At 41.4% G+C, this 288,358-nt stretch overlaps 11 protein-coding genes across 13 annotated transcripts in view; 3 read left to right on the forward strand and 8 right to left on the reverse strand.

Annotated features, from left to right (window-relative positions):
* Positions 1-5,473: 5,473 nt before the first annotated feature.
* Positions 5,474-35,246, reverse strand: abhd2a (abhydrolase domain containing 2, acylglycerol lipase a). Of its 2 annotated transcripts, XM_060941080.1 has the most exons (11): positions 35,030-35,246; positions 33,495-33,571; positions 33,147-33,362; positions 28,004-28,179; positions 25,935-26,102; positions 25,348-25,531; positions 23,474-23,566; positions 23,033-23,134; positions 18,305-18,374; positions 18,095-18,179; positions 5,474-9,770 (listed from the first exon to the last, which is right to left on the reverse strand). In XM_060941080.1, the coding sequence occupies exons 3-11, from the start codon at positions 33,353-33,355 to the stop codon at positions 9,556-9,558; spliced, it is 1,302 nt and encodes a 433-aa protein (XP_060797063.1). In that variant the 5' UTR covers positions 33,356-33,362; positions 33,495-33,571; positions 35,030-35,246; the 3' UTR covers positions 5,474-9,555. The 2 variants fall into 2 exon arrangements, with proteins under 2 accessions (XP_060797063.1, XP_060797064.1); XM_060941081.1 differs by lacking the exon at positions 35,030-35,246 and having other exon boundaries at positions 33,495-34,429.
* On the forward strand, positions 33,543-70,053 carry si:cabz01068815.1 (solute carrier family 51 subunit beta). The gene is made up of 8 exons (XM_060941084.1): positions 33,543-33,595; positions 53,266-53,327; positions 53,409-53,448; positions 53,873-53,945; positions 55,053-55,424; positions 60,971-61,072; positions 67,333-67,423; positions 68,967-70,053. The coding sequence occupies exons 4-8, from the start codon at positions 53,906-53,908 to the stop codon at positions 69,244-69,246; spliced, it is 885 nt and encodes a 294-aa protein (XP_060797067.1). The 5' UTR covers positions 33,543-33,595; positions 53,266-53,327; positions 53,409-53,448; positions 53,873-53,905; the 3' UTR covers positions 69,247-70,053.
* Positions 70,054-73,978: 3,925 nt separating this feature from the next.
* On the reverse strand, positions 73,979-97,268 carry rasl12 (RAS-like, family 12). Its single transcript, XM_060941085.1, has 6 exons — positions 97,031-97,268; positions 96,832-96,938; positions 93,918-93,974; positions 93,366-93,439; positions 92,890-93,080; positions 73,979-74,578 (listed from the first exon to the last, which is right to left on the reverse strand). Coding segments are annotated over exons 1-6 (771 nt in total). The 5' UTR covers positions 97,033-97,268; the 3' UTR covers positions 73,979-74,238.
* A 2,561-nt stretch (positions 97,269-99,829) lies between these two features.
* On the forward strand, positions 99,830-112,807 carry kbtbd13a (kelch repeat and BTB domain containing 13a). The gene is made up of 2 exons (XM_060941079.1): positions 99,830-101,392; positions 112,371-112,807. The coding sequence occupies exons 1-2, from the start codon at positions 99,918-99,920 to the stop codon at positions 112,420-112,422; spliced, it is 1,527 nt and encodes a 508-aa protein (XP_060797062.1). The 5' UTR covers positions 99,830-99,917; the 3' UTR covers positions 112,423-112,807.
* ubap1lb (ubiquitin associated protein 1-like b) lies at positions 104,597-117,479 on the reverse strand. The gene is made up of 5 exons (XM_060941082.1): positions 117,278-117,479; positions 114,420-114,974; positions 112,382-112,585; positions 105,022-105,123; positions 104,597-104,731 (listed from the first exon to the last, which is right to left on the reverse strand). Exons 1-5 carry the CDS (start codon positions 117,407-117,409, stop codon positions 104,597-104,599), a joined length of 1,128 nt encoding a protein of 375 aa, XP_060797065.1. The 5' UTR covers positions 117,410-117,479.
* A 1,499-nt stretch (positions 117,480-118,978) lies between these two features.
* Positions 118,979-125,400, reverse strand: pdcd7 (programmed cell death 7). The gene is made up of 5 exons (XM_060940470.1): positions 124,249-125,400; positions 122,901-123,039; positions 121,996-122,226; positions 121,665-121,752; positions 118,979-119,273 (listed from the first exon to the last, which is right to left on the reverse strand). The coding sequence occupies exons 1-5, from the start codon at positions 125,269-125,271 to the stop codon at positions 119,153-119,155; spliced, it is 1,602 nt and encodes a 533-aa protein (XP_060796453.1). The 5' UTR covers positions 125,272-125,400; the 3' UTR covers positions 118,979-119,152.
* Positions 125,401-129,230: 3,830 nt separating this feature from the next.
* Positions 129,231-157,526, reverse strand: clpxa (caseinolytic mitochondrial matrix peptidase chaperone subunit Xa). Of its 2 annotated transcripts, XM_060941086.1 has the most exons (14): positions 157,087-157,525; positions 151,931-152,082; positions 151,695-151,812; positions 146,078-146,232; positions 143,971-144,133; positions 138,857-138,898; positions 137,671-137,847; positions 136,305-136,469; positions 136,093-136,181; positions 135,440-135,604; positions 134,897-135,199; positions 134,479-134,571; positions 134,285-134,391; positions 129,231-130,829 (listed from the first exon to the last, which is right to left on the reverse strand). In XM_060941086.1, the coding sequence occupies exons 1-14, from the start codon at positions 157,139-157,141 to the stop codon at positions 130,736-130,738; spliced, it is 1,878 nt and encodes a 625-aa protein (XP_060797069.1). In that variant the 5' UTR covers positions 157,142-157,525; the 3' UTR covers positions 129,231-130,735. The 2 variants fall into 2 exon arrangements, with proteins under 2 accessions (XP_060797069.1, XP_060797070.1); XM_060941087.1 differs by lacking the exon at positions 138,857-138,898 and having other exon boundaries at positions 157,087-157,526.
* A 632-nt stretch (positions 157,527-158,158) lies between these two features.
* On the forward strand, positions 158,159-165,974 carry spg21 (SPG21 abhydrolase domain containing, maspardin). The gene is made up of 9 exons (XM_060941088.1): positions 158,159-158,248; positions 158,837-158,901; positions 159,118-159,279; positions 160,131-160,211; positions 160,301-160,446; positions 160,526-160,634; positions 163,217-163,324; positions 163,434-163,574; positions 163,657-165,974. Exons 2-9 carry the CDS (start codon positions 158,839-158,841, stop codon positions 163,780-163,782), a joined length of 936 nt encoding a protein of 311 aa, XP_060797071.1. The 5' UTR covers positions 158,159-158,248; positions 158,837-158,838; the 3' UTR covers positions 163,783-165,974.
* An 8,958-nt stretch (positions 165,975-174,932) lies between these two features.
* On the reverse strand, positions 174,933-226,154 carry ankdd1a (ankyrin repeat and death domain containing 1A). Its single transcript, XM_060940471.1, has 15 exons — positions 225,692-226,154; positions 213,197-213,300; positions 212,556-212,654; positions 205,633-205,731; positions 203,445-203,549; positions 198,679-198,777; positions 190,439-190,537; positions 190,228-190,326; positions 184,335-184,433; positions 181,859-181,957; positions 181,610-181,708; positions 181,417-181,512; positions 181,088-181,286; positions 178,969-179,100; positions 174,933-176,349 (listed from the first exon to the last, which is right to left on the reverse strand). The coding sequence occupies exons 1-15, from the start codon at positions 225,723-225,725 to the stop codon at positions 176,288-176,290; spliced, it is 1,524 nt and encodes a 507-aa protein (XP_060796454.1). The 5' UTR covers positions 225,726-226,154; the 3' UTR covers positions 174,933-176,287.
* An 8,900-nt stretch (positions 226,155-235,054) lies between these two features.
* On the reverse strand, positions 235,055-256,705 carry LOC132898805 (coiled-coil domain-containing protein 13-like). Its single transcript, XM_060940472.1, has 14 exons — positions 256,336-256,705; positions 254,442-254,584; positions 254,229-254,303; positions 253,817-253,930; positions 253,391-253,495; positions 251,035-251,199; positions 250,435-250,611; positions 247,970-248,176; positions 247,777-247,865; positions 247,607-247,681; positions 238,219-238,350; positions 237,928-238,070; positions 235,794-235,887; positions 235,055-235,677 (listed from the first exon to the last, which is right to left on the reverse strand). Exons 1-14 carry the CDS (start codon positions 256,703-256,705, stop codon positions 235,509-235,511), a joined length of 2,058 nt encoding a protein of 685 aa, XP_060796455.1. The 3' UTR covers positions 235,055-235,508.
* Positions 256,706-269,490: 12,785 nt separating this feature from the next.
* Positions 269,491-288,358, reverse strand: part of plekho2 (pleckstrin homology domain containing, family O member 2) — a 27,494-nt gene continuing 8,626 nt past the window's right edge. Inside the window, exons 2-6 of the mRNA XM_060941089.1 lie at positions 285,259-285,408; positions 283,075-283,197; positions 273,623-273,727; positions 273,224-273,322; positions 269,491-273,092 (exon numbers count right to left, since the gene is read on the reverse strand). Of these exons, the coding sequence (XP_060797072.1) occupies positions 271,041-273,092; positions 273,224-273,322; positions 273,623-273,727; positions 283,075-283,197; positions 285,259-285,408 (2,529 nt within the window). The 3' untranslated portion in view covers positions 269,491-271,040. The remainder of the gene's footprint in view (positions 273,093-273,223; positions 273,323-273,622; positions 273,728-283,074; positions 283,198-285,258; positions 285,409-288,358) is intronic.

Consider the following 288,358-nt stretch of genomic DNA (forward strand, 5'->3'; position numbering starts at 1 on the left):
TTCATATACAGTATATTCAAAAATATACACACAGTGAAGTGGCTATAAACCGTACTGATTGAATGACTCATCATAAAAAACAGAGAGGTTTGTGTTCATTTTGAATTACTTTGGTTCTCTCTGACCAAGTTTCATGATCAAGATAATGGAGTAAGTGTTTATAATAAAACATGACTAACGAATACTTGTGTAATCCTTTTCAATCTGCAAGTGATTGGTCAAGGCAGCACTGCATATAAATGAACACGTGAAATTTAGATTTTATTTCAGGCTTTCTAACCTTCAAGGGCTGTGCAAATGACCTAACATATGTCAGTAAGGTCTGAGGAACTACTCATTTTAGGGCTAGCAGGAAAGGTGTTTAGAGAGGTTTGTCTCTGTTAACATTGGTGAACAGTTTACGTAGAGAAGGGAACACCTCATGTCTTTTCTTCAGACAGATAAAATTGTTGGGCTGTGGCTCAGATGCCTCTCAGGCAACATGAAATTCCTAGTCCTAACCAGGGCCGGATTATGGGGGGTCTGGGCCCCAGGGCCAGGAGTTCGCAAAGCCCCCACACACACACACATACACACACAAAGGCTACTGAGGTCGCAAACTAGCAGAGGGCAACATGTGAATGAAGTAAATAAAGTGACGTGAACATACTGTATGTTTAGAACATTAAGGCATACAATGTTAGTGATTTAAATATATATGTATTGTGTCAAGAAGTTAACAAGGAAACTGATTAGGATATGTCAATAATTAAGCCGTACCTAAAGAATAATTCATTCTAGGCTATATAAGTTTTTTCCTACTCTTCCTTCTTGCAAAGTCATCCACTAATTCATCAAAGTTAAGCTGTCGGACCAACTCTGATTCAATTGCCAGAAGAGAAAGTGAATTCAAGCGGTTTTGGCACATTGTCATCCTGAGTTCATTCTTAATACAAGCCAGTCTGGAGAATGAACGTTCCCCTTCACAATTTGTAATAGGCAGGGTCAAAAAAAGTCTGAGTGCTATGTAGACATTTGGTAAAGTGGACTGTAGATCTAAATCCACCATGGTCTTCAGCATTGTACTTGGGCATTTTTGATTTTCTGACATGAATGATTTGTATTGTACAAGTTCATCTGCCAGGCTCATGTCCAAATCTGTGGGATATGCTGCAGCAAGTGATTTGGCCCTTGAAGTGAGCTTGAACAAAGTCACGAAGTGAAAGGAGAAGCCGTGTAGCCGTGTGTATGTCAATGTTATGTTTCTGCAACTGCAGACTTGTGGCTTGGAACCGCTGCAGTATTGTATCCCAAAAGTGTGCCATGAAGGCTATCTCTAGGGTGTCCAGCTTGCCACAGAGTGCAGAGGCCTCGCTTCTAGTTTCACGTTTCTCCTGTGAATCTTTGGAAATATTGTTCAGTGCCTCTCTCAATTGTGGATAATATTTCCAAAGAGCCTTTGTGGATTCAGCTCTTGAACTCCAGCGAGTACCTGACAACGATTTCAATGTGAGTTTCACATCTGTATCACGAAACACCTTTCCCCACCTGTGTGTTGACGAGATACAAAATGTGTATAGTGATTGCACAAAGTCAAAGAAACGGCCAGCTTCTGGGCAACTGTCAACAGCATTGACACCAACTAAATTCAACGAATGTGCTGCACAGGGGACATAACAAATTAATGGGTTTATTCATTTCAGATGAGCTTGGACTCCATTGTACTTTCCTGACATATTACTTGCATTGTCATAAGACTGGCCTCTACAGTTAGTTAAGTCTAGGCCCAGGTTCTCCACCATAGCAACAACACACTCAGCCAAACTGCTCCCATTATGATTTCCAATAGGCTCAAAAGCCAGAAAACGCTCAACTACTTCTCCACCATTATTTACAAACCTGAAAATAAAAGTGAGTTGGTCCACATGAGCAAGGTCTGGAGTGGAGTCAACTATAACAGAAAAGTATTTGGACTCTTTAATCTCGCTGATAATTGCTTCCTTTGTTCTTTCTCCCATTAAGTGGATAAATTCCTCACAGATTGTTGATGAGAGGTAGGACACAGAGCCTTTGCCCTTGCCTCCAAACCTTTGGAGATGGTCGGCTAGAAAAGGGTCAAATTTGGCCAACAGTTCGACAATGCCCAAGAAATTACCATTGTGAGGTGATCCCAGCTGCTCATCGTCTCCCCTGAAAGCAAGGCCCCTCTCCCCAAAAACTGGATTACAGCAACAACTCTTTTCAAAACTTCCTGCCAGTATTGCCTCTCTGCATCCATTTGTTTGACAAGATCAGAATCAACTCTTCCTGTGTTTTTGGAGCGATTGTGTAATGCTAACATGCAATCCCTATGCTCCTCACTCCTCTCATGCTCACCGATACGCTCAGAATGTTTCCAACCAGAAAACCCGTGGACAAACGCATTGTGCTTATTTGAAAATAGCTTGCAAGCAAAACAAAAGATGCAACCAGTTGAAGGGGAGTAAAGTAGCCACTGCCTAGTCACAGATTGGCCATTAGGTAGAGAACATTTGAGTAAGGAATTTGTGAAACTCCTAGTCATGCCCCCCATTGTCCCATCCCTACTTGAGGCAGGGTAGAGGAGAGTGGGGAGGAGTGAGCCATGGGGAGAAGTGAACCACTTAAAATTTTTCTAAATTTAGCCAGGGTTTATCCCAGTTAACTTGTCATATGAAGTCACCAGGGAATTCCCCTGACTTCAACCCACAGTGGATGGAAGCCTGGCACCCTGCTCACAATAGGAGAACAAAAGTCTAAAATTCAAGGTAGTAAGTAAATATTTCACTTAGCATGTTTTTTCATCCTATTGTCTAATAAACCAAGATAACAATCACATTGTTGTTGTTGTTTATTAGGCATGTACTATGGTATTGTGTGATGACATAACCTGGGCCACATCCTTCCGTTCAAATGTAGGTCGACATCAGAAGCAATGGCGGGTCGTTTTGGGAGGAGTGAGCCACACAGTGCATGGGAGGAGTGAGCCTAGGCTCACTCCTCCCTTCAGTGGCCCACTCCTCCCTTAACTAATCTTGTGTCATGGTGATACATTACCGTACTAATACTTTTACATGTAATTAAGGTATGGGGCTATAATCCACAGATTACCAATAATCCTACCAACCAGTCGTTGGCATCAAACGTACTTTAGACCAGTTCATGTTTGATGTGGTCTTTTAACACGTTCATTTTTGTATGCTGGGATGGCATACGAGGTACCTATACTTCTGTTGTAGGCTTTAAGAAGCTTTGAGTTCCAATTTCAGGTTAGTTGGTTATTTGGCTAAGCGTGCCCATTACTAGTATCTCATTTCAGATTATTTTGGTGTTTCGGCTAAAGACAGGCCTCAGGTTTAATTATGTTTTATAGACTGTAATGCTGCTGTGCAAACACGTGTTCCTACAAAAAAAAACTTATAATAGCTGGACTTTTTTTGTTAAGATTTTAGATTTTTTTGATATCTTTACTGTTTTACAAGTTTTACAGTCTGATTTGTTTTTTTTAATACGTTTCATTTGTTACAGTTCAAATAAAAGTTTGTATTTCATGACAAATGTCATTTGTTCATGATTTCAAGCCAGTGGTCCAGTCCTCCCCATGGGGTGGTTCACACCTCCCTTAGATCGGGAGGAGTGAGCCATAAAATTAACAGGCTTTTTCTCCCATCTGTAGAACTGATGGTTGCACGATTAGTTGTACAACTTGGTTCGTGTTGCAACTACTCTGAATACCTTTCATTTGCATAGGATCATTTTAACTTCAGCCCTTTTATTTTGGCTAGGGGTCCAAAAATAAAAAAAGCGGCTCACTCCTCCCCACTCTCCCCTACTTTTCACTTCAATTTTGAAAAGCAGCTGCTCCTCTACTAACCAGAATCGACTTGGCTTGTTCAGTAATGGAACTTGGCCATAAAGCAGGGTCATTATCTGTTTCACACCAGGAGTTTGAGCCCCCAGCTTCTGGTGTGATACTGGTCTCGGTGTACCCCTTCTGACTTGACAAGACTTTCTCAGGCAATGCCTGGTCTGACAGTGAGTCTCCTGTACTAACAAGAGTGCAGTCTTGGTCGGTTGTGGTATTTGGCCGTAAAGCAGGGTCATTAAGTGTTTCACAACTGGAGTTGGAGTCCCGCAAGCTTCTGGTGTGAAACTGGGCTCCGTGCACTCCTCCTTACTTGGAAACACTTTCTCAGGCCACATCCACACGACAACGGCAACGTGATGTTATTTAAAAAAAATATCGCCTCCAAATGGGCAACGATCAGTAGAAATCAGGTCCATATGGCAACGCAACGCTTGCTGAAAACGATGCAATACACATGCCACACCTCTAGGGGCGCTGTAAGACGGTCCCTTCGGACACACCAGAACAACCCATACGAAAAAGAACAGTAAAGAACTTATAAGAGTTTACCACTGTCTTAGTAGTAAATCCTTATAAATATAAATATATATGCCATGTATGATTTACTCCTGAAAGTGGCCCATTTTGCATTTTCCTCATACAAATTTTTTATGAAAATCTAGTATGTATGAAGTGAACATTGTGCATGGTTTTTACAGATAATGTGTATGATGAATTACACTGTCTTTGTATGCTTCATGTAATGTTTGTAGTTTTAAATTATATTTTACAGTTTAAAATGTACATGCCTTTTATATAACATATGAGAAGGCCTAAACTCCCCTTTCCTTTGTTAATCATTCTGGTTTTAGGTTTATTAACAATTTGGATTGACTGAGAGCACTGTATTTGTTCAACGATAAAATTAATCATCAGGAATACAACTTGCCTAATAATTGCGCACACAGTGTACAGCGCAACATTATCCTTTCACAATGTAAGGAGGTCAGTCCGGTTATCTCTGATAGGTGTCATAACAGGGAAGGGTTCATCTGGGTGGGGTGTTAACCCAACAGACTAGCCAGGGTTTGGGGCTGCCACCTTAATACCCAGCCATGGGGTGTCCTGGCCCATCGTCATGGACTGAGGAAGGAGTAGCCCAATCTTACCCCTGGTCTCTTCCCTTAGACCTGTCTGGCTTGTGTAACCCTACTGGGAGCAATAGCTCCTGCTAGCATAACTCTCAGGATCAAGACACAAGGCCCTCCACCACAACAAGGTCTCCTCCACACCAATCACACACCACTGTGTTCGTTGGCTCGGACACGTCCTGTGCTGCACAGACGACCACCCCCACAAGAGCCATTTAGGAGTTTGATCCATCAGCAGTGGGATGGAGACACCCTCGTGGCCAACCATGCACCCGTTGGAACAATGTCATTTGTCAAGACCTCCAGCAGATCAATTTGAGGCTGGAGGATGTCCTGACGCTCTGTCAAAACCATGAGAGATGGGAGTTCGGTGGTAGTGGTGGGCTCAAATGCTACGCTGGCATGAGGTTTAAGAGGAAAATCTTTAAAATGTAAGAAAATCTTTAAAAAAAAAAAAAAAAAAAGACAAACCAAGAAATATTTATACAAGAAAATAATTTATTTGAACACTATATTTAATTCAATTATTCAAATCACTTTTTCCCCCCTCAAAATAATAAAAACCCACACAACACACCACAACTGGGTTGAAGTGTTATGATCAATGCAGGTGGAATATGATTATGGGTACAACAACCCATCAAAACACAGCACTGTGAATACACTGATCAACTCTAGAAATCAAATGTCACTGCAGAAAATCATGGAATGATCTTGCACTGGATTAGCAACTTCCACCTGATACTGTAGCAAGTGGTCAGTGGGTCTGCAAATGGATTTATAAATATGATCAAATATTAAAACAACAAATGCACTTTCAGTAATGTAAATGTGCAATTTCACTCAATTTGACACTTATTTTTCTGGACGAGGCCACTCAATTTGGCATAACTGAAAAACAAACCTCAGATATTATTGCTGATGGGAGGGGAGGGGAAGGAGGGAGAAAAAAAAAAAAAAATCACCCACCCACAACCAAACAGCCACCATGTGACAAACTACAGAATCTATGTTCGCCCTGTGTTTAGCATGTTGCTTCCCCCCGGTTTTGGTTTTCAGAATCAAATGTGCTGATGAGCAACACAAACCAATGTTCATTCAGGTACATCATATTCCAAAAACAAAATGAGTAAATAACCAAACAGCAAGAGAGACACACATGTACAAAATGCAAGAAAAAAAAAATGAACCTTGAAAAATCCAGGAGTTACATCTAAAGCCTGAATTTTTTGTGCAAAAAAAAAAAAAAAGGGGGGGGGGGGGGGGTGAGAAACATTCAAAAATGCAGAAGGCTGTGCATCAGTTGACGGTGTCTGGAATGATGCTGGTGTGCTCCGATAGCTCCAATCTCTTGGTGTACTTCAATACTGAATGAACAAACTGATGTACTCTGATCAATATCCTTCTAATATATGATTAAAGAGAAGAGCGATCAGAAGCATGTTACATTTTTTTTCTCTTTATATTTATATATTTAAAAAAAAAAAACACCACACACTGCATGAGATTGGAGCTTGAGGTCCAAAACACAACACTAAAAAACATTAGGACATTTGGTTTATATGGCGATTCAATGGGGGAAAACGACCCACACACCGCACCACCCACCACCAGAAAACCAGCAGGTGGCGTCTATGCTCTACTGACTGGAGAACTGCTAACTTATAACTTCCCCTTCTTTCAGAACGATGGAACAGTCCTCTCTTCCTCTCATCCAGACTAAAAAGACTGAGAGGAAAAGAAAAGGCTGAGAGCAACCACAAACCGACACTTTTCTTAAACACCAATCCTCTACATACCATCTCCAGCAACTCAACTGCATCCAATCACACTCAGTAAAGTTGAACAATATTGCTAACAACTAATGGAAACTTACTAGCAGTGAATCATTGTGCCTATGCTGGATTCAAACCATGTAGAGTTGTTTGGTCTCAAATGACTGATGCGGTTTCTATCCAGAACTAAAAACAATAGACACTTTTTTTTAAAAAGTTAAAAATCTAATTTGCAACTTAAGTGCAATAAGTAAACTTGGAACTTAAACAGGTACTTCAGCAAAAATGATCTTTTAAGGCAAGTGTCTGATGATTTGGACATTTATTCATTCACCTTCAGTAAGCACTTTATTCTGGTCAGGGACATGGTGGACCCGGAACACTAGGGACGAGGTGGGAATACACCCTGAAATGGGATGCCAGTCCATCGTGGGGCTCCATGCGCACATACACACAATTCTCGTATTTCTACATTTGCAGGGGCTCTCATTAACATGATACATTCCTGAGCCCCTTACCTTAACCATCACAACTAAATAAAAAACCCCAACTCTTACTCAATTCTAACCTGAACCCCAAAACATCACCCTCAAAACAGTCGTTTGAAAAAGTGAGGACCAACCAAAATGTCCTCACTTCCAAAAAAAAAGTCATCTTCTGGTCCTCAAAATATAGCAAGCACAAGTACGTGCGCACACACCCTTAGGGGCAATTTAGAGTAATAAATGGAGGAATCCAACACAGACATAGGGAGAACATGTGAAACCCAGGAGTGAACCAAGGATCCTGGAGATGCTGAAATACTTGACGTGAATTAGACATGCACAATGTAAAACTGGTAGCGATAAGCCCCCTTCTGTCAATTGTTAGCAACAGTAGCATCATAGCTCCATCACAAAATTAACGAAGCGACCTTTAGGCACAAAACATGCCTTGGCCTATATTTGGGATTTCAGGAAAATCGTACAAATTTTCAATTAAACTAGCTCTTTAAAAAATAAAAAAAATAAAATAAACAGACTGGAAAAGCTCCCCCTCACCTGAAACTAGATGCCATTTTTTAAAATCCTTTCCATTCCAACTATTCAAGAACATGCAGTTACTCTAAAGAACTGGAACAAGAACTTAACCCTTCAGCTCGCATTTCAGATTCTGTTTCCATTACAAAATCATAAGAACTGGTCACAAAATGGAAAAAAAAAGGCATATCTGCAATGCTGGATCTCCTGCTCTGATCCTACTTCCAGCCAAACCCCAGTGAGCTTGTATTTTAAAAAAAAAAAAAAAAAAAAAAAAAAAACAGTTAAGCTGAGCTATCGGAGAACGTTTCTTATGAACGTCAGGCTTTGGGGAACAGGAGGGATCATAGAGTCATTGATCTAAAGAGTTTGGACATCTCTCCCTCGTGTTGCATTGTATTGTATAGTCTAGTCTCTGCTTGCAACCTCAACCTTCCTCCAATTACCCAATGAATATTATGGCAAAAATAATAAAGTGCTTATATATTTTTAAAAAAAAAAAAAAAGGAAAGAAAGCGCCTTTAAGCTGTAGTGACTCATGCAGGAGTCCCTTCTCCCTCTAGAATGAATAATACAATTTAATGAATAACACAAACGTTGACTGGGTCTATTCGAGACACCGACAGACCAGTGAGCAGGTTTAACAGCACAGAAGAGGCACCAGCAGCACGCCTGTCCTCGCTATAAGCACACAGTGCCTGCATAACAGCTCGTTCCCTCAGTGTTATGTACAGCATGGTAGTGCAGTGTCGGTCTACAGTAGCTATTTGTGCCGAAGTCTTTCCACTCCAGCATCTGCAAACTAACTTCTTACACACGCTAGGGCCAGTGTATTTAATCGACATATTTAAACTATATATGACAACGTGTACCATATTTTCCAGATAAGTTGCTTTGGCCTATTAAGGCAGCAGGCATTTAAAAAAAAAAAAGTTTTTACTGCCTCCACAAATGGACTTTTAGAGATGCCATTAGTGTAACCTAAAGCTAATTGGTCCTGTCTGCAAGTCCATCCTTATAAAGACATAATGTATTGCGGTCTGGCAAAGCCTTTCAGAGGTCACGGTGTCACAAATGTGATTTAAACAGTCAATTTGTCTCAAGATACCTAAAATCTTGCTACATAAGTGAAAGCTCCTCACACAGTGCTTTAATAAAGCTGTTGGATATGAAATAGCAAAATAGATCAAGTCTAATCAATTCAAATTGTATTCAAACATTTGTCAAACTGTCCACGATGCTCCTACACCACAGTCTGACTTGGATCTTTAAATGCAATTTTTCACTTTTTAGGGGGTAACCTGACTTTAAAATACTGTATATACGCATTTCAAGAAAATTTGTAGTTTTCAGAACTATATACACAATATAAAAAGGTCAAATCCTCACCACATGTAGAGGTTTCCCAGACCACCACACAATGTTGAAAACTCATTTCCATACTAAGGTTTGTTTCCCTTTCCAAAAAATAAAAAACTGTACTAAAACAGGTTCTAATAATTAGCCTGATGCAAAATATATCATATTTGTCACTGTATTAGGTCATAGCATCTTTAAGTCCAGAAAATATGGTATATGCCCAACACTGCCCTCATAGCATCCTCTCTAACAGCTAGGAGAGGATACATGTGAGTGATGATCCCCAAAATACGAAACATTTTCTCTACCACTGAATTTTTTTTTTTTTTTTTGTGGGTGTAAGATGAGCCCAGTCAGAAACATCTGAGTGGCTTGGTGGCGAAGGAGCATGAATCAGAGGTCAAAGTTTAGGAAGCAGGGTTCAAGCACGAGTCCCCTGAGGCTTCGGCTTCCTGACTTTGGCATGCTGGCTTTTGCTTCTGCCACTGGCAAATGGCATTGGCGTACCCCACGATGACCTTATCCATCCAGGTGAGAGGCTGCGGAAAGAGAACGGCACCCTCGAAGAAGCCCAGGTGGCCGCCGTGCAGCGTCAGGACGAAGATCACGTTCTCTTTCTTTTCTGGAGAGGAAGGAAAGAAAGTAGGGGGATGAGGGAGGAAAAAAAAAAGTTCATCCCATCAGACTACAGTATGAAGTGACTGGAATAACTGAAGGTTCCTTGGCTCATTTACTACATTTAATGACTGATATTCTAAACTAAATACACATTCATCTTTACCTTTTTGTTTACAAAGCCAACTCTCAAATACTTCTCATCCAGTTTAGATGGCTGTCGTTATGATATAGAGCTATTAGGGTGCAACATAACGCCACTATCTGTATCATGTCAAAATGTCATCATGGTCTAAAGACAAGTGTTGTTTTTCCTTTTAAATTGAACCATATACACCCGGAGAAAATGGACATGCTGGAAATAAACCTCAAAAGTAGAAGTGTCCGTACTGTCTGCAATGCAGGTTACGGCTCACTGACAGTTCCTCAACCTCAGCTACATCACTTGACCATAATCGGAATCAATTTTTTTAAAATCCTGCAATCTATAGTGATCATTTCGTTTGTACCTGCTTGTGATATTATTTAACCAATTTAGTCAGTATTCCCAAAACAAAGAAACTAGTCTACTTAAAACAAAAACAACCCTGACCAAGCAGTTACTCTGGATGAATGAATGAATGCTGTACGTTAATATTAACAAGCTTCATATCCGACTGGTCCTCCATGTAGAGGTCTGCGCGGGACAAAATTTTCAGTCCCGCTCCCACATTGTGCAGTCCCGCTCCCGCAAAGAATTATGATTTTCAGTCCCGCTCCCGCCTGCAAATCCCGCATGATGCAGACGTTCGGGTTATTTCTCACGAAAGTTCTTGTCATTGGCTTGGGGAATTAAACATGCTAAGCTTAGAGCAATTCCAGCGTTATGGACGTGACACTTGAACTCAAAATGGCAACAAATGACCCAGTGCATGTTTTATTGTCTCCCAGTATTTAAACAGGTGTTGCATATTTTAAGGCTGTACCATACTGGAGAAGTGATAGAACAAGAACAATTCCCATAGTACATCTAGGGCATGCCAGAAAACGCCAATAAAAGATGCGTTATGGACGTGACAGAAAAAGTATCACTTTTCTTGGGTGACTGTACATTTTTATCAAACTCTGTGAAATTGTAAACCTAATGTCGAAATGGAGATATCCGTTTGATAGAGGGGTCCAAGGTGAATATTAAAAAAATCTTTGTTTAAAATATTTTGTATTTCATGCAGAGTTTCGGAAGGAAAAGTCAGCGTTATGGATGTGACGAAATTCCGTTACAGATGTGACGCGTCTGAAATAGACATGGCATATGTTTAGAAAATCAGCAATTTAACCACCATAACCCTTTGAAAAACTCTCTAAATATCAGCTAAAACTATCAAAGTTCTTAAATAATATTTAGGATGGCTATTGTTTTGCTGTTTTGTGGATTTTAGCGTACATTTCTGTGGCTTGTGGCAATAATATAGAATTGTACATGATCAAAGTTGATTTTAGCTTGGGTTTTACATTATAAGAAAGAAAGACTGACAGTGACATATTAGGTTGGTTACAAATTGGTTCAACTTATTCACATCTGTAAAATACAGGCCTAGGTGATATCTCTGGGAGTGGTTTTGATGTATTACATGTTGCTTTATTTTTGCATGGTGAGGTTGACATTTACATGGAATTGCCCCTTAGCTGAGCTCTCCACTGACCGATCCTTCATTTAGTGTAAGTTTGTTTAGATTCTGACATTCTGCTGACACATTCCAAGTTGAGCGCTGCATGCGCTCATGATTGACAGCTCTCGCTTTGCGCAGTCGCACTCCCACTTCCGAGTCTGTGGCGTTATGATTCCAACCGTGATTTCATTCTCCTCTCATATGAAGTGCTGCGCAACCACAACCAGCTCCTCAGATTATACACTGTCTATTTCTAGCTTTAAATTGAACAATCTGTGCGATACACAGTCCTTTTTAATAACCTACTAGTTAATACTTACTTTTTTAAATACTTAGGACTAATACTCTTGACTTTTTAACGGTAAATGTACCTCTTTTTAAAGCAGCACTTACTTCTGAAGCACTGTGAGCTTCACTAGAGGAGCTCTGCTCTTCTGCCATGATCGGAGATCTCAAACACGGAAGAGCGGAAAGGAATCGGAAACGTACGCGAGATTAGACCACATCCGCAAATTTAGGCATCTTAAAAAAAATGTTAATGCCAAATAAAATATCCAGCACAAATTATATATGATAGACAAATTAATAATTTATAAATTTTATTTTAAACACGTTTTTAGTTAGCGGGACTGCAGCTTATCGCCCGCTCCCGCATTGTGCACTCCCCCTCCCGCCCGCAATGAGCTTTCAAAATTTGTCCCGCGCCGCACCGCTTTGCGTCGGGTCCTGCGGGACTCCCACGGGAGTGCAGGGCTCTACCTCCATGCCAACAAATAAAAACACCTCCCATTCATGCACCCTTTTTTGCTACATCTTAAAAGGGTCCCATTCCCGATGGAGACCTCTAGTTTCAACCAGATGCCTTGTGAATCTGCCAATTTAAAAAAAATAAATAAAATCACACATATCTGTATTTATATCTGTTTAGAACACATTACCTGTTCATTCCATATGTTTTCATATTTAGTTACATTGCTTTGCTATTAGTGGTTAAGACCATTTTGGCTTGGTTTCAGAGTACACAGCTGGTACCAAGAAAATGTACCCTTTAAGCCCAGTTTTAACTTCTCTCTAACGCTTCTCAAACTTGGCCGCCTTACAGACAACGGACTTCACAGGCCCTTGGTCTGTTACAGAGTCGGCTTTAAAGCTTTTTAACGTGCTAACCCTTTCTACATCACGGACCTAAGCTGTTTTTACTCCCCCCCCAGGTTTCTGATGCCCTCAGACCAGATTTGATATCTTGTCTTTGTACTATTTTCAGTGAACTACAGGGTTTCCATGATCTTCAAATAACCACATATTTACACTTTACACAGCTTCCCAACTTTTTTGGACTTGGGGCTGTAATTTTTATTCCTCAGCATCAATGAAAAGAAATACATTTCTTGAGGGTTAATCAAATAATGCTCACTGGGATTAAATAGATAGATACTGAAGCTTGAACTACCGGTTCTACAACCAACTCATTAAGCAATCTCTTAAAGCCAATCATAAACTAAACACACCTCAAGCATAAAACTATCAATCTTATGCCCTCGGTGTCTCTTGGAATCAGGAAATCTAAGGGTCACAGAGCAGACACCGAGAATACAGAAGGGTGACAAATCAAAGGGAGAAACGCACACGTCTTTGTAAAAGCATCGAGACCAACTTGAGTGTACCTTAGCAAAGATTCAACAAGTTTTTCAAAGTGTAAAGGCGTGATAAACCCCATTCTTCCAAAATATATTGCCTCAATTAGTGTTTTAATGATGGTGATGAGCAGTGCTGTGTAGCATGTCACTCCAAAATCTCTCAAATTGGGTTGAGATCTCCTGAATGTGAAAGTCATAGCATTTGAGTTACATCATCTTCATCCTCATTAAAGTATTCAGTGAACGCTCATGCCCTGGATGGGGGCGGAGTCATTCTGAAGGAGCACATTATTATTTACATCAAGATAGAAATTTGTCTGGATTTACAGCAACTGCTGCCTCTAAAGCTGGGCATACACTGTGCGATTTTTGGCCTGATTTTGACACGATTTTCACTCGTGCGACTATTTTGGAGCTCGGGCCAAGTTTCAGCTCAATCGTGTGTCTCGGATCGTGTAGTATACATGGGGTAACGACAAGCGATTAACACCTCATGACCTCCTCCCGATCGATCGGATGAAAATCAAACCTGTTTGAAACCCTGAGCATCGCATCCGAGCATCGGATCGTATAGTCTGAGAACAAGAATTGTAAGCTGCGTGCTGTTTACCCCTGCGATTCACTCGTACAGTGTGAGCAGCAGCTGAATACCGCGATTGGGGGGGAATATCGCACAGTGTATGCCCAGCTTAACGAGACAAGTGGACTCAGACCATACCGACAAAACACTTCATGGCCACGGTTTTGGTCTTTAAATCAGTGTCCATCGGTCACAGGTTTTATTTTGTTTGGTTGTTGGAGTCGATCAACTGACCATATCTGTCCGTGTGCACCACCTAATGAAACTGTACAAGGTGGTGATATTAATGTATGACTTCTTCCAGAGAGCTTTTGTTATTCATCCAGATGCATGTTTTTACTGTTCTTGCATGAATGTGAGGGGGGGAAAACATTTTTTTATACAAGTTTTGGACTCCATTTTCAGCATTTATACATCTGTGTTCTATAAATAGCATAAGTGAAAAGCTGAATGATGAAGATATATTAAAAGTATCCTTACAAGTTACAGTCAGAAACTAAAAGAGGTCCTAAAGAGCAACTTTCGGCTTAGGCCTTAAAGTGCATATTCTGGACCAATTTTGGTTTTTTTTTTAAATGTGAAAATATGTCCCTTTACACACTCATCCAGAAGGGTAATTTTGCACAAGGCCATCTGTCTACAGCAGAAAAAAAAGTTAAATAAAAATCCCAAGGGAGTCTGGAGCCAGATTCGTGACGTTATCTGCAGAAGCTCCAGCAGGCTGCGCGAGCTTTGCACGGTTTCAGTGCACAGCCTGTGTAGACCAAGCGCTCCCATTTCTCCCTCATGGTCCGGTCTTTTGGAAAACGATGAGTATTAATCCCATCAAGATTGGTGTTGCTACACCCTCCTACGATACATTTGTTAACCATTTTAATAATTACGCGATAACGAAGAAATTTGCAGAAAACCACCAGGCCGTTTTCTCCTAAGCAAACCAGCGCTGACGTAGAATTCAGAAGGAGGCGTCCCGCACGCGACGTCACGAAAATCAATGTTTGCCAGGAAATTCAAATGGCAAGTTTTTTCAGAGGCGGACCAATTCGCCTCAGATGGCTTGATTTCAACTGAATTTTTCTGGTATTGTGCAAGGTAAAAAAATTGCACAAAAATGTGACATATTTGACCAATGTTTAATATAAAATAGGAGAATTACATTGATCTTGCTCCTGAATTTACCCGTGATACGCACCTTAACCCTCTCACATCATGGTGCATGACAATTTGATAGAACGGAAGTCAAAACACAAGCAAAAAGCAATCTCATACAACCCCTGGCAAAAAGTATGGAATCACCAGTCTTGAATGAGCACTCATTCACACGTTTTATTCTGTAGAACAAACTCAAATCACAAACATGATACAATAATAAAGTAATTCCAAAGTGCACCTTCTTGGCCTTCAGAAACACAAAGAAATGAAGAAAAAGCATTGTGGAAGTCAGTAAATGTTACTTTTATAGACCAAGCACAGGGAAAAAAAAAACAAAAAAAACAAAATGGAATCACGAAAAACAGACAAACAAAAGAACATTCAAAACACATCACTAGTACTTAGTTGCAACACCTCTGGCTTTTATAACGGCTTGCAGTCTCTTAGGCATGGACTTGATGAGTGACGAACAGTATTCATCAATCTGGTGCCAACTCTCTTTGATTGCAGTTGCCAGATCAGCTTTGCAGGCCAGAGCCTTGTCGTGGACCATTTTTTTCAATTTCCACCACAAGTTTTCTATTGGGTTGAGATCTGGACTATTTGCAGGCCATGACAGTGACTGGATGTGTCCTTCACCAAGGAATGCTTTCACAGTTTTTGCTCTATGGCACGATGCATTGTCATCTTGGAAAATTATTTCATCATCCCCAAACGTCTTTTCAATTGAAGGGATGAGAAAACTGTCCAAAATGTCAATGTAAACCTGTGCATTTATTGAAGAAGTAACCACAGCCATCTCCCCAGTGCCTTTGCCTGACATGCAGCTCCATATCATCAAGGACTGTGGAAATTTGGATGTTTTCTTCAGGCAGTCCTCTTCATAAATCTCACTGGAACGGCACCAAACAAAAGTTCCAGCATCATCACCTTGTCCAATGCAGATTCGTGATTCATCACTGAAGATAACTTTCATCCAGTCATCCACAGTCCATGATTGCTTCTCCTTAGCCCATTGTAGTCTTGTTCTTTTCTGTTTAGGTGTCAATGATGGTTTTCTTTTAGCTTTCCTATATGAAAATCCCATTTCCTTTAGGCGATTTCTCACGGTTCGGTCACATACTTGTACATTGACTCCAGCTTCCTCCCATTTATGCTTCATTTGTTTTGTTGCACTTTTTCGGTTTTCAAGACATATGGCCTTAAGTTTTTTGTCTTGACGCTTTGATGTCTTCCTTGGTCTACCAGTACACTTGGCTTTAAAAACCTTCCCATGCTGTTTGTACTTGGTCCATATCTTAGCCCATGTTTACATTAGACCGTATCAGCGGATCATCAGATTAACGTTTTTAAAACGATTAGTGTGCACACAGCAACACCAATACACGATTTGCGTGCACACAGCAACACCAATACACGGATACGCTCGGCTCCGCAGGCATCCTGCGCTCCAAATCACTCCGCCCTGAACAGCGAGTGCCCTCTGGAGGGTGCGCACTCCGGCCCTGCGCAGCTCACACAGCGCGCGAGTGAAGTGCACGAGCCACGATTCGGGACTGAGCCGCTGTGTGTGTGATCCCAGCGCATATCACTTACCACTTGCAAGTGGAAGGATGGCAAGCCTAAAGACAATCATAACTACACAATGGGCAGTATTTGCATCAGTATTTGCAGTATTTTCATACTTTTATACTCTCTAATGAAAGGTGATACAAGGCGGAAGTCCGCGCCGTTTTTCAGCAGTCGCATCACATGACCAACGCCAGCAAATCAGGAAGGTGGATGTCACAGTGACGTTGTCCAATGACAACGCCAGCTAGAGCTCAGCACAGCGTATCCGCGTATTCTCAATGTTTACACAGCACCGGAGCTGACACGATCTGGATTGAATACGTGGACCCTGGCGGATTCCCGTTTCCCGGCGTTTCCAGGCGGTTTAATGTAAACGGACAGTGCATCCGCGAAGAAAACGAGACAGATACGGTCTAATGTAAACTTGGCCTTAGATACAGCTGACTGAACAGCCCACATCTTTGGCAACCATGCGTGAAGAGTTACCTTCTTTAAGAAGTTTGACAATCCTCTCTTTTGTTTCAAGAGACATCTCTCTTGTTGGAGCCATGATTCTTGCCAATCCACTTGGTCCAGCAGCCCTCCAAGGTGTGATAACTGCGCTGTTTCTAACTGCAGACTAACGAGCAGATCTAATCTGAGGCAGGTGTCAATTTAGGGAAAGGAAATTGACTGGGTGAGTCCTTATTTTCTACCTGAAAATTGAGTGATTCCATATTTTTTTCCCTGTGCTTGGTCTATAAAAGTAACATTTGCTGACTATCACAATGCATTTTCTTCGTTTATTTTAGTGTTTCTGAAGGCCAAGAAGTTGCACTTTGGAATGACTATTATTGTATCATGTTTGTGATCTCAGTTTGTTCTACAGAATAAAACATCTGAATGAGTGCTCATCCAAGACTGGCGATTCCATACTTTTTGCCAGGGGTTTTGTGCGCGTGCGTGCGTGCACGCACGCACGCACAAGTACCAAAGGCTGAACTAACAGAACCAGGGACACACTGTTCTTCAAACTAATACATAAATCATCAGTGCATAATATCAATAGAATAAGATGCAACACCATGCTGTTACAGATCATTTCATCACAATGTGTACTGACTAAACTCCATGACTCATTTCCTGATACTGGCACTCGGCTGTGCGTGTAAGTATCTAGGACCAACATGGGCATCTCAGTCACACGTCATTTAAAAACAGCCAGCTTGTTGAGTCTCTTCATCTTCAGAAGTAGGTGTGAATACAAATGTCAAAAGGTGCTGATGTGCGTAGAAAGTTTTAACTAAGATGTGGGTTTAAAATAACACCTCACCCAATGCCAATACAGCCAACAGTGAATGATAGCTACATTTGCAACCGGGGCTCTAAGGTCCCACTTCCCAGAGACTGAAGGAAGTTGTCGCAAAAGCTGATCAATGCAAAATATCAAAAGGTTAGTGTGTGCATTTACAGAAAACGTGTTCGGCAAAACAGACTTCCTTAGCTACATTAGCATAGTAGCTCCAGAAGCAAACATGGACACCAAACATGTCTTCGTTAACGTTTTAGTTTTGGGGGGGGGGGGGGGGGGGGGGGGGGGGGGGATCCACCTACCCACTAATGAAAAATAAAACTAATACGTTTTGCAAAGTTGTATTTTTTTTAATCCAATTAAGTAGACATAAAACTCTTTTCCAGCACCTTATCGATAAAGGTGTATTGAGTGAAATGACTGAAATGAAGTGCAAGTTCACAGCAGTACCTGCAAGTGTGCGCGGGATGGTGAGGAGAGACTGGTGTACGAGCGGGTCATCAGCAGAGTTGACCAGCATGAGTGGAACATTCACCTACAACATGGACACAAAGCAAGTGATTAAAATTTCAACAACAAGGAAGTCAAAAATGTTTGCATTTAAATAAATAGATATGAAAACATTCATTTGTTTAAAAAGGAAATGCGAGCTGTACTCACATTGTGAATGTAGTGCACACAGCTCTCCTTCTCATAGTACTCTTTTAAGGAATCGTGTCCATGGAATTTTCTAGAACAAAAATTAATACTGATGAACAAAGTGTAAAGCAGATTATTAGGTTTGTTTTAATTATTCTACTACTATACTTTAAAAAAAAAAAAAAAAAAAAAACCAGCATGCAACCATTTATATTATTCCTGCAAACGCTTTTACTACCTCTGCTAAACGCGATTAAAAAGCCTGCTTATACATCTCATCCTCCTTGCTACAATTTTAAGCCAACAAGTGCATACATTTATTGCAAAATTCTGCACACCTCCACTTTGAAATTAAGAGCAACAAGACATTTGATGAGGAGTTGGGCTTTATTAATTTTCCTTCATTACCACAAATAATAGTAGAAGACAACAGCTCAATCATGCAAGGTGGTGGTGCAGGGCTTCCAGGGTGTCGGTTAACACTGACAGTTGTGTAGGTGTTGAAAAATCTCCAATCATTCTCAAGTCACGTTACTTGACTCATCTACCATTGTTACTGGGGAAAGACTGCTCATGTACATTTTTAAATAAATTACTCATATCGGCATACGCAGAGCTCCTATGCAAATTTCGTAAGGTTGGCAGATCGGACGTTAAAAATTAGATTACAAATTGGGTGGGGGCGGCACGGTGGTGTAGTGGTTAGCGCTGTCGCCTCACAGCAAGAAGGTCCTGGGTTCGAGCCCCGTGGCTGGCGAGGGCCTTTCTGTGTGGAGTTTGCATGTTCTCCCCGTGTCCGCGTGGGTTTCCTCCGGGTGCTCCGGTTTCCCCCACAGTCCAAAGACATGCAGGTTAGGTTAACTGGTGACTCTAAATTGACCGTAGGTGTGAATGTGAGTGTGAATGGTTGTCTGTGTCTATGTGTCGGCCCTGTGGTGACCTGGCGACTTGTCCAGGGTGTACCCCGCCTTTCGCCCGTGGTCAGCTGGGATAGGCTCCAGCTTGCCTGCGACCCTGTAGAACAGGATAAAGCGGCTAGAGATAATGAGATGAGACAAATTGGGTGATCTTAATATAAACTTCTATTTTATAAGGACTTTAGGTCTGTTTATTTTGGACCTTTTCTTCCACGTTGGCTCTAAACTGGAAAAGTGTAAGTGAGTGAGTGAGCGAGAGGTGTGTGTGTGTGTGTGTGTGTGTGTGTGTGTGTGTGTGTGTGTGTGTGTGTTGGGGGGAGGGGGTTAATTCCAATACTGGAAATGGCATCTCTAAAAACAATAATATCTTTGTATGCCCTTCCCTAGATCTGCATAAGGACAACATTTTTGTTTTAGTACATTTTTCCTAATTCCCACGGACTCTGAACATGGTTGCTCAGAGCATGCTGCTTTACAGTTTGAGCCTCTGAACTCTTTATACTTTAAATAAAAATTCAAAATGTTAACTGTTTAAAGCAATTCAGCATCTCCAGGAGGTTTCTGAGAATGCTTGAGGTTACTCAACAAGATTACTGTTGAATGAAGACTCAAATCGCTGTAATATTTAGGTGTTACTAATATTCAGTAGGAATAATAAATAAATGAACATGGACTTGTTTTATAGAGAAGCTGCAAAATATGTAGAGGCTGCACTTGATGTGTATATACACAAGCTAATAGAAGAAGCAGCCTGTGTCACATGCACACAAGCACAGTGAAATTCATCCTCTGCATTTAACCCATCTGAAGCAGTGAACACACACGTACACACAAGTGAGCAATGAGCGCACACACACACACGCAGTGGGCAGCTACGCTACAGCACCTGGGGAGCAGTTGGGGCTTAGGTGCCTTGCTCAAGGGCACTTCAGCCCAAGGCTGCCTAACCTAAACACACCTTTGAATGATCTCTGGGGGAAACCAGAGCACCCGGAGGAAACCCACACAGACACAGGAAGAACATGCAAACTTCAAACAGAAAGGCCCCCACTGGCCTCGAACCCAGAACCTTCTTGCTGAGAGGCGACAGTGCTACCACCGTGCTGCCCCTAACACATTTGACAGTGTTGTGTAGTGCACATTGTGTTCCCTATTCTCTGGCACGTGCTTCAAATTTTTAGTACATCTTAGCCTTTGTCTGGATCAAATAATCCTAGATCACTTAAAATCACTTTAGCATTCAATCATTCTCAATTTTTAACAAAAATGTGTCAAATAAGAGTACCAGTCAAAAGTTTGTACACCCCTACTCAGTTTTTTCCCCCCTGCATTTTGACCATTTTCTACATTGTAGAACAATACTGAAGACATCAAAAATATGAAATATATGGAACACAATTTCATATATGTGGTAAAAAGTGTTTAAAAAAAAAAAAAATGTTACACTTTGCACACTATTGTCCTCACAGACTATTGGATAAAATTGTCCACGTGTGCAAAGTTTTTAACCGCTTGTGTTCGTAGTCACCTCACCTACAGTACTCAGGCATGTTATCTAAATGTCTCGTAGCTGGCAAAGTTGGAATCCACATGAATGAATTTCTCAGAAAACTTGCCCAATGGCTTCGAGCACGTTAATCCTCCAAAAAAGGAAAAAAAAAAAGCCCACCAAGAGGTGGCGGTAGAATCCCTGCTGTAGAGGAGGACGATGTCTACTGGTGCTATTAAATACACTAAACCAGGGGTCACCAAACTCCGGCCTGCCACCCCCTCCTTTGACCGGCCCCCCAGCCCAGCCCCCCACCACTTGAACCAGCCCTATGAGACAATCCCCAAAAGTGGTCATGGCCTATTTTTTTAAAAATTGCTTTTTGGCAAATAACATGTCTGCATCTTGTATTTTGTTGATTTTATCAATTAAAATTGATATTTAGTTATAAAATGAGCTATTCATATTTTCCGAATTTTCGTCATATGCTCGCGATCAAGCAGTGACAGGCAGTGCACGCGCAGAGAACTGTCAGTGTTCAGGACAGCAAAATGGCTAGCGGTAAGCGAAAAGTCGACAGAGAGTGCAGAGTTTTTAAAGAACAGTGGACCACTGATTATTTTTTCATTCAGTGTAAGGACCGTGCAGTTTGTCTTGTATGTAAAGAAAGTGTCGGTTTTCAAAGAATATAATCTGTGTCGTCACTACGAAACCCGCCACAAAGAGTATGCTAGTTTGCGAGAGCAAACAAGAGAAGACAGGATTCGGAGGATGAAATGCAGACTGGCTGCACAACAGAATGTATTCCTTCGCCAAACCCAGATCAACCAGGCTGCTGTCCGAGCTAGCTATAAGGTAGCTCGCCTACTAGCTACCCATGGAAAGCCGTTTACTGATGGGGACTTTGTTAAAGTATGCATGCTTGCTGTGGCCGAGGAGGCGTGTCCCGACAAGAAGGATGTGCTCAACACGGTGAGTCTCTCCACACCTACTATGACCAGGCGAACCAAAGATTTGGGGGACAACGTGTATGACCAGCTGAATGAGAAAGCGTCAGAATTCGAGTTTTTTGCTTTGGCCATGGATGAGAGCAATGACGTGCAGGACACAGCACAACTGCTGTGATCTATTGCTCATATTATAATTTCACTGTTTAAGTGTAGTTATTTTATAGGCCTATTTATTTGACCTTTATTAAGTGCTGCACACTATTATTAATATCATCAACAGGCCTACCTACAATTTATAATTTTCCACTCACCTTTGCCAGTGTCAATCACCTCAACTAGGCAGATGTTTCTTACCTTGACAGCTTTGTTATTTTTATTAGAAAATAAATAAATGGAATATCTGTGGTATTTCAAATTAAAACAAAGCGTGAAGACTCGATTACTACTTTTGCAAACCACTAGTAAAGATAAACATATGTGCCAGGAATCAAGTGTTGATATAGTAGTGTGGATTATAGTAGTGGGGATGGCTGTGCCAGGCTAGTAATCTCTACTACACAATGAGGCCTGCTGGTGGTCATATTTGTCTGGGTCATACAATTCTATGTTATATAGCTGACCCGACCCCGGCCCCCCATCACAGTCAGGAACGACAATGTGGCCCCCCAGAGAAAAAAAAGTTTGGTGACCCCTGCACTAAATGATATACTCTTCCTGACCCACTCCTCATCAACCCGTACTTTCTACCTTACTCAACACCTGAAGTATACTGCTCATGTTACAAGACTTTCTAATTCTGCGCTGCAAAAACAAATACTGTTCCGTTCTAACAAGCCGTACACTCCTAATATCTGGACAATCTATGAAAAGTTAATTGGACTTGCACCAGTCTAGCTACAGAGGGAAATGGAGAACAAACAGAGGTTCCTGCCCTTATTGGATGAGATCCTGGGCACCCAACCTGCTGTAGCAGCAAATGGGGAACATTGATGATGATGATTCATATTTTAGATTCTTCAAAGTAGCTAGCGTTTACCGTGACATTTTACACACCATCATCCTTATCTTAACCAGCATCATGAGGTAGTCACCTGGAATGCTTTTCAATTGACAGGTGCCTCGTCAAAAAAGTAAATTCGTGCAATTTCTTACCTTCTTAATGTGTTTGAGTTCAAACAGTAAATAACCCTATTCCACAACTGTAGTAATCCATATTGTCAAGAACTGCTCAAAGTAAAGAGAAACATCCATCATTACTTTAAGACATGAAGTGTCTTAATTAAGAGTAAAGAAAAAAAAAAAAAAAAAAAAACACTGAATTAGGAGGAGTGTCCAAATTTTTGACTGGTACTGTACACAAGGCCTTCTTGAATGCACAATGTGAGACACAAACCTCATGATGTTGTCATCGATCTGCATAAGAGAAGTGGCAGTGTAGAGGCGTCTCAGATCTGCGTCTACCAGCTTAGTGGAGCCTCCTCCAAACAGACTGCCGCTGTGGGAGAAAGATTTAAAAACAAACAACATTTCTACAGTAAATACCATCGAGAATTGCTCTTCACAACCATAAAGAGCAGTGTTGTTCTGCTGCACACTAGTTCATGCATGCAGATCCATACTTTATAGTAGGGGTCTTCAATCTTGTACACAAAAGGGCCAGTGTGGCTGCAGGTTTTCATTCCAGCCAAGTAGAAGTCACACCTAATTCCACTCGTTTAATCAGTTCACCTTGGTCGCCAATCAACTACCAAGTTAGCCGGAATGAAAGGCTGAAGCCACATCAGTCTACAGAGGAGAAGATTGAAGATCGCTGCTTTACAGTGATGAGCGCTACCTGTGTGACAGAATGATTTTCTTCATGTTGTCAGCCATGAGGAAGTTATAGAAGCGCCGGCACTGGTCCCACTGCAGAAAGGTCTCCTGAGCCCTACATACACACAAACTCACTCGATCAGTCATGTGCATGAGGACAAGTTCATTTAGAAACCATGTGATTCAGCCTTTCACACAGCCAGAGAAGGGGGGAGTGTCCTACATGCGCACGCACAAAATCTGCTGATATTCAAAAAATGTCTAGCTGAGCTTCTGGTAAGTAAAAGCAGCTTACCCTTCCAAAGGCGTGGCTTTAACAAAACGCACAATATTAACAGCAGATACCATTGCACTACTGCCGCATGAAGGGCGGCTTCATTTTACTGCTCTCTGAGTAATGGATCACTAATGACTGACAGCAAGTCTGTTCTGTTTATAGATTCGCCGTGCTCTTGTGAAAATATGGTCTACATGTGCAGTAAAGTGTAATCCAGAGGCATGCAGATGTAGGATGTTCCACATAGGTGGGAGTTTTGATTAGCACAGCAATTGCCAGAGATGCGAGAATGAAAAAACATGCCTGTAACACCCACGTCTTACAGTAACTGAGCAACAGCTGCTTCGCCAAAAACATCAGTTGACAGGAAGTAGTCAATAAAAATATATTAAATTTGATTACAGCTATGCAAGGCGGCACGGTGGCGTAGTGGTTAGCGCTGTCGCCTCACAGCAAGAAGGTCCGGGTTCGAGCCCCATGGCCGGCGAGGGCCTTTCTGTGCAGAGTTTGCATGTTCTCCCCGTGTCCACGTGGGTTTCCTCTGGGTGCTCCGGTTTCCCCCACAGTCCAAAGACATGCAGGTTAGGTTAACTGGTGACTCTAAATTGACCGTAGGTGCGAATGTGAGTGTGAATGGTTGTCGGTGTCTATGTGTCAGCCCTGTGATGACCTGGCGACTTGTCCAGGGTGTACCCCGCCTTTCGCCCATAGTCAGCTGGGATAGGCTCCAGCTTGCCTGCGACCCTGTAGAACAGGATAAAGCGGCTAGAGATAATGAGATGAGCTATGTAACTAACAAACCGATTGTGCATCTTGATACACAATAATAATCTGCTGAAAGAAAGTGTATATTTAACTCCGTCTGTTTAAATATATGATTCAGAGCTGCATCAATGCCTTCTTATGACTGAAGCCACACCTCCTCCATGACAACCGAGACACAGAGGTTCCTTCGCCTTGGTGCAGCCACAAAAGGCATTTTACTGAGTACTGACGACACGCCTCCTTCATTGGGACAGGCATATAAGCCACACCTCCTTCACTGGTACTGACGAGTACAGAGGCCATACTTGTGTTAACAAGCACCATGGCTACACCACCTTCACTGGGATGGAGACCAAGGGCCACCCTCCTTCATTTTGCACCGACAGCCACAAAAGACCTTAGGTGGGCCTTAGAAGCACAAGGCCACGCCTCATTCTTTAAAAAGGACAGGCACAGAGCCCCAATTTCTTTTACTGGGCCTGACGAGCACCAAGACCGCACCTTATTCACATAGTAAGACCTGCAAGGCACCTTGTACCATGATTCCTTCACTGGGACTGACCGGCACATAGGCCCCAACTCCTTTAACAGAGTTGAAAAGGCACCACACTGCCAATAGAAATGTATTTGAAAGTAATTTCTAAATATCAGTTATAAAAAGAATGGCCTGTGGGATCACACTTTACCAATACGGAGACTCCTGGATCCATTAAGGCGCAGATACCCAACACAAATTGGTACAGCCGTTTCATCAACACTGGGACCAGTGTATTGTTGCAAATGAATGAACTGTAGCATTCCTACTGTGGAACCACACTGGCTATTGAATTTCATGCAGAGAAACTCCAGCTTGCCTGAGTGCACTGTAGCCCTGGCACACGCTCACGCAGCACAGCACACGTTCCTGATTGGCACGGTTCTCCCCAAGGAATTTGCAGACGATGTTGCCACCGAGACTGAATCCCACCACAATGAGCTGGCTCTGGGGGTACGTCTTCTTTATGTAGCCCACCATGGCTGCAAACTCCCATGTACAGCCTAAAGAGTATGGAGAAGAAACATGTAAACACTACGTAAAGACTATCTAGCAGTCGCAAAATGACTGTAGTCTTCTTGCAGTGTGTGTACCATATTAATTCTTTACTTGTACAGCAACCTTGGGTATGAGAAACGTGCTTGAGAAATTTTCTTTAGACCTAGGGCCTATGGAAAGCCAGTAAATACACACCTGTATGGATACATCTGGCAAAAACACTGAATAACTTTGCCATTTTCTCAGGAAAAATGTATCATTGCAAGAATTATTCAGCCAGTTGATGTGTGTGTTTACAGTTTAAGAATAGAAGAATCCAAAATGGGCAGAGTCACGTTACAGAGCTTGGGGAATGGAGAATGTTTTACAGAACGTTACAGGGCTTGGGGAATGTTTTACAGAACCTACCGTAGGTAAACATGCGGGGAGAGGTGAGCTCGATGTTGGGCAAGGCCCCAAGGTGGTTGAGCACGGCACAGCGGTAGCCTTGTTTCTGCGAGTAATCCACAAAGGTGCGAATGTAGTGCTTCTCGCTGTGGTTCCCAATGCCCGGGCAGATAACCATGGTGACTTCCACTGTAGAGAGACACGATATGAAAATATGACTGCAAGCAATTTGCATGTTGGTCAGGACCTTTGATTTGGCCAGTGATACTTGGAGCAAATGCAAGTGTGACTTTTTCCCCTCCTCCCCCAACGTCATAAGTGAAAAAGATCTTCTCATAGAAGGTTTTCGTTTTAATGATTGTTTATTGAACACACTTGACAGGATCTTCATGAGGGGGCTTCATTCAGGAGGCTTTTCTTTTCTTTCAGTCTAGTCTGTCCACATTTTAAATGTTAATGCGTATAGACCCCTTTCACTGACGTCACCCGAAACCGGAAGTAAATAGACCCTGCGCCATTTTGGAAGACCAACAAACTCGTGATAAGGGGATAATAACAGCAGCGGTATGTGAACCCACGAGAATAAAGTGGAGTGGCAAACGACTTAAACAAATCTGAGCTGTTTTATTTATGGTTTATTGGCCCAACAGTAGACTTGAAAGAAACCTGTGTGAGACTTGGCAAAAAACTGTGGATATAATGGGTAAGTCTGTGCATGATCTGCGGACACTTTGAGGTAAGCAAACGCAAGAAATTCAGATTTAAAACATGCTAAATTGGCCCCAAGTTGATAACTGTATGAGGAGCAAGCCTCCCAGACTTCTACAATTTAATAATAATAAAGGATGGTTTGGGGCTTGCTCGCTGCTGCCAGGTTGGTTGTTGAGTAGCTTGACTTTTTTTTTTTCTTGCATGTGGCATCATTGTTGACGCGAAGTTATTTTTTGAACATGCCAATGCAGACACGATTTCCCCTGATGAGTTATGACTTCAGACGTGATGCGTGTGTGGAGGTGTGGAGTCCGCATGATATGTGCGTAAGATAGACTTCTCATGTGTTTGGAGATCCGCGCTCCGAGACAAGCGCAAGCACACACACCCCCAAGGGAAAAAAAGGGGCCCCCAAAAAATATCGGCATAGTTCGAACACTGAGTGTAGGCACTGGGTGTAAACAACAAATAGTTTACAATGTCTGGGTAGCAAACAGATGGCAGAATTGGTGTCCGGTCCTCCTTATGTTTCCATTCTCCCTTGCCCTGAGTCTTATCATATGGGTCAAACCCATCAATCACAGCCAGTTTCTCCACATACCGTGCCCTTTCTGCAACTGGTAATGTACTCACATAACCCGAATTATCATCCATCGTGTCACTTTACTCTCGCTCGTACTTTGTTTTATATTGTGAGTGCATGTACTTGGTCTTCCAATATGGCGCCTAACAAAATCTCGCGGCGCGGTGACGTCATGTGAAAGGGGTCTATAGCTAGCTAGCTAGCTAGCTAGCTAGCAAGTCTGCCTCAGGAGCCCTTTAATTCTTGATCCTTTAAAGCATTATAAAGAGATCAGAATGATCAAGCTGTAGCCTCCAAATGCATATTGGAGACATTTTGTCTTTCACCCTAAATATTTTTGCATTTCCACACTTGTTAATAAAAACTTCACAGGTTAAAAGCCAAGTCATAACTGTCAGACGTAGCCAAGTAGGCGGGGCATAGCGAGGCGTCAATACTGACAGCACATGCACCGTGAAGACTAAAATAGCAAGAAGAGTTTCTGATCCGACACAAATATCAGCCAGTGACTTGCCAACAAAAATGACCATGGGGCTGGTGAATAAAGCACCTCATAACTGAGCTTTTGCTCAGACCGTAAGGCTAAAATCCGAGGCAGGAAATTGGTAATGCAACAAGGTGTGATTATTACAAGGCAAGATACCAAAAACATTTTCAGGCTGAATTCTTGGTGGTGGTGGGGTGGGGGAGAGAAAGACCAACTTTCATTAAACCTCAAGATTTAAGAATTCTTTGAAAGGTTTAGCATTTCACTGAACCCAAGCACAAAGCAACTGCACTCCCATGAGGCACTGACCTCCGCTCTGATGATCTGCCAGAGGTTCGAAGAGATCAAAGGTCGCCGTGGCTCCATCCTGAATGGGCAGATACTTCCGCAGGCCGGTTGGGTGCGGTGAACTCACACGACCCAGCTTCCCATACAGAGCAGTCTGTAAATGGCCACTTTTTCCCCACAACAGAGGAGGAATGTATCTGCAGGACAGAGTCGAATTACACAAACAGCAGTGCTCCACTAAACCTAAACAAAAGCACACTCCCATTGCATGCTGATATGCTGTGCTGATATGCTGTGCTATTATGGTGAACCATTTATGACTTAATCATTGATACGCCTACCATGATTCACAGGTGGCCTTAGACCTGCTCCAACTACTAATTACCCTGCAAATTACCCTGTAATTGCCTACCGTTTTAGACCCGAGCTATACATTGAAAGATTGAGGTTTAACCTGCCCCAGAGATGACATTTAAAAAATAAAAATAAAAAAAGCCAACATCTTCACAGTAGTGATCTTTATAGGAAACTGGACTGAGGTAGCCATCTGTAGTACTGGAGTCCATTGATTATACTGGGAGAAATGCAGTTACTCTTCCTTTTGTAATTAAATGAATTAATATGGTACCCAGAAGACTGGATAAATCTACAGGCTCCAGTAAGGAGAAGCAGAGAGGAAAATTTAGCTCAAGTCTATTCTTTTCCTTCATCAGTTTAAAGTAGTGCTGTCAAAGTTAACGCGATAACGCATTAACGCGATCTCAATTTAACGCGATAAAAAAAAAAAAAAGTGCTGTTAACGCAAATTCTAATTTGGCCCTGCGAGTCACCCGTAGTTCCTGCTGAGGCTTGTCGCGCACTGCGTTTAACTGTACCAACAGGTTTACTGTCCAAACGAGATCACCTTTCACAAGTGAGACTGGAAAAATACTTTTCCTTCAGTCTTCAGTTTCCCAGCTCATCTCCACCGGGTAGGTGTATATAGTTATAAGCAGTGAGAATTAGATAATACAGTGCCACACTATGATGAACGTTTTTGAACGCATGATGAATGTTTTTATTTTTGTTATCTGTTTTTTCTTCTTTTATGGCAAATACTTCTCTTCAAAAGAAACTAATGAAGAGTAAAATAAAACTTTTTTTTAATTTTCACAGTGATACGCACTTTTTCATACCTTGGTTTTCTCATCTAATATGGAAGTTATGGATGTCAGTGGCTGTGACAAGACGTGTTATGCTCTGCAATAATAAATAAATAAAAAAAACCTTGGTACAAAGCAAGCCCATTCACTTTTTTATGCTGATAAGAGAATTACAATGGTTTTTCATGTGACAAAAATGTGCGATTAAATTGCGATTAATCGCGAGTTAACTATGACAGTCGCGACATTAATCGCGATTAAATATTTTAAATCGCTTGACAGCACTAGTTTAAAGTCAAAAAGTCTGAATCAGTTATAACGGAGCTGTTTTGGCTTTGATAGTTTGCCATGTTCTGGTGCAAGCTTGATTTCTTTCTTGCTTGAAATTAGATTTTTAGTACATTTATATTAATGCGCTACTTCGAACGCATGGTGTCTAATCTAACAACTTACACAGGGACTCGTATAGCAGACACTCCATCTCATACCAATTATTAACAGGAACTAACTTTGTTCTCAGACGTTAAATAACTCTCAGGTCATTCTAAATAGATACAAGACAATACACAAAATGTGCCATTTTAAATAATAATAATAATAATAATAATAATAATAAGGCGGCACGGTGGTATAGTGGTTAGCGCTGTCGCCTCACAGCAAGAAGGTCCTGGGTTCAAGCCCCGGGGCCGGCGAGGGCCTTTCTGTGTGGAGTTTGCATGTTCTCCCCGTGTCCGCGTGGGTTTCCTCCGGGTGCTCCGGTTTCCCCCACAGTCCAAAGACATGCAGGTTAGGTTAACTGGTGACTCTAAATTGACCGTAGGTGTGAATGTGAGTGTGAATGGTTGTCTGTGTCTATGTGTCAGCCCTGTGATGACCTGGCGACTTGTCCAGGGTGTACCCCGCCTTTCGCCCGTAGTCAGCTGGGATAGGCTCCAGCTTGCCTGCGACCCTGTAGAAGGATAAAGCGGCTAGAGATAATGAGATGAGATAATGAAAAAAAAACCTTCTGTGGTTAAAGAGTAATAAACCTCTTCAGGAAGTGCAGTCATTAGAAAAACAACTGGGCTGCATCACATTATCCTGTTGTTGATTATTCTGCCATCACAGCATGTTGCATTATATTCCTTACTTACTAGGACTGTATTATCATTTGCATGTTTAATGGTTTGCAGTCAGCGTTAGTTCCTTATTAGATTAACAAAGCAATATAATCGGTCCCCTATGAAAATGAGGGGCTGGTCACAAGGCTTTCCTGCACAGAAATAAGTGCATCACATACAAAGAATGAAGAAAACAAACAAACAATGATAGAAACAGATACAAAAATGTATTTAATCTACATACTTTTCTGTAGCACAACAAGATCGCATTAAGGTCATGACCAACAGATGTGAAGTGTTTTGCTTGGTAGAGAAGAAAAAAAAAAAAAAAAAAAGTACACAGTTTTGTAATGACTGTCCACATGCACCCGTTGTGAAACGGGCTGCCTTCAAATTTCAGGGCAAAAACAGAAGCACAGAGATGTTTAAGAAGATTGTCTCCTTAGGCAGGCTTTTCTTGTGTACATTGCATACCAGCATTAAGCTAAGAAACAGGTCAACTTACTCAGTCCATTGTGTGTTACTTAACTTCCTTAAACAGCTCTGATGCAGCACAAAGCTGCATACTAGTATATTTATTATTAATAGTACCATCAAAATACCATGATTAGCCTTATACAAGCTTTACAGTCATATCCTATTCAGTATACCTCAGCGACAATCAGGTGCATCGAGCACAAATACGCTGGAAAAACCAAGGGCACTTAAAGGAGAGAGCAGGAGGTCAGCTGTTCAGGGCATGCTGTTGCCTAACTGCAAAGACAGCAAAGTCCACCAGCAGCCCTTTCACAAACACACACCCTCTTCTTCTAAATCACTCCAAATGATAAGATAGCACCTGTTCTCTTATATAATCCAAAATTATCACCCGTTTCATAACATCACTTTATTTCTTACATATTATGAAACTAGTGAAATGGAAGAAACAAACACTCTTGAGGTACGATGCTATATGCTGAACTGGTAGCTATAGGAGGAGCTAAATTTAAAGAAACTAACATCATTCGGGGTAGAATACATATTATGTATGTTTGGACTGTTCCTTTAAGGCACTTCCTCATGCCACATCACATTGACTAAGTAAACCGTGAAAGGCTGTAAGGACAGGGCTTGAAAACTGGAAACTCTAGCAGGGACTAATTAAAAAGAGACAGAAGACGATGAACAGATGATTAGGGCTCTATAAAACAAAAGACTGCTTTGTGCTTAGGTTTCTACGTGCTGTGTTTCTTTCCTCTGCTATCATCACCAAGGACCAGTAATAAGTCAATGATAAGCACACAGGAAGCGAGGAACAGCAGGGCTGCCCCACCCATTATTGTTCAAAGGTCCAGACACACATCACTGAGTTCTGCATCACATGGCATCTGGATAAATTTCAGAAACAGCTCAGTCACATGAGTTTCATGTAATGCTGCAGAAGAGACGAGGCGCTCTACTGCTGAATCGATTGATCCTTTGACCCTGGAAGTCATAATTGTGCTGGGAAACAAACGATTACATAAGTGCTAATTTAAGGTTATGAAAAACAGCCACCCGCTCTTCATGCAAATGAACTAAGTGGGAACAAGGTGGGGGGGGGAAGCAATGCAGACCTGAGCACATTTTACACACACACACACACACACACACAAAAATGGAATTTAAACACAAACCCAAGCCACTAAGAAAAGTCAAATCACCACAGCCAAGTGTGAACATTGCAAACGGTTGCCATGACTACATAAATGTACGCATACAAAAGCACACAACAGGTTATTGATGTGTTGAATAAACTGTTCACAGTAAGAACAACAACAACAAGCCTCCAGGGTGAGGAGAAAGACTCCACCCTGTTTCCAAACATCATAAAGCTCTCAGACAGCTCACCTCATTTATCAAGTATGTACAGTACAAATACACTTCTTCATGAAATTATTCATAGGACTCAATAAATGTGATCCTCATAATCTGAAAAACGTTTGTATCCTACCACAGCTGAGGAGATTCATGTAAAAGCTGAGATAATGTGAACCTCAGCTGATTGGCTTCAAATCATATCATTCCTGCAACTTTAGAGACATTTTACCTTGTTCGGTTTAAACTGCTTTAACAAATAAATACTCTCCAAAAGAAAAATGGACACCCTATTTATATTAAAAAAAAAAAAAAGGGGAAGTGTTTGTCTGTACCTTGCTGTCCTTTCGAAATTTAGTCATCGTATCAGCTCGGAGTGTTTTGTGGGCGTCACTAAATGGAAATCAGTCGTGTCGTGATCATGTGTTGATCAGTGTTGTTGAAATTTTAACTTCCCATCTATGGCAAGAGTTACACAACTTCACTGAACAGTTGATAAAAGCAGCCCACTGAAGATACTCAAAGCACTAATATGCACTTAGTGATAATATCTTGAAGACTTTCCTGTGTAGGAAATTAAGGTTACAGTTTTTACCTCCAAAGGTTACAAAGCACTAAAACAGGAGACGACTCCTTAAAATGCTAATATCTCCATACAGAAAACCTTTTTTTTTTTTTTTTTTAAATGTGAAGCGTCTGCTATACAAGCCTCTGTGTTAGTATTAGGGCAAGTGTATTAATATAAACCTTTAATTTGCCTTGAGGTCCAATTTACTACACAGCAAATTTATCAACACATTCTGACCAAACCACAAATTTGAGTGGTATAATTATTTTAAAAAAATTTTTTTTTTTTTAAAGATATTTTTTGGCCTTTTTTCACCTTTATTGGATAGGACAGTGTAGAGACAGGAAATGAGTGGGAGAGAGAGACGGGGAGGGATCGGGAAATGACCTCGGGTCAGAATCGAACCCAGGTCCCTGGATTTATGGTATGGTGCCTTATCCACCTGAGCCACAAGTAACAGTTGTGATGTACTATGTAGGATGTGTTCCAAGACGAAAGTGCCCACTAATAATACTCACTCTTTGGTCAGAAGGGGACAGGATTTAAGCAGGAAGTGAGTGAGCGCCGTGTCCTGGTACGTGATGTCCGGTGGCGCAGTGGGGCTTTTCAGATTCAGGCACCGGACGATGATGTAGAGCACGGTGGCAACGGCTGCCAGCTTCATCCCATCGAACATGGCTGGCATTTCCGGCGCTACCGTGTACGCCTCTGGTTCGTGGGTGTTCATGGTTGGTCTGACAAGGAGGAAGATGGTAACGTAAAAATAAGAAAGCAACAAAACACACCCCTCAATGAGAAGAGGAATTTAGTTCAGAAAAGAAAAAACAGGAAGCATACTGTATTATTTACACAAATTTGCAACTTACTCTGTTTGTGCAGATTTCTAGATCGAAAAAGCCTATGCTTGGATAAAGACTAAGACGTCACAGTGATCAGGTCCAACCTGTGAAGAAAAACAGACCCAATAGTAAGTTACAGTATCTAAAACCAGAACTGAAAGATAGTGATTTCTAACTGATTTAACAGAACTTTAAGCAGTAATACAATACTCTATCCTCAAATGCGCCAAAAACAAACCTTACATTTTTGGCTACGAGCCATGATCACATTAGGGTGCTTCCAGGCTATACTAGCCTGAACATGATTAAGAGCAGTTTACCTTGAATGATCTTTCAAAATGCCCCGACAGTCAAGAAATCCAAAGCTGGACAACACAAAATCACCACCAGTAGCAATAAAACACTACAATGAGGCCTGGTCTTACAGTATACCTACACCAACACCCCATGCTAATGAAAGCTTACAAATCAACAACAACACTTTACACTGACCTAAATCATAAGATTGCCATAACAGACAATACAAAACAACCCAAAAGCTACGAAGTCTCTACAGAGGTGAGGTCACTTTATGGAAAGTATTACTCATTGTGGGTCACCGGTGAACTGGAGCCAATCCCAGCAGACTTCGGTCGAGAGGCAAGGCACAGTCTGGACAGGTCGCCAGTCTATCAGAGACAGACAGAAATCACATTCACACCTATGGGCAATTTAGAGTAGCCATTTGCCCTAATCTGTAGGTTTTTGTGCTGCAGAAGGAAACCAGAGCGCCCAGAGGAAACCCACACAGGTACGACGAGAACAAGCAAACGCCACACTGAAAGGTCCCAGTTGAAGAGCAGGTTCGAACCTACAACAAAAATATCATTTCACTCTAATTTTTCTGTTGCTCATAAGTGAATACTAAATAAAGTAAAATTGCTCTTATAGTACTTTGTTGTTTTGAAAGACTTTGTCTCACAGGTAGCTATAGATGAATAGATAGATAGATAGATAGATAGATAGATAGATAGATAGATAGATAGATAAAACATAGACGGGGTAAAAGCAGACATAAATATAAGCAGTTAGACACACAGAAATGTAGTTCCATCAATATAAAGATGCAAAACCCGATGTATGGACATGTTTGGTTTTGAGTTCAGTTGGTCGTGACTGCAGAGGAGTCCTTCATTACTGCATTTTATCGCCAATATATAGTCAGTTTATTACAACATAGTGCAAATAAGGACAGAAAATATACAAACCGTATCCTGTTTACTTATAAATGAAAAGACTTCGGGTGAGAAAACAAGAATTTCCCTCAGTTTCCTCAGTTGAGGCCGAAACGCCCTGCTGTCTAACAGCACACAGCTCTAACTGCAGCTTATTCGCTGGTTTTAAGTGTAAATACATACGACATTATAAAATAAACCTATTTTCTAAGGAATGAGTGCTGCACTAGACTACTGGATGAGATGGGAGAGGCCAGGCAGGAGCTAGCCCGTGTTAGCTACTGTAGCTAGGAGCAATAAATGCAGCATCAGAGATCAAATTCACCTTTCCTGAAGCCTGACTCTTACCTTTTCCGCTCACCAACCACAGATGTCTCTCCCTGGTTAACTGTCTCTAAACCTTTCCATAAGGACAACCTGGACCTCTATTCGTGTCCACATTTATCCGCTGTCCCTTTCTAGGAGATTCCGCCCCTCTCTCTGGGTCCAATTACAGTTAAATAACCAGTTTTTTTTCCTACCCGTATTCTGATCTATTCCGCTTACTGGGTTTTCTGCTCTATGATTGGTTATTACTCTCGAAAATAAGAATGCCTAGCCAATCCGAGTGCATAATGCTGTTTTGTTTTTGTCGGTGGTGTTGGCGACAACGCCGCAAAGCAATGACTACACTTCCTACTGAAAAGGCGCTGATTTGCATACGCGCTTCCTATTGGTTTATTACGTGATGGCGTCACTGCAGCAACCCTTTCTCTATTTTTTCCAGGCGGTGGTGAACTGTCAATTTTACAGCTCCCTTTTATTAAGAACCTTACTGATAGATTAACATTGTCTAAATATCAGGTTTTTTTTTTTTTTTTTGCTTTAAGCCGTCAAAAAAAATTGTCTTTGACAAGGGTTCTTGGCAGTAGCTGCTTTTTTTATTCGTAAATGAATAACATGGTTGAAATTGTAAGGGTTTTAAGCACTGAATTAGCCAAGGGCCAAGTCAAGTTTTTCTGGGGCTTGTATTTTATTTTATTTTTTAAAGGGAGACTGGCATAGATAGGTTGGGGAGGTTATATCTAACTTTACAAGAAATATTATCACCCACACACATTCAAGGTTATATCCTCTTTATTACTGATTTTTGCACTGCTCTTTTTAAATTTATGTAGTTCGCTTCAGTTTCTGTCTCCTTATTACAAGTTATTATCAACACCCATAATGTCTCAGGAAACTGAGGCATGTGTCAATTGACTATTAAAGATCACTAGTAAAATTTATCATTAGTTTTATATATGAGCCATTCCACCAAATCGGTGCCATTTCCGTCCCTAGAAAATTATATGTATAAATGCACATAAAAATGTACTTTAAAATACATTTCCTTATTACGCAGAATGTCCTGCACATTGATCTGATTTCAAATTTAAGATATATAATTGTAAGGATTAATAAAAACTACCTAAAACACTGAAAAATAGCATGTGTTACCTGTCCCCGCACTCTAACTTTATACTTAACTTTGAAATATTATGATTAAAATCCTTCAGAAGCAGTATTTCTTTTGCACTGTTGTGTGACTCCATATCCTATCCATGGTTTAAATATATTTTTTTTCATAAGAAATCCACAATATCTTAGTTAAAATACACATTTTAGTCGTGTCCCTGGGTTTTCACTCAGTCCTGTTACCCAAACATATTACCCCATCTGACAAATTTGGAACATTCCATAAATCACATGCTCAACAGGAAGTTACATCAGTTGTGTCTTCTGAAGGCCATGGGAAGACCAAAAGTTAGTTCTCTCATTTACTTTTGTGTATATTTGATGATTTTTTTTAACTTTGACTGATAAGGTCAATGTCAACATACTGTCCTGTTACTTAAATTATTTCTTAGATGATATTTGTTCATTTTAAAAATACAGATTTTTGGTAAATCACTAGAATGTGGTAAGTGTGGTCATACGATTAGCGATGATGCCATGTGTCTTAATTCCATGTATTAGCTAATCCTAGGCTAAAAACTCAGTCCTGTTACTTTCAGTCCTGTTACTCATATGCAGCCATCTTTGACTTCCAAACCTTGTAAAAAAAAATAAATAACGTAGCCTGAGGTTGACCAATACACATTTTGAATAGTTACATATATGTGTTATTATAATCAGTGTTGAAAAGATATAACAAATTAAGTTTAATTTGCGAGTGGTACAACAAGCAAATGGCACCCATTCGGTGGAATGTCCCATATATATATATATATATATATATATATATATATATATATATATATGGGTAGCATGGTGGTGTAGTGGTTAGCGCTGTCACCTCACAGCAAGAAGGTCCTGGGTTCGAGCCCAGCATCCGACGAGGGCCTTTCTGTGTGGAGTTTGCATGTTCTCACTGTGACCATGTGGGTTTCCTCCAGGTGCTCCGGTTTCCCCCACAGTCCAAAGACATGCAGGTTAGGCTAATTGGTGGCTCTAAATTGACCGTAGGTGTGAATGGTTGTCTGTGTCTATGTGTCAGCCCTGCGATGACCTGGCGACTTGTCTAGGGTGTACCCCACCTCTTGCCCACCTCTTGTCAGCTGGAATAGGCTCCAGCTTGCCTGCGACCCTGTTGGACAGGATAAGTGGCTACAGACAATGGATGGATAGAATATATATATATATATATATATATATATATATATATATATATATATATTTCTCACTCACATATCTCTCTTTCAGGACCACAAAGACACAAATTCTAAGCTACATTATTATATTACAACGTTCAAAATCCCAGATGACACCCTATCTCACAAGAATATGATCATATAAATGTCTTCCAAGTCAGTCTCTCTCTCTCACACACACACACCATTTTCTCCAGTGTCTTCAGGCTCAGTTGACTGTAGCAGCTCATTTGTGGTATCTGGACAATACAAATTTATGTTGATATTAATATTGTGTGGCAAAAAAAACAACTATTTTTATGTGACTAATATGCCTATGGAATGGTAGGCTGGCTGGTTCTGCGTAGGTTGCATGCAGCATCAAAACGTGTTTAAATTCTGTCAGGACAACTGTTGGTGTCCACCTGAAAACAAATTGTTGTTGACCTGTTAAAAAACTTAATTTGGGGCAAATAGACGACCACTGTAGATATTCAGAAACCACTCAAACTTTTGAGCTCGCCTGGCAAACTAATCATACAGACCCTACACTGTAAATTCAACATAACCAGGCTACACAGAGCGGTTTTTGTGCAACAACATAATTCGATAGGTTGCATTGTTGATACATTCTACATACAGTGCCTTGAAAAAGTATTCATACCCCTTGAACTTTTTCACATTTTTCCACCTTACAACCATGAACTTAAAAGTTTTTTATTGAGATTTTATGTGATAGACCGACACAGAGTAGCACATAATTGTGAAGTGAAACGAAAATGATAAATGGTCTTCAAAATTTTAAACAAATAAAAATCTGAAAAATGTGGTGTGCATTAGTATTCATCCCCCTGTACTCTGATACCTCTAAATACAATCCAGTGCAATCAAATGCTTTCAGAAGTCATCTAATTAGTTAAGAGTCCTACTGTGTGTAATTTACTCTCAGCATAAATACACTTGTTCTGTGAAGGCCTCAGTGGTTTGTTAGAGAACACTGAAGAACAAACAGCATCATGAAGACCAAAGAACTCACCAGACAGGTCAGGGATAAAGTTCTGGAGAAGTTTAAAGCAGGGTTAGGTTATAAAAAAATATCCCAAGCTCTGAGCATCTCAAGAAGCACTGTTCAATCCATCATTCAAAAATGGAAAAAGTATGGCACAACTGCAAACCTACCAAGACATGGCCATCCACCTAAACTGACAGAGCAAGCAAGGAGAGCACTGGTCAGAGAAGCAGCCAAGAGGCCCATGATCACTCTGGAGGAGCTGCAGAAATCCACAGCTCAGGTGGGAGAATCTTTGCACAGGACAACTATAAGTCGTACACTCCACAAATCTGGCCTTTTTGGAAGAGTGGCAAGAAGAAAGCCATTGTTGAAAGACAGGCATAAGAGGTCCCATTTGCAGTTTGCCAGAAGCCATGTAGGGGACACAGCAAACATGTGGAAGAAGGTGCTTTGGTCAGATGAGACCAAAGTTGAACTTTTTGGTCTAAATGCAAAGCGCTATGTGTGGCGGAAAACTAACACTGATCATCACCCTGCACACACCATCCCCACTGTGAAACATGGTGGTGGCAGCATCATGCTATGGGGATGCTTTTCTTCAGCAGGGACAGGAAAGCTGGTCAGAGTTGATGGGAAGAAGGATGGAGCTAAATACAGGGCAATCCTGGAAGAAAACCTGTTGGGGGCTGCAAAAGACTTGAGACTGGGAAGGAGATTCACCTTCCAGCAAGACAATGACCCTAAACATACAGCCAGAGCTACAATGGAATGGTTTAGATCAAAGAATGTGTTAGAATGGCCCAGTCAAAGTCCAGACCTAAATCCCATTGAGCATCTGTGGCAAGACTTGAAAATTGCTGTTCACAGACGCTCTCCATCCAATCTGGTTGAGCTTGAGCTATTTTGCAAAGAAGAATGGGCAAAAATTTCAGTGTCGAGATGTGCAAAGCTGGTAGAGACATACCACAAAAGACTTGCAGCTGTAATTGCAGCAAAAGGTGGATCTACAAAGTATTGACGCAGGGGGGCTGAATACTAATGCACATCACATTTTTCAGATTTTTATTTGTTTAAAATTTTGAAGACCATTTATCATTTTCGTTTCACTTCACAATTATGTGCTACTCTGTGTTGGTCTATCACATAAAATCTCAATGAAAAACTTTCAAGTTCGTGGTTGTAAGGTGGAAAAATGTGAAAAAGTTCAAGGGGTATGAATACTTTTTCAAGGCACTGTATACACCCACAGTCGATGACTTACCATCTGTTTTCATCTTGAAAAATCCAACAATAGTGGATTGTTTTTTGAAGCTGTCTTCCAATGAGTTCTGAATGTTTTTCTTCTGTTGGTGGTTACCAAAATTTTGTATGTGCACTGTGCAGCGCTCAATTATGCCCCCACTTCCCCTGTGTCCCCCCTCCATCTTCAGATACTGCAAGTCAAGTTCCGATCTGTTTCAGTTAGTTGTTTTCTATTCATCTCTTACTTTTTTTGAGGGCGAAAATACCTGGGGCTATAGCCCCGAGACGTAATGACACCACTGGAATTAGCAAATACACAAAATGTGGTTGAATAGCATCCATGCTAATGGTATGAGGAATAAAGGGCATCCTAATGATCTGTTTGAATAAAAACTAATAAGTTCATTTAAATTCAAAATAATTTTACTTTCAATATGTAATGTGGGTACAGAGTTTCAATGTGACCTCATTGGGTCAATATCATAATATAAGTGAAAATAAAGAAAATAAATGAGAAAACCTACTTTTCTTCTTCCCATAAGCTTCAGAAAATTTGTATGATGCAACTTTCAATTGAACATGTGATTTGTGTTATGCTCCAAATATGTGTTTAGGTAACAGGGGTAAACGAAGGTTCTGGGACACTAAAATGTAAATTTTTTATTACCTATAATGGATGAGTTGTGGAAAAATTATAGAGCAAGCAAGAGCTGTTAAAGTGATTTGCACATTAATTAAAAAAAAAAGAGATTTTCCAAGTATTTTCAAGGTAAACTGTAATTATTGGTAAGGTTATATTAATATTTTAAGTTATTTATCTGAAACATAGGTTACCTTCAACTTTCATGCATATCTTAAATTTATCAGGGTATGTCTGATCACTACTGAAAACACAGCTGAAGACATTAATACTTGGCTACTGAGTAATCTATAGAAGTTCATCTTCTAACACAGAATCATATAGGGACTGTCAGTAATAGCATTGTGAGTCCAAACTCTAACCGAACTACATACATGGCTTCACAAGACTAAAGTTCACAGTGCCCCCTGTCTCCCTCTTATTAAGTTCAGCTGACTTTCGTTAAAGCATATATGCAGAACCATGGCCTCACTTTCGTTTATAAATGCCTTGAGACCTCAAGAATGGCACAGAAATAGTTTTAATTGTTAACAATAAATCTAATATAGTCATTTTTACGATTAAAGTGATTCATATAGGTAGCGGTCTGAGTGAATGACCTTGACGTCCGTGATGTCACAGCAGGAAGTCTATCGGTCTCATCGCCATTTCCGCTATACTAAAACACAGAGCTGACTGCAACTCCGATCTTCCATTTTGAGCTAATTTATTGCCATGCCATGTAGATGTGTTGCTAGACGGTGCAGCAACATGACAGAAGGTGGATTTATGTTGCATTCATGGCCCAAGAATGTTCAAACTGCAAAGATTTGGACGGGTTTTGCGAGAAGTTCACAGGCACATTGGGCGCCTACGAAGTGGTCTCTCCTCTGCTCTGCACATTTTACTCAAGACTCGTACGAGACCTCTGATCTGTTGAGGAGTGTTGGCTATAAGCCCGTATTGAAAGAGGGTGCAGTACCAACAATTAAAGGAAAAGAAAACTACAAGAAAAGGAAAGTATTTATTTATTTATTTATTTATTTATAAAGGAAAGTAAGTTCAGTTGCACCAGTTCTCCTGGAGTGTGAGCCGAGGGTTGTTGGTAAAACCCGGGACGGGATATATTATCGCTCGGTCAGTGGCCTCCCTGTGGTTGTTGCTAAAACTGGTGACGTCCCGTCCCAGGTTTTAGTAATTGTCTGAGGCGAGCAGTAATGGCGGAGTACTCAGTATGGAGAAAATGGAGAATGAGTGGACCAGCCGTCTGATTTCTCCACTGGATATGCTTGCCTCAGCAGCAATATCTCGCCCTTACGTGGAAGAAGCGAATGAACGGAGAACTGAACGAACAACTGAAAGTCAGATTGTTTCAAAACAATAGTCCACAAGATCGGCCTTCAAGAAGCGAGAACACAGACAGATAAGCTCTGACTCTCATTTGTTTACCTGCATTTAGATTAATACATGTAACTTGTATGGTGTATTTAAATTACTGGTATAAGATCATTTAATTTGCTTCAGAATGTGATTGTCTCAGTTCATCTGATTATTTAATTAGCCTTTTACGTTTTATCAGTGAAAATGCATGCATGTACATGTATGTTGCATAAGTTATAACACCTATCCTGTTTTAATGAGAGTCAACCCAATCAATGAAGTTAAATCAGTCTTAGTTGAGCAAGTCGGTAACGGTATTTCTTACTTTGACCATGAATTTTTATTTATATGACTTTGGTTTATAGCTGTCAAAGGTCTTGGCCTTAAAACCGGTTCCTGCTGTGACGTCATGCACTCAGGGCTGGCTGGCTCAGCGGGGCAGCTCAAATGCCAACTTTGCGGTTGATTTTAACTCTCAAAAATAAATATATTTTTAATTCCCATTTATGCAGCATACAAGAGTCAAAGATGGAGATGCTATCCACTCAGAAATTTATTTAAAAATAAAGGTTCTGCGTATCTCCTTTAACTGTTAATCAGCAGTGCTACTTAAGCCTCTCCCTCACACACCTTCAGTGCGAAGTACTGTTCTGTGTTTACCCAGTCATACTGAGCTTTTCTTGTTTTCCTGCCTTCCTCTAGTTTCCTGAACCTTTGCTACATTTACCTCTTTAGTCTGCTCTCTACTATTCTGTTTGCAGATCGACCGACCCCTGCATGCTTTCTATGAGTTTGCTTACTGATTTGACTACGCTTCCTGTTTGCATCCCCGCTCTCCCCTGCACTTACATCCGTGAGTGCCTGCATTCTGACAGACTGTAGCTTATGAGCAAATGGTGCCTGGTGATACCACAAATCCAGCCAAAACTAGACTCCTCTCCCTTGTGGTTTTGCACTGTGGGAATAAAGTGCACAGCTATCTTGGGCTCACAGACTTCAATCATCAAAAACATTCTGAACATATTGCTCCTGTCACAGCAGTACGGTATGTTCAGAATGCAGAGAAAGCCTCAGCTGCCTCGCTCTAATATCTCTCCAGACATTTTGTTTTTGTTAGTTAATTGTGTTCCTCTGTTCCTCGCAGTTACATAGGCTGTATCACCAGGGCTTGACTGATGCACAGTCTAACCTACTCAGTAGCCCATGGCCCCAGGTGAAAGGGAGGCCCTAAATTATTCAGAATCTACAAATAAATATTTAGGTTTTTCAGTCTGGCGAGCAGAATGCTTTTAAAGAAATATTGCCACTGACTTGGTCAAGTATGCGTCACTGAAACATTAGGGACCACCAATAAAGTGCATTAAAATAGAAAAGTGTATTAAAAAAATTCCCTGATTTCAGTAGGATTTTGACGCATATGAGCTATAAAATGCAAGCCACTCTAACCCACTGCTCTGGGTATGTGTGTGCGCTCATTGCTCACTTGTGTGTGCATGTGAAGGTGTTCACTGCTTCAGATGGGTTAAATGCAGAGGAGGCATTTCACTGCACTTAAGTATGTGCTTGAGTGTCATTAATAAATAAAGGCTTCCCTTTGATCCACAATAAAAAAAAGGAAGAGAATCAGAATGAGTTTATTGCCTACGGAAGCATATTGATGCCACACCAGAAAAAAAAAGAAAAAAAAATCAGTATCACATAATAATGTGAAGTTTATTGTTATAACAATATGTTTTTCACATTATAACAATATATTTTCACATTATTACATAATTTTAAACTCATGTTTGAATCTATGGTTTAAATGAGGTGTGTGGGGAATAAACTGGGCAATGTGGGGAATAAACCGGGTACTAATGTAGGGAATAAACTGGGTAATATAAACGGGGTAATGTGGGGAATAAACTGGGTAATGTGGGGAATAAACCGGGTAATACGGGAAATAAACTGGGTAATATGGAGGATAAACTGTGGAATATGGAGAATAAACTGGGTAATGTGGGGAATAAACTGGGGAATATAGAGGATAAACTGGGTAATGTGGGGAATAAACTGGGTAATGTGGGGAATAAACTGGGTAGTATGGAGAATAAACTGGGTAGTATGGAGAATAAACTGGGTAATATAAACTGGGTAATATGTAGAATAAACTGGGTAATATGGAGAATAAACTAGGTAGTATGGAGAATAAACTGGATAATATGGAGAATAAACTGGGTAATATGGAGGATAAACTGTGGAATATGGAGAATAAACTGGATAATATAAACTGGGTAATATGGAGAATAAACTGGGTAATGTGGGGAATAAACTGGGGAATATAGATAATAAATTGGGTAATACGGGAAATAAACTGGGTAATATAAACTGGGTAATATGGAGAATAAACTGGGTAATATGGAGAATAAACTGTAGAATATGGAGAAACTGGGTAGTATAAACTGGGTAATGTGGAGAATAAACTGGGGAATATGGAGAATAAACTGGGGAATATAAACTGGGTAATGTGGGGAATAAACTAGGGAATATGGAGAATAAACTTGGGAATATAAACTGGGTAATGTGGGGAATAAACTAGGGAATATGGAGAATAAACTGGGGAATGTGGAGAATAAACTGGGGAATGTGGAGAATAAACTGAGGAATATAAACTGGGTCATGTGGAGAATAAACTGGGGAATATGGAGAATAAACTGGGGAATATTAACTGGGTAATGTGGAGAATAAACTGGGGAATATAAACTGGGGAATATGGAGAATAAACTGGGGAATGTGGAGAATAAGCTGGGGAATATAAACTGGGGAATATGGAAAATAAACTGGGGAATATAAACTGGGTAATGTGGAGAATAAACTGGGGAATATAAACTGGGTAATGTGGAGAATAAACTGGGGAATATAAACTGGGTAATGTGGAGAATAAACTGGGGAATATAAACTGGGTAATGTGGAGAATAAACTGGGGAATATAAACTGGGTAATGTGGAGAATAAACTGGGGAGAATAAACTGGGTAATGTGGAGAATAAACTGGGGAATATGGCCCATTTACATGTTTTAATCAAGTTCTAGTTCATGCTTGGGTTGAACTGCGCTGAAGTTGGAAATATATTCGCAGGTTCAAACTTCCTGCATCAATAACTCTTAAACGAAATGCTGTTAAAACACAACCAGTGCCTCTTTCCAAGGCACACAACGAGCTACAACCTCATTTTCATTGAAACCGGTCTCTGAGCTGGACAAACACCTCCGCTGTGTGTGTGTGTGTGTGTGTGTGTGTGCAGCCGGCTGTGAGAGGAGTGCACAGGAAGTGCACAGGGACCGTCTAAAGAGTGCAAGACCGAAAAGAGACGCCATGAAAACATTCAAAAACTTCACTCTTATTCATTGTAGGTTCCTGGGAAGTCCAGGTGCTGGAGGATGAAATGAAGAGCCATGTTGATAGAGTCGTCAAATGGTGGATGAGAAACAAACCAACAACAAAAATGGGGAAAAGAATGGAATTGGATTTAGAAGAGTAAATTATCCTGCAACTGTCAGAAATGGCGAGCTGAGGTGAAGTGAGGACCCAAGAGCAGACTCAGAACAGGCAGTGTACAGGGAAGAACTTTTTTAATGAAGAAGTAGAGGGCAGAGGTACAGTAGGGCTCAGGCAAAAAATCAGTGGTCAAAGAACAGGCCAGGAGGTCAAAAACACAGAGGAGCAGGCAGGCACGGTCAGGGACAAAAACAGGACAGAAAAATCTTCACAAAAACCGAAGAACACAGGAACAAGGGGAATCCAGGCAGAGGAAGCGAAAACACAATCCAAAAGAACAGGGGCAAAAAACAAGGAACAATTCAGGCAGGGGGAATCAAGAAGACCCAATACCAAAGGGCTGTAACGAGGCAAGGAAAGTCTCCAAGAGACAGTCCGGCAACTGGGGTAGCTCCAAACAGTTCTTAAAAAGACCCTGTCTGGTGGGAGAGGAGTGATGGGAGAGGAGGGGTAGCAGGTGTGGGAGTGGCCTTCAGCAAGGCAGTGTGGGAACATTAAAAAAAACACCTCAGCACATAAGCACAAAATAACACAAGTACACTTTACAACATGAAAACACGGGACTTGAGGGGGGGAAGGGGGCAATCAGGGGTGGGGGGTAAGGGGGGGAGGGGAGGGGAGGAGGTAGAGGTAACCCAGCGCAAGCAAGCAGCTGTCTGCTCCTGCAGCCATGAGGGCGCTGGTCACGCACCCGCTTGTCACACTGGGGGTGAAAGCGGCGACCGCGGGAAGTGGGGGAAGGAATGCGAGAGCGTCTCACAGCAGTGACCTTCAGGGGGAGATGTTGTCCCAGCAACGGCCTTGGCCGAGGCCGGTGCTGTCTCAGGGAGCCGAAAGCAGATAAGAATGGGATTGTTTGGTCTTGGGGCGAGCAGACGCATTTTTTGCACGTCCACTCTGTCTGTCCATTCTGTCCATTTTGTCCAATTTGGTCTCCGAATCAATCCATTTTCTTTGCAAAGCCGAAAGCTTCTCCATGATGTCATCCATGTTGCGGTTCAAGTTCTGAATAGCCACAGTCTGAGTACCAACAGCTCTGCCCACTGCTTCAATCATATCGGGCAGCTTTATGGGGCTTTGAACAGCTGTCACTGTTGTCTGATTTCCTCGATAAACCAGAGCAATGCCTAATCCAATCAGCAAAAGTCCTGTAATCATGGTTCCGAATAGGTAGATGTCTTCAATGTCCCCCACAGAAAGAATTGCCAGGCACACGACCCACCACTGCTCCCACGTATCCATCGTGTAGCCAGCCGCGAACATTCCGGCAGGACAGGCGGGTTCCCCCGAACCCAGGCTTCTCGTTGAGAAAACTGTGTCAATTTCGTTAGGAGACCAGTTTATCAATTCCATGATTTTTTTTTTTTAGTTTAGAGAGCAGTGCGGAGAGAGTCTCTCAAAAGTATAGACAGACGAGATGAGACAAAGGAGCACAAGTAGGGAAAAAAGGGAGAGGGAGAGCAAAGAAAATGCGACCACCTTCCGTGAAAGCACGGAGGAAAAAAAAACTTTACTTCCCCTGTGTCCCATTCAGAAGGAGGTGGTGTAAGCAAATGCAATTTTATTATTTACAGTATATATGATATTTGCTGGCGGCATGGTGGTGTAGTGGTTAGCGCTGTTGCCTCACAGCAAGAAGGTCCGGGTTCGAGCCCCGTGGCCGACGAGGGCCTTTCTGTGTGGAGTTTGCATGTTCTCCCCGTGTCCGTGTGGGTTTCCTCCGGGTGCTCCGGTTTCCCCCACAGTCCAAAGACATGCAGGTTAGGTTAACTGGTGACTCTAAATTGACCGTAGGTGTGAATGTGAGTGTGAATGGTTGTCTGTGTCTATGTGTCAGCCCTGTGATGACCTGGCGACTTGTCCAGGGTGTACCCCGCCTTTCGCCCGTAGTCAGCTGGGATAGGCTCCAGCTTGCCTGCGACCCTGTAGAACAGGATAAAGCGGCTAGAGATAATGAGATGAGATGAGATAGTACAAGCTTAAATCGTAAAATGTCAGAATTTCATCAGGTGGTCTTCCCAGGTTGCCACATATTTATCCTGTTTTAAAGTCTTGTCTTTCTGTGTAAAGCTAAAGCAGCAGTCATTTCCACCTGCCTCAATTACTTGGTGTGGTATCTGACCAGGTGGGTGGAGCACAGAAGCATGGCAGGCTAGAACTAAGGTCACAAAAACTCTTTTTATTACTTGCTTTTCAGCTTTCCACACTCTCCCAGCCACACATGCACACACACAAGTGTTCTGGTTGGGGAGAGAGAGCTCCCTTTCTCTGCTTTCTCTCTCTCCTTTTAAAGGGCATGGTCACTGGGGAAGACACACAAACACGTTAATTCCCATCAGGTGCAATGATTCCACCACTTACCTTCCCTGACTCCGCCCTCCATTCACAGACCACCGCTTGGCCACACCCCCGCTGCTACATACCCCCACCGCCTGACTCAGGCCAGGGAGCTGCTGTCCGGCCTGTAGCCGACCCCCCCCCTTGACAGGAGAGAAAATCCGCCACGACTATCTGCGCCCCCGGCCTGTGGACCACCTCAAATTTAAACAGCTGGAGTGCCAGATACCAACGGGTGATCGGCGTGTTGGCATCCTTCATGTGGTGGAGCCACTGCAGGGGTGTGTGGTCCGAACAGAGGGTGAAAGGGCACCCCAGCAGGTAGTAGCAGAGGGCGAGGACCGCCCACTTGATGGCGAGGCATCCCTTTTCATTTGTGCTGTACCGGCCCTCACGCACCGACAGCTTCCGGCTGATGTACAGCACTGGACGGTCCTCCCCCTCCACCTGCTGGGACAGAACAGCCCCCAGCCCTCTGTCCGACGCATCCGTCTGCAAAATAAAGGGGAGAGAAAAGTCAGGGGAGTGTAACAGTGGCCCCCCACACAGTGCAGCCTTTACCTCCGAGAAAGCCCGCTGGCATTGCTCCATCCACTGGACCGGATCTGGTGCTCCCTTTTTAGTGAGATCAGTCAGCGGGCTGGTGACGTCCGAATAATTAGGTATAAACCTACGATAGTAGCCAGCCAGCCCCAGGAACTGTCTCACTCCCTTTTTGGTCTTGGGCCTCGGGCAGGCCGCAATTGCTGCTGTCTTATTAATTTGGGGAGCACCTGCCCATTGCCCAAGTGGAAACCCAGATACCGTACTTCCACCCACCCAATCGCACACTTCTTTGGGTTGGCTGTGAGACCCGCTCACCTCAGCGACCTAAGGACGGCCCTTAGGTGTTCCAAGTGCTGCGGCCAGTCATTACTGTAAATAATAATGTCGTCCAATTAGGTGGCCACGTAGGTGGTGTGGGGGCGGAGGACCCTATCCATGAGCCGCTGGAATGTAGCAGGCGCCCCAAACAGCCCAAAAGGAAGTGTGACGAACTGGTGTAAGCCAAACAGTGTGGAAAAGGCTGTTTTCTCTCGGGATAGCGGAGTCAAGGGGATCTGCCAATATCCCTTTGTCAAATCCAGTGTCGAATAAAAACGAGCCATGCCTAGTCAATCGAGCAACTTGCCAATACGAGGCATTGGGTATGCATCAAATTTAGACACCACATTGACTTTTCTATATTCCACACAGAACCGGATCGACCCATCGGCCTTGGGAACCAAGGCCACCAGGCTGCTCCAGTCGCTCTGGGACTCCTCGACGATGCCCATTTTGAGCATGGCCTCGAGTTCTTCCCAAACCACCTTTTTTTTGTGTTTGGGCAGTCTGTAAGGGTGGCTGCACATTACTACCCCCGGGGGCGTCTCAATGTGGTGTTCTATGAGGTGCGCCCGGGCAGCGGCGAGAACATGTCAGAAAATTCTGTTTGCAACTGGGCGACCTCCGTGAGCTGGGTCGGGGAGAGGTGGTCTCCACAGGGGACCGGAGCAGTGGGCCATGTCAATTTTCTTTTTTGAACCTCCGGCCCCAGCTCTGCCTTCTCCAGAACCACCGACACCAACACCACGGGGACCTCCTCATTCCAAAGTTTTAGTAGATTGAGGTGGTATATCTGTAACGCCCCACCCCTGTCTGTTTGCCTCACCTCATAGTCGATGTCCCCGACTCACCGTGTGACCTCAAAGGGTCCTTGCCACCTGGCGATCAATTTGGAGCTCGATGTGGGCAACAGCATGAGTACTTTATCTCCCAGTGTGAATTCCTTAAGGCGCATGCCCCTGTCGTACAGACGGACTTGACGTTCTTGGGCCTGCCGCAAATTCTCCTGGGTAAGGTGCGTGAGGGTGTGGAGTTTGGCGCGCAGGTCGATAACGTATTGAATTTCGTTTTTACTGGTCAAAGGTCCCTCCTCCCAATTTTCCCGTAGCACATCCAGAATGCCACGCGGCTTACGCCCATATAATAATTCGAACGGGGAGAACCCCGTGGAGGCTTGTGGGACCTCTTGCACTGCGAATAATAGGGGCTCGAGCCATTTATCCCAGTTGCGTGCGTCTTCGCTTACAAATTTTCTAAGTGTTTTTGAGGGTGCGATTAAACCGTTCAACTAAGCCATCCGTTTGTGGGTGATAAACGCTGGTGCGGATAGGCTTAATTCCCAGTAACCCATACAGTTCGCGCACTGTGCGTGATATAAACGTAGTGCCTTGATCAGTCAGAATCTCTTTGGGGATTCCGACTCGGGAGATGTGGAAGAGCGCTTCTGTAATACTATGTGCTGAAATATTGTGAAGAGGCACTGCTTCCGGATATCGCGTTGCATAGTCCATAGTCTAAAATAAAGCGATATCCTCGTGTTGACTGATCTAATGGCCCGACGAGATCCATCCCAATTCTTTTGAATGGGGTCTCGATTAATGGCAGAGGGCGCAAAGGCGCTTTTGGAATGGCCATGGGATTTACTAACTGGCATTTGCAGCATGCTGTACACCACCTACGTACATCACCACGAATCCCTGGCCAATAGAACCAGGCCATTATTTGGGCTAGTGCCTTATCCTGCCCTAAGTGTCCAGCCATGGGATTAAAGTGAGCCTCCTGGAATATAAATTCCCGGCAGCTCTTTGGGATTAAAAGCTGAGTTATTTGTTCCTTAGTTTGAGTGTCCTGCGTCACTCGGTATAATCTATCCTTAATAACAGAAAAATAGGGGAAGGATGGGGTGGTGTTTGGCTGGAGAGTTTGACCATCGATTACACTCACTTGGTCAAACACATGCCGCAGAGTCTCGTCTCGCAACTGCTCTAATGGGAAATCTGCGAGGGATTCCCTGAGAGAGGGAGGAGGAGCATGCTGGTCCTCACTCTGACACGGTGATGATGTGGACGGCTCTGTGACAGCTGCTCCCGCCAATGCCACTCCGGGACCTCCCCCCACTGAACTATGGCAGGCCCCACTCTTCACTAAATGCGTCATTAATTTCCGAAATCCAGGCCAATCAGTCCCCAGAATTATCAAGTGGGTAAGGCGAGGATTAACCGCCGCCTTTACTCTAAATTTTTCCCCTCGAAATAGAATGTGGACCGACACTAAAGGGTAGTTGTGAACATCCCCGTGCACACATAACACCTTCAACAATTGTGCTCTTCCCAATGCCTCGTCTTGCACCAGGCTTTGGTGGATTGAAGTCTGATTACAGCCAGAGTCCACCAAAGCCCGATACGTATCCCCTTGGATACTCACCGGTATGCGATACACTCCGGCCCGATCGAGGGTGGTCCCTGGCGCGTCGGGGATCTGGACCACCGCACCCACCTCCATCGCCGAGCACTGATGCTGGAGGTGGCCTGGTTCCCCACAGCGCCAGCATACCGACCCAGGCTCTCTCTCTACACCGGTGTTCCGGAGATCACTCACCTGAGGGGGGGAAGACACAGACAAGGAAGTAGGAAACGGTAGGGCACCACGGGTGCAGTGGGCTGGCTGGGGTGGAGCCGGCCCCCGCCTCCAAGGTGGGGGAATGGGGCAAGGACAAGGAACAGAGGGAGAGGGAGGGAGAGAAAGAAGAGAGGGGAGAAGGGGAGACACGCTGTCCTGCCGTCGGAACGGCCGCCATATGGTCCTCCGCCAGCTCAATGGCCTGATCCAGCGACGCCGGGCGATGGCACTGGACCCACTCCGCTGTTTCTTCCAGAAGTCGGGCGATGAATTGTTCCAGCGCCACCAGATCGATGATTCCCTTGGCATCGCGGTTGTCGGCCCTCAGCCACCGCCGGCAGGAGTCCTGGAGTTGCTGGCCAAATGGGAACGGCCGGCCAACCTCCTCCAGGCGCAGCGCGCGGAAGCGCTGCCATTGTTGTTCTGGGGTGCGCCCCACGTGTTGGAGGACGGCCTTGCGGAGGTCCGCGTAGACCAGCCAGCTGTCAGCGGGGAGCTGTAGCGCAGCCAGCTGCGCCTCGCCCATTAGCAGAGGGAGGAGGCGCGCCGCACGCTGTTCCACCGGCCAACCCCACGCCTCTGCTGCCTGCTCAAAAAGAGCGAGGAAGGCTTCGGGGTTATCATGCAGACCCATCTTCGTTAGGGTGAGGTGGGGAGGGTCTGCGGCAGTGGTGGACCCCGCCGACGTGAGCAGGTGCCGGAACGCCTGCCGATCTTCCTGTTGCGCCAGCACCAGGGCTTTGAATCGTTGTTCCTGCTCCTTCCGGAGGGCGATCAGCACCTGGTGCTGGCTCTGTTGGGCCGTGGCGAGGGCATGGACCAGGTCCTTGAAGGGGGAGGACTCTATGTGGCCATTCCCTTCTGCACTCGTTCCCGGGTTTCGGCACCACTGTGGTATCTGACCAGGTGGGTGGAGCACAGAAGCACAGCAGGCTAGAACTGAGGTCACAAAAACTCTTTTTATTACTTGCTTTTCAGCTTTCCACACTCTCCCAGCCACACACGCACACACAAGTGTTCTGGTTGGGGAGAGAGCTCCCTTTCTATGCTCTCTCTCTCTCCTTTTAAAGGGCGCGGTCACTGGGGAAGACACACAAAACACAGGTTAATTCCCATCAGGTGCAATGATTCCACCATTTACCTTCCCTGACTCCGCCCTCCATTCACAGACCAACGCTTGGCCATGCCCCTGCTGCCACACTTGGCAATAAAGATTCTATTCTACAATAAATGGCATGAACAAGCTGTGAAAGTTTCTAAAGAAAGCCGTCATTCACAATGTCCTCATGATAGAGTGAACGACACTAAGGTCATTCACTTGGTGTGGCTCAAAGCTCCTGGTATAAAAAATAATACTGAACACCACGTGAGGAAGGTTTTTGACCGCTAAGTCAGAAACTGTGGGCTCACAAGGCAAACCACAAGGCTAACCAAACACCTACATAGACACACACCAAACATCCAGCAATGACCTTGTGGAGCAGGGAAGGTTACAAACTGGAACAAACACATATAACATTATATATAAGAAGAGCCAGTAGAGTAATTGTTTTACTCAACACAGCATACTTAATGCTTATATTACACATATAATATGAAAATATTTCTACAGTGACATTTATACAACGTAGAGATAAAAAAAAAATAAAGGCTTTGCTGAAATAGAGAACATATGTTTTATATACAGTATTATTATTGTGATTTCTGATATTATTGTGCATTTATTGTATTTTTTAAAATGCTACCTTATAGTTGTATTGGTATTGGCAGTTCTGTTCATGTTTTATAAATTTGCATGAAATTATCATCTTATGCGACAGCCTAATGCAAGAAGAACATGTGATGCTGCTTGTAATTTATCCAGAATAAGAAAGCTTATTTTATTCTGAGTGGCACATACAGTAAAAAAAAAGAAAAAAGCTCCCTCCGACCAAATGGAGTGCAGAATTAATGTGAATATTTTGATATTGCGTGACCACAATGACATTCTCATCCATGAACATCACGGTTTGACAGCACATGCTGACAATATGTATATTGTAATGTGTATGAAAATATGATCACAAATTTATATAGTTTTCATTACAACTGAGGTTCTATAATGGGTCAGGTTTGCAAAAGAGTCAGCCAAGTCAGCTATTCATCTCAACAAGAAGTCCAAGTTAGCCTAATCTAAAGGTCCGAATGATTATAAAAGAACTGAAATCCCAGTTCTAAAATTGTCCTCTTGAGAACCTGTAAAGGACACAATCTACACCATAAAACAAAGAATGAATAGGATAAATCTCCTCCCATGTGATCTTTGGAAACTGCTTGCTTCATCCAGCATGTGCAGGCATACAGCTACTCTATTCCTGTTCGGACTGACGCCTGAGCTGCCTATTCCAGGTGGGTGTGATTTCTTCATCCTCTATCATGATTTTGATAAGCCTGAGCTCTTGATTAAGGTTCGATTGTTTGTATTTTCAGGGCCTGGATTTTTCACAATAGTCCCAGTCATTTCTGTCTGGTGAGTTAAAATATTGACTGTCTTTGCTAAGAAGTGTTCAGGGATATTTGTACATCCTTTATCATTTATGAACATATCAAGTCCTAATATGTGTATTTGTAACTTACAAAGCTACCCATATACATTTAAACCATGTAAATGCTGCTTCAGCTTCCAGATGAAGAGTAAAGAGAAAAACTAGAGACAATGATGTAAAAAAAAAACAAAAAAAAAAACAGGCATGTTCTGACAAACTGAACATGAGCATGCTCAAATCTGCCTTCCTGTCCACTAATCATAAAGAGATTACAAGAAACACATACTTCGTAGTTGATTCCGAAGATGGTGCCACTTAATAATACAGATTAGTGGGGGGGAAAACAAGAGAACAAATTTACCACATTGAACATACTATACTTATTATATACTGTGATTTCTTACCCAGTGCTAGCCGACTTCAGTGGATCATCGTGCAGAAATGCTGTGGGTGTGGATATCACTGTGCCTCATGTGGCAAGGTAGTCTCTATATAACCTACTTAAACAAGCTAATACTGTTTGCCGACTGAATTATTTTGTTGCAGAGCTTACACAGGAAAACACGCACCTTTTTGATTTGACTAGATGAAAATATGAGATGTGTATAAGTTGGAATATGTACCATAATTGTTCATACAAACTTGTTGATGTCTCTTATTTAGTGTATATACACTAAATCCTGTCTCCGATAGTTCCTCAACCTCAGCTACATCTTACGATTTCCAAATTGGACACAACTAGAGATGTGGATGGGTTTTTTTTTATATCAACTCACACAGTCATAATTTTTGCCTGTGCCAGACTGGGATCTTTTCTAATAAAAGTTGTTGTTTGAGGATGTATGGATAAATGCTCTAAATGTGTCACATGGCATGCTGGACATTCATATTAATGACTATTGGCTTTGTTTATTGCGAAAACATCATATCACTTTTTTGTTGCGTCCTATGGGATCTGACTGCTGATACAGACCTCTAGTCTTAACTAGACGCCTTGAGCCATTCTTGGCAAGCCTGACAAAACATGAATAAGAAATGAATACTTTTCAGTACTGTACAAACGTCTTGTGCACTATTTCTTTATACAAATTTTGTCTTAGGTGTTTATTTTATGTCTTCTGCGTTGCTGTCAGGACAAAAGGACAGAACATTTCCAAGTGTTCCAAATGTTTATTTTCCAACAAATTTAATGTTACAGGAAAATGTTTAAAAAAAAAAGCAAAAGACAGACCATAGCAGAGGCTGTCTGGAATTACCTGCTGAAATGGAAGCATGGGTCAAAGTCTACAGAAGGATTTTAGCAGATTTTTCAAGATGCTTGGACAAACCAAGTATACAATGCATACAATGTGGCTAGGAGAACTGATGCAGCTTTAAAGGCAAAGATTGGCCATGACATATTGATTTGGCTTAGTTTTTCATTGTTTATTATTCTTTATATTAAACTTTTATGTACAAGTGTTTAATGGATATATAGAAGTTTTACCAAAAAACTGGCCTTAATTAATGATGCATCATGCCATAAAATGTACTTTCCTCATTTAAAATGTTAACAGATTCATATTTAGCATATACCCAACTCATGCAGGAACAAGTGGCTTCATGATCCACAACAACATGGAAAGCCTGTGCCTTGAGGACTCCCTCAGAGATGGTGGAGTTCAGTTAAAGAGATGTAGTGTGAACTCAGAGCTCCAGCAGTGGGTCTGGACTGAGCGGCTGTTCCTCATGAATGTACACACACAAAGGTGCCTGTCTGCCTTCCCCACGAACCCAATCCAAACTCTTGACTGTAATGGTGAGGAAGATCTGCAGTGGCAGTGTATGAACCACAGGCTCATCAGCCTGAGTTATTCCCTGGAGCTAGGTGTGCACAGAGGAAGCTTGGCTCTAATCAACACAGGGAAAAGCACCAGGTGGAAGTCTCTGGATCAAGGAGACATCTGTCAGGAGAAGCTGAGTGAGTCCCAGATATGACACTGTGACATATTGGTAGGCCAAAGTGATACAGATAATATTAGATGTAAATATAAAAAAGTCATGCACTGTTAATAAGAGGCTGGATGAAATCAAAATACATATATCATCCATATCATATCCATATAGAAGTTTGTACAAGACCATACAATAATACATGAGAACAGGTACATTAATGTAAACCTTGCAGCTGGCACTACAATCAGAGCCATATGGTTCTATAAGTAATTAACCAACACTTTCTGACCAATCAGAATCAAGTATGTAACAGCACTGTAGTATACATATACAGTATGATATATGCTGCCCGGCCCAAAAAAAAAAAAAAAGTAGCACGCTCTAATATTTCACTGGACCGCCTTTAGTCTTGATTATGGCACTCACTCATTGTGGCATTGTTTCAACATCCTTATGCAATGTCACAACATCTTTTTCCATCCAGAATTGCTTCACCAAACTTTTAAGTGATCTCTGATCTCCACATTTCTTCCATGAAGTTCACGGTTCACCGCTATCCTGTCAGGTTCTAATAATGTGTTGGACAGTTCTTCACCCAATTCCAGTGATATCAGCATCTACTTACAGTGGTGCTTGAAAGTTTGTGAACCCTTTAGAATTTTCTATATTTCTGCATAAATATGACCTAAAACATCATCAGATTTTCACACAAGTCCTAAAAGTAGATAAAGAGAACCTAATTAAACAAATGAGACAAAAAAATTATACTTGGTCATTTATTTATTGAGGAAAATGATTAAATATTACATATCTGGGCGGCACGGTGGTGTAGTGGTTAGCGCTGTCGCCTCACAGCAAGAAGGTCCTGGGTTCGAGCCCCGGGGCCGGCGAGGGCCTTTCTGTGTGGAGTTTGCATGTTCTCCCCGTGTCCGCGTGGGTTTCCTCCGGGTGCTCCGGTTTCCCCCACAGTCCAAAGACATGCAGGTTAGGTTGACTGGTGACTCTAAATTGACCGTAGGTGTGAATGTGAGTGTGAATGGTTGTCTGTGTCTATGTGTCAGCCCTGTGATGACCTGGCGACTTGTCCAGGGTGTACCCCGCCTTTCGCCCATAGTCAGCTGGGATAGGCTCCAGCTTGCCTGCGACCCTGTAGAAGGATAAAGCAGCTAGAGATAATGAGATGAGATTACATATCTGTGACTGGCAAAAGTATGTGAACCTTTGCTTTCAGTATCTGGTGTGACCCCCTTGTGCAGCAATAACTGCAACTAAACATTTCTGGTAACTGTTGATCAGTCCTGCACACCGGCTTGGAGGAATTTTAGCCCATTCCTCCGTACAGAACAGCTTAAACTCTGGGATGTTGATGGGTTTCCTCACATGAACTGCTCGCTTCAGGTCCACAACATTTTGATTGGATTAAGGTCAGGACTTTGACTTGGCCATTCCAAAACATTAACTTTATTCTTCTTTAACTACTCTTTGGTAGAACGACTTGTGTGCTTAGGGTCGTTGTCTTGCTGCATGATCCACCTTCTCTTGAGATTCTGTTCATGAACAGATGTCCTGACATTTTCCTTTAGAATTCGCTGGTATAATTCAGAATTCATTGTTCCGTCAGTGATGGCAAGCCATCCTGGCCCAGATGCAGCAAAACAGGCCCAACCCATGATACTACATCCACCATGTTTGACATATGGGATAAGGTTCTTAAGCTGGAATGCAGTGTTTTCCTTTCTTCAAACATAACACTTCACATTTAAACCAAAAAGTTCTATTTTGGTCTCATCCATCCACAAAACATTTTTCCAATAGCCTTCTGGCTCGTCCACATGATCTTTAGCAAACTGCAGACGAGCAGCAATGTTCTTTTTGAGGAGCAGTGGCTTTCTCCTTGCAACCCTGCCATGCACACCATTGTTGTTCAGTGTTATCCTGATGGTGGACTCATGAACATTAACATTAGTCCATGTGAGAAAGGCCTTCAGTTGCTTAGAAGTTATCCTGGGGTCCTTTGTCACCTTGCCGACTATTACGCGCCTTGCTCTTGGAGTGATCTTTGTTGGTCAACCACTCCTGGGGAGGAGAACAATGGTCTTGAATTTCCTCCCTTTGTACACAATCTGTCTGACTGTGGATTGGTGGAGTCCAAACTCTTTTGAGATGGTTTTGTAACCTTTTCCAGCCTGATGAGCATCAACAACACTTTTTCTGAGGTCCTCAGAAATCTCCTTTGTTCGTGCCATGATACACTTCCACAAACATGTGTTGTGAAGATCAGACTTTGATAGATCCCTGTTCTTTAAATAAAACAGGGTGCCCACTCACACCTGATTGGCATCCCATTGATCGAAAACACCTGACTCTAATTTCACTTTCAAATTAACTGCTAATCCTAGAGGTTCACATACTTTTGCCACTCACAGATATGTAATATTGAATCATTTTCCTCAATAAATAAATGACCACCTATAATGTTTTTGTCTCATTTGTTTAACTGGGTTCTCTTTATCTACTTTTAGGACTTGTGTGAAAATCTGATGATGTTTTAGGTCATATTTATGCAGAAATATAGAAAAGTCTAAAGGGTTCACAAACTTTCAAGCACCACTGTAGTTGCTTTCTTTGCTTGAAGCAAGCCAATAACTTGACCCTTTTAAAACACAGTAAAAAATTTTCCATGAACACAGGATACATCCTTCAACATGATTTTTAAAGACCTGAGAAGCTACTCACTGCATCAGTTAGATGCATCAGCTAGATGCATCAGCTAGATGTCATGGCCAGCTGAAACATAATCACTGCAGTAATTATCCAATCAAAGGCCCTTAAGTATTTTCTTGTTTAAATTCAAATGCCAACAGGCAGTGTATAATATTCTCAAGTTCGATATAAAGTCATGAGAAATTACACTTAAGCAAATGTATGGAGATAATGTGTCAGAATCTTAAAAGTGGAAGTATCCAGCCAGCAATGTACACAAGTGAAAATGAAAAGATTTGTTTGTTTTGAGTACTTTTTAAATGTACTCAAATATCATAAAGCTCAAAGTAAATGTTTTAACTGATGAAATTATGTTCATGTCATGTTTTCATGCATCTAGTAACTTTTATTAATACTGTTTGAAGATGATTTTCATTTTAAAGCAACTATAATGTTTTGCTTGCAAACATCAATCTCTGAGTTTGCTGGTCATTACAGAAAAACCACATGAACTTCACATGTGATTTCTCACATGTGAAATATGTGGAAAATGTGTTTTGCACATGGGAAACGTGGTTTTGGCCCAGTTTTATGTGAATCACATGTGGGAATGTTTTACACATGTGGTAACATTTCCACATGTGCTCTACATGGTAACATGTTACAAAATCTGATACCATGTATTCCACATGTTACCACATGTGGTAACATGTGATCACATGTGGTAACATGATCACATGGGAAATTCATGTGTTTTTTCTACTAATGAGTTAATCAGAATTAAAATATCATGTGAATAACCAATATTTATCATTAGCTAGAGTTTGACTTACAGTGGTGCTTGAAAGTTTGTGAACCCTTTAGAATTTTCTATATTTCTGCATAAATATGACCTAAAACATCATCAGATTTTCACACAAGTCCTAAAAGTAGATAAGGAGAACCCAGTTAAACAAACGAGACAAGATTATTATTCTTGGTCATTTATTTATTGAGGAAAATGATCCAATATTACATATCTGTGAGTGGCAAAAGTATGTGAACCTTTGCTTTCGGTATCTGATGTGAGCCCCTTGTGCAGCAATAACTGCAACTAAACGTTTCCGGTAACTGTTGATCAGTCCTGCACACCGGCTTGGAGGAATTTTAGCCCATTCCTCCGTACAGAACAGCTTCAACTCTGGGATGTTGGTGGGTTTCCTCACATGAACTGCTCGCTTCAGGTCCTTCCAAAAACATTTCCATTGGATTAAGGTCAGGACTTTGACTTGGCCATTCCAAAACATTAACTTTATTCTTCTTTAACCATTCTTTGGTAGAACGACTTGTGTGCTTAGGGTCGTTGTCTTGCTGCATGACCCACCTTCTCTTGAGATTCAGTTCATGGACGGATGTCCTGACATTTTCCTTTAGAATTCGCTGGTATAATTCAGAATTCATTGTTCCATCAATGATGGCAAGCCGTCCTGGCCCAGATGCAGCAAAACAGGCCCAAACCACGATACTACCACCACCATGTTTCACAGATGGGATAAGGTTCTTATGCTGGAATGCAGGGTTTTCCTTTCTCCTAACGCTTCTCATTTAAACCAAAAAGTTCTATTTTGGTCTCATCCATCCACAAAACATTTTTCCAATAGCCTTCTGGCTTGTCCACGTGATCTTTAGCAAACTGCAGACAGCAGCAATGTTCTTTTTGGAGAGCAGTGGCTTTCTCTTTGCAACCCTGCCATGCACACCTTTGTTGTTCAGTGTTCTCCTAATGGTGGACTCATGAACATGAACATTAGCCAATGTGAGAGAGGCCTTCAGTTGCTTAGAAGTTACCCTGGGGTCCTTTGTGACCTCGCTGACTATTACACGCCTTGCTCTTGGAGTGATCTTTGTTGGTCAACCACTCCTGGGGAGGGTAACAACGGTCTTGAATTTCCTCCATTTGTAAACAATCTATCTGACTGTGGATTGGTGGAGTCTAAACTCTTTAGAGATGGTTTTGTAACCTTTTCCAGCCTGATGAGCATCAACAATGCTTTTTCTGAGGTGCTCAGAAATCTCCTTTGTTTGTACCATGATACACTTCCACAAACATGTTGTGAAGATCAAACTTTGATAGATCCCTGTTCTTTAAATAAAACAGGGTGCCCACTCACACCTGATTGTCATCCCAGTGATTGAAAACACCTGATTCTAATTTCACCTTCAAATTAACTGCTAATCCTAGAGGTTCACATACTTTTGCCACTCACAGATATGTAATATTGGATCATTTTCCTCAATAAATAAATGACCAAGTATAATATTTTTGTCTCATTTGTTTAACTGGGTTCTCTTTATCTACTTTTAGGACTTGTGTGAAAATCTGATGATGTTTTAGGTCATATTTATGCAAAAATATAGAAAATTCTAAAGGGTTCACAAACTTTCAAGCACCACTGTAGCTAATTTATAATAGTTACTGTAATTGATGCTAGTCTAACCTGCCTTTAGCAAAGAAAACAGGATAACTTTGTTAGTCAGGTAACGTTAGCAAATTAGCAAAACCTACCTCAGCATGCTTTTTCAAATGAGATGGAGTTCATGTCTTCTATGGAGGCAAAGGAGAAACCTCATTCCTTACAATTATTTGCAAATTTTAGTATATTCATATTTTTTGTTGTGGTAGGGCTAGGGATACTCATCCTCAAGTTCAACACTGGAGTCCAGTGTTAACTACAGCATTAACTACGTTATGTAGTATAAGAAGGTCCTTGATATTATTATTTTAATTAACATGATTGGATGCTAAACTGAACCTATTAGATTGATTCAAAGAATACAGTCTTTTGCTGGATGAGAGAAAAAGAGACCTTTGTGAATTTGTCCAAACAGGATCCAGAAGGGACAGTGAGACGGCTGAGTTTCAAGCCACGGAGGTCACCATGACAGAGAAAGAGAGAAAGTATCTCAGGTGGTACTACCGCACTGAAGACGGTGAGTATGCTTCTGCTACTTCTGTCATTTATCATGAATTTATTTATACACATACATGTATAAATAATCATGATTTAGAGAAGGAGCACTGCAGCACTGCACAGTTGAGTCATGTCACTTATAGCTGATTAAAGCTATATTAATTACCGACCTCTTGAGACGCCAAAGAAGGTGTGTTACAGCATTAAAATACTAATCTGTGCAGAGTCATTGTCCTTCAGGACCTCGAACTGACACTGCTGGTTTATTGCATAAAAGGCAAGGCAGTAGGCATAGTCACTAGGTATGATTGTCTTCCTTGTTTACTGTCATGACACTCATTACAGCTTGACCTTGGGACTGCCACTTTTGTCCCTTGGACATGGTAAAATATTTTTTTAATAAAGTCAAAAGCACTGTTTAATCCTAAGAACACAGAAAATACTTGTAATATTTGGTAAAGGCTAAACAGAATATTGTCAGTGACATTAAAAGGGTGTGATTAAATAATCATATCAGTTTAAGTTCTGACCTGTAACCAAAAGATAACGATTATACAATGCTATTCATAAAACTAAAGCTGGAACCATAAAGCAGCTATAAATTGTGGCATGTGAACTTTTGGCTCTCAATTAAGTCTACTCACAAAACGTCGCCACCTGTAACCTGAAAAATGCTTTTACGCATACACCGTGAAAAAGAAACCCACTTTAACAAATATTCTCCTTACCTCAAATCTCATGGAACAGCCAAAAGTCTGGAATTTGATTCTTTAGTTCAGCATTTCTCAACATTTTTTCAGTCATGGCACCCTTCAGAAGTATGCAAATTCTCAAGGCACCCCCATATAAAATATACGCAGTCACACTGACCATATGCTGACCCCAGCAGTGACGTTGTGACATGGGAAAGGGGGCTGTGAGACAAATTTTGATGATGCATGAGGTGACGATGATCTGCATTAGTGTAACTACTGTTTTTTGGAATTTTAATTCATTTTATTTATTTCAGTGTTAGAATATATAATTTTTTGACGGCACCCCAGGGTGCCACGGCACCCTGGTTGAGAAAGGCTGCTTTAGTTTAACACTGGACCTATAATTCTGACAGGGAATGGAAGTTTGTCTCACTCAAAATCTCATCTCATCTCATTATCTCTAGCCGCTTTATCCTGTTCTACAGGGTCGCAGGCAAGCTGGAGCCTATCCCAGCTGACTACGGGCGAAAGGTGGGGTACACCCTGGACAAGTTGCCAGGTCATCACAGGGCTGACACATAGACACAGACAACCATTCACACTCACATTCACACCTACGGTCAATTTAGAGTCACCAGTTAACCTAACCTGCATGTCTTTGGACTGTGGGGGAAACCGGAGCACCCGGAGGAAACCCACGCGGACACAGGGAGAACATGCAAACTCCGCACAGAAAGGCCCTCGCCGGCCAGGGGGCTCGAACCCGGATCTTCTTGCTGTGAGGCGACAGTGCTAACCACTACACCACCGTGCCGCCCCTCACTCAAAATCTTTTCTATAATTCCATGGCCAAATTTTCATATATTTTCAAATTATATCATTAAGCTAAATAGGTTTAATAAAATTAAGCTTAGTAAAAGAATTTAAAATTGCATGGAACATCCATATTTACAAAATTAAGTTTAAAGAGGAGCCAAATTATCCGCTCTATTACCATACTTCCAGCTTTCTGTCGCGTTTTTAACTTACAACTCTGATAAGTAGGGCTTGGAGAGTGTATTATGAAATCTCTTTGGTAACAATGTGTCTCTGTTGCAAATTTAAGTAGCTTTTCTTTTATTGTCTTACATTTCAGTAATACAAAATTGCATTTTGGGTTGTCCAAGATGGTGTCCCCAGTACCCTTACAGTCAAAGTCAAAGTCCCTTTCACACCAGAATCAGGTCTTCCCAGGCAGTCTCCTGTCCCAGTACTAACCAGCTCTTTGAGGCGTATGGGTGCAGCGCCAATCTCCGTTTCCATAGCCCTCAGCCTCTCGCCTATACAGCTAGGGTTACAGTGGGGGGCTAGTCCTATGGTAACCGTGAGAGTTTGACTTCCCCACTCACAACTGTATTGCAGTGTGCCTTGCCAGACAGTAGTATGTACCATTTTTATGATGGTCTTTGGTATGACCCAACCATGAGCAGAACTCACGATCTCCCAATCGAGAGGCGGACACACTAACTACCCAGCTAACAAAATTATGTTCTGAGAACGTTCTAAGAACGTTCTTCAAATGTTACGGGAACGTTATATGGTAACGTTCTGAGAACATTATTTAGGAAAGTTTTTATTTAGTTCTTAGAACGTTACACAATAACGTTAGCGTGTAACGTTCTAAGAACGTTACATCATAATGTTAGTATAACGTTAGTATATAACATTTTAAGAATGTTACATCATAACGTTAGTATAACGTTAGTGTATAACATTCTAAGAACGTTGCATCATAACGTTAGTATAACGTTAGTACAGTAACGTTCTAAGAACGTTGTCAATAACGTTAGTATATAACATTCTAAGAACGTTACATCATAACGTTAGTATAACGTTAGTACAGTAACGTTCTAACTGCAGGCCAATCGATAAAACAGAGTGCCAGGCAGAGACCCGGCCTGGCATGGCATTAATGATACTTGATAGCAAATCTACACTTCATGTGCGTCCAAATAAACCGTGTTAACAGCATAACTTGAACAACAAATAACACTAAGAATTTCTTTGATGCTTCGTTCAAACCGTGATATAGTTTATGTGGATGGTATGATTTAGCTACCTTTTAGGAGTAGATTTTTCCACACGTCTGAAATAGCTTCGACCGTTGACTTCTCGCTTGCACAAACAGGAATGATGTCACATCCGCATGGCCAACGAGAACAAGATTTGTCTTTTAAAAAGGTAGCGCTATTTTTAGTATGTAGGCTCGCATGCAGTAATAAAACAAAGAGTGGTCCGAGAAAACATCCGAGAAACATGGATATCGGTTCCCAGACAGTTCAGAGTGACAACGAATTATATATAAAATGAATCAATTTTACGATATTGAAACTACAACTGCTTCACAAGTAGTAATGGTGTTTATATTAACATATAAATCAAATTTTATCATTTCTTTTTACAATTTTGAGGCTAAACAAATGTGTCACTTTAAGGTAAATTTATGTACTCCATAAACTTTATATTGGGAATAAATAAAGGCTCCTAGTGCTATATTTTGAAGAACATTGGATTCAATTCATGCAGAACTTTATGACTTATTCATACTCCAATGCTGAGAATGTTATAAAAATCCTACAAAGATACTTGGATCAGTTCATGAATAACCTATACACAACGTCCCCAGGACGTTAGTAGAACGTAAACCTATAACCTCTACATAACGTTACTAGAATGTTCTTAAAACGTTGCAAAACAACTGGGCCAGTTCAAATTTATCAACTTTAAAAATACTTTCAACTTTAAAATACATAATGATAACTGTGAAAGTACACATTTACAAATATAAAGTCTTTAAATAAAAACTTTAGTCAATCTTCATTGAAATGAAAACATAGATGTCTTTCTTTTGGGTTTTTATGTAAACTATTAACTGATTGAGAATGAGCAAAAACGAGCCATGTTGTTTTGAAAAACATTTGATTTAATGTGGACAATAACTAAATTCACACTAAAATGCTGAAAACATTATAAAATCATCCTTGGCACGTTGTGCATTAGGTCACATGAATAACCTACATACAACGTTCCCAGAACGTTATTAGAATGTTATAACAGAATACTTAGAAAAGAATCATTTAACCTTACAAGAAGTTGGGATACAGTGGAAAAATAATTCCCAAAGGTATTTTGATTAACTTGACTTGGCCATTGGGAAAATTGATTTCCATGAGCCTGAGATTGAAAACGTTATAAAAACGTCCTGAGAACATTCTCAGAACCATAACCTAAATATAACCTAGATATAACGTTACGAGAACGTTAGGTGTTAGCTGGGAAACACTAGGCTACTAGGCTAACTCGCGGTTACCCTTATAGTACCCTTCCAAAATTCAAATTAAAATTTATTTGTCACATACACAATCATACAGAGTACAACATGCAGTGAAATGCTGATTGCAATGCTCCGTAATTCATGAAGATAGTTGAGGTGAGTAAAAAAAGAAATGGCGTAAAATCGAATGTAATAAACAGAATTAAAAATAAAAAATAAAAGGTGATGGTAGAATGCTCTGCAGAATATACACAATATACAGAATATGTATACAGTGGTGCTTGAAAGTTTGTGAACCCTTTAGAATTTTCTATATTTCTGCATAAATATATGACCTAAAACATCATGATATTTTCACACAAGTCCTAAAAGTAGATAAAGAGAACCCAGTTAAACAAATGAGACAAAAATATTATACTTGGTCATTTATTTATTGAGGAAAATGACCCAATATTACATATCTGTGAGTGGCAAAAGTACGTGAACCTTTGCTTTCAGTATCTGATGTGACCCCCTTGTGCAGCAATAACTGCAACTAAACGTTTCCGGTAACTGTTGATCAGTCCTGCACACCGGCTTGGAGGAATTTTAGCCCTTTCCTCCATACAGAACAGCTTCAGCTCTGGGATGTTGGTAGGTTTCCTCACATGAACTGCTCGCTTCAGGTCCTTCCACAACATTTCAATTGGATTAAGGTCAGGACTTTGACTTGGCCATTCCAAAACATTAACTTTATTCTTCTTTAACCATTCTTTGGTAGAACAACTTGTGTGCTTAGGGTTGTTGTCTTGCTGCATGACCCACCTTCTCTTGAGATTCAGTTCATGGACAGAGGTCCTGACATTTTCCTTTAAAATTCGCTGGTATAATTCAGAATTCATTGTTCCATCAATGATGGCAAGCCATCCTGGCCCAGATGCAGCAAAACAGGCCCAAACCATGATACTACCACCACCATGGTTCTTATGCTGGAATGCAGGGGTTTCCTTTCTCCCAACATAACGCTTCCTATTTAAACCAAAAAGTTCTATTTTGGTCTTACACAAAACATTTTTCCAATAACCAATTCTGGCCTGTCCACGTGATCTTTAGCAAACTGCAGACGAGCAGCAATGTTCTTTTTGGGGAGCAGTGGCTTTCTCCTTGCAACCTTGCCATGCACACCATTGTTGTTCAGTGTTCTCCTGATGGTGAACTCATGAACATTAACATTAGCCAATGTGAGAGAGGCCTTCAGTTGCTTAGAAGTTACCCTGGGGTCCTTTGTGACCTCGCTGACTATTACACGCCTTGCTCTTGGAGTGATCTTTGTTAGTCAATCACTCCTGGGGAGGGTAACAATGGTCTTGAATTTCCTCCATTTGTACACAATCTGTCTGACTGTGGATTGGTGGAGTCCAAACTTTTTAGAGATGGTTTTGTAACCTTTGCCAGCCTGATGAGCATCAACAACGCTTTTTCTGAGGTCCTCAGAGATCTCCTTTGTTCGTGCCATGATACACTTCCACAAACATGTTGTGAAGATCAGACTTTGATAGATCCCTGTTCTTTAAATAAAACAGGGTGCCCACTCACACCTGATTGGCATCCCACTGATTGAAAACACCTGACTCTAATTTCACCTTCAAATTAACTGCTAAGCCTAGAGGTTCACATACTTTTGCCACTCACAGATATGTAATATTGGATAATTTTCCTCAATAAATAAATGACCAAGTATAATATTTTTGTCTCATTTGTTTAACTGGGTTCTCTTTATCTACTTTTAGGACTTGTGTGAAAATCTGATGTTGTTTTAGGTCATATTTATGCAGAAATATAGAAAATTCTAAAGGGTTCACAAACTTTCAAGCACCACTGTAAAAAATTATATATATATATATATATATATATATATATATATATATATATATATATATATATATATATATACGCACAATATACACCACATAATATACAATATAAAGATCTACCCTTACAGTCTTAACCTTACAAAGCTCTTGAAATGCAAAATGTCATCATGTTACTAGTGATCAGCTGCATTTTTGGTAAGTGGAAATCTGTGTAAAGCTCATTTATTGCCAAAGTATTTGTTTTGGTCCACTTGGGCTGTTCTACAAAGATTCTTTGTCTTAAATAATGCTGATATGTCTAGTCATGAATGGAACCTAGTGCAGATGAACATAAGTTACTAGTTTCTATCCACCAGTATTTATTTAGCTTCAGGATGGTAGTTAATGTTTAGCCCACAAGTGATTTCTCTTTTTACAGCAACACCCTGGAAATTTGCCATGCTAGTCTTGTCTTTCGTGGCTCTGCTTTTGGGAGGTGTGCTCTGTGTCATGGGAACAATGAATAACAAGTCAGTATTCACACACCTGCAAGCACAATGAATTTACTGCATTGAGAAATTAATGCCTTGATCACACGCTAAAGGCTGGGCTTTAGAGAAAAAGGTCTTAAAGGTCATAGGCAAGGGTCAGAGGTGGAACGTAGAATATCAACTTAATTTTCTAGAAGAATGACCCAAAAAGTGAATTCAATCTTCCTGGTGTCTAATTTGCACCCTAAAATTGAATAAAACGGTATACTGGTTTACGCAAGTTCCGAAGATTTGTTTACATCTCACCTATGCACACTTTTACCACCATGGGACTGTCATCGTGATGTCATTCAAGGCAAACAGACTGGGAACAGTTCTGTGTTTACTTGTGAACCAAGCACACGTGTATGGACTTTGGTCGTGAGAGATTGTGTAAAATGTCTGAAAGCGATAGCGATTTTGAAGTAGGAACTCTCCAAATTAAATATCGAGAGGTGAAACCACATATGTATGAACCTATGGCTGTTGCGAAGCAATCGGTGAATATGGCTCACTGGTTTGACCGTGCGGCCTCGTAATCAGACGGCGACTCGGCCTACTTTGATCGCGGTGACCCCGGACCTCAACAAGACTTGCGCCCAAACGATTTATCCTGGTAGTTATGATAAATTCTTACTTTCGTTGTAATACTAAATAAGAGCCCTTTTGAAGAATAATTAAACCGCCCTCCCTAGTGGATATAGGTAACGATTACTTGACAGTGTGCCGGTAGGCTACATTACAGTAGCCTGCCATCCGCGGCATTATACTATTTATAGCCTACTCTAAGCGAGGAAATATTCCTTTTGTCTCATTTCCACAATGACTGTACAGGATCCCTCAGGATTCTTGACTTGTCAATTGCAAGCATAGGTAAAATGTTTACCTCCAATCTTCTCCTTTTTGCTTGAACGTTGCTGGTCCGTTTCTTCTTTGACTGCTTGATTTTGTGTTCGAATTTTGTTGGAACAGCGTCAGGTTTGAGCCTTCTCTGTACAACACTGATACCTAAACTCTCCAACAGATGGGGATTCTTCAAAAAGTGATCGGAGCACAGAGTGGCGTATTTACCCGACTGCCAACCCTCTCGCTTCACGTGCACAATCCACTCTCTCCGCCTCTCCACTCTCTCGGAAAAAAGTAAAAACTTCTTCCTGAACCAGTCCCGTTGTTACAGTTCACTCCGCAACAATAAGGCATGTTTTTTCTTTGGAAATTCCCAAACGCACGTCTGCACTCAAGTCGAACGTCAATGCAAATAAACAGAAGTGGACTCAACTCAAGCGATTCGTTTGTCTTGAATGACGTCACGTGCCGAGCAGAAATTCACCGCAATCCGCGCTAACTTATTCTAACTTATTTTAATTATTACTTATTAACAATACTTCTTGGGACCAGAAGAAAATTACAGAGGGTTTTTTAACATATAAAGTTTCAAACGTGCATAAATTTAAAACCTTTGCCTATGGCCTTTAAGTGAAAATGAATCTACTGAGTACATCTGTAAAAAAAAATAGGTAAATAATAGGAATTTTTTTTGCAGACATCGGAGAGAAATAGCCAAGTACAAGACCACCATTGCTGCATATCCTGCCACAATGAAAGTGGAAATGGAGAAGCTTCAAGTCATCACTGAGATCAAGGAGGACAACGACTCCTACACTGGCCAAACACAAGATGGACAACTAGACAGCAAGGCACCACTGGAGGGAGCTAGTGAGACCGAGGAGCTGAAACCTGGTGACATTATAGTTACATGGAAGGATGGAAATGTCTCCAAACTCAACTCTGATTCTCAAGAGGAGGGTGAAGAGGACAAGTGATATTGGACTGAGAGGCAAAACAGAGTCCCGTTTTCTTACCTTGAATTCTAATAATAATTCAAATGTACATGGTTTAAAAGGCTGGTTAAGATAACTGCACAGTTTAGGATTTCCTTTGCCCCAACAAATTTGATTCAACACATAAAGGTTTTTGTAATAGACCAATGCCAAACCCTTACTTGCACTTGGTTACTCTTATTTTGTAGATCAAGCCTTTAAAAACATGGCTGGAGTTGTTGAGTTAAGCCGAAAGATAGCCAGTGAGACCAAGACAGTGTATATTCTCTATCTACTCGAATCTGATTGGTTAGAAGGTGTTGTTTAATGTTCTGTCAGATTCATATTAACGCACTTATTTTAATACGATATCATCTAGTAACTATCAATAGTAACAGTTTACTCACAGGGAGTTTAATGGTAGATGCTCCACCATCATCTAAGTCTAATAAACAGATTTAAAAAACAAAAAACAAACAAACAAAACAAAACCCTTTTCTTAATTAACAAGGAAAACATACAGTCATGGATATGAAGTTCTCTGTAATGATGCATTCATGGAAGGGTTCTCCAGTGCCAGCACTTTTAAGATATCAGTAATTTTTCCACCATGGCAAAATCTTCAGGACTGATGACCTACACGATCAGCCGCATTTTTTTTTTACTATTTTGTGCCATGAACATTATGCATAACTATAAATGGATAAAAAGTATGTGTTCATTTATAAATTAAAAATGGTAATAATTGGCAAATTTGTGTGATATAAAAGAGGAATAAAGCAATTTGGCATGTGCTGTAGTTAGAACAGACATACTGTATGTCGGGTCTCTTTAGTTATTATGTCTGTGTCCAGTTGATCTACATATAGACATACCTCTGAATGGAATTTTTTAAACTTGGTCTTGAGAATGTTGAGGTCATGTTGAAAGTATTTGGGATCGCTTTTTACAAGTCCCCTGATCCACAATTTGACTAACTCCAAATTCAAAATACATCATAAATGCTAAAAGGTTAATTCAGTTAATGGTGGATAAAGACAGTAAAACAGGGCTTGGGGTGAGTCGGTTAAACAAATTAAATATGGACTTGTTACATGCACCAGGGAAAAACACTAACCTATTCCATGCAGGAATATTCCAGCACTGAGACTGACATTAACAATAAATGCATATATGTCCAAAAATTATACTAACCATGAATGATAGTGGGAATTGTTTGTTATGACATGAAAACAGATGAAATTAGGTTGAGTTTTGGGACACAACATAATGTCCTTTGGTAAATACATGTTTGAGAGGCAGTGTACCCCGCCTCTCGCCCACAGTCAGCTGGGATAGGTTACAGCTTGCCTGCGACCCTGTAGAACAGGAGAAGTGGCGACAGAGGATGGATGGATGTTTGAATAACAAAGTACCAAAATTAAAAATGCTGTTTATCTATAAATCATTTTACCTACAAAGCAGAGATTAACAAAAGTACAGAAAACAATTCCAAGAATAAAACAATAAAGACAATTTTGAGTCATATTTAATTAACTCATATATACAGAGGTGTTCTTGCATCTGAGCCATCTGCGATAAGATTTTTGATCTTCAAGTTGTACTAAGGAAAATATGTTCAAACATGGGCGGCATGGTGGTGTAGTGGTTAGCGCTGTCGCCTCACAGCAAGAAGGTCCGGGTTCGAGCCCCGTGGCCGACGAGGGCCTTTCTATGTGGAGTTTGCATGTTCTCCCCGTGCCTGCGTGGGTTTCCTCCGGGTGCTCCGGTTTCCCCCACAGTCCAAAGACATGCAGGTTAGGTTAACTGGTGACTCTAAATTGACCGTAGGTGTGAATGGTTGTCTGTGTCTCTGTGTCAGCCCTGTGATGACCTGGCGACTTGTCCAGGGTGTACCCCGCCTTTCACCCGTAGTCAGCTGGGATAGGCTCCAGCTTGCCTGTGACCCTGTAGAAGGATAAAGCGGCTAGAGATAATGAGATGAGGTGTTCAAACGTTTCTCTTGACATTAGATAGTTACCAAAAGTTACATTAAAAACTTGATGTAGGCAATGTCAAGACCTGTTCAGTGTTTTTGATTTGCACTGGGACATTCAGTGCCAAATGTCATTATTTTCCATAAATAAATTCTCACACATTGTGAATACCTTTCTTAACACGCATCCAGTTCTTCAGTAATGTCTTGTACCATTGGTTTAATGCTGTAATGCTTGTTAAGCCATCTTTTCATTCATTTATCCATTCATATTCATTAATTGCTTTATCCTGGTCAGGGTTGTGGTGGATCCAGAACACTGGGCATGAGGCATGAATACACTCTGGATGGGACACCGGTCCACCATAAGGCACCAGCTCTACTGGGGGCAAGGATGGGCCTGGCCCACCCACCCGAGGGTAAGAGAGTGAGAAAAAAAAAATCAAGCACACACAGATTTGTACCTAGAGGCTATACTGAGTCACCCATTCACCTTCTTCAACTTCTGTCTCATATCAGAGGTTGGAGGAAGCAAAAAGAATGCAGAGAAAACTCCACCCCAATAGTAATCCAAGCTCAAGATCTAACTGGGAAAGAATAACTGCAGATTTGAGAGACGGCTCAGTTTTACTTAACTTATACACTGGCAACTTGGTTTCTTGCCTTATAGCATGCTTTCTTGACTCCTCTTGAACTGAGAAGGCTAAATTGTACTTGAAAGCTGGACATTATACTGATAATAATAGTTCCACTTTGAACACAAAAAAAATTATATAGATTATCCCTGCTATTTTACAAACAAATGTGGGAGGTCTGTCACTTAATGTAATTTAAAAGGAAGTACAAGAGCATTTGGGTGTGTATTATGAAAAACATTTTGGGTGAGATAGACTATCATTACTTGCCAGCTGCATGACCCTTGCAGGTCCAGTGTAAACTAAAGAAGCAAAAGTTAGACACCAAACATGTATTGGCTAATTTGGGATAAATGGAACATAATCTAATTATTAAATCTGACCTGACTTGTATAGTGTCCTGCTTTTGATCATTTCATTTCAGGCACATGGATTTTATTATTGCTTATATTTGTGATATAAAATATTGCATTTAACACATGCAAGTTCTACCTCAGTCCAAAGTACTATCAGTGATTTCATACAACCCCGATTCCAAAAAAGTTGGGACAAAGTACAAATTGTAAATAAAAATGGAATGCAATGATGTGGAAGTTTCAAAATTCCATATTTTATTCAGAATAGAACATAGATGACATATCAAATGTTTAAACTGAGAAAATGTATAATTTAAAGAGAAAAATTAGGTGATTTTAAATTTCATGACAACAACACATCTCAAAAAAGTTGGGACAAGGCCATGTTTACCACTGTGAGACATCCCCTTTTCTCTTTACAACAGTCTGTAAACATCTGGGGACTGAGGAGACAAGTCGCTCAAGTTTAGAGATAGGAATGTTAACCCATTCTTGTCTAATGTAGGATTCTAGTTGCTCAACTGTCTTAGGTCTTTTTTGTCGTATCTTCCATTTTATGAGGCGCCAAATGTTTTCTATGGGTGAAAGCTCTGGACTGCAGGCTGGCCAGTTCAGTACCCGGACCCTTCTTCTACACAGCCATAATGCTGTAATTGATGCAGTATGTGGTTTGGCATTGTCATGTTGGAAAATGCAAGGTCTTCCCTGAAAGAGACGTCGTCTGGATAGGAGCATATGTTGCTCTAGAACCTGGATATACCTTTCAGCATTGATGGTGTCTTTCCAGATGTGTAAGCTGCCCATGCCACACGCACTAATGCAACCCCATACCATCAGAGATGCAGGCTTCTGAACTGAGCACCGATAACAACTTGGGTCGTCCTTCTCCTCTTTAGTCCAAATGACACAGCGTCCCTGATTTCCATAAAGAACTTCAAATTTTGATTCGTCTGACCACAGAACAGTTTTCCACTTTGCCACAGTCCATTTTAAATGAGCCTTGGCCCAGAGAAGACGTCTGTGCTTCTGGATCATGTTTAGATACGGCTTCTTCTTTGAACTATAGAGTTTTAGCTGGCAATGGCGGACAGCACGGTGAATTGTGTTCACAGATAATGTTCTCTGGAAATATTCCTGAGCCCATTTTGTGATTTCCAATACAGAAGCATGCCTGTATGTGATGCAGTGCCGTCTAAGGGCCCGAAGGTCACGGGCACCCAGTATGGTTTTCCGGCCTTGACCCTTACGCACAGAGATTCTTCCAGATTCTCTGAATCTTTTGATGATATTATGCACTGTAGATGATATGTTCAAACTCTTTGCAATTTTACACTGATATTGTCCTGATATTGCTCCACTATTTGTCGGTGCAGAATTAGGGGGATTGGTGATCCTCTTCCCATCTTTACTTCTGAGAGCCGCTGCCACTCCAAGATGCTCTTTTTATACCCAGTCATGTTAATAACCTATTGCCAATTGACCTAATGAGTTGCAATTTGGTCCTCCAGCTGTTCCTTTTTTGTACCTTTAACTTTTACAGCCTCTTATTGCCCCTGTCCCAACTTTTTTGAGATGTGTTGCTGTCATGAAATTTCAAATGAGCCAATATTTGGCATGAAATTTCAAAATGTCTCACTTTCGACATTTGATATGTTGTCTATGTTCTACTGTGAATACAATATCAGTTTTTGAGATTTGTAAATTATTGCATTCCGTTTTTATTTACAATTTGTACTTTGTCCCAACTTTTTTGGAATCAGGGTTGTATTAAATATCTCTAATGTGCTGAATAAAGCAATTTTACTAAGCTAATACAATCAGAATATGGTTCATAAACAGTAAACAGCTAAAAAAACTAATTAAAAGATACTAAAGGTAGTTTGACATAGTTTTTATAGCCTCACTCCACACGTGAACAAAGTTGTGCGCTCCTAAGTTACCCTCATGGCATGCCATCAGCAGGCCAATGTCTAACAAGCATCCTCAAGTCTGACTGTATCTCCCAAGACCATAAGGGGGCAGTGTTGAGTCAAAAGATCTTGAAGCCTTTGAGGAGGGTCAGTGTGGGGGCTCTTCGCTTGCTCTGAGCCCTTGAGGACTTCACAGTCACCAGCTTGGCTGTGGCTGGAGTGGGTAGCTCCTTATAGCAGGGTGAGAGAAGCGAGGCAGAGGAGAGGCTGATTGGTGTTTTGTCTTCACTGATGTAAAGAGGCCGTAGTGAAAGATTCCTTTCTGCTTCACGCCTCACCTCCCGAACTGCTTCATAAAACACGTTTTGCACAGACACGAAGTCCAGGCAGGCAGACACCTCAAAAAACAGGCAGCCGAAACGGGCAGCCAGGGTCGCACCATCTGTCTTGTTCACTTGTCTGAAATACAAAGAGAGGTGGAGCCCAAAATCAGTGCCACAGCTAATAAGAATAAAACATTAATAATATAATTTATCCAAATATCTCCCAAAGAACTTATAGGAATAAGGACCTCATTTACATCACAATCTGTTCCTGCATACTTTCATAAATCATTCCTTTATAGTACAGGTTCCCCAGTCCTGGTCCTGGATTGCCTCCTGTTCTGCACATTTACTGATTTCCCCGCTTAACTCACACACTTCAACTCAGGAGGGGCTGGTAATTAGCTGATTAATTGGATCGCATATGTTGGGAGGAGGGAAACAGTAATAGAGGTATTCCAGGACCAGGGTTAAGAACCTGTGCTTTACAGGAACTACTTAGCAGAATTTGAAATTTAAATCAATTTTCCACAAACGTAGTCAACCAAATCCAAGATATGCTTGATGTCCAAAATTTTCTTTAGATCTGCACTGAACCTATTAGGCTAGCTAACAAATCATGGAAGTCTACATGACACAAAATCTTTTTCTCTAATTACAGACACATACTTTCATATATTTGCTGCAATTGACAGGATAGAATATATCAACAAATTATTTTAAAAAAAAATAACTTTACAATTCGGGCGGCATGGTGGTGTAGTGGTTAGCGCTGTCGCCTCACAGCAAGAAGGTCTGGGTTCGAGCCCCGTGGCTGGCGAGGGCCTTTCTGTGTGGAGTTTGCATGTTCTCCCCGTGTCCGTGTGGGTTTCCTCCGGGTGCTCCGGTTTCCCCCACAGTCCAAAGACATGCAGGTTAGGTTAACTGGTGACTCTAAATTGACCGTAGGTGTGAATGTGAATGGTTGTCTGTGTCTATGTGTCAGCCCTGTGATGACCTGGCGACTTGTCCAGGGTGTACCCCGCCTTTCGCCCATAGTCAGCTGAGATAGGCTCCAGCTTGCCTGCGACCCTGTAGAACAGGATAAAGCGGCTAGAAATAATGAGATGAGAACTTTACAATTCTGCTTCTTTACAAAACTCTGAGGGGCCAAGGGGGTGGAATAATACGAAACTGCACTGTGAAAAAAAGTGATTCGGGTTTTCAAGCTATGTTTTTTCATACACTGTCCTTGTGGAAGCCCTGATCTGCAAGGTGTTAAAAAAAAAAGCCCTCTGTTACTTTAACATACTATCTTATTATTTCAGTTTATTAAAATGCTATCATGACTTAATAACTCACTATTTCAAGATAATCACTTGAAATTAATCATTATATTGAAATACTGAGATCATAACTCCAAATTGCAATATATTATTATACAACAATGGTTGAAATAAAATATTGTGTGTGACAAGTGTGTGGTCCGGGATCTATTGGAAATATTTTGAAGGAAACAGAATCCCAGATTTCTCTAACCTTGATGTCTCCAGAAAGACCTTCATGGAATATCAATCACACACACTGAACGATTAAACATTTGCTTTCACACTATACTCAATAAAATGAAGCTTTCCTTAAAAAGCCTTGCATAATCGACCATGTGTCCTCTTGTATAAATAATTAGCAGTGCACATTTACTGTAATAAAACCCAGCTGTTCATTTTGACTTGAATATTGCACATACCATTTGCTTTTGAGGAAAGAAAGCAAAGACTGCCAATACATTTTTATTCATTTGGCAGACACGTTTATCAAAGCCAGCTTTCTGACAGTCACGGGTTCAAAACTGAAAGGCTCAGTTACTAATGACTGCTTCATGATTGGACAAATCCATTTCTAAATACTGAATATGTGCTCTCTCTCTCATATATATATATATATATATATATATATATATATATATATATATATATATATATATATATATATATATATATAAAAAAAATATATATATATATAAAAACCACACCAAGAGACTAGAATCAGAGTTGGTAAACTAGCAAGGGTCAGGTGATCGGCGAACAACGTATGGAAGAGAAGGCAAAGAGCGAAAACGTGAGAGAAATAGCAAAAGATCAGAAATACAAGAAGCAGCCAGAAAGAAACAAGGCTTGGTATGGACTGAGCAGGCAGAATGATACTTCACACTGGTGCTTGTTTGAGAAGCTTAAATAGAGGGACAGGTGATTAAGGAAGTGAGAGACAGCGGAGTTTCAATAGGCTGGAGACAGAGGGTGCGGTGTTTCACGGGAACTGTAGTTCAAGGTGTCCATGTTTGTAGTTTGCGCCTTTTCAGCAGGTTGACTGACAGAACACCCCCCCGAGGAGCTACATTCTTTCTTGGACAACCCTGGGTGCTGGTTTGTCAGGATCTTGGGCATGAAATTCTCGTTTGTCAGGATCTTGGGCATGAAATTCTCGTTTGAGAAGTGGGTTGAGAACGTCTTTGGCCATGACCCAACTTTGTTCCTCGGGTCCATATCCTTCCCAATCTACCAGGTACTCGACTTGGCCTCTTCTTCGTCTTGAGTTGAGGATCTTATTTACCTGGTAGATGGGCTCTGAGTGTAGGGTGCTCCTGGACTGGTGTGTTGTTGGTAAGGAAGCCCGGGATAGCAGGTTTCAGGTGTGATAAATGGAAGGTAGGGGATATTCAGCTGTGAGGGAGAAGTTCAAGACAGTATGATACCTCATTAATGCAGTGCAAAACCTTGAATGGCCTGATGTAGAGTGGTTGGAGTTTTCTACAGGTGTTGGGTTCTCTCAGGTTCTTAGTGGCCACCCATACTCAAGTCAAGTTTATTTGTACAGCGCTTTTAACAATAAACATTGTCGCAAAAGTAGCTTTACAGAATTTGAACAACTTAAAACATGAACTAATTTTATCCCTAATCTATCCCCAGTGAGCAAGCCTATGGCAATGGTAGCAAGGAAAAAAACTCCCTCAGACAACATGAAGAAACCTCGAGAGGAACCAGACTCAAAAGGGAACTCATCCTCATTTGGGCAACAACAGACATGACTAACATTAACAGTTTTAACATTGTCAGTTTCGTTGATGTTATAAACTCTTCATTGATGGAAACTTGAGTGCAAAACTGTTCATGACAACTGCAGTCCTAAAGTTAGCAAGGTCAACTGTAGTCCTCAGCCATAAAAGCATTACTGTAAGTGTCCAGAGCATCCTCCAAGTGTGACTTTCAACTGTTCACATGGGGCCGTTCTCCACAGGAGTGATGCAATGAGACGCCAACCAGACACAGGGCACCAGGATGGATCAGGCAGGTCTGAGGAGCAGAAGAGGTCAGCATCTCAATACCAGGACCAACATGTAACTCAGAGGGACAGATGGGGGGAAGGGGGGGGGGGGGAAGGTTGTTAGGTATGGCCAATGTCACCTGAATAAATAGGAACAGTATACATATTGCACTGAGTACAAGCAGGGACTCCAGCAACTAACTATGACAGCATAACTAAAAGGGGAGAGCCAGAAGGTAACACAGGCATGAGGGAGCCCCGGGACATAAAGCAGCCAGACACTACATTGTCAACAAACTCGAGTGAGCAAGCGAGTGGGGGACTGACAGCATCCATGCATCCCAGTTTACTAAAACACCATGTCTGAGGACCCTCCAGATCTACTCCTTTACCTCAAACACCATTAACAAAAGGCTTGGCTAAACAGATACATTTTCAGCTTAGACTTAAATGTCGAGACTGTGCCTGATTCCTGAACATTACTTGGAAGGCTGTTCCATAACTGTGGGGCTTTGTAAGAAAAGGCTCTGGCCCCTGATGTAGCCTTCACTATATGAGGTACCAGCAAATAGCCTGCACCTTTTGATCCAAGTAGGCATGACGGGTCATAGAGGACCAGAAGTTCACTCCGGTACTGTGGAGCGAGACCATTCAGTGCTTTAAAAGGTCAATAGTAGTGTTTCATCAATATGAAACTTGACTGGGAGCCAATGCAGTGTGGATAAGACAGGGATGTGGTCATATTTTCTAGTTCTAGTAAGGACTCTTGCTGCTGCATTTTGAATTAACTGGAGCTTGTTTATGCACTTATTGAAACATCCAGACAGTAAGGCATTACAATACTCCAACCTGGAGGTAACAAAAGCATGAACTAGTTTTTCCGCATCATAGTGACATGAAATTTCTTATCTTAGCAATATTTCTGAGATGAAATAAAGCTATCCAGGTAATATCACAATGAGTTTCGAATGAAAGACTGGGGTCAATAATCACTCCGAGGTCTTTTACTGCTTACGGGAAGAAACAAAGGCCATCCAGAGTTACTGTGTAATCAGAAAACTTACTTCTAGCTGCATGTGGTCCTTGTACAAGTACTTCAGTCTTGTCAGAGTTAAGCAGAAGGAAGTTAATAAGCATCCAGTGTCTAATGTCTTTCACACATTCCTCAATTCTATTAAGCTGGTGTCTCATCAGGTTTTGCAGAAACGTACAACTGTGTGTCATCAGCATAACAGTGGAAACTAATGCAATGTTTACAAATAATATCACCCAGAAGTAAAACACACACACACAAAAAAAAAAAAGTGGACCCAAGACAGAACCTTGTGGAACATTAAACTTTACCTCAGAATGTCTAGGGGGAGGGGAAAAAAAAAAAACCCACCACCATTTACATCAACATACTGATAGCGATCAGTTAAATAAGACCTGAGCCAGGAGAGGGCTGTTCCCTTAACTCCCACAACATTTTCTAGTCTATCCAGAAGAATGGAATGATCGAATGGTTAAAGAATAAAGTTAATGTTTTGGAATGGCCAAGTCAAAGTCCTGACCTTAATCCAATCAAAATGTTGTGGAAGGACCTGAAGCGAGCAGTTCATGTGAGGAAACCCACCAACATCCCAGAGTTGAAGCTGTTCTGTACGGAGGAATGGGCTAAAATTCCTCCAAGCCGGTGTGCAGGACTGATCAACAGTTGCCGCAAACATTTAGTTGCAGTTATTGCTACACAAGGGGGTCACACCAGATACTGAAAGCAAAGGTTCACATAGTTTTGCCACTCACAGATATGTAATATTGGATCATTTCTCAATAAATGACCAAGTATAATATTTTGTCTCATTTGTTTAACTGGGTTCTCTTTATCTACTTTTAGGACTTGTGTGAAAATATGATGTTTTAGGTCATTGATGCAGAAATATAGAAAATTCTAAAGGGTTCACAAACTTTCAAGCACCACTGTACATTCCAGTTTTCAAGTGGTCTGTTTTAAAGTGCGAGTGTCATTATACCAGGGTGCTAATTTTTTGTCTCTGACCATTTTCCTTTTAAGAGGAGCTACATTATCTAAAGTATGGCGGAACATTGACTAAGCATTCAGTTGCCTGATCAAGTTCTGCAGGGGCTGACAGTGACCCAATCGAAGTTGATAACTCTGGGAGATCATTTATAAAAGCTCTGTGCAGTAGTTGATGTGAATGTACGTTTAATACAGTAGTGTGGTGAGGTGCATATATTATTACTCAGACATATTTTGAATGAGATAGGTGATCTAACTTCAGACTGTGGAAGTATGACTATTTTCTACATTTAACCTGAATTGTTAGTACAACCCCGATTCCAAAAAAGTTGGGACAAAGTACAAATTGTAAATAAAAACGGAATGCAGTAATTTACAAGTCTCAAAAACTGATATTGTATTCACAATAGAACAGAGACAACATATCAAATGTCGAAAGTGAGACATTTTGAAATTTCATGCCAAATATTGGCTCATTTGAAATTTCATGACAGCAACACATCTCAAAAAAGTTGGGACAGGGGCAATAAGAGGCTGGAAAAATTAAAAAGGTACAAAAAAGGAACAGCTGGAGGACTAAATTACAACTCATTAGGTCAACTGGCAATAGGTCATTAACATGACTGGGTATAAAAAGAGCATCTTGGAGTGGCAGCGGCTCTCAGCAGTAAAGATGGGAAGAGGATCACCAATCCCCCCCCCCCAATTCTGCGCCGACAAATAGTGGAGCAATATCAGAAAGGAGTTCGACAGTGTAAAATTGCATAGAGTTTGAACATATCATCTACAGTGCATAATATCAAAAGATTCAGAGAATCTGGAAGAATCTCTGTGCGCAAGGGTCAAGGCCGGAAAACCATACTGGGTGCCCGTGATCTTCGGGCCCTTAGACGGCACTGCATCACATACAGGCATGCTTCTGTATTGGAAATCACAAAATGGGCTCAGGAATATTTCCAGAGAACATTATCTGTGAACACAATTCACCGTGCCATCCACCGTTGCCAGCTAAAACTCTGTAGTTCAAAGAAGCCGTATCTAAACATGATCCAGAAGCACAGACGTCTTCTCTGGGCCAAGGCTCATTTAAAATGGACTGTGGCAAAGTGGAAAACTGTTCTGTGGTCAGACGAATCAAAATTTGAAGTTCTTTATGGAAATCAGGGACGCCGTGTCATTCGGACTAAGAGGAGAAGGACGACCCAAATTGTTATCAGCGCTCAGTTCAGAAGCCTGCATCTCTGGTGGTATGGGGTTGCATTAGTGCGTGTGGCATGGGCAGCTTACACATCTGGAAAGACACCATCAATGCTGAAAGGTATATCCAGGTTCTAGAGCAACATATGCTCCCATCCAGACGACATCTCTTTCAGGGAAGACCTTGCATTTTCCAACATGACAATGCCAAACCACATACTGCATCAATTACAGCATCATGGCTGTGTAGAAGGGTCCGGGTACTGAACTGGCCAGCCTGCAGTCCAGATCTTTCACCCATTGAAAACATTTGGCGCATCATAAAATGGAAGATACGACAAAAAAAAGACCTAAGACAGTTGAGCAACTAGAATCCTACATTAGACAAGAATGGGTTAACATTCCTATCCCTAAACTTGAGCAACTTGTCTCCTCAGTCCCCAGATGTTTACAGACTGTTGTAAAGAGAAAAGGGGATGTCTCACAGTGGTAAACATGGCCTTGTCCCAACTTTGAGATGTGTTGTCATGAAATTTAAAATCACCTAATTTCTCTTTAAATGATACATTTTCTCAGTTTAAACATTTGATATGCCATCTATGTTCTATTCTGAATAAAATATAGAATCTTGAAACTTCCACATCATTGCATTCCATTTTTATTTACAATTTGTCCTTTGTCCCAACTTTTTTGGAATGGGGGTTGTATTAGATCGAGGGTGTGACTACCATTATAGGTCGGTCCTATGACATTCTGATTAATCCCTACTGAATCTAAAATGGACACAAACGCTGTTTTCAAAGGGCCTTCTGGGTTATTGAAGTGAATATTAAAATCTCAGACAACTAAAGCTTTGTCTAAGAAAATAACCAGATCCAAGATAAAATCTGCAAATTCAGAAAGAAAAACTCAGAATATGGCCCTGGGGGCCTGTAAATAATAAGTAACAGAATTAACTGGGTAGACCTATTTTTCGAGGCTACATACATTGAGTATGAAGAACTTCAAATGTATTAAATTTATAACCAAGTTTGTGTTACACCTAAATCATTATAAATAACTGCGACGCCTCTTCCTCTGCCAGTTAGACAAGGCTGGTGTGTATAACTGTATCCAGGAGGACTAGCTTCATTTAATGCTTGCTTTTATATATAAAAAAAACCACACACCCCATTTGGCTTAATCCATGTTTCAGTTAAACAAAAGTACATTAAACTCCTGATCAGTAATGAATTCATTAACCATTAGCGCTTTAGATGTAAGAGATCTAACATTTAATAGCCCCACCTTTAGATCAAAGGTGCTGGCAGCAGCTACAGTATACAGTCAGTATGATCTAGTTTTATATTGATTAGGTTACTGGAACAAACTGAGGATTTCTACTTTTTTGTTGAGCTTGGGGAACAGACAGACAGTCTCGATGTAGTGGACCCTGAGTGACGACTCTGTGCAGCTAGCAGACAGTCGGTTTAGCCTGTTCGTCTGCTCCCTTGCCTTGGCTCTGGATTGTCAGACGTTAACTAGGTCTGTTCTGAGACTATGACCTATGCTGCAGGAAATGAGAGCAGCACCTTCCTGAGTGGGATGGATACCGTCCCGCCCTAACAGGCCAGCAGTGCTCTCAAAATTAGCCCAATTATCTATAAAGCCCACACTGTTTTCAGAGCACCACCTAGACAACCAGCAGTTCAGCAACAATAACCTGCTGTAAGCTACATCACCACACTGCATTGGGATGGGCCTAGAGCATACCACAGCATCGGACGTCTCCTTCGCTAATTTAAACACCTCTACAAAATTACTCTTAGCAACCTCAGACTGACAAAGGCATACATCATTAGCTCCTGCATGGATAACTATCTTTGAGAACCTGTGCTTGCCTATGGCCCCAAGATTACCTGCTATGTCCGGCACCCTGGCTCCCAGTAAACACCTGACTAAAGCTGCTGATGCCCCTAAAGGTTGAGCTAATTTCACATGCCGTATGATTGAGTCCCCTATAACCAGAGCTCTTTCAGGTTTCTCAGTGGGTGCATCACTAAGGAGAACAAACCTGTTTGACACGACATGGAGAGGAATGGTGCTCCCGTGGGCGAGCCTCAGCGGTAGCTTTGGCTCTACACTTATGCCGCCGAGTTGTCACCCATTCGCCCCACTGTAAGGGCTCTAATGCCGGAGTTGGGGGATTACTAACTCCAACTAGGGCATCCAGACTTTCCCCTCCAGAAACTACACTGTTCTCATTCTCACTGGCCTTCTCTAAAGCCTGGATATGTGCTTCTAACTCCGTAATCTTCTCCATCAGAAAGCTAACTAATCTGCACTTATCACAAATAAAGCTATCACTAGTGACAGAGGAAGAATGACTAAACATACTGCACTCAGCACACTGAACAGGCTGAAGGTGTGCCATGATGAAAGGATTCACATACCCTTAATTGAAGATCTGTTGATATTAAAGCAGATCCAATGTGGATGGCCTCCGCTTGTGGTCTTTATGCAGGAAGAGAAAAAAAATAAAGCTTCCGGTCTTGGCGTTCTTCCGGGGGGGAAAACAGAAAAAAGGAAAGCACAATTTAAAAAAAACCCACGAAGAAGATACTGGAAAATTGTAGGGAAAAAAAAAAAAGTATTAGTGATTAACGCTCCGTCACCAGGGGAAAAGTTCAGAGTTTCTCCTCTATGTTTATCCGCATATTCTTGGCGCTGACTGATTCTAGACACGGACGGACCTCCTCCCAGATAGTCAAACTATGTGTGAGCCAGTCAGTCATTGATGGCTTGTACCTGGCTGGGTGTGTCATCCCAGGGAAACAAGGGCGGTTGACAGTAGAGTATGCACTGAAACGGCGTTAGCTGGGTAGCTGAGTGTTTCAGTGAGTTCTGTGCATACTCGGCCCATGGAAGGAAGTGTGCCCAGTCCCCCTGGTTATGCAGGCAATAGATCCTCAGGAAACAACTGATTTCCTGATTCGCTCTCTACTTGGCTGTTAGACTAGGGGTGATAGCTTGATGTGAGAATTACAGATACTCCCAACCTCTTCATGAAGCTTGTCCAAAAACGTGAAATGAATTGGGATCCCCGATCACTGACTATATCCTCGGGGATGCCATAGTACCTGAAGACTTGTTGAAACAAAAGCTCTGCAGTCTGAGAGGCTGTGGGGATGCCTGGCAATGGAATGAGCTTCAGTGCCTTTGAAAAATTGGTCGATAGTCACCATTATAGCGGTGTTACCTTGTGAGGAAGGGAAATCCATGATAAAGTCAATGGCTAAGTGTGACCAGGGTCTTTGAAGAATTGGGAGAGAGCACAATTTGCCGGGGGGGGGGGGCTTCAAGGCACCTTTGCTTGGGCACACTCAGAACATGAAGCGATGAACTGGTTGATCTCCATGAGCATGTTCTCCCACCAGTATTTGTTTCTTAACATTTGGTGCATGTGTTGACTGCTAGGATGCCCTGTGGCAGGAGATGCATGAGCCCAGGTGATGAGTCTGCTGTGAAGATGCTTGGGTACATGAAGATCAGGTGAGAGATGAATTGGACTCGTTTGTGGTCGAGACTTCCTTATTTCCTTGTCCAGCTCCCAGGTGATGGACTGTACAAAACACTGTGGTGGGAGGATGAGGTGAGAAACTGAATCTTGGTGGGATGGACCGAAAGCTTGGGATAGGGAATCTGTTTTAGTATTCTTGGAAACTGGATGGAATGAAATTGTGAAGTTGAAATGGGTGAAAAATAGTGCCCACCTGGCCTGAAATAGATTTAATCTTTTGACTTTCCTGAGATATTCTAGGTTATGATCCATGAGGATTATGAAGGGGTGAGTAGTTCCCTCTAACCAATGTCACCACTCTTTGAGAGCCAGTTTAATGGTGAGCAGTTCTCTGTTCCCCATGTCATAATTTCTCTTGGCTGAAGATAGTTTCTTCAAAAAGAAAGCTACTGGGTATAGCTTCTGGTTTTCCCCAAAGCATTGGGAAAGAATTGCCCCTACTCCTGTATCCGACGCATCTACTTCTACGATGAACGGCTTTGTAGGGTCGGGATGCTGGAGCATAGGGGCCGAAGTGAAGGCAAGCTTGAGCTGACTGAAGACTTCTGCCTCAGGGTTCCACTGTAGGTGCTTGGGCCCCTTCTTTAGCAATGCAGTTAAGGGAGCTGCCAAAGTGCTGAAACCCCGAATGAACTGGTGGTAGAAGTTTGCAAAGCCCAAGAAACATTGAAGGTCCTTTATGAATTTGGGTGTTGGACAGAAAGTGACAGCTGATACCTTAGATGAGTCCATGCTTACTCCTTCTGCGCTGATGATCTAGCCAAGGAAGGAGATTTGGCTTTGATGAAACTCACTTTTCAGCCTTGACATAGAGATGGTTTTCCAATAAACGTTTGAGAACTGCTCTGACATGTTCCTGGTGACTTCTTATATCTGAGGAGTATAATCAGGATATCATCAATGTAAGCAATGGCATATCTACCCAGCATGTCCCATAGCACATCATTGATAAGGCACTGGAACATGCTGGGTGCTGAAGAAAGGCCATAAGGCATTACCCAGTACTCAAAGTGTCCAGCAGTAGTGCTGAAGGCTGTCTTCCACTCATCACCCTTCTTTATCCTGATCAGATTATCTGCGCTGCGCAAGTCAAGCTTGGAAAAGATCCTAGCAGACCCAAGTTGCTCCAGAGCCGCTAGGTCAATCGCGCAGTCATAAGGCCGATGTGGTGGTAGCCCACAGGCCTTCCCCTTACTCAAGACTTCCGAAAGATCCCGATAAGTCAGGAACGTTGTCCATGGAGTCCAGTTGAGGATTTTCCACTGAGGTGGAAGATACTTTGACCTGAGGACGAGAGAGACACCTCTGGAAGCACATGGGTGACCACTGAAGAATTTCCTTACTTTGCCATGAGATCAGAGGGTTGTGCAGCTGTAGCCAGGTATATCCAAGGATAATGTCATGATCAACTGTTATGGTCACGTACAGGGAAATGAATTCCTTATGCAATGCTCCTACTTGAATCTGAACTGGGTTGATGCGTGTGGTGATGAGACCGTCGCCTATGGGTCCTCCATCAATGGTCCTAATGCTGAGTGCACTGTGCAGAGGGGTGGTAGGCAGGTTGAGTCTCTGAATGATGGCACTGCTGATAAAGTTCCCCTCAGCCTCTGAATCAACAAAAGCAGAAAGGATGTATGTGGAGGACACCACCTTTAGTAAGATTGGAATCTTAAAGGATTTTGAGTTGAGTTTTCTCACCAGACTCGTAGGTCTTGCTGGTGTCTCTGCTCGAGCTCCATGGGCTGGATGGATAGGACAGTGCCAGATATTGTGCTTGGAGTTCCTGCAGTAGAAGCACAACCCCTCCTTACATCATCTAGCACACTCAGCACAGGTTAACCTGGTGCGTGACACCTCCATGGGTGAGTTGTCTTCAGACGGCTGAACAGACCTGGCACTTTTTTGGATAGAAGGTCAGTGTTTTAGCAGTTGGTCGAGACGAATAACTATATCAATGAGAGAGTCCAGTGTGAGGTTCTCATCTCTGCAAGCCAGTTCACTAATGATCTCAGGGTACAGACCTTAGCAAAAAACAGCTTTCAGGGCTAGATCGTTCCATCCACTGGCAGCCGCTAACATTCTGAAGTCCAGGGCATACTCAGCAACACTTTGAGAACCGGCAAGTAGACTTTCCCTGACCTCAATCCCTTCTGGTTCATGGCAAAAAACTCTCTTGTATAGGGAGAGGAACTGCTCATATGACAAAGTCTGCTCACAGCCCTTGCTCCAAATGGCAGTTGCCCAGCGGAGTGCTTTGCCAGTGAGAAAGGATAGGAACTTAGCAATCTTGTGTTCATCAGATAGATTAGGCATGGTGGCACAATACATAGAACATTGTAGTAAAAAACCTTTACATGCGATGGGGTTTCCGGCAAACTTCTCCAGCGTGGGAAGTTATAGCACTGGGCTAGGAGGAGACTCAGGGCATACTAGGAGGGCCTGCAACATTACAGTTGCAAGTTGTGTCATTCGAGTGTTGAGGTCAGCAAGCATCTATTGATGTTCTCCCAGCAAACACCCCTGTGTGCTTAGAGCAGTCTGTTTAGTCCTCCGCTACATCCATGTCAGGCGAAGTATCCTGTTAGAATGCAGGCACTTACAGATGTAGGCACAGAGGAGTGCAGGATACAGACGGACAACAAAGCCAAGACGAGAGACTAGAATCAGAATCAGTAAACTAGCAAAGGTCAGGCAATCGGCAAACAATGTAGGGAAGAGAAGACAGAGCAAAAGCTCAGAAATACGAGAAGCAGCCAGAAAGAACCAAGGTTTGGTATGGCCTGAGCAGGTAGAACAATACTTCATCCTGGTGTGCTTGTTTGAGGAGCTTAAATAGAGGGATAGGTGATTAAGGAAATGAGAGACAGCTGAGTTTCAATAGGCTGGCAATAGAGGGCGCTGAGTTTCATGGGAACTGTAGTTCAAGGTGTCCATGTTTGTAGTTTGTTCCTTTTCAACAGGTTTACTGACAGTAAGTCAAAAAGTTTTAAGACAAATTGAAAAAAAAATGTATTTATGAAAATAAAGCTATTTCTCTACATATCCTCCATTTAAGTCTAAGTACTTCTGCAAGCGATGTTTCCATCAAATAATTCCTTCTTTGTATTCCTTTTTTGAATTCTTTTGAATTCCTTTTGAAATTATAACATCTGTCTGACAACTTTTTGACTTACCCTTGTGTGTGTATATATCTCCCCATCCATCCATTATCTGCAGCCACTTAGGGTTGCAGGCAATCTGGAGCCTATCCCAGCTGACTATGGGCGAGAGGTGGGGAATACCCTGGACAAGTCGCCAGGTTATCACAGGGCTAACACAGAGACAAACAACCATTCACACTCATGGTCAATTTAAAACCACAAATTAACCAACCCTGCATGTCTTTGGACTGTGGGGGAAACCGGAGCACCTGGAGGAAACCCACGCAGACACAGGGAGAACATGCAAACTCCACACAGAAAGGCCCTCGTCCCTCGTCAGCCGCTGGGCGCTGTATATATATATACATATATGTATATATATATATACACACACACACACACAGTGCCTTGCAAAAGTATTAATCCCCCTTGGTGTTCGTCCTGTTTTCTTGCATTACAAGCTGTAATTAAAATGGATTTTTTTTTTTTTTTTTGGGGGGGGGGGGGGGGAGCACCATTTCATGCCTACCACTTTAAAGGTACACATTGTTTTTTATTGTGACACAAAAATTAAGATGAAAAAAACAGAAATCTGGAGTATCATAAGTATTCATTCCCCCCCCCCCCCCCCCCCACAAAAAAAAGTCAATACTTTATATAGAGCCACCTTTTGCTACAATTACAGCTGCAAGTCTCTTGGGGTATGTCTCTATTAGCTTAGCACATCTAACAACTGGGATTTTTGCCCATTCCTCAAGGCAAAACTGCTCCAATTCCTTCAGGTTAGATGGGTTGTGTTGGTGTACAGCAATCTTCAAGTTATGCCACAGATTCTCAATTGGATTGAGGTCTGGGCTTTGACTAGGCCATTCCAAGACATTTCAATGTCTCCCTTTAAACCACTCCAATGTAGCTTTAGCAGTATGTTTAGGTTCATTGTTCTGATAGACCGTGAACCTTCGTCCCAGTCTCAAACCTCTGGCTGACTCAAACATGTTTTCCTCCAGAATTGCCCTGTGTTTAGTGCCATCCATCTTTTCTTTCAGTCCTGACCAGCTTTCCTGTCCCTGCAGATGAAAAACATCCCCACAGCATGATGCTGCCACCACCATGCTTCATTGTAGGGATGGTGTTCTCAGGGTGTTGGGTTTGCGCCACACATGGCATTTCCCATGATGGCCAAAAAGTTCAATTTTTGTCTCATTTAACCAGAGAACCTTCTTCCATGTGTTTGAGGAGTCTGCCACATGCTGTTGGGCAAACTCCAAATTTGATTTTTTTTTTAAGCAATTACTTTTTTCTGGCCACTCTTCCATAAAGCCCTGCTCTGTGGGGTGTACAGCTTAAAGTGGTCCTATGGACAGATACTCCCATCTCCACTGTGGATCTTTGCAGCTCCCTCAGCGTTATCATTGGTGTCTTTGTTGCTTCTCTGATTAATGCCCTCCTTGCCCGGTCTGTGAGTTTTGGTGGGCAGCCTTCTCTTGTCAGGTTTGTAGTGGTGCCATATTCTTTCCATTTTGCTATAATGGATTTAATGGTGCTCCCTGGGATATTCAAAGTTTGGAATATTTTTTATGACCCAACCCTGATCTATACTTCTCCACAACTTTGTCTCTGACCTGTTTGGAGTGCTCCTTGGTTTTCATTTTGCTTGCTGAGTAGTGTAACAGAGTCAGGGTCCTTCCAGAACAGGTTGATTTATACAGACATCATGTGACAGATCATGTGACACTTGATTGCACACAGGTGGATCTTAATCAACTAATTATGTGACTTATGAAGTGAATTGGTTGGACCAGCTCTTATTTAGAGGTTTCATATGAAAGGGGGTGAATATTTATGCACACTCCAGATTTCTGGGTTTTTTTTCATCTTAATTATTGTTTTGTGTCACAATAAAAAAAACGGGCAGCACGGTGGCGTAGTAGTTAGCGCTGTCGCCTCACAGCAAGAAGGTCTGGGTTCGAGCCCCATGGCCGGTGAGGGCCTTTCTGTGCGGAGTTTGCATGTTCTCCCCGTGTCCGCGTGGGTTTCCTCTGGGTGCTCCGGTTTCCCCCACAGTCCAAAGACATGCAGGTTAGGTTAACTGGTGACTCTAAATTGACCGTAGGTGTGAATGTGAGTGTGAATGGTTGTCTGTGTCTATGTGTCAGCCCTGTGATGACCTGGCGACTTGTCCAGGGTGTACCCCACCTTTCGCCCGTAGTCAGCTGGGATAGGCTCCAGCTTGCCTGCGACCCTGTAGAACAGGATAAAGCAGCTAGAGATAATGAGATGAGATTAAAAAAAAACAATGTGCACCTTTAAAGTGGTAGGCATGTTGTGTAAATTAAATGGTGCTAACTCCCCAGCAATCCATTTTGATTCCAGCTTGTAATGCAACAAAACAGGACAAACACCAAGGGGGATGAATGTGCGTGTGTATATATATATATATATATATATATATATATATATATATATATATATATATATATATATGCTCCTTTGCAGCCAAAAATAATGTAACCAACTTTCCCTTACCCCAAATGTAGTTGTTCAACCAAGACATGCTTAAAGGGCCTGACTCATCATTCCCACAGTCCAGTTTGTTGTTTTTGTTTTGAAATCACATAACTGCTACTCCTCTAGCTTTCTGTACAGCAAAAGCTCTGCAACTTCACCATTAGTGAGCCTTCAAAATCCATCTCAAACTTTAAACAAATGTGTGTCGCACATGGATGTTTTGAGTAGAATATACCTGATATTTTCTTTCCTTCATGGCTGCCTACGAGACAGCTGAGGTTAGTTCTGGTCCATTACAACAGAATAACGATATGAAAACAGAATGGATCAATTGAAATAATTTTAAATATAACTACTTTGACAAAATATCTACAATTTCACTTTACAATTTATGATCTATGGTTTAGGATGTCACTGGATCATTGCAGATTGATTTTCAAACATTGGAATATCCATGGATGTGAAAATGGTGACTCACTACTTGGTGCAGAGGCGTCTGGGGAGGGTGAATTTTGTTTCTTTGGGAGCTTTTGAGGCTAATATTATTAACAAACAATGGAAGCGTAACACTATCAACTTAGCATCACATAAACTATTATCTACAATCCTGTTTCCAAATAAGTTGGGACACTGTAAAATGTCAATAAAAACAGAATGCTATGATTTGCAAATCAAGGACCACTATATTTCATTAAAAATAGTACAAAGACAACATGTTGAATCTGAGAAATCTTATTGTGTTTTGAAAAATATATGCTCATTTTGAATTTAGTGCCATCAACATGTTTCAAAAATGTTGGGACGGGGCAACAAAATACCGGAAGGTGTTAAAAAATTTTATAATAATAATAATAATAATATGGTTAATTGGCAACAGGTCAGTAACATGATTGGGTATAAAAAGAGCATCCCAGAGAGGCTGAGTCTCTCAGAAGTAAAGATGGGGAGGTGTTCACCGCTCTGTGAAAGACTGCGTGGGCAAATAGTGCAACAATCTAAGAATAACATTCCTGCAGTCCACACCTGTCTCACACTGAAAACATCTGGCCCATCATGAAGCAAAAAACATGACAAAGGAGACCCTGAACTGTTGAGCAACTGAAATTGTATATCAGGCAAGAATGGGATAACGTTTCACTTTCAAAACTACAGCAAATGATCTCCTCAGTTCCCAAACATTTACAGAGTGTGGTTAAAAATACAGGTGATGCAACACAGTGGTAAACATGCCCCCGTCTCAGCTTCTTTGAAATGTGTTGCTGGCATCAAATTCAAAATGAGCATGTATAGTTGTCAAACAACAGTTTCAACATTTCATATTTTGTTTTTGTACAACCCAAAATCAGAAAAAGTTGGGACGGTATGGAAAATGCAAATAAGAAAGAAAGCAATGATTTCTATATTTACTTTGACTTGTATTTCATTACAGACAGTATGAACCCAAGATATTTTATGTTTTCTGATGAACTTTATTTAATTTGTTAATATACATCTATTCCTACATTTCAGGCCTACAACGTATTCCAAAAAAAAAAGTCAGGATTGGGGCAATTTAGGGCTAACACTTAAATAATGATGTGATTTGAAACAGGTGACTGTAATCCTGATTTGGTACAAAGTCAGTATCCAGGAAAGGCCTAGTCTTTGAGGGGCAAATATGGGCTGAGGGTGAGAATTTCAATTTTGTTACTTGAGTTTGGCTCGGCATGAGCTGTGGCTCTCGTCCATGCACACAGAGCACACTGTGTGTGCCACTAGGACTAATCCTTACATGCACTTGTCCCTGATCAGAGCACAATCACATTGCATGCTTAAAAGGACTCCCAACACTCAAGGACTTTGCAAAGTATACGCTCAGTACATATTGTATGTCTATATCAAACCTTGAGTCTCTGTTTAGGAACTTTAGCTCCTGACTTTGTTCTGTTTATTTTAATTCTGCCTTTCGCCTGTTCTCTGATACTCTGTTTGTGCCTCGTATGACCCTCGCCTGTTTTCGACTTTGCTTAACGAGCTGTATCTGTCTGCCTGCATGTTTTTTTAAATAAACACTCTTCTTGCAATTACCTCCATTCATCCACCTCATCAATACCAATACCTAACAAATTTCAACATACCGTCCAAAATTCTTCTGATTTGGAGTTGTACTGTTTTCAAATCTGTTTTTATTTACATTTTACACACCATTCCAACTTTTTTCGAATTGGGGTTGTAAGGCATATCACGGTAATCTATTTGTTACTACATATATTTTGTATTCATTAAGGCAGTTTGCATTATGACAGCATTAGCAGCTATTATCATGCTAACATTAGAGAGATCAGGAATAAAGCTGTTGTTAGTTAGCCTTATTTTTCCACTGCTCCTTGGTGAAATAGGCACTAATTTACCATCAGTAACTAAAAGCAGTGTGCAATTTCAGCCAGATGTCTGTCTTTTCTGAATCTTTCTTGTACTTTCTTGTTACTTTTACACTTTTAGTTAAATTAAGAATTTCAGGCTAAAGCTTCAACCTTTCAATAATAATATACATCCAAACAAAAGGCTTTAAGTTTCTTAAATATTTTTCATGCTTTCTACAGAAAGTAAGTTAAATATATAGCAGGTGTGACAGGATTTTATTAACTACTGATAAACTCCTAGCCAAACTTCTGCTAAACTTTCAGGGTGCAAAAGAAAAACTGCAGCTTCAGATTTTTGAAGAGTGAGTTGAGATAAACCTGTATCTCTCCATGTCCAATTTGTTTCCCACTAAAATGATGGGAGCCTCAGGCTGCAGGCCTTTGGTGTATAGTGTCACAGCCTCCACATACTGTTGACACACTTCGAAACTGAGTCTGTTATCAATGCTGTAGACGATGAGAAATGCACTGGCCCAGGCCAAGTAGCGATCACAGTTCACCGGTCCATCCTGAGAAAAAAAGGAAAGAAAATAGGAGGCTACAGATCAGGTTGTTTGGAGCTTCTGTTATACTACAATTATAAAATAAAATACAATCAATCAATCAATCAATAAGGCTAGAATTCAGGACCATATTATGATATCATGATAATTATACTATTGGCAAATCTAAAAATCTACATTATGCATCATTTTTATTCAGTATCAAGCTTATTAGATCTAAAACTCTCTCTGATGCCTCTAGTGCTAAGAACTTATGTGTATCCTTAAGCAACAATTACTATAAATCATTACCTGGTCCGCTGTGTCCATTATTTTGACAAGAACTGGTTGTTGGTCCACCATTTCCTCTGAGGAATAAGTGTCCTCTACAAACATAATGTTAAAAGCTCTTTTTTTTTCAGCCAAGACATTTCTACAAGACATCTCTCATTATACTGATGATTATTAATCCAAGTGCACTTGCATTGTGTGACGTTTTCACTGTAATGGGCTCAGAAATTCCTTTTTAGAATCAAAGAGTGGATTTAGTCTCAGCTGTCCAGCTGGTTACCATATGACTGACAATTTAACAGGCTGTGGTTTAGGCAAGATGACAAAATGATATACTGGAACTCAGACATATTACCTCATTTTGAAAGGTTTACATATGAGCTTTGAAGTATTGCATATTTTTCTTCATCCAAAAATTCTCTGAATTACACTGGGCCAATTGTTCTCAATTCAACAGCCCAATTTATCTCTGGACTTGAAGTCTTAAATGATCAAAGCACAAAAGGAGAAAAGTCTGGAGCTGTTTAATCTACTTTATGGGTTTAAGGTAAAAGTAAAACCAGTGCAGCTCACCGAGGTTTGGGTCGTATTCACTAATAAAACGCTTTGTGAGGAACTTCACTGTGAGAGCTGCAAAAAAGAAGAACACAAACATCCTGTGACTACAAGTAGTAAATTGCTACCACTTCCACTTATATAATGTTCCTGTAGGGCCATGGGAAAATCACTGTCCCAAAAAAACATACTCATATAGTATAAAATTTAAGCTGGGTGATCTGATAGTTCCAGTAGAACAAACAAGCAAGCAAAAAAAAAAAAATCTGTCTATTTTAGGGAAAGAGTTTAATGTCTTGTTTCATTTACTCCATCACAATGATGAGTCGTTTTTGTAGTAGCCTATTTGCAGTAGCTGGACTCCAGACTTGTAGTACTCGAGTCCAGGACTTGGACTCGAGTCTGACACGTGGCCTAATTTTAAAGTGCATATCCTGGACCAAATTCATTTTTTTATATGAAAGAATGTCCCTTTACACACTCATCCAGAAGGGTAATTTTGCACAAGGCCATCTGTCTACAGCAAAAATAAATAAAATAAAAAAACGCGTCTGGAAAAATCCCAAGGGAGTCTGGAGCCAGATTCGTGACGTCACCTGCGGAAGCGCGAGCAGGCTGAGAGAGCTTGCACGGTTTCAGTGCACAGCCTGTGTAGACCAAGTTTAGCAGATAGCGATTTTGCATTGAAATAAGGAATTGTCACCTGAGTGCAATGTGGGAAACGATGAGTACTAATCCCATCAAGATTGGTGTTGCTACACCCTCCTACGATACATCTGTTAACCATTTTAATAATTACATGATAACGTTGAAGCAATTTGCAGAAAACCACCAGGTCGTTTTCTCATAAACAAACCAACGCTGATGTAGGATTCAGAGGGAGGCGTCCCGCACATGACGTCACGAAAATCAATGTTTCCCAGGAAATCCAAATGCCAAGTTTTTTCAGAGGTGGACAAATTCGCCTCAAATGGCTTGATTTCAACTGAATTTTTCTGGTATTGTGCAAGGTAAAAAAAAAATTGCACAAAATGCAAAATGTGACAGATATTTGACCAAATTTTAATATAAAATAGGAGAATTACATTGATCTTGCTCTTGAATTTAACCGTGATATGCACTTTAAGGACTTGTGACTTGACTTGGACTCGGACTCATATATAACTGCATTTGGGCTCGTAAATTGGAGACTCTGACTTTTTCTTTATTTTTTGTAACATGCCATAATAATTTGACATAAGATATTTATATCTAAATTAATTTTTGTACTAGGGCGGCACGGTGGTGTAGTGGTTAGCGCTGTCGCTTCACAGCAAGAAGGTCCAGGTTCGAGCCCCGTGGCTGGCGAGGGCCTTTCTGTGCGGAGTTTGCATGTTCTCCCCGTGTCCGTGTGGGTTTCCTCCGGGTGCTCCGGTTTCCCCCACAGTCCAAAGACATGCAGGTTAGGTTAACTGGTGACTCTAAATTGACCGTAGGTGTGAATGTGAGCGTGAATGGTTGTCTGTGTCTATGTGTCAGCCCTGTGATGACCTGGCGACTTGTCCAGGGTGTACCCCGCCTTTCGCCCGTAGTCAGCTGGGATAGGCTCCAGCTTGCCTGCGACCCTGTCGAACACGATAAAGCGTCTAGAGATAATGAGATGAGATGAATTTTTGTACTAAATTTCGTGCAAGAGTGTCACACCTGCACACCTTGGCATGTGCATCAGATAGACTCTCAGGTGCGCTCAGGACAGCACGTGCACCAAGCAAACTCTCACGCGCACTGTAAACGACTCACACCTGCACAGGATTAAGGCGCAATCAGTGCACCTATATAAAGACTGTGAAAACACACTTACTTTGCGAAGTATTGAGTTGCGTTGCTGACACATTACCAAGCTTTATTTCCTTCCTTGTTTGTTTTTCTGATCTCTGATTTCCTGACTTTGATTCTGCCAAGTCTACGATAGCCTGTTTGTGCCTCGCTCGACCTATTACCTGTTTCACTGTTTTACGATTTTGCCTGCCGTTCTGGATTTTTTGCCTGTTTTCACTTGTATTAATAAGAACACCTTCTGCACTTATATCCATCTCCCAACCATCTCTGACAGAATACTTCGCACTCCCTGACAAGGAGAATGCACATTCACCTGTTCATACGTCATGTTCAGGAACAAACTAACGTTAATGGTGCTAAAATGCCTGGAGAGAACGCCCCTAGGATTGTCCACTTTGCTTAGACAGACTTCTCACGCAGTGGGAAAAAATGCACTGCTATGTGTTCCATATGTAGTAGAACTATCGAGATGACGGGGACAACCTCCACCTTCAATCGTCATTTGGCAAGACTACATCCAGAGAAGTAAGTGACACACTGTTCATTGCCCTGTTGGTAGCGGGGCTTGCTTGCTGACCAGTGAACTAGCGAGTATTAACCCTCTCTCATGTTATTTGCCCTGTTGATAGTGGGGCTTGCTGACCGATGAACAAGCTTTTTATCTGTAGCCAATTAACTAAAATGGGGCAGTCAAGCAGTAACGTTAGTCCAACACAGTAGCAGAGACGGTTTCACATAAAGGCAGCAACAGCCACCGTCAAATGGTAAGGTTGGAGTCTTGTTCTCAGACTCGACTCTAAATTTTCTTTAATGACTTGGACTTGACTCAGACTTGAACACTGGAGACTCGAGACTGGACTTGGACTCGAGGTTTAGTGACATGACTACAACACTGCTGGACTCTAAAGGTCTATAAAATGAAGTGTAAAAAGTAAGAGATTCATGAATCAACCATTGCATTTGCATTATGATAATAAAACTCATAAAATAAAATAATAAACTCATAGCTCATCAAAGTTAATATATCAGAAAATTAAACTAATTTTCCTAAAAGCTTATATTATTACACTATTGTTTCACAAATAAATTCAGACTATAGTCAAGAATGTCCTACCTGATTTGCCTGAGCCCATTGCTCCCAGAACTACGATATTGCATTCTGCAGGTTCATGTTCAGGAACAATGTTGCACGTTCTTGTTTTCCCAAACATGATAGACATCCTGAGCAGGACAGCAATGATGCATTGGAAAAAGCCTTGATTCTTTCTAAAAAAAAATAATAATAATAAAATTTAAAAAACCCGACAGCCTACATGATCTCTCAGCTCCTTTTCATCTCCTGGATGCTCTCCTTAAGGTTTTCTGAAAGGCTCCTCTGGAAAAACAGCTGCATCCTCTTATGCTTTTCCAGTGGGTGACATTTCCTCATAACAAGCAAATCCAACACACTGCGTTCCTTCGAGGTGTGTAGATTTAGTTGGAAAAGACTTGGAGTTGAAATGAATCATATTTGGCAAGGCTAAGAGCTGGAGTTTGAGAACAACAGCACTTAAAAGTTCAGCCGTGTTGGTGTGTGTAGGCTGGAGTCTGCCTGCTCTTGACCATCTGGAAACCGCACCTCCAAAAGGAAGAAAGCAATCTGGGGTCACAGCTTGCTTTACCCAAAATAATCATGTGAAAGTCTGGTTCCTTGGGGAAAAAAAACTGTATGTTTTAACCCTGGTGGAGAGGGGAAAACAAGCCAAGAGTCTTTATAGGGTACCACTATGACTCAGAGAATAAAAGGGAAATTATGGAAAAATTAAAATAATCATAACATAATCATCATAATATTCTTAAAACAAAATAAATAACGATTAGAAGTACATGTTCATTTCCTTCGTGTGCTAATGGTATTTCATATTTCCTATATGCTTGTGTTTGATGGTTTCTCTTAGGATTCTACAGGGGTCTGGTGGTATTTCATGGTGACTGACTCAGTACTTTAATGCTAGTAGGTTAAATGCTAATGTTCTGTAACTGTAGAATGAATGGACTCAACCCATTAAAACCATTAGACCTTGATGGAAAAATGTTGAATGGAAGCCATGAGACCAGTTTGCACTTTACACCTGCACATTCATTCAATTATATAATTATGTGGCAGTGGTGTGATTCATAAAATCATGCAGATGCAGGTCAAGAGCTTCAGATAATGTTCACATCAAACATCAGAATGGGGGAAATGTGATCTTAGTGACTTTGGCCCTGTCCACACGGCAATGGATTAGACTCCGATACAATTGCTTATCGTTTCGGCCTGGCGTCCACACGGCACCGGCATTTTGGGTGCCCAAAACGCAATCTTTTTGAGAACGGGTTCCAGAGCGGAAAGATCCGGCAACGTTGCCGTTGTGAAGTCGCCTGGATGAGTAGAACGGATTTGTTTACGATGACGTCACAACCACATGACTGTGAGTGCTTCACGCCGGGTAGAAGTGTAACGAACTCGATGCGAGTTGTCAACAAATCCTATAAATTGGTTCATGAAACGCGCTTACAAAATATTTTCACTGTGAATATTTATTGTGTAATGGTGCAAAGTGAGAGAGAGAGAGAGAGAGAGAGAGAGACTCTGCCCTTAGGGCAGAGTCAATCCCGCCAGCAAAAATAAGGAAAAAAAGGAGCGATCTCACCTCTTCAGATGTTGGTTTAAGTCCTACAATACATTCCTCAAAAAGGGCGTAGAAGAGCAAATTAATCCATCAACGTGTAGCATTCAATTTATTCCGGACCATTAAAGACGCCGCCTTCCGCGTAGAATCATACGTCATCCTCGCCGCCATATTGGATAGGTCAAAGCGGAGAATAAAGATTAGCTGTGTTTAACTGTACCAACAGGTTTGCCGTCCAAACGAGATCACATGGGATTACCTTTCACAGGTGAGACTGGAAAAATACTTTTCATTGTATTTGGTCATTATAATGTAATTTTACGAACAGATTTTCCTGACTTTGTGGCTAATATGAAGTCTCGCGCATAATAGTTTATGCGCATGCGTCCTTACTTCTTCTATTGTTCTGGTGTATCCGAAGGGACCGTCTTACAGCGCCCCTAGAGGTGTGGCATGTGTATTGCATCGTTTTCAGCAAACGTTGCGTTGCCATATGGACCTGATATTTTACTGATCGTTGCCCATTTGGACGCGATATATTTTTAAATAACATCTCGTTGCCGTTGTCGTGTGGATGTAGCCTTTGTCAATGACCTGGTAATTTGTGCCAGATGGGTTAGATTGAGTATTTTAGAAACTGCTGATCTTACGCAGAACAGTCTCTAGAGGTTACTAGGATGGATGAATGGATGGACGGTTGTTTGTCTCTGTATGTCAGCCCTGTGATGATCTTAGCAACTTGTCCAGGGTGTACCCCGCCTCTCACCCATAGTCAGCTGGAATAGGCTCTAGCTTGCCTGCGACCCTGCACAGGATAAGCGGTTACAGATGGATGGATGGATGGATAGATAGCACCCTGTTAATGAAAGGAAGATAGGAGAAGAATGGTTAGACTGGTTTGAACTGACAAGAAACCTACAGTAATTCAAATGGCCACTCTGTACAACTGTCTTGAGCAGAAAAGTATGTCAAAATGCACATCGAACCTTGAGGCAGATGGGATCCTGTGAGCCAAGAATAGGAACAGTTAAAGATTGGCAAAAGACCAGGTGACATAATTTAAACTTTTGTGTTATTGGAGGTCAGTCACTGAACTAAAACTTGGTTCAGGTTTTATTTTCAGTGAATATGTGTGAGAGAGCTGGTATGTTTGAAATGTAACAAAGCATGACCTTGGCTATTGCACTTTTATTGTAGCCTCAAGTAATGCATCAGATTTACATACTTTGCATTGCTGTGAAGAACAAAAGGGGATTAATCATGAGTAAAATAGCTGCCTCCTGCAGTCCCAATGACCTGTCTCTGCTTTCAGTACACCTGACTCTGTTACCAATGATGGATGATGTGTGAAACTCATGCAGTGCATTTTGCTTCTATGTATAGCCAATTCTATTCTTGTAACTACATAAACAGTGTTTACTCAGTCAAGTACATTTGTCATTTTCTCAGCTGTGGAGCAAGCTAGACATTGCTGTCACTGCAGTGATGTACGATATGATCTGTATCTCATTGCCATCAGAAGTTTAGATGAAAATCACTGTTTGTGATGATGGAGCCTAGCAGCTGTGCTGGCTCAGAGTTAGAACCTGCTATGATGGTTTGTCGAGCTCAAGTCTCTGAAAATGTAGCAGTCAGAGTGAGGCTAGCTGGCAGAGTTTTCACAGTGGACAAAACCCTCCTGGAGGACAACTGCGAATACTTCCGGGCGCTTTTCCAATCAGGAATGAAGGAATGCCAGCAGGAGGAAATTTGCCTTCAGGTAGTGACTGCTCATGGCTTTCTTTTGGCACTTCAGGTGATTCAAGGTGAGAGACCTATCCTTGATTGTGATGAAATTGTTGATGCTATAGAGTGTGCTGCCTTCCTTCAGGTGAAGCTTCTTGTTAAACATATTGTAAACAACATTAATTCTGATAACTGCCTCCTCATCTATCACTCAGCTTTTACTTATGGCTTATGGGAACTGTTCAAAAATGCAGCTTTGTTCATTTGTGATATGTACCAAGACCTCAAGGAGGACGTACAGTGCCTGCCAAAGGAACTTACTGATTACATTGAATCTCTTATTCCTAGTACATATGTTATCATTGGGACTCACTCACCCACCATTAAGCTGCTTCAAGACTTTATGAGGACAGTATGTTACCTCGATGAGGATGAGAATGACTGGAAAGTTCTCACTCACCTACCACTTAACACTAGCACCACCATGGCTGGGGTTACAGTCCTTGATAACAAGATCTTCATTGTTGGTGGTGTGTATGACATCAGCAATAAAGTTGTAGACTCTGGTTTCTGTTATGATGTGACCTCAGATACCTGGACTACATTTTCAAGCCCACAACAGCTCCGGTATAACTGTACCCTGGTGGGACACGAAGGCTCTCTTTATGTGCTTGGTGGAGAGTTTGAAAGATCCATTATGTCATCTGTAGAAAAATACAATGTGTCCACAGACACATGGAGCTTTGCTGCTCATCTTCCAAGACCTGCTTCTGCTGTAGCTTGCACCAAGACCATGGATAGGCTATTCATCTGTCTGTGGAAACCAAAAGATGCTACTGAGATCTACGAATACGTAGTTGACAAGGATGAGTGGAGTCTAGTGACCACACTGATAAGACGTCAAAGTTATGGGCATTGTATGGTGGCGCACAGGGACAATTTGTACATGATAAGGAATGGGCCATGTGATGACTTCTTGAGATGCATGATAGACTGTTATAACCTGACCTCAGGTCAGTGGACAGCCATGCCTGGACAGTATGAAAACAGCAAAGGAGCTTTATTCACAGCAGTGGTGAGAGGTGATTCTGTTTTTACGGTAAACCGCAGAGCAACGGTGGAGTATGCCATTGAGGACAGCAAATGGAGGACAAAAAAAGAGATGACAGGATTTCCAAGAATTGGCTCCATGTGGACTTTTCTCTTGAGACTGCCAAAGAAAACCAAAGAACTTCTGGGAAAGGAAGATTTGACAAATGGCCAAGTTTTTACTGCATCCTCTCACGTCCTTCCAAGGTCTTCTGTAGTGTGCTATTATTGACTACACTCTAAGCATTTTATCAGACTGTAGACTTCAGATAAGTAATCTATTTTCCCAAATAATAGACTTTCTATTTTTTTCATACACCCTGGTTTAACCAAGGCATGGTGCTTCTACAATATGACTAAAATAAATTTAGCCATGTTTCCATGTACGTGATTTGTGTTACTGTCTGTGTGGAGTTTTGCATGTCCTCATGGGGGCCCTCTGGTTCCCTCCCAGCTCCCAAAACATACTATTAGATTTGGCTATTCTAAATTACCCCTGTATGTGAATGTGTGTGCATTGTGCCCTGCAATGGACTAGCATTCTATCCAGGATGCATTTCCACCCTGTACCTGGTCTTTCCAGGATAGGCTCCAGATCACAAAAAAAAAAAGTGGTTACAGAATATGAAGAAAAGACAATGAATAAAGAATTTACAGATTATAGCTATAGCTATAGATAGATATAAATAAAATGTGTTCTGTTAATGGACAAATGACTGCATGACTGAACCTAAATGGAGATCATTTTGATCAGACTACCAAAAATCAAGTAATTTACATAAGGCTGCTCTTCATGCAAGTTTTGTTTCTAGGGCTACAACTGAGCATCAACAAAACGTCATCACCCTAAAAATAATTCTGTAAGACTGGACGCTAGTTTGTCCGTGCCAGAGAAATGTTGAGATGAAAAGACAGATAGGATCATTGAAGAATCAACAACAAAACATTTCAACACTGTAGTCTCCCATGTGAAAGGACCTCCTTTTAACTTCTACTCAAATGATGCAATCCTCAAAATAAATAAATACATAAAATTACTTTTTAATTTGTGCTAAATGCCACATATGGCTAAAGATTCATGCAAGCATCAGTTAATACATTATATTGATGATTAGTCCATTAACAAAGCAAACATCTCTTACATTACTGGAGACTGTTATTACTCTAAACAGTTCATAACTGTTTATGTAGGCTGAACAGAAATTTCTTTCCTTCTTTCTTTGTGTGAAGAAATATTTTAAATATCCCAACAACATGACAAATGAAGGAGCTGGTTAAACTTGTTGAAAGCCCACATTTTCTTCCAGGCAGTGAATTAGAAGCAGAAACAGTGATCATTCCCCCCAATTAATCATGCATTGCCAACCCAGTGTTTGGCAAACGGTCCATTTTAATTATCTTCTATCCCAAGAGTGACTGAAAAGCTTATCTGTGAACGTTTCATCAAGAATAACAAGCCCATTTTAAATAAATCACACTCACTTTGTGCATGAAGACACCTCATGATATGATTACACTGATAAATGAAATAAACTTACAGTGGTGCTTGAAAGTTTGTGAACCCTTTAGAATTTTCTATATTTCTGCATAAATATGACCTAAAACATCATCAGATTTTCACACAAGTAGATAAAGAGAACCCAGTTAAACAAATGAGAAAAAATATTATATTTATTTATAGTCATTTATTTATTGAGGAAAATGATCGAATATTGCATATCTGTGAGTGGCAAAAGTATGTGAACCTTTGCTTTCAGTATCTGGTGTGAGCCCCTTGTGCAGCAATAACTGCAACTAAACATTGCTGGTAACTGTTGATCAGTCCTGCACACCGGCTTGGAGGAATTTTAGCCCATTACTTTGTACAGAACAGCTTCAACTCTGGGATGGTGATGGGTTTCCTCACATGAACTGCTTGCTTCAGGTCCTTCCACAACATTTCGATTGGATTAAGGTCAGGACTTTGACTTGGCCATTCCAAAACATTAACTTTATTCTTCTTTAACCATTCTTTGGTAGAACGACTTGTGTGCTTAGGGACGTTGTCTTGCTGCATGACCCACCTTCTCTTGAGATTCTGTTCATAGACAGATGTCCTGACAGTTTCCTTTAGAATTCACTGGTATAATTCAGAATTCATTGTTCCATCAATGATGGCAAGCTGTCCTGGCCCAGATGCAGCAAAACAGGCCCAAACCATGATACTACCACCACCATGTTTCACAGATGGGATAAGGTTCTTATGCTGGAATGCAGTGTTTTCCTTTCCCCAAACATAACACTTCTCATTTAAACCAAAAAGTTCTATTTTGGTCTCATCCATCCACAAAACATTTTTCCAATAGCCTTCTGGCTTGTCCACATGATCTTTAGCAAACTGCAGACGAGCAGCAATGTTCTTTTTGAGGAGCAGTGGCTTTCTCCTTGCAACCCTGTCATGCACACCATTGTTGTTCAGTGTTATCCTGATGGTGGACTCATGAACATTAACATTAGCCAATGTGAGAGAGGCCTTCAGTTGCTTAGAAGTTACCCTGGGGTCCTTTGTGACCTTGCCCACTATTACACGCCTTGCTCTTGGAGTGATCTTTGTTGGCCGACCACTCCTGGGGAGGGTAACAATGGTCTTGAATTCCCTCCATTTGTACACAATCTGTCTGACTGTGGATTGGTGGAGTCCAAACTCTTTAGAGATGGTTTTGTAGCTTTTTCCAGCCTGATGAGCATCAACAACGCTTTTTCTGAGGTCCTCAGAGATCTCCTTTGTTTGTGCCATGATACACTTCCACAAACATGTTGTGAAGATCAGACTTTGATAGATCCCTGTTCTTTAAATAAAACAGGGTGCCCACTCACACCTGATTGTCATCCCACTGATTGAAAACACCTGACTCTAATTTCACCTTCAAATTAACTGCTAATCCTAGAGGTTCACATACTTTTGCCACTCACAGATATGTAATATTGGATCATTTTCCTCAATAAATAAGTGATCAAGTATAATATTTTTGTTTCATTTGTTTAACTGGGTTCTCTTTATCTACTTTTAGGGCTTGTGTGAAAATCTGATGTTTTAGGTCATTTATGCAAAAATATAGAAAATTCTAAAGGGTTCACAAACTTTCAAGCACCACTGTATATATATATATATATATATATATATATATATATATATATATATATACTCTATGTCCTGATTCGAAAAATGTTTATATCACAACTGAAAATTGATATTAAACCAATAAATATGTTTGAAAAAAAAAAAGGAACGAAAACATATCCCTAATGGTATATGTCGAGCATGGAGAATTTTCTTCCATACATGTGCAGTGCACAGTGCTTCCATCAAGGCCACAGCTGTAACTGTACGCCAACATCAATATACAAAAATGTATTGTATGGCTGAGTTGATCAGGTGACATGCATCATGAGATCCTCCAGGGCACGATCCCGGTGGTTCCCATTCATTAGCAAGACTTCTTTGATATCATTCTGCTGAAAACCCATTTCATGAAACTGAGTGAGGAGGTGGAGAAACTCCTCGGCCTAAAACCGACAAAAAGATCTGTTTCAACACCACAACTAACAAAAACAGAGATGACTGTTAACAACTGTCTTAAATTAGGTACAGCAACTGGTAAAGAGCTGAATTCAAGTAATATTATGGCTTTTGCGGCATATACAAGTGTACACACACACACAGTATATACTTTATATATTCCGCCTAATTTTTTCAAAACAAAATGTAAACCACATTTGAAACTATATTACACATTGGAAACTGTAATAATAATAAAAGATCTGTTTTCAATTTATGATACTGAAAAAATTATTACCTTCGTCTCACAGTTCTGAAACATCTCCAGAGCTTCCTCTACTTGAGTTTCAGCATAGCCAAGTTCACACAAATGGTCACATGCCACCAGGTAACTCAAGATCTGTAGGAAAATGTCCATTTATCTGGTTACATTGCAACACTGTTACCCAGCATAACAACAATAACAGTAATAAGTAATAAAAAACTTTGGGGCATGTAATAATCAACAGTGGTGAGGTGTGATGTCGATTGTTGATGATGTCAAAGTGTTTCATTCCTCTTATACTATATCATTTTGCCAACAATTACAACATTCTATTTATTAAAGAACGTATCATAACTTTCAAATGGATTAAAAGTATGTTTAATGGTGCAAACATGTTGACATTTACAAAATGCGCTTTTATGTTTTAACAGCTCCAAACAGCCTCGTTTTTTTCTCTTGAAGTTTATTAGACAAAAAATGCAGCTTGTCATGTTGCTGAAAATCCACAAACTCCTCGGTTCTGAAAACTCTCCCTGCTTTATCACTGCCCATTACAAAAACTGGGTATCTCTTCCAAAAATGCTAAATACATGTTTTCTTTGGCGGCATGGTGGTGTAGTGGTTAGCGCTGTCGCCTCACAGCAAGAAGGTCCGGGTTCAAGCCCCGTGGCCGGCGAGGGCCTTCCTGTGTGGAGTTTGCATGTTCTCCCCGTGTCCGCGTGGGTTTCCTCTGGGTGCTCCGGTTTCCCCCACAGTCCAAAGACATGCAGGTTAGGTTAACTGGTGACTCTAAATTGACCATAGGTGTGAATGTGAGTGTGAATGGTTGTCTGTGTCTATGTGTCAGCCCTGTGATGACCTGGCGACTTGTCCAGGGTGTACCCCGCCTTTCGCCCGTAGTCAGCTGGGATAGGCTCCAGCTTGCCTGCGACCCTGTAGAAGGATAAAGCAGCTAGAGATAATGAGATGAGATCCCAGACCTAATGATCATATAAATTTCACAGTTACCCGAGAGAGAGAGAGAGAGGAGGGGGGTGGGGAAAAAACCCACTGAAATGTAGACAACTGACTATCACACCCATGTGCATGTTGTTCATCCCATCCCATTCAAAACTACGGCCATTCACATGGAGTTGATCCACCCCTTGCTGCTACAACAGCCTCCACTCTTCTTAGAAGGCTTTCCACTTGATTTTGGAGTGTGGCTGAGGGGATTTATGCTCATTCAGCCATAAGAGTATTAGTGAGATCAGGCACTAATGTTGGGTGAGGAGGTCTGAGGTGCAGTTTGCTTTTCAAATCATCCCAAAGATTTTCAGTGGGGTTGAGGTCAGAGCTTTGTACAGGCCACTTGAGTTCTTCCACTCCATCATTGGCAACCCATGTCTTCATGAACCTTGGTGTGTGCAAAGGGGCATTGTCATGCTGGAACAGGTTTGAATCATCATTCTATAGCATATAAAGACATTCTAGAAAACTGCAAGCCTCCAACTTTATGGCAACAGATATGGGTATGATGGTCATATGTCCACATACTTATAATGTACAATAGGCATCATATACCATAGTGTACATCTGGGTAATTCTTAATTATCTGGGTAATGTGGAACGGGAAAACCACTCATATCAAATATTACCCTTTTCTTCATAAATAATTTTGAAATGTACAGACTTTACTGCACTGAAGTATGTTTCTCTCAATCAAATGTCAAGTTTTAGCATTTTAAAATCTCATGACCTCCAATCCAAAGGTGAAAAGGAGAAAATTGTATTTAAAGATTTCATTTGAATTCCAAAAGTTGCCCCACCTACCTTTATATTTATAGCCTAATCTACTTATGGGGGGGGACGGGACCAATGTTACTGCAAAATTTTTAAAGAATTTAAGTTTACAATAGGAAATTAATTTCCACTTTGATTATCAGCATCATCCACCTTAGTTTCATCTCCTGAAGTAAATGTCACTGCATTTGACAAATCAGACTCTTGTTGTCCTCTTCATTTGACTGATATTTGTTCCTACCAGCACTGGTAAGGAAGTAATTCACTTGGTTCTGTTAATTACGTTTCTTGTTATAAATTTATTTTTATTAGGCAATTTAAACATTTGAAAGCTTTGCCTGTAGAGTGGGGAAGTGCTGCTCTAAGTTTTGATGGACATTTTGGCAGCCAGTATTTCATTACAAAAACTGACAAATCACCAAATTGATTGGGTTTATATCTGTTTACTGCAAGTTGGTCGAGTGGTTAGCGTGTCCGCCTCTTGACTGGGAAATCGTGAGTTGTACTCGTGGTTGGGTCAGACCAAAAACCATCATAAAATTTTTTTACCTACTGCCATCTGGTGAGGCATGCTGCAATAAAGATGTGAGTAGGGAATCAAACTCTTGCGGTTACCAGAGGACTAGCTCCCCACTGTAACCCTAGTTATGTAATAGGTGAGAGGCCAAGGGCTAAAGAAACGAAGATTGGCGCCACCCGATGTGCCTTATGGCATGGGAAGGATTTTGATATCCGTTTCACAACTGATGAGGTAGTTTCAATAGAGGAGGTGGAAGGGATGGGAATGATCAACATTTCATTGGAATTGCAGTTCACTTCACAGGCAGCAGAAGGTTCAAGTTAAATTAAAAACAGTTCCTTTAAACCTGTCCTAACCAGAACAATGCTACTACCACAAAGCTACAGTTATATTATAAATAACTTTCCTCAAATTTAGCTACACTGTTAAGCTTGTTTTACCATTTTCACTGTTTTTTTTTTCCTTTCTTATTACTCATTACCATCCTCTGTGGCACTGAGAATAGTTAATGCAGCTGCTGGTGGAAATTTCAGGGAGATATGGTATTTATTTTGCTGTGGTATGCTATTTGTACACATTCATCATGACCAGAATTAGATTAAAGTACTTGAAACCAGATATTATTTCCTGAAAAAGGAGCTTCATTGAAATGCACAGTGAAGGAACAGGTAAGTAAAACAAAACATCTAGCAGCAGTAGAATATATACAGGGTGTTTCAAAAAATTAGATATTAATTTGAGATGTAACTATCCCAGAAATTACAAAGTCAAATGAAACTGAACAGGCTTAATGTTGAGCAATATAAGATTTATTCCTCAAAATCTGAATGAGAAATTCAAAAAAAAAAAAAAAAAGTACCGTATGTGGATTCCATGAACGATTTCACAAATTTTCAATATGCACGCCTAACCCTAACCCAGCCTTCCTCTTAACTTTTTGTGCCATGTCCAAATCTGCATCGCAGTTGGTGCATTTTTAGAGAATTCTCTCATAAATATACGCTGCACAGTCTTGTTTGACTGTGTTCGAGCGTACTCCAACACACAAAACGCCTTTTCTTTTCCAGTGAATGACATTTCTATACCTAAAAAGATAAAAACAAAAAACATTAAACATAAAAGTTTGGCCGGTTTCCACACATGCTGTTAAAATTTGAGGTCAATTGTACCTTGTGATGTCTCATCTCATCATCTCTAGCCGCTTTATCCTGTTCTACAGAGGATTTCGACGTGACGTCACAGGTCACGTGACGCCCCGGTGTCCGCCATTTTGAAGGTCAAGCTAGCTAATGTCAACAACATAGTAGCTGGTATGTTACTGTAGCAATGTTTACGTTCAGTCATTTGGATGACTGTTAAAACCTTTCAGTCTCAAGTTTTTCCTTTACTGTATTTACTAGTTTACTGAGCTAGCGCGCTCTGGCAGGCTGGGAGCGAGCGCGCTAGCTCGGGCAGGCTGGGAGCAAGCGCGCTCGCTCCCAGCCTGCCCGAGCGCGCTAGCTCAGTAAACTAGTAAATACAGCAAAGGAAAAACTTGAGACTGAAAGGTTTTAACAGTCATCCAAATGACTGAACGTAAACATTGCTACAGTAACATACCAGCTACGTTGTTGACATTAACTAGTGCTAACAGCTAGCTGCTAGTGCACTGCTACAACTACACCGACCCTAATAATACAGTTCTTGGTCATTGCCTGGTAACAGCAAATTTATAACGGGCCATGTCTCAACAGACTAAGAAGTTATTTCAATGACATTTAATAACATTTTGTTTATCCTGAGGACCAAAAGTAAATGAAAATGTGAACAAACCTTAGCTGTAATAAGATGGCGACCACCGGCTCCAGGGACGACCCGCTGATGTAGGCATGTTACCCAGCCTGGTTTTTAACGACATAGGTATACAGATCATGTGGGCCGAAGTCAGGTAAAGACGAGGGCTTCGTGTACTTCCATACGTCAGTGAACAATCCTGGTGGAAGCAGGTAAACGTCGTTCTCTAAGCCTGCTAACCTCAATTTTTGCAAATACCTCTCCCTCTGCTCGCCCTGTAAATGCCCTACGTCGCTGGATAGTGAAGGTGTTTTCTGCATCTCGCTCCTTTTTCTTTTATGTTTTTTCCCTGGTATTTCCCACACGCCTGACTGTAGGTCAGGAAGATCACCCGCGCTGCAGCGGTGCAAAGCCAGAAAAAGATAGCCTGGTAACGTGTACGGATCACGTACACCAGCATCATTGATTTTCTGGTGATATCGCTTCTTACTCGCGTCATCTAGGCCGGATAAAATACTCGACAATGAGACTTCGTCATGATCAACAGTGTATCGCTACCGGTAGTCGCCATATTTGTGACCGTCAAAATGGCGCCGTCTACTTGTTGACATGGCAATGGTCACGTGGGTCGAAAACCTCTAGTCTACAGGGTCGCAGGCAAGCTGGAGCCTATCCCAGCTGACTGTGGGCGAAAGGCAGGGTATACCCTGGACAAGTCGCCAGGTCATCACAAGGCTGACACATAGACACAGACAACCATTCACACTCACATTCACACCTACGGTCAATTTAGAGTCACCAGTTAACCTAACCTGCATGTCTTTGGACTGTGGGGGAAACCGGAGCACCCGGAGGAAACCCACGCGGACACGGGGAGAACATGCAAACTCCACACAGAAAGGCCCTCGCCGGCCATGGGGCTCGAACCCGGACCTTCTTGCTGTGAGGCAACAGCGCTAACCACTACACCACCGTGCCGCCCCCTTGTGATGTCAAAAATTTTTAAAAATGGATATGGTGTGAGTCAGTTATAGTGCATCCTGGATATACCATGAACTGACGCCACAATTTCAAGTTATACGGCTGACTTGAGTCACAGCTGTGGCTCCGCGAGCAATTCTGTGTGTAGATCTACATATCATGATCATGCCTACCGAAGCAGGCGACAGCATGGTACATTGCACACGCACGGCTCTAAAGTCACTCAGATGTAAACAACAAACATGGCTGCCTCCAGTGAGTTTATGCCAAGATTCCATCTTAACACTTAGTTTGGAATTTTTCGATGAAGAATATAAAGCAAATATACCATGCACTGAGAGGCACCAGTAATTATGGATTCTCTGCGGTGACTGGCATAGTACGATTTTTTTTCAGGGCTGCGCTACTCACAAAATAGTACTCTGCCAGTCACCTCAGAGAATCCATAATTTCAACCAGAGCCTCTCAGTGCATGGTATGTTTGATTAATGTCTTCACTGCAGAAAAAATGCCTTCAATTTCCATGTGTTACTGTGAGAATTTACTCACAGTAATGGATTTTGGTAGTCTGTACCATATGATATCAAGACTAGAAACATGAATCTAATGAGGTCAAAATGAGGACAGTATAATAAATCTCTCTCTTTAAGCAGTATATCTGACTGGGGCCAAATGTCTTAAGATAGTCAAAAGATGTCAAACAGCATTTTTATAATACCATGAATTGTATCTTTGTGCACATTTGCCCATAATTCTGAAAATGATACTTGGTTACAAGTTAACTGATTCCATAAATGTTTGAGCAAGGTTTGTGACAATGGCTGAGTTAGAATGGAAAGTTAGAATTTTTAAGACCACAATGGATGCTCAGTAGGAACAGTGGGAAATTATTATTCAAAAGAGTTCCCAAAGACATATTGGGTCATTTAAGCCAAGCCTATGAAGACTGGCAACACCATAACTATCATAGCAGGGATGTATACCACATCCTGCAAACCTAATAACTGGTTATGCTGGTGTTTATATTCCAAAAACACCCAAGAGAGACTCTACCGAGCTTCAGTTAAAATCTGGCTTCAATTTTGACAATGTCGTACCATTCTATCACTCTTACAATTTCATGGTGTCTCATCCCAATGATTACACATGACATTTACATTAACGTGAACCTTATGTTAATGTAATGCCATTCCTGGCAGCATGGTGGTGTAGTGGTTAACACAGTCACCTCACAGCAAAAAGGTTCTGGGTTCGAGCCCAGCAGCCAACGGGGGCCTTTGTGTGGAGTTTGCATGTTCTCCCCGTGTGTGCATGGGTTTCCTTTGGGTGCTCCACAGTTCAAAGACATGCGGGTAGGTTAACATGGGGCAGCCTTGGGCTGAAGTGCCCTTGAGCAAGGCACCTAACCCCCAACTGCTCCCCAGGCGCTGTAGCATAGCTGCCCACTGCTCTGGGTATGTGTGTGTGTTCATTGCTCACTTGTGTATGTGCATTCGTCTGTTCACTGCTTCAGATGGGTTAAATGCAGAGGATGGATTTCACTGTGCTTGAGTGTGCATGGGACAAATAAAGGCTTCTTCTTTCGCCTCCATAGCTATACACTTGTGACCAGAAGGTTAGGAAGTTAAATCTCAGTACTGCCAGATTATCCCTGTTGGTGACCATGTTTTTTAAATAATTCTCAAATATCCAGAAACATAATTACATATCACTCTACTATTGGTGTCATTTCTACCTAGGCATACAACTTAGCATCCATCACTGTGGAATACCATGCGGCACAATCCACATTGCCAACCATTTTTCCACAAATTGGTAGGACAATGCAATTGTAACCCAAGAGAATAAAATTATAAAATCTTACATCCTTTAGCAGCAGCACAGTGGTGTAGTGGTTAGCGCTGTCGCCTCACAGCAAGAAGGTCCGGGTTCGAGCCCCGTGGCCGGCGAGGGCCTTTCTGTGTGGAATTTGCATGTTCTCCCCGTGTCCGCGTGGGTTTCCTCCGGGTGCTCCGGTTTCCCCCACATCCAAAGGCATGCAGGTTAGGTTAACTGGTGACTCTAAATTGACCATGAGTGTGAATGGTTGTCTATGTGTCAGCCCTGTGATGACCTGGCGACTTGTCCAGGGTGTACCCCGCCTTTCGCCCGTAGTCAGCTGGGATAGGCTCCAGCTTGCCTGCGACCCTGTAGAACAGGATAAAGTGGCTAGAGATAATGAGATGAGACATCCTTTAGCACACGTATATGTATTTCATACTGCAGCTCCAGGTTTGAAATTAATTCTTGTATGTTAATCCATTGTTAATAAACCATTACTCCTCAGACTCCACCAACCTGCTCTGGGCTCCGATGGCCTGTTTTCTGCAGGGCAATGATGGCTGTCCGTAAAGGGTATCCATGCTCCGTCACGGCCTCCAAGAGCTGCTGTTCTTCAGGGCTGAGAGCTGAGAGCAGTTCCACAGAGGAGTCATGGACTGTTGCATGGGAATCAAGGGACCGTGTAGGGGTCAGGGGCATGTTGGAGTTCAGGCCTGGTGACTGAAGGGAAAACACTGGTTTGGAAAGTCAGTTTCCGTGACAGAGGAGAAGAAAGGAAACTGCACTGTTGCCAAGAAATTCACAATCGAAAAATGTATGTGACACTGCTGAAGTGCTACTTTTTATTTTATTCTTTCAACTTTAATTAGTTGTATTTACAATTAAATGTGCCTATTTTAAAATGGCCCTATTACTGCTATGTACACTGATCAGCCATAACATTATGACCACTGACAGGTGAGGTGGATAACATTGATTATCTCGTTACATTGGCACCTGTCAGGGGGTGGGATATACAGTATTAGGCAGCAAGAAAACAGTCAGTTCTTGAAGTTGATGTGTTGGAAGCAGGAAGAATGGGTAAGCGTAAGAATCTGAGTGACTTTGACAAGGGCCAAATTGTGATGGCTAGATGACCAGCGACAGGGTCATGGGTGTCGAAGGCTCATTAATTCGCATGGGGCACGAAGGCTAGCCCATATGGTCCAACCCTACAGAAGAGCTACTATAGCACAAACTGCTGAAAAAGTTAATGGTGGCTAAAACACAAAGGTGTCAGCATTAACTTTTTCAGTGGTTTGTGCTACAGTAGCTCTTCTGTGGGATTGGACCATATGGGCTAGCCTTCGTGCCCCATGCAAGTCAACGAGCCTTCGACACCCATGACCCTCTCACCGGTTCACCGTTTGTCCTTCCTTGGACCACTTTTGGTCGGTACTAACCACTGCATACCAGGAACACCCCACAAGATGTGCCATTTTGGAGATGCTCAGACCCAGTCATCTACCCATCTCAATTTGGCCCTTGTCAAAGTCACTCAGATCCTTATGCTTGCCCATTTTTCCTGCTTCCAACACATCAGCTTCAAGAACTGATTGTTCTCTTGCTGTCTAATATATCCCACCCCCTGACAGGTGCCACTGTAATGAGATCATCAATGTTATTCACTTTAATGGTTTTAATGTTATGGCTGATCAGTGTATGTTTAACCTGAACACCGTGTTCAACAAAACCTGTATGGTCATGTGAGTGGGAGATTTTAAACTGGTATTGTGTTTTTATGATTCTGTTGCTTTCTTTTATTTTTCTTTACACTTTAATGGAATAAATCTGTTATTTTCCTAATTAACTCAACCTGCAGCGAAATTATACAGTACTCTGTGTATGGGACATAGCATGTAGGTGATGTCATGCCATGGACTGCGATAGTTGATAGTTTACCTCAATGTTGACCTTGAAACTTAGCCTTGGTGAGAAAGGCATTTAATGACCCTTTCCATGTGCTAATCCAAAGCAACTTGTGGCAACTTGGGCATATTCCAGGAAAAGTCTTTACACTGGTTATTATTAGCCACTTCGATCTTTAGGGACAGCTAAGAAATGTGGATTGATAAAGAAGTGAAAATAGCTGGGAGATGTCACTGAGAGAATGAGATCACCTAAAAGTCAGCACTGTTAATAGCTAACACTCCTAGCCACAAATAGCCTAACGGTTAACCCCAGCAATAAATAAATTTAGCACAGGGCCATTTGAATAGCTCATTCTGGCGACTAAAAATATCCTAGTCTCATAGGTACTGCTGGTTAAAGCTACTTATGATGCAGCCAGTGTTTGTATTATAAGGGCAACTATTACAGAATCAAACCTTTAAAGAACATGGATCAGGAGAAAGTGTGTCTAACTGATAAGGAAATCTATGCAAAAATCAACAATGCTTTGGAAGGATGTGATGTTCAAGTATGGGTGACCATTAAATAATAATTCAATCAAAAATAAATCACCAAAATTTGATTAAAAACATTTGAAGCTGACTTGAAGATGCATTTTTCTAACCTGCATGATGGGAGTTGTGTTCCCAAGGGTCAAACGTTGTTGGCTTACTGAAAGTTCATGAAATGAGTCATCACGGTTCTTGATTTTCCATAAGTTCCTTCCTTGTGCTTCCGAATTTGGGAAAGAGCACTGTAGGATGCTGGAGCACTGTGAAGGTGGGTGTGGGAGGAAGTGTGAAGAGCAGTGAGAGGGCACATCTTTCACGTCTAACTCTTGTCTTCTTAAGGCTGAATTGTTCCATTTTGGTCTTGTGAAAGAAGCCTCTTCATTATCAGAAGAGTCATCATCCGAATTGGAAATGTTGAACTTAACTCGGTCATTCATAACATGGAAGTGAGCTGCATTAAGACTGTGGCTGCGTCGCCGAGGATTGGGCTCCCAGAAGTCACTGCTCCAGCGGCTAGCCAGTCTGCTCTGCTGAGGACTGCTGAACAGCATCCAGTATGGAGGGCAAGTTGCTGCCACCTTAGAGGGCATGTTTGGGTGGAGTGCATTCGGCACACTGTAGCCACCCTGCACACCCATCAGAACCCACTTCTCAAGACTGAAATCAAACTGTCAGTACAAGAGACAAAACAGGGGAACCTTTGCATATCATTGACACTACCTCATACTTTTAAATCAACGATAACTCAGGCTTATATACATAAACTGTTTACAGCAGAAGTGAAACTCAACATATAGTTAAAAATTTCATCCCCACCATTGAAAAATATTTCAAGTAGCCCAGACGTCTGATGTTTGAAATGGTGAATGAAGTAATTCATGCAATTTCCTGTTTGCATTCTGTCAAACTGCCAGAGTATATAACACAGCATGGATCTAAGATACGCTGTAATGCAATATGAATCCCACTGGACACAAACTATATTTCTGTAATCACTATTGAGGTTCTCTCAGCCATCAGAAAGTCATTCAAGGGGCAAGTCAAAACTCCAGCCAATCTCAACAGTCTTGTTCATTCATTCCCACTTAACATAAAGAGACATGAAATATTGGTTCTGGATGGACAAAGGAAAGTATGAAAGGGAACTTGAATGAAATGCAGCACTGCCTTTTCCATAAAAGGCTCCCACAAGCTCATTTCAGATTAGATAATAGATGAGATTGGCTCTCCACTCACATTAATGGCAAAGCATCTGAACTGAATTGTTGATATTTTGTCAAAAAAGCTCAACACTTTCTGATATGAACAATAGTTGTCTGCCAACAGCCTTTTTAAATGGAAGGTTTTGTGTTGCGATGCTGACTTGAACCTTGTGTTCTGAGCAGTTTTTCCATTTGAACAAACTTGCCAACAGCAAGTTGGCTGCCATGTTGATGATATGCCTCTAAGGTAAATAAAGGTCACTGCATTGCCAGCATATCAGCATATGATGAGTGATCCATCGGTTTTCCCATAATGCTGCTAGTGCTTAGTGATAATTAAATTAAAAGGAACAAACCGTTGGTGCCAGCAGATGTTCTCGTTCAATTTACACTGATCCAACAGTGAAGCCTGAGCGATCAGAGTCTGGAAGAGCATTTCCAAGAACAACATCCTTTGAGAAATTAATTTTAAAGTCCTGAAGGATGACATAATTTAGTTAAAAGAGACTGATAGGACTGTCTTTTGGCCATGACTTGAAATCACAGATATCTGTTTACAGATATGCAGAGTTGGACTGTCTGTGTGGTTCTGTGGGGCCCTAGGTAAGATCTTGAGAATGTGTATAATGAATAAACCCTTAAAAATATGCAAACAACACACCCAGAGAGTTAGTACAAGTAATGCAATATAACAGGTGTGCATCTAAGGTGGCATTGTTGTGCAGTGGGTAGTCTTGCTGCCTCACATCCACAGTTCTGTCTGTCCACGTGAGATTTTTCTGGGTTCTCTGGTTTCCTCCAACCTTTCCAAAACGTTGGAGGCACGGTGGTGTAGTGGCTAGCACTGTCACCTCACAGCAAGAAGGTTCTGGGTTCAAGCCCAGCGGCTGGTGGGGACCTTTCTGTGAAGAGTTTGCATGTTCTCCCTATGTCAGCGTGGGTTTCCTCCGGGTGCTCCAGTTTCCACCACAGTTCAAAGACATACAGTTAGGTTAACGTGGGGCGGCTTTGGGCTGAAGTGCCCTTGAGCAAGGTACTTAACCCCTGACTGCTCCCCAGGTGCTGTAGTGTGGCTGCCCACTGCTCTGGGTGTGTGTTCACTGCTTCAGATAGGTTAAATGCAGAGGATGAACCTCACTGTGCTTGAAGTGTGCATGTGACAAATAAAGGTTTCTTCTTTCTTCTTCTTCACATCCACAGTTCTGTCTGTCCACATGAGATTTTTTGGGGTTCTCTGGTTTCCTCCAACCTTTCCAAAACTTGCCCGGAGGTGAACTGGCTATGCTAAATTGTCTCTAGTTGTGAACGAGTGTATAAATTTGCATGTGTGTTGCCCTGCAATGAACTGGCATCCCAACTAGGGTATATCCCTACTTTGTGCCCATTGTACCTGGGACAGGTTCTATATATATATTGTACTAACAACTCAAACAAACCCCAAGAATCACTTGCTAATGTTGTAGGTAAATTGCATGTAGCTAACTTGAGTGACATCACTCTGTAAAGATTAGCAAGCTACATAAACAGTACATAGCTTAGCCAAAGACTTCAGGCCTCCAAGCAATAAGAAGGTTAAAAATCCAACGGTGGCATTTAGAAGGCCCTTTTCTAAAAGAAATGGCCCATCAGTGTCAAACTGCCGTAAATGTAAATAGTAACAGCTTACAATATCAATACCAACCCAACAAAAATTAATACAAGTGGCTTGGCTAGTAGGTCATGACAAAAAATTTTTGTAGTTCACCAAAATGTACCAAACTTTCTCCAACCTCTGTTTCCTGAAGGATCTTTAGATAGTCTGGCACAAGGATTTCTGGAGCTGTGACGAGTTCTACCTCCTCTTTGACATCTCCAAGGAAGCCCAGAGGGATTTTAATGGGCACATCATCCAGCCAAGACATTCTCCCTTTCACTAAAAACACAATCAATAGAATTGTAAAAAAGAGATGTTTAGATTAATCTGATTTCCTGAAGGCACTGCAGAAGCACTTGAACCAGATCTTCCCCTGAAACTCTTCTTAGAAAAAAACCCTACGCTTCTGGGTTTCATGCCTTAATCACAGAATTGTGGATGCAGACAGAGGATTAAGGGATTAGAGATTACACAGTCTTCACCATCTGACTTGCAGACACCAACTGATGTGACACACACATCCTCTTGGAAATGCTGATCTGGGAACTGTTTTGTGGACAAAAAGCCTCCTTGTGAAAGATCTAGATTGAGGAATTGTTGTTCATGATCTGTGTGCAAATGGCAGTTTTACCTGCATGGCTTTTACTGCCTCAACCTAACCTAGCTGGGAAATCTGTTCAGCTCAAGATCCTTAACTGATCCTGCTGCTTTGAAACCATGTGAAACGGGTCTGGCCCTGCTTCAGACCTTTAAACCAGTTCAGATGCTCAGTAAAATCTCCTAAATTGTTTTCCTTCTTGTGAAGCAGGGCCAGAAGGTTCAAGACGTCAGATGACTTGCAAATCCAACAGAGCTGGGACTGCTTTCCATTTTAACGGGAGAATTTCACATCAAGATCAAAGTGATGCAACAGTCTACAGACAGGAGCAGGAGACTCACAAATTTGGTCATTAAAACTGAGTACATGTTATCTGTCGAAGTGAACTGAATCTACACCTCACTACTTTGGTTTGATACAAAACATCAGTAAGCTCTGAAAAAAAAATGACTAATTTAAGGGACTGTAGACATTTTCTACTTCAGTAAGACAGCAAATGATCACAAAAACAAGTGAATTGTGTGACCTAATAAAAATATGTAAGGACACATTCAATCAATGAAGTTTTAATAAGCATCGAAAACAAAGATCATCTGGTTTACTATCCAGATCATAGACGAAACTGTAAAACCTGTTGAAGATAGTTTCTCCAATAACAAGTGGCCTGATGCTTATACAAACCCATAAATAACCATCTTACAGCCAATCACTACTCTATCCCAAAAACACTTTACACTGGAAAGCATCTGAAAGCAAAACAACAAGCAAACCTTTACTTGGAAAAGTTGCGCCAAAGCAAACAGCATGTGCATGACCCACCTATGTCTTCTGGAGTGCGTGTGGTCTCAGAGCTATAGCTGTGCGTTTGTGATGTTACTGTCAGCCTGTTTCGAGGGATAACACTCTGCATCGCTAATCCACTGACGTAACACCACACCATCAGCTGTTTACCCGACCATATTTCTGATCATTTATCTTAAAACGGACATTTTGGCCTTTTAAAATATAACATGCTTTTCTATAAACTATTGCACTGCAATGATTAGATATAAACACTGCACAGCCAGCATGACCACTCTAAACATTCCTGAGAAAAACACTGTCATTTCCAAACTATACACACAATCACCAAGTTCACTGTTGCTAGTCAACACGGTTTGTGGCTAAATCTGGAGAACTTCCTGGGCTGATCACTCCTCAGCTGAGCTTTTCAAAAGAAATCACATTCACAAACACTCGTTCAGTACAAACAACTCAGTACGCAGAGTTTATTAAAGTATTATACACGATATAATAAATAATAGTGGAGATTAGTGCGCCACAAGATGGTGGTAAGTTGCAGTCCAACACTCAATCTTCGAGATATCAGTTAGTTATATACAGTAATGAACTGGATGAGTTTTCATTCGACGTTCATTTCTCAAGAGCGATGGCCCAGATGTCATCAGCTGGTGGCTCTGGTAGAACCCAGCCCTGAGGAATGGTGGAACCATCAGGGTGATCTAGAGGAACCAAAAACTGATCCCAGTCTCTCCTAGGGTGAAATACATAAAAATAAATAAATTAAAAAAAAAAGACAAAACAAATGAACACTTGGCTGTTGTTTGCAACTTGAACAGCAGGTCAGAAAATGTGATGTATTGATTTATCAGTAGTATACAAGATTATTATTCCTTTCTATTATTTATCATCATCTCCACCAACTTTGTTGGAAGAGGTCATGTTTTCGCTTCCATTTGTTTGCTTGTCTGTTCCAAACATAACTCAAAGTAGTGAACGGATTTTGATGGAAATTTTGAGGAAAGGTGAGCCATGGACCAAGGAACAATTGATTAGATTTTGATGCAAATCCTGATATGTATGCAGATCTAGGATTCTTTTGTGGATATTCTAGTACACAAAGGCTACTGACAGGAAGACCCTGTCAATAGTGCACTTGGGAGACTTACTGACAGGGACGTAATCCAGGATGCCCAGCAAATGCAGCAAGTACATGTAACAGGAACACATTAGTCTAATTTGTAAGGCCTACTTGTAATGGCCCTTTCCATAATGATCCAGTGTGTAGCTGCAGCTATAGGGTCACTGTGACCCTGTGAATAAGGTGGTGTTTACATTAGACCGTATCAGTGGATCATCAGATTAACGTTTTTAAAATGATTCGCGTGCACACAGCAACGCCAATACACGATTCGCGTGCACACAGCAACGCCAATACACGGATACGCTAATCACATGACTAATTAGACGGCACATCACATGATCCCAGTGTATTTCAGGCATGCGCAAGTCACTCACCACTTGCAAGTGGAAGGATGGCAAGCAAACACCTTCTCCAGCAGATAAACACACCTGGCTGTGATGTTCATGTTCTTACTGAGTTTAAGCGCCTGAAGGAGATAAATAAGTTGAAATGTGTAAATAAACCTCAGTGCGGCTCAGCGCTTCCTCCTGTGCTCCAAATCACTCCGCCCTGAACAGCGAGTGCCCTCTGGAGGGTGCGCACTCCGGCCCTGCGCAGCTCACAGAGCGCGCGAGTGAAGCGCACGAGCAGTGATTCGGGACTGAGCCGCTGTGTGTGTGATCCCAACGCCAGCGAATCAGGAAGGTGGATGTCACAGTGACGTTGTCCAATGACGACGTCAGCTAGAGCTCAGCACAGTGTTTCCGCGTTCCTCAATGTTTACACAGCACCGGATCAGATACGAACTGGGTCGAATACGTGGGCCCTGGCGGATTCAAGTTGTTCCACCTATGGAGTCGTTTCCCGGCGTTTTAATGTGAACGGACAGTGCATCCGCGACGAAAACGAGACGGATACGGTCTAATGTAAACACCACCTAAGAGCCTTGACTTCTATTGTTGAAAATGCTACTAAAAATGCAAATTAGTATGGCAACTTAAAGGAAAAGGCAGCTTTTGTACAAAATCACCACAAATAGATAAATATATAAAGTAATCGATCATGGAATTTATAGAGAAAGAACAGACCGCATAACAGTATCTTTTAACTTTTAATAATATGGGCTTGCGCTGAGCTCAGCGAAGATGCGTTCCGCCATATTGATCTACTGCGTGACGTCATGCGGCCCACCACTGAAAAGAACTCTTCAGTGCTTCATGGTAATAAGGTAAAAAACCAGTACAATCGCTTCTTCAAAGTTTCACCAAATGGTTTTATTTATGCAACTTAAAGCTCATAATACTGTATAACTTTGGTCGAGTAAAAACACGGAACAAAAACATGGCTGAATCCTGAATGACTCCTATTTGGATTTGTCCTACCAAGCCTACTGCGCATGCGCGAAGTGGCTCGGCTCGGTTTTCCCTTTCGGGCGCTCCCGTTTCCTGTTAGAATTTGGTAAAGAAAAAAATAAATAAATATTATTTACCAGCTTACCGGGTCCATGAACATAAATCTGACAGCTGACAAGGTCGGGATATAAACGAATCGAATACAAGCCACCCGCCGGGACTCCTAATCACAGTGATCTGCTTGTAAACACTGTTTTCATGGGCCCAGTGACGTCACAGATCAGAGGGAGGCGCATTAACGAAAGATTCTGATTGGTTTATAGTTGCCCACAATCTCAAAATGGCTGACTCCTCCAACTTCGACTCCTCTGTGTCAATTCATGATTTCAAAGTTAAAAATATTTTTTCATGTTCGATATATAATGGAAATAATTAACGGAATTGATTACGTATATATGTTTTTCTCCTATTACACACCTGGTTTTGTACAAAAGTTGCCTTTTCCTTTAACCCTAAAATCTCAACAAAGACATCAAAAGAAGAAACTGATGAATAGCAAGTGAGTGCGTGCGCGTGTGTAGGCTCATTCCTCAATCAGACATGTGAGGAATGAGAGCGAAAGTGCTGATGAACGAAGTCAGTTATAAAGTAAAGCTGGAAAGTTCTTCACCTTATTTGGACGAGGACAGGTAGTGACTTCTCTGCCTGGGTGTAGTACTCTTGGTACGGCTGAAGTGGATGATCAAGAGGCAGTTCAGCTAGTAGAAGGAAGTACATGTAAGAACCAACATGCACATCTTCGCAAACTAGAACAAATTAATTGCTGATAAAACCGTTTTAAAAACAACTTGCTAGAGAAAGTCAAGAAAACACCATCTTCTACTCATAAGTACTGTATCAGGATAACACTGCCAACTTGTGGTGATTGGAAGAAACGTTTACCCACACACCGTGCAAGTCTGGAACCAGAATCAACAACCAAGCCTTTAGCTGGTAATTACCTCCGAACAGCATCATGTCGATCTCCCGTTTCTTCTGCAGCAGCTTCTCTCTCTCTTTTCTTTGCCGCTTCTCATGATCACGTTTGCGCTCCTCCTCTTGCTCTCCCTCCAGCATGACCCTCAGTGCTTTCTCCTCGGCTCCGTAGACAGCCACGCGTTTCCTGATCAGAGTCCTGAGCCTCGTCAGGTGGCCCTCAAACACTTCATCACTCTCCTTCTCTGGAAACATGCCTGGGGGGGGTGGGGGGGTGGGTGTCATCAAGGAGGGATTTTAGAATAGACAAGTGTTAGACTTAACTCGGAAATAAAAGCCCACTCAGGAATTGTTCTGCCGGGCCTAATGGGGTGGCCTAAGTACAGGAAAACTGCCTAGGCAAAATAACAGAGACCGCCAATGATGGCGTAGCTCACTCTGGCCCCGTATAATCCACAAGGAATGATGTAAAGTGGGCCACCTTGCCCAGTTCTACTCTCAACTAGTCCAGCTCAAATATTTGAGAGTAGAACTGTGCAAGATGACCCACTTTACATCATTCCTTCTGGACTAGACGGGGCCAGCGTAGATAGACATTATATGCACCCTAGGTACCCCACCTTCATGCCAGAAAGAATCAAAATCAATGAAGAATTGAGGGAGAAGCAGCGATTTGTGTGGAAACTACTCGTTAGGGCTTAATTACTCCATATCTTCATTATTAACTGCAAATTTGGGTAGAGGCTATATGCACCCCAGGCAGACCTACCTTCCTGCCAAAAAGAATAATAAAAAAAAAAAAAATCAGTGAACTGAGAGAGAAGAAGCGATTTTCATGAAACGTGGACGACGACAGACAGACAGACAGACAACACATGATGGCATAAGCTTATCGCCTATAGGCTGGACGAGCCAACAACAAAACGTTCACCTCTCCTGGACGCAGCTTCTTTGCGGAGTTTCCGAAGCTTTTCCAGAGCTTTGAGGATGTCCAGCATTCTCTTGGCATCAGCTTGCTTCCTCCTGACTTCAGAGAGAACAGCATCAGCTGCCAGCTTCAGTTCTCGCTCCTGCATCCAGGAACAGAAGACAGAACCCCTCAGGATAGAACTCCTGTACGCTTTCCAATTCAAAATACCAGACCATTCTCTGCATTTACCAGGCCTTGTTATAGGAGCTCCCTAGGAGTTAGTGTATGCAATTATTCCTTTTAACACTGGAAGGACGTGCCAAGGGGGGGAAAAAAAAAAGCGATTCAACTTCAAAACATCTGCTACTGTTTTTAGCTCTGTGGAACATTTTTTAGAATGAATAGTGTATTATACAATGACAGAAACCACAAACAAGTCTGACACGCAGAACTTAAAGATTAAGGAGACTATGTGATGATGGTGATGATAAACTAGTGGCTGTAAGATAGCCTTATCTGTTACTTACATTAGAGTCGTGACTTTAAAGAACTAAATTTCACATCTTTGCTGACAACATTTGGAATAACAGGCAAATTGTGACAATAGCCAGAGTTGCAGTGGAACCAGTAGGGTGTATACTGGGAGCACTGGCCGTGGAGGTAGAATATATATTCTGACAGGGACATCAGTCCATCACAGTACACTACACACGAACACACTCCTTCACACCTATGGCCAATTTAGTGTAGCCAATCAACCTACAGGCATGTTTTTGGAATGTGGGAGGAAACCAGAGAGCCCCGAGGAAACCCATGTGAACATGAGAGAATGTGTGCGCATTGCATTTCAGCCCAAACAGCCAAATAGACCTTGTTTTGTTTGTTTTTTTCCTGCCACTCCATGTGGCGCATAGGGCGGCGCCGATTTCCGTTTCCGTAGCCCTCGGCCTCTCGCCTATTACATAGCTAGGGTTACAGTGGGGGGCTAGTCCTCGGGTAACCACGAGAGTTTGACTCCCCACTTGCATCTGGATTGCAGCGTGCCTTGCTAGACGGCAGTAGGCACCATTTTCATGATGGTCTTTGGTATGACCCGACCGTGAGTAGAACTCACAATCTCCCGATCGAGAGGCAGACACGCTAACCACTAGGCCAACTCACGGCCAAATAGACCTTGTAGCAGAATAAAAAGTCGATGAGGTGGATCGTGACCTGATCTAGCTCCTCCCACACAGATGGAGCCAAGCCAAAATTCCAGGAGGTGGAAACAAGTCAGAGCAGTGGTTTCTGACTATGCAAATTCAGCTTATAGGAGGAGCTAGATTAGGTCCAAATCCAACCCTTGGACTTTTGTTTCCTCTCTTCTCACCCTGTTTTTTTCTTCAATTTCTTGTATCTTCTTCATCTGGTGCTTATCAATAGCTGCCTCTTTCTCTGCAGCTCGTGCTTCTCGCTCTCGTTTCTCCTCCTCACGCTCGGCTTTCTTCCTACGCACGCGTGCTCGCTTCTTCTTGATCAAAGTCAGTTTCTTCTTCACCATGTCCACTCTTTCAGGATCATTCAGAGTCTTCAGGCTTTCTTCCAGGCTGCTCTTCAGCGCCACTGCTCTTGAGTACGAGTCAGTCCATACATTTTCATTCTCAAGGTTGTTTTTTAAGGTTTGGCACACCTCAGAGAGCTCAGACAGCATTTTAACCGCCACGTACAGCTTCTCTCGGAAATCAGACACAGACTGTTTTGGAGGACAGCGCTTCGCTGAAGAAGGTGGTGCCATTTTTGTCCTTCTGCGCAAGAAAGTATTAATCCACTGTTCGTCTTGTTTTCTCTGCCAGGCATCCTCATCAAATCTGTTAATGCTTTTGTCAAAGTGATCAGAAGGAGCTTGTGATGGATAATTTTGTTTATGATGGTCCACAGAATAATTAGGAGCCAAAATGTTGTTAGATTGGAAACTAGGCTGATAGGACGGTGGAGCAGAGTTGGAAAAGCTGCCACGCTGATCAAAATGTCCTCTGTGATAGTTATCCATGTTGGACTGGTAAGCTCTGCTGGGTGGATGAAAGTGAGGGAGATCCTCACTGTGTCCAGGCTTTAGGCTTGCAGGAGAAGAAGGTGTCGATGCTGGGGGTGTCGAGAAATAACCAGGAGGAGGTCTGCTGGGGTCGAAAGGCGGGTGTGGAGGGTAAACATGAGAGGAGCCGGGTGGTGGTGGTGGTGTTGCCACGGGAAACGGGGGCCAGTGACTGTGTGGAACCGCCTGAGTCTGATGCTGCCGGTAAACATCCCATGACTCTGGTGAAGGTGCTGCAGGAAAGTCTCTTCTCGGCGCCATCGGTGGAGGAGCAGATGAATATGACGACCCCCCGGAATAATGCTGCTGCGATTTATCCATGTTCACGTTCTTCTACTGCCTTTACAAGTCCACCACTTCCGGGTTCTTCTTCTTCTGCTTCTTCTTGGCGTTTTATGGCGGCTGGCAAACAACGTTATGGTGCATTACCGCCACCAACTGGTCTGGAGTGTGGCTCAGCATCTCTAAATATACCTTCTCTGAATGTGAGAAATAAATAAATAGACAGATAGATAATAAATAAAATTAGTAACACATTCTTTCCATCGATTTCGCTCTGCTGAGATACTTCCAGTGTCATGTTATATCGCTCATCTCTTGTGCATCCTGCACCCCGTTTCCTGTTTAAATCTGATTGGATGACACGGACCGGAAACACACCGATTAGCGTAAAGTTTTGTGCTTGGGGACATTATAGGCACTTCTTTTCAATAAACATTAAGGGGAAAAAAGACATTATAGGCACTTCTTTTCAATAAACATTAAGGGGAAAAAAGACATTATAGGCACTTCACAGTGACCACTGAGCTCTAAAATGTGGAGCGCTCATAAGCTCGTCAGAGTGAAGTCATCTGGCCGCCATATTACCACTCCCACCGCGTGTATTTGGCTTGTGTGTTAAACCGTCATATCTGATCAAACTTGCCCCAAGAAAAGTACCTCCTGACTTTTCATCCTCTTATTTTCTCAACTTTACCCACATTCCTTACATATCTTTATAGCGCTCCTCTTCACTGTTGTTTTTTTCCTTTTCCAGTTCATCCATCCATTATCTGTAGCTGCTGATCCTGTTCTACAGGGTCGCAGGCAAGCTGGAGCCTATCCCAGCTGACTATGGGCGAGAGGCGGGGTACACCCTAGACAAGTCTCCACGTTATTGCAGGGCTGACACAGCGACAACCAACCATTCATACCTACGGTCAATTTAGAGTCACCAATTAGCCTAACCTGCATGTCTTTGGACTGTGGGGAAACCCACGCAGACACGGGGAGAACATGCAAACTCCGCACAGAAAGGCCCTCGAACCCAGGACCTTCTTGCTGTGAGGCGACAGCGCTAACCACTACACCACCGTGCCGCCCCTTTTCCAGTTCAGTCTCTGATAATTTTTTGAGCGGCTCTTTTATATAATATATATTATTTAGGCAGCATGGTGGTGTAGTGGTTAGCGCTGTCACCTCACAGCAAGAAGGTCTGGGTTCGAGCCCCGTGGCCGGCGAGGGCCTTTCTGTGTGGAGTTTGCATGTTCTCCCCGTGTCCGCGTGGGTTTCCTCCAGGTGCTCTGGTTTCCCCCACAGTCCAAAGACATGCAGGTTAGGTTAACTGGTGGCTCTAAATTGACCATAGGTGTGAATGTGAGTGTGAATGGTTGTCTGTGTCTATGTGTCAGCCCTGTGATGACCTGGCGACTTGTCCAGGGTGTACCCCGCCTTTCGCCCGTAGTCAGCTGGGATAGGCTCCAGCTTGCCTGCGACCCTGTAGAACAGGATAAAGCGGCTAGAGATAATGAGATGAGATATATTATTTAACCTTTCTCTTTCATATAGTTAGGGTTAGTCAAAATTACCCACCCACCCATCCATCTATCTATTCATTATCTATAGCCGCTTAAGGGTCGCAGGCAAGCTGGAGCCTATCCCAGCTAACTATAGATGAGAGGCAGGGTACGCTCTGGACAAGTCGCCAGGTTATCACAGGGCTGACACATAGACACAGACAACCATTCACACTCACATTCACACCTATGGTCAATTTAGAGCCACCAGTTAACCTAACCTGCATGTTTTTGGACTGTGGGGAAACCAGAGCACCCGGAGGAAACCCACACGGACACGGGGAGAACATGCAAACAGAAAGGCCCTCGCTGGCCGCTGAGCTCGAACCCAGGACCTTCTTGCTGTGAGGCGACAGTGCTACCCATTACACCACCGTGCCTCCCCTTTTCCAGTTCAGTCTCTGATAATTTTTTGAACGGCTCTTTTATATATAATAAATATTTTATTATATAACCTTTGTCTGGGTGGCACGGTGGTGTAGTGGTTAGCGCTGTCGCCTCACAGCAAGAAGGTCCGGGTTCGAGCCCCGTGGCCGGCGAGGGCCTTTCTGTGCGGAGTTTGCATGTTCTCCCTGTGGGTTTCCTCCGGGTGCTCCGGTTTCTCCCACAGTCCAAGGACATACAGGTTAGTTTAACTGGTGGCTCTAAATTGACCGTGAGTGTGAATGGTTGTCTGTGTTTCTGTGTCAGCCTTGTGATGACCTGGCGACTTGTCCAGGGTGTACCCCGCCTTTCGCCCGTAGTCAGCTGGGATAGGCTCCAGCTTGCCTGCGACCCTGTAGAACAGGATAAAGCAGCTAGAGATAATGAGATGAGATGAATGAAATAACCTTTGTCTTTCTTATAGTTAGGGTTGGTCAAAATTATGTTAACACTTAAATGGTAGAAACCATTTATTCACAAAACATACATCATATATGCAAGATGATTTACAGGACGCTCTCAATGATGTTCGCCATCGTGTTCAACACACAAAAACCAGTGAGCAACAGTACCATTTAAAGCCCAGACACACATTTTGCGGAGAAATGTCACCCATGGCGTACGTCTATCTGCAGGAGAAAAATAATCCATTCGTGTTAACATAATTTTGACTAACCCTGTATATATAAAAGGAAGAAGAAATATATGAAAGAGAAAGGTACACTGGATAAGAGAAAAACTGAAATAATCTCTGTAAAAATAATTATAGTAGTAAAAAAAAAAAAGATCAGAAACTGAACTGGAAGAGGAAAAAAACTAACAGTGAAGGGGAGCGCTATAAAGATATGTACGGAATGTGGGTAAAGTTGAGAAAATAAAAGGAAGTAATGAAGGTGGTGGTGGGGGGGAATGCCAGGAGATACTTTTCTTGGGGTAATTTGATCGGATACCATGGTTTAACACACAAGCCAAGTACATGCGATGGGAGTGGTAATATGGCAGCCAGATGGCTTCACTCTGTCAACAGCGAGGAATAGGCCATAGAGTTCAGTGGTCAGCAGTCATTTCCAGTACAGCTTCAAATTGATTCCCCTCTGAAATGGAGGTAACACAATTCAGTTCCACAACATAATAGTGCTAAAACTCCTATTGCCTCTGAACGGTGAGCTTCACCGGAGAGAATGACCATGATAACTAACTGTTTGAACTTCTGCTGTATTTATATTTTTGCATCTGTACAGTTCTCTGACATACGACACCAGCACTTGGTTAATTTACACAAAGTTTTATGATATACCCATTTACTTCTCTGTATCACGCTGCTACAATTCTACCATGCATTCTTGTCACATAGACACTGCTGATATAATTCTCCCTTCTCAGACATTATATTCTTATTAACATGCTGTTCTAATACTTTAATACCCCCATGAGAGGTTTAGACACTTATTTCTCATCTTACCTTACTTTGAAGACCAAAAGAAGTTTTCATTCTATAAGGTTCCCATGAGGCCCTTGGAATAATCCCCACTAATCACTCTCTCTATTCCTCACTAGTTGTGTAAAAGAGCAGGCTGCAGGTTGTTGGAATAGGTTTTTATTAAATCAGACCACTAATCATAAACCTCAACTGGTCATTTTCTTGATTTGAGAACCACAGTTTACTTTTTTTTTGCCCCTGATAAAACAGAAAAATTAAGGCTGTCAAACAAGCAAGTGCAAAATTAAATTGAAAGAGGCAATCCATCTTCATAAACTAAAGCTCTTAATTTCTTTTACATAGTTCAGGTTTCGTTGATCCTTTTCAGATGTTAATGCTATTGTTTCAGTGATTGCTAAATAACGCGGTCAATGAATTAAACTGCATCATCAGAATTAAGCAGTACATCTTGGATCCAATGTAGCGTCACACTAACAGCCTGATTTGAGAAAGTCCTCATCAACATCACATTGCTTTCTTGTTCAGTTACACCGTAGTGCAAAATGCATTCATTAATACGGGAGAAATTCATCCAGAGCCCATTGGAAAGTCAAGGATAGCTTTATTCATCTATACATTTTACAAGACATTCTACAAAAAGACAAAATGAAGGCTGGATTCAAGTTGATCAAGTGTCTCAGAATAAGTGTTGTGATCAAGAATCAGCCTTCTAAAATCATTTGTGGCAACTGAAACATGAAGGCTATATTCTGCAGCAGATTAGCAATAGGATTAAACCAAAACTGCTCTTATAGCTGATACAGCTGCTCTTGTAGGTCCTGTTTGGGAGGTCTGCATGACTGAGAAAACCAAGCTGCACCATTTATGCCACACCCCGATGCCTGATTGTCCTCCATTCCATACGTGAAATGGTTAAATACACTAGCCTCGTTAGTCCCTCCTGCTTGGACTAGAACATTCACAAGCATTAGATTTGTAAATCTAGGAAGTCAAACAAAATAAATGGTGTCCTGCGATGTTATGGCAAAGCAGAAATGTACACAATTTAAGCATCAAAGATTGTATCAATCTTTACTTTTTTTAAAAATCAGGAAAAATAAAACAGAGAAAAAAAAAAAACTTTATTTGGCTCAGTAATGCCACTTGTATTAATAAAATTGCAGAATGAGTGGTGGTACACCAAACTATTCTGAGGAAGAAAAGTGATTTAAGGCTGTAATCTATTAGTGATTGTGGATTACAAATACAAGCAAGCAGGAGAGAAAGAGAGAAGTGTGTTAATCTGGGAGCTGAAATGAAGAATGGAGGCATTTAAACAGAGCAACCGTGTAACAGCAAGACAACATCACTGACAATTCCAGCTTACAAAGGACTGCCATCAAGTCAGCAATGTTTAGTCTGTCTTTAGATTTATCACTGAAACCAGTCCATTAAAATAATCCCATGCACAAAAATACTGCAGCTCGAGTAACAGTGACAGCAGCGAATACTTGGATAGCAAACTGTAAAAACTCATTACAAAGTAGTTTTGGTAAGCAGCTCATGTGGGGCGCCATGATACGGAGTCATTTCCCTCTAAAAGAGCCGCATAGCACTGTCAACTAACATGAATAAAAGTACCACAAATGATAACTATCAGGATTACGCTGTTGCATGTGACATTATGGCCAACGTGTAATTAATAATGGAAAAATGACTGGATGTGGGTTTTGCTAAAGTGAACTTATAACCTTAATCTTTATAACCATCTGCTTCAAAAAAAAAAGTTCATAAAAATCAAACAAACATTCATTTAGTAAGGAATAAAATTTTTTTTTTTTTTACACTTAATATTAACAGTCGCTCACTCCGAGGCGTGGTTAATCCAGTATGTTTCTCTTAAACAATTTTCATGAAATTCAGAATAGATGCAATATAATAAATCACACTGTAACTTACAGCTTACAAATTAGGACAGATGGTTTAGGGCTGCGTGTGTGTACGTGAGCCCTCAGAAGTTCTTGTGTCAAATAATCACTTAATGAACTGAACAGGTCATCACTAAGAGCTTAAACAAGAAGCCAACAACAAGATTACTTGGACTGTATTAATTCTTGGCTGCATCAACCTGCAACCTGGTCCAGTTCTCGTCTTCCATTCCTGAGTCGTACTCCTCCTCCGCTGTCTCTTTAGCTGGGGCTCTGCGGGATGAAAAAAAGACACACTGAATAGTTGCTTCTTAAAAAATGAGAAGAGGAGGAGCAGCTGTGTCCATCCATCCATAACCGCTTATCCTTTGCAGGGTCGCAGGCAAGCTGGAGCCTATCCCAGCTGACTATGGGCAAGAGATGGGGTACACCCTGGACAAGTCGCCAGGTCATCGCAAGGCTGACACATCGAGACAAACAACAATTCACGTTCACATTCACACCTACAGTCAATTTAGAGCCACCAATTAGCCTAACCTGCATGTCTTTGGACTGTGGGGGAAACCGGAGCACCCGCAGGAAACCCACACAGACACGGGGAGAACGTGCAAACTCCACACACAAAGGCTCCCGTTGGCCACTGGGCTCGAACCCAGGACCTTCTTGCTGTGAGGTGACAGTGCTAACCACTACAGCACCGTGCCGCTCAAGAATTGCGTCAAAATTGAAATAAATAAATAAGTGTCAGCACAGTGATGTTTAATTCTTGATTCTGAACCATGAAAACATGTTGATTAATTAATTTTCTATAATGCTGAAAAATGTTTATTTGGATTCACTGGACTATTCAAAACCAAACAAGACATTTCAGTGTTCATTCAAACTTCATCATCAGTTGTAAAAGTGTGACAGGAAGTAACACTGGCAAAAAAAAAAAACCCAGACTAGGGAGTCACATGATCAGCACATAACATGTTAGATGTTAGTCATATGACTACTTAAAAGGTTACTGAATTGTGCTGCCAGAGAAAGTGGTGTTCCCAAGAGCCACTCAATAGACACACGTCCCAACACAGAGGAGCAAATAACTCAGCAGACTATACACACGGTTTTCATGATCACGAGGTACATATTCTAGACAGAGAAGACTGGTGGTTTGAAAGAGGTGTTAAAGAAGCCATTTATGTCAAAAAGTGGAGGAGCGGCCCTCGTTAAACAGAGGAGGTGGTTTGAGACACCACCTGTCCCCAGCTAATAACGCCGTGTTAAAAATCGTACCTCAGCACTTGAGGGACAAACCAGCATGCTCCACCTCACAAGTGGGAGAAGGGGCATCACCATAAGTGCTCACAAACACCATTTTCTCTGGCAGCACAACAGAGCGGCATCTTAACATCTAACATGTGCTAGAGGTCTGCGCGGGACAGAATTTTCAGTCCCGCTCCCGCAAAGAATTATGATTTTCAGTCCCGCTCCCGCCCGCAAATCCCGCATGATGCAGACGTTCGCGTTATTTCTCACAAAAGTTCTTGTCATTGGCTTGGGGAATTAAACATGCTGAGCTTAGCTGAGCTCTCCACTGACCGATCCTTCGTTTATTGTTTAGACTCTGACATTCTGCTGACACATTCCAAGTTGAGCGCTGCATGCGCTCATGATTGACAGCTCTCGCTTTGATTGACAGCTCTCGCTTTGCGCACTCGCACTTCCGAGTCTGTGGCGTTATGATTCCAACCGCGATTTCATTCTCCTCTCATATGAAGTGCTGCGCAACCACAACCAGCTCCTCAGATTATACACTGTCTATTTCTAGCTTTAAATTGAACAAATCTGTGCGATACACAGTCCTTTTTAATACTAGTTAATACTTTTTAATACTTTTTTTTTAAATACTTTTTAATACTTAGGACTAATACTCTTGATTTTTTAACGGTAAATGCACCTCTTTTTAAAGCAGCACTTACTTCTGAAGCACTGTGAGCTTCACTAGAGGAGCTCTGCTCTTCTGCCATGATCGGAGATCTCAAACACAGAAGAGCGGAAAGGAATCGGAAACGTACGCGAGATTAGACCACATCCGCAAATTTAGGCATCTTAAAATGTTTTTATTAATGCCAAATAAAATATCCAGCACAAATTATATATGATAGACATAAATTAATAATTTATAAATTATTTTAAACACGTTTTTAGTTAGCGGGACTGCAGCTCATCACCTCTCCCACCCGCATTGTGCACTCCCCCTCCTGCCCGCAATGAGCTTTCAAAATTTGTCCCGCGCCGCACTGCTTTGCGTCGGGTCCCGCGGGACTCCCACGGGAGTGCAGGGCTCTAATATGTGCTGATCGTGTGACTCCCTTGTCTATAATTTTGTGAGCGTTACTTCCTGTCACACTTTTACAACTGATGGTTGAATAAACACTGAAATGGTTTGGTTTTGAACAGTCCAGTGAGTCCAAATAAAACATTTTACTCCTTGGATGTCTTAAAACGAACCTGCATAGACAATTTTCTATAACTGCAGTGCAGACAGTCATGTCGACTGGAATTCAAATCACGGGTTTATAGTGAATGCGCTCGTTCCAATTCCTTATTTCTATAGTAACTTCCACAAAGACTTGCATGGTGGACACGCCACACAATTTAACACCAGTAATAACCGATATGATGAAGTATCATTTATGGAAGATGTCTCCATGGACAGTCTTTGTCGGTTTTTGCGACATTTACAAGGATTTTATCTTATTAACTTCAAGCCAGAGGCTGGTGAAGGAACGACTGTTTATAGCTGTTGTGATAACAGGAACTAACTTGTCTTGCAGATGTTCCATAATATTGTGGAACATGTCTTGTTCATAAATAAATGTAAAATTGCAGCAGGAGGAATGAAACATTTTGGGGCATGTGGTTATTGGAAAATAATCAGCTTCAACATTGTTACAATCAGGCTGCAGATCACCACCGCATACTAGTCATTCATTTTCCTAGAACACCTCAAAGTGTTTTTATTCTTTATGTACTTCAAATTTACACATCTGGAAAATATAAAAATCGCCTACATTCTCCTTATCCATTATCTAAAAGGACATCAAATACCAGTTTCTCTGATACACCTATCATGTATGTATCAGGTACACACATCATATCTTTAACTATATGGGTTTTATTGAGCTGCGTTAGAGCTCGTTCTAATCCGAGCAGTGATACTGCTAGTGTGCGTCAGGTGCATCTTTGTACAAGGTACAGTGTGTACCGCATACAGTGTGTAGCAGTGTTGCTGTTTATGTACCTCAAAGTCAATGCTAGGTTGAGAACAGTCTGCCAAAACCAACTAAAAATATCCAGCTCAGAAACTCTGACTGATAAAGGGTTGGAGATTTATAACAAAAGAATTGTGCCTGATTACGTTACAGTCTCTGATTGTACACTTCCAGTTGTGTTTTTATAACAGGGTCCCTAAAAAGTTGGAATTACTCAGTAATTACAACATGACATTAGTCCAGAGCAGTGTGTATTGGTCACATGATCACACAGTTAATTTTCAACAGCCACGTGCTCTTGGCTTTCTCCTCGCACAGTATGATGAAGCAAAAATATACTCTAAAATGAAGGAAGAGGAAATGAATCTCTGTCAGGAGGACATCACATTCAAAGCAGCGTCTTGGAACACGTGTCATGCTTAATGGCTGTGACTCAGCAGAATTGTCATCCTCCTCGTGAGCGCTTACCTTGCGTATCGAGGGGACGTTTTCCCCAGTACCACGTCCTCGTTTACTTCCACAGCTACGATGTCTGAGTGAGGGACTTCAAACATGGGATCCAGTAGCAGCTTCTCCTGTAGAAGGCCAACACCACCACCATCATTTAAAATAAGAGCAATAAGGACGACACATCAGCGTGGCAGACAAACGCAAGCGCTCACCATTATCGATCGAAGTCCTCGGGCTCCTGTCTTCCGTTCAAGCGCCATTCTAGCAATAGCCCGCAGAGCATTAGGGGTCACAGAGAGGTCACACTGGAATGAAAGAAGGAGTTCAAATGTTAACTGCGTCACCTTCTCATATTCGATTCTGACAAGAATGATTTTGATGACCTCATGTTCTGATCAGGTCAGAAATATCCGTTTAAATTTAAAAGCAAAACATTTCCAACATTAAACGTGCTTAACAACGATACATTATCTGCTCAATATTAACAACATAAATCACATTTCTATTAGAAAAAAGTGTTCTGAATGCTTAAAAAACAAACAAACAATGGCTTACTTGCTATCACATGTATCGCTGGTTATAATTAATAAGCATCTGAGCAAATAAGAAGAGTCTGTGTTGGCCCAGTACCTTGTCCATGCTGAAGAGGGCTTGGTACTGGGGCACCACGGCATTGCGAGGTTCAGTCAGGATACGGACGAGTGTGTCTTCATCCAAGCTGTGGAGCGGAACCACTACAGGCAGGCGGCCCACAAACTCCGGGATCATGCCGAACTCAATGAGGTCACGTGCCTCCACGTGTTTCAGGAGCCGGTCCTTCTCCTCGATCTCGGCCACAGCGTCCACCTCTCCACCAGTCATGTGAGCCACATCGGCTGCAGCTGCTGCCCTTCTGCCTTTACCCAGGCTAGATGGTGCTCCAAAGCCCAGGTACTAACAACATGAATATCGGCGACAATGTCGAGTTAATGCACACGTCGCAATGAGAGCTGAAATATTTGTTTCCATTAAACAGGATGACAAATAACTTCAGCATGTTCATGTTACAAGGTTGATGTGGACCAATTTTTTTTTTTTTGTGGCACCGATGAGATTTTACTTTTAAAATCTTCTGAACTAAAGATACTTTCACTTCAAACAAAATCAGAGAAACAACTACTATGAAACACAAACCTTCTCATTCTTTCTTCTGCTGATTATACGATCCAGCCCATTGAAAGCACCAGATGCTACAAATAAGATGTTCGTAGTATCAACTTGTACAGTCTCTCCTCTCAGCTTCCTGGTGTTTTTTTCAGGAACGTTTACAATCGTGCCTTCCAGGAGTTTGAGCAGTCCCTATCCAAATAAAGCACAAAAAGCGGCTGTAGTGTTCGATATTCTTTATTTATACCATTTAACATACAACAACACTGACATTTCTGGGGGGGAAAGAAAAGAGAAAAAAAAAAAAAAAACACCACCAAGATGTGCAATACCTTATAATATGACTCTCTCTGTGCAATACCTCACTCCATAATGTGAAACACAACACATACGCCTCAGGACTGTGCACCTTACCCCCCCCTTTACACCCTCACCTTTTTTTTTCTTCTTCTTCTCCTCTACACACTGTTTGCACTGTTATTGGAGTTGCTTTTAATCTCATTGTACATGGGTATAGTGACAAAGGCATTCTATATGTAATTACTAACAGCAAAAGGATGCTGCATGTTGCTATGGTGACAAATATTCTAAACACTACTCGGACTAAACTACACTCACGCCTGCCTTATTATCAGATGGAGTAAGAGATTATCATTTAAGCGCAGCGTTTCATCACTGACCTGCTGCACACCTTCTCCACCCACATCTCTCAACTGATGGATCCCGGGCACACTGCCAATTTTGTCGACTTCATCCAAGAAAACAATGCCTATGGAATTAAAAAAAAAAAAAAAAAATCACAAGTCAGTTCACTACAACACATGGTGATGTGAAACAATCATTCTACAAAGATGAGCAGAACATTTTAGTATTGTAAAGTTTCTCTTCTTACCCTGCTGAGCCTTCTCAATAACGTAGTTGGCATCCTGCAGCAACTTGGCAATAACTGACTCAATGTCCTCGCCCACATAGCCGGCCTGTGTGAGGGTAGTGCAGTCGCAGATTGCAAAGGGGACATCTAGACACTTAGCCAGCGTTTGGGCCAAGAGAGTTTTACCTGCATTAAGTGACACAAACGATTTTACAAATTTGCCTCTCATTTGATCTCCGTTTAAAATGCTTTTTGCTGAGATGCACTTTGAAAACTGGAACATGCATGCACTAATAATATTTATTTATTACAGCCAGTCCAGTTTAGTCTCTCAGAAATTGATCAAGCACACAAGCTGCAACATCTAATTTCACACCATTTAAGGCTTTAAAGGAACAGTCCACCGTATTTCCATAATGAAATATGCTCTTATCTGAATTGAGACGAGCTGCTCCGTACCTCTCCGAGCTTTGCGCGACCTCCCAGTCAGTCAGACGCAGTCAGACGCGCTGTCGTTCCTGTTAGCAATGTAGCTAGGCTCAGTATGGCCAACGGTATTTTTTGGGGCTGTAGTTAGATGCGACCAAACTCTTCCGCGTTTTTCCTGTTTACATAGGTTTATATGACCAGTGACATGAAACAAGTTCAGTTACACAAATTGAAACGTAGCGATTTTCTATGCTATGGAAAGTCCGCTCTATAATGACAGGCGTACTAACACCTTCTGCGTGCTTCAACAGCGCATTGATACGGAGCTCAGATATCAATGCGCTGCCGAAGCGCGCAGAAGGTGTTAGTACGCCTGTCATTATAGTGCGGACTTTCCATAGCATAGAAAATCGCTACGTTTCAATTTGTGTAACTGAACTTGTTTCATGTCACTGGTCATATAAACCTATGTAAACAGGAAAAACGCGGAAGAGTTTGGTCGCATCTAACTACAGCCCCAAAAAATACCGTTGGCCATACTGAGCCTAGCTACATTGCTAACAGGAGTGACAGCGCGTCTGACTGACTGGGAGGTCGCGCAAAGCTCGGAGAGGTACGGAGCAGCTCGTCTCAATTCAGATAAGAGCATATTTCATTATGGAAATACGGTGGACTGTTCCTTTAAATGGCCTTTATTCGGACATTTTAATCAGTACCTCAGTCTCACTTAACCTCATCAATGATTGATAAAACAATGTTGCTGCCAGGGACTCAGTAGATATAGGTCTGTTTGGATCTCTATATCTGGGAGAGAAAGCACCAGACCACATGCACAGCTCTTTTGATTATTAATTTACTACAGTACATCTCCTTTGGCACTGTGCTGGTCAGGTTCAGTGTAGGAGGTATGGCCCTTCGTTCCTCAACTACGCTCTATTAATCATACGAGCTGTCATACCAGAGCCTGTGGGGCCCAGTAATACGATGTTGCTCTTCTCCAGCTTGATGTCACTGTGGGTAGAATCAAGCACATCTCCTCCTCTTCTCTCCTGAGGGGCCTGCTGGTTCACCTGCTGCTGCATGGAGGCTCCCAAAGCATTACCATGAGGGCTGATCCCTGCAATCTGCAGCAGCTCTGCAATAGTGATCACACACACAAAACAATCCAATGTAGTTACATATACACTACCGACAAAATCACTGCTACTTAAAGTAAAGCTTTAGAACAAGTGTTTCATAAATAAATATATACACACACATTTTTATAATACCTCACAAGCTTTAACTTGACACCATTTTTGATAATGATACCACCAGTAGGCAAATAAATTCTCAGAAAATTGTACATTTTCTCATTAAGCACTTCAAGAAAAGCTCCACCCTAAAAAGAAATTGTCTTCTTCGAGTGGAGATGATGCAAGAGCTAAATCCTACGAGCACCACTATCAGCAGGTAGTCCAACTGCATTGTGGGTAATACAAGAAACCAAAATGAAAACAGAATATCTTTGAAAGACATTACAAAATAAATCTTGAACACTGCTAAAAGGTCACATGTTAATTTTAAATAAAAATGAACATACAACTTGTTGATGGTGGATTTTTTTTTTCTTTAATGCAAGAAAATATTTGCACCCTCGCATAAAATATTTCAAGGATTACAGGACAGTGTAGCCTGTAAACTGCCGTCACTGCTATCTTTCAAAGAAGTCAATACTGCATGACTAAAACAGCTGAGCCAGAGAGGGGATCTAATGGATTTCCTGTAGCAACAAGCTCAGTGATCATGGACAATGGAAGTTAAATGTGAATGTCCATTGTGAGAGGGGAAAAAGATGAACATAAAAGCCAAAAAATGAAGACATGGGTTACAATTACGCATTAGCAACACAGATCAACATGAATTTGCTGAAATTTCTCCTCAACTAAATCACACAGGTGACTGAAATTTCCCCTGGAAGATCTGGGAACCACAGAGACAGAGTTTGGCATTTGTATAATAAAGCCGTTTATGAACTGAATCCAATTAAAAGAACAAAAGTGTAGGGATTTGGTCTACCTGTAGGTTTAGAAAATAGTAAACCTGAATTACAAAAAGCAAAAAGGAGAAATCAAAAGGTAATAGGCATTTAACAAGACACTTACTTGTGAATCTGTACTCATCCTCCCGACGTCTTAGCTCTAGCTCTACAGAAAAAGCAGGAGATGTACAAAACACATCACTACTATTATGCACATGTTACCCTGAGCAACTTCAAGGTTCTCTTTTGCAGTTAGGGCTTTTAAAACAACTTTTTATTTGTACAAATGCCAAATCACAAATGTGCAGTCATGGTTCCAATTAGGGCCTGACTGATATAATGAGCAAAACAATTTTCCAAAAACAATAAATCTTCATTCAAGGCGGTATTCAGCATGTGATTTTTTTTCCTTTTGTCTGAATGTAATTAATTTGTAAAGTGACGTTATGCTCTCTGGAAATCTTATTGACTGATTATAGAATCACTAGATTCTATATTGTCTTCTTTTGCACAAATTATATGGAATTAATTTTGTGCCAAAATGTTCATACAATACTTTTGAAATATCAAACAAAAATGACAAATCCAAATACAAAAAAAGTCAATTTTTTTAGACTGGCAAACAAATTATTCGTGTAATCGTGCAAAATATCAGTCTATTACTCTTCAGAAACCTTTTATTTTTGTTCCGCGTCTTTCTCAGTTTTGTTTGACGTAATTTATTTTGGTTGCGATTCCAGCTTTCTCGTTTGCGCTCCCTGACTTTTTGCTTGCAGTTTTGGCACAAACTTCACGTGTGGGTGGGCTGTCCAGGAATGCATTCCCATTGGCTAACTTGTGTTTGACTGACAGCTACGCTCAGCCATTCCCCCGGAGGCCATTTCCTACTCGGATTCTGGCGGACTGTTTGACGAGTGACCGATCCATTGACGGTAAACAAGGATCGAGTGGACTTCAGTGGCGACTAGGATACTGAATTTACACTTTGTTCAATTAATTCAATATCATAGTCGCCACTGAAGTCCACTCGATCCTTGTTTACCGTCAATGGATCGGTCACTCGTCAAACAGTCCGCCAGAATCCGAGTAGGGAATGGCTGAGCGTAGCTGTCAGTCAAACACAAGTTACCCAATGGGAATGCATTCCTGGACAGCCCACCCACACGTGAAGTTTGTGCCAAAACTGCAAGCAAAAAGTCAGGGAGCGCAAACGAGAAAGCTGGAATCGCAACCAAAATAAATTACGTCAAACAAAACTGAGAAAGATGCGGAACAAAAATAAAAGGTTTCTGAAGAGTAATAGACTGATATTTTGCACGATTACACAAATAATTTGTTTGCCAGTCTAAAAAAAAAATTGATTTTTTTTTGTATTTGGATTTGTCGTTTTTGTTTGATATTTCAAAAGTATTGTATGAACATTTTGGCACAAAATTGATTCCATACAATTAGTGCTGCCAGGCAACTTTCTTCAAATTTGGTAATTTGAATTCTACTTTACAAAACTTGTGTTTTAAAGTTACATTACGAGTTAAAATTGTTTTTGTGTATTTTACTGTTTATAAAACTGCATACTCTTCATTTGGATTGGGAAAATAGACATACTATTCAAGTACTGTTTTAATTTGATTTAATTTTTGACCATATAAATTTTCCTGGCTGATATTATCTGCTATCATAATCTTTAAAGCTGCCTTAAATTGGTATCTGTACATATGTTCATTTCAGTCAGGGCCTAATTCCTAGTAAGGAAGGGGGGGAAAAAATGTCAGTATAAATATCATGTAAAACAGAAGGTCCCAAATGGACGTTATGAATTTTCTGAGACCCAAAGCCTTGACCACCCTACATATTTTAACATGTGTAAATGTCATATTTGTAACATACTGTATATGCAATGACTAAAATAATAGTAATAAAATCAAAGGAATATTCCTTGCACTGGCTTTCCAGTCTAATCAGAAGGGTGAGCTTGCACTTCTTGACATAGCATTCAAACAGCCAGGAGTGTGTTGGAAAGGGCACATCTCATTTCTGCCATCACCTCTCGCTTTAAACGATACAAACAGTGGGGAAAATAAGTATTTGATACACTGCCGATTTTGCAAGTTTTCCCACTTACAAAGAATGGAGAGGTCTGTAATTTTTATCGTAGGTACACTTCAACTGTGAAAGACAGAATCTTTAAAAAAAATGTATATATCAGAAAAACACATTGCATGATTTTTAAATAATTAATTTGCATTTTTTTTGCATGAAATAAGTATTTAATACAATAGAAAAACAGAACTTAATATTTGGTACAGAAACCTTTGTTTACAATTACAGAGGTCAGACATTTCCTGTAGTTCTTGACCAGGTTTGCACACGCTGCAGCAGATATTTTGGCCCACACCTCCATACAGATCTTCTCCAGATCTTTCAAGTTTCAGGGCTGTTGCTGGGCAACACGGAGTTTCAGCTCCCTCCAAAGATTTTCTATTGGGTTCAGGTCTGGAGACTGGCTAGGCCACTCCAGGACCTTGAAATGCTTCTTACGGAGCCACTCCTTAGTTGCCCAGGCTGTGTGTTTCGGGTCATCGTCATGCTGGAAGACCCAGCCACGACCCATCTTCAATGCTCTTACTGAGGGAAGGAGGTTGTTGCCCAAAATCTCAAGATACATGGCTCCATCCATCCTCCCCTCAATACGGTGCAGTTGTCCTGTCCCCTTTGCAGAAAAGCACCCCCAAAGTATGATGTTTCCACCCCCATGCTTCACGGTTGGCATGGTGTTCTTGGGGTTGTACTCCTCCTTCCTCCAAACACAGTGAGTGGAGTTTATACCAAAAAGCTCTATTTTGGTCTCATCTGACCACATGACGACCTCCCATGCCTCCTCTGAATCATCCAGATGGTCATTAGCAAACTTCAGACGGGCCTGGACATGTGCTGGCTTGAGCAGGGGGACCTTGCGTGCGCTGCAGGATTTTAATCCATGACGGCGTAGTGTGTTACTAATAGTAATCTTTGAGACTGTGGTACCAGCTCTCTTCAGGTCATTGACCAGGTCCTCCCATGTAGTTCTGGGCTGATCCCTCACCTTTCTCATGATTATTGATACCCCACGAAGCGAGATCTTGCATGGAGCCCCAGACCAAGGGAGATTGACAGTCATCTTGAGTTTCTTCCATTTTCGAATAAACTGCGCCAACAGTTGTTGCCTTCTCACCAAGCTGCTTGCCTATTGTCCTGTAGCCCATCCCAGCCTTGTGCAGGTCTGCAGTTTTGTCCCTGGTGTCCTTAGACAGCTCTTTGGTCTTGCCCATGGTGGAGAGGTTGGAATCTGATTGATTGAGTGTGTGGACAGGTATCTTTTATACACGTAATGAGTTCAAACAGGTGCAATTAATACAGGTAATGAGTGGAGAATAAGAGGGCTTCTTAAAGAAAAACTAACAGGTCTGTGAGAGCCAGAATTCTTGCTGGTTGGTAGGTGATCAAATACTTATTTCATGCAATAAAATGCAAATTAATTATTTTAAAAAAATCATACAATGTGATTTTCTGGATTTTTTTTAAAAAGATTCCCTCTCTCACAGTTGAAGTGTACTTACAATAAAAATCACAGACCTCGCCATTCTCTGTAAGTGGGAAAACTTGCAAAATCGGCAGTGCATCAAATACTTATTTTCCCCACTGTAAGTAGTAAACCATGATGGGGCGTGTTGTTATAGGAGAACAAGCCACACGCGGGTGGTGTGACATGGCCCAACACGAAGCAGAGGAGTTTGGTTTCGACTTGACGCATTACTTTGCATGCATGTGTGCTGTTCACATACTCGCCTGCATAGTTTATTTACTTATGACAGATTAAAAGCAACATTCACGAGATGGCACATCAGAGTCGGAACATCAGTGTCCGTCAAGTTTCCAAAATCAACCTGTAAAATGTTTAGTGTTTTAATGTGCAGTGACATTAAACCGACGTGAACATGACTACTCTTTGAAATCTTCCCCTGTCGTCATGCCTGTTGTCATCAGTTGCTCAAAACTAAATCTCTGACCTTACATTCAAAAGTATTTAACAGTCTAAAAAAAAATCCAGAAGACTGGTGTGCAAAACAGACCGCTTAGTCGGCTTGAACGCTAGATAAGAGGTTTTTAAAATTCAAATACTAACTGTAATCGGAAAACCAGTTAAATGTTACTGCTCCACAAGGGTCTTGCATAATACACAAGTTATCGTCGTACACAAGTATGTGATTTGAGACCGTGCTTGTTTGTTTAGTGGAGGTAGATGGATGGGGACATTTGTCCAATTTTATTCCTGAAGTCCTATGATACTGAGGCATGTCAGGATAGTGAACAAGACTAAAATCGCAAGCCCACACTTCATTTAAACGTGTCTTGTTAGAATGCAGAGTTACATTTCACAATATTAGCACAGAAAATCTGGAGAAGCCATGGTCTAATGATAAGAGAAGTAGTTTTAGGACCAAAAGGTCACTGGTTCAATTCCCTGGACCAGCAGGACTGGCTGAAGTGCCCTTGAGCAAGGCACCGAATCCCCAACTGCTCCAGTAAGAGTGATAGCATACCTTGTGTCTGATTAGCCAAAGAAAAACTGATGTGAATCAGTTTGCGCAGTGCCTGGTCAAAACAAATCTGTTTTATAGAAATACTTCTAATATTAATTTGCAAAATAAATGAATAAAACAAAGGGAGATTTGTAGATTAAGTGAACCCATATGGGGCCATGATCTTTAGCTAAGAAACTCCTGATTTAATGAGCAAGCAAAAGAAATGTTATGTTAAACATGTTTTGTTTAATTTGAACTCAACATGGAAAGAATCCATTATGCTGGTTATTCTCCTGATGACAAAAAAAAATTAGGGATGTGACTTATGGATGATACATGCACTTAGATCATGAACAATACTCAGTGTTGCACAATCCAACAGTAAACACCAAGGACGCTGACATGCAACAAGACTAAGCCATTTGGATAAAGCTTCACTTTACAAAGCACTAGGACACACACGTGCTCCATTAATGCTGCCTGTCATGTCGTCACACGACTGAAAACTTCCGTCCTAACATTAACAAACCTATCAGCAAGCCCTTTCTAAAAAGAAACGTTTCAAGCTCAGCTCATTCACTGAGAAGACCAAGTAATTAAACTGATTCAAATGGTATCAAATTTTCATAAGCAAATGCGTTCTCCTTGCAATATAAAATAGGCAAGTGGTACAAACCTCGGGGTGTGAGAGAGGCCTGCTTCTCCACCTCTGCCTGGTGCTGTCTAGAGCCGGCTGGCATGTTGTTATAAATGCGTTTGTAGTGGTTGTACACAGCCACTGACAGCACCTTCTTTGCATGGGCCTGACCCACAACATACTTGTCGAGATAGGCATAGATCTAATTCAGAGGAAGGGAAGGAACTTTAAAACATGTCTTTGGCTATTAGTCTGAAAAATGAAATCACAGACATTCAGTGATCTGGAAAGGAATGCATAATTCACATGTGCTAATAAGCTAGCAAAGAAAACCTTGCTCCTTTCAACTTCATTTGTTAAAAGTTACATAAGATTTTTGGGTGAAGTCCTCTTGAAACACTCAGACTCTTAATCAAGGATAATAATAATAATAATAATAATAATAATAATTAAAGCCGCAAGCGGCCTTGACGGGCCCTCGCGCCAGCGGCCAAGGGGGGCGGGGGCATGCGTCCCCGCGAAATACCTTCCACAGCTTCTTCGGCAAGAGACATTACTCCCACAATGGCGACAAAGCACAGAATTGGACACATGGCAACAATAGGGTCTCGCACTGTACGGTGCTCGGGGCCTAATAATAATAATAATAATAATAATAATAATCCTTCAAAAACAATAGGGTCTCGCACTGCACGGTGCTCGGGCCCTAATAATAATAATAATAACTAGAAACTATATGCCAAGCAGGCACCTTAATGCGAGAGGCAAAAATCACAACACGTTAGGGGGCGCTATAGAGGCCCTGAGGCCCGCCTGGATCTGGGCTTCTGGTTCTCAGTAGCGGTGGCAGTCTAAGAAAAAGGAGCCAAATTTCGTGCGTTGTCGACCATGGCAAGCGCCCCAATAAGGGTCTTGTAAAGAGTTTGCTTGCCAAGTTTGACAAATCAGAAGCTGCAATATCATTTTTGCCATAACCAGCACCCCCAGGGGCGAAAGTGCACAAAATTTGGCGTATATGTCAGGCGAGCTATGAAGAGTTTGCGTATGAAGTTTGATGACAATTGAGTAAATAGAAGATGAGATATAGATTTTTGAAGAATAAATTTTTTGGTTTTTCCCATGTCAGTAGGTGGCGCTATGCTGTACATGAGCGATTATGAGTTGGAAAAATAAGTGTCTACAACAGCAACGTACTATCACAAGGTGAAGGAAAAGCATTATGGAATTATTTACCAAAAACCCGTTTTGGAGCAATTGCGTCGGCCAAAAACAGCGCCCCCCATGGACGAAAATTCCCAAAATGTGGTATACATGACATGGGAGGTAGTAAGAGGGTGGCCGTGAAGTTTGACCAAATTTGAGGAAAGATTGGATTTTTTGCCCAAAAAATAGCGCCCCCAGTGGCGAAATATCACAGAAATTGGGTAACATGTCAGAAGCCCAATGAGTGATTAGCGTGTGAAGAATGAGCAGTTTTGAGCAATTAGAAGATTTGTAATGAATTTTTAAGCATGTAAAATTTTGCATTGAAAATTGATTGACGTATAACTTCTGAACGGTTTATCCTACGTGAAACGTATTTAGTAACTTTTGTCAGCCATGTCTGTAGATGATGTGTATCAATTTTGGTGACATTCGTATGAACGGTCTAGGAGGAGTTGCGCCGTCTTCGTGGCCATGCATTTCGCACAAAAGTGAAATTACCTCACTTCCTGTTGGGCGTGGCTAATGCATTGGCATTACATTTTTGTCCGGCTTAGTGAGATACATAGGCGTACCAAATGGCACGCCACTACTACAAACTACATGGCAACCAGGCACCTTAATGCGGGAGGCCAAAATCACAACGACTTAGGGGGCGCTATAGAGGCCCTGAGCCCCGGCCAAGTTTGGGCTTTTGGTTCTGAGTAGCGGTGGCAATTCTCAGAACTGGTGCCAAATTTCGTGCGTTTTCGCCCATGGCAAGCGCCCCGAAAATGGCCCAACAGCGGAGAAAAATAAAGAAGACGACGACGGAAGAATAGTGAACTCTTACAAGAACAATAGGGCCTTCGCCCATTCGGGCTCGGACCCTAATAATAATAACAACAACATGATGAAGAATAAGAAGCTGAAGTAGAAAACGACATCAGAATGATACAAGTACCTTCTTGGGGGGTGGTGGGGGTTTCTGTTGGAAGGCCAATTTCACAGCTTCAGCAGCTGATTCAGGGTCTTTATTCAGACTCTTCTTCGTGTCCGTTTCCGAGAGCACCACGAAAAAGTGATGACATTTTTCACATTTGACAAATCTAGTTGAGGCTGACAAAGAGAAACATTATTAACTGCATAGAAGGGAGTACAAAATGCTTTTAGAAAACATATACAACCATCAATCCATCATCTATAGCCGCTTATCCTGTTCTACAGGGTCGCAGGCAAGCTGGAGCCTATCCCAGCTGACTATGGGCGAGAGGGGGGATACACCCTGGACAAGTCGCCAGGTTATCACAGGGCTGACACCGAGACAAACAACCATTCACACTCCTGGTCAATTTAGAGTCACCAGTTAACCTAACCTGCATGTCTTTGGACTGTGGGGGAAACCGGAGCACCCGGAGGAAACCCACGCAGACACGGGGAGAACATGCAAACTCCACACAGAAAGGCCCTCGCTGGCCGCTGGGCTCGAACCCAGGACCTTCTTGCTGTGAGGCGACAGTGCTACAGTAATCACTACACCACCGTGCTGCCACAAATCTAAATGAAAGCCAATGAAAGATGGACCTAGTAGGGATGCAAACATCTAACGCTGATTAGATTGGATTTAAAAACCAGAAGTACTAAGTGCTAAACGGTCCAGAAACTAAGCTGACTAACTTGAGCTAAAATCACTGTAAATCATGAGGGGAAAAAAATAAGTCCTGATCTCAGAAAAGATGTCGATGATGATGCATGGCCTCCCAGAAATTAACCAAACTTTTGACTTGGCCTGAACATTTTTTTTTATTTGCTTTTATATTACAGATGCACCAAGAAGTGTAACTTCATTATATTTCAGATCTAATCATAAGCCATTGACTGACTATAGCTTAATGGCTGCAAAAATACACACACACACACACACATTATATAAAATGTATATACATTTATAGGTTTTTTTATCGTTACATTATCATCTTTATATGGTTTAGTCGGCTTGTTGCTGGGATTCTTTTTTTTTTTATTCTATGTTGTAGTGTGTGTCTTTTTTCGCATTTCTGATAACTTGCTGCTGTAACAGAATTTCACAGGTAGGTATGGATGGATGGATCCACCTATGGCCAGGTTCCTGCTTGTTTCTGGGTGTTTTGAGATGGTACACTTCAGATCACAAGCAGCTCCTTCCCTTCTCATCATTCTGATAAGTTAATAAGATATTTTCCCCCCAGCACTTTATGGGTTTTTTTTGTTTGTTTGTTTTGGGTTTTTTTAAAAAAGATATTTTTGACAAATTTTAATCTGATGTTCCTGTTTTGGAGGCTTATCAATAATTTATGTTGTGACATTGTTAACAATATGGTAAACCCTCTGTATTTATTCTGGTGGAGTTTTCTCTTGATTGATGACTTTGACTCAGATACACCTCCCTCCTGAAGTGTGTTCTTGATCGGATTTAAACCACATATACAGTGGTGCTTGAAAGTTTGTGAACCCTTTAAAATTTTCTATATTTCTGCATAAATATGACCTAAAACAACATCAGATTTTCACACAAGTCCTAAAAGTAGATAAAGAGAACCTAGTTAAACAAATGAGACAAAAATATTATACTTGGTCATTTATTTATTGAGGAAAATGATCCAATATCTGTGAGTGGCAAAAGTATGTGAACCTCTAGGATTAGCAGTTAATTTGAAGGTGAAATTAGAGTCCGGTGTTTTCAATCAATAGGATGACAATCAGTTGTGAGTGGGCACTAGGGTTGGGCGGTATTATGGTAAGAAGGTATCCCGAGGTATCCAAAAGTACCAACGGTATCGGTCTCGTTACCGTCATTTTAAAAAAATATATATAATATCTAAATAAATATGGAGTACATGAGGTCATAATATAAAATAATAAATTGAAGATCATCCCGAATAACTGTGTGATCGTATTTTCACTAATTCTATCAATTTCCTAAAGAAGTTCTCATCGCGTGCAGGGTTGTTTATGTCGTTACCATGGCAACCCTGCATGACATTTGGAGTCTGACAGAAAGCTTCGCAAGAGACTGAGACCGCGGTTGAAAGATGGCAAGTCAAGATAACGAGTTAGTGGCAAAAAAAAATACAACATCGGCAGTGTGGCAGTATTTTGGTTTCAAACCAAACGAAAAGGCCAGCAAACACAGATGAAGCTGTGTGTAAAGTATGTAAGAAGACGGTCACGGCGCGAGAGGGGAACAAGTTATGTTAGATCAAGACAACGTTTTAAGCAAGGTAAGGCCATTTGATTATTAGTTTCCCCGCCATGGCATGACGTGGGCCCATATGATTTTGCCTTGTGCAGCTATCACGCATTTGAATTAGGTTCGCCTCATTTGCACTGAATGGTTTATCGCGCAGTCTAAACGGACTTGGGTGTTGGTTGATTCTTTTTCTTTTCTTTTTTTTATTTCCCATGCTTGAAAGGGTATGATCCTGCTCATCGTGTACTTTTTTTTGATGGAGTAGGTGAAATAGTGCTGCAAATGGCGTTTCAACGCAGACATGTGTAAACGACAGTTGAATGCTATTTTCAAGATGAAGGAAGAGTTGCGTGATGCTTTGAAATCTCTCTTAATCCATTCATCAATGCACAAAATTCGCTTTGCTGCTTAATCCATACCACAATGCACACAATTCGCTATGCTGCTTTTAAATAGTACATTTGAGGCACAGGCGCAGGTCTGGACAAGGTCCGCCGGTATAGGCGCACGTACACAGTAGGCCGAAACAAAATATTTTTTTCTCGGTAATACCGTATACCCCGGGAAAACACAGAGACAGTTTAAAGGTATCAAAATTTGGATACCGCCCAACCCTAGTGGGCACCCTGTTTTATTTAAAGAACAGGGATCTCTCAAAGTCTGAGCTTCACAACACATATTTGTGGAAGTGCATCATGGCACAAACAAAGGAGATTTCTGAGGACCTCAGAAAAAGCGTTGTTGATGCTCATCAGGCTGGAAAAGGTTACAAAACCATCTCTAAAGAGTTTAGACTCCACCAATCCACAGTCAGATAGATTGTGTACAAATGGAGGAAATTCAAGACCATTGTTACCCTCCACAGGAGTGGTCGACCAACAAAGATCACTCCAAGAGCAAGGCGTGTAATAGTCGTCGAGGTCACAAAGGACCCCAGGGTAACTTCTAAGCAACTGAAGGCCTCTCTCACATTGGCTAATGTTTATGAGTCCACCATCAGGAGAACACTGAACAACAATGGTGTGCACGGCAGGGTTGCAAGGAGAAAGCCACTGCTCCCCAAAAAGAACATTGCTGCTCATCTGCAGTTTGCTAAAGATCACGTGGACAAGCCAGAAGGCTATTGGAAAAATGTTTTGTGGATGGAGGAGACCAAAATAGAACTTTTTGGTTTAAATGAGAAGCGTTTTGTTTGGAGAAAGGAAAACACTGCATTCCAGCATAAGAACCTTATCCCATCTGTGAAACATGGTGGTGGTAGTATCATGGTTTGGGCTTGTTTTGCTGCATCTGGGCCAGGACGGCTTGTCATCATTGATGGAACAATAAATTCTGAATTATACCAGCGAATTCTAAAGGAAACTGTCAGAACATCTGTCCATGAACTGAATCTCAAGAGAAGGTGGGTCATGCAGCAAGACAACAACCCTAAGCACACAAGTCGTTCTACCAAAGAATGGTTAAAGAAGAATAAAGTTAATGTTCTGGAATGGCCAAGTCAAAGTCCTGACCTTAATCCAGTCGAAATGTTGTGGAAGGACCTGAAGCGAGCAGTTCATGTGAGGAAACCCACCAACATCCCAGAGTTGAAGCTGTTCTGTACGGAGGAATGGGCTAAAATTCCTCCAAGCCGGTGTGCAGGACTGATCAACAGTTACCGCAAACGTTTAGTTACAGTTATTGTTGCACAAGGGGATCACACCAGATACTGAAAGCAAGGGTTCACATACTTTTGCCACTCACAGATATGTAATATTGGATCATTTTCCTCAATAAATAAAATGACCAAGTATAATAGTTTTGTCTCATTTGTTTAACTGGGTTTTCTTTATCTACTTTTAGGACTTGTGTGAGATTTTGTTTTAGGTCATATTTATGCAGAAATATAAATTCTAAAGGGTTCACAAACTTTCAAGCACCACTGTAAATAGTGCTGTATTTCCTACACTGTTCACCTGATTTGGATGTAAATACCCTCAAATTAAAGCTGAAAGTTTGCACTCTGAGCTATAAAAGTATTAATTTCAACTCCAATATACTGTATTAGGCAGATAAAATAACTATAACTTTGTCAATGTTCTAATATTTATGGACCTGCGTGTATAATGTTCTCCAGAAACTACAGAAACACTAGAACTGCTTCAAAAACAAACTCAGCTGGGAAGATAGGAATGAAACTAATTACTGGCCACAGTGAACACAGAAGTTGTGCAAGCAGTTAATTTTAGGAACAGTTTGTCCAGTCAGATATGCCACACAGGAATGCAGAAGGTCAACTAACGCAATATAACATCAGGGTTGTTTTACAATCAGGGTACAAAGTTTGTGTCACAGGGGTCCAAAATTCAAATTGATTCAAACTGGTTCTTGTACCAGTTTTTAAGTGAAGGACAAGTTAAAGAACAGATTTCAGGTCATGTTTGACATGTGTATGGTAGTTTTGTGTAATCTGCTATAAGATAAAGAAAAGTAGCAAAAATATTATCAAAGACTCCTTGTCAAAAAATAGCTGATAGAAATAAAATTCCAACAGTTAAGAAATTGTTAGTAGTCCATAACATTCACCTAATGTTATAGCATGTTCATGAACTATTTAGGGGTTTTTTTCTAAGTAAAAAAAGTGTAGCTTTAAGCAGGGCTGGGAGAAACAAATGAAGTGATTCTCGGAGAGGACATTTTTTTTTTTTAACAATTCAGAATCCACTACTTCCATAGTGCTTTTAAATATAAGGCTGTAAGCTTTGTGTTAGATGTCTCTAATATTTACGTCCCAATATCTTGACCACATTTTAGGATGAAAATAATCATTTTAGATATGTTATTTTATATTGAAAAATTAGCTGTCTCGGAGAGGACTTTTTTTTTGGACACAATTACATACTAATTTGATCAAAATAGTCTGAAAACTTACTGGCATTCAACATTAAAACTTAACTATGTTTCCAATGATATGGAACCAAATATTTGTTTTATGGTATAAAGAATGATTTAAGTGCATCCCTTTTGGAGCTACCTGTGGTCAAAAAAGCACTTTTTCTAAATGACACGAGTAATTTTGCTAAATGTGACACATATTGCCATACATTCACCAAAAATAACGTTATCAGCACTTTTTTTTTTTTTTTGCATGGTAAATAGAGCTATCACAGGGCTACAATAAACAACCAAGTTTATTTAGTCAAGCCTTTTGATATTGAAGATAATAAGTGTTAAATGTGATTTTTAGCTTGCGTACCCTGATTGTAAAACAACCCATCAGGAAATGTAGGCCAGTGGAAAACTGAGACAACATACAACACTTTACAACACTAAATACAGATAAGATATTACAGAACTGTAATATAGTGCTCACAAACAAATGTTTCCACGTGTGTGCAGGGATCTCCACATTTGGGGCAACGAAGCTGACTGCCACCCTTCCCTGAGTTGCCCGAACTTGATCTTTTGCCACTTCCTTCACTCACAGATTTCTTCAGATTAAAAAAAAAAAGAGGAACAAAAACAATAGACACAAATCTTAATTTGAATCAAACATCCTGATTTAGAGATAAAACATAACATGCAAGGGCAATAGAAACAGAAGTCTACCTTTCCACCATCACCATCTTTGATTCCGTCCTTAGATGCATAAAATATAGATGACTCTGAGAACGGTCTGACAGGGGTACTTCGTGTCAGACGGGTTTCATGAATCGCCAATCGGCTCAGAAAGAACAACTGAACTCTGGGGCCTGTTAATCCTGCATTCAAACAAATATACATGTAACTATATATAAATAAAACAAGAAAACAATTTCACAGTGCAGGTACTACAGCTGAATAACCCTACATTTACACTAGTCACGTTTTCTCGTGTGTAACGACCGCTACTGTTGTCGCATATGGATGTGCAATTTTCCAGCCTCTGATGAGAAACAATAACTCATATCTCTTCTAAAAAATAAAACCAACATCAACACCATCATGCTTGTCATTTTGCCGTCACTTACAGATTTGGAATTACGTAATTTTGGGCCATGTATGTTTACTTCCTCAAAACAGTAAGCTGTGCAAGTCAATGTTATAGATTTAACAAGTGTTAAAATGGGCTAATATAAAGCAAACATGAGTACAAACTGCATGACGTTTAAAAGTGAAGAAATGCTCTTTCGTTCACTGCCGATGCTGCGTGCAAGCCATGCTGATTATTGTCAAGTCCGTTCTCACATACAAGGAATTTGCTTTGGTGGTTGGTGCTTGAACAGTTAAGACAAAAGAAATTAAAAATAGACAAAAGTAGTAATATAAATAGAATAAAAAAAATAAGAATCTAAAACATACACATCTGAAAACTAGACATATTTAAGGAGTATGTGCATAGGTTGTTTAGAAGTCCAAGCTGTACAGTATGTGAGGAAGGAACTCATAGGTGAGAAAACTACCCCAAGTTGATGAGTAGGAATTTTAAGTTGAGGGGTGTTTTCTTTGGCTTTTACTAGATGACGGTTGACCCATAGGGCAGCCATGGTTTGAAGCTTAGAGAAGCAGCCTTTGCCCCAAAGGGTTGCCGGTTCAATTCCTGGGACTGGCAGGAAAACCGTGAGGGGAGTTGAGTGAATGAACAGCACTTACCTCTCCCCTTGTATCATGGCTGAAGTGCTCCTGAGTAAGGCACCTAACCCCCTGGGTACTGTAGCGTAGCTGCCCACTGCTCTGGGTATGTGTGTGTGTTCACTGCTTCGGATGGGTTAAATGCAGAGGAGGAATTTCACTGTGCTTGTGTACATGTGACAAATAAAGGCTTCTTCTTCTCGATGTTGCGACCTCAACTCAAATGCAACTCCGTCAGTTTGCATTGCATTTTGGGATTTTGACTAAAACAGTCCAGTGTTTACACTCTATACTACTTCTATGTTCCCCCTCTTTCGCCATGTAACGCGACACTGGGATTGTCAAAGGCGCTATATAAATGTAACTTATTTTATTATTTCTACATCAGACGTGTCATTAACACGACATTAAATATTGCTGAAAAATGATGAGTGCCCCAATTTTAAAAAAAAACAAAAACAAACCACAAGCGTGCACCCGATACTATTTAGGTTGAAATCAGGATGCATTGCTTCTAACATCTCTGCATCAGCAAAATCTGATTTATTAATATCTAATTTGTAGAGGCCCTATGCGTTTGAGTAAGAAATGATTTTTGACCAATAATTTTATATTTAGGTCGATTCCTCCTCTCTAAACCTTTTCTCAAGTGTGCTCTCTCATCTCCACTGCTGTCAGTGGCCAAGTCTCACATGAGCTGCAGGCATGTCTGGGTGAGTTACAGATCATCACAGAAGAAGTAGAGCTACCACACTGAATTGCATAGCATCATACAAGAAGAAGCCTTTATTTACCACATGTACACTCCAGTGGGGGCGGCACGGTGGTGTAGTGGTTAGCGCTGTCACCTCACAGCAAGAAGGTCCTGGGTTTGAGCCCCGGGGCCGGCGAGGGCCTTTCTGTGTGGAGTTTGCATGTTCTCCCCGTGTCCGCGTGGGTTTCCTCCGGGTGCTCCGGTTTCCCCCACAGTCCAAAGACATGCAGGTTAGGTTAACTGGTGACTCTAAATTGACCGTAGGTGTGAATGTGAGTGTGAATGGTGGTCTGTGTCTATGTGTCAGCCCTGTGATGACCTGGCGACTTGTCCAGGGTGTACCCCGCCTTTCGCCCGTAGTCAGCTGGGACAGGCTCCAGCTTGCCTGCGACCCTGTAGAAGGATAAAGCGGCTTGAGATAATGAGATGAGATGACACTCCAATGGCAGCTGGCCCATAGAGGGCCCTTTGGCACCACCCTCCCAGATGTGGAGGGGAAAAAATATAAAATATTTTTATTGATATATATTATTTATTTACAAATGATCAATGTCAGTTTTACTTAATAGTGTGTGCCTACATGCAATTTGAATTATTTAAACAACATTTCCACCAACTGACTCTCATTCAACAGTGAATTTCCACTGACAGACTCTTATCATTTCTCTTCTTGGGTGCTCGTCAGGGCGCCCCAGAAGTTCAGCGAAATAGCCAAACGCGTATGGTTGCTAGGGAAAAATAATAAATATTTGGCCAATCAGCATCGCCGAATTTAATGGTTTTGGGGCACTGGAAATTTCGCCCCTGCTACAGAAAATGTGGGAAAGTTTTGGATTGCTATGGTGATAAACTCGAGGTCTCAGGTCAGTCAGTCAGAGAGATGATAGCGACAACGAGAGTTGAGGGGCAGCTTCCACCAAATTCGGTGAGATCTTCGTTGAACTACCCTTTCGCGAGAAGGACGATGGTGGAAAAAATCCGTGTTAAGGAGTTGGGACCCGACAAGCCCGAAATAAACATCACCCAGCCAACCAAGGAGAAAGTTAAAGACTACAACAGGACTTTTTGCAGGAGTTGGTTCCAGCGCAAGTCGTGGCTGACAGGCTGTGGAACAGCCAATGCACTTATTTTGGTTCACCTGCATCCTTTTCAAAAGTGACAGGTGTGATTTGACGTGGACACAGTCTGGGCAAACTGACTTCAAGCACCTCTCCGAATGCATCAAGAAGCATCAAAGATCAAGAGCTCACATGGAAAACTGCGTAAAGCTAGCTGTGCTCGGAAGGATTAGCATAGCGCCGCAGCTAGACGATGGACACCGCATTGCTGTAAGAAGGCACAATGAAGAGGTATTTGAGTATTGTATTTGATACCATTCCTTTCCAAAGCATAAATGGAGCCTAATATAGCTGTAAATTGTTAATTTACTTTATCTGTGAAACTGATTACTTTGAGAAGGAAATTAAATTATTATTGTGGAATTGTTGTCATTTTCTGACTGTTTATTTGAATGGACTAGGCAGGGAAATCTATTGGCACACCAGCCCCACCAAGAATTTTTTTCACCAGCCGCCACTGGTACACTTAAAGTTCCTTCCCACACCATATGGTGCATAGGGCGGCGTCAATCTCCCTTTCAGTAACCCTTGGCCTCTCGCCTATTACATAGCTAGGGTTACAGTGGGGGCTAGTCCTCTGGTAACTACGAGAGTCAAACTCTCACATGTACACTCAAGCACAGTGAAATTCCTCCTCTGCATTTAAAAGGCATATTCTGGACTAATTTTTTTTTTTTTTTATATGAAAGTATGTCTCTTTACACACTCATCCAGAAGGGTAATTTTGCACAAGGCCATCTGTCTACAGCAGAAAAAATTAAATAACAAAACACGTCTGGAAAAATCCCAAGGGAGTCTGGAGCCAGATTCGTGACGTTACCTGCGGAAGCGCCAGCAAGCTGCGCGAGCTTGCACGGTTTCAGTGCACAGCCTGTGTAGACCAAGCGCTCCCATTTCTCTCTCATTGTCCGGTCTTTTGGAAAACGATGAGTACTAAATCCCATCATGATTGGTGTTGCTACACCCTCCTACGATACATCTGTTAACCATTTTTATAATTATGTGATGACGTTGAAGAAATTTGCAGAAAACCACCAGGTCGTTTTCTCATAAACAAACCAGCGCTGACGTAGGATTCAGAGGGAGGCGTCCCACAGATGACGTCATGAAATCAGTGTTTGCCGGGAAATTCAAATGCCAAGTTTTTTCAGAGGCGGACCAATTCGCCGCAAATGGCTTGATTTCGACTAAACTTTTCTGGTATTGCGCAAGGTAAAAAAATTGCAGAGAATGCAGAATGTTACAGACATTTGACCAAAGTTTAATATAAAATAGGAGAATTACATTGAGCTTGCTCTTGAATTTACCCGTGATATGCACTTTAACCCATCTGAAGCAGTGAACACACACACATACCCAGAGCAGTGGGCAGCTACGCTACAGCACCCAGGGAGCAGTTGGGGGTTCGGTGCCTTGCTCAAAGGCAATTCAGCCATGATACAGAGGGAAGAGGAAGTGCTGCTCCTGCACTCAACTCCCCTTGCATTTTTTCCTGTCAGTCCCGGGAATCGAACCGGCGTTTGGGCCCAAGGCTGCTTCTCTAACCTTCAGGCCATGGCTGCCCCCAATACTGCATTGAATCAAACTGTATCAAAAAACACACTGCATCACAATAGGGGTGAATCATATCGTATCGTATTAGTATTGGCTTCAGTTTTAATGTATCCTGTGGTTGGCAATGCATCGAGATGTGTATCTCATCGGCCTCAGTGATGGAGATGCACATCCCTAGTGAGTGAGAAAAGAAGCCCTTGTTTTTTTACGAACTAACAGCAAAACCTGATCACAACTGCTGACGTTTGAGATCACTAAAAATTTTCCCTCCCATTACACTTCATTGCAGGTATCCTACCAATGTCCCCCTGTGACGTCAGCGAGGGACACAGCCGCTAGCTTCTCACGGGAATAACAAAAACGAGCACCAAAGTCAACAAACACATCATAAATATCCCCGTGTAAACATATTTCACGTGTTTCAAGCTGAAGGTGTGACATGTTTGTATTAGGGATGTAAATTCCAAAGCACGAATGAATATATCCACTACATATTGACTCGCTCGAGTCACAGTTGCTCAGATTTACAAACCTGATTAAATAATGAGATGAGATTAGATTATGACCCATAACATCAGAAGATACAAATATAAACTGACAGGCTTTAGTAGAGTGACAGGCCTGATGGGTTAGCTAGCTGACTATGGAAAAAAACCCCTCTAAATTAGCTAACTTAGGTCAAGCTCACCAGTTAAACCATGAACACAGAAATTAAATCACGTCTTTACCTTTGTGGGCTGAATTTATGAGCAGTCGTGCCGCTGAAGTGCATGCACAGGACATGTTTTCCGACTTCGTTTTATTTTTGTTAGGCTAAATCAGCTAGCTAAGGACTAGCTAATGCTGAACCGCTATGCTAACCACCATACCATTCAATTAGCTGTGTTAGCTTACTAAGCTTTTCAAGGGAAATTAGTTGGTGAAATAATAATAATCTAGTGCTAACCTGCTCGGTTTAGAGCAAAGATAAAATATCAGCTATTTTCGAAAATGTCCATGGATTAATTAAAATGCACAAGCAGCTAACAACAACTTCTCAGTGACCAAGCAAAGCTAACTAGGTGGGAAGCTAACCTAACTGGAAGTTGTGTTAGCTTGGTTGAATCTCAAACGACGTCCTATTCCCTACCTTAGTGCACTATGTAGGGTTTAAAATAAGTTTCTATGGCCTTCTGTAGTGCAGTATATAGCTTATGGAAATCAATTTGAGATTGCACCGGAGTGAGACAAACATGACAGACTGTCGCAATGTTAACACACCGAACCAGACGTCCTTAAAGGGACACATAAGAATGTATGCGCCTGATTAAAACCCGCAATTACATATATATATATATATATATATATATATATATATATATATATATATATATGTAAATATATATATGTAAAAATAATTGTTACATATATTTTAATTGTTTTATATATATATATATATATATATATATATATAACAATTAAAATATATGTAACAATTATTAGATGTAATTATTGAATTAAATCACTGTATTAAATTTAATATTAGATAATTAATCATGATTAAACATCTCAATAATAATAATAAAGGTTTAACCGAGGAACAGCCATTTGTTTATATTTTCTTGGCACCTTCCAGCAAAATTCCCAATGAGAAAGATTCATTTTTAAAATAAAAAATATAATATATATTATTAATTTCTACATCCTTTACTACATATATTTTGTAATTCAATTATATTTATAATAATACTTTATAAAACATTCCACGGAGCATGCGCATTGTAGAAAAGCCATCCGCGCATGCGCACAGCAGTCCACTCCTTTATGTTGGATGCGGAAGTGAACTGTCATATGACTGCAAAAGAAAAGCTAAAATGTTGCTAATCTGTGGATGACAATTTTCACCAAAAGGTAAATACATTCTCAAAAATGCAGTACTATGAAGATTATTGATTTCTCAGACTGTTTAGTTACCTTCTTTTCTTGTTATACATTGAGTTGTTTACTTGTGAACAAATCGTTAACGTTATTATTTTTTTTTTTTTTAAGAAAGAAAACATGGGGATTAAGAGGACACCTTATTGTTTTGTGTTGAAGTATCTGATTATCTTTGCTTTTAAGTGATGCTTTCCGTTCATGGTTTAGTGTTTGTGTGCAATTCACTGATTTTCATAGGTTTATACAATTTTAAATAGATAAAACAAAGTGCTTGTTAGTGTAGTGCTGAATCTCAAATGACTCTGATTTGAGCTTGGAGTGCACTGTTTATGATGGTCAGTTTCTTTATAGTTTATGTAGTGCACACAAAGGGAGCATTGAGACTTTTAGGAGTGAGCTTAAATATTACGTAGCCATTAAGGTGTGTGTGTGTGTGTGTGTGTAGGGAGGAAGGTTTCACCCCTCATTTGATAGAAGACTGTGATGCCTTGTTTTTCTGTAAAGTTGATATAAATAGCCCAGTTTGTTCCTGACCTTTTACATTTATTCTGTTTCTGCTAGAAATGGAGGAGATAAGAATGTCTCCTGACTACAACTGGTTTCGAAGCTCAGTACCCCTCAAAAGAGTAAGCGTATCCTTATTTATTACTTTGTCAGCTTGTGTGGTCTGATTTGTATTTAATTTCACATTCAAGCTCCGTCATATTCTTTACTACGGATAATATTCTAAGGTCTTTTCTTCACAGCTTCTTAAATTGCTTCATTTGGTCAGAAATTGTACCATGTGATGGCCTTGTGATTCTGCACCTTTAGCAACATGACTAATGTTTTATTGTGCTTAGATTATTGTGGATGATGATGACAGCAAAGTCTGGTCGCTATATGATGCCGGGCCAAAAAGCATCAGGTGCCCGATCATCTTCCTTCCTCCTGTGAGTGGCACAGCTGAAGTTTTCTTCCAGCAAGTGTTGGCTCTTTCTGGCTGGGGCTATCGTGTCATTTCGGTAAGGTCCACAACAGTCTAACGTTATTATATCTGCAACGCCAGTGTGAAAGTTTGATATGATTAAACAGGCCACACAAATTATTTCAGAGAGTTTCATTAAGTCTTCAAACACAATTTAGTGTTTTCCAGAATAAATATTTAGAAAGGACATTTAAATAATGAGTTGTTCGAGTGCTGGTAGTGTTTTGGATGTTGTATGCGTCATGTGACTAAAGAGGAAAGAAGAAGTAACACAGGAAACACCTGGGCATAAAGCAGGCCTTCTTCAGAACTTAGACACAGAAGTCAGAAGAGAGTCAATCACAATGATCTCATCTCATCTCATCTCATTATCTCTAGCCGCTTTATCCTTCTACAGGGTCGCAGGCAAGCTGGAGCCTATCCCAGCTGACTACGGGCGAAAGGCGGGGTACACCCTGGACAAGTCGCCAGGTCATCACAGGGCTGACACATAGACACAGACAACCATTCACACTCACATTCACACCTACGGTCAATTTAGAGTCACCAGTTAACCTAACCTGCATGTCTTTGGACTGTGGGGGAAACCGGAGCACCCGGAGGAAACCCACGCGGACACGGGGAGAACATGCAAACTCCACACAGAAAGGCCCTCGCCGGCCCCGGGGCTCGAACCCAGGACCTTCTTGCTGTGAGGCAACAGCGCTAACCACTACACCACCGTGCCGCCCACAATGATCTCCTAATTTCCAAATGATACACACCGGTTTAAAATACTGCTGTTCATAAATACTGAACACCCCTACTTTTGGTTCCTCTTGGACTTACTTTCTGATGTATCACATCATGGCAAAAACTCCGTTAAGTCTTGTTATATCTCTGCTGCAGCTCCAGTACCCAGTCTATTGGGATCTTCTGGAATTTTGTGATGGATTTAAGAAACTTCTAGACCACTTGCAACTGGACAAGGTTTATGCAGTTTTTCTTAATTTAACAAGTTACTTCAGAAAACTGCATCTTACAATCAAAGTATACCAATCCTGTTTCTTTTCAACTAGGTGCACTTATTTGGTGCTTCTCTGGGAGGATTTCTGGCTCAGAAATTTGCAGAGGTCACACACAAATCCCCTCGAGTTCATTCTCTGATCCTGTGCAATTCATTCAGCGATACATCCATTTTTAACCAAACATGGACTGCTAACAGGTAGAGTCCTGCCCTTGATATTGTCTACTTCTTTTCCTGAAATCCCCACAATTCCTCACTTTCAACCTTTTTTTCTCAGCTTCTGGTTGATGCCAGCTTTTATGCTTAAGAAGATTGTTCTTGGAAACTTTGCTAAAGGACCTGTTGATCCCCAAATGGCAGATGCCATTGATTTTATGGTGGACAGAGTGAGTAATTAATATTCATGACTTCATTTTGTTCTAGTAGCTCTAGTTCTGTGGAGCAGTGGAGTGAATTCAGGGAAACAACATGCATTCACCTCAAAGCCTTGGAACAGCAAGGCCAATTCTTTTGTTTTTGCTCTATACTGAAGCCATTTAGGTTTGAGTTCAAAAGATGAATTAGATAATGGGTCAGAAATTCAGCTTTCATTTCCTAATATTAATATCTGGATGTGTTAAACAGCTTGGAACATGGCACCTTTTGCAGACCACCCAATCGTTATAGGAACAGGTAGTCTTAAAGTAAATGACACCTTAATATTTGGTTGCATATCCCTCGCTTGCAATAAGTGCATTAAGCTGCATCTAAGCGACTCACTGACATCAAACTGTTGCATTCTTCTTTTGTGATGCTTTTTCAGGTTTGTACTGTGGCTTTTCAGTTGTTTTTGTTGTCGTCGCCTCTTCAGGAGGTGAAATGCTTCTCAATTGGGTTAAGCTCTGGTGATTGACTTGGCCAGGCTGAAACCTTCCACTCTTTATCCCTAATGAAGTCCTTTGTTGTGTTGGCAGTATGTTTTGTGTCATTGTCTTGTTGCATGATGACGTTCCTCCAAATTAGATTGGATGCATTTTCTCTGTAAATTGGCAGACAGAATGTTTCTGTAGACTTCTGTAGTCATGCTGCTACCATCATCAGTAAAGATTAGTGAGCCTGTTCCAGAAGCAGCCATTCGAGCCCAAGCCATGACATTACCTTCATGGTATTGATCTATGCGCTTGTATGTTTTTGTATCATGAGCAGATCCTTTCTTTCTCCACACTCTGGTCTTTCTATCACTTTGTTAGAGGTTATTCTTGGTTCCCAAACTTCTGTGGTGAATTTTTCAAATACCAATCTGGCCTCTGATTCTTACTGCTGATGTGTGTTGCATCTTGTGGTATGACCTATATTTCTGCTCTCACAGTCTTCAAACAGTGGCTTGTGATGTATTCAATCCTGCCCTGTGGAGGTTGTTGGTGATTTCCCTTAATTTTTTTTTCCTCCTCTTCACAACTCTCACAATGTTTATCATCAACTGCTATTGTTTTCCTCAGCCAACCTGTTCAATATCTGGTTGTTAGTACATACAGGACATTCCAAACTGTTGTATTAGTAACTTTCCTCAGCTCCAGAACGACTTGCTTTAATCCCATGGACAGCTCTCTGGTTTTCATGTTGGTTTATCCTTTTGAAAAACCAGTGCAGGCTTCACAGGCAAAACCCAGGGATAAAATCAAGAGTAGACTTTCAAAGCTATTAATTGTTTAATCAGTCTAACAGGGCACACGTGAGCAACAAGAAACTAGTGGTCAGGCATGTGTTCCAATATTTTTTGATCATTCAAAGGGGTGGAGTCAAACTAAAGGTGGCATTTTTGCCATTGTTTAAGATATCTAGGTGTAAACATCAGTGAAAGCTGAAATTCTGATCCGTCTTATCATATTCATCTTTTGATTTCAAACCCAACTGTGCTCAGTGTATAGCAAAAACAAAATAACTGGCTTTCCAGTTCTAATACTTTCAGAGGGGACTGTATGTCACCAGTGGAAAAGGTCAATAAAGTCTGTTCTTAAACATAAGCACATCATGGTTAAAATAAAAGTTCATGGTTAAATAAAAGTAAATCGGTTTAAAAAAAAAAAAAATCCCCAAATGCCTTGTCTGATTTATACAAATCTGGTTAAAACAAACAGTTAATTCAAAATAAATTTGTCAGTTAAAACTCCTGTTTCTTAGGTTTACTTGAAAGGGTAAACCACTGCCAAAGAACATTCTAACCCTCCCTGTAATTATAACATTAATGACTGCAGACTTGGTTTAACTTAACACCAGCTTTCATCATTATTATTCACCAACATTAGTTTTATTATTAGCGCTTAATTCTATATTTTGCATTTAATTTTGATACTGTATATGCACATACAACTTAAAGAAGCCATGAGAGACTAAATCGAAGTCGGAAAATTGTAATTTGTGCACAGGATGTGGACTGTTTGTTATTAATCACCCTTTTAATGTGCTATTTTGAATTGTCGAATTAATAAAAAAAAACTTAATTAAATTCACATTCCTGTAAAGAAAATATGCCCATAGTTTGAAAGATCAGCTGATCAAGCATTCATCTGCAACATTTACAGCTCAGTAAGTTCCAAACTTTAACTAAAAATTTTTAATGTGTTCTTTAAATTTAAATTCATTTAAGTTTAAAAAGCTGTCTCTCTTCAAGCCAACACTGGATGTTATTACAGGAAAATGTTATTGATCACTCAGCAAGAAAAAAAATCAACTGATTGCTGCATCACTGTTGATGGAAGTTGGGCTGTGGGCATTCTGTGGAAAGACGATTCCAGTATGTTTAATAAAATTAGATTAGCTTGAAAATGGTGTCCTTGCTCTTTGAGTCCAGAGCATTGTGTATTTTGGTCTTAAAGGTGAATACACAGATATTTGTTAAAGAAAGCTTTGTTCCAAATGCTTGGTACAAATTTGCCCCATTCCTTGCTGACAAGGTAACATAGTGCCGTCTTTGTGTGTGTATTTTCAGCTGGAGAGCTTGAACCAGAGTGAACTGGCATCCCGGCTTACACTGAACTGCCAAAACTCCTACATTGAGCCTCACAAAATAAAGGATGTTTCAGTCACCATTATGGATGTAGGTTTTTACCTCCTCTAATATTTTACATAATTAACCACTGCGCTTCGGTTGCTTTTGCATCATACTGCATGTTTGTATGCATCACTTCATGCTGTTGTGTTTTCAGGTATTTGATCAGAGTGCTCTTTCAAATGAGGCAAAGGAGGAAATGTATAAACTGTACCCTAATGCCAGGAGGGCTCACCTCAAAACCGGCGGCAACTTTCCCTACCTTTGTCGAAGCGCCGAAGTTAACCTTTACATCCAAGTGAGTGACTTGTATGTTGCAAAATTTGCATATTTGGATTTCGATATTCTTATTATTTTGACTGCATTGTTTGGCTGTGTAGATACATCTGCGACAGTTCCATGGGACCAGATACGCTGCCATTAGCCCTGCTATGGTTAGTGCAGAGGAGCTCGAGGTCCAAAAGAGCAATCTGAATAAAATTAGAGAGGGCGATGATGAATCATAAGAAGATTAACCCCCTGGCCCCACAGCCTACACTGAGCCGATTACGGAAGCATTGACTCGTTAAGTCAGCGCTACACATCACATGCTGGGAAAAACCTCCTTTTGGTCTCATGTTTTTCTACAATGGATTCAATCAAAATGAACTAAGAGAACCTATTTTTACTTTCCAGAAACAATATTTTGATATGTATTATGACTGTAAATAATTTAAGACTGGGAACTCGGTCATATTTCACAGGATGCCATTTCGAACTGGTTGCCTTATACCTTATATTTGATTAGCTTTGCGCTTCATATTGTCCTTTTTCCGCTTTTGTTACTGTAACTCATGCACTGATTAAAGGTAAAGCCTACAAAAGTCACAGGTTTGGAAGGATGGAAAAGATGTATATTGGCAAATGTTATATTAAGTAAAAATTTCCAGTCTTGGCCGAATCACTAAAAGGAATAATTTGCAGGAAGAAAATATACAATGGTCAGCTGATTAGCCAGGACATGCTTGGTGTTTTCTTTCCATTTTTGGACTGGACCTAGAAATTTATTATAACAAAAACGAGACATCGAAGCCTGCCTCACCCAAATTTTTTTTCCTGTAAATCTCAATCAGACCAAAATCACTTGTTCACGACGGTCACTTTTTGTAATGTATAAACATGAACCAAACTTCACTGCACAGCTGAATCCTGTAATGTGATGGTAACAGCCATCATGCAACATGAAATTTGGTATCATTTGTGCATTTGGTCACCATGTTTGCATTACTAACTTGTACAACATGCCATATCAAATTGAATTGTAGAGAAATACTGTATACATAATAGTAAATAATTAACTTAGTTAAAATTGTATAGCATAAGTTTTGGGTTTTTTTTTTTTTTTTTTTGAGGCAGGTGTTTGAAGATTTTGGGTGGGATAGACTCTAGTTACTGATTAGTTATATTAAATTACTTATATCAAGTTTGTAGCACCAGTGCAAAGTTAACTGATCCATTAAGTTTGGGGTAAGTGAAAAGTTTTGTTGAACAATTCCTTTAAAATTATTTGCACAGGATTAAAACCATCTATTAGACTAGATCTCTGAAGGGCCAATTTACGAGGAGCATGGCTTTAATTCACTGTGAACATAGTTTTAATTTACATTTATATAAGTTTTAGTGATGGAGAGAAAATTAAGCAAGTCACGCATTGCTTAAGATGTCAGATGGGGTTTGTATTAAACATCAAGATACTTGGGCTGTAGAAAATGCTTAACTCCAATGTAACAATACTCTGTCTTCCAAAGCAATGTAATTTTGTCATCACTGGGGAAAAAAAAAAAAAAAGTGCGCTTTGAGCTGCACACAGGCAAATCCACATTGTTAGAGTGGATTCCCCCTCGTGAGTATCACGTCATTTGAACACTGATGAAGGATGGGTGGCTTGTGTCATTTTCACATTTCAGTATTTTATTAGTCACATTTCAGTATTGCAGTATGTTAAAATATGATACAAATTTACATTAATTTAAGGAAACTTTCAATCAAAATACTTTTAATAAATACATGGTTCATTATAAGCTATTGGATTGGTCAGATTCTGTTTTCTGAAAAGTTTAATGTATTTGTCTGATTGTTATAGATACAAATAAAATAAAATAAAAATTGTGACCATATTCATGCTTGTAGCCTCTAAAACCAATTTTCTCTGAGATGGATGACCATAGCTGTCTTATAAGTTTTGGCACTGCATTAAGGTTCTCTATACTAATAATCAGACGAGGAGTTCAAATCCCAGGATTGTAACCAGATTGCTCTTGCTCAGACTCAATGTTGTCAGAGTTTTAACTGTGGCTTTTCTGTTAATATCATTTTACTTTATGCTTCACATGGCAGAGGTTTTTTTTTTTTTCCCCCTCTAGGATGTCTGCTAGTCATGAGAAGAGCACGAGATCATTCAGCTTCATATTGGAGCAGCAGTGGGTTTCCCAAAAGCCTCTTAACTTTCAGAGCGAGAGTGTTCACTGTGCTGCTCACGCTACCATTTAATGATGATCTTTGTGCTGAGATGCTTTTGGGAAACTCGGCACAGAGCTTAGTTTCCTTCAGCTTTACTCATTCAAAAAGGGTTCAGAATTTACTAACCCATTACCACCTGCATTGTTACACCATCTACCTGCAAGGATTGTATGCAAATAAATAATTCATTAGACATTCATTAGGTCTTTTGACATTTATTTACCTTCATTATCCAATACTAATAATTTTATAATAACTACAACCAAAATGCATTTTAAAGCTGCAGTCAGGATATTTTTAGGAGCTAAATTGTTACCTGAGCGTTACTCATCAAAAAAAAAAATTTGAAAGCTATTTAAAGAAACATAAGTGCTATAATTTAATCTGCTTGGGACTAAACATAACCAAATGTTATATTTATGTGATATTAAGGATGTCTCTTCCCAAAATATCCTGATTTGTAGCTTTAAAGTGCTAATTAAACATTCAGTTAAATGTATGCATATGTACACACCAACAGCTTTTTTTTAAAACATATTTTTGCTATATCTTGCGAAGTCTTGACATCATTAGAAGCCATGATGGTTTTCATGCTACAGTATGTGATAGAAACATTGGATTAAAGCCATGCGTTGTGCACAACTGTAAACAGTGAATCTATTTACAAAAGAAACAGTAGCACTATTTTAAAATACATTTTATATGCATGTATTGTAAATAGTCATATTATCAGGATATAGTAAACAGTAAATAAGTGCTGAATAAGACCTAGAGAAGAAAGTGGTTGTTGCAGTATGACTACAAACACTGACAAGTCTCCTTTGTTGGATATTTATCTCCATTTTTTTTTTTTACAATCTGACTCCTCAAATGTCAAGTCATTAAACTTGAATGAATGAAAGCCACTTAACCAAACCTAGCTCAGGAGGACAGGCACAATTAAAGAAGGCTGTGCGAGTTGCTGATCTGAAAGGAGATACGCAGAACCTTTATTTTTAAATAAATTTCGAGTGGATAGTATCTCCATCCTTGACTCTTGTTTGCTGCATGCATGGCAATTAAAAATTATATTTTTGAGAGTTAAAAATCGACCGCAAAGTTGGCATTCAAGCTGCCCCGCTGAGCCAGCCAGCCCTGAGTGCATGACGTCACAGCGGTAACCGGTTTTAAGGCCGAGGCTTTTGACAGCTATAGACCAAAGTCATATAAAAAATTTATGGTGAAAGTAAGAAATACCGTTACTGGCTTGCTCAACTAAGACTGATTTGACTTCATTGATTGTGGGCTGACTCTCATTAAAACAGGATAGGTGTTATAACTTATGCAACATGCATGCATTTTGCAAGATTAAATAATCTTATACCAGTAACTTAAGTAGACAGTACAAGTTACATGTATTAATCTAAATGCAGGTAAACAACGTGTTTTTGTTGTTTTGTATCCAAATGAGAGTTGGAGCTTACCCGTCTGTGTTCTCGCTTCTTGAAGGCCGATCTTGTGGCCGACTGTTGTGAAACAATCTGACTTTCAGTTGTTCGTTCAGTTCTCCGTTCATTTGCTTCTTCCACGCAAGGGCGAGATGGTAGCAATATCCAGTGCAGAAATAAGACAGCTGCTCCACTCATTCTCCATTTTCTCCATTCCTGAGTACTCCACCATAACTGCTCGGCTCAGGCAATTACTAAAACCCGGGATGGAACGGGATGTCACCGGTTTTAGCAACTGCGGGGAGGTCACTGCCCGAGCGATATGTTCCGTCCCGGGTTTTACCAACAACCCTCGACTCACTCCGGGAGGCCTGGTACAACTGAACACTCTGTCCTTTAAAAAAATAAAATAAAAACTTTTCTTGTTTTTTTTCTTTAATTGTTGATACTGCACCCTCTTTCAATATAGTCCGGGAGCCAAAGGCCCAAATTTGGCTGAACCTGGCTTCGTCGGTTAAAGTTTTTTTTTTTTGCTGTTTGTTGTTGTCCAAGGTCTACTCATTAAGATAAGAGAGGGTGCCCAGTGATATCCCTTGGCCAATTCCGGATATTGGCCCTTTATTGTTGGATGTGCTGCAGTCATAGCCTAAATTCTGACATTTTGACATTCTTCACTTTATGTTCACCAAAGTCTATATATCATACTTATTTTTGTGTTTGTTAACATAATAGGATGAGTTTAAGGCCTGGGGGTGGGGTTCCAGCCATGGTTGGGGGTGTGGCCATGCAATTGGGGGCGGGGCTTATACCAAAAAGCCCTTTATTACTCTATTACTTTGGTTGTTAATGCGAGCCTTAAATTATTAGGCATACACTCCATTGTCATCCTTGTGTTTACTTCTGCAGGGGTATATGAGGGACACAATTAGCTAATTCAAGCCAACTTGTATAGCTATCTTGCTAACTCTGTCAATCACACTGCACCCAAAAGATCACAGCACGCATAAGCTAAGCAGAGAAACTATTTGACTGTAATCATGAAAGAGCAGTGACATGTACTCACTGCTCACCAGTGAACTAGACCCATAGTTTCACAACACTGGCTAGCACACCCAACTCTCACCTAGTAAATGCTAGTCACTGATTTTTTTAAGCTAATACATTAAGCTAATAGATTGCTTATTTTAACGATATTGACTGTTGAAATAGTAATGTCCCTGGTTCCCTAGTAAAATTCAGGGCATTGTCCCCGATTATCATCTCAAAAGTCTGTTAACCTTACCCTCACCCCCACTCCAAACCACACTGCTTGTGGACTGAGAGTCATGTGCACTAGCCAGTCCACTGACTAGCACGACTTTTAAAATGTTGGGGAGTAAGGTTTCCTTAAGCTAATACATTAAGCTAATAGATTGCTTATTTTTACGATATTGACTGTTGAAATAGTAATGTTCCTGGTTCCCTAGTAAAATTCAGGGCATTGTCCCCAATTCACCCCCACTCCAAACCACACTGCTCTTCCACTGACTAGCACGACTTTTAAAACGTTGGGGAGTAAGGTTTACTTAACATTCTCCTCTGTACTAGCTGGCATCCAGTACATAAGCATATTTTTACAGACACTAAGCAATGGCCAAAATTAATTTAATAAATTAGTACTTTAAGATTTCTATCACAAAATATCCAAAAACAGATATTTTGACATTTTTGTATGTAAAATACAGGAAACTGTCTGTATACTATAAGTGTTCAATATTAAAGTGTCATTCCTTAAAATGCAGTACAGTCATGGATCTGTATTATTTTTGTCTTTACTTTCACCAATATTGTGATATGTCATAACTGAATCTCCAACTATATTGAACTTTTTCGATTGGCTGAATCGTAATTTGTTATTGTGGCTATTTTATCATCAGTCACTGTGATTCTCACCCTTATAAATTGCCTGTTCAAGGTCATAATCTAGTTCAGTTCGATGCAGACTAGTGCAACTCGTAAGGCATTGCGGAATGTGGTTAGCATTTTACAGTGTAATCATATCTCTATGCTAGCTGCTATCTGTTACAATCGCCCTTAACTTGGGTGACCATACGATCCCGATTGTTGAGACAGTCCCCGATTTTGGTCTCTGATAAAACAGAAGAAAATCCACTTTCTCACCAATTTTTTTTTTTATGATTCCCACCCTTACAAATTGCATGTTCAAGGTCACAATCTAGAAATTTCAGCTCGATGCAGTTTTCATCTCCCTGTTTTCTCAGATTTCCACCAGTGTTGCTACTATTTACTTGGATGTTCAAGTGATTATACGGCAGTTATGGAGTCTGATCTTGAAGAATGCTATTTCAATTGGAAATTCAACTGCCATTTAAAGAAAGAAGCACTTATTCAAGCAGGACCTGTCCGAATAGAAAATATTATTAAGTGTAGCAAGATTTACGGTGATGAAAAACACGTTGATCTTCAAAACATATTGGAGAAAAACAATGAATTGACATTAAAGTGCCATAAAAGCTGTGTTTCGGCTTATACTTCGAAAACTCACACCCAACGTCACAAGCGTCAAGGTGTGAAGGAAAAAGAGGCTTCCATCCCCCAAAAAAATCACCAGGCGTTCAACGTCAGGAGAGACGTTTAATTTTCTACTACACTGTCTGTACTGTGGAGAGAGCTGCAACATTGAAAGGGACAAGAAGCACCCCTCTAGATGGAGGGCAGCCTATCTCTTCCGAGAAATGGATACAAAGCAGTTAATATTAGAAAGCTGTGCAAAAAAAGAAATGATGTGGCAAAGTCTGTTCAGTGTCGTGTTGAAATGGCACTTAGTGATCTGCATGCAGCAGATGCTCGATACCATCTTGACTGCAGACAAAGGTTTGCCACTTTCAAATCACTACCAGGTGACAGTTGGTATTCACAGAATTCTGATGATCACCCATTTGAGTTACTTGTTGAAATGGTGGAAAGTGACCGGTCACGAATCTGGAATTCTGTTGAATTACAAGCAACCTATTCAGGATTTGCTGGCACTAAGCTTTCTCGTAGGGCACTTATAGGGAAACTCCAGGATACATTTGGTGATGATCTACTGGTGCTGTCCTCACCTGGCATCGCTAATATAATTGCATTTCGTAGCAGTGCCTCAAAGACACTCCAACTTGTAAATGATGAAGAAGATGACACTGAGCTTCTTCTTACAAAGACTAGTAAGCGAATCCTTCAAGATCTGAAACAAACTGATAATGACAAGGAGCACTACAACATCAGCATAAATAAGGATCTCATTAAAGAGAAAGTCAGTGAATTTCTGTTAAAGCTGTTGGCAAAGGTTTCTCCAAAGCTTGATGATACCCTTCCTGCATTGCTCATTGGTTCCATTGTCACCAGTGTTGTCAGGTCTCAGGCAACTAGCTTGCAAATAGACTTAGCAGGAAAGATGCTGGAGTCTAAAAAGCTCATTAACAGCATGTATTCCTATGGTGTCTGTTGTTCATACACAGAGTACAGACGGTTCAAGAAGTCTGCTGCTAAAGCGGCTGTGGCAGATTTACAGTTATCTGGCATATCCAATGCTACTGATGGTCTGGTTCAGGCGATTGTGGACAATTTTGATGCTGACATATCCTCCCAGAATGGTAGACAGTCCACTCACTCACTAGCCATTCTTCTCACACAGTGCTCTCAGGATGCTGTGATGGAGGAGGAAGCTAATGCAAAAATCAAAAGAGTCCCAAAAGATTCCTCAGGGATACCATATGACCTGGACATCCATAGATACCAAGGGCCCAAACAGCCTCCAATGCCACAAACTGTAGCCTCAAAGACTGTGCCCTCCCTGAAGTCACTTGCTTCCCAAGTCATTTCAGTTCAGCACAATTCAGAGGCTGCCATGGGTTTTCTACATGATGTTATCACAAAAGAAAATTGCCCAGAATTCCAGGGGTACAACACAAAACAAATGAGGGAGAAAGGCCATCTTCCACAAGCCAAGACAAAAGTGCTTTATTTACCGCTGGTTGATATGAAGCCATCTGATCCAGATACCATGATGACAGCCATGGTCAGGGTACAAGAGCTTACATTTGCAACAGGCCAAAAGTTCAGCATTTTGACATGTGACCAACAACTCTACCGAGTTGCAGTGCAGGTGTTATGGGCACATCCAGATCACTTCACAGACATGTTCTTGCGTCTGGGGGGTATGCATGCACTAATGAGTTTTGTAGGTTCTATTGGCACATTGATGGCTGAAAGTGGGCTATCTGATGTTCTGTCAGCGGTGTTTGGTGGGGTTCCCAAGATGTTAAGTGGAAAGAAGTTTCCGCAGAATGTACGTGCTCTTCGGCTGATGGCAGAAGAGGTGCTCCGGTGCATAGTCACAGATGGTCAATTTCAGAGTATGGATGATTTAATCAGACACTTGGATGATATTGCGAGCCAAAGCAAGACCTGCAAACTGTGGGTTGATATCTTGGTGAAACCGGTGTTATTGATGATGTCATATATTAGAGCTGAGCGCGAGGGTGATTGGCTCCTCCATCTCGCCACATTCCGAAAAATGCTGCCATACTATTTTGCTGCTGGTCATGTCAACTACGCCAGATATGGGCTCCTGTATCTGCGTTCTATGGAGAAGCTTCCTCCAAATGTTCAAGGCCTTTTCCTCCAGGGGCAACATGTGACAAGACACATGCGTGGAATATGGAATGGCTTGTGGAGTGACCAATTCATAGAATCGACATTTATGAGATATGGACACAGTGCAGGAGGAATCATTGGGATAACCCTGAAGTCGGATGCCTTGAAAACCTGGGCATTGAGCCGTCATATCTGCTGTAAGATTGAGTCAGATATGAGGGAGATGGAAGATGAGGAGACAAACATCTCCAGAGTTCAACTGCATCACAAGGAAGAGGCCAATGCCAGGATTGAAGCTGATGGAAAAGATAGGGCTGGGCTTCGCCAGAAACTGAGTACCTGTCTTCATCCATTAAATCCGGAGGGACATTCACCCAATAGCCTTGTTAATATTGTCAGTGGGAAGGTATCTCCTTCATCTATCAATGTGCACAATGCAGTAAACATTGGAGAGGCAGCTCTAGGAAAGTTTGAGAATTCTTGGCCAGAGGGATTTTACCATGTCATACCAAAGAAAGTTGAGACAATGGCAACATCATGCAAATCTGTCCAAATTGGTGATTCCAAAGTGTATGATTTGAATGCAATCTATACTAGGGTTATTGCCCTGCTATCTAGTGACCGTGATGTTGATGTGAAGGAGGTCCTCTCACACGAACTTGCACCTGTCCCAACTTCAATGTTTACAAAGGAGGGAATGAGGATTTGTAAAGCCAAGTCCATACTGAAGAAGTTGCTCCAGGTTGAAGTTTCCAAAAGGAATGCCTGTGGAGTAGATGTTACTGTCATCGATGGATCAGCCCTTCTTTGGACCATTCATTGGCCAGCAGATGGCACAGTAGCTGATTTCATTGAAAACATCAAGAAGAGACTGACTGCATACCTGACAGATAGTGATGTCTACCTCATCTTTGACAGATACCATGATTACAGCATAAAGTTGGTTACTAGGGATGGCAGAGAGACCGGGGTTAGCAGGACATATCAGCTGCATCATGCGACAAACCTTCCAGCACAGAAGATTGTTTTGTCATCCGTTGAGAATAAGAAACAGCTCATCCGATTGATATGCGAGGAACTGATTCGGGATAGGCTGTTTCATCAACAGAGCATGAGTAAATATAAGTTGGTTGTGACGGGGGAAGATTCTTTGCCTACTGAAATTGAGAGTGAAGAGAGAAGGTTGAGGTATGACCTGGAGACCCACCATGAGGAAGCTGATATTATCATCACTCAGCAAGTCCTGAAGTGTGCTGCAAATGCTAAAAAAATCTCTGTCATTTCTGATGATACAGATGTCTTTGTCCTGCTTTTACACCATTATCATGAAGCAGGCCTGAAACTGCCACTGTTTATGGAATCACCTTCCAAAGACAGGGCAATAGTAGACATTGCTTCAACAGTGACTAAGCATCAGGAAATTGTAAGAGACCTTTTACCAGCCCATGCCATATCAGGATGTGACACTGTGGCGTCCTATTTTGGCATTGCAAAAGGCTCAGTCATCAAGACCCTTAAAGCTGGGTATCATTTATCGTCAATTGGAAACATTAATGTGCCATTCCAGCAAGTCACTATTGAAGCCACTGACTTTGTCTCAGCGTGTTATGGCATTCGAGGCAGTAACAGCATGTCACACACAAGGTTGGTGGTATGGGGGGAAAAGAATGGAAAAGGTTATTTATCCTCACCAAACCTGGCTGCTCTTCCACCAACAACAGAGGCATTTCTTGAAAATGTGAAAAGAGCACATTTTCAAGCAATATTATAGAGAACTCTGGATAATCGTCCACTTGAACTAAATCCTGAGGAATTTGGATGGACTAAAGACACACAGAACAAAGCACTGATCCCAACAAGTGTACCTGGAAATATCAAACTGGCACCGGATTACATTTTGAAGATGATCAGATGTAGCTGCAAGAGTAAAAATCCCTGCAACTCTAAATGCAGTTGTTCTGTCAATAGTGTGTCTTGCACAATTTTTTGTGCTTGCTTTCAAGTAGGATGCTCCAGAGTAGAGATTTAGCACCACAGAATTTCAGAAAAAGGGTTTAGAGGTTTTTTTTTTTCATCTGAACTCTTAGTTCTTTCCTTAAATAGTTTGTGTTTTGTGTGTGTGTTTGCATACTGTATGTAATTATTTTACATAATTATTGCTCATTAGTGTGTGCGCGCGTGTGTATATGTGTGTGCGTGTGCACGTACATGCTTTATGTACTGTAGTTCTTGTATCAAAATTGTTAATTTTGCAAATTTATGAAAGGGTCAATTACACGTTTGACTAATTTGAATGGCAGTAAAGCGTGAATACTGTACAGCCAATTTGGTTAATTGAAAATCAGTATCTTTTGCTATTCTTGTGTGTGTGTGCGCATGCTGTATATGCCATTTTGCATGCTTGATATATTGCATACTGTAGTTTTACATAGTGGATCACTGGTGTGAGTGTATATGCATGCTGTATATAGTTCTATTGCATGCTGTATATAGTTCTTTTACATAGTGGATCACTGGTGTGAATGTGTATGCATGCTGTATATATTTCTATTTCATGCTGTATATACAGTAGTTCTTTTACATAGTGGATCACTGGTGTGAGTGTATGCATGCTGTATATAGTTCTATTGCATGCTGTAGTTCTTTTACATAGTGGATCACTGGTGTGAGTGTATACATGCTGTATATAGTTCTTTTACATAGTGGATCACTGGTGTGAGTGTATACATGCTGTATATAGTTCGTTTACATAGTGGATCATTGGTGTGAGTGTATGCATGCTGTATATAGTTCTTTTACATAGTTATTGGTCATTAGTGTGTGTGTGTGTGTGCATGCTGTATATAGTTCTTTTGCATGCTGTATAGTTCTTACATAGATATTGATCATTATTTTGTATTAACTGTAGAGTTTATGTAATACTTGTATAAAAATCGCTAATTTGGAAAAGTTATGAAAGGGTTAATTAATCCACATTTGATGTATTTGAATGACAAATATAGAGAAAAATGTGAATACCTATCAGATACAGCCAACTTGGTGCATTTAATATCAGTATTTACACTGATTTTTTTTTTGTATTTTCTTCCATTATTTAGGCATATAGGGCATTAAAGGGTTAATATATTAAATTGCCCAAGGGATATCACCGGGCACCCTCTTAAATCTTGAAGAGCTACCTCAAATCTATAAGATAAAGCAAAAAAAAAACCTTTAACCAAAAATTCCGGGTCCGACCCCATGGCTCCCGGACTAATACAGGCTTATAGCCAACACTCCTGAACAGATCAGAGGTTTTGTACGAGTCTTCAGTAAAATGAGCAGAGGAGAGACCACTTCGTAGCCGCCCAATGTGCCCATGAACTTCTCACAAAACCCGTCCAAATCTTTGCAGTTTGAACATTCTTGGGTCATGAATGCAACGTAAATCCACCTTCTGTCGTGTTGCTGCACCCACCAGCAACACATCTACATGGCATGCCGATAAATTAGCTCAAAATGGAGGATCAGAATTGCGGTTAGCTCTGTGTTTTAGTATCGCGGAAATGGCGACGAGACCGACAGACTTCCTGCTGTGTCGTTACGGACGTCAAGGTCATTCACTCAGACCGCTACCTAAATAAATTACTTTAATCATAAAAATGACTATATTAGATTTATTGTTCACGCTTAAAACTATTCCTATGCCATTCTTGAGGTCTCAAGGCATTTATAAACGAAAGTGAGGCCATGGCTCTGCGTATCTCCTTTAATGATAACATTTGAATGACAGTATAGTGGCAATACAATGCATAAAAACGGATTCAATTATAATTTTTTTTGGAACATAAGTAACACAGTGCTTATAGCTGTAGCCTCTTAACCCTGGATTCACAAAAAAAATTGAGGTGACAAGTTGCTGGTTTTGGTCCAGTTTGTCTCTTAACACTTTACTATGGAGCTGCTGTTGTGCTGTCTGTTTTGAAATATAGACAAAATTTATCACCATCTTACCTTTGTTGCAAATGGTTGTTTGCAGTTGTTTGAAAATGGAAAGACTCCTAGCTATTCAGCTTTATCTCTGCTAAAAAAAAATACTCTGTTCATAACTTTCCTGTTTTCGTTCATCTGAGCCAACTTTCATTAATAATAAACGTAAGTAGGACATAAAAGTTGGAAGTGTAGAATTAGGGAACATCAGATAACCTGCACCTTAAGAATTTACCCAATTATTTGGACATGAATGTGTCACTTCACAGTAATTTACCTATTTGCATAAAACTGAAATGCTCAATTTGTCGCTTTTCACCATCACAAGAATCAACAGATGGTACTGTAATAGCCCTTCAAAAACAGTGTGGAAAACTACGTTTATATTCTATTGCATACTAAGCTCTGGAATGAATTTCATCTTGTATCGGTTGCTGTAAACTTCATGTCTTCAGAGTGTTTTTCCAAGACAACACTTTCACATTGTTGCACACTTTTTAGGAGTGTTGGGGTCTGTGTTGGCTTGCTGTCGCATACTCTCTGTGGGGGAAAAAGCAAAAAAAGGTTCCCATACTCAGAATAATCAAAATGGCGATACAAAACGTCACAAATCTTATGTTTAACTTGCTAGCAGGCGTGCATTATCCTGTATTTGAAGGGGGTTGTGTTCATCATGTTTATGATTACTTTCTTACGAAAGTCGAAATTTTCTGATAACTCAAGAGCCCTTGAATTGTAATGTAATGTTGATGGTTCTCAATATGGTGAAACCTTTACAAAAAGACTTCACAGCTACACAACGAGCCTTACATATTAGCTCGCTTATTCTCAATGCTTGTTTTCCAGTTTCCTAGCAAAAATATGTGTATTGTATTGCATGCTTGTCTACCTTTGTCAAAAGTACAAATTTATGATGGAAACATACCAGTAGATCCAGCCAAAAAATTTTTTTCACAGTTCTAAATCAGTGCTCCTGATGCTATGTAACTATGACCAGGAATGTTCTATCATCTCTACCATCACCTCTGACCACACTGAAAGGAAATGGCCTGGCTGGAGGGAATAAAAATGTTTTAAATAAAAACAACAATGCCAGAGTGAGATAATGTCCTCCGAGACATAATCACAATTGCTTGGCAGAGGACTCTCCCTGTAATGCAGTGCTTTCTGATATCCTTTCTGATATTTTTCCTGACACAGTTTTAGGTTTGTCCCTTGCTTATACAGTGCTATGAAAGTGTATTTGCCCCATATATAGAATATATGTTATTTACCAGCTGGGAGGTCCGTATTGCGAAATACCGTGACCGAGGTCTTGAAAGTACTGAGCAAGGCCCTCTGGGCCAAGGTCAGTGTTCAAGGCCAAGGTCACGGTATTTCACCATATGGACCGACGTTAAGCTGGTAAATAATATATTTATTTTTTTCTTTACCAAATTCTAACAGAAAACGAGAGCGCCCGAAAGGGAAAACCGAGCCGAGGCGAGCCGCCATTTTGAATCCTCATTCACGGCTGTAATGCAAATTGCTTCCTCCTCGGTATACAAGTGCACTTCCATGGCAGGGGAAAAAAAACTACATTTTGCCGCCTATGTAGTCCCCTATTTATACAAAATTGAGTCATTGAGGATTCAGCCATGTTTTTGCTTGGCGTTAGCAAGTTAGAGGTTTTTAGCTTTCTCCTGAAATGTTTTCTTTTATTTCTTCTTCCTCAGGGTAGTAAAACTCGCTTTCGCTGTGAACACTGTCGTTATTGCTATCCATGCTGTAAAATTAATGCTATTTTGAATCCTCATTCACGGCTGTAATGCAAATGGCTTCCTCCTTGGTATACAAGTGCACTTCCATGGCAGGAAAAAAAACTACATTTTGCCGCCTATGTAGTCCCCTATTTATACAAAATTGAGTCATTCAGGATTCAGCCATGTTTTTGTTCCGCATTAGCAACAGTTAGAGGTTTTTAGCTTTCTCCTGAAATGTTTTCTTTTATTTCTTCTTCCTCAGGGTAGTAAAACTCACTTTCGCTGTGAAGACTGTCATTATCGCTATCCATGCTGTAAAATTAATGCTATTCTCTTGAGAAATGCTGGCAAAAATTTATAAGATTTTTGATAATCTTATAAATAAATCTTATAAAAAAAAAAGATAAATGTTGACAAAAAAAATGCTACTATGTTTGTTGTTGTTGTGAACGAGTGAGTCACCAGAGGTCCATAAAGCCTAGGTCACAACCGGATATACGATTTTTTGGCCGTGCGATTTTTGGCGTTTCCCAAATCGCTGCGTTTTTTTTTTTTGTTCATGGAGAAAGATGCACGTTGGCCGTAAGTTTGTCTTGCAACCTGAAAAAAATGTAAGTGCCCGTAGAGTTTGTCTGACATGACAAAAAACCTCTGCGGCCGATCTGCGGCCAGTCTACGGCTCGAAAATCAGCACGTCACACACGCGCCCTCCGTGTGTTTCTTGCGTTTTTTGCACGTAGACCGGCCGTAGGAGCACGTATGGCCGGTTGTGACCTAGGCTTAACCGGGGTCTTTAACCGGGGTCCGTATCGTAGGATACGGACCCGCTCGCCAGCCAATCAGAGCGCAGGATTTGATAGAAACCGGACCGCAAAAAAAATAATATTGCTTATTTATCACATTGTATGATGTAACAAGATAAGACTTTGTCATTGTAGTTATACAACGAAACTTAGTTTGGTTGCACTCAGAAAACAGCAGCATTAAAAAGAATATATATGAAATAAATAAAATACAAGATAAAGTAAGTGAGGGAATTGCAGTGTAGGTAAATATTTCACAATTGTACAAGGCGTATTTATGTTCCTATGTGTAAAGTGATCAAGGCAGTAAAATAAAGTGCCGTGTAAGCAGATATTGCACAGATTGTAATAATTGTATTTACAGTCCTGAATGTAAAGTGATCAGTGTGTTAGCAGCAACTTGGGGGTGTATGTGTGATGGAGGGGGTGTAATGGAACGCTACAGCTCTGTGGAAGAAGCTGTTCCTCAGTCTACTTGTGTGTGTTCTTATTACAATATAATATGAGATAAAAAAAAAAAACCTGAATAAATACAAATAAGCAATAGTAGGGGGAACCAAGAAAGGGGCAAATACTTTTTTTACAGCACTTAGGTTTACCATTTACTTTCTCACCTGCCAGATCCTTCTTTGAGATTCCCATCAGGCCTTCGTACAAGACTTTAATGGGGTTTTCTCCAGCCATCAGCACACCATGCAGCCAGATCAGCAGCATGCGATGCCCATGATCCTTATAGCTTTTAGTACCTTAAAATAACACAAACAGTAACGACTGTCACACAGATACACTTACAGCATCCACATGCAATATCTTTCAGGCATAGTCATACATTTTATATTATTTTATTAAAAGGTAGACTGCCTTTCAGATTTTTCAAGTGTAGGTCATAAAAAGAATTTTCCCTGACACCCAATTATTTTTGTTTAGTGAACCAAAAGCTACCGAATTCGAAATCACAGACTTCCAATATTTTCCTGCTTCATCATGACCCAATTCAAGATACTACGTCATGCATCACGTGGTGGGCTTTCCCCGTTCGCACAAGGCATCGTGGGATACAAATTTGAAACAGGAGACAAAAATGGAGGACACGGGTGTGCGAATGAAACGTGAAAGACCGAATACAGTAACAGAAAGCGAGAAGAAAAGGAGTCATGTTGGGAAGGAAAGGAAACGCAGGACCAAACTAATAAATGTCGGCGGTCAGCGAGCACCTCGGTGTGATCAACTGTTCGTTTAGCGACAGAATGATGTAACTATCAGTGCACAGTCAAAGTAAACCTGTAGATGGCAGTAATGCAACGCTGTGGATCCCAGCTGCCGTAATACTCTGAAGAATGCGGTAAACCTGCGCATGCGTACATGGACTTCCTCTGTCTGCTTGACTGCGCGAAGCGAGCGATTTCAGGCACGTTATTTGCTCAGGAATCCCCTCAAATTAAATAACTTCCCAGCCACAGAATGGCCTGATATTTTGTGAGATATTACAGAAATAAACATGTATTGCAATGACCAAAATTTCAGAAAGAACTAAATTTCACCGATTTTATGAAATCAAAAGGCTGTCTAGCTTTAAATAGAGAACTCAAAACAGTGATTTAAAAGCACTTTTCATGACCTTGATTTAGTATGCCACGGCTATACTAACTGTATGAATGAATGTTTTCATGGCTTGTCCAGTCACCCCTGCCTAAGCTTCACACTTTCAGCATTGTAGTTCTAATACGTTATGCAAAAGAAATAGGATGTGCTGGATCAAGTGCTATTCTACAGACTGCCAAATAATGAAGGTGGAATCCATATTATTAAAAAATTTGCAATGATAAATGAAGTAATTACAACTAGGATAATTTATACAGCAGTATACTGACAAATGCTTGCAATCTTCTCATATAATTATATGTTAATATTTCTTATTTATTTTTTTAATTGTCCCTTGCTTGTATCTTATATAGTCGTGTAGTTAAATGGCATAAAAGTAATTTTCTGCTTCTTCTGTTCCATCCTAAATGTTTTTTAGAATTAAAGGCAAGCACTTGTCTTGGAACGCAATGGCCACTATTAAAGAACCCCTTCCTCAGATGCATGAACTACATGCAGGTGATTTGCATAATCTGAATAATTAGCCCAGTACCTGCTTATGCCCACTTGTAACTCTGCATAAATATTTTGTATTTATCAAACTTAAGCTGCCAACTCACGGTGGTGTAGTGGTTAGCGCTGTCGCCTCACAGCAAGAAGGTCCGGGTTCGAGCCCCGTGGCCGGCAAGGGCCTTTCTGTGCGGAGTTTGCATGTTCTCCCCGTGTCCGCGTGGGTTTCCTCCGGGTGCTCCGGTTTCCCCCACAGTCCAAAGACGTGCAGGTTAGGTCAACTGGTGACTAAATTGACCGTAGGTGTGAATGTGAGCGTGAATGGTTGTCTGTGTCTATGTGTCAGCCCTGTGATGACCTGGCGACTTGTCCAGGGTGTACCCCGCCTTTTGCCCGTAGTCAGCTGGGATAGGCTCCAGCTTGCCTGCGACCCTGTAGAAGGATAAAGCGGCTACAGATAATGAGATGAGAAGCTGCCAACTATAAATACAGTCCTAAATCATTTAAAGGTAGTAAAGGGTAATATGATACATTTCAAGATAATAAAGTCTAGTACGACATCACTTCTGGGTATTAAAGGGTAATACTAGATCACTTCAGTATACTAATGGGTAACACCATATTATTTTAGAAATGCTGTACCTGTCCACTCATGTTCTATGGCTCGGATGTGTGCGTCTGTGAAGTGCCAGTGCTGCGCCAGTGTCTTCCACTCCCCAGCTTTCAGGTGTTTGGTGGCTAATTTCCATAAGATGGAGCGAATGTGTTGTGTCTCATGCTGATGATCTTGCTTGAAGCTCACATTCCTTCCCACTAACGATTCAGAGCAGTTCATATTGTCCTGCAAAACTGAGACTCAATCAAAAGTGAAACTGCTTTTATATATCTATGGATTCATATGTCTGTGAAATACGAATCATATCAAGAACTCACATTTTTATAAGCATGATTCAATTTACACGCTGCCCTACCTGTTCCCATTTGTAAAACCTATCCGCTTTGATAATCATGTCGACGACGTTCACATGATTGCCTCTGGCCGCAACGTCTAGTGATGTCTTTCCCTGCTGCAAATGGTGAAATATAGAAGTGCTAATTCATTTAATCAAATACATAGTGTAGTACATATAGGTACAATTAAACCCATGTGGCATAACACGGGACCTTGTCAAGAAGTCTGAGGTTGACCCCAGCAATGAGGATCAGCTCGGCTATGTTTTGGCGTCCGTGCTCTGCTGCTATGTGCAGGGCTGTTTGAAGCCGCTGTGTGGAAGCATAACAACTACTGTCAGTATACTGGAGACAGACCTACAGTTTACAATTAGTGAAACATTAACTGAATGCAATTTGGTCTTGAACAAACTGCGACTCTGTCTTAGATATGTTTTCTGCGAGATTACAATGTGTACTCACCTCATCAAAAACATCTAGGTCACATTCTGCATCAATGAGTATTTTAACAATCTCTGTGTAGTTGTTGAACACTGCCAAGTGTAGCGCGGTGGTATGATTCTAACAAGGAATGACACAGAGTTAGTTTACAAATTGTTTCATTTTAAGTGATCTACTATATTATAAAACCACACGAGGCTTACAGAATGAACAGCTTAAATAACATTTCCTTTCTTGTGGCAAGATATATCAGTAGCTGGTACCAACATAGACCTATGTAGAACTTTATGGACTGGTGGAATTAATTGTTTCTGGGCAGCAAATTCCAGGACACACATGTTCTTTAGCAGTGTGCGTGCGTGCGTGCATGCGTGTGAGAGACAGAGGCTCTTTTAATGCAGTGTTTGCCCAATCGGTTTAGCTTTTATATCCCTTTAAAAAAATCATATACTCTAACCCAGTGGTCGTCTCCACTCTGAAAATATGGAGTCAGTTTAGACGGCGTACTAACAAAGGAAACTCTTCTGACTCAGACTCCACTTCGTAACAACCATAACTTTATACCTGTCAAATTAGATCAGGCCTTTGCCGTATAGCACAGGAACGGAATCCTAAAATTTAGTGATCTTTATGCGAATGGAACTTTTTCAAGTGTCAGTGATTTGAGCTCTAAATGCGACCTTCAACAAACTGACTTATTCTGTTTTTTTCAAGCTCGCCAGTTTGCTAAGAGCCCATCCATTCATCCATCCATCATCTGTAGCTGCTTATCCTGTTCTACAGGGTCGTGAGCAAGCTGGAGCCTATCTCAGCTGACTATGGGCAAGAGGTGGGGTACACCCTGGACAAGTCGCCAGGTTATCGCAGGGCCGACACAGAGACAAACAGCCATTCACCCTCACATTCACACCTACGGTCAATTTTAGAGCCACCAATTAGCCTAACCTGCATGTCTTTGGACTGTGGGAGAAACCGGAGCACCCGGAGGAAACCCACGCAGACATGGGGAGAACATGCAAACTCCATACAGAAAGGCCCTCGCCAGCTGCTGGGCTCGAACCCAGGACCTTCTTGCTGTGAGGCGACAATGCTAACCACTACACCACCGTGCCGCCCTTTGCTAAGAGCCATAGCCCACAATTCCCTAACCTCCCCAAAAAGTCCCTTACAATCACTTTTGGAGGTTCCCTTTTGGGTGAAGGGGTTTACAGCACACTCGTACTCAATGATTATGTCAGTGGATAATGTTAAGTTAGACAGGGTCAAAATTGGTTAGGAAAAGGAACTTGGAATTGAAATTTCAGAAGTAGTATGAACTGAAACTCTTAAAAGAGTGAACAAAAGCACCTCTTGTGCAAGACTGGGTCTCATTCAATTCAAGGTAGTACATCGCTTACACTGGAACAGAGCTAAAATATCCTCATTCTATCCTAATGTAGATAACAGATGTGTTAGAGGTCATGCTGATGTAGCTGACTTGACACATATATTCTGGTCATGCCATAAACTGGCAGGATACTGGTCAACAATATTTGATGTACTGTCTGATGTTCTTGGGGTGACTTTAAAACCATGTGCTGTAATTGCTATATTTGGTGTACCGGATGAAGAAATGAACTTGACAAAAAAAAAACAACTTAATATCATAGCATTTGTATCTTTACTGGCACGTAGGCAAATTTTACTCCACTGGAAATCAAGCACCCCACCCACTGCAGCACAATGGCTGCAGGATGTAATGCTGTTTTTTACATTTGGAGAAGATCAAATTCACTATAAGAGGTTCTAACAAATTTCTCTCAGTATGGGAACCCCTATCGTATTGTCATACTTTAGTGGTCTCCAAGCGCTTCCTATGCAGTAATCTGTTACACTGGTTGACTCCAGTGGAATGGTTATCCCCCTCTATGTCTGTCTATGTTACACTATATACTGTACCAGGCTACAGTAATCCATCAGGGTGTGTCATGCTTGAGTTTTGAGGTCATACTATCCCTCATAAAAATCTCACTTATTTCTTTATGTTTTAATTGTAACTGTGTGTATTTATTTCTTTTATATAACTGTCTATACTACATTTTTCTTGTTTTGGTCCAGTTGGGGTGGGGGGTTCTGTGCTAAAGGGGGGGGGGGGGAGTAACTGTGCTCATATGTCTATATTTATAATCCCGGTTTCTCAATAAAAGAAGTTTAAAAAAACATATCGCTAATGTTTAATTCTGCAGAATTGTATATACAGTACATTACCTTTCCATAACCTAGCTGGGTTAACACTTATATTTAAAATAGTATGATGAGATGCCAATACCTTTTCATTTCCAAAAAATGACATCATATTTAGCATCAGTACTAGTTATCATTTACCCGAAAATGGTTTAACAACACATATTTATATGATGGTATCCTTTAATACAGTAAAAGTTAGAGGGAATAACAACATACTGCAGACCCAAGGACTGGGTTAGGAAACTAGGAGTTAGATAGTGCTGGTACTTACAGTGTCCACTGAGTCCACACTTACTCCAGCCTCCACAAGCAGCCTGACCTCTCTTTCAAATCCATGTTGGACTGCAATGTGAAGAGCCGTCATATTTCTCTGAGCACCAGAAACAACAAATATAAATACACGGCTAATAAGGTTCATATATAAAGTGACATAACAGTTTCAGACAGAAATCATGATTTAAAGTCATAAAAAGTTTGAAAATATTTGTATTCGATCAATCAATAAAATGACTCAAATTTAGAGATCACAACTGGAAAAAATGGTGTAAAATAAAAGACAGATTGATTTTTATAGTCAATATACAGTACAGGTATCCAACAACGAGATGCAATTTAAAATCTACCAGAAGTGCTAATAGTAATAATTTAGGTAAATAAAATAATGCAATACATTTAATGATTATGATATGTAAGGAAGGGTGGCACGGTGGTGTAGTGGTTAGCGCTATCGCCTCACAGCAAGAAGGTCCGGGTTCGAGCCCCATGGCCGGCGAGGGCCTTTCTGTGCGGAGTTTGCATGTTCTCCCCGTGTCCGCGTGGGTTTCGTCCGGGTGCTCCGGTTTCCCCCACAGTCCAAAGACATGCAGGTTAGGTTAACTGGTGACTCTAAATTGACCGTAGGTGTGAATGTGAGTGTGAATGGTTGTCTGTGTCTATGTGTCAGCCCTGTGATGACCTGGCGACTTGTCCAGGGTGTACCCCGCCTTTCGCCCGTAGTCAGCTGGGATAGGCTCCAGCTTGCCTGCGACCCTGTAGAAGGATAAAGCGGCTAGAGATAATGAGATGAGATGAGATATGTAAGGAAAATAGGTTGCACTGAAGTGATATGAAAATTTTTAATTTGGTATAAAATAATAATATCGTAGAACAGTGTTAAACGTTATAGTTATTAGTCATTGGTATCTGTGCTTGTTTTTAATGTTTAAATAACCATGAGAAATAGTGGAAAGACCATTAAATAACTTTTACAATCAAATCCCTTCTGAATGAAAAAATAAATAAATAACTGAACAAGAAACAAAAGCTTGCCCTTGAACTTAATGACCAACTAACTGACTCAAACAAGAAAAAATAACAAGTGCTGCCAGGCAAAACAAACCTCGCCCGGTAGCACTTATTTTAGTGTTATAATAACAGATTCAATCTCACAAGTGTGGTCCCTGTTCTTAGGTTACTAATACTAATGAGAACATTTTGTTTCGTTAAGTGTAGTGTGAAGACTAAATATCTGCCAGAAAGCTAGCTAAATAAATAAATAAATAAATACAGTGGTGCTTGAAAGTTTGTGAACCCTTTAGAATTTTCTATATTTCTGCATAAATATGACCTAAAACATCATCAGATTTTCACACAAGTCCTAAAAGTAGATAAAGAGAACCCAGTTAAACAAATGGGACAAAAATATTATATTTGGTCATTTATTTATTGAGAAAAATTATCCAATATTACATATCTGTGAGTGGCAAAAGTATATGAACCTCTAGGATTAGCAGTTAATTTGAAGGTGAAATTGGAGTCAGGTGTTTTCAATCAATGGGATGACAATCAGGTGTGAGTGGGCACCCTGTTTTATTTAAAGAACAGGGATCTATCAAAGTCTGAGCTTCACAACTGAAGTGCATCATGGCACGAAAAAAGGAGATTTCTGAGGACCTCAGAAAACGTGTTGTTGATGCTCATCAGGCTGGAAAAGGTTACAAAACCATCTCTAAAGAGTTTGGACTCCACCAATCCACAGTCAGACAGATTGTGTACAAATGGAGGAAATTCAAGACCATTGTTACCCTCCCCAGGAGTGGTCGACCAACAAAAATCACTCCAAGAGCAAGGCGTGTAATAGTTGGCGAGGTCACAAAGGACCCCAGGGTAACTTCTAAGCAACTGAAGGCCTGTCTCACATTGGCTAATGTTAATGTTTATGAGTCCACCATCAGGAGAACACTGAACAACAATGGTGTGCATGGCAGGGTTGCAAGGAGAAAGCTACTGCTCTCCAAAAACAACATTGCTGCTCATCTGCAGTTTGCTAAAGATCACATGGACAAGCCAGAAGGCTAATGGAAAAATGTTTTGTGGACGGATGAGACCAAAATAGAACTTTTTGGTTTAAATGAGAAGTGTTATGTTTGGAGAAAGGAAAATACTGCATTCCAGCCAGGGGCGCAGATAGGATTTTTGAACTGGGGGGGACTGAGCTGTCAGCAAATGATTCCACTTTGTGTGTGTATATATATATATATATATATATATATATATATATATATATATATATGTATGTGTGTGTGTGTATATATACACACACACACACACACACACACAAAACCGTTCAAAAGTTTGGGGTCACTTTGAAATGTCCTTATTTTTGAAAGAAAAGCACTGTTCTTTTCAATGAAGATCACTTTAAACTAATCAGAAATCCACTCTATACATTGCTAATGTGGTAAATGACTATTCTAGCTGCAAATGTCTGGTTTTTGGTGCAATATCTCCATAGGTGTATAGAGGCCCATTTCCAGCAACTCTCACTCCAGTGTTCTAATGGTACAATGTGTTTGCTCATTGCCTCAGAAGGCTAATGGATGATTAGAAAACCCTTGTACAATCATGTTAGCACAGCTGAAAACAGTTTAGCTCTTTAGAGAAGCTATAAAACTGACCTTCCTTTGAGCAGATTGAGTTTCTGGAGCATCACATTTGTGGGGTCGATTAAATGCTCAAAATGGCCAGAAAAATGTCTTGACTATATTTTCTATTCGTTTTACAACTTATGGTGGTAATTAAAAGTGTGACTTTTCATGGAAAACACAAAATTGCCTGGGTGCCCCCAAACTTTTGAACGGTAGTGCGTATACATGTTATTTCACCTCCCTCACTGCCATCACCAGGAACTACCTGCAGGCCAGGACAATGATAACATTTTAACATAGCCTATGGAAATCCAAAGTTTACACATTATCATCACGCACAGAAATTGCAAAACTAGTTTTAAAACCGCTAAGTTCCAACTGTTAAACATAGCGAGAGGCTGGGCTACGTGTGTGTGTGTGTGTGTGTAAAGTGTAAACCAGTGCATCCTGACTTTCTAACTATGCCTGTGTGTTGCGTGAGCGGCAGTCAGTCAACAACTCTTCGCAAAGTTTCCTTATGAAACAATATGCTCGCTGAAATTATGGCAGGGAATGCCAGATTAAACATTAAAACTGCCTTCTGAGCACTGTATCTACAGGCTACCACCGAAAGAAGGAGGCTACCAGAAAGGCATCTCTACTCCGTACGATTTTACTTTCACTACGACATTACTTTGAACAGACTATCAAAAAATTGCAAGGTGATATGATAAAGTAAGGCACAGTTTACTTACAGTTGGGTTTTTTTTTTTTGAAAAAACGATGCAATCGTTTTCTGCCTTTTGGCACCCTTCATCATGCCGTGTTGGGGTCCTGAACTAGGAGGAGCTGTCCCCGATATGCCTGTCAAACTTGTTGTGGGTAACCATAGCAACCAAGCTCGAGCTCGCAACCTGTGCAGTCTGCGCAGTTGCAACTACGTCTGTACTGCTGTGCACCTCAATAAACCGAATGGTAATTAGTCTTTTGATTTTTCCGTGAGGTTTGCCTTATGCAAAGAAAGACAGCATAGACGTTTTTTCCTCCCTATAAGTGGGGGGGGACCAAACAAGGTGAATTTAAATCTGGGTGGGACGAATCCCCCCCGTCCCCCCCTCTATCTGCGCCCGTGATTCCAGCATAAGAACCTTATCCCATCTGTGAAACATGGTGGTGGTAGTATCATGGTTTGGGCCCGTTTTGCTGCATCTGGGCCAGGACGGCTTGCCATCATCGATGGAACAATGAATTCTGAATTATACCAGCGAATTCTAAAGGAAAATGTCAGGACATCTGTCCATGAACTGAATCTCAAGAGAAGGTGGGTCATGCAGCAAGACGACGACCCTAAGCACACAAGTTGGTCTACCAAAGAATGGTTAAAGAAGAATAAAGTTAATGTTTTGGAATGGCCAAGTCAAAGTTCTGACCTTAATCCAATGGAAATGTTGTGGAAGGACCTGAAGCAAGCAGTTCACGTGAGGAAACCCACCAACATCCCAGAATTGAATCTGTTCTGTACGGAGGAATGGGCTAAAATTCCTCCAAGCCGGTGTGCACGACTGATCAACAGTTACTGCAAACGTTTAGTTGCAGTTATTGCTGCACAAGGGGGTCACACCAGATACTGAAAGCAAAGGTTCACATACTTTTGCCACTCACAGATATGTAATATTGGATCATTTTCCTCAATAAATAAATGACCAAGTATAATATTTTTGTCTCATTTGTTTAACTGGGTTCTCTTTATTTACTTTTAGGACTTGTGTGAATATCTGATGATGTTTTAGGCCATATTTATGCAGAAATATAGAAAATTCTAAAGGGTTCACAAACTTTCAAGCACCACTGTAAATAAATAAATAACACCTTACAAAAATTTTTATTTGACTTTTCAGAGGACCAAATAAAAGTTGTGATAATCAAAAGGTAAATTTTCTTAAAATAAACACCACTTACTTGATATCGATTCAGTAGCCTTGGCAAACCACGAGGTTAATTTCGTTTATCTTTTTATCTGTTGATTATCTTCCGATACTACGAAGTTATAACGAGGTTTCTCTTATTTCGTTTCAAGTTCTGATTAGTGCCGAAGTTTATCAAGAAATAGAACAGGTAATCGAACTTGATCAGGATAAGTGCTCATTGGTTACAAACGCTGTGTCCTAAATCACTCACTCGTTCACTATGCCCTACTCACTATATAGGGAATTACTATATAGAGGATTATATAGTGAGCTTTCTGATTAAATGATAAAACTTCTTTGCTGCGGCCTTTTTTTTTTCTTCTTTGCCGCGGCACTAATTTTCGTGATGCATTGTGAGATACTTTGAGTGCGCTATATAGGGTGTAATAATGCTCACTATACATTTGGATAGCACTACAAAATAGCGACCTGACTATATAGTCCACTATGTAGTGAGTAGGGAGTGATTTGGGACACATTTGGGACACCATTTGCACCAAAAATGATTTAGACCTTTTTGGTGACCTTGACCCTGACCGGATGACCCTCAAAATGTTGGAGGTTTTATTTGAGACCAATGCCCATCTATCCTGAAAGTTTCATGAAGATTGGTCCAGCAGTTTTCCCGTAATGTTGCTAACAATAAAAGAAAAAAAAGAAACCCCACTAAAAACAATATCTCGCTCCCTGGTGGACTCCGTTCCGGGCGAGGTAACAAGAGTGCTCTGAGAGCACAATATCCCCCCCTACAATATATTGCAAACGAAATTGTAATATGCGTATTACTGTCATATAACAAAGCCTTTTGCCAAGTTTTGTGAAATTCCTCAAAAAATTGTGAGAGGACTTGATTTCAGAAGGTGAGAACCCTTTCTGAGACGGAGGGGCAGACTTCACCACGACATAATCCCCCTTTGGGCCTTTTGGCCAGCAGGGGATAAAAAACAAAAAATTACTCAGGGACTGAAAAGCACTCAATATACAGTCTACACTGAAATCAGAGGAGTGTAGCTTGGTGTGAAAAATAATAACAAAAGTAGTACAAGCATACCATAAAACAATACAAACAGTTATATTTATTAGATTTTTACATCGACCAAGCCTTATGCTAGCTACAAAATCTGCAGCAAAGAATTTAATTAGTAAGCATGATCAGGATGCACACAAATGACTCAAATCATTGAAAAAAAATACTCAAAGATACAGTGTCTCCTCTATCCAAACTCTCACAGCATAATACAAATAGCTCATAAATCGCAAAGACAATAACTAAATACTACAATTTATTCAAAACTATATGTTCTTTACGTACATTTGTGAGTTCATTGACGTTGCAGTGAGCCTCAAGCAGCAGCCTGACACAGTGATAATGCCCTCCACCCACAGACAAGTGTAAAGCGGTCAGACCACCCTGACAGAAAGCAACATTTAAAATATTTATACCACTGAGCACAGTGTGAATAAAACAGAGAAAAAAGCAGCCTTTTATAGAACGTGAGCTGTCAAAGAAAGCTCTTGCTTACAATATTCCTCTCATTAATGTTCTCCCCTGTTTCCAGAATCTTCTGGAGAACCTCTACATGGCCGTGTTTCGCTGCCAGATGGAATGCAGTGTTCTCCTCCTGCGCACACAGCAGAAACTCAACATTCGCATGCACGCTCATATGAGTGCTGAAATTAATAATGAACAGATTTTTGTGATGTAAAAAAACAAGATAAAATCACGTCGCATATTTTCCCACCTTTAAAGGAACAGTCCACCGTACTTCCATAATGAAATATGCTCTTATCTGAATTGAGACGAGCTGCTCCGTATCTGTCCGAGCTTTGCGCGACCTCCCAGTCAGTCAGATGCACCTACTCATTCATAGGTGTTTCTGTATTTTGACTATTTTCTACATTGTAGAACAATACTGAAGACATAAAAACTATGAAATAACACATGGAACCATCCATCCATTATCTGTAGCTTATCCTGTTCTACAGGGTCGCAGGCAATCTGGAGCCTATTCCAGCTGACTATGGGTGAGAGGCGGGGTACACCCTGGACAAGTCGCCAGGTTATTGCAGGGACGACACAGACACAGACGACCATTCACACTCACACCTACGGTCAATTTAGAGCCACCAGTTAACCTAACCTGCATGTCTTTGGACTGCGAGGGAAACCGGAGCACCCGGAGGAAACCCACGCAGACACGGGGAGAACATGCAAACTCCACACAGAAAGGCCCTCGCCGGCCACGGGGCTCGAACCCAGGACCTTCTTGCTGTGAGGCGACAGTGCTAACCACTACACCACCGTGCCACTCAACACATGGAACATCTATACAATTTTGTGGTAAACAAAGAAAGTGTTAAAAACAAAATGTGTTTCATATTTTAGATTCTTCACAGTAGCAAGTGTTTACCTTGATGACGCTTTGCACACTATTGGCATTATCTTAACCAGCTTCATGAGGTAGTCACCTGGAATGCTTTTCAATTAATAGGTCCCTCGTTACAAGTTAATTAGTGGAATTTCTTGCCTCTTTAATGCTGTTTGAAACCATCAAATAGTAAATAAAAATAATACAGTAAATAGCCCTATTCCACAACTGTAGTCATCCATATTATGTCCAGAACCTCTCAGCTAAGTGAAGAGAAACGACATCTGTCATTACTTTGACATGAATTGTCTTTTAATTCATAAAAATAAAGAAAAACATAGAATTAGAATGTATGTCCAAACTTTTGACTGGTATCAGGAGAGGGGCATAAAAGAATTTCCAAAACATTAGCTGTATTGTGAAACACCGTGAAGCCCGTCATCAACAAGTAGAGAAAACCGAGCACCACAGTCACATCACCAAGAACAGGCTGTTTCTCCAAGTTTGACAAAAGGACAAGAAGAAAACTTATCACTTGTACATGTAGCCCTTTCCTGATTGATACTTTTCAGCAGTGAGATCCTACACATGCTTTGTAAGCTCTTTACAGGCCATGGCTTCAGCAGTTGGTTGAAAGTCCTTCAGAAACGGTTGAGCTTTATATGGGGATAACCGGAATAACTTCATTGACAGGTGTATGACACATACTTTTTTTAAACGAGTATGAATGTGTTTTTTTTTTTCTTTTTTATCAGACATCTAATTTATTGGGTTTGTTTACCTGACATGTTTCGACGTACAACTTCCGTCTTCCTCAGAGTGTCACCGGATGTTAATTGGTGACGCATCTTTTATCAGCTGCTGTTTCTGAAGGCGTGGCCTTCCTGTCTGGTTTGACAGGTCGGTCACGCCTTCTACTGTCTGTTCGTCCCCTGCAAGATGGCACTCCAGGTGTGGGAGAGCATGTATGCTCCCTCATCCCGGTTGATGGTCCTCGGGCTTCGCTTACGGATCTCCATGGCCTCCCTGATCCAGCGCTGATGTTTGTTATCTTCTGTGCGGATGACTCTGGCATTCCCCCAGTCCATAATGTGATTTTCCCTTTTACAGTGATCTGTTATAGCTGACTTATAATTTTCCTGTTGTGCCTTTTCTTTTATTGTTCGGGTTTGTCTTGTAGCTGTCTCCTTTTCGCACTCTTTCTTATGTTCATGTTTTCTTGTGCTGAAACTCCTTCCTGTCTCCCCAATATAAGTTTTATTGCATAATTTACATGGAATCTCATATATGGTGTTGCATCTGTTACATCCGGACAACAGATGCAACACCATATATGAGATTCCATGTAAATTATGCAATAAAACTTATATTGGGGAGACAGGAAGGAGTTTCAGCACAAGAAAACATGAACATAAGAAAGAGTGCGAAAAGGAGACAGCTACAAGACAAACCCGAACAATAAAAGAAAAGGCACAACAGGAAAATTATAAGTCAGCTATAACAGATCACTGTAAAAGGGAAAATCACATTATGGACTGGGGGAATGCCAGAGTCATCCGCACAGAAGATAACAAACATCAGCGCTGGATCAGGGAGGCCATGGAGATCCGTAAGCGAAGCCCGAGGACCATCAACCGGGATGAGGGAGCATACATGCTCTCCCACACCTGGAGTGCCATCTTGCAGGGGACGAACAGACAGTAGAAGGCGTGACCGACCTGTCAAACCAGACAGGAAGGCCACGCCTTCAGAAACAGCAGCTGATAAAAGATGCGTCACCAATTAACATCCGGTGACACTCTGAGGAAGACGGAAGTTGTACGTCGAAACATGTCAGGTAAACAAACCCAATAAATTAGATGTCTGATAAAAAAGAAAAAAAAAAAAACTGAGTATGAATGTGATTGTGCTCGGAATTAACCAGTCACATGCTTCATTATAAAAGGGCATACACACTTATGCAACCTGTTTATTGTAAGTTTTTACTTCCTAAACATTTCTATTTGTTTTGCACTTGACTTGTGTTGGCTGTTGTATCACATTAAAGGAACAGTCCACCGTACTTCCATAATGAAATATGCTCTTATCTGAATTGAGACGAGCTGCTCCGTACCTGTCCGAGCTTTGCGCGACCTCCCAGTCAGTCAGACGCAGTCAGACGCGCTGTCACTCCTGTTAGCAATGTAGCTAGGCTCAGTATGGCCAACGGTATTTTTTGGGGCTGTAGTTAGATGCGACCAAACTCTTCCGCGTTTTTCCTGTTTACATAGGTTTATATGACCAGTGATATGAAACAAGTTCAGTTACACAAATTGAAACGTGGCGATTTTCTATGCTATGGAAAGTCCGCACTATAATGACAGGCGTACTAACACCTTTTGCGTGCTTCGGCAGCGCATTGATACGGAGCTCAGATATCAATGTGCTGCCGAAGCGCACAGAAGGTGTTAGTACGCCTGTCATTATAGTGCGGACTTTCCATAGCATAGAAAATCATCACGTTTCAATTTGTGTAACTGAACTTGTTTCATATCACTGGTCATATAAACCTATGTAAACAGGAAAAACGCGGAAGAGTTTGGTCGCATCTAACTACAGCCCCAAAAAATACCGTTGGCCATACTGAGCCTAGCTACATTGCTAACAGGAGTGACAGCGCGTCTGACTGCGTTTGACTGACTGGGAGGTCGCGCAAAGCTCGGACAGGTACGGAGCAGCTCGTCTCAATTCAGATAAGAGCATATTTCATTATGGAAGTACGGTGGACTGTTCCTTTAATGTGATACAACAGCCAACACAAGTCAAGTGCAAAACAAATAGAAATGTTTAGGAAGTAAAAGTAAAAACTTACAATAAACAGGTTGCATAAGTGTGTACGCCCTTTTATAATGAAGCATGTGACTGGTTAATTCCGAGCACAATCACATTCATACTCGTTTAAAAAAAGTGTGTGTCATACACCTGTCAATGAAGTTATTCCGGTTATCCCCATATAAAGCTCAACCGTTTCTGAAGGACTTTCAACCAACTGCTGAAGCCATGGCCTGTAAAGAGCTTACAAAGCATGTGTAGGATCTCACTGCTGAAAAGTATCAATCAGGAAAGGGCTACATGTACAAGTGATAAGTTTTCTTCTTGTCCTTTTGTCAAACTTGGAGAAACAGCCTGTTCTTGGTGATGTGACTGTGGTGCTCGGTTTTCTCTACTTGTTGATGACGGGCTTCACGGTGTTTCACAATACAGCTAATGTTTTGGAAATTCTTTTATGCCCCTCTCCTGATACCAGTCAAAAGTTTGGACATACATTCTAATTCTATGTTTTTCTTTATTTTTATGAATTAAAAGACAATTCATGTCAAAGTAATGACAGATGTCGTTTCTCTTCACTTAGCTGAGAGGTTCTGGACATAATATGGATGACTACAGTTGTGGAATAGGGCTATTTACTGTATTATTTTTATTTACTATTTGATGGTTTCAAACAGCATTAAAGAGGCAAGAAATTCCACTAATTAACTTGTAACGAGGGACCTATTAATTGAAAAGCATTCCAGGTGACTACCTCATGAAGCTGGTTAAGATAATGCCAATAGTGTGAAAAGCGTCATCAAGGTAAACACTTGCTACTGTGAAGAATCTAAAATATGAAACACATTTTGTTTTTAACACTTTCTTTGTTTACCACAAAATTGTATAGATGTTCCATGTGTTGAGTGGCACGGTGGTGTAGTGGTTAGCACTGTCGCCTCACAGCAAGAAGGTCCTGGGTTCGAGCCCTGTGGCCGGCGAGGGCCTTTCTGTGCGGAGTTTGCATGTTCTCCCCATGTCTGCGTGGGTTTCCTCCGGGTGCTCCGGTTTCCCTCACAGTCCAAAGACATGCAGGTTAGGTTAACTGGTGGCTCTAAATTGACCGCGAGTGTGAATGGTCGTCTGTGTCTATGTGTCAGCCCTGCAATAACCTGGCGACTTGTTCAGGGTGTACCCCGCCTCTCACCCATAGTCAGCTGGAATAGGCTCCAGATTGCCTGCGACCCTGTAGAACAGGATAAGCTACAGATAATGGATGGATGGTTCCATGTGTTATTTCATAGTTTTTATGTCTTCAGTATTGTTCTACAATGTAGAAAATAGTCAAAATACAGAAACACCTATGAATGAGTAGGTGCGTCCAAACTTTGGACTGGTACTGTACATCTTTTGACAATGAGATCTCATCCATGCTTTGTGAACTCTTTGCGGAGCATGGCTTCAGCAGTCAGATGAAACCAAGATGTCAAGAAAATCCTACAAAAACAGCTGATCTTTATTTGGGGTTAATCAGAATCACTTCACTGATGACACATGTATGATAATTTCTTCTGAACATGAGTTTGAATGCGATTGCTTCATTTTGACCACGTGCTCCATTCGGAAATGGTGTGCACACTGAGACAACCATGTTATCTAACCATGTTCTTTAATTTCCTTAAAACATTCCTATTTGTTTTTCATTTGAAATTTGTTGATTGCTATATCACATTAAAGTGCATATCACAGGTAAATTCAGGAGCAAGATCAATGTAATTCTCCTGTTTTATATTAAACTTTGGTCAAATATCTGTCACATTTTGTGCAATTTTTTTTACCTTGCGCAATACCAGAAAAATTCAGTTGAAATCAAGCCATTTGGGGCAAATTCGTCCGCCTCTGAAAAAATTTGGCATTTGGATTTCCCAGCAAACATTGATTTTCATGACGTCACATGCGGAACGCCTCCTTCTGAATCCTAAGTCAGCGCTGGTTTGTTTATGAGAAAATGACCTGGTGGTTTTCTGCAAATTTCTTCAACGTTATCACGTAATTATTAAAATGATTAACAGATGTGTCATAGGAGGGTGTAGCAACACCAATCATGATGGGATTAGTACTCATCATTTTCCAAAAGACCGGACAATGAAAGAGAAATGGGAGCGCTTCGTGCGAGGCACCCGGAAGCTGAGGATCAAAGCAGAGCCAAGAAAGAGACCAAGAAAATCAGCGATTCACAAGTTGACTGTTGTCAGGGTAAGAAATAATTCTGACATCTCATTATATTCTTCATCCAAAGGTGAAGTAACATTGCGCTCAGATGACAATTCTATATTTCAATGCAAAATCGCTAGCTGCTAAACTTGGTCTACACAGGCTGTTCACTGAAACCGTGCAAGCTCTCGCAGCCTGCTGGCGCTTCCGCAGGTGACGTCATGAATCTGGCTCCAGACTCCCTTGGGATTTTTCCAGACGCGTTTTGTTATTTTATTTTTTTCTGCTGTAGACAGATGGCCTTGTGCAAAATTACCCTTCTGGATGAGTGTGTAAAGGGACATACTTTCATATAAAAAAGACAAAATTGGTCCAGGACATGCACTTTAAAGGTGGGAAAAGATCTGATATGCTTTATCTTGGTTTCCTTTTTCACGTCACAAAAATCTGCCATTTGAACAGGGGTGTGCAGAACTTTTATATCCACTGTAGTTCTAATCTGACTTGTGTATGTACAAATCTATTGAGATTAGGACAGACATGTACTATTTTTTATTAAACTGTCTATTTAGCTCCAGTTTAAAACTAAGAAATAAACTTTACAGGGAGTGCAGAATTATTAGGCAAGTTGTATTTTTGAGGATTAGTTTTATTATTGAAAAACAACTATGTTCTTGATGAACCCAAAAGACTCATAAATATCAAAGCTGAGTATTTTTGGAAGTTGGAGTAGGGCTTTCTTAGTTTTAGCTATCTTAGGAGGATATCTGTGTGTGCAGGTGACTATAACTGTGCATAATTATTAGGCAACTTAACAAAAAACAAACATATACCCATTTCACTCATTTATTTTCACCAGGGAAACCAATATAACAACTCAACATTCACTAATATACATTGCTGGCATTCAAAAACAAAAAAAAAACAAATCAGTGACTAATATAGCCGCCTTTCTTTACAAGGACACTCAAAAGCCTGCCATCCATGGATTCGGTCAGTGTTTTGATCTGTTTGCGATCAACATTGCGTGCAGCAGCAACCACAGCCTCCCAGACACTGTTCAGAGATGTGTACTGTTTCCCCTCCTTGTAGATCTCACATTTGATGAGGGACCACAGGTTTTCTATGGGGTTCAGATCAGGTGAACAAGGAGGCCACGTCATTAATCTTTCTTCCTTTAGACCCTTTCTGGCCAGCCATGCTGTGGAGTACTTGGATGCGTGTGATGGAGCATTGTCCTGCATGAAAATCATGTTTTTCTTGAAGGATGCTGACTTCTTCCTGTACCACTGCTTGAAGAAGGTGTCTTCCAAAAACTGACAATAGGACTGGGAGTTGAGCTTGACGCCATCCTCAACCCGAAAAGGTCCCACAAGCTCATCTTTGATGATACCAGCCCATACCAGTACCCCACCTCCACCTTGCTGGTGTCTGAGTCGGACTGGAGCTCTCTGCCCTTTGCTGATCCAGCCACGAGCCCATCCATCTGGCCCATCAAGACTCACTCTCATTTCATCTGTCCATAAGACCTTAGAAAAATCAGTCTTGTGATACTTCTTGGCCCAGTCTTGACGTTTCATCTTGTGTGTCTTGTTCAGTGGTGGTCGTTTTTCAGCCTTTGTTACCTTGGCCGTGTCCCTGAGTATTGCACACCTTGTGCTTTTTGACACTCCAGTGATGTTGCAGCTCTGAAATATGGCAAAACTGGTGGCGAGTGGCATCTTGGCAGCTTCACGCTTGACTTTCCTCAGTTCACGGGCAGTTAGTTTGCGCCTTTTTTTTTTCAACGCGCTTCTTGCGACCCTGTTGACTATTTTGAATGAAGCGCTTGATTGTTCGATGGTCACGCTTCAAAAGCTGGGCAATTTTAAGAGTGCTCCATCCCTTTGCAATATATGTCACTATTTTTGACTTTTCTGAGTCCGTCAAATCCCTCTTCTGACCCATTTTGCCAAAGGAAAGGAAGTTGCCTAATAATTTTGCACACCTGATATAGGGTGTTGATGTCATTAGACCACACCCCTTTTCATTACAGAGATGCACATCACCTGGTATGCTTAATTGGTAGGAGGCTTTCAAGCCTATGCAGCTTGGAGTAGGCCAACATGCATAGAGAGGGTAATGTGGTCAACATACTCATTTGCCTAATAATTCTGCACTCCCTGTAGACAGCAAACATGTCTTGTTTGACTGACTACATTTGAGGTAAATAGGAAGACTGTGTAAATTTCATCTTTCACTGAGCTGTTTAAAACTTGACTCATCACACATGACTGATGCAAGCAGGCTGTTAATCTGTACTCTCTCATTTGTTTTATCCTCCAGGACCCAGGAGGGGTTTAATTAGCAGAGCAACGGGGCTGAAATTTTTCACGCCTCCTACTGTGTCTTACCTTGTCCTTGAAGTTGTGAGCACAGCCCATGCCAATAAGATACTCTGTCACCTCCAAATGTCCATGCTCTGCTGCCAGGTGAAATGCTGTCTTACCTGACTGACACACAGGAAAAGTGGGACATGGGGCAGATAGGACAGCATGCACAAATTCCTAATAAACGTCAGAATTACATCACTGCCAACTGTTTATCTCAGAAAGCCATTATACTGTATTAGTAGGCTATATTCTCTATTATTATACATACAGGACACTTTTTTTATGGAATAAAAACAATATTTTTTTCGCGGTCCAAATCCTGTGCTCTGATTGGCTGGCAAGCGGGTCCGTATCCTACGGTACGGACCCCAGTTATGGACCTCTGGCGACTCGCTCGTTCACAACAAACATAGTAGCAATTTTTGTCAACATTTATCTTTTTTTATAAGATTTATTTATAAGATTATCAAAAATCTTATAAATTTTTGCCAGCATTTCTCAGGAGAATAGCATTAATTTTACATCATGGATAGCGATAACGACAGTCTTCACAGCGAAAGCGAGTTTTACTACCCTGAGGAAGAAGAAATAAAAGAACACATTTCAGGAGAAAGCTAAAAACCTGTAATTTGCTAACACTGAGCAAAAACATGGCTGAATCCTGAATGACTCAATTTTGTATAAATAGGGGACTACATAGGCGGCAAAATTTAGTTTTTTTCCTGCCATGGAAGTGCACTTGTATACTGAGGAGGAAGCCATTTGCATTACAGCCATGATTGAGGATTCAAAATAGCATTAATTTTACAGCATGGATAGTGATAACGACAGTGTTCACAGCGAAAGCGAGTTTTACTACCCTGAGGAAGAAGAAATAAAAGAAAACATTTCAGGAGAAAGCTAAAAACCTCTAACTTGCTAACAGTTTGATCTCATTAGTTAATGAGGCCCATTTTGGACCATGTTATCCTAATACATAATATTACGTTTGGTAAAAACTTTAAACCAGTACAATCTCTTCTTCAAAGTTTCACTAAATGGCTTTATTTATGCAATATAAAGGCCATAATACTGTATAACTTTGGTCGAGCAAAAACACCAAGCAAAAACATGGCTGAATCCTGAATGACTCAATTTTGTATAAATAGGGGACTACATAGGCGGCAAAATGTAGGGTTTTTTTCCCCTGCCATGGAAGTGCACTTGTATACTGAGGAGGAAGCAATTTGCATTACAGCCGTGAATGAGGATTCAAAATGGCGGCTCGCATCGCCTCGGTTTTCCCTTTCGGGCGCTCTCGTTTTCTGTTAGAATTTGGTAAAGAAAAAAATAAACATATTATTCACCAGCTTAAGGTCGGTCCGTATGGTGAAATACCGTGACCTCCGCCTTGAATACTGACCTCGGCCCAGAGGGCCTCACTCAGTACTTTCAAGACCTCGGTCACGGTATTTCACGATACGGACCTCCCAGCTGGTAAATAACTTTTTTTTTCGCGGTCCGGTTTCCATCAAATCCTGCGCTCTGATTGGCTGGTGAGCGGGTCCGTATCCTATGGTACGGACCCCAGTTATGGACCCCGGTTACAGACCTCTGGCGACTTGCTTGTTCACAACAAACAAACATAGTAGCAATTTTTTGTCAACATTTATTTTCGCACTTCTCAGGAGAATAGCGCTAATTTTACAGCATGGATAGCGATAACGACAGTGTTCACAGCGAAAGCGAGTTTTACTACCCTGAGGAAGAAGAAATAAAAGAAAACATTTCAGGAGAAAGCTAAAAACCTAACTTGCTAACACCAAGCAAAAACATGGCTGAATCCTGAATGACTCAATTTTGTATAAATAGGGGACTACATAGGCGGCAAAATGTAGTTTTTTTTTCCTGTCATGGAAGTGCACTTGTATACCAAGGAGAAAGCAATTTGCATTACAGCTGTGAACGAGGATTCAAAATGGCAGCTCGCCTCGGCTCGGCTCAGCTTTCCCTTTCATGCATTCTCATTTTCTGTTAGAATTTGGTAAAGAAAAAATAAATATATTTACCAGCTTAAGGCAGGGGCGCAGATACGTTTTTTGAACTGGGGGGGACAAAGCTGCCAGCAAACCAACCCCAACATGTGTTGACTTTCTAACTATGCCTGTGTGTTGCGTGAGCGGCAGTCAGTCAACAACTCTTCGCAAAGTTTCCTTATGAAACAGTATGCTCGCTGAAATTATGGCAGGGAATGCCAGATTAAACATTAAAACTGCCTTCTGAGCACTGTATCTACAGGCTACCACCGAAAGAAGGAGGCTACCAGAAAGGCATCTCTACTCCGTACGATTTTACTTTCACTACGACATTACTTTGAACAGACTATCAAAAAATTGCAAGGTGATATGATAAAGTAAGGCACAGTTTACTTACAGTCGTTGTTTTTTGAAAAAACGATGCAATCGTTTTCTGCCTTTTCGGTTTGGCACCCTTCATCATGCCGTGTTGGGGTCCTGAACTAGGAGCTGTCCCCGATATGCCTGTCAAACTTCTTGTGGGTAACCATAGCAACCAAGCTCGAGCTCGCAACCTGTGCAGTCTGCGCAGCTCAACCAACCGAATATCAGTCTTTGTTTTGTTTTATGTGAGTCGTTGCAACTATGTATGTACTGCTGTGCACCTCAATAAACCGAATGGTAATTAGTCTTTTGATTTTTCCGTGAGGTTTGCCTTATGCAAAGAAAGACAGCATAGACGTTTTTTTCCTCCCTATAAGTGGGGGGGACCGAACGAGGTGAATTTAAATCTGGGTGGGACGAATCCCACCCGTCCCACCCTCTATCTGTGCCTGTGGCTTAAGGTCGGTCCATATGGTGAAATACCGTGACCTCGGCCTTGAACACTGACCTCGGCCCAGAGGGCCTCGCTCAGTACTTTCAAGACCTCGGTCACGGTATTTCACGATACAGACCTCCCAGCTGGTAAATAACATATGTATTATATTCCCTTCTAGCAGGTTCCATTAATTTGGTTTGATAGCATGCAATCTTGTTAGCATATCACTTATCCTACGTGTATTATGTCACTCTACCCAATGGAGAATGAGCGTTGAATATGGTTTATGATATTGCATGGTTGTCAAGATAATGTGACATCACATGTCGGAGACATAAAACTTCCGCATTAGTGAGCAACTGTGACAATTTTTAAACAAACATGGCCACCAGGTTTGCTTTGTTAAATATGGAAGATTTTGAAAGAATTCTGAAAGACACATTGAACACCCGAAAGGAATGTGTATTAATAATAATAATAATGACTTTTTTCATGGTATATCAAATATATTCCATTCCGCTAGCATGACAGTGAACGAGTCGTAGCCGAATGGAATATATCTGATAGACCACTCAATGCCAGCCAATATTACTTAAATATTACATATTTAATTAAAACATTTGTGATTAGGTTTTAGTGACTAGAAAAGCGGTGCTACTTGACGACTTTAAAAGTTGTTTATAGCAGTATGCCTATCAATAGTAGCTTATATTAATTTTAACTTATTTTTGCAATCACCAATGAAAAGTCATAAACCAAACCTGGAATATGGCTCTGTGTTTTGCCCTCACTTTAATGTGCTATACTTAAGACAGTACATTCAACCTTGAGAGGGTACAAAGGTCTCAATTATCATATTTAGCCCATGTTTTTAGGTGGTGACAAGTACTTTAGTCAATTAAGTCAACAAAACCTTGTGTTTAATATTTAAAAGAATGTTTGCAATAAAGTTTATGCAATCACTACTCTGTTAATCTTTCTAGAAGAGCACCCATTTGTCTATGCTTACGCAGTACAAGCTTATACTTCAATCCATACAAGCTCTTGCACCATATCAACAGACACAAGGGAATGATTCAACCTAGGAAGTTTTGACCCTTATAATGTAACTATATTATATATTCCATATTTAATATATAATTTTAGGCCATGCTGTTAAAGTCTTGATTCTTAATACTGCAAGGAAACACACAGGCTGATATTAATGCACTCACTCTTATTTGTTTTTATGGTAGCAACTTGTATGGCATGTGCTTTACAATAAACAGATTTTAAAACAGGTATGTACTTGTTGATATGGTAAAATTTTTTGTGAGGTGATGTCTATTTAGCATTTTTTGGAAGGAGTCTCCGGCGTCAGTGCTTTGTAACAAATCAAAGTCCTTCCCACACCATGTGGCGCATAGGGCAGCTCTGATCTCCGTTAACGTAGCCCTCGGCCTCTCGCCTATTACATAGCTAGGGTTACAGTGGGGGGCTAGTCCTCTGGTAACCGCAAGAATTTCACTCTCCAGTCGCATCTGTATTGCAGCGTGCCTTGCCAGATGGCAGTAGGTACCATTTTTATGATGGTCTTTGGTATGACCTGACCATGAGTCGAACTCGTGATCTCCCGATCGAGAGGCGGACACACTAACCACTAGTGCTTTGTAACACTCAAAGGTAAAGCTGTAACTTTATGTTTTCCACCCTAACATGGTGGAACATGGTTGTCATTGTAACATGACAAACTGCATGACAAATCCTCCTTTGTTTTATTAACTTCAAGAGAGATGAAAGAGAGAGTCTGGTGAGGGAGTGACTATTTATAACTGCTAGAATGCAAGTGATAACAGAAACTAACAGTAAGTATATAACATTAACCATTTCCATGATCGCACCAATGCATGTTTAGAGCAATACAAAAATATCCAAAGCATACATTAACTGCACAGTCACATGGGAGGACAAGGTAGAATGAAATGGATCATCACCTTGTCAACTCTGTCAAGTCGTATATCCTCCAGATCTTCCATGATGTACTCGAGAATATGAATATGACCTCGCTGGGCAGCACAGTGCAGAAGATTCAGCCCATTCTGCGGAGCAGGATTGCATCAATCACTGAACGGAAGATTAATTTCAGATTCTTCTAAAAATTCACATTAGTTCACTGACTTACAAATCCAGTCCTTTTAGTATATCTGGAGCTAAGTGTTTACTTGTTCTCCCTGCACTAATTTCCCTGGTCCAACTTATAAACTAAGTAACAGCCCCTTCCTGAGTTATCATGCATGTGCCAAAAGCATGAGCTCCTCTCATGAGGTTTAGCTGACCCACGACAAGGACCAACAGGTAAGCACCAGAATCATGAAGTACATCACAAATATTTCAATATAAATTTATTTTATATGTTTCTAGGTAGAGCCTTCCTTTAAAGCATATACGCAGAACCATGGCCTCACTTTTGTTTATAAATTCCTTGAGACCTCAAGAATGGCACAGGAATAGTTTTAAGCATTAACAATGAATCTAATATCGTCATTTTTACGATTAAAGTGATTCATATAGGTAGCGGTCTGAGTGAATGGCCTTGATGTCCGTGACGTCACAGCAAGAAGTCTATCGGTCTCATCGCCATTTCCGCTATACTAAAACACAGAGCTGACTGCAACTCCGATCCTCCATTTTGAGCTAATTTATTGCCATGCCACGTAGATGTGTTGCTGGGTGCAGCAATATGACAGAAGGTGGATTTACGTTGCATTCATGGCCCAAGAATGTTCAAACTGCAAAGATTTGGACGGGTTTTGCGAGAAGTTCACGGGCACATTGGGCGGTTACGAAGTGGTCTCTCCTCTGCTCTGCACATTTTACTGAAGACTCGTACGAAACCTCTGATCTGCTGAGGAGCGTTGGCTATAAGCCCGTAATGAAAGAAGATGCAGTATCAACAATTAAATAAAACTACAAGAAAAGGAAAGTATTTATTTATTTTTAAACGGAAAGTGAGTTTAGTTGCACCAGTTCTCCCGGGACGTAACGGAACAAGACACATCGCTCGGGCAGTGACCTCCCCATGGTTGTTGCTAAAACCGGTGACATCCTGTTCCGTCCCGGGTTTTTTTTTTTAGATTTTTTTTTTGTGCTTTTTTTCACCTTTATTGGATAGGACAGTGTAGAGACAGGAAATGAGCTGGAAAGAGAGACGGGGAGGGATTGGGAAATGGCCTCGGGTCAGAATCAAACCCGGGTCCCTGGATTTATGGTATGGCGCCTTAGTCGACTGAGCCACGGCGCCCCCAAAATTGTAACCTATAACCATCCCGGGGTTTAGTAATTGCCTGAGCCGAGCAGTAATGGCGGAGTAGTCAGTATGGAGAATGAGTGGAGCAGCCGTCTGATTTTCTCCACTGGATATTGCTGCCATCTCGCCCTTACGTGGAAGAAGCGAATGAACGGAGAACTGAAAGTCAGATTGTTTCAAAACAATCGGCCACAAGATCGGCCTTCAAGAAGCGAGAACACAGACAGGTAAGCTCCGACTCTCATTTGGATTAAAAAACAACAAAAACAACACATTGTTTACCTGCATTTAGATTAATACATGTAACTTGTATTGTGCATTTAAGTTACCGGTATAAGATTATTTAACTTGCTTCAGAATGTGATTGTCTCAGTTCATCTGATTTATTTAATTAGCCTTTTACGTTTTATCAGTGAAAATGCATGCATGTACATGTCTGTTGCATAAGTTAGAACACCTATCCTGTTTTAATGAGAGTCAACCCACAATCAATGAAGTCAAATCAGTCTTAGTTGAGTAAGTCGGTAACAGTATTTCTTACTTCCACCATAAATTTTTATTTATATGACTTTGGTCTATAGCTGTCAAAGGCCTCGGCCCTAAAACTAGTTACCGCTGTGACGTCACGCACTCGGGGCTGGCTGGCTCAGCGGGGCAGCTCAAATGCCAACTTTGCGGTTGATTTTAACTCTCAAAAATATATATATTTTTAAATCCCATTTATGCAGCATACAAGAGTCAAAGATGGAGATACTATCCACTCAGAAATTTATTTAAAAATAAAGGTTCTGCGTATCTCCTTTAAGTAGGTTTTAAAAAAATAATAAGAATAAAAGTCCCCCTCCCCCACCATCAAATCACAGTGTGTTCCTTACTTTGTTTTCACAGTTGAGTTTTGCACCAGATGAGACAAGGATCTGCAATATTTTTAAGTGACCGAACCACGCTGCCAGCAGCAGTGCACTCATGCCAAACTGGAAAACAAACACACGCAGTTTGTAGAGGTGTACATCTTAGCAGGTTACAGAAAGAAGCAAATGGTCAGTTTACAGGGTGTGTCTGATATACTTGTGCCATCACCACACACACTGCCAAGTCACAACCATATCAGTGTCACTGCTGTGCTGAGAAAGGTCTAGCTCTCAGATAATATCTAACCAGTAATGATCCTATGGTAATGTTGCAATTAGATGCTGAATGGAGTCAGTATGAGTGCATCAGGTAGATATCACAGAAAATAATGCTGACAGGTGGTTATCCATCTTGCTGGATACATAAGAAGAAGAAATTTTCTGTTACATGGAATATTCATCAGTAGGATAATTATGGGCGGCACGGTGGTGTAGTGGTTAACACTGTCGCCTCATAGCAAGAAGGTTCTGGGTTCGAGCCCAGCAGTTGGTGGGGGCCTTTCTGTGTGGAGTTTGCATGTTATCTGCGTGGGTTTCCAATGGGTGCTCTGGTTCCCCCCCCACAGTCCAAAGACATTCAGGTTAGGCTAATTGGTGGCCCATAGGTGTGAATGGTTGAGAGGAGAAAACCTCTATGGACCCTCTTCACGTGACGTCACGACAAACGCGGCCGCCATTTTGGACGTGTACTACCAGTAGTTTACCACAGCCAACATTGAGGAACGGCAGCAAAGAAAGCTTTTACTTTCAGCAAGACTTCCATCATGCCACTATATTGTTGTGCACCTGGATGTAGTAACCATCAACAAACAAGGCAAGGGTTATCATTTTATCGGATCCCGACGGAGAAGATGGATAGCGGCCATTAACAGATTGGCAGCCCTCAGCATACCAACGCTTGTGTAGTGACCACTTTGTTGGAGGTAAGACGAATAAAATTAGCCAGAAAAGGCATTACATTGCTGTTAACATTCTGTGGCGGCGAGTGTGTAACCAAACAGGCTAAAATAACCCATTGTAACCTCTTTGTTCTTCTGTAGTAGCTATTGTTGACTAGCTAATGTCAACAACATAGTAGCTGGTATGTTACTGTAGCAATGTTTACGTTCAGTCATTTGGATGACTGTTAAAACCTTTCAGTCTCAAGTTTTTCCTTTACTGTATTTACTAGTTTACTGTAATTATGATCCGGCAGCTATTTACACCGGATCCAGTGTAAATAGCTGCCGGAGCCAACGTCCGAGGTTCCGGAGCGCGCTCCGGCTTGCTCTCCCTCAAATTAAGCAGCGTGCGCCGGCTTGCTCCCGGAGTGCTCCGGCCGAGGTTCCCTTCAAATTAAGCAGCGCGCGCCGGCTTGCTCCCGGAGTGCTCCGGCCGAGGTTCCGGAGCACACTCCGGCCGAGGTTGCCCTCAAATTAAGCACACTCCGTAACCTCGGCCGGAGCACTCCTGGAGCAAGCCGGAGCGCGCTCCGGAACCTCGGACGTTGGCGTGTATGTCGATGGGTTTTTAATGACATAGGTATACAGATCATGTGGGCCGAAGTCAGGTAAAGACGAGGGCTTCGTGTACTTCCGTACATCAGTGAACAATCCTGGTGGAAGCAGGTAAACGTCGTTCTCTAAGCCTGCTAACCTCAATTTTTGCAAATACCTCTCCCTCTGCTCACCCTGTAAATGCCCTACGTCACTGGATAGTGAAGGTGTTTTCTGCATCTCGCTCCTTTTTCTTTTATGTTTTTCGTTTGTCGCCTTCCTCGCATTCAAACTGATTCGAGCCGAAGTCCACTACATGTCCAAAATGGCGGTCGCGTTTACGAAGGTCACGTGACTGAAAAGGGTCTATACTAATCCAGTAGAAGGCAACGGGAAACCACTAATGTAATGTTCCCTAGAGACTTTGATGGCTGAAGCTGTCAGAGTGGCCATGTCACTGTAGTGATAAGCCAAAAATGGATGGAGGATAATTACGCAGAGCTCTTTGTTCTTAGTTCAGACATAGTAAAAGGAATGAGTCCTTTATTTTTAAGAAAACACCCTGGGTAATACTGAAGTCTATCAGTGCGTTTACATGCACATAGAGAAAATTGAATTTTTGCCGTAGCTCGACTGAAATCGAAGTTCTAAATGCCATGGAAACACCTTAGCTCAGCTGAAATCAAACCGAGCTGGATTTCTCGTAATCGAGCTACGCGACCTAGATTATGCGACTGTAGCCGAGCTACTTAGTGCATGTAAACCCTATCGGGCTACGTAGTCGAGTTACTTACTTCAGCACTGCCCCTTCCGGAAGTGACGAGTGATGAGACCACAAGCGGGAAACACAACAGCCTCGGTCGGCATGACAACAGTAGTAGAAACGTGTACTTCTGGAGCAATGAGGAGATAGAGTTCATGCTCATTCAGCTTAAAGGAACAGTCCACCGTACTTCCATAATGAAATATGCTCTTATCTGAATTGAGACGAGCTGCTCCGTACCTCTCCGAGCTTTGCGCGACCTCCCAGTCAGTCAGACGCAGTCAGACGCGCTGTCACTCCTGTTAGCAATGTAGCTAGGCCAGCATGGCCAATGTTATTTTTTGGGGCTGTAGTTAGATGCGACCAAACTCTTCCGCGTTTTTCCTGTTTACATAGGTTTATATGACCAGTGATATGAAACAAGTTCAGTTACACAAATTGAAACGTAGCGATTTTCTATGCTATGGAAAGTCGGCACTATAATGACAGGCGTACTAACACCGTCCGCGCGCTTCAGCAGCGCATTGATACGGAGCTCAGATATCAATGCACTGTCGAAGCGCGCAGAAGGTGTTAGTACGCCTGTCATTATAGTGCGGACTTTCCATAGCATAGAAAATCGCTACATTTCAATTTGTGTAACTGAACTTGTTTCATATCACTGGTCATATAAACCTATGTAAACAGGAAAAACGCGGAAGAGTTTGGTCGCATCTAACTACAGCCCCAAAAAATACCATTGGCCATACTGAGCCTAGCTACATTGCTAACAGGAGTGACAGCGCGTCTGACTGCGTCTGACTGACTGGGAGGTCGCGCAAAGCTCGGAGAGGTACGGAGCAGCTCGTCTCAATTCAGATAAGAGCATATTTCATTATGGAAGTACGGTGGACTGTTCCTTTAAGGAGTTGAATATATATATATATATATATATATATATATATATATATATATATATATATATATCTCGATGTTGCTGTCCTCGTCGTCGTTCTTCTTGTGAACACGGAACTGATAACTTTGTTTATACTCTTGAATAGCTCTTCTTCATGACGACAACCGGAAGTGTACCAACACGATGGGGCGTGTAGCGCCACCTGTGGCTCGGGTGCACAATGTACCTCAACACAATAGCTCGATTTCCTTGTGTGCATGTAGGATTGGATTTCTCTGGCACCCCTGCTGGGACCCTTAGCTCGATTACCGACAGTAGCTCGATTTGGATGTGCATGTAAATGCACTGAGTAACGTGTACTTTTTCTTTTCACCCATTCAAACTGAAAACACTTGAATTATCTCTCCTACATGTTGGTCACAGAACCCTCATGATAGCTTGGTCACTTGTTCAGTGTGTACCCCTTATAAAGAGCACCTCTTTATACAGGGGGTGACAGATTAAAGAAAAAAAAACATAAGGTGTTAATAAGCTGCTGGGCAACTACAAGCAATATTGTTATACATTCTACAAGTCTCTGGATTTGTACTGGAGGGATGAACACCATTCTTCAAAAAAAGAACATTCCCATTATCTGGTGTCTAAAACATCACTCTAAATCTCTAATAGGCATTCAATTGGGTTCAGATTGGTGACTTTCCTGTGTGTAAAACTCACCAGAATTGTTCCTGTGCAAAGCAGAAAGTCAAGATCTTAAGTAAATCTTGCATGATATTTAACTTTAAGATTCACATGACTGGTGTTGCTTGTTCCTCCCACATAGCTATCAAAATTGTGCTTTCCTACTTGAAGTAAACACTCTTCTGCTTGCACACTATATACATGTCTGTGAAGATTCTCAGTCATCCAGGTCATAGTAAACTGTGGGTGGTAAAAAGAGAGCAACTGGACTTGCTTGAAGATTCTTGAAGACGTTTCACCTCTCATCCGAAAGGCTTCTTCAGTTCTGTCTGACTAATAGGGAGTATTATGTACCGCAATGTTGTGTTTGTAGAAGATCCGAAGATCTGAGAAACTCGGGAGGATCTTCTACAAACACATAATTCCGGTACATTTCAGACCCAGTAACACCCTGAAGCAGAAACTGGTCCACCCTAAGGACAGAATAGCCAGACACAAACAGGACAACGTAGTGTATGCCATTCAGTGCAGTGAGGAATGCACGGCCTCGTATATTGGGGAAACAAAACAACCGCTTCACAGGCGCATGGCTCAACACAGGAGAGCCAGTTCCTCAGGCCAGGACTCTGCTGTCTATCTTCATCTTAAGAACAAAGGACATTCATTTCAGAATTGCAACGTACGCGTTTTAGCCAGAGAGGATCGTTGGTATGAGCGAGGAGTTAAAGAAGCCATTTTTGTCAACCTGGAATGGCCATCACTGAACAGAGGTGGTGGTCTGAAGGCCAATTTATGCTGGCAACCCAGTCCTCGCAGATGGCGTCGCAGACGGCGTCTGTGTAGCCCCCCCACCTTCGCAGACGCTCTGCGCGCACCTCCCAAAAATTGTGACCACCGCAGAAGCCTCGCAGACAGCGTCGCAGACAAGAGGGCTCTGATTGGTCCACTCTACATCCGCTGTACACGCACTTCCGCTTCCCTACTTTCTCGGTTTGTTTTGTTTTCACGACCGCCATTTTTAAAAACACGAGCAAAGATGGAGCAGCACGAAGAGCGGTTGATCGAGGAAGTACGTACATCTATACGACTCCAGTTCTAGTCATTATAAGTAACTGGAGGATAAACACTCCACTAACCACACCCACCAACTACTCCTAGCGATTTCGCGACTTCACGCCCCCTTGCGTTGTGGCAGTGAATAACATCGCGCACGCCTATTACTCCCCGCTCAACGATAAATTACAGCTGTCTGGGAAAAGCTATCTGCGAAAGCCTTGTTGCAAGAGCATGCAGAGGCCTTAAGACACCATTTATCAGCTACTTACAATGCAGTCCTTGGCACACTTCCCAGATAACTGAATGCATACCAAAACCCAGCTGTTTTCAGTGACTCGATACCCCTTTTCCACCAAATCAGTTCCAGGGCTGGTTCGGGGCCAGTACTGGTGCTGGTTCACAACTCGTTCAACTTGCGAGCCAGCTGAGAACCAGTTTGCTTTTCCATAGCTCGCGGAGCTACGTCATTACGTCGCTGTATACATCATTACGTCGTTGTATACGTCAGTTACGTCGCTACGTTTGCATAAACCTTGGCGCGAATATCGAAGCAAAAACAACACGGAAGAAGCAGCAGCAGCAACAACAACAATAATAATAATAATAATAATAATAATAATGGATGACTTCGCGTTTGTACAGCTGCTGCTTCTCGCCACTTAAAAATGGCGATCTTTCGCGGTCTTGTTATTGTTGTTGGTCTTAACAACTCCGCTGACGTAAGCGGTTCTTTCCTCTGGCCCAGCAGAGTTGGTGCTAGCCTGGAACCGGTTTTTCTGGCCCCAGAGCCAGTTCTTTGTCAGTGGAAGCAGAAAACCCGGTTCCAAACTAAGCACTGGCCCCGAACCAGCCCTGGAACTGCTTTGGTGGAAAAGGGGCATCACAGGAGGACAGAGAGAACCAACAATCCATTGATCACCCCAACGACTCTCTAGGCCGTTCACACCCAGCCCCCAGTGACCCACACCAACAGGATGACTCAACGACACCTTAGGATTGCTTTTCATCCATGAGAGGATAAATACCTGATACTCCCTATAAAGCTGTGTTCACATATATACCGGTACGATAGTGGTATAACTGCATCGATACAAAGTATACCGGTACAGTTTAGTGCATCTGTCCACACTAGCGAGAAATGTTTGCAGTTTTCTTTCACGGTAGTTGAAATGCGCGTGCGCAAAATGTTTCCATGGCTACCAAGTAACTTCCTTCCGAGAATCTGGCGGATGAAACAACGTGTGTGTGCTTTTTGTTGTCAAAAAGCTGGCATCGCTCGTCTCCCCAAAGCTCCAACAAACACATAACTTCGTCTTTGCTCCATGTAGCTCCACGGTCGTTTTGAGCCATTTTGACGTTTTATTTACAGCTGGAAAGCACATGCGTATTGTATTGTATGAATAACCCGGAAGAAGTAGGAACGGTTCATTGCGCATGCGCATGAACCATTATATAATGCGCGTGCGCATTATATTTGTATCGATACAGAACCGCTTCATCTGTCCACACTACAGCGAAGCGCTACAGTACCGATACGAAACCCATACATTTGAGGGTTTCATACCGATACAGTTATACCGCTACAGTACCGGTATAGTTGCTAGTGTGGACAGGTGTTGCGGTATGAAAGTAGTATCGTATCGGTACAAAATCCCTACTGTGGACAGGGTATTAGTCAGACAGAACTGAAGAAGCCTTTCGGATGAGAGGTGAAACGTCTTCAAGAATCTTCAAGCAAGTCCAGTTGCTCTCTTTTACCACCCACAGCACACTATATACAGTTTCACTTGAGTGGCATGGCACACTGTGAGTCTCAGACAGACGGACGTGAATCAGCCGTGCAGAATATAAGGTCCTGCCTGTACACATCTTAGTTCTGCCCTCATCAGTAAATTTAGCTGGGGGGTGTTGTAATTTTTTCCATTCAAAACCTACATAAATAATTGCTCTATGGAAAAAAGTGTTTGCAACATAGACAACTGATTTTCTTCCACGCAGGTCATCATACTGTACATACGCTGTCTGCATCATCCAGCTCAGTGTCATGCTCCAGCAGCAGACGCAGGGCATCTTCACTACCTGTACCTGCAGCCCAGTGCAGTGCCTTCCTGTCTACCTGTACATAAGGAAACGACATTGTTGAAACTGAAAAGATGTTTAATTAATCCCAGTGATACTCAAACATTGACCTAAGAATGAACTGTTAAGAAAACATTCAAGATGGTGACGTTTATGAAGGAAAACTGTAATACATCGTACTGGCTAGAAAATTCCACTGACGTTTGCAGAGGTGTGGTTTTACTTTATATTAGGAGGTGAAGTAAGGGTGATATCCTGTGATAAGAGGAGAAAAAAGAGGGTTTCCGTTGCTATGGTGCAAAAGTGATCAAACACAAAGCATTCCAAAGAGAATATCTGGAGTGCAAGATAATTTCCGCTGAACGGGCTTCCTCTCGTTTCTACGTACTGCTGAAAGTTCAGTGGCTTCAAAAGGTGGGATACTGACTTTGCCTTTCTTTTTACTTGAGTAGTTACTTTATATCAACTATTTTGTGTGTATGGCTATTTTTCACGGTTTAAATAAGACAACAGAACTTCAAAATCAATCCAGAAATCAAATGAACACAAGATTAGCTCTCTTAGTTGCAAGAGACTTACATTATTTTTAACCCTGATGTCGACCCCTTTCCTAATAAGCTCCAGCATCTTTCCCGTGTCATTCCGTTTTGCAGCATTGTGAAACGCCTTCTCTGAGTGCAGCACTGCAAAAACAATGCACATTGATTAGTCCAGCATTTCTTCCACATTATTGGATTTCTGTGCACTTCAAGGACATCTGAGAATTCACTAACGGCCTCTACTATACATGCAAAATACAAACATGCCACTTCTTCTATGGCAACAGGGTAAAAGCACTGAGCAGTGTAGGACAACTGCTGACTATAAAAGTACGTACATCAGTTCCATGCTTAGAATTCACCATTATGCAACAATATTAGGGCAAAAAACCACAGCTAAGATACCATAGTTAGTGTTTCCCACAGGTCTGAAATATACTTGGATAGGTTTCTTCCTTATTTCCATTCTTAACTGGAATTCAGCTGCCTTACGTGCACAAGCAAACTAAAAATTATTCGATTCTTTACAAAAGCAAGTTAATCCATCCATCCATTTTGGCACATCACTACAGTGACGTGGCCGCTCTGACGGCTTCAGCCATCAAAGTGTCGAGGGAACATTACAGTAGTGGTTTCCCATTGCCTTCTACTGGATTATTATAGGGGTTTTCTCCTCTCAACCATTCACACTCACATTCAGACCCATGGACAATTTAGAACCACCAATTAACCTAACCTGCATGTCTTTGGACTGTAGGGGAAACCGGAGCACCCGGAGGAAACCCACGCAGACACGGAGAGAACATGCAAACTCCACACAGAAAGGCCCCCATCGGCCGCTGAGCTCGAGCCCAGAACCTTCTTGCTGTGAGGCGACAGTGCTAACCACTACACCACCGTGCCGCCAGCAAGTTAAGAGCTAACAATAAAGCTTGACAGGTAATATACTCACACTCTCGCTCACTCTCTTTCCTAAGTCACCACGAATAAGGCATGTTTTCTCAGGATAAATTTTAAATAGGATTAAATTTTAAATAGGATAGCATTTTAAAATAGGATTATATATACAGTGCCTTGCAAAAGTATACATCCCCCTTGGTGTTTGTCCTGTTTTGTTGCATTACAAGCTGGAATTAAAATGGATTTTTGGGGGGTTAGCACCATTTGATTTACCGTACACAACATGCCTACCACTTTAAAGGTGCACATTGTTGTTGTTTTTTATTGTGACACAAACAATAATTAAGATGAAAAAACAGAAATTTGGAGTGTGCATAAGTATCCCCCCCAAGTCAATACTTTATATCGAGCCACCTTTTGCTGCAATTACAGCTGCAAGTCTCTTGGGGTATGTCTCTATTAGCTTAGCACATCTAGCCACTGAGATTTTGCCCATTCCTCAAGGCAAAACTGCTCCAATTCCTACAAGTTAGATGAGTTGTGTTGGTGTACAACAATCTTCAAGTTATGCCACAGAGTCCAAATTGGATTGAGGTCTGGGCTTTGATTAGGCCATTCGAAGAAATTTAAATGTTTCCCTTTAAATCTCTCCAGTGTAGCTTTAGCAGTATGTTTAAGGTCATTGTCGTGCTGGAACATGAACCTTCGTCCCAGTCTCAAACCTCTGGCTGACTCAAACAGGTTTTCCTCCAGAATTGCCCTGTATTTAGTGCCATCCATCTTTCCTCCAATCCTGACCAGCTTTCCTGTCCCTGCAGATGAAAAACATCCCCACAGCATGATGCTGCCACCACCATGCTTCACTGTAGGAATGGTGTTCTCAGGGTGTTGGGTTTGCACCACACATGGCATTTCCCATGATGGCCAAAAAGTTCAATTTTTGTCTCATTTGACCAGAGAACCTTCTTCCATATGTTTGGGGAGTCTGCCACATGCTGTTGGGCAAACTCCAAACGTGTTTTCTTACGCAATGACTTTTTTTCTGGCCACTCTTCCATAAAGCCCCACTCTGTGGAGCATATGGCTTAAAGTGGTCCTATGGACAGATACTCCCATCTCCACTGTGTATCTTTGCAGCTCCCTCAGCGTTATCGTTGGTGTCTTTGTTGCATCTCTGATCAATGCCCTCCTTGCCCGGTCTGTGAGTTTTGGTGGGTGGACTTATCTTGTCAGGTTTGTAGTGGTGCCATATTCTTTCCATTTTGCAAAATGGATTTAATGGTGCTCCCTGGGATATTCAAAGTTTGAGATATTTTTTATGACCCAACCCTGATCTATACGTCTCCACAACTTTGTCTCTGACCTGTTTGGAGTGCTCCTTGGTTCTCAAAAGAAAGAAAGAAAGAACTTTATTCGTCACACACTTGTGAAATTTCCTCTCTGCATTTAACCCACCTGAAGCAGTGAACACACACACACACACACACACACACACGTAAGCAATGAGCACACACACATACCCAGAGCAGTGGGCAGCCATGCTAACAGTGCCTGGGGAGCAGTTGGGAGTTAGGTGCCTCGCTCAAGGGCACCTCAGTCCAAGGCCATCTCATATTAACCTCATGTTGCTTGCTTAGTAGTGTTGCAGAGTCAGGGTCCTTCCAGAACAGGTTGATTTTATACAGGCATCATGTGACAGATCATGTGACACTTTGATTGCACACAGGTGGCTCTTAATCAACTAATTATGTGACTGATGAAGTGAATTGGTTGGACCAGCTCTTATTTAGGGGTTCCATACGAAAGAGGGGTAAATACTTATGCACACTCCAGATTTCTGGGTGGGGGTTCCCATCTTTACCTCCACCAAGGAGGTTATGTTTTCGGTAGCGTTGGTTTGTTTGTTGGCTTGTCTGTTAGCAACATTACGGAAAAAGTAACGAACGGATTGCTCTGAAATTTTTTCCCGAGGTGTGACTGAGCACAAGTAACAATCCATTAAATTTTGGCGGTGATCCGGATCACCTTCTGGATCCTGGATTTTTTTTAAAGGAGTGCTTTTCTACTGTGTCATTTTTTGGGGTTGATTCAGTACAGCGCATGCGCAGTGATATTCCTACTATTTATTCCAGCCAGCGGGGGCGCTAATTGTATAACAGTCTGCTGTGCTGGCAACGTCTCAAATCGCAAACTAGCACAATAGGTAGTGTGTTGGAACACAATGAAGAAGTGCGCTATTTAGGCAGGCTAGTTAGTGTAGTAGTGGCCGGTTTGGGACGGAGTTCTGGATGAAATGAAATCACAGCCGCAGCCATAGCAGCCAGTGGCGTAAACAAAATGCGGAGAGTTTTAATGAAGCGCTAGCTAGCAAAGTGGTTAATAAAGTTCATTAAATAGAGCTGTATATGTTTAAAAAAGGACTCCTTTTTTGCTTTTTTTAATATTCAAATATTAAAAGATATATGTATATATTTATAAGCTATCACAAGTTGCTAACATTTAGCTAGCTTGCATATTTTGCAACGCTATGTTAGCATTGTGTGTAATTAGCCGAATGGTATGGGATGTAGCTAGTTTATTTATTTATTTATTTATTTACTTCCCCCTCAATTCCTCTCTGTCTTTCTCACACACACCCATGCTCCCTGCCTCAGCAACATTACGGAAAAAGTTATGAACGGATTGCTCTGAAGTTTTTTCCAGGTGTGTGACTGGGCACAAGTAACAATCCATTAAATTTTGGCGGTGATCCGGATCACCTTCTGGATCCCGGATTTTTTAAAAGGGTTCTTGGCGAAGGTCTGCGCTCTCCGAGTGCTTTTCTAGTCATTATTGTTTGTGTCACAATTAAAAAAAAAATGTGCACCTTTAAAGTGGTAGGCATGTTGTGTAAATCAAATGGTGCTAACCCCCAAAAAATCCATTTTAATTCCAGCTTGTAATGCAACAAAACAGGACAAACACCAAGGGGGATGAATACTTTTACAAGGCACTGTATCTGCGCAGTTGTCAGTATACCCGTTTTCCATATGTGGGAAGCACTGATGTACCCAATTATACAACATTATTGAGATTTCAGAATGTGGATAGAATACAATCCTGCAATTATATTGCTACTTTATGTGAGTGTGACATACTTGTAGTCTATTACCACCCAGTTGAACATATATTTCTTTATAGCAATGCAGTATTATGGTAATACATCAACAGCTGGTTAAAGACATGTTAAAATCATTTATGTTTATTAATGTTAGGATATCTCCAAACAGCTCATCTGGATCACAGCTGATATTACTTGCCAATGACGATGAAGTTAAAGTTTTGCTTGCATATTGCAGTCTTCTGTGATGTACATCAATACCTAGGATGTAACAATACATCCTGACGCAAAAACGTGATGATTTGCATCATGGAAAGCTGTCATTTCAGCATTCTATTAATTATGCATGTTATGCATTTGCACTGTTTAAAAACACCAGATGTCACAGTCTCCACATCAAATTAAGTTATAGAAATGTCTCCATTATATAAAGAGCACACTGCACACATGATTGCATTCTTTCATGGAGCACCTGCGAGATCTGCTTTTGTCAAGCGACTGATCCCGGTAGCTCTGAATTGCAAAGCTAAACATGAAATATACATTCTATGGTTACACAACCACGTTAAAAACAGCAGCTATCAAAATACACCATCCCCATGCCTCTGTAATCTATGGCACCAGTTCCACAAGAGAAAGGCTGCAGAAATTGGGCATTTTAGCCAACTTTGGAGCTCTGTTTCTGCTACAGTCAGGTCCAGGTCAGACACTTTGTTTATTCAATCAAAAAAGATGTTTGGGAGAATTTATACATTTATTTATTCATTTTTAAGATAGCGTGAACTTGTATTACATTTTGTTTACAATATTAAACCTCTGTTCACAGCAATCTTTATTATATTTACTTTACTTATGTAGTCTTTATTATGGTTAGTTTTACATTATTATACAGAATTTAAAAAAAAGTGGTCAAATTTTCTTCATTTAAATTTTTGTTCAAATTTGTCTGTGAAATCAAATTGAATTGAACTGTGAATCAAACCAACTTGTGTACGTTTCCTTACACCCACAAATACACACACAACAGACACTCACCGGCCACTTTATTAGGTACACCCATACACCTGCTGTTTTATGCAGTTCTCTAATCAGCCAATCCCAACTGACAGCAGCACAATGCATAAAATCATACAGATACAAATCAAGAGCTTCAGTTAATGTTCAGTTCAAACATCAGAATGGGAAAAATTGTGATCTCTGTGACTTTCACTGTGGCATAGGTGTTGATGCCAGATGGACTGGTTTGAGTATTTCAGAAACTGCTGATCTCCTGGGGTTTTCACACACAACAGTCTCTAGAGTTTACACAGAATGGTGCAAAAAACAAACAAAAAAAACCACTGAGTGAGTGACAGTTCTGTGGGTGGAAATGCCTTGTTGATAAGAGGGATCAGAGGAAAATGGCCAGATTGGTTCAAGCTGGGGCGGCACGGTGGTGTAGTGGTTAGCGCTGTCGCCTCACAGCAAGAAGGTCCGGGTTCGAGCCCCGTGGCCGGCGAGGGCCTTTCTGTGCGGAGTTTGCATGTTGTCCGCGTGGGTTTCCTCCGGGTGCTCCGGTTTCCCCCACAGTCCAAAGACATGCAGGTTAGGTTAACTGGTGACTCTAAATTGACCGTAGGTGTGAATGTGAGTGTGAATGGTTGTCTGTGTCTACGTGTCAGCCCTGTGATGACCTGGCGACTTGTCCAGGGTGGACCCCACCTTTCGCCCGTAGTCAGCTGGGATAGGCTCCAGCTTGCCTGCGACCCTGTAGAACAGGATAAAGCGGCTAGAGATAATGAGATGAGATGGTTCAAGCTGCCAGGAAGGATATAGCAACTCTTTACAACCATGGTGAGCAGAAAAGCATCTCAGCATGCAACAGCAGAAGACCACATTGGGTTCCACTCCTGCCAGCCAAGAACAGGGATCTTAGAATCGAGAACAAGTTCCTATTAAAAGTGGCCAGTGAGTGTAGTCTTTGTGACAAACAATATATTGTGTAGCCCTCTAACAGTAATGACAACTAACGATGGCAAATGACCCTAGCAATGGCATAACAAGGCTACAGTATGAATGAACTGTCATGTTTCATTTAACCATTATTAAACTAATATAATGTTATGCTATGCCTGTGAGATACCTTACGGTTTCAAGTTCAACCCTATGCAGCTGTGGGTTCTAGGAAAAACACTTTCACAAAAGGTTACAAATAAAACCCTTTTATAAAGTGTTCTATCTTTTATTAATGCAACAAATTTTCTACCAAGAATCTAGTCAAAGGTTACAGGACAGATGTGTTTCAAATAAAGTTACTGAACAACTATCCTTGTTTATTATTACATTACATTACATTAAATTAATGGCATTTAGCAGATTATCCAGAGCAATGTACAACATACTCAGAGCAACCTGGGGAGCAGTGGGGGTTAGGTACCTTGCTCAAGTGCATTTCAGCCATTCCTACTGGTCCAGCAGAGGTGGATAGTAACGAAGTACATTTACTTGAGTACTATACTTAAGTACACTTTTGGCCCTTTTCCACTACCCTTTTTCAGCTCACTTCAGCCCGACACGGCTTGTGTTTCAACTACCTCAGAGCAGCACGACTCAGCTCGCTTCAGCCCTACTCAGCACCCAAAACTCGCACGGTTTTGGAGTGGGGCTGAAGCGAGCCAAACCGAGCCGAGTGGGGCTCGGGGCGTGAGGAGACACTCCCCTGTGCACTGATTGGTGAGGAGGAGTGTCTTCACATGCCCACACACGCCCCGCGAGCACGCTGGGATCTGTAAACACCGTAAACCCGGAAGAAGAAGAATTACATCTCTTTCTGAAGCCTTATGCGCCTCGCCTCATCTATACGCTCTTGCCAGTATCTGTTGGCGTTGTCGGTGACAACAAGCCACAGCACCAAGACCAGCAACACTAATGACTCCATGTCCTCGATGTTTATTGTTTACTATCCGGGTCGTGAGACTACCGCTTAAAAGATCACTGATGTCACTGTTTGCGCCGCCTAACGACATCACGTGACGTCCACCCACTTTCGCTAACTCCACCCAATGTGTCCACCCACTTCCAGCCAGCACGGTTCAGCGCGGTTGTAGTCGAAATGCAACTCCAACAGCCCCACTCAGCTCGACTCAGCCCAACTCAGCCCGGCACAGCTCAGCCCAACTCAGCCGCGTTGGTAGTGGAAAAGCAGCATTTGAGTATTTTTTTTTTGGAAACTTATGACTAACTTTACTACATTTGAAAGACAAATATTGTACTTTTTACTCCACTACATTTCTAACAAGGTCCTCGTTACTCATTACTATGAAATGGCTTTGAAAGTGGATGTTTTTTCTTTTATTTTCTAAAACGTGATTGTTTTTTTTTGCCGGTGACACTGAGACAGCCGATCAGTAATCACTAGAGTCACGTCACATCCATAGACTGGATAAAATCAAGTTCAGTGATTTCTCAGCAGCATTGTTTTAACATGATCAGTTGATAGCAGAATGGAAGGAGGCGGTTCTTCTGGGGAATGCATACACCCATGGTTCTATAGTTAGAACCCATGTTTCAGTTTTCTGAAAGGAATAAAGAGTTGTTTCATTTGAAATGTTTGCTTCGTTTGCCGAAAACGAACCACATCACAGCTATCCAACCAGCGGAAGCATTTGAGGTATGTAAACGTTTTGTTCCAAGAGAAAGCTTGCAACGAAGTTTTCTGTGCTTTAAGAGCTAGTGATAATGTTGCAATAGCTATGCAGTCTGGTTCGTCAAATGACTTTCTATGGATTTGCCTACCCAGTTGCCGTAGCCTTGTCCACAGCTAACGTTAACACGTAGCTAGTTAACTTGGACACTGTTAGTTAGCATGTAAAAACAGAGTTATGCTAACATGAATAACATTAACTAATCTGAAGTTCTTTCAGAAATATGTTTTAGCATAATCTTGCCAAATAAACAATGGAGAAATCTTTCTTTTCTAGTAACGTTAGCTACCCAATATGATTTTGAGTTTGAAAAGAGTTTGATAGCATGTCAGATGGAGTTTCACTGACTAGCTAGCTTAACGTTAAACCACCACGATGGCACAGAATGTGTTTATTTTGTGAATTCATAAAATAATCAAATTGGTTGTTTCAGAGGCATTAGGTTTTGTAAGCATTGTGACAATAATACAACGTGTTGACAGAAAATGTACTTTTAATACTTAAGTATTTTTAAAAGCAAGTACTTCAGTACTTTAACTTAAGTAAAAATTTGACTGTACAACTTTTACTTGTATCAGAGTAACATTTGACCAGTGGGATCTGTACTTTGACTTAAGTAATGAAGTTGGGTACTTTGTCCACCTCTGTGGTCCAGGGAATCAAACCGGCAACCTTTTGATCCCAAAGCTGCTTCTCTAACCAGGGCTTCCCCATTATAAGGCCATGTATTCCTGAAGGGAGTTGTAACACTGTCTAATGGGGGAAACCCAAAGGTTTGTGGTCCTTCATAGAACCTATAAGGGTTTTGGGGTTTTTTTTCATTAAAAAAAAAAAACAAATTTCACAGAACCTTTAAGGGTCCTTTAAGAACGTTTTTTTAAAACTGTGGGTAGTTAACAAGAACATTTGAGGAAATTGTTTGTGGTGCAAAAGATCCTTTAGGACAATAAAATATGTTAATATCTTTCAAAAGGTTCTTCATGTACAGTGGTGCTTGAAAGTTTGGGAACCCTTTAGAATTCTCTATATTTCTGCATAAATATGACCTAAAACATTAGATTTTCATACAAGTCCTAAAAGTAGATAAAGAGAACCCAGTTAAACAAATGAGACAAAAATATTATACTTGGTCATTTATTTATTGAGTTAAATGATCCAATATTACATATCTGTGGGTGGCAAAAGTATGTGAACCTCTAGGATTAGCAGTTAATTTGAAGGTGAAATTAGTCAGGTGTTTTTAATCAATGGGATGACAATCAGGTGTGAGTGGGCACCCTGTTTTATTTAAAGAACAGGGATCTATCAAAGTCTGATCTTCACAACACGTTTGTGGAAGTGTATCATGGCAGAAACAAAGGAGATTTCTGAGGACCTCAGAAAAAGCGTTGTTGATGCTCATCAGGATGGAAAAGGTTACAAAACCATCTCTAAAGAGTTTGGACTCCACCAATCCACAGTCAGACAGATTGTGTACAAATGGAGGAAATTCAAGACCATTCTTACCCTCCCCAGGAGTAGTCAACCAACAAAGATCACTCCAAGAGCAAGGTGTGTAATAGTCGGCGAGGTCACATTGGCTAATGTTAATGTTCATGAGTCCACCATCAGGAGAACACTGAACAACAATGGTGTGCATGGCAGGGTTGCAAGGACAAAGCCACTGCTCTCCAAAAAGAACATTGCTGCTCGTCTGCAGTTTGCTAAAGATCACGTGGACAAGCCAGAAGGCTATTGGAAAATGTTTTGTGGACAGATGAGACCAAAATAGAACTTTTTGGTTTAAATAAGAAGCGTTATGTTTGGAGAAAGGAAAACACTGTATTCCAGCATAAGAACCTTATCCCATCTGTGAAACATGGTGGTGGTAGTATCATGGTTTGGACCTGTTTTGCTGCATCTGGGCCAGGATGGCTTGCCATCACTGATGGAACAATGAATTCTGAATTATACCAGCGGACTCTAAAGGAAAATGTCAGGACATCTGTCCATGAACTGAACCTCAAGAGAAGGTGGGTCATGCAGCAAGACAACAACCCTAAGCACACAAGTCATTCTAGAAAAGAATGGTTAAAGAAGAATAAAGTTAATGTTTTGGAATGGCCAAGTCAAAGTCCTGACCTTAATCCAATCGAAATGCTGTGGAAGGACCTGAAGCGAGCAGTTCATGTTAGAAAACCCACCCACATCCCAGAGTTGAAGCTGTTCTGTACGGAGGAATGGGCTAAAATTCCTCCAAGCCGGTGTGCAGGACTGATCAACAGTTACCACAAACATTTAGTTGCTGCACAAGGGGGTCAAAAAGCAAAGGTTCACATACTTTTACCACTCACAGATATCTCATCTCATTATCTCTAGCCACTTTATCCTGTTCTACAGGGTCACAGGCAAGCTGGAGCCTATCCCAGCTGACTACGGGCGAAAGGCGGGGTACACCCTGGACAAGTCGCCAGGTCATCACAGGGCTGACACACATCTCTTTTCCACCAAATCAGTTCCAGGGCTGGTTCGGGGCCAGTGCTGGTGCTGGTTCACAACTCATTCAACTTGCGAGCCAGCTGAGAACCAGTTTGCTTTTCCATAGCTCGGGGTGCTAAGGGGAGCCACGTCATTACGTCGCTGTATACGCACGTTACGTCGCTACGTTTGCATAAACTTTGGCGCGAACATCGAAGCAACAACAACACGGAGAAGAAGCAGCAGCAACAACAACAACAATAATGGATGACTTCGCGTTTGTACAGCTGCTGCTTCTCGTCGCTTAAAAATGGCGACCTTTCGCGGTCTTGCTATTGTTGTTGGTCTTAACAACTCCGCCCCCCGCTGACGTAAGCGGTTCTTTCCTCTGGCCCAGCAAAGAGTTGGTGCTAGCCTGGAACCGGTTTTTCTGGCCCCAGAGCCAGTTCTTTGTCAGTGGAAACAGAAAACCCGGTTCCAAACTAAGCACTGGCCCCGACCCAGCCCTGGAACTGCTTTGGTGGAAAAGGGGCAACATAGACACAGACAACCATTCACACCTACGGTCAATTTAGAGTCACCAGTTAACCTAACCTGCATGTCTTTGGACTGTGGGGGAAACCGGAGCACCTGGAGGAAACCCACACGGACACAGGGAGAACATGCAAACTCCGCACAGAAAGGCCCTCGCCGGCCACGGGGCTCGAACCCGGACCTTCTTACTGTGAGGCGACAGCGCTAACCACTACACCACCGTGCCGCCCCACTCACAGATATGTAATATTGGATAATTTTCCCCAATAAATAAATGACCAGGGGCAGCACGGTGGTGTAGTGGTTAGCGCTGTCGCCTCACAGGAGAAGGTCCTGGGTTCGAGCCCCGTGGCCGGCGAGGGCCTTTCTGTGCGGAGTTTGCATGTTCTCCCTGTGTCCGTGTGGGTTTCTTCCAGGTGCTCCGGTTTCCCCCACAGTCCAAAGACATGCAGGTTAGGTTAACTGGTGACTCTAAATTGACCGTAGGTGTGAATGTGAGTGTGAATGGTTGTCTGTGTCTCTGTGTCAGCCCTGTGATGACCTGGCGACTTGTCCAGGATGTACCCCGCCTTTCGCCCATAGTCAGCTGGGATAGGCTCCAGCTTGCCTGCCTAAGAAATAAATGACCAAGTATAATATTTTTGTCTCATTTGTTTAACTTTATCTACTTGTGTGAAAATGTGATGATGTTTTAGGTCATATTTATGCAGAAATATCGAAAATTCTCAAGGGTTCGCAAACTTTCAAGCATCACTGTATAAATGGTTCTCATTTAAAGCCAGTTTTAATGGTACACAGCAAAATCTCCAGTGTTGAATTAATACCCTATACATGCCCAATTGGACACAAATGTGTTTAAAAAAGTGTTACTGGGGAATTTTGCTGTGTATCATATGTGCTGGTGGAATGACTGATAGAGTAAATGTTGTACTTCAGTCATAAGGGTTGTTTTACAATCAGGGTACAAAGTTTGTGTCACAGGGGTCCAAAATTCAAATTGATTCAAACTGGTTCTTGTACCAGTTTTTAAGTGAAGGACAAGTTAAAGAACAGATTTCAGGTCATTTTTTGACATATGTGTATGGTAGTTTTGTGTAATCTGCTATAAGATGGAAGAAACAAATGAAGTGATTCTCGGAGAGGACTTTTTTTTTTTTTTTGACAATTCAGAATCCACTACTTCCATAGTGCTTTTAAATATAAGGCTGTAAGCTTTGTGTTAGTTGTCTCTAATATTTATGTCCCAATATCTTGACCACATTTTAGGATGAAAATAATCATTTTAGATATGTTATTTTATATTGAAAAATTAGCTGTCTCGGAGAGGACTTTTTTTTTTTGACACAATCACATACTAATTTGATCAAAATAGTCTGAAAACTTACTGGCATTCAACGTTAAAACTTAACTACGTTTCCAATGATATGGAACCAAATATGTGTTTTATGGTATAAAGAATGATTTAAGTGCATCCCTTTTGGAGCTACCTGTGGTCAAAAAAGCACTTTTTCTAAATGACACGAGTAATTTTGCTAAATATGACACATATTGCCATACATTCACCAAAAATAACGTTATCACCACTTTTTTTTTTTTGCATGGTAAATAGAGCTATCACAGGGCTACAATAAACAACCAAGTTTATTTAGTCAAGCCTTTTGATATTGAAGATAATAAGTGTTAAATGTGATTTTTAGCTTGCGTACCCTGATTGTAAAACAACCCATAACTGATCGGGCAATTGAGTCACTTTCTGTATGTGAAGTCCAGCAGGAGCCTATAACAGGTTTAACTAGGAAACAAAACATTTATAATCATTCCAGACTCATTTCAGCAATTAGACGGTTATAAGCTTACTCACAGATATCGTCTTCTGACGCCAAGCCGTCCTCCATTCCTGTGGCACATATATTTGTATAAACATAAATAAATAACCGGTTCCCAAACCCTCACACACAGGACTCCTCTGACCGAGCGGCTAGCACCTCCTAGCTCCGTTTTCTCTGAGCTTGTAGCTTATTAAAAACCTCTGCAGGTACATTCATGAACAGCCCTTTGTAATGTTCTCGAAATGTTCGTATTTCACTGCTGTTTTACAGAAATATCTTCTCAGGAATATGAACCAAACGGTGTCGAAAACATCCTGAATAGCAGGTGGAGTTCATGGCCAGTCAGTTTCACGGTTTCATTCACGTTACACATCTCACATTTAACGTCCAGGGAGCCAGATATCAATTATTAAGCCTCTAAACTAAGTGTTTTATAACAGGTGGTACACAAGTGCGTATAAATATTTCCTAAACAGTCCTAAAATGCTCAGCCTGCCGCTTTTGTAATAGCAACGGGTCGTTCACGAACGAGTCGGTTCTTTGAACCGGTTCTTTAATGTGAGCTAGGAGAATCGATTCGTTTTTGTTTGTTTGTTTTTGGTTTTTTGGTAGATGTAATCATTGTCGAAAGAATCTTCTTCAGACTCAATAAGAGTGCAGGGATTCTTACACACTCGCAGTACCTTTGTGCGCTTTAGATGGAAAAACCCGTCAATGAACCGTTTGGGAAATGAAAGAGTCGGATTTCATTGGTGAACCGAGCCAAATGATCCGACTCACTGCAAAGTGCCAGAGTTTCCTACAGCCAGCCCCTGCACCCGTCCTAAGCACTTAAGCAAATAAAAAGATCCTTCCACTGAGTTGGAATGAAAAGCCAGACTGGCAGGAATACGTGCTCTTTTTTTTTTTCTTATAATAGTTGTTTTTATATCCTGTTCCTTTATTTAGATTTGATTACTATCATTATAGGGGCAGCACGGTGGTGTAGTGGTTAGCACTGTCGCCTCACAATAAGAAGGTCCTGGGTTCGAGCTGGCGAGGGCCTTTCTGTGTGGAGTTTGCATGTTCTTCCCATGTCTGTGTGGGTTTCCTCCGGTTAATTGGTGGCTCTAAATTGACCGTAGGTGTGAATGTGACCCTGCCTCTTGCCCATAGGCTCCAGCTTGCCTGTGACCCTGTAGAACAGGATAAGCGGCTACAGATAACGGATGGATTGATTATAGGGGCGGCACGGTGGTGTAGTGGTTAGCACTGTCACCTCACAACGAAAAGGTCCTGGGTTCAAGCCCAGCGGCCGGCGAGGGCCTTTCTGTGTGGAGTTTGCGTGCTCTCCCCATGCTCCGATTTCCCCCACAGTCCAAAGGCATGCAGGTTAGGCTAACTGGTGGCTCTAAATTGACCGTAGGTGTGAATGTGAATGGTTGTTTGTTTCTGTGTCAGCCCTGCGATAACCTGGCGACTTGTCCAGGGTGTACCCCACCTCTCGCCCATAGTCAGCTGGGATAGGCTCCAGCTTGCCTGCGACCCTGTAGAACAAGATAAGCGGCTACAGATAATGGATGGATGGATACTATCATTATATGCTTTTTATGTGCCCTGATGTCAGTGTCTCATGCTGACACCTCTAGCTCTACTTGATTAATCATGATGTTCTAAGAGCTTGGAGCTTATACACTTGTACTTACTTACTTACTATGATAGCCTCAGCAGGGCCCAATGTCATGATCCATATTTGGGCCTTACTATGCTAGTGTCAGTGGCACCTGAGCACAGGGGTCACAACTCCTCCAATACGGATGGATGGATGACTGGGAGCAAGTAGCCCCCTCATGCACCCTACACAACCACAGGAGGCTCCCTTCCTGTAGCACCAGGCCTACCATCCAGGCTTCCTATTTACCCATAGGTGGGAGTTGGATTGGTGAGTTGGATTGCCAGTGGGACATGCATACTGCACCTTTGGGCTCCAACCTGCTCCAAGATCTCTAACTGGTCAGCCTGGGACCGCAAGGTACCCAGTTATCATGGTGCACCTCTGGGAGGTTACATTAGAGTCTTGCCTATGGAAAGGCTATGTGCCAGCAGGGGAGACTGACACACTTAGCTCCCTTTTCAGCCCAAGAGCTTATTTGGTGATTGCAGCTAAAACTGAGAATATGAAACATACACTACACACTACTTGCTGTGTATTATATTGTGAATGGTTCCAGATGGATACCCTATCCATCCATCCATTATCTGTAGCTGCTTATCCTGTCCTACAGGGTTGCAGGCAAGCTGGAGCCTATCCCAGCTGACTATGGGCAAGAGGCGGGGTACACCCTAGACAAGTCGCCAGGTCATCGCAGGGCTGACACATCGAGACAGACAACCATTCACACTCACATTCACACCTACGGTCAATTTAGAGCCATCAATTAGCCTAACCTGCATGTCTTTGGACTGTAGGGGAAACCGGAGCACCCAGAGGAAACTCACACAGACACGGGAACAGCATGCAAACTCCACACAAAAAGGCCCTCATCAGCCGCTGGGCTCGAACCCAGGACCTTCTTGCTGTGAGGCGACAGTGCTAACCACTACACCACCCCAGATACCCTAATGGTTTTGAAAAAAAAAAAGTTTATACCCAAATTTCACCCTTGCTTTGTAAATTTGGACCTGAGCACTGCTGCTGTTATCTTTAGGACTGTCTTATGCACATCTCAGGACTCTTATCCACAAATATGCTTATACTGAACATGCTTTCAACAAACTTAATGACAGTTTGGTTTATCATCCAACACTCTGGTGTCACCCCAAAGAGTAAGGTTTCCGTTTTGAGCCCATTTTGGTTCCTATCAAGATTTGTTCATTATTTTCCTCCACTTTTTCCTTGCCACTGCTGCCTTTGGCTTGCTCATTAGGGGTCTAACTGGAAGTTGAATTGAATTGTTTACGCATTCTATAAGACTATATACACTCATTGTCCACTTTATTCGAAACACTTGTACACCCTGCAGATACAGGTCAAGCGCTTCAGTTAATGTTCACATCAAACATAAGAATGAAGAAATAGTGTCATCTCTTTGACTTTGATCATGGCATGGGTGTTGGTGCCAGATGGGCTGTTTGAATATATCATAAACTGCTGATCTTCTGGGAGTTTCACACATGACAGTCTCTAGAGTTTACACAAAATGGTGCAAAAAAATAAAAAATATTGCGTGAATGAGAGTTCTGTGAGTGGAAGCGCCTTGTTTATAAGAGACATCAGAGGAAAATAAATCTCCAATAATCACTCTTTACAACTGTAATGAGCAGAAAAGCATCTCAGCATGCACAAAACATCAAACCTGCAGGTGGATGGGCTACAACAGCAGAAGACCACATCAGGTTCCACTCCTGTCAGTCAAAAACTGGAATCTGAGGCGATCATGGGCTCTTGACCTGTATCTGCATGACTTTTTGCCTTACGCTACTGCCACATGATTGGCTGGTTAGATAACTGCATGAATGTGCAGGTGTACAGGCGTTCCTAATAAAGTCGACAGCGAATGTAACTTATCATGAATGGCAATGCAGGAATTCTTATCCCATACCAAATAGGACAGTTGATAAATTGTAGTGGATGCTTTTTGATTAAAGTTGTGCATCACAGACTTGTGACTCTAATGAATGTACATAATTCAGTATGTCAGTTTCTGAAGCGAATATCTTCAAACATTGTCCAAGTGAGGATTTTTTTAGAAGAATTAATTGATATTGTAATTCTAAAATAATTTTTATGTATTAGCTAGCAAGCGAGGGCAGCATGGTGGTGCAGTGGTCCCAGATATTTTAATCTAATAAATTGTGTTGATGACCAATGTGGTTTTATGAAATGCCACAAGAGGGTGCAGTATGTTAACATACTGCATTCTCATACCCCCAACAAACTCACCATTCAAAAGGCAGGTTAAGAGTATTTCTCTGTATAACCCCTATACATCCATCCATCCATCCATCCATTATCTGTAGCCGCTTATCCTGTCCTACAGGGTCACAGGCAAGCTGGAGCCTATCCCAGCTGACTATGGGTGAGAGGTGGGGTACACCCTGGACAAGTCGCCAGGTCATCGCAGGGCTGACACAGACAACCATTCACACTCACATTCACACCTATGGTCAATTTAGAGCCACCAGTTAACTTAACCTGCATTCCTTTGGACTGTGGGGGAAACCGGAGCACCCGGAGGAAACCCACGCAGACACGGGGAGAACATGCAAACTCCACACAGAAAGGCCCCCGTCAGCACCGTGCTGCCCAACCCCTATACAATGAACCAAATATTGTTTCATTCAGGACCAGCACATGTGCAGCACATAATACAGCAGTATTGTAGACAGGACTACATAAAAGTGAGAATACATGACATGTTAGGTGACTACAATGATGTACAATAAACACACAGGACAACTAGAAGGGTACTCGGTAGAGTGCATACCTCCACCAAGCTGCATGTCTGGATTTGCACCAAACTCTAATCAATTGTTCCTTGGCCTATTGCCCAACTTTCTTCAAAATTTAATCAAAATCCGTTCACTACTTTTTCAGTTGCATTGAGAATAGTCAAACAAACAAAAACAAACAAACAGAGGCAAAAACATAACCTCCTCCAACAAAGTTGGCGGAGGTAATAAATGCACAAGACAACACAACAGTGTTACATCAGAGAAACGAATGCGAATAATAGTCTGTACACTGTAGATTGAAGAGAAGTGTAACAGCAAGATCAAGTAAAAGTACTATTAAAAAAAAACAAGAAGTAGCAGCAGGTTCAAAAAAAGGATCTCTCAGAGTGATCATTACAGGTCCTGCTGAAGTCAGCACTGACACTGAGAGATGCAATCGTCTCCACCTCCTCCCTGTGTCATCAGTGGACCTGATGTAATGTGATATGTATAGTACAGTCATAAATCAGCAGTGTAAACAATAATAATAAACGTCCTTGTCTTCTCATCTCATCTCATTATCTCTAGCCGCTTTATCCTTCTACAGGGTCGCAGGCAAGCTGGAGCCTATCCCAGCTGACTACGGGCGAAAGGTGGGGTACACCCTGGACAAGTCGCCAGGTCATCACAGGGCTACGTCCTTGTCTTGTGTTTTTCATTCATACTGTACTAACCTTGCCAACAGGGTTTTTAGATTGATGATATTCTTAGTTTCTGACCTAGTGAACTAGCACGAGGTCCATGATCCAGTTCCAGAGGGAGGAGTTCAAGCCCAGCAGGCTCAGCTTTCCTATAAAATCACTGTGGGATGATTGTGTTGAACACTGAAATGAAGTTCATGAACAACATCCTCAGGCAACTGTCGTTTATGTCCAGCTGGGTCAGTGACAGACGGATGGCCTGTCCCATCAGAAATCTGGAAAACTTCCACATGCAAGCTCTCCGCTCCATACTTGGAATCCGGTGGCAGGATCGCATCACTAACCTTGAAGTCTTGGACCGTATTGATTCTGCCAGCATCAAATCCATTCTCATCAAGGCCCAGCTCCGGTGGGTGGAGCACGTCATCCGAATGGAAAAGCACCGCATCCCGAGACGCCTGTTGTACAGAGAACTCACATGTAGAAAGAGACACAAAGGCCAACTGAAGAAATGATTCAAGGACACTATCAAAGCAGAGGCACCTCCAGAAATTTTTCAAAAGGGGTGGCCAGATGGGGGCCACTGAAAATCTTGAGGTGGCACACCAAAACCAAAAGCCATAACAGAATTTCAGGAATTCTATTATGTTCTTGTCATATATAGGCTATTTGAAAACTATGGCAATATGAGAGTTAGGGAATTGCTTACTGATATACTTAGGTTTCTTATTTTATGGTTAATATTACTAATTGTGTGATGTGCATAGGCTAATACCAGAACAGTTAATATTTTGAGTTTCACAATAATCTTGTTTTAATGTGTTATGTGTCTGTACATACATGTGTTAGGTGATTGTTTTTCAAATAGGCTAGTTGTCCTTTTCCTCAAAAAGACAAATATACAGCTTTAATTTGAAGGGATACATTGATTGTAAGAAACAAAACATTTACTGGAACCAAGCCTTCTCAAGTTCAAAATCGCCACGCAGAGGCCTCCAATTATTTTAAATACAGTTTTATTTGGTTGTTGCTGTGTACTTTTGTAAACAAAAATATAGGTCCAGCAATAAAAAAAAAAGATTCATCATGGCCAATGTACAGTTTACTATAGCCTACTCACAACCTATCCTTGCTTTATCAGGCCACATTCTTTTCAATATACCTTTATTCACCTGTTGCTGTGTCTTTTGTCAAACACATCCAAAAAATAATCAAGATTTATGGCTCTAGCCCTTCTTGACTCTACACTTACAGTTGTGGTCAGAAGTTTACATACAGTGACATGAATGTCATCTTGGATATGAATGTCATGGCAATATTTGGGCTTTCAGTAATTTCTTTGAACTCTTCTTTTCCTGTGGCAGAATAATTGTACAGCATACATCTTTAATAAAAAAAACAGTAGAATTTGGTACACAAGTTTTAAATTTTCTTTGAGATTTCTGAAATCAACACAGGGTCAAAATTATACACACAGGGTCAAAAATGTACATACACTCACTTAGGTTATTAATTCAGAGGCGCTGAAACTTCCAAAATATCTCTTATCTTGCCAAGGCCAAGGTCTCTTAACTTCCTATTAGTGATCATGATTGACTACAGCTGGTAGCTTCTCTGTGCCCTCATAAAAAGGGTCCTACAGCACTCATTGGATTGACCAACACACAGTAAAATGGGAAAGTCCAAGGAGCTCAGTGCAGATCTGAGAAAGAGGATCGCAGATATACACAACTCTGGAATGTCTCTTGGAGCCATTTCTAAACAACTGCAAATTCCAAGATCAGTTCAAACAATTGTATCAAAGTTACTGTGATGTGTAGTCACTTTGCCAAGCCACTTTGCTTCAAGAAAACCCAAACTGTCACCCTCAGCTGAAAGGAAATTGGTTTGGATGGTCAGGAACAACCTGGGAACCACCATGGCACAGCCCTGTCATGAACTGGAAGCTGATGGATCACTGTCTACAGTTCAGATCACCATGGACTAAGAGGCTGCTATCCAAGAAATAACCCCCTGCTCCAAAATTGACACCTTCAAGCTTAACTAAAGTTTGAAGCTGACCACACGGACAAAGAAAAAGCCTTGGAGGAAAGCTGTATGGTCACATGAGACAAAGATTGAGTTGTTTGGCCACAATGACCACCATGTACAGAGGGACACTGTACCAGCTGGTGGTGGTGGTAGGATCATCGTGTTCTGGGGCTGTTTTGCTGCCAGTGGAACTGGTTTATTACACAAAGTGGATGGAATAATGAAGGACGACGACCTCAGAATTCTTCAGCATAAACAATCAGAAACTTGAACATGGCTTGGGACTTACAACAGGACAATGAACCCAAACATGCATCAGAGCTGGTTGTGGAGGATAAAGCAGGCTAACATTAAGCTTAAAACAAGTCCTAACTTCAACCCTATTGAAAATATATGGACCGTGCTTATAAGTCGAGTCCATGACAAGAAAAAAAATTAAATTGTACTCTACCAATTCTACCATGAAGAGTTGTGAAATATCCAACCAGAATTCTGCCAGAAGCTTGTTCATGGTAAACAAAAATGCTTGGTCAAGGTGAATCTTGCGAACAGACATTTTACCCAAATATTAGGTGTGCTGTATGTACATTTTTGACCCAGTATGTATAATTTTGACCCCGTGTTGATTTCAGAAAACCCAAAGAAAATTAAAACTTGTGCACCAAATTCTGTTTTTTTTAATTAAAGATGTATGCTGTACATTCTGCCACAGAAAAAGAAGAGTTCAAAGAAATTACCGAAAGGCCAAATATTGCCATGACATTCATATCCAAGATGACATTCATGTCACTGTATGTAAACTTCTGATCCCAACTGTAATACCCCCATATTGCTTGTCACTCATTGAATTTCATTATATTATATGGACACGAGTGTTTTATATAAGAAATATATATTTTGGTTCTCCGTGTCCCAGGTGTAGCTCGTATGAAAAATACGAGTGGCATATTTCCCAGTAAAATATTCATTAATTTTTTTGATAAATTTGGGTACTTTTTTGTTTGTGAATGTGTCTATAAAATAAAAAGAACACCAGCTTCCATACACAGAAAGATGGATGTCCACGAACCTATTGTAAGATTTGGGACCTCTGGAGATGATGAGGCGGCATACAGAGATGAGGTCCAGAGGCTGTCAGTGTGGTGTACACAGAAGAACTTGGTCCTGTACACCTCCAAAACCAAAGAGCTGATCATCGACTACAGAAGGAAAAAGTCTGATCCACATCTTCTGTACATCAATGGAGACTGCGTGGACAGGGTTTTGGACTACAGGTTCCTGGATGTACATGTGGATGATGACCTGTCTTGGAATACCAACACCACAGCACTGGTAAAGAAGGCACAGCAGTGTCTCCAGTTCCTGAGGCTACTGCTGGTGTCCTTCTACCAGTGTCCTGCTGAAAGTGTGCCGAGTTACTGCATCTCCGCTTGGTTCACCAGTTGCTCAGCAGAACAGAAGAAAGCACTCCAGAGGGTCATCTCCACAGCTCAAAATATTACTGGCTGCTCTCTTCCCTCCCTGGAGGATATTTACATAACACGCTGCCTCAGAAAAGCTTGCAGCATCCTCAAGGACATTACATCCCGGACACCACCTATTCGAACCGTTACCTTCTGGAAGGCGTTTCAGGGCAATAAGAACATGTACAAACAGACTGAAAAACAATTTTTATGCCAGAGCCAAAACAGCACTGAACATGAACGCCCTGTAATAACGATAATACTGTATAACATTGTCATTAACCAGTATATGTACAATACAGTGAGGATATGCAGTATTGATTGAGAATGTGCAATATCTGGAATATGCAATATCTTTTGAATATATGTGTATTTTTTAATATATGTGTCTGTGGCAGTGAGGGTGTGGTCAAGCTTCGGTTGTGAACAGCGAGGAGTCAGGTTGAACCAGCAGGTAACGTGATGAGTTACACCTTTGTTTAATTACGGGTTGTCTAGTAACATGAGTCTCTGTGTGTCTTCCATATAGTCAGTAATGAGAGAGAAAGCTGCATTCCCAACATGTGTGTGTTCAGCATAGTTATCACTGAAAAGTGAAAGTAAGAATAAAGTGCACCTTGAATTGTCACGCCTGTCTCCAGTTCCTCATTGTCCAAACATAAAAAGTTGTTACAGTGTCTTTGTACTGATCCTCTATTTATTTTTTATGCTGTTTGCACTGGCAAAGGACAGCCAACCAAATTTGTTGTACTGTACTTGCATATTACAATGACAATAAAGGTCTATCTATCTATCTATCTATCTATCTATCTATCTATCTATCTATCTATCTATCTATCTATCTATCTATCTATCTATCTATCTCAGGTTTTGGGACTAAGTTTTAGATCTTGGATTCTAGGAATTGGAAATTGGGCCATTGCAACTAGCGTCTGGGACTTGAAGGCTTCAGATCTGAGACCAAGAAGGTTAGATTTTTGGCATGTGGGCTAAAATCTAGTGGCCAAAGATTTAGGGCTACAATCTAGACCCTCTATGCTAAAATCTGGGACAGATATCCAAGATTTGGAGCCTACAGTAGATGTTAAAATCCTGGGAATGGAAACAAAAATCTGGGGCAGGTTGCCAAGATCTAGAGCCTAAATACTAAAATCCTGGCCATGGAAATTAAAATCTCATACAGACTGCTCAAATTTGAAGTTTGTGGGAGTCCAGCTCTGATGGATAGGAAGACTCCTGTGCTACATTTCCTGTTTTGAGCTCCGTTTGTACTGCTGCAGAGCCTGAAGGAAGACTTGCTTGATGTGACGGATCATGATGGTGTAGAGCTGCAGGTCCTCCTCTTTAGCCTGCAAGACTCGTTTCAGAGATAACCTCAGAGCCTCCAACTCCTCCTGCAGGATAGCAAGTCTACAGTGATACAAGAAGGTCAGTTTAGCTGCAGCTATTCCAAAATTCTTTTCGGTTAAAGTGATACCTGAACAAACATCAACTTTTGGAGAAATTAAGACTTAGTGTATCCTCACTGTGTACTGAGTTCACTGATCTCAGTGTCATGCATCAACTCTGCAGCTCTTCTGGGTGAAATACCGTCCTGTTTCTTAGATACATTTAGGCTACCTGCATTAAACACAATCAAGCACAAACCATATAAACACAGAGCTGAGATCACCCGACTTACACCTGAAAACTCTTGTGCTGTAGTAAAGTCAACACTGCACTATAGTGTTCTCTAATAAAGTTACACCTGCAGTAAAGATGCACCTGTACAGCTGTCCTGCTGAGATTGACTCTGTGCTTTTTCAGAGTCTAGCTTTAGTCTCTGCAGCTGCAGGTCCTCCTCTTTTGCCTGCAAGACTTGCACCTGCACTATAGTAAAGCTACACCTGTACTGCAGTAAAACTACATCTGTACTGCAGTAAGGTTGCACCTGTACTGTAGTTAAACTACAGTGGTGTTTGAAAGTTTGTGAACCCTTTAGAACTTTCTATATTTCTGCATAAATATAACCTAAAACATCATCAGATTTTCACGCAAGTCCTAAAAGTAGATAAAGAGAACCCAGTTAAACAAATGAGACAAAAATATTAGACTTGGTCATTTATTTATTGAGGAAAATTATCCAATATTACATATGTGAGTAGCAAAAGTATGTGAACCCTTGCTTTCAGTATCTGGTGTGACCCCCTTATGCAGCAATAACTGCAACTAATCATTTCACGTAACTGTTGATCAGTCCTGCACACCGGCTTGGAGGAATTTTAGCCCATTCCTCCGTACAGAACAGCTTCAACTCTGGGATGTTGGTGGGTATCCTCATATGAACTGCTCGCTTCAGGTCCTTCCACAACATTTCCATTGGATTAAGGTCAGGACTTTGACTTGGTCATTCCAAAACATTAACTTTATTCTTCTTTAACCATTCTTTGGTAGAACGACTTGTGTGCTTAGGGTCATTGTCTTGCTGCATGACCCACCTTCTCTTGAAGTTCAGTTCATGGACAGATGTCCTGGCATTTTCCTTTAGAATTCGCTGGTATAATTCAGAATTCATTGTTCCATCAGTGATGGCAAGCCGTCCTGGACCAGATGCAGCAAAACAGGCCCAAACCATGATACTACCACCACCATGTTTCACAGATGGGATAAGGTTCTTATGCTGGAATGCAGTGTTTTCCTTTCTCCAAACATAATGCTTCTCATTTAAACCAAAAAGTTCTATTTTGGTCTCATTCATCCACAAAACATTTTTCCAATAGCCTTCTGGCTTGTCCACGTGATCTTTAGCAAACTGCAGACGAGCAGAAATGTTCTTTTTGGAGAGCAGTGGCTTTCTCCTTGCAAGTCTGCCATGCACACCATTGTTGTTCAGTGTTCTCCTGATGGTGGACTCATGAACGTTAACATTAACCAATATGAGAGAGGCCTTCAGTTGCTTAGAAGTTACCCTGAGGTCCATTGTGACCTCACTGACTATTACACGCCTTGTTCTTGGAGTGATCTTTGTTGGTCGACCACTCCTGGGGAGGGTAACAATGGTCTTGAATTTCCTCCATTTGTACACAATCTGTCTGACTGTGGATTGGTAGAGTCCAAACGCTTTAGAAATGGTTTTGTAACCTTTTCCAGCCTGATGAGCATCAACAAAGCTTTTTCTGAGGTCCTCAGAAATCTCCTTTGTTCGTGCCATGATACACTTCCACAAACATGTGTTGTGAAGATCAGACTTTGATAGATCCCTGTTCTTTAAATAAAACAGGGTGCCCACTCACACCTGATTGTCATCCCATTGATTGAACACACCCGACTCTAATTTCACCTTCAAATGCTAATCCTAGAGGTTCACATACTTTTGCCACTCACAGATATGTAATATTGGATCATTTTCCTCAATAAATAAATGACCAAGTGTAATATTTTTGTCTCATTTGTTTAACTAGGTTCTCTTTATCTACTTTTAGGACTTGTGTGAAAATCTGATGATGTTTTAGGTCATATTTATGCAGAAATATAGAGAATTCTAAAGGGTTCACAAACTTTCAAGCACCACTGTACACCTGTACTGCAGTAAGGTTGCACCTGTACTGTAGTAAAGCTACACCTGAACTGCAGTAAGGTTGTACCTATACTGTAGTAAAGCTACACCTGAACAGTGTGTACCTGTCCTGCTACAATTGACTCTTTGTTCATTTTCAGAGTCTAGCGTCAGTCTCTCCAGCTGCTGCTCCAGAACCACACAGTGGCGATGCTCATCCTGAAGCCTCTGCTCAGCGTCTGCGCACTTCTGAATGGCCTCCACTTCCCTGTACGAAAAAATGATACGAGTGGTTCCATCAAACAAATAATTACTTTTGTGTGACTTCACAGAAATAAAGCCCAAATCAAAAGAGAATAGTTATGTAAATAAATACATTTTTAAAAAGGCTACCAATGGCACTTTTTTCATCATACCTCCTCTGCTGAACTTTGGTGAGCTCCAGCAAATGATCTCTCTCCACGTTAGCTGCCTGACACAGAGCTTTAAACTCTAAACACTGAACCTGCAGAGCAGCACACTCAGAGCACAGTGCCTCCGACTGCTCTCTGTCGTAATACATAAAACATACAAAAAAAAATCAGACGGATTTCATTTTAAATAATGCACTCTTGAATAATAATGAGTAAATATTGTTAAATGCTGAGCAACCTTACTGACTGGATTAACATGTCTACTATAAACACAATAGCACATAAACTACGTTAATTGTTGGATTATCCCCCTCTCTCTTTCGTGTATCATCATCATATGTCCAGCTTTGTGTCATGTAGCCATGCCCTCGTCTCAGGTCCCACTCAGAAGAGGCCCTCCTCTGAAGGTGGTCTATACAGGGGACAAGCGGTAATGATGTGGTTGGCAGTGTGCTCAGGCTCCCCGCACTCACACGCTGCACAGTCTGTTAGGCCCCACTTTTTCATAGAGGCTTTGAAGCAGCCAACCCCGGTGCATAGGCGATTCAGGAGAGTCCATTGCCGGCGAGGTAGGTCTTCTCCTTCAGCGCCATCTCCAGGATCTTGGATGTAGTGGTGTATACATGTCTGACCTGCCAACTCCTATTCCTGCTTCCATGCCACCGCCAGCCAGGCTTTAGTTGACAGGTCCTCTGGAATAGAAGTGAGCATCTCTTGGGCTGCCAAGTTGTATGGGTGGCGGGACTTGAGTCTGCTTGGAGGTGTTGCCATGGTTGTGGTGGTATGGAGGAGGTGCCAATCATATTCCTGGGCTTTCCTTGCCAGGGCGAGGGTGGCAGCCTCTCGCCGTAGGCTGGCTGGTGCAATTCCTGCTAGGACTGGCAGGTAGGACATGGGGGTGGGTTTCAAGCAGCCAGTTATGATCCTCAAGGCGTTGTTAATGGCCGCATCCACCATCTTGGTGTGTGGGCTTCTGCTCCAGGTTGGGGCACAGTACTCGGCAGCAGAAAAGACAAGGGCTTATGTGGAGATACGTAATACCTTTGCAGAGGCACCCCAAGTCGTACCAGCGAGGCGACGGATAAGTGAGACCCTTGAGGTTACTTTGGCCCTCACTTCCTCGAGATGTTGTTTATACGACAAAGACCTGTCCAGGCGTACGCCAAGGTACTTTGGGGCCTGTTGGAACTCCAGGGGTTTGCTGTTCACCGAAATCTCCAGCTCCCTTGTCGCTTCCTTGTTGCAGAGGTGGAATGTTGCGGACACCATCTTCCCAATGCTGAGCTGCAGGCGCCAGCTGCGAAGGTAGGCAGCCAAGATGCCCATGTCCTGGTTTAGGCCCTCTTCCACTGCCTTCCATGTTGGTTGTTGCAGCATAATGGCTAGGTCGTCTGCATACCCGTACTTTCTGGATGTTGTTGCAGGTAGGTCAAGGATGTATATATTGAAGAGCACTGGTGAAAGAACAGACCCTTGTGGGACCCCGTTTCTCAGCCTCCTGAGCCTGCTACGCTGGCCGTCACTGGTCTGGAGGATGAAGCTACGGTTTCGACAGCATCTCCATGATGAAATTGACCATATGACGGTAATATGATGATTGACCATATGATGGGATAAACTTGGATTATCCCATCTACCATAAACACAATAACAAATGTACAAACTACCATAACTGCCAGGGTAGGTGGATATGTGGTGCTTTATTCACAGCTACAAATCAAACACATCCAGAACAAGGTTCAAGAACATGGTCAAGAGTAAAATCCCAAAACACAAAGTTCTGGGAAATGCAGTCTGGTGCTGCACAATTCACTGGTGACGTGACACATACCAATACATTGAAACACAATCGCAAGTGATGAAGTGTCATGAGTGCTGGAATAGCATGCCTAACGTAAACACACAAATGTACGATTACCATACCTGCTGGAGTAGTATTTCTACTATAAAACACACTAACAAATGTGTTATGACACTAACAAATCTCCGATCGAGAGGCAGACACGCTAACCACTAGGCCAACTCGCGGTGGATCTGGTGAACAGGGAACTGTTAAAACTCCAACAGAGCAAGGCCACAGGGCCAGATGGCATTAGCCTGAGGGTCTTTACAGCTTGTTCAGAACAACTCTGTTAAGTATTGCAGTGACTCTTCAACCTGCGTCTGAAAAACATCTTGTCTAGTTCCAGTTCCAAACAAAGCATGTCCAAAGACTTTCAGTGACTACAGGCCAGTCGCTTTAACTTCGCACCTGATGAAGAACCTGTAGAGTTTGGTTCTTGCCTATCTAGCTACTACAGAGGGCCCAATTCTACCTGGATAAACCTGGCAGTACTGTGAGGGTCATATTTCCAGTGCTTTTAGCACTATATAATCCTTCTTGCTTGGTGAAAAGCTTAAGGCAGGGGTAGGCAATTATTTTTTCCATGGGGCCACATGAGAAACAGAAAATTTTGTGGAGGGCCAGACCAAAAGGCTGAACTAAATTCTGCATAATATTAATTGTATTTCTTTATATAAAGCAATAAATAACATTGTTTTTACAAGCTGCTAAGACTGGTAAGAGTATGGAAAAAAACGAGGTTGTCTTACAAAAAATGTCATTTATTCAATCAAATTTCCCAAAACAATGGTTAACAAAATGTGAACGTTTGTACCATTTTTTTTTCAGTCACATTCACCCCAAAACACAATAAAGACATCACAATATTGTCTTTCTACTCCAAATATCAAGCAAGATACATCATATTATAATAATGATGCCCACATTTGTAGTCTAATCACCTCTTTTGGTGTTTTTCAGTTTTTTATTTGTTCAGTGAGAGAAATCTAGTCTCTGTTGGTCTTTAACGAGTGCATCAAAGTCAGGTTGAATGTCTGAGGTGGAGATGCGAAGCACAGCTGACAGATGATCATCAGTTGATTCGGTGTAGGTATCAGATCTACAGATCGGCTCGGGCTCCGGCGCCTGCTGGTGATGTCACACTATGTGATTGGCTGGACCGTTTGAAGGATGACGTACAAGTTTGTGGTTGGTCTGGACAAATTACGGAAGTAGTTATTGCGAGATTAGGTTTCGTGGGATTTCATGTCATGTTCATGTCGCGCGCATTGCGTTTTTGTTGAACACAACTTCAAAATAAAAGCAATGCACATTCAGTCCATGCATGAGGTAAAATTAGAAAATACGTTTATTTTGTAATTTCTAATTAACCTTACGCGGGCCGGTCAGAATGAACCAAAGGGCCGGATGCGGCCCGCGGGCCATAAAATGCCCAGGTCTGGCTTAAGGTGATACAGGTGGACACCACCACAAACTCCTGCTCCTGGATCACTGAGTACGTGACAGCAGACCCCAGTTTGTGAGTTTGAGGAACTGTGTGTCAGACAAAGTGGTGAGCAACACAGGAATTTCACAAGGAACAGTTCTATCTTCTTTCCTGTTTCCACTATGTAGTGGGATGTGTAAGTGAAGGGTATGTGTCAGAATATATAGCAGTGAATGACACCCTTGTCTCGAACTGTGGGGAGGACATGGAAATGGTGGAATCCTACAAATACCTTGGAGTGCACCTCAACATCAGACTGGATTGGACATGTAACACTGGCAGTCTACAAGAAGGGACAGAGAATACTATTTTTTGAGGAAGCTCCGCTGTAGGCTGTCCTATCTGCCACAGAATTTTCTGTTGTTATTCTGACCTCGCCCAGGACAGAGTCCACCAGGGGGCAAGGTATTGTTTTTGGTCAGGTTTCTTTGTTTGGTTGGTTTTTTTGTTAATGATATTATGGGAAAACGGCTGGATCAATCTTCATGAAACTTTCAGGATAGATGGGCATTGGTCTCAAATAGAACCTCCAACATTTTGAGGGTCATCCGGTCAAGGTCACCAAAAAGGTCAAAATTGTTTTTGTTGTGGCTACTGGCTCATATAGAGACGCTAGCCACTATGTCATCATGCTGTAAGAATGTAAGAGTGTAACAGTTGCACACTGCACATGCGCATGCTCCGATTAAAATGGCTGGTGAGTGTATACAATTCAGTTCACCATTCGAAATAAATGGACTAAAGAAATCACTTTCAGACATGTTTATGCTTATTACAGAGGGAAAGCGCGTTTCATTAAGCTCTACGCCGGGCCATTTCCGGGAAATAAGAGTTTCGGTCATGGCGACAGGGTGTGTATGTCAGCATCGGTTCGGAGATTTCAGTTTCAAAAACTAAGAGGTAAGAGTAGAATAATATAAAGTACAGACACTTGGGTTTTTTTTACTTCTGTGATTTTTAAATTGTTCATTTTTGGATTACGTTTCATTTTTGTGGCTACTGCCTCATAGAGTAAATGTATATGCTATATTTACTGTATGGACATGGTGTCAGAAAACAATTTTACTCATAAGCAGTAGCCACATGCACCCATAGGGTACCTATTTTTTTTCGTGATATCTTCCTTCATATTCATCATAAGTGCTACCGGGCGAGGTTTGTTTTGCCTGGCAACACTTCTTAGGCTGTTTACACTCCTCCTCATGCTAATGCTAAGCCAGTGTTAGCACAGCTGCACATAGCCATCAGTAATCCATCAGGAGAGGCACCGAGGATGCTGTTGCTTGCCTGCTGCACCTCCTCCCCAGGCACGACTGCCAGGATCCTGTTTGCAGACTTCAGTTCTGCATTCAACACTATCCAGAGACACCTGCTGATCCAAAAACTGTCCCACCTCAACGTCCCCGCTCGTCTGATCCATCTTCTTTACAACTTCCTTACCAACAGACAACAGGCTGTACGGGTAAGCACAAAAATTACACCTGCACTTACCTCCAACACAGGAGCTCCGCAGGGTTGTGTCTTAAGCCCCTTTTTATACACTCTATACACTAATGACTGTCAGCCCTTCATCCAACACCATATATCTCAAATATGCAGACGATACAGCTATTCTTGGCCTTATCACAGACACCCATTCAACACAACAATATAACCACACAATTTCACACTTCGCCAAATGGTGTGAAAACAATTTCCTCAAACTCAATGTCAATAAAACAAAATAAATGGTATTTGGTTCCCCACAACCTCTCCACCCCATCACCATCAAAAATGAAACAGTAGAGACAGTAGACCATTTCAAATATCTAGGACTCACTATTGACAATAACCTCACCTTCGAACAACATACAATGGACATTCACAAAAAAGGAAACCAAAGACTGTCAGCAGTACGCAAGCTCAAAGGCCTCCATGTTGCCCCCCACCTACTTCTACTACTGTATTCCAGCATTGTTCAACCTGTTCTTTTGTACCGTTCCACATGTTTTTTCAATATGCTCACTGTCAAAAACCGTAACAGACTCTTTCAGATAACCAATATTACCACCAAATTAATCGGTCTGCCAACTCCAAATCTGCAAGACCAAAACAACAAGGCCATCACATGCATTGCACATGCAATATCCCTGGACTTTACCCACCCACTAAACCGGTACTTCTCACTTCTCCCCTCAGGCAAAAGGTAGTGCAGCATAAGATGTAATAAGGCCCGTTTCAGCAGAAGCTTAATTCCTTCAGCCATCCAAATGATAAATAAAACATCTCAGAGATAACCATGTCAATGTGTATGCCCCCCCCCCCCCCCCCCCCCAGGATCCCCTCAGCCATCCAAATGATAAATAAAAACATCCCAGAGATGACCATGTCAATGTGTATGCCCCCCCTGCCCCAAATGTATACATGTTTCTCTCCTTTTTGTGGATCAAAATGTGTTTGTGACAATGTCTGTGTGTCTGTGACTATGTATATATGTCTCTACTGGATGTATGAAACAGTTTGTTATGTATATACGCCTGTGATCATGTCCATGTGTTTGTGATTATGCCTTTACTGTATGTATGAAACAGCCCTTAAAACGCGCTATGAAATGTATGTAAACTGTGAAAAAGAATTTTCCTAAGGGGACTGTAAATAAACTAACTAACTAACTAACTAACTAACTAACTAACTAACTAACTAACTAACTAACTAACTAGCTAGCTAGCTAGCTAGCTAGCTAGCTAGCTAGCTAACTAACTAACTAAACAGGAGAATGCCCACCCTGATGTATCAGGAGATTTTAACCAGGTCAATTGAATATCTGTGCTCCAAAGATTCAACTAGCATGCGCAGTGTCTTACCAGGGGCTCAGACACTCTGGATCATGTGTATACCAATGCCAAAGACTCATACAGAGCTTTGGTTCTCCTGCCCACACATGGGCTGATAATCTTTCACTGTTCCTGACACCAGCATACAGACCTCTCATCCATAAGCAATAAAGCTGCAATAAATACAAGGAATCTTCAACCTGTCTCTGTTACCCACACCGGTTTGCTTACAGAAATAACAACTCCACAGAGGACACCTGCTCTCTGGTTCTTCACGCTGTCCTGACTCACCTGGGCTATTTGTAGACTACAGCTCTACTTTCATTATTGTCTTCCCCAGCAAGCTCACCTCCAAACTCCTCATCACTATGCAGTTGGATTACATTACATTACAGACATTTAGCAGACGCTCTTAATCAAAGCGAAGTACAACATACCCAGAGCAACCTGGGGAGCAGTTGGGGGTTAGGTGCCTTGCTCAAGGGCACTTCAGCTATGCTGGTCCAGGGAATCGAACCAGTAACCTTTTGGTCCCAAAGCTGCTTCTCTAACCTTTAGGCCATGGTTTCTCTGAACTTGTCAGATCACCCTCAGGCAATGATACCCACATATCCTTCACTATAACTCTGAGTACTGGGACAACACAGGGATACATAGTGAGCCCAATCCCCTATTTCCTCTTCACACACAACTGTGTTCTTGTACTTGCCACTACCACCATCATAAAGTTTGCAAATGCCAAAACAGTGATTGGGCTGATCTCTGACAGCAATGAATCAGCCTACAGAGCAGATGAAGAAACTGTTGAGCTAGTGCTCAGAGAATAACCTGTCCCTCATCACCACAAAGACCAGGGAGCTAATCACCAACCTCGAAAGGTCAAGAAATGATGAGTATGCTCAAGTGAAGAGCGTGTCCAGCTTCAAGTTCTTATTTAAGTATTTCTTATTTAATTTAAGTCACAGCGCCTGCTAGTGGGCAAAATATTTTTTTCATATACTTCAAAATATATGGTACATTCATGTATATAGGTACAGTATGATAGGTAATACGAATAGGCATGAATAGTTAGACATTAGTAACTGTTAGATTTTAATCTGTCTGTCCCGAAGGAGGTTTCATTGACAAAGTATGATCTAGGAATATAGACCTCTGCTGCCTAAGAGATTCTGCCTGACGGATATCCAGGAGATTCTGCCTCACGGATCGATCCAGGAGCAAGCAGTCCCTGACACAGACACAGCTGCTCGGAGATACTTCTCAGTTTATTGTAGGATAATTATGAGTATATATTCACATTCAAGAGTGTATTGTAGCTATGTGATTGGATGATGATGAATTAATTGATGAAACTAAGTTATCGATGTACAACCCCGATTCCAAAAAAGTTGGGACAAAGTACAAATTGTAAATAAAAACGGAATGCAATGATGTGGAAGTTTCAGAATTCCATATTTTATTCAGAATAGAACATAGATGACATATCAAATGTTTAAACTGAGAAAATGTATCATTTAAAGAGAAAAATTAGGTGATTTTAAATTTCATGACAACAACACATCTCAAAAAAGTTGGGACAAGGCCTTGTTTACCACTGTGAGACATCCCCTTTTCTCTTTACAACAGTCTGTAAACGTCTGGGGACTGAGGAGACAAGTTGCTCAAGTTTAGGGATAGGAATGTTAACCCATTCTTGTCGAATGTAGGATTCTAGTTGCTCAACTGTCTTAGGTCTTTTTTGTCGTATCTCCCGTTTTATGATGCGCCAAATGTTTTCTATGGGTGAAAGATCTGGACTGCAGGCTGGCCAGTTCAGTACCCGGACCCTTCTTCTATGCAGCCATGATGCTGTAATTGATGCAGTATGTGGTTTGGCATTGTCATGTTGGAAAATGCAAGGTCTTCCCTGAAAGAGACGTCGTCTGGATGGGAGCATATGTTGCTCTAGAACCTAGATATATCTTTCAGCATTGATGGTGTCTTTCCAGATGTGTAAGCTGCCCATTCCACACGCACTAATGCAACCCCATACCATCAGAGATGCAGGCTTCTGAACTGAGCGCTGATAACAACTTGGGTTGTCCTTCTCCTCTTTAGTCCGAATGACACGGCGTCCCTGATTTCCATAAAGAACTTCAAATTTTGATGCGTCTGACCACAGAACAGTTTTCCACTTTGCCACAGTCCATTTTAAATGAGCCTTGGCCCAGAGAAGACGTCTGCACTTCTGGATCATGTTTAGATACGGCTTCTTCTTTGAACTATAGAGTTTTAGCTGGCAACAGCGGATGGCACGGTGAATTGTGTTCACAGATAATGTTCTCTGGAAATATTCCTGAACCCATTTTGTGATTTCCAATACAGAAGCATGCCTGTATGTGATGCAGTGCCGTCTAAGGGCCTGAAGATCACGGGCACCCAGTATGGTTTTCCGGCCTTGACCCTTATGCACAGAGATTCTTCCAGATTCTCTGAATCTTTTGATGATGATATGCACTGTAGATGATGATATGTTCAAACTCTTTGCAATTTTACACTGTCGAACTCCTTTCTGATATTGCTCCACTATTTGTCGGTGCAGAATTAGGGGGATTGGTGATCCTCTTCCCATCTTTACTTCTGAGAGCCGCTGCCACTCCAAGATGCTCTTTTTATACCCAGTCATGTTAATGACATATTGCCAATTGACCTAATGAGTTGCAATTTGGTCCTCCAGCTGTTCCTTTTTTGTACCTTTAACTTTTCCAGCCTCTTATTGCCCCTGTCCCAACTTTTTTGAGATGTGTTGCTGTCATGAAATTTCAAATGAGCCAATATTTGGCATGAAATTTCAAAATGTCTCACTTTCGACATTTGATATGTTGCCTATGTTCTATTGTGAATAAAATATCAGTTTTTTGAGATTTATAAATTATTGCATTCCATTTTTATTTACAATTTGTACTTTGTCCCAACTTTTTTGGAATCGGGGTTGTAGAACGTAAATGGGTGACGAAGCATTACATCACTGGTTTAGACTACACTACTTTATGAAAGAAGAGAGACATTATGTACCATTACGTCACCCATCAGGATCATAGTCTTATGACAAGAAGAAAGACATTACTGATCAACATGACCTTCATTAAGCAGAGAGCAGAACATGCGAGCGAAGATAAATCTCAAGGATTTAACTAACCAAACAAGTAGCAATCAGAACAGCTTGTACCAATTTCAAGCATGCCAAACATATTTCTATCAGTAACTGACCTGAGATCAGTGATGTTTCCAGGAGACAGTGTCAGACCTGAGTCAGCAAGTTCAGGTCCCAGGTTTGAGACTGACCTACAAAATGCCAAGAAAACCAAACCAACATTATTTCAGATAATCATACTCGGTGAACTCTGTGTGTGTATGTCCCTGTAGAGAATGTGTGAGACCTGGCAGAGCTGGACCTTCTGTCTCCTTCCTCTATGACCATCAGGTGGGCATGGCTAATCTTCATCTCTGTGTCAGTAGCCTCCTGTTTCTGTAGCAAAATAATGGCCATATTTTAATTCTTCATTCCATTACTTCAGTAAATCCCACTTCCTAGCCAATCAAAACACATGAGAGTGTGAAGTGTGTGTTTACGAGGAGTGTGAGCCGTTGGATCTCTCGCTTGAGCTTCTGAACTTGCTCCTCTTTCTCCTTCACCAACAGTTTGAGCTGTGTGATCAGGTCAATGTGTCTCTGAGCCTCTTGTGATTTGTGCTTCTGTACTGTATGTGCTCTGTATGTGCTCTGCCCCTCTGTCTGACCCAGATGAATCATCATAGCCTGTAGCTCAGCCTGCTGCTTCTGCGGACACACACACCAAACACAAATAAGCGCACATTCATTTTTAACAAGTTGCCTGCATACCATACATGCATCATTAACCTAGCTGATACAGTACATAAAAACCAATGTCCATGTAACATTCTGGATTCCTGATCTACAGACCTTCTGGGGGGCAACTACTAATGCAGGTTTTCTGCCTTGTCATGTGTATGCCAAGGAGACACTTCAAAAGGTTGGAGGGGCGGAATGTCCTGGAACTTGACTAGGATTGGTTGTCTAATTACTCTCCGCCAACTTCGTTGGAGGGTTATGTTTTCGCCTCCATTTGTTTGTTTGTTTGCCTGTCTTTTCTCAATGTAACTCAAAAAGTAGTGAACGAATTTTGATGAAATTTTGACAAAAGGTGGGCCATGGACCAAGGAACAATTGATTGGCTTTTGATGCAAATCTGAAGATGCATATGGATCCAGGGTTTTTTGTTCCCAACGTAACTCAAAAAGTAGTGAATGGATTTTGATGAAAATTGGACCACCTTTAGTGTTATCCTAAGTTGAAGTGCTTTGATTTTGATGTTGATAATATGTGGCTTGACGAAGGTATGCACTCTACCGAGTGCCCTACTAGTTCTTCATGGGCCAACCATGAAAGTGTTCAAGTACACAGCCTCAGTAAGAAGCATGAGCTGCTGTCTGGCACTGAGAAGGGGCAATCCCAGGATACATCATCTGTCAGCTATTCATGCCCCAGGAACCTTCAGACTGTACAAAAAGTAGCTAAAATCCTACTGTTAATGATGTTCAGCTGATGACTGTCCACTACTTAGATGCATGCCCTGCTGATAAGAGGCTTGTTAAACATTTACAATCTTCTGCTGCTTTGGTGAACTAGAGGAGCTCCACATGGTCCACAGGTGTACTCCAAGTCTTAGCATCTTGCATAACTTTGGACACTCACAGACTATGTAAATGCTGTCACAACCAGGATCAGTCAGATAAAGCTTGAATACGGATAAGGCAGAGAGAGCCTTTGTTTGTCACATATACATTGTGATATGGCACTCCTGGAGAAAACAGAATTAAAAGTTTTGCTCAAGGGCCCAAGAGTGGGAGCTTGGCAGAACTGGGGCTTGAACCCCCAACCATCTGACCAGTATGCAAACACTGAGCCCAGGCAAGAATATAACTCCAGGGGAGCAGCTGCATCTCCGGGTTCCCATGTGGTTCTACAGTGTCTGGCACAGGAAGGAAATTGCTGTAGCAGGTCTAATCAGAGACAGAGCAAAGGATTATGGTAGTACATCAAGACCAGCTCCACCTCTACCACCATCCTATCCTGCTGAAGCACTTTGGTGTCACCACATCATGTTTTGAAGTTAGCTGGCACCACTTCTGTTATTTTGAATCAACTACTCAGTTGGGTTACTGACTAGTTTTACAGTTAATCTTAATAAATTATCTTCTATCAATCACAGGGTATTTCATCCGCTCATGGAGAAACGATGCTTTATGGAAATGCATGGTGAATAAAATAATTTGCGTCCTGTGTTAGTTGTGTGTCAGTAAAACTGAGGTAATGAATGCCCTCGCTTGTTTAATCAGGACCTTACTTGGCCCACTTAAGCACTTCCTGTCCTCATTAGCATGCTGTGTCAAGGCTAATAGTGTACAGTCTGGAATTCATACTGTCTCATCCTGAGGTTAATAACCTGAATAATAAACAAACTTTTTAATAAATGTGCTGTAATCAATTACAGCTGCCCACCCCCCGCACACACACACACACACACACACACACACACACACACACACACACACACACACACACAGTAAATGAGGCTTTTTAATGTAAATTTCAGCTACATCACACACATTAAGATGCAGGGAAAAGAATGCTAGAGATGGAGTTGCCAGATAGAAGGAAAAGAGGAAGATGAAAGATGAGATTTATGGATATGGTGGAGGACATGAGGACGGTTGGTGCTGCAGAAAAAGATATGGAGGACAGGAGGCAATGGAGGGACATTATTTGTTGTGGCGACCTCTAACGGGAACAGCCAAAAGAAGAAGAAGCAGAAGAAGAAGACACACATTAAGATGCAGAAGTCCAGCTATAAAAACCAGAACATTTTGTTTTATTGAAGTTAGATAATATTTCTCAAACCTGACTCCATTACTCTAACTCCACATGCACTAACATCAGTCCAGTGCACTACATTCTGAGTGGTTAAGAGCTGGAAGACCATCAAAGTGTGTGTGTGTGTGTGTGTGTGTGTGTACCAGCAGTCCGTCGATGAGCTCACTGTCATGCTGACCCTTCTCAGTCACCATGGACAGTTGAGTTTTGAGGGCTTGGAGCTCAGCACTAAGGATGTGGATCCTCGCTTTGCTGCTGTCCAGCTTCTTCTTCAGCTCACCGTTTTCACTCAGTATGAGCTCATACTCCATAATCTGCTTCTACACACAGACAGTTTAGCACAGCCCGCTAGGTTACACACTGACACCTGATCCTGGACACGTCTCTCCATATTAGAGCTTTAGCGAACTCATGATGTCATACTATAGCCTACGTGTTATCACAAGATGTTTGCTGTGTAAGTGTCCCTCTAATATATATAATGTTTTTATTTACACTTAAAAATAAAAATGCATGATATTATTTGAACTCCCTGCAGTAAAGGCCTCAGAAGTGCACACACGGTCAGTTCGACTTCAGATCCAACTCTCTGTTCAGTTGTTTACAACCAATTATAAAAAACAGCTTAGTAGCTAAAAACGTTATGAATGGCTAATGAAGAAATAGCTAAAAGCAGCTAAACCTCAAAGCTATAAAAAGTATAGGTATCCCTATATTTTTGTGTGTATATATGTGTGTGTTACCTCCAGTGCCTCCTTCCTGTCTCGTTCCAAGTTGTGGATGTAGCTCTGGTTCTTGTCCTGGTTCCTCTGATGGACTCCTTTTCCCAGCATGCACTGCTCCGGGCTGAACTCTCCTGTCTGCTTCCTGTTGGACAGTGAGCTCAGCTGCTGTTCTAGATCTCTCACCTGCAGTAAAATCATCACCATCATCATCATCATCATCATCGTGATCATGAGTTCATATGTGGAAATGAAAGCAGGTGTTCCCATAAGGTTACAGACTGGGATGTGGGTGTGTCTTTGAGCAATCATGCCCCTAAGTCCATAATAGATGCATCTTCCTCAAAATATCTCATTGGAATACCAGAATTATGTTAAACACATGACATGGAAGTGTTATTGCATCATAAGATACTAGTGCATCTTAAACAATTAGAATATCATGAAAAAGTTCAATATTTTCCATGTTATTTAAGAAAGTGAAAATGTAATATATTCTACACTAATTACACAAACTAAAATGCTTCAAGCCTTTTTCTATTTTAATTTTGATAATTATGGCTTAGGGGGCAGCACGGTGGTGTAGTGGTTAGCGCTGTCACCTCACAGCAAGAAGGTCCGGGTTCGAGCCCCGTGGCCGGCGAGGGCCTTTCTATGTGGAGTTTGCATGTTCTCCCCGTGTCCACGTGGGTTTCCTCCGGGTGCTCTGGTTTCCCCCACAGTCCAAAGACATGCAGGTTAGGTTAACTGGTGACTCTAAATTGACCGTAGGTGTGAATGTGAGTGTGAATGGTTGTCTGTGTCTATGTGTCAGCCCTGTGATGACCTGGCAACTTGTCCAGGGTGTACCCCGCCTTTCGCCCGTAGTCAGCTGGGATAGGCTCCAGCTTGCCTGCGACCCTGTAGAAGGATAAAGCGGCTAGAGATAATGAGATGAGATTATGGCTTAGAGTTCAAAAAACATATCTGAGAATATTAGAATATTTAATTTCAAGTTTGCGTAAAACAGTATAAAATACCATGTATCTCCTGGTCTTGTTCAGTACACACAACCACAATCACAAGGAAGACCACCGACTTGACACTTGTCCAGAAGACGATCATCGACACCCTCCACAAGGAGGGTGAGCCACAGGTCATTGCTGAAAGGGCTGGCTGGAAAAGATGCACAAGCAACAGGGATGACCGCAGCCTTGAGAGGATTGTCAAGAAAAGTTTATTCAAGAACTTGGATGAGCTTCACAAGGCGCGGACTGAGGCTGGTGTCAGTGCATCAAGAGCCACCACACACAGACGTCTTCAGGAAAGGGATTACAACTGTCACATTCCTAATATCAAGCCACTCCTGAACCAGAGACAATGCCAGAAGCGTCTTACATGGGCTAAGGAGAGAAAGAACTGGACTGTTGCTCAGTGGTCCAAAGTCCTCTTTTCAGAAGAAAGTACATTTTGCATTTCATTTGGAAATCAAGGCCCTAGAGTCTGGAGGAAGAGTGGAGAGGCACAGAATCCAAGGTGTTTAAAGTCCAGCTTGGAGTTTCCACAGTCTGTGATGATTTGGGGTGCCATGTCATCTGCTGGTGTTGGTCCACTGTGTTTTATCAAGTCCAAAATCAATGCAGCCATCTACCAGCAGATTTTAGAGCACTTCATGCTTCCATCTGCTGACAAGCTTTATGGAGATGTTGATTTCCTTTTCCAGCAGGACTTAGCACCTGCCCACAGTGCCAAAGCTACTACCAAATGGTTTCTGACCATATTACTGTGCTTGATTGGCCAGCCAACTCGCCCGACCTGAACCCCATAGAGACTCTCTGGAGTATTGTCAAGAGGAAAATGAGAAACACCTGACCCAAAAATACAGACGAGCTGAAGGCTGCCATCAAAGCAACCTGGGCTTCAATAACACCTCAGCAGTGCCACAGGCTGATCTCCTTCATGCCACGCCGCATTGATGCAGTAATTCGTGGTGAAGGAGCCACAACCAAGTATTGAGTGTATAAATGGATATATTTTTCACAAGTTGAACATTTCTGTATTGTAAATCCTTTTTTGATTGAATTTAGGAAATATTGTAATATTTTGAGATACTGGATTTGATTTTCATGAGCTATAAGCCATAATCATCAACATTAAAACAAAAAAGGCTTGAAATATTTCACTTTACATGTAATAAATATAGAATATATGAACATTTACCTTTTTGAATTAAATTATGAAAAAAAGAGAACTTTTTCATGATATTCTAATTGTTTGAGATGCACTAGTGTCAGAGCCAATCAGGTTTGAGCATGGGAATGAGAGGTGTGTGTGTGTGTGTGTGTGTGTGTGTGTGTGTGTGTGTGTGTGTGTGTGTGTGTGTGTGTGTGACACTCACGCGGGCCTGCAGGACCAGGATCTGCTGTGCTCTTCCTTTCCAGCTTCCTGGAGAACTGAGGATCTGCTGAACACATACATGCTCCCCGACCTCACTGCTCAGAACCTGTCACACACACACACACACACACACACACACACACACACACACACACACAGACTCTTTGTACCATTTAGATGTCTTATCTTCCTGAGGCAGTTCTACTTAGAACCCCCTATGAAAATGAACCCATGTGTTGTAGGAGTCTATATAAAACCAACAAGGTTAAGGGTTAAGTGAATAAAACGCTTCAATTCCACATCTCTATTGAGGAAATTGTAAAACGTTAATAGATTAACAGAACAACATTAATGACATTAACAAGTGAATTTAGTCATAGGACAGTATATCTGAATTAATCTGTCAAGTGTTCAGACTGACACTGACCTTGTGTGCGACCTTCAGCTCCTGTTTGACAGCCTGAATCTGGTTACGGTATTCACTCATTTTAAACTGGGCTATGTTCAGTTTCTCTTGTAGAGACTTCATCAGCGGAGTGGACTAAAAACACACACACACACACACACACACACACACACACACACACACTACTCTGTAACTACATAAACACAACCAAAACTGCAACAAAAAATGTACTCAGTGAGTTAATTTGCTCAAGGAGTCATTTACAATTGTACATGAAACACCCAAGGAGTCATTTTACAAAAGTAAGTAAACCACTTACAGAGTCATTTACAAATCTATGTGAACCATTCAATGAGTCACTTACAGATGTAAGTGAACGGTTCAAGGAGTCATAACAAATACAACTGATTTGATTACAGTAGTGATGCAGTACCTCTTGCTGTGAGCTCCTCAGGTCCAGTTTGTGGTCTTCTTTCACTCTATTACTGAATTCTGCTGTATCTTGCAGCTACACACACACACACACACACACACACACACACACACACACTATATATGAGATTTCTTTATCATGGGATGTGGTTGTACTGATATTGTTCCTATCTCTCTTCGTCTCCTCCCCCCAATAAGTCAGAGGAGTGTTTACCTCTCTTTCCAGCTCTCTCACTCTATTGTTCATCTGTTTGCTCTTGGCTTTCTCTCTCTCCATCCCCACTAAGAGTTCCCGGTTCATCTTTGAAAGCTCTACGATCTTGGCTGCTGCTACATCTGTTGCCATTCGTACTGTGCCTTCAAACAGGAAAATCACATAAATCACACTGAAGAGTACAAAAAAGCTGCTGCTGGTGTGTGTGTGTGTGTGTGTGTGTGTGTGTGTGTGTATCTCTAGTGTGTATTGCTCTTTCAGGGAACTCACACATCTGTGTGTTAAGGATTTGTGTTCACACTAATGTCAATACACCCTGTACACCCTGAGATGACAGAAACTAAATCATACACTTCCAGATACAAACACTCATCATTGGGGGTTGGAACCTCAAGGGGTCATCTTTGCAGCTTCACGCGCCAGGGAAAGTGCAGGTACTCTTCCTCTAAAACTCATTTAAGGTACATAATAGATGCATAAGTGAATTACTTGAGGAGTCATTTACAAATATCAGAGAATCACCTGATGAGTCGCTTACAAAGATCAATGCATCACCTGAGGAGTCATTTACAAATAATTAGTGAATCACCTAAGGGGCCTTTTACAATATCAGAGAATCATACGATGAGTCATTTACTAATATCAGGGAACCTCCCAAGGAGTCGTTTACAACTATCAGTGAATCACCTGAGGACTCGCTTATTAATAATCAATGAATCACCTGAGGTGTCGTTTACAAAAATCAGCGAATCACCTGAGGAGTCATTTCGAAATATAAGTGAATCACCCAATGAGTCGTTTACAAATATCAGTGAATCACCTGAGGTGTCGTTTACAAATATCAGTGAATCACCTGAGGAGTCATTTCGAAATATAAGTGAATCACCCGATGAGTCGTTTACAAATATCAGAGAATCACCTGAGGAGTCATTTCGAAATATAAGTGAATCACCCGATGAGTCGTTTACAAATATCAGTGAATCACCTGAGGTGTCGTTTACAAATATCAGTGAATCACCTGAGGAGTCATTTCGAAATATAAGTGAATCACCCGATGAGTCGTTTACAAATATCAGTGAATCACCTGAGGTGTCGTTTACAAATATCAGTGAATCACCTGAGGAGTCATCAGGAAACCGCCCAAGGATTCTTTTACAAAAATCAGTGAATCACCTGAGGAGTCGTTTACAAATATCAGAGAATCACCTGAGGAGTCATTTACAAAGAATCACCTGAGGAGTCATTTACTAATATCAAGAAACCGCCCAAGGATTCTTTTACAAAAATCAGTGAATCACCTGAGGTGTCACTTACAAATATCAGAGAATGACCTGAGTTTAAAAAAAAAATAAAAAAAATCAGTGAACCGCCCAATAATTCATTCACAGATATCGTGACAATGTAAGCCAGCTTTATTTCCAGTGTATGGTTTTCACACAAACAATAAAATCAGCTTTAGTCCACCTCTATTCAGGCCGGAATACTGTAGTTCTTGTTACAACAGAAATTGTAGAAACATTGCACGGACACTTTCCCTTTGTTTGCCACAGCCAGTGTTTGTGGAAATTGCTTCGATTTATTTGCTTAGATTAGAATTATTTGCTGTAAAACAAGATCTTGACGACTAACTATCCCATAAATAAAAGGTCTACTCCCAACCTGCCTTTCCACGCGCAACACGCCTCCAAAAACTATGCAAAAATTTTTTTTAATTAAAAATAAAAGAAAGCAGCCCTAGCAACCCCGACCGACTGCAAATTAATATTAGATTTTTACAAGGAGATGTATGTACCACCTCAAGCCACAAGGGGGAGACATGACTGTGTCTGTAGATTAAAATGGACAAAACAGCCTTGTGGTATAATAAAGCATGAATTTTTCCTCAGCTCCTCACCCACTAAAGCCAGCTTGTTCTCCTCCTCCATCTTCTTCTTCAGGTACTTGATCTCAGACTCCTTGTCGCTCAGGAGTTTATAGAGTTTTTCGTTCTCATCCCGAAGCTCTCTAAACCCTTGGTCTTGGAGCTGATCATTCTCCTTCTTTAGCAGTCTGGAGCTGGAGTTAGAGTGCTCCAGCACCAAGTCCTCCTTGTCCCCCTTGTCCTCAGGCAGGTTCAGAATGTCCTGCCCATTCGAGCTCATCTTGTCCTCTTCCTTCTCCAAAGAGATATGATTCTTTTTCTTCAGCTGCTTATGAAGGCGCTGCTGCTCCTGTTCCTGCAGGGTCTGAAACTGGAGCCTCTGCTGCTCCTCATCAGCCTCCATTACTGAATCAGAATCAGAATCAGAATCATGTTTATTGGCCCAGTATGTTGACACACAATGCTGACACAATGGATTTGACAGTTGGTGTCTCTCTGGGGGGTGGGGGGTGTATGTATTTATTCTATCCACATTTACTGGATATGAGCAATTGCACGCTCCAATTGGCTACTCTACTACTAGGCTATCAGCTCATATACCATGAGATAGAGAAAAACAAAATGGCAGAGCATGTTGCTGAACCAACCGAGGACGAAATAAAAACTCTACTCGAAAACAAACCCCCCCAAAATACAAAAAAGCAACACAATATGGAATAAAACTACTTGATGGTAAGAATGTATCTTTTTTTATTTTTCAAGAATTATCGCATTTTTTACAAATTGCTGCTGTCATTTCGCTGGTTTGCTTACATTCTAAGCGGAAATTATTTTGTCGGACATTTTGTAAAAAGTTTTATTTATCGAATTTGCAAAAAATAAAAATGCTCTGTTTCTCAAAATCAAGTAAATGTGGATAGACTAAAAAGTTATTCCACTCAATCTCATGGTGCATGGCTTATAGCCAACTCGGCACTACGCGCATCGTCGGCTATCAGCTCACGTACGACTTGATTTCGTGGAATAACTGTTAAATGTAAGTTGTGTATATGTAATATAGGAAGAATAAATATATGTATATGTAATGTACAATATGGACAATATAGACATTGCACAATATAAATAAATATGCAATCTACAATAACTATTATAACTATGATATACAATTTACATATCTGTATTATACAATATCTATCTATAATAAACAATATCAATATATCTATAATATACAGTATACATTATAAATATGTATGCTATCAACAATATGAATAGTGCTGATGAGGAGCAGCAGAGGCTCCAGTTTCAGACCTGCAGGAACAGGAGCAGCAGCGCCTTCATGAGCAGCTGGAGAAAAAGAATCATATCTCTTTGGAGAAGGAAGAGGACGAGATGAGTTCGAATGGGCAGGACATTCTGAACCTGCCTGAGGACAAGGGGGACACGGAGGACTTGGTGCTGGAGCACTCTAACCCCAGCTCCAGACTGCTAAAGAAGGAGAATGATCAGCTCCAAGACCAAGAGTTTAGAGAGCTTCGGGATGAGAACGAAAAACTCTATAAACTCCTGAGCGACAAGGAGTCTGAGATCAAGTACCTGAAGAAGAAGATGGAGGAGGAGAACAAGCTGGCTTTAGTGGGTGAGGAGCTGAGGAAAAATGCTATCAACAATATGAACAGTGCACAATATACAGATAATATGCAGGTTATTTAATTACAGACCATACATCCCATTATCATCATCTCATTATCTCTAGCCGCTTTATCCTGTTCTACAGGGTCACAGGCAAGCTGGAGCCTATCCCAGCTGACTATGGGCGAGAAGTGGGGTACACCCTGGACAAGTCGCCAGATCTGACACAGAGACAAACAACCATTCACACTCACATTCACATCTATGGTCAATTTAGAGCCACCAATTAGCCTAACCTGCATGTCTTTGGACTGTGGGGGAAACCGGAGCACCCGGAGGAAACCCACACAGACACAGGGAGAACATGCAAACTCCACACAGAAAGGCCCTCGCCGGCCGCTGGGCTCGAACCCAGGAACTTCTTGCTGTGAGGCAACAGTGCTAACCACTACGCCACCGTGCCGCCACAGACATTACACAATATACAAAACATATACGTGACACAGTCAGTGAACACAGAGTACAGTGAGGTAGTGCAAACAGGAGCATGTTAAAGGAGGTACAGGTGGTACAAAAGTATAATGCCAAGGATGGATCAGATCAGATACTTATGAGGTTGATGGCACTGAGAAAGAAGCTGCTTTCATGTCTGGTGGTTCTCCTTTGCAGTGCTCTATAGCACCTGCAGGACAAGAGGAGATGGAGTAGGTTTTGACCAGGGTATGAAAAGTCCTTAATGATTTTCTCTGCCTGCTTCCTGGTTTGTGAAATGTACAAATCCTGGAGGGCGGCACGGTGGTGTAGTGGTTAGCGCTGTCGCCTCACAGCAAGAAGGTCCGGGTTCGAGCCCCATGGCCGGTGAGGGCCTATCTGTGTGGAGTTTGCATGTTCTCCCCGTGTCCACGTGGGTTTCCTCCGGGTGCTCCGGTTTCCCCCACAGTCCAAAGACATGCAGGTTAGGTTAACTGGTGACTCTAAATTGACCGTAGGTGTGAATGTGAGTGTGAATGGTTGTCTGTGTCTGTGTGTCAGCCCTGTGATGACCTGGCGACTTGTCCAGGGTGTACCCCACCTTTCGCCCGTAGTCAGCTGGGATAGGCTCCAGCTTGCCTGCGACCCTGTAGAACAGGATAAAGCGGCTAGAGATAATGAGATGAGATGAATAATAATAATAATAATACAGGAGTAATATTTTGCTATCCAGTACCTTTTATATCTGGACATGCAATTTGTACTTCACAAAAATTATACATGATTTGAAACTACAGGTGCCAAGGACAAAAAAGGAACAAAACCTCAATAATATTTCTCTTTTTCAAAACAATTTGAAACACAATTCGGATATGTATTTATACTTTTTTTAATGATAAACCGATAAAGTCATATTGTCATATTTTCCCCCCAGCTGTATTCGTACTACTTCCGCCTTCCTGTGCTGGACTGTATCCCATTCATGCACTATGATTGGTCAGTTGGTCGTGCATAGCCAATCACAGCGCAGAGGGTGGGATTATTATGAATGCAGGCGTTAAAAAATTTTTTTTTCTACAGCCACCTTCTTTGAGGCGCGTGCGTTTCTCGGCAACGCGTCTGTTGCCGGAAGTTAACATTTAAAGCGAGAAAATAATAAACACGTAGAGTCGTTATTCAAATTCAGGTTTGTTTCATGTAAATCCACCGAGTTTGCATATTCTTTCCAAAATTTAAAGCAGAAGCGTCAGATTTAATCTGGATTTAGGTCAGGGATTGGTTCATTGCCTCTTCAGGCGAACCAGTAGTAAACTGTCATTCTTTGAATCCTTTCAGAGTTCATTCACTGTGGAATTCATGGGTGACTCATAATCCTCTCACTGTCATGCTGTACTGTTTTTATTTGTACGGCCGAATTTGTTAAAGTTTCAGATTATTTAGACTGCTTACCTCCTTTATTCAGTCAGTAATTCATCTTTAGTAAGAATCCAAGAGACAGCAAATCAGGAAGCAGAGTTGGTTAGTTAGGATGAGGTGAGGGCAGCCATGAAAAGAATAAAGACTGGGAAAGCAGTCAAACCAGATGGTATCCTGATTGAGGCTTGGAGATGTTTGGGTGAGACGGATGTGGAGTTCCTAATAAGATTGTTTATTATACATAGGGCCAAATTACTCAATTCTGATTGGTCAATCAAGGAGGGCTTTTTTCCTTAACACGGCCGTATTTCTGAAATGCTATTGGCTAGTTAGTTGCTTGGTTATGGTTACAAAAATTAGCAAATTTTGTCAACAAAATGGCTGCCTCTGCAATGCCGCATTTCGCTATATTTGACGAAGAAATCTCTCTCATCCTATTATTTCTAGCCGCTTTATCCTGTTCTACAGGGTCGCAGGCAAGCTGGAGCCTATCCCAGCTGACTACGGGCGAAAGGCGGGGTACACCCTGGACAAGTTGCCAGGTCATCACAGGGCTGACACATAGACACAGACAACCATTCACACTCACATTCACACCTACGCTCAATTTAGAGTCACCAGTTAACCTAACCTGCATGTCTTTGGACTGTGGGGGAAACCGGAGCACCCAGAGGAAACCCACGTGGACACAGGGAGAACATGCAAACTCTGCACAGAAAGGCCCTCGCCGGCCATGGGACTCGAACCCGGACCTTCTTGCTGTGAGGTGACAGCGCTAACCACTACACCACCGTGCCGCCCGCAAGTGAAGATGAAAATACCAAAAAAAGTATGAATTTTTGTCTTTCCGTGTTTAAGAATGGGCCGCAGAAAGACAAATAAACGACTCTCTAGTGGCATATGAATGCTGTGAGTTAGACAAGGTGCCATCGCAGTGTTATGCAGAAGTGAGGAAAGAAAATGGGGAAAACTACAAACCAGACTCTTTTAAAGTAATGCAGGCAGCATTGGCTCGGCATCTGAGACAAGAGAAATATCCGGGATCAATCCTGAAAGATGTTACTTTTCAAGAATCACGAAAAGTCCTCGAGGGAAAAGTGAGAGATTTGCAAAAACAAGGAATGCTTTAGAAACTGATTCAAACGTGCAAGATAGTCTTGCGCCCTAATTGGTTCAGAAAACGGGAATGACAAATGTTGTGAACTTGAATGGCTTCCGAAGTATGAATTTGGTCCTATATATTATAAACAAGTAATCGTATGGTTCCTCGTAAAATTAAGGATCAATTTCACTTGTGATTTCGAAGTTTTGAAATTTTCAAAACTTCGAAATCACTTGTGAAATTAATCCTTAATTTTACTCAGCCCCATACGATTACCTATACTTAATAAGATCCTAGAGAATGAGAAAATGCTGAATGAATGGAGAGTGTGCTAGTCCCAATATACAAGAATAAGGGAGATGTACAGAGCTGCAGTAATTACAGAAGGATAAAACTGATGAGCCACACCATGAAGTTATGGGAAAGGGTATTGGAGGCGAGCTTGAGAAGAGAGCTAGCAATCTGTGAACAGCAGTACAGGTTTATGCCAAGGAAGAGCACGTCAGATCCAATTTTTGCTTTAAGAATGTTAATGGAAAAGTACAGAGAAGGCCAGAGAAAGTTACATTGTGTGTCTGTAGACCTGGAGAAGGCATACGATAGAGTGCCGAGAGATGAGTTATGGTATTGTATGAGAAAGTGTGGAGTGAATGAGAAGTATATCAGAGTGGTGCAAGACATGTATGAGAACAGTGAAACAGCAGTGAGGTGTGCAGTTGGAACGACTGAATGGTTCAAGGTGAAGGTGGGACTCCATCAAGGATCTGCTTTGAGTCCTTTCTTGTTTGCCATAGTGATGGATAGCTTGACGGATGAAGTGAGGCAAGAGTCACTGTGGAACATGATGTTTGCGGATGATATTGTGATATGTGGTGAAAGTAGACAGGAAGTTGAGCTGGGTTTGGAGTGATGGAGGTATGCATTGGAACGAAGAGGAATGAAGGTGAGCAGTAGCAAAACAGAATACATGTGCATCAATGAGAATGGGGATGAGAGTGTAGTGAAGATGCAAGGAGCAGACGTAAAGAAAGTTGGTGAATTCAAGTACCCGGGGTCAACTGTGCAGGAAAATGGGGGCTGCGATAGTGAGGTGAGAAAGCGAGTGCAGGCAGGGTGGAGCAGTTGGAGAAGGATTTGGGGAGTCATTTGTGATAGGAAAGTCCCAGCAAAAGTGAAAGGTAAGATGTATAAGAGAGTAGTGAGACCAGCTGTGATGTATGGATTGGAGACCATACCCTTAACAAAGAGACAAGAGGCAAAGTTGGAGGTGGTGGAGTTGAGGATGTTAAGGTTTGCGATGGGAGTGACAAGGTTGGACAGGATAAGGAACGAGCACATCAGAGGGACAGCACATGTGGAGAGCTTGGGAATTAAGCTAATAGAGCTGAGACTGAGATGGTATGGGCACATCCTGAGAAGAGATGCAGAGCATGTTGGAAGGAGAATGTTGAGGATGGCGCTGCCAGGCACATGAAAATGAAGTCCATAGAGGAGATACATGGATGCGGTGAGAGAGGACATGAAAGTGGCAGGTGTGGTAGAGAAGGATGCGGAAGACAGGGAGCAATGGAGACGAAAGATCTGCTGTGGCAACCCCTAATTGGGAGCAGCCAAAAGAAGAAGAATTCATCTTTAGTAAGTGCTTTGTTCTGGTCAGTGTTGTGGTGGATCTGAAAACTGTTCCAGTAACACTGGATATGAGGTGGGAAAATGCCCTGGAGAGGATGGAAGGCTATTGCAGGGCACCAAGCACACACACACTCATTCACACCTTAGGGCAATTTAGTGTAGTCTACATCTACTGGCATGTTTTTGGGAGGTGGAAGGAAACCTGAGAACCGAAAGGAAACACTTACCAACAGAGGAAGAACACGAGAAACTCCACAGACTCAGTAGTGTTGCCTGCCATTATTCGATGTCATTTCACATTACTACATTGTAACTACTTTTGTACTATTTTCCTTTCCTAATCAGCTTCTATTACTATAAATATACTGTTTGATTTATCATTTAATGTTATATTTATGTTAATTAATGATACATAACTTGGTAATGCACTTTGCATGATTAATTTGATTTGCATTACATTTACTATAGAAGCATGGATATGGGCTTCCTCTATCTATGTTCAGGAAAGGGGAACTGTGCTTTATAATAAAGGAAGCCAGTATTGATATAAGCCTGGAGAGAGCAACACAGCCAAGCCACAAAATCAGTTCCTCACCATTTCTCTCACTTCTCTGTAATGTTACAGTTTTGAGTGCTTATGGTGCAACCAGTAATAGTGAACCTGCCCACATCCACACACACCGCATACACAAAACACGCTGACCTGGATGAATTTAGTTTTCAGCACCTTTCTCCATTTTTCTAAACAAGTGTGTTTGAGAAGAAATCAGAAAGCGTTCAGATGGAGCATGTTCAGACATTCTGAGAAGTAACTCACATGTAACACATTAAAAACCTTAAATCTCAAAACCTGGCTTCACTGGACTGTAGTAATAATAATAATAATAATAATAATAATAATAATAATAATAGGGTGGCACGGTGGTGTAGTGGTTAGCGCTGTCGCCTCACAGCAAGAAGGTCCGGGTTTGAGCCCCGTGGCTGGCGAGGGCCTTTCTGTGCGGAGTTTGCATGTTCTCCCCGTGGGTTTCCTCTGGATGCTCCGGTTTCCCCCACAGTCCAAAGACATGCAGGTTAGGTTAACTGGTGACTCTAAATTGACCGTAGGTGTGAATGTGAGTGTGAATGGTTGTCTGTGTCTATGTGTCAGCCCTGTGATGACCTGGCGACTTGTCCAGGGTGTACCCCACCTTCTGCCCGTAGTCAGCTGGGATAGGCTCCAGCTTGCCTGCGACCCTGGAGAACAGGATAAAGTAAGGCTAGAGATAATGAGATGAGATGAGATAATAATAATACTTCCAGCTGTATGTCATTTACACTCACCAGCCATTTTAATAGGAACTTGTTCTTGATTCTAAGATCCCTGTTCTTGGGTGGCAGGAGTGGAACCCAATGTGGTCTTCTGCTGTTGCATGTTGAGATGCTTTTCTGCTCAGCACGGTTGTAAAGAGTTGCTATATCCTTCCTGGCAGCTCGAACCAATCTGGCCATTTTCCTCTGACCTCTTCTCAATAAGACGTTTCCACCCAGAGAACTCTCTCTCACTCTGTTTTTTTGTTTTTACTTTTCGCACCATTCTGTGCAAACTCTAGAGACTGTTGTGTGTGAAAACCCCAGGAGATCAGCAGTTTCTGAAATACTCAAACCAGTCCATCTGGCACCAACACCCATGCCACAGTGAAAGTCACATAGATCACAATTTTTCCCATTCTGATGTCTGAAGTGAACATTAACTGAAGCTCTTGATTTGTATCTGCATGATTTTATGCATTGTGCTGCTGTCAAAGGATCGGCTGATTAGTCTCTTCGGACACAAGGAAAAATGCTATGGAACTTCATGTGTACAATTGTACACATTGTGTCCGAAGGGGTTAGATAACTGCATAAGGGAGTTCCTAATAAAATGGCCACTGAGTGTATGTTAATATGCTAGTTTTGTAATTTTATCATTTCTAGGCTGAATTATAAACAGAAAATTATGTGCTGTTATTTACCAAAGAAAATATGCATATAATAATTAATATTGTGTCGCTTATTTTTTTTTTTAACATTTAGCATCTTGGACGAAAATTATTTATATTATATATCAATGACATATGTAATGTTTCAAAAATATTGTTATTTTTGTGGATGACACAAACGTATTCTGTGTAGGAGAGAGCCTTCAGCAGCTATTGGAGGTAGTCTCGGAAGAACTAGGAAAGCTAAAGCTGTGGTTTGATGTAAATAAATTATCATTAAGTTTTTGGTAAACAAAATAAACATCTGGACACATTGGTGGAAATAATGATTGATAGTGTAAAGCTGGAAAGAGTATATGAGAATATATTTCTAGGGGTAATAATTGACCACAGCTTTAGTTGGAAACACCATATCAAGTATGTCAGGTCCAAGTTAGCACGCACAGTGGGGATTCTTTGTAAAATAAGGCACATTCTGAACTATAAATCATTGCACATATTGTATTGTACTCTCTTTTTACCATATCTGACTTATTGTGTGGAAGTTTGGGGTAACACCTATAAAAGTACCCTGCAGTCAATATACATTATGCAAAAGAAGGTAATAAGAATAGTCAATAATGTAGAATACCATGAACATACTAATGCACTGTTTCTAAAGTCAAAAATACTGAAATTTAGAGATTTAGTTGATTTCAAAACTGCACAATTTCTGTAAAAAGTAAGACATAATTTACTTTCTGGCAATATTCAAAAAATGTTTATATGTAGATAGAGAAGGGGGTATCACTTAAGAGGGAGAGGGAACTTGAAACAGCCAATAATTCATACCACGCTGTAAAGTATGTGTATACCTGTATGTGGGGTGAAGCTGTGGAATAGTTTACCTGTTGAAATTAAAGAGAGTAAAAGTGTTGCACAGTTCAAGATAAAGCTTAAAAACATTATACTTGAGAAGTATAGAGAGGAATGTATAGATAGTTCTCATCTCATCTCATTATCTCTAGCCGCTTTATCCTTCTACAGGGTCGCAGGCAAGCTGGAGCCTATCCCAGCTGACTACGGGCGAAAGGCGGGGTACACCCTGGACAAGTCGCCAGGTCATCACAGGGCTGACACATAGACACAGACAACCTTTCACACCTACGGTCAATTTAGAGTCACCAGTTAACCTAACCTGCATGTCTTTGGACTGTGGGGGAAACCGGAGCACCCAGAGGAAACCCACGCGGACACGGGGAGAACATGCAAACTCCACACAGAAAGGCCCTCGCCGGCCCCGGGGCTCGAACCCAGGACCTTCTTGCTGTGAGGCGACAGCGCTAACCACTACACCACCATGCCGCCTGTATAGATAGTTAAAGGATTAAATAAATGTTGCTTAATATATATATATATATATTTTTTTTTTTCATCTCATCTCATTATCTCTAGCCGCTTTATCCTGTTCTACAGGGTCGCAGGCGAGCTGGAGCCTATCCCAGCTGACTACGGGCGAAAGGCGGGGTACACCCTGGACAAGTCGCCAGGTCATCACAGGGCTGACACATAGACACAGACAACCATTCACACTCACATTCACACCTACGGTCAATTTAGAGTCACCAGTTAACCTAACCTGCATGTCTTTGGACTGTGGGGGAAACCGGAGCAACCGGAGGAAACCCACGCAGACACAGGGAGAACATGCAAACTCCACACAGAAAGGCCCTCACCGGCCATGCGGCTCAAACCTGGACCTTTTTGCTGTGAGGCGACAGCGCTAACCACTACACCACCGTGCCGCCCATATATATATATATATATATATATATATATATATATATATATATATATATATATATATATATTAAATGACAGTTATTTCCTTTTTGTTATTGTATTTTATTTGTATGGCTCTTTGGACCATCCTGTAGGGCAAGTGATTTGTGGGTTAGGCATTTATAAGCTTAGCTTCAGCCTAAACCCTTTTCGGTCAGCCATAGAACTGTTGTGTTTGCGGTGACTAAATTGGCTTGTATTGTACATATACTGCTGTTCTTGTTGTTGACCGAAATAAATAAATTCATTCATTCATTTATTTATTTATTTATTTAACATTCATTTAACATTTATCTAAGGAGTCTCTAGTGTCAGCATTTTGTAACAGCGGTAAAACCGTTCATTTTCTCACTAACAAGCTGCATTTTTTTGTTGAATAAACTTCAAGAGAAAGTGAAGGAATGAATGTTTATCACTGCTTTGTATTATACTATGCACAGTATGGTTGTTCTGGGCAGTGTCGTGTAGTAATGTACTACATGTAATTTGAATCAAATGTAAAATAATTTGAATAATACCATAATTACCATTGAGACAAAGTCTACTGTGTGCAGTTTCCTGCAATAGATCTCCCTATCGCTGTTGCTTGTTAGTAGTAAATAGTGATGGGTCTGTGACCTAAACAAATAGCTAACTGAAGACAGGACAGCCAGTGGCAACCTCTGATTACTAATACGAACAAAATTACCTTACAAGTTGTCTAAAGTTCAATGATTATTTTGTTTGTTAAAATGTTTCCTTTGGTCCTTTTTTTTTTTTTTTTTTAATGTATACAAGAAGCATATGTGCTAATATGTTTGGTCCTGTGAGCAAATTTGGAGTATTTTTTTTCCCTTTTGTATTTTTGTTAAAGTAGTACAAAATGATTCTACTAATGAAATCAAATAATACAGATAGGAAATAGTTGAAATGTAATTAGATTTAAAAATATACAGCGCCGTCCACAATTATTGGCACCCCTAGTTAAGATGTGTTAAAAGCCTTAAAATAAATTCAATTTTTATTGCAGAAGCATAATCTCACACTGAAAATTGTAGAAAAATGTAACCTTTAACTCAAGTGAATTTAAAAAAAAAAATCCCTGACTAAGAAATAATTATTTTTCATAAAAATCACCTGTTCCACAATTATTGGCACCCATAACAATTCCTAGAAAATAAATGTAATTGAAGCATTTCTGTCATTTCTACTGTAGTTTATAAAGTTGATCAGAGTATCTAGGAACCTTTAATTAGTAATTCGTCACATCCTGTTTCCCTGGGGTATAAATATGATGTGGAACAGAGGCCTGTTTCTCTTATCCACTCTTCAACATGGGAAAGACAAGAGAACACACCATTCAAGTAAGGCAGATGTGTGTCGACCTTCATAAGTCAGGCAATGGCTACAAGAAAATAGCCACTCGCCTACACCTGCCCATATCTACAGTCAGAGGAATCATCAAGATGTTTAAAACAACTGGAACAGTGGCAAACCAGCCTGGACGAGGATGCAAGTTTATCTTGCCACCACGCACAGTGAGGAGGATGGTAAGAGAAGTAAAAAGTTTTCCAAAGCTCACTGTTAGAGAATTGCATCAAAGAGTAGCATCTTCGGGTCACAAAGTCTCCATAACAACCATCAGGCGCTATCTACATGCCAACAAGCTGTTTGGGAGGCATGCACGGAAAAAGCCGTTTCTCACTTACAAGCATAAACGTAAACGTCTGGAGTTCGCTAAGCGGTACTGGGACTTCAACTGGGACCGTGTGCTTTGGTCAGATGAGACCAAGATAGAGCTTTTTGGCAACAAACACTCTAATACATCACAAAAGATGAGTATGCGGAAAAGCACCTCATGCCCACTGTGAAGTATGGGGGAGGATCGGTGATGCTTTGGGCCTGTTTCTCTTCCAAAGGCCCCGGGAACCTTGTTAGGGTGCATGCCATCATGAACTCTTTGAAACACCAGGACGTTTTAAATCAAAATCTGGTGGCCTCTGCCCGAAAGCTGAAGCTGGGTCGTCACTGGGTCTTTCAGCAAGATAATGACTCTAAACATGTGGCCAAATCTACACAAAAATGGTTCACCAGACACAAAATCAAGCTCCTCCCATGGCCATCTCAGTCTCCAGACCTCAACCCAATTGAAAACCTGTGGGGTGAGCTGAAGAGGAGAGTGCATAGGAGAGGACCCAGGACTCTGGACGATTTAGAGAGATTGTGCAAAGAGGAATGGTCGAATGTCCCTCTCTCTGTATTCTCCCATCTTGTGAAATGTTATAGGAGAAGATTAAGTGCTGTCTTGTTGGCAAAAGGGAGTTGTACAAAGTATTAACATCATTGTGGCACACATGATTTCATGTAAAAGAATTACTTCTTAATGTGGGATTTTTTTTCCCCACTGAATAAATGCACTTGAATTAAAGGTTGGATTTTTCTCTTTTTTTGCATTGTTGTCCTATATTATAAAAAAAAAAATGAATTTATTAGAAGCCTAAGAACGTATCTTAACAAGGGGTGCCAATAATTGTGGAGGGCGCTGTAACTGATTACATCTTTGCTCATGAACATTATAATCAGTACTAGATTACATTTCCCCAGTATCTTGCTAACACCGGTCCATTTCATTGTGCAAAATAATGATCTAAAACACTAAAGATGCAAACATGAAAATATGCCAAGTGAAAAATGCTCTGCTTCAGAACGCTTCTCAGATACGTTATTTTCTGACTGAGCACATTAAGGGCTTGATAATTACATTACATGAGTTGAGTCAGATGCACCAGAGCAACTACAAACACCAGACACAGAAATTAGATCAACTGAGAGAACCAATAATTCTGACATTACGTTTAAATTCCCTATCAAGGTTACAAACAAGAAATCACAAAAGGTTTCATATCCTTAGTACTGCAGTGGAGTGTAGACCACTGTCAGTGATGATAAATACGCTTTTCTCGGAAATACAGTAATGCAAGTGTCACATTGTGAAACTGTTAGAACTTCATAAGCAAGTATTTTGGGGATGTGAAACATTCATGTATCATTTTCTCTAAAGTCATTTATGATATAGATGTAAAATGGGTTTAAAAAAAAACTTTCTAACCAGAATAGGAAAAAGGTTTTTATTAAAACATGCTTAGCAAGCAGTGTGTTAAATTCTCTCTCTTTTTCTTTTTTTTTTGCACATTAAACATAAGACATCAAAAAAAAAAACCTTATTAGTCCAGTTAGTAAATGCAGTCAGTGACAAATAATATATTACAATATATATAATCATAGATCTTTTTATATTTTTAATGGTAAACATAATTTATCGGTTCAGTACATTGGTATCTCTGAGTAAATTTGATATTAGGTTTTGTTTGTTTTGTTTTTTTGCTTCAAAGGACAGGAACCAGGATGCCAGAATATTAATAACTTAAATATTAAGCAGTTCATTGGTAGACGTGTTATTTACAAAAGGAGATCCTTTATGAAGAAAAAAAAAAAAAACAACAACAATGAGCTAATATATTGCTATACAAAGTAACTATAAATGCTATGCGGATGCTCACAGAGAAATACTTTAGGGTCTCTGAATCATGTTTCAGGAATGTTCTGGTAAGTCGGCTACATCTACAAGTGCAAGGCAATGACCTGTACGACATGATCTATTCACGTCTAATATTTTTATGTTTGAAATAAAAACGTATTAAAAACCTAACCAGAAATTCATACAAAAAAAGGGGGTTAGCGCTATTATTACTGAGTAGCTGGACCATATACTGCATTTTCTACATATAAAAACACGGACAATAACAAAGGTACAGTATGCCCTGACGCTTACAAAAAAACAAAAAACACTTTAAAAGACAATGGAAGGTTAGCGTAATAGCTGTTAGCATAACGTGAATATTCTAATCAAATAGAGATAAGCAGAGGAATTCAAACTGCATTCTCACTGTCAGTATGAAAATAGGTCTTTTCATGATGCTTTTTGTGTCAACCGTGAAATGGACATCCAAATGATGGATATCAGACAGGAAGTTGGCATTTCCCATGTACATTATCAGAAAACATGAACAAGGCCACTGCATTATTTTTAGCGTTACACTAAGTAACCTGACGCTAGTTTCATCATCATGTGGCCCTGTTTGTGTGCTTGTGTGTAGAACACTAAAACAATATGCTCTAAGGTGGATAACCGCTGTACTGTCGTACAGCCCATATAACACAGCAGGGAAACTTGAGTGCAAAACCATTCTGTTAAATTACCATAATCGTCATTTTAAGTGCTAGTTGGATACCAGTGCTGGAAGCCTTGAACTCAAAACTGTCAAACTGACATGAGGATAAGCGTCATGTTAACCCAGTGTAGAAAACCTCAGAGAACACAATTCTGAAAGCAAGAACACATGTTGACATCCGCTGAGAAGCATTCGTGCTTACGTTTCCACAATCTCGCTCATCAAGTACGTCAACTGGGATCAAAAATCAAGTTTAAAACTTTAATTCAGGGATTCATTGAGCCAGCATTTCTGGGCAATGCTGGTTTGATATCAATACTCAGTATTGGATCCCTAGTTTAATCCAAGGTACCTGGTTACGAAACAGTTTTAGATGGACCCATTAACTATGCAGTGGTCCAGTATAAAAAAGTAATGGGGGTATAATTGCACTTGATCATTTGTAGGTTCTGTGATTCCATTAACACAATATTACCCCAACATCTTCATCTTCTGCAATTACCAGCTTGTTCTATTGCTCTTGTTCTCCTGCTCTTTAAAATTCTTGGCTTCTCTCAAGAACTGGTCAGCTTTCCTGAGTTTCTCCATGGCTGTAGCAAGAAGGATCTCTGGGTCTGTTACCGCCTCACTGTCTTGTCCAGCTTCAGGGGACCCTCTGGGTGCTATTTTACCCAGCAGCTCTCCTGTCTCCTCAAGCTCTATCGACACTTTACGTTGCAAGCCCTTCACCTCCTCAAGAAGGTCTCCCGTGGATGCAGACCGTTTCTTCAAGGAGGAGTTCAGTGATGAGGCAGGACTGGAGATCTGAAGGGTATGCGTATTTTCTCCAGTAACTGGGCTGGAGTCATCCATGGTGGTTTCAAGCTGAACAGTTAGGATGGCTGAAAGTGGATCCTCCATTTTCTGGACGCTGCTGTCCGGTGTCTCCAGTTCCTCTTCGCTGGTCACATCATCTAAGACTTCCAGACTACTTTGCAGCTTATCTGTGGATGGTGTAACTTGCTCACTACTTTCAGAGTCTTCAGCAGAGAGTTGGCCGCTGTCTATAGACTTTACTTCCACTCCAGATACATCATCCAGGTCCTCACTTGCTCCTGAATTACTGAGACTCAGGATAACAATCTCTTCTTTTGGTTCTTCAGTGGTAAGTTTTGTTTCATCTGATGGTGTGATTTCAGAGCCTTTTTCAACTGAGGATGAAACAGTCTCAGGAAATGAAGCATTAGTTGAGACCACACAGTCATCCTGGACAACTTGGTTCTCCATTTTGACAGGTGGTTTAAGAGGTTTCTTTTTTGGTGGAGCAGGGGGGGGCACGCTCTTTTTAACAGCCTCTGGAGTTGAATATGGAGTTAATTTAAGTTCACTGGCAGGTTTTGCAGGTTCATGAGTTATCATATTTGCTACACTTTCAGCAGATACGTTAGCAGTTTGGTCCACAGAATTTTTCTCCACTGCTGAAGAAGATGTATCCCACATCACTCCTTGGGGCTTTGGGACCTTATTTGAGAGTGTGAATGGTTTGTCTTCTGTCTTACCTGATTCTGCCTCAGCTTCCTCATTTTCTTTACTGGGAAAACCTTCATCAACTTCTGAAAGAAATTCTTCATCACTTAAGTCGAGTGCCTGCTTGGGTTTCATGTCTTTGGATGGTGGACTGGGAGGATGGACGGTTTCAGGACCATCTGTCTCACCTTGAACTGGACTGGATTTGCCAGGTGTGGTTGCTGCTTCGGACTCACTATTCTCTGAGGCAGTATCTTCACTGGCATCCCCACTGGGACTTAATATGGGTTTATTCTCCTTTGAAGGAGGCATCGGTGGCTTCACAACTGTCTCCTTCTTGCTTCCCTTTTCCTCCTCTGTATTTTCAGATGGTTTCTGCTCCTTTGATGGTGGCATCGGTGGCATGAGAATCTTCTTCTGTGGGGCAAGTTCTTCATGTTTGTCCTCACTGTCCTGGCTTTCACTGGGTTTATTCTCCTTTGAAGGAGGCATCGGTGGCTTCACAACTGTCTCCTCCTCACTTCCCTTTTCCTCCTCTGTATTTTCAGATGGTTTCTGCTCCTTTGATGGTGGCATCGGTGGCATGAGAATCTTCTTCTGTGGGGCAAGTTCTTCATGTTTGTCCTCACTGTCCTGGCTTTCACTGGGTTTATTCTCCTTTGAAGGAGGCATCGGTGGCTTCACAACTGTCTCCTCCTCACTTCCCTTTTCCTCCTCTGTATTTTCAGATGGTTTCTGCTCCTTTGATGGTGGCATCGGTGGCATGAGAATCTTCTTCTGTGGGGCAAGTTCTTCATGTTTGTCCTCACTGTCCTGGCTTTCACTGGGTTTGTTCTCCTTTGATGGAGGCATTGGAGGCTTCAGGACTTTCTTCTGAGGCGCCGTATCTTCATCTGCAGCTTCCTCTGGAATATCTTCAAAAGATTTAGCCAGATCCACTTTGGCTTTTCCATCAGCATCATCCACTAAGAAGTGGGCACCATTGGGCATATTGTCAGCAGTGTCAAGGTCCAGTCTCAAGATTCCATCTGAAATGCTTGCAGCCTTAAAAACAATTCAGAACTTTAATCGGTAAAGTCTCGTTCCCTAACTTTTAGAATTATTAACAAATATAGCGGTGACATACAATTCATTGATGCTGCTACAGCATGTGTGTCTAAATCATCTCAGCCTACCTCCTTCATGTGTATCCTGGTTGGTGGTCTTCTACTACGGTTTCCTTTTGGACGAGTACGTGTGACATGATCTAAAGATAAACTTTCATCTACTTTCACCTGTAGTGAAAAAAAAAAGTACAGTATATGCTAGTTATATTACATTTTGTATGGGTAATTATAAATATTAAACTGTAGCAAAGTAGTATATTCAGGACTGTCTCACTAGAGGCTAAAGTCAGCATACTAACTGAACTAAATAAGTTATTCATAAAATTCAAGTCTTCAGTGAAGCTGTAAAGTATTAAGTTCACATTTTTAAGAACTTCTACTGTATAACGATTATACTTGCACTAAAAACTTATACATTTCCGTTTCTTTGTTTTCAAGTTCAACATTTAAAAAATGCTTTCTGGGTACCTCATCAAAGATTTTATTCTTTGCCCTGTTAATGCCATCACTGAGTGCCTTGATCCAAGCTTCTTTTTCTTCCTGATTTTGAGCCTGCAGTTTGACATCACAGACCTACAAGCAAATGAGCAAAGTTTCCAAAAATTATTAGCTTCCTATGCTAGCTAAAATATCAATTGGTTCTATAAAATGCCCAGTTAAACAAATGAGACAAAAATATTATACTTGGTCATTTATTTACTGAGGAAAATGATCCAATATTGCATATCTATGAGTGGCAAAAGTATGTGAACCTTTGCTTTCAGTATCTGGTGTGAGCCCCTTGTGCAGCAATAACTGCAACTAAACGATTCCGGTAACTGTTGATCAGTCCTGCACACCGGCCTGGAGGAATTTTGGCCCATTCCTCCGTACAGAACAGCTTCAACTCTGGGATGTTGGTGGGTTTCTTCACATGAACTGCTCGCTTCAGGTCCTTCCACAACATTTCGATTGGATTCAGGTCAGGACTTTGACTTGGCCATTCCAAAACATTAACTTTATTCTTCTTTAACCATTCTTTGGTAGAACGACTTGTGTGCTTAGGGTCGTTGTCTTGCTGCATGACCCACCTTCTCTTGAGATTCAGTTCATGGACAGATGTTCTGACAGTTTCCTTTAGAATTCACTGGTATAATTCAGAACTCATTGTTCCATCAATGATGGCAAGCCTTCCTGGCCCAGATGCAGCAAAACAGGCCCAAACCATAATACTACCACCACCATGTTTCACAGATGGGATAAGGTCCTTATGCTGGAATGCAGTGTTTTCCTTTCTCCAAACATAACGCTTCTCATTTAAACCAGAAAGTTCTATTTTGGTCTCATCTGTCCACAAAACATTTTTCCAATAGTCTTCTGGCTTGTCCACGTGATCTTTAGCAAACTGCAGATGAGCAGCAATGTTCTTTTTGGACAGCAGTGGCTTTCTCCTTGCAACCCTGCCATGCACACCATTGTTGTTCAGTGTGCTCCTGATGGTGGACTCATGAACATTAACATTACCCAATGTGAGAGAGGCCTTCAGTTGCTTAGAAGTTACCCTGGGGTCCTTTGTGACCTTGCTGACTATTACACGCCTTGCTCTTGGAGTGATCTTTGTTGGTTGACCACTCCTGGGGAGGGTAACAATGGTCTTGAATTTCCTCCATTTGTACACAATCTGTCTGACTGTGGATTGGTGGAGTCCAAACATTTTAGAGATGGTTTTGTAACCTTTTCCAGCCTGATGAGCATCAACAACGCTTTTTCTGAGGTCCTCAGAAATCTCTTTTGTTCATGCCATGATGCACTTCCACAAACGTGTTGTGAAGATCAGACTTTGATAGATCCCTGTTCTTTAAATAAAACAGGGTGCCCACTTACACCTGATTGTCATCCTATTGATTGAAAACACCTGACTCTAATTTCACCTTCAAATTAACTGCTAATCCTAGAGGTTCACATACTTTTGCCACGCACAGATATGTAATATTGGATCATTTTCCTCAATAAATAAATGGCCAAGTATAATATTTTTGTCCCATTTGTTTAACTGGGTTCTCTTTATCTACTTTTAGGACTTGTGTGAAAATCTGATGATGTTTTAGGTCATATTTATGCAGAAATATAGAAAATTCTAAAGGGTTCACAAACTTTCAAGCACCACTGTAGACAACAAGAAAAACTAGATAGAACTCGACGCCAACGGCGTCGATGGGGATGCCTCCGCCCGGTAGACTACACGCCTTATTAAGTTGTGATTTGGGGATGGACATTTGACCTCACAGTAATTGTGACCTGGTGAAATTACTTGTATCAGCCTTGGAGATATTGTGTTCACAAGGTTTTCGGACAGACATTTGACCTCACAGTGACCTTGACCTTAGACCTTTTGATCTCAAAATCTAATCAGTTCATGTTTGTCCCAAAGCGCACAAATGGTGAAAGTTTGGTGAAATTCCTTTCATTAGCCTTTGAGATATCGCATTCACAAAGTTTCGGGACGGACGCACGGACAGATGGACAACCCGAAAACATAATGCCTCCTGCACCTTACGGTGGCGGAGGCATAAAAAAACAAAACAAAGGAAGCAAATGGATCAAATGCCCTAATTCCATATTTCAGTTACACTAAGTATTTATCATGTTATTGTTATAAGCTGAAAAAAAACCCCTATGGCTGCAGGGAAAAGTACTGTTGCTGAGGTTCACTTCTGGTCAACAGTGCCATATTCCTCTGTGATATGTTCTGTGATAGCCGTCTTGTGTTATAAAGTTACAAACGTGCCAGGAATGCAGAAAGATTGCAATGTAACACGTTTACAACGATAGTGGATTACACAGCTAAGGGGTTTCACTGTCACCTCCTGCATAGAGAGGCTGCTGTAGAATGATTTACGGGGAGTCCTGAGGGTAGGAGTTGCAAAATTTTTGTCGAGTCGCAGCCAGACACATATGAGAGGAGAACCACTGGAGTAAGAAACATGATCTGGTTAAAAAAACAAAAGGCAAACAAACAAAAAACAGGCAGACGGTAATACATGGAAATGCATTTCAATCTGTATTTTGAAAAAGTAAATGGTGAGGTAACCATCTGCTCTTACACTGTGATGAACCATGAAATCATGACACTGTAACAACAACAGTGCTCGCTCATGTGAGTGGACCCCATAAAAGCACACCACAGGCCCACAGAAAATACATTTGGCATGGTTTTTCTGACAGCCAGACAATTATTCCTATCCCTAAAAATGACAGTGAAATGTGATATTATGAAAATCCCACTGTGCTGAACTGTTGGCACACAATCAGTTTGTAAAGGGAATGAGATGAATTCATTTGAATGGATATCAGTGAATCATATCTCTTGATGTATTCATTTAATCCCTTTTTTTAAAACAATTACACTGTTCTGTACAGAGCCCTGGAAGGGACATGGAGAAGAAGAAAAAAAAAAAGATTTATTTTTGCGAGATCGCGTAAAAACTCTGTGAGATCTTGCAAAAGTTTTTCATTTAGGTCGAGGTACTTGTGGGTCAGTGCAGTGACATGGAAACCATGATCGAAACTGCAATAATTGAGCATACGCCAGTGGGTAGCCATATATATCCAAAATTGTGCTGCGTTATCAGCATATCCGGTATCTGTGTGACCACTCACATCATATCTCTATTAAGTCACTGTGGTTCCACCCACTGAGAGCCAGTGTTAACATTAACGTTAATATTCAGCTCAACTGCTGTGAAAACACACACACAAAAAAAAACGCATCTCCCAAATGGATTCAGTTTATACGTGCTCCATTATTTTGATTTCCATGTAGCTGAACTGATCTGGAAGTACAATGGACCTACATGAAAAAATTTTGGGAGATCGTTTATTTGGGAGATCGTTTATCGACAATACTCTTATTTAAGTTCCTTTCTTATTCTGTTGTGTACATCAGCTTTTCTCAACCTTTTTTCAGTCACGGCACCCTTCAGAAGTATGCAAATTCTCAAGGCACCCCCATATAAAATATACGCAGTCACGCTGACCATACGCTGACCCCGGCAGTGACGTTGTGACATGGGAAAGGGGGCCGTGAGACAAATTTTGATGATGCATGAGGCGGCGATGATCTGCATTCGTGTAACTATCATTTTTTAGAATTTTAATTCATTTTATTTATTTCAATGTTAGAATATATAATTTTTTGACAGCACCCCTAATGAAGCCAGACGGCACCCCAGGATTAGAGTTTACTGCACTCTTGTTGGTTTGTTGTTTTTTTTTTTTCCTGACTCTTTCTACGGGGCGGCACGGTGGTGTAGTGGTTAGCGCTGTTGCCTCACAGCAAGAAGGTCCTGGGTTCGAGCCCCGGGGCCGGCGAGGGCCTTTCTGTGTGGAGTTTGCATGCTCTCCCCGTGTCCGCGTGGGTTTCCTCCGGGTGCTCCGGTTTCCCCCACAGTCCAAAGACATGCAGGTTAGGTTAACTGGTGACTCTAAATTGAGCGTAGGTGTGAATGTGAGTGTGAATGGTTGTCTGTGTCTATGTGTCAGCCCTGTGATGACCTGGCGACTTGTCCAGGGTGTACCCCGCCTTTCGCCCGTAGTCAGCTGGGATAGGCTCCAGCTTGCCTGCGACCCTGTAGAAGGATAAAGCGGCTAGAGATAATGAGAATGAGATGAGACTCTTTCTACCTGTGAGCTGCTGGAATAAAGTAATAAAGGGATGAATAAAGTTTATCTTATCTTAATTTCTTCTATGTTTTTTTTCTCCATGTCCCTTCCAGGGCTCCGTAGTTCTGCAATCTGTACAGATGGTCATGGAAATACCAAGAATGTGTCTGTTTCCCCCATAAGCCAATGCTGCAGTTTTATGTCATTTACATAAACTTATGTCATTTACAAAATACAAACTTTTTTAAAGATATATGGTACAAATGGGACTCTTCTTCCTAGTCAGCAGGACCAATAAGAACCAATAAATTATTTAGCCTGAGCAAAATAACCCTACTTTCTTATATAACCGCCTAAATCCCCAGAGTGTTCTTTTCTTATTCTTCAGTCATTTTGAAGTTTATTTATACAGTCCATTGTTCTGGTGAGTGGCGTTTAAATGAAGTGCGATACACATCCTGGTTGCTGTTGAACTCAGTGTGTGTGTGTCTCTGAAGTAGTTTGTGCCCCAGACTCTTTGCTTATCCAAAATAAACCATAGTCAGGATCTACAATAGACACCAAACTGTTAAAAGTGCAATTGTTATTAAGTCTGTGTCCTTTAGGCTCTAAAGCTCTTTTTTTGTAGAGCTAAAGCTCATGAGGTCGAGGGTTAAAATGAAGCCATACGCTGAGCTCCCTGACTCACACAGCTGGCTGGTCACTGTGTTCAAGTGAGAGGAAAAAGTGACAGACAGATTTTACACACACACGCACACATTCTTTTTACAGCTGCTGAGTGCTGAGGAGTTTGCCAAAGCTTAATTTTCATCATCTGTTAGGAATACTGCCTGTTTCACCACTTAGGTATCCTTTTGAATTTCTCAAAGCTCTTCCTGTCTCACTGGGAATTTTCTCCGAGAGGTCAACGCTTACAGTTCATTAAGGATTACATACTTTAAAAACAGCATGACTATCATGTAACTTAAAAGGAACTGAGCTAATGGAAATTTATTCAATAGGACAATTTGGTCATGCTATAATGACCACAGAGGTTAAAGAAAACTGAGCAGACATTATTTCCTGACTGAGTAAGAGGCAGAAAAGTCAGGACCAGAAGAGACAATGTGTCGTTTAAAAAAAAAAAAAAAAGAAAGAAAGAAAGAAAGAAAGAAAGAAAGACAGACAATCTCATTTTTGGGTTAAATGGGATCAGATTGCTTTGGGAGCTTTCACATCTAATTTCTCATTAAACAAAACAAAAAGCTAAAAAACTGACAAAAGGGCATGTAGGGCTGAAAATATGCTTGTAAAATGCTGCTCAGAAACACTGATTTACAAAGTTCAACAAACCTTTGTAAAAAGGACGAAACTCACAGAAAACACTGAGCCAGTGTTAAATAAATGCGGAGAAATTATATAAATAGCACGTCTTGTTCACATAATGCTCAGCCTTACGTCCCCCGTTTTATTTTTGCGCTAAATATTCAGACCACATCTCATTTCTGCATGTTACAGCTCTGCCCTTTAGCTCAGTTGATGCCTCACAGCTCAGTTTAGCAGCTCACATCTAAAAAAAAAAGAAAAAAAAAAAGACTGTAACCAAAAATGTTTGCTTCATTTCCTGGAGTCGGGTCGATTCTTTATCTCTGCGCTCAAACTGTGCTAGAATTCGCTTGGAATCAGATCGAGACCAGCTCCCTCAGACACTTTTGGAGCGGGTGTTTTGGTCTGCACCCAAGTGTGACTGCTGTGTTCTCAGCCACTGAAACAAACCACACCAAGGTGGAAAATGCACTCTTAAGGCCAATTTATGCTAACAACCGAGTCCTCGCAGATAGCGTCGCAGACAGTGTCTGCGTAGCCCCCCCCACCTTCGCAGACGTTCTGCGCGCACCTCCCAAAAATTGTGACCACCGCAGAAGCCTCGCAGACAGCGTCGCAGACAAGAGGGCTCTGATTGGTCCACTCTACATCCGCTGTACACGCACTTCCGCTTCTCCACTTTCCCGGTTTGGTTTGGTTTCACGACTGGCATTTTTAAAAACACGAGCGAAGATGGAGCAGCACGAAGAGCGGTTGACCGAGGAAGTACGTACATCTATACGACTCCAGTTCTAGTCATTATAAAAAAAAAAAGTTCTAGTCATTATAAGTAACCGGAGGATAAACACTCCACTAACCACACCCACCAACTACTCCTAGCGACTTCGCGCCCCCTTGCGTTGTGCCGGTGAATAACATCGCGCACGCCTATTACTCCCCGCTCAACGATAAATTACAACTGTCTGCGAAAAGCTATCTGCGAAAGCCTTGTCGCAAGAGCATGCAGAGGCCATTAGTGTGATACAGTATTGCCTCCTTCAGTTTAGGTATACATGATTAATTCCTGGATTATACAATACATCCACCTTCCACATGCACAAGCACGCCTCAAGGCAGGTAACATCAATCCGGAAACGCATACTGTGTCCCAGAACAGCCAGCACTCAGTATAATTTCATTATTTTTATTGATAATTAATGCATACGAGTTTGAATATTAAGTGATTTTTGTTTGATGTTATTATTTTTACTACTTTTGATCGCAGTTAGGTTAAAAACTGAAACATTATTAATTAGACAGCATGACTTTAACTGAGGGCGGCACGGTGGTGTGGTGGTTAGCGCTGTCGCCTCACAGCAAGAAGGTCCCGGGTTTGAGCCCAGCGGCCGGCGAGGGCCTTTCTGTGTGGAGTTTGCATGTTCTCCCCGTGTCTGCGTGGGTTTCCTCCGGGTGCTCCGGTTTCCCCCAAAGACATGCAGGTTAGGCTAATTGGTGGCTCTAAATTGACCGTAGATGTGAATGGTTGTTTGTGCGTCTATATGTCAGCCCTGCGATGACCTGGTGACTTGTCCAGGGTGTACTCTCGCCCATAATCAGCTGGGACAGGCTCCAGCTTGCCCGTACAGGATAAGTGGCTACAGATAATGGATCGATGGACTTTAACTGAGCTAAAAGATGCCTGCAATGGTTGATTTGAATGACAAGGGAAAGAGGAAAGCTGTCCTTCCTACCCACACAGCAGGGCCGATTACACTCTTTTGGGATTTAAAATCTAGATTTCCCAACAATAAGGTTTCACAAGTTTGCTTTATTAGAACCAAAGCAAGAGATGTACTGTCAATCCAAACGTCTGATCCTGAATGAGAACCTGAGAAGAATCTGTTGTATAAACATGCCAGCTGGATATCAAGCAAAATGGATCACTTTACTCTCAACATCATTTAAAACCTTTCAGTAGCTACATTTCAACATGTGCATATAACTACAGTAAATACAGACGGTATGTTACATTGCAGGCATTTAGCAGATGCTCTTATCCAGAGCAACGCACAACATACCCAGAGCAGCCTGGGGCGCAGCAGGGGGTTAGGGGCTTCCCCGTGTTTTTATCTTCATCTCATCTCATTATCTCTAGCCGCTTTATCCTGTTCTACAGGGTTGCAGGCAAGCTGGAGCCTATCCCAGCTGACTACGGGCGAGAGGCGGGGTACACCCTGGACAAGTCGCCAGGTCATCACAGGGCTGACACATAGACACAGACAACCATTCACACTCACATTCACACCTACGGTCAATTTAGAGTCACCAGTTAACCTAACCTGCATGTCTTTGGACTGTGGGGGAAACCGGAGCACCCAGAGGAAACCCACGGGGAGAACATGCAAACTCCGCACAGAAAGGCCCTCGCCGGCCACGGGGCTCGAACCCAGGACCTTCTTGCTGTGAGGCGACAGCGCTAACCACTACACCACCGTGCCGCCCCCTGTTTTTATCTTTTCTAATTATAATTTTTACAATGAAATATTTCTATTTGACTTTTTTTGGCTGTTGTTTAAAATTGGATTTGGATTTGAGACAGTTTTCTGATACAAGATCGACTCCACTTGTCCCAGTTGGACCCATTTCACCTTTAAACTACAGAAGAACATCTGGCACACACTTGAAAGCAACAGAAATATTTTGTGGCTAGTTTTAAGCAGCACGAGATATTCATTTTAAAAACAGCTACTGACCATAATTTTGGTAAATATGTACATTGTACAGGGTGTTTCCAAAAATTTTTATATGATTTCACAATCTAATAACTTTGCTAATTCTTGTTCAGTTGACCTCAAATTTTAACAGCATGTGTGGAAACAGGTCAAAATTTTATGTTTAGTGTTGTTTTGATATTTTTAGGCATAGAAATGCCGTTCACTGGAAAAGAAAAGACGTTTTGTGTGTTAGAGTACGCTCGAACACAGTCGAACAAGACTGTGCAGCGTGCATTTATGAGAGAATTCTTTAAAAATGCCCTGTTACCAGAAAAGAATATTAGCAAAGAAATGCTGCAGCGTGTTTGACAGGAGCTGGACTACCGACTTGACGTGTGCCGTCTCAGGTGGCACGCATATTGAAAATTTGTGAAATCGTTCATGGAATCCACATACCTTTGAATTTCTCGTTCAGATTTTGAGGAATAAATCTTATATTGCTCAACATTAAACCTGTTCGGTTTCATTTGCCCAGACTATGTAGTTTCTGGGATATTTACATCTCAAATAATATCAAATTTTTTGAAACACCCTGTATTTTTCAGGCTTAAACATTTTCTTCTATAAAGAGAAACAGCGATGTATTTTTGCTCTATGACAGATAGGTGTATGAGCATTACCTCAGTGTGTGGGGAGAAGGAGGTTCCTCTTTATTTAGTATATTATGGTATGTTAAAACTGTAAGCCAATAAAATTCTCTTTTGGCTTTGGTGAATTGTAATATTACATAATATCAGGGATACATAATATTAGGAATATTTTTATCTCTCATACAGATCATCGTAAAGTACAATTTTGGTGGTGCAACTACAAACACTCGTGAAAATTCAGATGAAATTCCCAATCGCGCCATGTGACTCGCCACTTCCGGTCAGCTCCACTGCACACTGTCATGTAGTCAGTTCCTGTTTAAAGTTCATCCTTACTAGTGCAAAATGTCAGAAAGAGATAAAGCATGAAGAATGAGTGATATAGGGACTGGATGAGGCTGGACATTTATGGGTCTGACTCACAGCAGCCCACACAAAGCCCTAGTGTGCTTTTTACTGCGTGCCATATTGAACGGCTGACGTCAAAGTCTGCTGATCTGCCCTTGCTTTGCATTGCATTGTTAATCGATGAGAGCCCCTCTTTATATTACAGACAAGAGAAGACTGCTGCAGTGTGCCACGTCTGACATTGCAATGTTACTCATAATTAACTGGAAGGGTCGAGACTTACCTTACTAGCACTCTTGGGTGCTCGTATCAGTATCAGCCTGTATTTCTTCTTGAAAGGGCTGCGTAACTCGTGGCATTTGTCATAGTTTTCCAAGTCCAGACGTTCCATGCAGTTCTTTAAGTCCTGAGTGAACGTGGGGAAAGGGCTTGTTTATATCCAGATTTAAACAAGACCATAAAAGAAAGGATTTGAGCAAAACTTTCAGGTTAACATGTTAAGAATGTAGAAAGAAAAAAGGCTCTTTAAGAATCACAGAGATACACTTGTGCTCATAAGTTTACATACCCTGGCAGAATTTTTGCTTTCTTGGCCTTTTTTCAGAGAATATGAATGATAACACAAAAACTTTTTTCCCCACTCATGGTTAGTGGTTGGGTGAAGCCATTTATTGATAAACAACTGTGTTTTCTATTTTTAAATCATAATGACAACAAAAAACATCCAAATGACCCTGATCAAAAGTTTACATACCCCAGTTCTTAATAACGTGTATTGCCCCCTCTAACATCAATGACAGCCTGAAGTCTTTTGTGGTAGTTGTGGATGAGGCTGTTTATTTTCTCAGATGGTAAAGCTGCCCATTCTTCTTGGCAAAAAGCCTCCAGTTCCTGTAAATTCCTGGGCGGTCTTGCATGAACTGCGCGTTTGAGATCTCCCCAGAGTGGCTCGATGATATTGAGGTCAGGGGACTGAGATGGCCACTCCAGAACCTTCACTTTGTTCTGCTGTAGCCAATGACAGGTCGACTTGGCCTTGTGTTTTGGATCGTTGTCATGTTGGAACGTCCAAGTACGTCCCATGCGCAGCTTCCGGGCTGATGAGTGCAAATTTGCCTCCAGTATTTGCTGATAACGTGCTGCATTCATCTTTCCTTCAACTGTGACCAAGTTTCCTGTGCCTTTGTAGCTCACACATCCCCAAAACATCAGCGATCCACCTCCGTGCTTTACAGTAGGAATGGTGTTCCTTTCATCATTGGCCTTGTTGACACCTCTCCAAATGTAACGTTTATGGTTGTGGCCAAAAAGTTCAATTTTGGTCTCATCACTCCAAATTACCTTGTTCCAGAAGTTTTGAGGCTTGTCTCTGTGCTGTTTGGCATAAATTTTTGTTGGTCTACCTGACCGTGGTTTGGTTTTAACAGAGCCCCTGATTTTCCATTTGTTAATCACAGTTTGAACACTGCTGACTGGCATTATCAATTCCGTGGATATCTTTTTGTATCCTTTTCCTGTTTTATACAGTTCAACTAGCTTTTCCCGTAGATCCGTTGACAATTTTTTGCTTTCCCCATGACTCAGAATCCAGAAACATCAGTGGCTGGATGAAAGATGCAAGAGTCTGTCTGGATCCCAGAAACTCACTCAGCTTTTATGCACACACACTGATTACAAGCAAACAGATCACAGGTGAGGATGCTACCTTTAGTAGCCATTCAAACCCATTTGTGTCAACTTCTGTGCATGTTATCAGGCCAAAATCACCAGGGTATGTGAACTTTTGATCAGGGTCATTTGGGTAGTTTCTGTTGTCATTATGATTTAAAAAGAGAAAACACAGTCGTTTGACAATAAATGGTTTCACCCAAACACTAAGCATGAGTGGAAAAGATGTTTTTGTGTTATCATTCATATTCTCTGAAAAATGGTCAAAGAATCATAGATTCTGCCAGGGTATGTAAACTTATGAGCACAACTGTATATTATGCCAGCGTACTGTAATGTTTAATTCTAGGTGTTTTTGTACGTCTATGCACAGATTTCACTCTTAGAATGCTCTGAGCAGTACTATATATTGTATCCAAACAGTTTTAAAGCAAGTGTGGGGTGATTTAGACATGCAGTTTGCATTCTGTTAAACTGGTATCTATAAGCTGCTTCTCGTACTTGTTAATAAAATTAGTAATTTATTCTAATTGTGAAATTACTGTTTTTCACATATCCCAGTTTGAAAGGAAGCTGGGCTTAGCAAACAGGGTCAGCCTTTGTACAGTGCACTGGAGCAGTTACCCATTTAAGGACCTTTCTGAAGAGCCCTTTGGGGATCTAGACGTTCTGGGATTTTAACTCACAACCACTAGGAACTCAGAAGCTTAACCACGGAGCTACTGAGACTGTAAATACTATTCCAATGTTTTAGGATCATTCTCAGCCCATGATGAATCAGCAGTCATCGGCTTGTTACCTCATTCTCATACACTGCGAACTCAGTTTTGTCCAGCTGGACGTAGCGGTCCTTGTAGCTGCTCAGGAACTTCCCCGAGGATTTCTTCAACCAGCCTGCTTTGCCTGTGAACGTTGTTTCTTTGGGCTTGGCTGGCTCATCTTTAACATCCTAGCACATGTGGAGGGGGAAAAAAAGGAGGGAAGGAAGTCAAGGTTGCACAGTGGGACAAGTCATCTGCTTCGTTTGGCATTTATTTTTTAAAAAATTCCTGAGTGGGCATTACGGTGGGAGAGCAGAGTGGGTAGACTGGTTAGTGTTTTCTGCTGATGTAGGAGTTATAGATGACTCATATAACAGTGGTTCAATCTTAGACACAGTAGGCAAATTTACAATTTATATTTTACAGCAATTTCTTATCACTTTTTGAAGAGGCAGCACCTAAAAATGAAGCAGTTCTTTGTGTGATTTACCGCTGATAAAGTAAGATGAAAGATAAGCAATCTTATTCAGCATATAAAATAGCATAGAATTGCTTCCTAACATTCTAAGAGCACTACCTGTCAAGGTGAAGCACATTTTAGGTTAAAAATGATTATAAATCTGAAGACATATATGGCAGCAACAGCTAAAAGTTACTGCGTATATGTGTATAAATGTTCAATAATGTGACTGTTTTAACTTCACTGGTTTTGAGAGCAGGAAATGTCTCTCAGGATGCGTCTTTAAAGGGCTGTTTTTCCACTTTCTCTTGGCCTTTGGAAAGTGCAGGGATGGGTTAGCGCTAACAGGGAAGGCGCAGCTGTCCGACAGAGGAAAAAAGGCCAGGATAATAGGAGTAACACCGTGCCACACAATGCCTTTGTCCAGGAAACGTCCTCGCTCAACCAAGCCAACGCAGGCTCTGCCTGTCTCTACCGAGGAAGGAGAGGTGGGGGTGGACATCGGAGAGGCTCTTTTGTTTTGCACATACAGACGGGAAAACTGGAGCACGGTGCATGCTGCATCCCAACGCCCCCGCTGCTGAAGACTCACAGTGGAAAAATCTATACTGCATAAAGGAGTTTAGATACACAGAGCACCATTTGGCTCTTAGCATTAAACAAACTCATGTGAAAGGTGACAGAAAGTCCTGTCAGTGAACGTCCACGGCCTAGAGCAGATGAGGAGGTTCAGGGTTTTAGGTTTAGGCAGGAAATGATCAGAGATGCTATCTGAATTCACTGACAAAGATTAGGAACTGGCTGACTGCAACAGTGTTGTGATATATTTTAAAAAAAAAAATCTAATCTCATTCGATATTTAATACGAGTCAGCTAAATACTCATAACTCTGCTTCTAGGAGGTTTTTGAGCAGGTCACACCTTAACCAACATGTGTTCCGTATAAAAGCTGCACGCAGAGAAGTGAATGGCTGCATCTGGGATGAATCTAATATTGTCCTCTGTAGACAGGGCTGACCTGCTGGGTTTCAACCAACATACCACTAAAGTCGAATCATCTGCATGTACGGATGGAATCCTCCAATGGTCTTCTTAACACTTATGTTATGTTCAGATGAAAATGGCCTACTTTAAGGTTTTATCAAGAACAGAGCAATACTAATCACTTTTTTGTGGCTCCGTCTCTCTCTAACAAACATGACCAAGAATGAGTAAAATTATTACATACTCATTGTGACCTGCGAGAAACAAGGTGAAATAAAGATTATGAAATAACTGATAAATCCTGTGAATTTGAAACTGTCTGATTTTAGCAGCAGTTCTGCTATATTCTCACCTTTATATTTAGTAGGATCCCTAAGCACGAGGGGAAAAAAAAACAGTTGGGATTTCTATCCAAGGAAAACTGGGTGTTTTTAGAATAAATGACAATTGTGTTGCTTTACAATACTGTATAGTGAGTGAAGGCAATGTGTCAAATTCCACTGTTAAGGCGTAAACAGATCATGAACAGAATAAAAGTGCCTTCTGTTATCAGCTAAAATCAAACCAAGCAACCAACGAGCCACCATGCAGAATCCACTACTGAGTACCTACAGATTCCTACAACCTACGTTAGTTTAGATCATTTTAAATCTGACACGTTTATTTAGGTTAGCTAATGATTTATAACATTATTGTTTGCTATTTCCTTTAAATAATTATTTTAGTATAGTCTATATATTACATTTTAAATTTTGTTTATATATACATGGGTGGCACAGTGGTGTAGTGGTTAGCGCTGTCGCCTCACAGCAAGAAGGTCCTGGGTTCGAGCCCCGTAGTTTGCATGTTCTTCCCGTGTCCGCGTGGGTTTCCTCCGGGTGCTCCGGTTTCCCCCACAGTCCAAAGACATGCAGGTTAGGTTAACTGGTGGCTCTAAATTGACCGTAGGTGTGAATGTGAGTGTGAATGGTTGTCTGTGTCTATGTGTCAGCCCTGTGATGACACGGCGACTTGTCCAGGGTGTACCCCGCCTTCCGCCCGTAGTCGGATGGGATAGACTCCAGCTTGCCTGCGACCCTGTAGAAGGATAAAGCGGCTAGAGATAATGAGATGAGATATATACATCTCCGTTTTATGCATGTGCGCGCATGTGTGTGTGTGCAACCCTAGGTTTTTGTTATGATATAATGTGTATAGTGTTAACATGTACAGTGCATTAGATCATATTTGTATAAATTTTGCACTCAATAAGTATTAAAGTTATTAAAGTTGGGGGCTATATTGCCAGCCGACTGCCCAAAAGCGTCTTTGAGCTCAATGAAAAAGAGGAAGTAAATCTGTCCAGTACAGTGTTAACAGGAACTAAGACACACTCGCCCAGTGTGTAGTGCAACCACAAACAATAGCCAGGCGAAGACCGAATGGTGAATGGCTGCCCTCTTATGAAATGTATTACCGAGGTGGCGTGTGCCAGTGCTTTGAGACTGGTGCAACAGAGTAGGAAATAACACAATATCTAGTAATACGAGAGTTGGGGTAGGCCATGCAACATATGTGTATATACAGTTTCTGTTTTTATCCCCATCTGATCTTGTCATTGATTGGTGTTTCCCTGATTATTATTATTCCCTAATTAGTTTGTCTAGTTATACCCTCAGTGATAACATTTATATTTGTGAAGTCTTGCTTGTTAA

Source organism: Neoarius graeffei, chromosome 15 (genome assembly GCF_027579695.1).
Source record: "Neoarius graeffei isolate fNeoGra1 chromosome 15, fNeoGra1.pri, whole genome shotgun sequence".
NCBI classification, from domain to species: Eukaryota; Metazoa; Chordata; class Actinopteri; order Siluriformes; family Ariidae; genus Neoarius; species Neoarius graeffei.

What these genes read in the sequence shown, in the direction of transcription:
- clpxa (XM_060941086.1), bottom strand. Translation starts at nt 157,141, where the DNA reads ATGTCCTGTGCATGCACTTCAGCGGCACGACTGCTCATAAATTCAGCC. An exon ending in CATAAATTCAGCCCACAAAG is followed by an intron (nt 152,083 to 157,086) that starts GTAAAGACGTGA and finishes GTTTGAATGCAG; the next exon opens with GATTAACAGGCCCCAGAGTT. An exon ending in ACTGGGCCCCACAGGCTCTG is followed by an intron (nt 136,470 to 137,670) that starts GTATGACAGCTC and finishes CACTTAATGCAG; the next exon opens with GTAAAACTCTCTTGGCCCAA.
- LOC132898805 (XM_060940472.1), bottom strand. Translation starts at nt 256,705, where the DNA reads ATGGAGGCTGATGAGGAGCAGCAGAGGCTCCAGTTTCAGACCCTGCAG. An exon ending in TCCTGGTCCTGCAGGCCCGC is followed by an intron (nt 251,200 to 253,390) that starts GTGAGTGTCACA and finishes ATTTTACTGCAG; the next exon opens with GTGAGAGATCTAGAACAGCA. An exon ending in AGCTCATCGACGGACTGCTG is followed by an intron (nt 248,177 to 250,434) that starts GTACACACACAC and finishes GTGTGTCCGCAG; the next exon opens with AAGCAGCAGGCTGAGCTACA.
- ankdd1a (XM_060940471.1), bottom strand. Translation starts at nt 225,725, where the DNA reads ATGGAGGACGGCTTGGCGTCAGAAGACGATATCT. An exon ending in ACCTAGATGTTTTTGATGAG is followed by an intron (nt 181,709 to 181,858) that starts GTGAGTACACAT and finishes GCTTCCACACAG; the next exon opens with CGGCTTCAAACAGCCCTGCA. An exon ending in CATAGAACATGAGTGGACAG is followed by an intron (nt 179,101 to 181,087) that starts GTACAGCATTTC and finishes TGTTATTTTAAG; the next exon opens with GTACTAAAAGCTATAAGGAT.
- ubap1lb (XM_060941082.1), bottom strand. Translation starts at nt 117,409, where the DNA reads ATGTCTTGGCTGGATGATGTGCCCATTAAAATCCCTCTGGGCTTCCTT. An exon ending in ACACAACTCCCATCATGCAG is followed by an intron (nt 112,586 to 114,419) that starts GTTAGAAAAATG and finishes TTTTCCCTTCAG; the next exon opens with TCACCAGGCCTGAACTCCAA. An exon ending in GCCATCGGAGCCCAGAGCAG is followed by an intron (nt 105,124 to 112,381) that starts GTTGGTGGAGTC and finishes ATTTTCCTACAG; the next exon opens with ATCTTGAGTTACCTGGTGGC.
- abhd2a (XM_060941080.1), bottom strand. Translation starts at nt 33,355, where the DNA reads ATGAACACCCACGAACCAGAGGCGTACACGGTAGCGCCGGAAATGCCA. An exon ending in TCCCCGCATGTTTACCTACG is followed by an intron (nt 25,532 to 25,934) that starts GTAGGTTCTGTA and finishes CATACTCTTTAG; the next exon opens with GCTGTACATGGGAGTTTGCA. An exon ending in CATCCCGCGCACACTTGCAG is followed by an intron (nt 9,771 to 18,094) that starts GTACTGCTGTGA and finishes CTTCCTCTCCAG; the next exon opens with AAAAGAAAGAGAACGTGATC.
- spg21 (XM_060941088.1), top strand. Translation starts at nt 158,839, where the DNA reads ATGGAGGAGATAAGAATGTCTCCTGACTACAACTGGTTTCGAAGCTCA. An exon ending in GCTCAGTACCCCTCAAAAGA is followed by an intron (nt 158,902 to 159,117) that starts GTAAGCGTATCC and finishes TATTGTGCTTAG; the next exon opens with ATTATTGTGGATGATGATGA. An exon ending in GGGGCTATCGTGTCATTTCG is followed by an intron (nt 159,280 to 160,130) that starts GTAAGGTCCACA and finishes TCTCTGCTGCAG; the next exon opens with CTCCAGTACCCAGTCTATTG.
- rasl12 (XM_060941085.1), bottom strand. An exon ending in TAATGGACACAGCGGACCAG is followed by an intron (nt 93,081 to 93,365) that starts GTAATGATTTAT and finishes TTTTTTTCTCAG; the next exon opens with GATGGACCGGTGAACTGTGA. An exon ending in TTGGACATGGAGAGATACAG is followed by an intron (nt 74,579 to 92,889) that starts GTTTATCTCAAC and finishes TTTGTATTTCAG; the next exon opens with ACAAGTGAACAAGACAGATG.
- pdcd7 (XM_060940470.1), bottom strand. Translation starts at nt 125,271, where the DNA reads ATGGATAAATCGCAGCAGCATTATTCCGGGGGGTCGTCATATTCATCT. An exon ending in AGAAGCTGCGTCCAGGAGAG is followed by an intron (nt 122,227 to 122,900) that starts GTGAACGTTTTG and finishes CACCCCCCCCAG; the next exon opens with GCATGTTTCCAGAGAAGGAG. An exon ending in CGACATGATGCTGTTCGGAG is followed by an intron (nt 121,753 to 121,995) that starts GTAATTACCAGC and finishes TCCTTCTACTAG; the next exon opens with CTGAACTGCCTCTTGATCAT.
- kbtbd13a (XM_060941079.1), top strand. Translation starts at nt 99,918, where the DNA reads ATGATGGAGCCTAGCAGCTGTGCTGGCTCAGAGTTAGAACCTGCTATG. An exon ending in TCCTCTCACGTCCTTCCAAG is followed by an intron (nt 101,393 to 112,370) that starts GTCTTCTGTAGT and finishes ATTACTCCTCAG; the next exon opens with ACTCCACCAACCTGCTCTGG.
- si:cabz01068815.1 (XM_060941084.1), top strand. Translation starts at nt 53,906, where the DNA reads ATGCTGTGGGTGTGGATATCACTGTGCCTCATGTGGCAAG. An exon ending in GTACTACCGCACTGAAGACG is followed by an intron (nt 61,073 to 67,332) that starts GTGAGTATGCTT and finishes CTCTTTTTACAG; the next exon opens with CAACACCCTGGAAATTTGCC. An exon ending in ATGGGAACAATGAATAACAA is followed by an intron (nt 67,424 to 68,966) that starts GTCAGTATTCAC and finishes TTTTTTTTGCAG; the next exon opens with ACATCGGAGAGAAATAGCCA.